This window comes from Schistocerca cancellata, chromosome 4 (assembly GCF_023864275.1).
Source record: "Schistocerca cancellata isolate TAMUIC-IGC-003103 chromosome 4, iqSchCanc2.1, whole genome shotgun sequence".
Classification (NCBI taxonomy): Eukaryota; Metazoa; Arthropoda; class Insecta; order Orthoptera; family Acrididae; genus Schistocerca; species Schistocerca cancellata.
Genome location: NC_064629.1, coordinates 174,447,745 through 174,736,102, shown reverse-complemented (window position 1 = coordinate 174,736,102; position 288,358 = coordinate 174,447,745). Strand labels below are relative to the sequence as shown.

At 40.8% G+C, this 288,358-nt stretch overlaps 2 protein-coding genes across 3 annotated transcripts; both read left to right on the top strand.

Moving 5' to 3' along the window:
- Positions 1 to 74,413: 74,413 nt before the first annotated feature.
- LOC126184592 (cyclic AMP-responsive element-binding protein 5) lies at positions 74,414 to 224,442 on the top strand. Of its 2 annotated transcripts, none has more exons than XM_049927033.1 (11): positions 74,414 to 74,814; positions 85,761 to 85,854; positions 108,242 to 108,384; positions 115,499 to 115,647; positions 118,187 to 118,324; positions 130,281 to 130,416; positions 152,023 to 152,160; positions 160,667 to 160,741; positions 170,733 to 170,854; positions 196,454 to 196,644; positions 219,682 to 224,442. In XM_049927033.1, exons 1-11 carry the CDS (start codon positions 74,761 to 74,763, stop codon positions 220,425 to 220,427), a joined length of 1,986 nt encoding a protein of 661 aa, XP_049782990.1. In that variant the 5' UTR covers positions 74,414 to 74,760; the 3' UTR covers positions 220,428 to 224,442. The 2 variants fall into 2 exon arrangements, with proteins under 2 accessions (XP_049782990.1, XP_049782991.1); XM_049927034.1 differs by lacking the exon at positions 219,682 to 224,442 and adding an exon at positions 196,741 to 197,125 and having other exon boundaries at positions 74,418 to 74,814.
- Positions 222,917 to 228,618, top strand: LOC126183982 (uncharacterized). The gene is made up of 2 exons (XM_049926333.1): positions 222,917 to 222,925; positions 227,809 to 228,618. Exons 1-2 carry the CDS (start codon positions 222,917 to 222,919, stop codon positions 228,616 to 228,618), a joined length of 819 nt encoding a protein of 272 aa, XP_049782290.1.
- The last annotated feature ends 59,740 nt before the right edge of the window (positions 228,619 to 288,358 follow it).

Sequence of the window (288,358 nt, the reverse complement as noted above, 5' to 3'; positions counted from 1 at the left end):
CCCAAAATAAAGAAACATAACAATTAGCACAAAGCAGAATAATTTCATAGCACAAAAAAGAATTAATATGTCAAAAATTTTCAACAAATAATTTGTTACCTAGTCACAGCGTTCAATTCCTGGATTGTGTCAAACATAAATATTCAAGTGAAATCTACAATGCACAGACAGCTGCTGTAGCACCAACAACAAAGGAAAACAAGTTTAACATCAAATTCTGCCAAATAATTAACTATTGTACACTGAAATGTTACAACCATTTATGAAAAGTGTAACGCAATTCACATTCTGCATATATGACAGAAATTATGGAAAAAATGCGAGGGTTAGGTGGGAACACATGACGTTTTAATTCAATCAAAATGAGCTTTGCAGAAATGCTCATAACATATTGTGCTGTATTTGACTGATGTACTGTATTTTGTCACAATGCCTTAAGTCACAACCTTTTCCTTGTGCTGTCCTTCGTGAAAATGCAGATTTTAAGTAGAAAAGTCAGTGGCTGAAAACATCGAAATGAATACAGTAGTGCATGTTTAAACAACAAAGCATTATTTTAGCTGAAGCATTTACCTAAGCAGCAGTGCATTCGTAGGTAACACGACTAACCATTTTTACACAAATTTACATTGGTTTGTATTTTGATAAATAACAATACAATACACATACACTACTCGGTTGGTTGTAGTCTTATACGTGCACTGATCAGCCAGAACATTATGATTACTTGACCTACCATCAATATAAACCCATCCAGGTGATAGCACCATCATCTGACAAGGAATGACTGCTAGTCAGCTGCACACATGGTGTATATAGTATCAGTGAGCATGCTGTCCAAGACTTGTGCTGAGGGCAGATTGTCATGGTGTGGAGGCTTGGCAGGAGCATTTCATAAACTGCACAGCTTGTTGGAAGTTCAAGGAGTGCTGTGGTGACTGTCTTAAACACGTGGCGAAACCAAGGTGAGCCGGCCGCGGTGGTCTCGCGGTTCTAGGCGCGCAGTCCAGAACCGCGCGACTGCTACGGTCTCAGGTTCGAATCCTGCCTCGGGCATGGATGTGTGTGATGTCCTTAGGTTAGTTAGGTTTAAGTAGTTCTAAGTTCTAGGGGACTGATGACCACAGCTGTTAAGTCCCATAGTGCTCAGAGCCATTTGAACCATTTTGAAACCAAGGTGAAACCATGTCCAGACTACGTGGGGTTGGGTGGCCACCCCCTCATTACAGATGTTGGACACTCCTAATAATGGGCCTCCACATCTGATAATCCATGCATGTGCCAATATTAACACCATGACATCGCCAACTATTGTTTGTTTTGTTTTAGGGCACAAAAACAACTAGGGTCATACACACCTATGTCATATCTGTAGAACAAGAAGACAAGGAAGAGAGTTAAAACGACTATACATTAATCCCAATCAACAGAAGATAAGCCAGCAAAAACAGGGCTGTGGAGAAAGGTCAATAAAATACGCCATAGAGAAACAGAGGCCCTGAACTAAAAATTAAATGGCCATCGCCATATTGCTACAACAGATAAAAACTAAAACGCGGTTGACAGCGTGCACGTTGTTCTCTAAAACGGTTGTTAACTCGGACAGCAAACACAAATGAGAACGTAAGTGGTTAAAAAAAGGGCATTCCATCAGGTAATGGCAGACCGTCAATGGTTGAGTGTAAGGATACAAAGTGGTAGGGAAGCATCACTTAACAAATGGTGATGGCTAAAAAGACAGTGTCCTATACGCAACCCAACTAAAATAATCTCCTCACGGCGAGAGGAGGTAATCCAAACTGCTGGGAGAGGCTTAATAACCTGGAGCTTGTTCCCATGAAGGGAGGACCATCAGTGATGCCAAAGTGGCACCATCTGCTGACAGACAGCAACACAGAGATCATTTGAGGGAATGTAAGATCTAGCGGGCTGAAGTACGAGGACTGCAGCCTTGGCAGCAGCATCAACGACCTTAGTTACTGTCAAACCAACGTGACCAGGAACCAACATAAACATCACAGTGGCTCCACCAAGAGCGAGCAAGTGATAGTTCTCCTGGACCCATTGCACTAAGGGATTGACGGTGTAGAGCACACAGAGGCTTTGAAGGGCACAGAGAGAGCTGGAGCAGATGACCAATTGAAAAGCCTGTATCGCCACATGTACTGCGTGGTCTGATACAGGGCGAAGAGCTCTGCTGTAAATACTAAAAAGTGTTTCGGTAGACAATACCGAAAAACGTCAGTGCCAATGATGAAGGCACACCTGACACCACAATCAGTCCCAGTGCCATCAGTGTATACAAAAGTACTATCATGAAGTTCCATGTGAAGGTTGAGAAACTTAGTGAGAGATCGAATCTGGAGTAGTTTTCTTTGGATGCGAAAGAAGTCCAAGGTGAACACAGGCCGCCACACGAAGTCAAGGTGGCAAACAGTTCACACCCAATGGGAAAGTGGCAGGCAGCCTGAAGTTAAGCTGCCAGAGCAATAGCCAAAATCAAATCTCCAAGAGGTAACAGAGGAGAAGTACGTGCCCCATACTGGTGGTCAAAGGAGTCATCAAAGAAGAAGGCATAGGATGGGTGCTCAGACATGGCAGACAAATGGCATGCATATCTGCTGAGGAGAGCATCAAGCTGGTAGAGCAGTGGGAGTCAGGCAGCTTCTGCACAGAGACTCTCGACCTGCCTAGAGTAATAGGGGCCAGTAGCCAAACACATTCCCTTCTATGATAGTGAACTGTATTTAGATGGTGTAAGATGGATGGGCATGCACACGCATAAACAAAACACACATAGTTTAGTTTCGAACAGACAAGGAATTGGTACAAACAGAGGAGGGTGGTCCAATCTGCTCCCAGGGAAGTACCATTAGGACACGTAGCACATTGAGAGACTGGGTATAGTGGGAAACCAGGTAAGACGCGTGGGAGGACCAAGAAAGTTTTCTATCAAGCATGAGCCCCTGCAATATCATAGTTTCAGCAAACGGAAGAGCAACAGGCCCAAGATGTAAAGATGCTGAAAGAAACAAATTACGCCGCCAGAAATTCATACAAATTGTTTTGTAAGTTGAGATGCTCCATTCGACACATCGCAGAAGACACCACTCAATGAGACAGGTCTGTGGAGAACTGCAATAGATGGCAAAATTGTCAACGAAACGGGAGCCGGAGATATCTGGCAGGAGACAGGCCATTATAGAGTTAATGGCGATAGCAAAGAGGACAACGCTCATTACAGAACCATGAGGCACACCGTTTTCCTGGATAAATGTGTCTGACAAGGCAGAATACACACATACCTTGAAAACTAGGTCTTTTAATATTTTCTGAAGGAAGCGGGGCAAGCAGCCATGGAAGCCCCATGTGTAGAGGGTACAGAGAATACCAGTCCTCCAGCAGGTGGTGTAGGCTTTCTCAAAATAGAAAAACATGGCCACAGTCTGGCATTTCCGCAGAAAGCCGTTCATGACATGGGTGGACAAAATGATGAGATGGTCAACTGCAGAACGTCGCGCTCAAAATCCGCACTGTGTAGTGGTTATTAAATTACGAGACGAGTCAGCATACCAGCTGGACATGAATGATATGTTCCATCACCTTGCAAACACAGCTTGTGAAATAATATGGTGTTAGATAGAAGGAAAGTGTTTGTCCTTACTGGGTTTAGATATGGGTATGACAGTGGCTTCACACCAGCATCTGGGAAACATGCCCTCTGTCCAGATCTGGTTGTATGTAGGAAGCTGAAAGTGTTTCCCCGAAGAGAAAGATGCTACAACATCTGAATGTGAACATCGTCTGGCCTGGGGCAGAGGATCGGGATGAGCTGAGACCATGATGTAGCTCCCTCATAGTAAAAGTAGCATTGTAGTGTTCACAATTCTGAGAAGAGAAGGGTATCGTCCAAGCCGCCTACACTCGTTTCCGATGGAGGAAGGCAGGGTGATAGTGGGAAGAGCTCGAAATCTCCGCAAAATGGCGGCCCAAGGTGTTGGAGATAGCGATAGGATCCACAATGACATTGTCTGCTACTGTCAGGTCGGAAATTGGGGACTGGATCTTGGTCACAGAGAGCCGTCGGGAGGTCGGCAGAAGAGGGAGTGGAACTGTTAAAAGAACTAGTGAATGAAATCCAGCTAGCTTTTTTGCTTTCCCAAAGAACACAACAACACTGTGCACGAAGCTGTTTATAGTGAATGCAGTCTGCCATCATAGGATGACGGTTAAAAACGTGGAGAGCACATCTTCATGCATGAACTGCATTGCGGCGTGCCTCAGTCCACCAAGGAAGCAGGACATGGCTTGGTAAAAAGGAAGTGTGAGGAATGGCACATTTTGCAGTTGTAAGGGTAACATTTCTAAGATATTCTACCTGGTCATCACAACTGGAGATATGTTCGTCAAAGTGCGCCACGGAGGATTAAAGCCTCCAGTCAACCTTAGAAAGCTACCATTTGGGTGTGCACGTAGGTGGGGTAGGAATCATCAAATAGGTAGCACACTGGAAATGGTAGCTCGAATATGTGTCAGAGAGAACGGACCACTTGATATGATGGGCAAGCTGGGCAGTGCAGATGAATAGGTCCAAATGGGAATAGGTGCATATGGAATCTGAAAGGAACGTGGATGCTCCTGTGTTAAGGCAGTGGAGGTTAAGTTAATTGAGAAGCTCTGCCAAGAGGACACCTCTCGAACAGGTTCTGGGAGAACCCCAATGAAGAACATGTGCATTAAAGTCACTGGGCAGTAGAAAGGGGTGAGGTAGCTAGCTGCCCAATAAGCTGCAGGAAGTCTGCCTTTGTGACATCAAACGATGGAGGGATGTAAACAGTACAAAGGGAAAAGGTCAAGTGAGGAAGGAAAAGGAGAACTGCAACAGCCTGAAGACAGATAGTTACAGAGATGGGGTGACTATGAACGTCATGCTGTATGGGCAGCGTGGCCCCCCATGAGATGGAATGCCATACTCATAGAACGTCAAACCAGACCGGGAAGAAATGCGAGAGCTCAAAGCAGTAGTGAGGACGCAATTTTGTTTCCTAGAGGCAGACAACAAGCGGCTGCTGCGATCCTATGAGCAGGCGTAAATCCTCTTTGTTTGATTGAAGGCCACGAACGTTCCATTGAAGGATAGTCATAACGAGGAAAGGGGAGGAGGGAAAAAAATGAAGGGTGTCGCCTTGGCGGCTGCCGAGTGCCAGCCTTCGATGACTCTGTGCTACACGACGCAGAGGCTGGAGGATTTTGCTCCATGAGATCTACAGCGCTGTCTGCGTTCTCCTTCTGTCGATCTGTGGAGTCCAGGGCAGAAAAGCGGTTGGTGATGCGCACTAGCATCACGAAGGTCGGCCGAACGAGGGTATCACGTGGCAACACCGTCGAAGAGGATCTGAAAGTTGACAAAGGAGCACACCGTTTGCCTTTGTTTGACTTCCTGGAGACTTTCCAGTTGACAGAGGAAGGCTCAGATGTTTGTTGGCTGGAGGGTCATAGGAAAGCTTCATGGGAGTATTCCTGCTGTCCTTACCGGCCAGTTGGTTGTGTACCAGGTGACTTGTGCCCCATCAGACAAAAGTTTGGTGGCTTGTTGCACAGCTGGACAAGGAGACGGCGATGTTACCGTGACACTGGGCAATTTCACAACCACACTGTTGAATTTGAGGTTTGCGTGTCTCTGTGGCAACGTCCTTCAGGGAGTCAGATGTAGCAAGAACAGTACTGTAACTGCCAGATGGTAGAACACTAGGTTTGTGACTAGCCAATAACTTGTGAGCGACTGGGCAAGGCACTTTTTCCTTTAGCCAGCTCTCCTGTACAGCCCGCTCATCGAGTTGCATGGGACAATCTCGAGAGGAGGCAGTATGGTTGCTGTTCAAGTTGTTACAGTGGGGAGTAGGAGGTGGACAATCGCCCTTGTGAGCATGCTCACCACATGTTACACATTTTGCCATGTGTCAACAGGACATTTTAGTGTGGTTGAAATGATGACACTGGTAGTAGCACATTGTGTTTGGAATTTACAGTGGTACTGTGATAACTTCATAGCCTGCTTTGACCTTGGACAGAAGCACCACTGTATCAAAAATGAGAAAAAGAGCGCATGTGGGCACTAAGGATGCATCTATCTTTTTTTCATCACCCGACCGACTGCAGTGAGAGCCTGATGAGGTACGTTCAGATTTCTACCCCCATCACCCATCGAGCAGCCTAGTGTAAATAACACCACGGGAAGAATTCACGGTTCTATGGGCCTTGACACGAAAAGGACAGCCATGGAGAAGCAAAGCGGCATGCAGTTGTTGTGCTTCAAGTCAAAAGTAATCTCCAAAAGCAAAGTGCCGTTATGTAAACGATAGCAGGATTTCACAGGGCTGGCAACTACATCTACACCTTTCTGAATAACAAATGGATTTAGCATTGCAAAGGACTGACTGTGTTCAATCTGTGAAACCACGAAAAACTGTCGTGTAGTTGTGAAGCTCTTTGAATTGAGAGTTTTATTCCATTTACGTTCGCTACAAGTTGACTACGAAGAAGATAATTGGCTCATTGCGAGAAAATCCCCATGATTGCCAGCATCTCCGATAGCACGCAGCTTCCAACTGGTGGCTCGCCTCAGAGGGCGGCTCGCCCACCTTAAGTGATTGCTCACACCTCAGACCACAACTCCAGAACACCTGACAGAGGGAGCAATTGGCAATTTGGGAAAAGTAGCAGCTCAGGAAATCATCCCTCCCTGGGCCTGGCCTGTACCAGGGGATACGTGCGAACCCTAACTGTCAACCCAGGTTGGGAATTACGCATTACCCAGTTACCTGTTGCCCGTCAGACGTGTGGGCCAGCCTTCAGGAGTGCACAGGGAGGAAGAAGAAAAAGACTAACCTCAAACGCCGAAACGGAGGAAGGATAGAAGAAGGTGAACGAAGAAAGGAAAAAAGAACAAATAACAGTGGAAAGTATTCTGATACTGACTACCGAAAACGCAGAATACGGTTCCAAAAACAGCCACACATTTTCCCCAAGGGAGGAGACAAAGAACAGCAAGAGGATAAGCATGCAGCACGGAAGGGAAAAGATGCTGCAAAGGCTGGAGCCTTGTGGTAGCCAAGCATGAACATGCCAAAGACTGGTGAGTCCTCTGGGGGGGGGGGGGGGGGGGGGATCACCAACTATGACTGAAATGGGCACATGACAACGGCAGTGTACTTTGCTGCAGTGGCAGAGCAGTCTGCATGGTTTGATGAATACTGATACGTAGTTCATCATGCTGATGGGAGTGTGCAGATCCGTTGTCTTCCAGGGGAACAGGTCCTTGCCACCTGCACTCCAGGACGGCGGCGGCTCCATTATGCTATGGGGAACATTACTGTGGGCATCCATGGGTCTAGTGGAGTTCATGCAAAGCACCATGGCACCCAAGAAGTATTGTATGTTTGTATCTTTCCTGATGGCAATGACATTTTTCGACAAGATAATGCACCATGTCAAAAGGTTAGGAGTGTGATGGAGTGGTGTGAGGAAGACAGTGGCGAGTTCCAGTTGATGTGCTGGTCCCCAACTCGCCAGATCTGAACCGAATCGAACACATCTCGGATGTGGTTGAACATCAGTGCTCTCGCCCCCCCCCCCCCCCCCCACACACACACTCACACACAGCCCTTCTCCGTGGAATTTACGGGAATTAGGTTGGTTGTTTTTGGGGAAGGAGACCAGACAGCGAGGTCATCGGTCTCATCGGATTAGGGAAGGACGGGGAAGGAAGTCGGCCGTGCCCTTTGAAAGGAATCATCCCGGCATTTGCCTGGAGCGATTTAGGGAAATCACGGAAAACCTAAATCAGGATGGCCGGACGCGGGATTGAACCGTCGTCCTCCCGAATGTGAGTCCAGTGTCTAACCACTGCGCCACCTCGCTCGGTGGGAATTAGGTGGCTTGCATGTGCAGATATGGTGCCAACTTCTCCAGCGACCTAGTAAGGCCGTAAGGCCTGACTGCTTCTACGCTATGATGTGTCGCCACTGTTATCTGTGTCAAAAGTGGACATACCAGCTATTAGGTAGGTGATCATTATGTTTTAGCTGATCAGTGTATGGAGAAGTGCGTATGTTTGTTGAAAATGATTTTACGACTGACACTTCGGCACGAGGATGTGGAGGTGCGGGTCAGAGTTGCCACATCCAGCATGGAACACACGTGTAATCTTACACTACATTCGACTCGCTCAAACAGGCAAACTATTCACTTTATAGATATGTCAATTGCATCAGTATTTTCTGGAAAAGTTAAACTACGTTTTGATTTTAGTTTCATCTGTGGCAACAAATTATGCAGGCGATATACCGACAGTTTACGAAAATACACTTTCTCACGATTTTAATTGATTTAACTTATATTGATCTCGTCGCTATAACAAGTTCGTGAAGTGTCACTGTCACAGTCACTGTCACTGTTGTTACTGAATGAATTTAACATGTTTTTCACCGGATTTTCTAAAAGGGCTTAATTCTGCCATGCTCTTTCCTTGATGCTCTGAGTATGTTTGACGGTTTTCTTCCAACCTTCTGAGGTGACGTTTCTGACTGCTTCTTTTGTGAGTACTGCGACTGCAGAAAGACTAAATATATTATTATTCTTGGCAACGTAACTTTAATTTGGGCCCATTTCAACTCTGATGGGTCGAAATGGCAGTGGTAAGATGGTAGCCTAACGACTGCACGTTTTTTATCCATTTCATCAATTTGGGATAGGGGGAACTGGCTCAAGGAGAGATATTATTCACATAATCTCCACCTTTTTGAGGTTATCACTTACATCGACGTTTTGACGCTGAAGCCAGTCAATCATTTCTACCTTTCCGTTTTTTATGGTGGGTGCCTTGGCAATAACAGAATGGTAAGGAACATTATCTAGAAGAACTGTTGGCAGTTTTTCAACGTTTAGTATTAGTGAATCTTCGAGCCACTTTTTAAATGTAATGTCGTTCATTTCCATGTGAAAGTCACCTCCTTTCTTTGATTTAAAAATCAGAAGACTGTTTGAGAGAAAACCTTCCTTGCATCTACATCTACATCTATATGGGTACTCTGGAAATCACGTTTAGTTGCCTGGCAGAGGGTTCATCGAACTCCCTTCACAGTTCTCTATTATTCCAATCTTGTACAGTGCGCGGAGTGGACAAACACCTATATCTTTCCGTACGAGCTCTGGTTTCCCTTATTTTATCATGGTGATCGTTTCTCCCTATGTAGGTCGGTGTCAACAAAATATTTTCGCATTCAGGAGAGAAAGTTGGTGATTGGAATTTCGTGAGATGATTCCGCCTTAGTTTTAATGATGTTCACCCCAAATCCTGTATCATTTCAGTGATACTCTCTCCCCTATTACGCGATAATACAAAACGTGCTGCCCTTCTTTGAACTTTTTCGATGTACGCTGTCGATCCTATGTGGTAAGGATCCCACACCGTGTAGCAGTATTCTAAAAGAGGACGAACAAGCGTAGTGTAGGCAGTCTCCTTAGTAGATCTGTTACATTTTCTAAGTGTCCTGTCGATAAAACACAGTCGTTGCTTAGCCTTCACCACAAAATTTTCAATGTGTTCCTTCCAATCTAAGTTGTTCGTAATCGTAATTCCTAGGTATCATATTGATAACCTCACACTTTTCTTTAGTTAGGGTCAACTGCCAATTTTCGCGCCATACGGATATCTTTTCTAAATCGTTTTGCAACTTGTTTTCATCTTCCGATGACTTTATTAGTCGACAAACGACAGCATCATCTGCAAACAACCTAAGACAGCTGCTAAGATCGTCTCCTAAATCGTTCATATAGATAAGGAAAGGGCCTATAACACTACCTTGGGGAACACCAGAAATCACTTCTGTTTTACTCGATGACTTTCCGTCAGTTACTGCGAACTGTAACCTTTCTGACAGGAAATCACGAATCCAGTCGCATAACTGAGACGATGTTCCATAAGCACGTAATTTCACTACAAGCGGCTTGTGCGGTACAGTGACAAATGCTTTCTGCAAATCCAGAAATACGGAATGAATCTGAGAGCCCTTGTCAATACCACTCAACACTTCATGCGAGTAAAGAGCTAGTTGTGTTTCACAAGAACGATGTTTTCTAAATCCATGTTGACTGTGTATCAATAGATTGTTTTCTTCTAGGTAATACGTAATGTTCGAACACGATATATGTTCCAAAATCCTGCTGGTTATCAACGTTATTGATATGGGCCTGTAATTTAGTGGATTACTCCTAGTATCTTTCTTGAATGTTGGTCTGACCTATGCAACTTCGCAGTCTTGGGGTACAGATATTTCGTCGAGCGAACGGTTGTATATGATTAAGAATGGAGCCATTACATCAGCATACTCTGAAAGGAACCTAATTGGTATACAATCTGGATGAGAACACTTACTTTCATTAAGTGATTTAAGTTGCTTCACTACTCCGAGGATATTTACTTCTACGTTACTGTTGGCAGCTGTTCTTGATTCTAATTCTGGAATATTTACTTCGTCTTCCATGGTGAAGGCATTTCGGAAGGCTGTGTTTACTCGTAGTAACTCTGCTTTGGCAGCACTGTCTTCGATAGTGTCTCCATTGCTATCACGCAGAGGAGGCATTGATTTTGTCCTGCCACTAGCATACTTCACATACGACCAGAATCTCTTTGGATTTTCTGCCAGCTTTCGAGACAAAGTTTCGTTGTAGAAACTGTTATAAGCTGCCTGCTACGCCCTGGGGCGACCGCAGTGTGAACAGTAACAGGGTTGGCCACCAGTGAGGACCGATCGGAGGACTCGGACGTGCTGGACGTCTGTTGGATCCACATTGCCGGCCCACAACTGTGGTGCCCATCCACTGCAGCCTCAAGCTGTGTAACCGAAGCCATCACAGCCTGGAGGTGAGAGCATAGTGTCACCAACTCGGCTCGCATCTGCACACAACACTCACAGTCCTTACCCATACTAAAGACCATGGAAAACTAAATTACCCAGATAAATGGACTGTCGGTATGTGCTGCGGAACTCTACTGCAGATACTGACTACAATGCAGAAACTGTCTCTAAGAAATTAGATTAACAGGCAGAGATTCAAAAACCTATTTTCAGAAGCACTCAGGTGAAACTAAATAATTCGTCCTGATTAGGAACTTGTAATATGACGCAAAATCGGTTTACTTTTTGACGCCAATGAAATCGCGAGAACTGTAGCTATTAGATATTAAATTAACAAGTAGATACTCAAGAAACTAAACTGTTAAAGCACACAGATGATGATATAAAATTCGCTCCTGGTTAGGAACTCGCAAAAGTCACAAAATCGGTTACTTCCCTGTTGCTGTATCTATCTCAGCCAGCTGCTACTGCCTGAAGAAGAATAAGTCTGTCTCCCCACACCTCGGCCGCTTGCCAGAAGGCATTGCCATTGTCCATTTAGCTGTGTCGTCTGTCCACTTTGCTTGACAATGTGACCAGAATTGACTCAAGTTTCGTCAAGCCACACCATTTCGTCAGTATTTATGCTACAGATATACCTTAAAAATCGACGTCAGCATTCAGCTATATCCCCCTCTCCATCAACAGCTTACGGCCACAGAAATGTCCATAGTGAAAACGTAGGCTGTGTAGAACTGTGTTCTTTCCCGCGATAATAATCTTAAACAGACGAACGAATCATATTCTCTGCAAACGAATCGACACCTGTAATCCGCTTATCTGTATGACTTTTCTCTCTCAAGGGGTGTTGAGTTTCCACGGTTCTTCAGCTTTTCAGCTTCCTTTTATCAAAGAAACTGGCATAGGCATGCGTATTCAAATATAAAGATACACTACTGGCCATTAAAATTGCTACACCACGAAGATGACGTGCTACAGACGCGAAATTTAACCGACAGGAAGAAGATGCTGTGGTATGCAAATGATTAGCTTTTCAGAGCATTCACACAAGGTTGACGCCGGTGGCGACACCTATAACGTGCTGACATGAGGAAAGTTTCCAACCGATTTCTCATACACAATCAGCAGTTGACCGGCGTTGCCTTGTGAAACGTTGTTGGGATGCCTCGTGTAAGGAGGAGAAATGCGTACCATCACGTTTCCGACTTTGATAAAGGTCGGATTGTAGCCTATCACGATGGCGGTTTAACGTATCGCGACATTGCTGCTCGCGTTGGTCGAGATCCAATGACTGATAGCAGAATATGGAATCGGTGGGTTCAGGAGGGTAATACGGAACACCGTGCTGGATCCCAACGGCCTCGTATCATTAGCAGTCGAGATGTCAGGCATCTTATCCGCATGGCTGCAACGGACCGTGCAGCCACGTCTCGATCCCTGAGTCAACAGACGGCTACGTTTGCAAGGCAACAACCATCTGCACGAACAGTTCGACAATGTTTAACAGCAGCATGGACTATCAGCTCGGAGACCATGGCTGCGGTTACCCTTGACGCTGTATCACAGACAGGAGAGCCTGCGATGGTGTACTCAACGACGAATCTGGGTGGACGAATGGCAAAACGTCATTTTTTCGGATGAATCCAGGTTCTGTTTACAGCATCATGATGGTCGCATCCGTGTTTGGCGACATCGCGGTGAACGCACGTTGGAAGCGTGTATTCGTCATCGCCATACTGGCGTATCACCCGGCGTGATGGTATGGGGTGCCATTGGTGCATGTTTCGGTCACCTCTTGTTCGCATTGACAGCACTTTGAACAGTGGACGTTACATTTCAGATGTGTTACGACCCGTGGCTCTACCCTTCATTCGATCCCTGCGAAACCCTACATTTCAGCTGGATAATGCACGACTGCATGTTGCAGGTCCTGCACGGACCTTTCTGGATACAGAAAATGTTCGACTGCTGCCCTGGCCAGCACATTCTCCAGATCTCTCACCAACTGAAAACGTCTGGTCAATGGTGGCCGAGCAACTGGCTCGTAACAATCCGCGAGTCACTACTCTTGATGAACTGTGGTATAGTGATGAAGCTGCATCGGCAGCTGTACCTGCACACGCCATCCAAGCTCTGTTTGACTCAATGCCCAGGCATATCAAGACCGTTATTACGGCCAGAGGTGGTTGTTCTGTGTACTGGTTTCTCAGGATCTATGCATCCAAATTGCGTGAAAATGTAATCACATGTCAGTTCTAGTAAAATATATTTGTCCAATGAATACCCGTTTATCATCTGCATTTCTTCTTGGTGTAGCAATTTTAATGGCCGGTAGTGTATGTCAACAGGCAAAATACGGCGCTGTGGTCGGCAACGCCTATATAAGACAAGTGTCTGGCGCAGTTGTTAGATCGGTTACTGCTGCTACAATGGCAGGTTATTAAGATTTGAGTTAGTTTGAACGTGGCGCATGAGCGATGGGACACACCGTCTATGAGGCAGCGATGAAGTGGGCATTTCCGCATACGACCATTTCGAGAGTGTACTGAGAATATCAGGAATCCAGTAAAACATCAAATCTCCGACATCGCTGCGGCCAGAAAAAAATCCTGCAACAACAGGATCAATGACGACTGAAGAGAACCGTTCAAAGTGACAGAAGTGCAACCCTTCCGAAAATTGCAGCGGATTTCAATGCTGCGCCATCAACGAGTGTCAGTGTTTGAACCAGTCAAAGAAACGTCATCGATATGGGCTTTCACAGTCGAAGGCCCACTCATGTACCCTTGCACGACACAAAGCTTTAAGCCTCACCTGGGCCTGTCAGCACTGATATTGGACTGTTGATGACTCGAAACATGTAGCCTGGACGGACGAGTTTCGTTTTAAATTGTATCGAGCAGATGGATGTACACGGGTATGGAGACAACCTCATGAATCCATGGACCCTACATGTCAGCAGGCAACTATTCAAGCTGATGGAGGCTCTGTAATGATGTGGAGCATGTGCAGTTGGAATGATATGGACACCTGATATGTCTATATACGACTGTGCCAGGTGACATGTATATAAGCATCCTGTCTGATCACCTGCATCCACTCATGTCCATCATGCATTGCGACGGACTTGGGCAATTCCAGCAGGACAATCCAACATCTCACACGTCCGTAATTGCTACACAGTGGCTCCATGAGCACTGTTCTGAGTTTAATCACTTCTGCTGGTCACCAAACTCCCCAGACATGAACGTTATTGAGCATATCCGGGATGCCTTGCAACATGCTGTTCAGAAGAGGTCTCCACCCCCTCGTACTCTTACGGATTTATGGACAGCCCTGCAGGATTCATGGTGCCAATTTCCTCCAGTATTACTTCAGACATTAGTTGAGTCCATATATACGGTGGTCCATTGATAGTGACTGTGCCAAATATCTCACGAAATAAGCATCAAACGAAAAAACTACAAAGAACGAAACTCAGTGACTGTGCCAAATATCTCACGAAATAAGCATCAAACGAAAAAACTACAAAGAACGAAACTCGTCTAGATTAAAGAGGGAAACCAGATGGCGCTATGGTTGGCCCGCTAGATGGTGCTGCCATAGGTCAAACGGATATCAACAGCGTTTTCTTTTAATAGGAACCCCCACTTTTATTACATATTCGTGTAGTATGTAAAGAAATATGAATGTTTTAGTTGGACCACTGTTTTCGCTTTGTGATAGCTGGCGCTGTAATAGTCACAAACGTATAAGTACGTGGTATCACGTATCATTCAGCCAGTGCGGACGGTATTTGCTTCGTGATACATTACCCATGTTAAAATGGACCGTATACCAATTGGGGAAAAGGTCGATATCGTATTGATGTATGGCTATTGTGATCAAAATGCCCAATGGACGTGTGCTATGTATGCTTCTCGGTATCCTGGACAACATCATCCAATTGTCTGGACCGTTCGCCGTATAGTTGCGTTATTTAAGGAAACAGGATGTGTTCAGCCACATGTGAAACGTCAACCACGACCTGCAACAAATGATGATGCCCAGGTAGGTAATCCGCACATCAGTAGCAGACAAATTGCGCGAGAATCGGGAATCTCAAAAACGTCGGTGTTGAGAATGCTACATCAACATGGATTGCACCCGTACAATATTTCTATGCACCAGGAATTGCATGGCGACGACTTTGGACGTCGTGTACAGTTCTGCCAGTGGGCATAAGAGAAATTACAGAACGATGACAGAGTTTTTGCACGCGTTATATTTAGCGACGAAGCGTCATTCACCAAAAGTGGTAACTTAAACCGGAATAATATGTACTATTGAGCAACGGAAAATCCACGATGGCTGCGACTAGTGGAACATCAGCGACCTTGGCGGGTCAATGTATGGTGAGGCATTATGGGAGGAAGGATAATTGGCTCCCATTTTATCGATGGCAATCCAAATGGTGCAATGTATGCTGATTTCCTATGTAATGTTCCATCGATGTTACTACAAGATGTTGCACTACATGACAGAATGGCGATGTACTTCCAACATGATGGATGTCCGGCACATAGCTCGCGTGCGGTTGAAGCGGTATTGAATAGCATAATTCATGACAGGTGAATTGCTCGACGAAGCACCATACCACGGCTGACCTCCCTACGCAATAATCAGCCATCAGTAATGGCACTTACAATAAGATTCACACCACCGACGGCCCTCCCTTTCGTTATAAGAGTCTCGCGGTAGCGTTCTCGCTTCCCGAGCACGGGGTCCCGGGTTCGATTCCCGGCGGGGTCAGGGATTTTCACCTGCCTCGAGATGACTGGGTGTTTGTGTTGTCCTCATCATTTCATCATCATCCAGGAAAGTGGCGAAATTGGACTGAGCAAAGACTGGGTAATTGTACGGGCGCTGATAACCACGCAGTTGAGCGCCCCACAAACCAAACATCATCATCATCATCATCGTTATAAGACCAGGCGCCTTAATGCTTCCAAACTTATGTGTGCCAAGAAGATCATCAGGAATTGTTGGCTTCGGGCATCCTCCGTCCCTCCGATAGCAACTGGTCTTCCCCTATTCACTTTGCACCCAAAAAGGATGGCACCTTACGCAGGTGCAGGGACTACAGGTCCCTTAATGCCTGCACCATTATCGATAACTACCACATATCCAAGATTTCACGCAGTTGCTTCATGGTTTACCTTTTTCTCCATATAATATTGTTCCAGATCATATCACCAAATTCATATGCAGCCACCGGATATTTCGAAGACAGCCATTATCGCACCCTTTGGCTTATTTGAATAATGTTATATGCCTTATGGGTTGAAAAATGCTATGCAGACATGGCAGTGGTTCATTGATTCCATTTTGCTCCCTCTGCCTTTTGCCTATGCTTACTTAAATGATACCCTTATCTTTTCTTCCTTCACTGAGGAGCATCAAGTTCACCTCAATGCAGTTCGTTCGGCCCTTGCCGTTAACATAAGTTTGGAAGCATTAAGGCGCCTGGTCTTATAACGAAAGGGAGGGCCGTCGGTGGTGTGAATCTTATTGTAAGTGCCATTACTGATGGCTGATTATTGCGTAGGGAGGTCAGCCGTGGTATGGTGCTTCGTCGAGCAATTCACCTGTCATGAATTATGCTATTCAATACCGCTGCGTGGTGATCAATCATGATAAATATCATTCGCTCGGCTCATAAAGAAGATCTTAATGCCTCGTTCATTAAGGCTCTGTATGGCGAGACTCTCCTTCTACCCACTGAGTTCGTCGCAGATTCACCTTCCACCGCATCCAAGGATCTCCCCACCCTGGTAGAACATGTTTCCCACCCCCCCCCCCCGGGCTCGTTCGAAGGAACCCAGCTACATGCGACTTTGTTATGCTGCAGGACGACACTGTGCAGGTAGCCCTTCAGCCACCCTATTCAGGCCCTCGCCGGGTGCTTCGTCTCAGTATCAACATGTTCGTCATCCACCTCCACGGATGGTCACAGACAGTCTCAGTTAATAGACTTAAACTGGCGTGGTCCCTCAACGACGACCTTGCTCCTAATGCAGCTGTTCTGCCTTCAGCCAATTCGTCTGTGCACGCCTCTCACGTGCAGCCACTGGAACAACTGGGCTCCAGCACTGCCGACACTGCTGAACCCACTTCCCACAGCGGCCGCCGTCTACACCTGCCGTGTTGGCACCAAGATTACGCTTTCATCTTGTAAGCCTTCTCTCCGCCGTGCTCTGCACTGCTGGGGAGGGGGGGGGGGCTATGTGGCGTCTCTGGTGCAGAGTACCCTATCTTTGGCACCTTTATTCTTTGGACTAGTTACTTCTGGTGCGAACTTTTGGCGCGCAGATGTGTAACAGTCATTCTTTGTTATATGTACGAGTGACCAATAAATGTGTATTCAATATTAAGTGTGTTATATCTCAACTAATCTTCCTTGATAACCACATATATATTCTACATGGCAAAACATCCAACACTCCATTCTCTGAGATCCACTGGACATTTACATCAGTACTAAATTATTAACGAAGAAGAACAATAATAGTAACAATAACAAATTAATAATGAATGAAATTTATTGCATTACAGAAGAAGGTTGACAATCACAAATTATAAAAATGAAAGTACGTTGATTGTTCAGTTGGAAAAATGCAAAGGATTTCTTAGTACCTTTTTACTGAATTTCGTTATGGCTATTTGCAGAAAAAATGCAGAAAAGTGAAGTGATACACGGAGGTTGAACAAGGAAATCTGAACTGGCAACTATACTTGTCTTCGATCAAGAGATGAGCATGGCACCACAGATCAAACATAACACTGGTCCGTTTTGCTATCTGCCATTGGTCTAGTGATAGTTAATGCAGACAGTTCTTGAGTACAAAACCAGTTAAAACATATGCGTGGTATGACCTGAATAGGTTTATGATCTCAATGTCATGTAAATGGGATGAATATTCAGATTACTTACTCAATATGGAAAGAGATTATTATGCGAGAATTTAGCCGGATCACTCAGCACCAGTTCAGAAAGTGAATGAAAAATCACTAGATGCCAAACATTGTCAGCAATATTGCCGAGTCCCATGTGCAGTAGCAATATGAAGAACTTCATGCATAGCTAACAATGTTCTCACTGCTATCCACAGCCTGCTCCAGTCAGACCTCAGTGGAGATGCTCTCCCAGGGACGGTTTCGACGTCAGTAAATTACACCACCGAAAAATACGTATTACTTGCACACTTACACTGTTCGGGTTGCGGTGAAAGCTTATTTTAAGAAAACTAAAAACGACCTTGTCCTCAATGCAGTCCGTTCGGCCCTTGCTGCCAATGGCGGTAAGATACTAGCACTGTACACTTCAGACGGGCTATATCTACATCTGGTCTCGTCATACACAACTAGATAATCGGGAATACCACCAAAATGTGGAGATATTAGGGATAATAGACTAATACGTCAATGTTATAAAGTAATAAATCTTGTGGATTCATATGAAAACTAACTGAATTTATGACTATTGAAGCAGAATCAAAGGAGAAAAAAAAGAGGAAAATGTGCAATTGTGCACTTTACATAAGGTTTTCATCTCCAGATCGACCATATGTAATGGATACTAGCGAGGTTGTTCATTGCCTCCGTAATTTTTCTCGTCTTGTGTGATACAGAAATTATGAACAAAGTACAGATTCGTGTCACTGACACTTGCTTTGAATCTGTTCATATACTTTCTTTTGTTTTGTTGGGGAATTAACTTGGTATTAGTGAGAGCAGATAGCTATGGCTACTCCTGCAAGGTTGGCAGCAGTCATATGACATGAAGGTTTCCTATTCGTCACCTTGACAGTTAGCAGCTCAGTTAAAGTAGTAACGAAAGAAAGTGATAAGACACAGCTTTTGCAGCAAAATTTGAACTGATTTCGAAAGTAACTAACGTTTTAGAAAATGAGCTCTTTACCATTATACAAATAAGGAATGAAGCAGTAAACGCTCTCTCAGTGTCATAATCGTAGCTGAGGTACATAGATCACAAAGTGGAAGAAGAGGTGTTTTGTATGCAGGGTATCCGCAACTGCTGAAGGTCATGATGAATGAAAACATGACTGACAGCTGATGAAACTTGGCTTTAATTGACCACACTACCGTTTCACAATTTACAGCCGCATCTTCAGGTGCAACCTACATATTTGAGAACTGAAATGTAATTATCCAAGTTGTATTGCAAATTGTGATCAGATGCAGCAAATGAAGCACGAAAATAAGCCTATTTGTGCAGAGTGTATTGTAATGTGTAACACCTTACAGTTAATGGCAGACAACGATACGCGCACATAATAAACAGCAAGCACAAAACATCTGAAGAATGGAAGATAACACAAATAAAAGAAAAACAGTGTTGCTTTTTTAAGATAACATTAACATTGTACCCTTAACACAAATTTGTGCTACTATACAGGATGTCCCAGCTATCTTGTCCACCCAAAATATCTCTGGAACAATAACAGCTATTGGAAAACGACTTACACCGGTGTCAATGTAGGGCTGGGGCCCATGAATGTACATATTTGGAAACATTCTAAAACGAAAGCATATGTGTTTTTTTAACACAAACTTATGTTTTTTTAAATGGACCTCTTATATTTTTTCTTCAGCAATCCATAGCATGACAAACGTTGATTGCATCGCAATATTCCCATTACATCCCGAGATATTAAGACGCGAAGTTGACGCTTGAAACACCCGACATGCGCTGTTAGCGCACGTCCTGAGGCTCAGGCGTGAACCCCATGCTGCCCGTAATCGCGATGTAATTGACATGTGTAATCACACCTCCATACTTATCAAGAGGTCCGAAACGAATAATACGGTCATCGCGATTACGGCCAGCATGGGGTTCACACCTGAGCCTCAGGACGTGCGCTAGCAGCGCATGTCGGGTGTTTCAAGCGTCAATTTCGCGTCTTAATATCTCGGGATGTAATGGGAATATTGCGATGCAATCAACGCCATTGTGTATGTGCTTTGTCATGCTATGGATTGCTGAAGAAAAAATATAGGAGGTCCATTTAAAAAAACATAAGTTTGTGTTAAAAAACACATATGTTTTCGTTTTAGAATGTTTCCAAATACGTACATTCATGGGCCCCAGCCCTACATTGATACCGGTGAAAGTCGTTTTCCAATAGCTGTTATTGTTCCAGATATATTTTGGGTGGACAAGATAGCTGGGACCTGTATAAAGATTGTTTGCAGACTTATACTCACAAAGATTATTACATTAATCCACCATAGGTGAATCCAACGTTCTTAGTCAAGGTATTGTCATTCTGAGAATACTGTCAGTATTTAAAAAGACTATATGAATGAAGGCTACTTGGGAAGATGGTCCATGTAATTTCCTGTACTAGTGTTACCAGATAGATCGAACAGACATACTGGCTTGATGAAGGCTGCGGCTACTCTTAATCCAAGGATTATGAAGAAGTGATTTCAAAAATTATTACCCGGAAACAAAAAATATGAGCGTATAAGGAATTAAATTTTTAAATACAGTTTCTTTTTCATGAACCTCTATCCAATTTGGCGAACATGGTCAAAAGAATCCAAAAAAAGATTTTTCTTAAATGAGTAAAATACTATAGCTCTGACCGGAAAATGTTAACTGAGAAAACTGCACAGCTTACGAGAGCTTATTTCTTCGACCGAAGCCACATTCCATTCCAAAGAAATTAATCCATATCCCACTCAGCCAATAACGATAGAGGTTACTATCACCCAATGAAAACATTGAAGTTTGCAATACAAGTGGCGTATTATGTACAATCTTTTGGTTCACATGGTTTAATTACTAGTGAATCAAATATGTAGCGCTCTGCGATGTTTGTGGGAAGAGCTTTGTCCACAGGCATAACTTGGGGTAACATATGTCCGTTTTCAACTGCATCAGCAATGCAGAGAAAAAACCACGTCACATTTGTGATAAATTTGTGGCTGCTCTCGACACACACATGAAACCACACAGTCCTACAGGACAGGTAAAGAAAGTATTGAATGTAAAATGATGTACTGTAATGTTGTGTGTGTATGTACGGCAATAATGCATTAGTTTCTTTAAGAATATGCTTAGCATGTATCCTGTTCCTTTGTTAAGCTGTCGTGCACATCATGCGATGATTAATGTGAATAATACAGGGTGATTATAATTAAACTTTCAAAACGCTGTAGAAATAACACCACTGGCCAGAATGACGTCAAATTGCAACGGAATATTATTGGAGAACGGGGGGAAACGTATGGCAGAAGGAAAAAAGTGTGGAAATTGATCAATAGATGGCGCTGTACGTGTCAGAATACGTAAATGAAAACACCTGTTACGAGCACGACCCATTGAAGTTGGTATAAAGACGGCGGGTACATGGCTTTTCCTCCTTTTGCGTCTGCGACATTCGCCATTACATTCTCAATGCAGGGTCGTGCTCTGCTTCTAAAGCTGTATTACAAAAATGATGGCTGTGCACACGTCGCTCTGTTCCAGACACTGAAGGGTTTGAAAATAGGCGTTGGTCCAATGACTGCCATGAGTCTGGAGAAACTGATTCGGAAATTCGAAAAGACGGGTTCTTTTGGTGTGCAACCTGGTAGAGGGAGGAAACGAACTGATTCGACGTCAGTGGAAGCAGTGGCCACAGCAATGCATGGGAAGACGAATTGTCTTGTGCAAACGTGTAGTGCACCGAGAATTGCCTGAACATTGGACATACCCGTGAGCACGGTGCGTAAAACGTTACGAAACATCCTTCTTTGCTATCCATTAAAAATTACCCATGCACACCAGTTTATTCCTATTGACCTGCCAGCAAGAGCGACCTTTTCTTTAGAGTTTCTTGCTCGCATGGAAGTGGACAATGATTGGTCGTGGAATATTTTGTGGAGAGATGAAGCCCACTTCCATCTGACAGGATATGTCAATACACAGAATTGTCGAATATGAGCAACGGAAAATACACACGCAAATCCACCAGCACCACTTCATCCTGGAAGGGTCACCGCGCGATGTGGGTTTACGGCATCATTTATCATAGGGCCATATTTTTTCGAAGAGACAGGTGCATCCATTCCTGTTACGTGTACCGTCACTGGTAAGCACAATAAATGTCTTTTGCGAAACAATGTTATTCCAGCTGTCCAACAGCGTGGATGTGCGCATGGGATCATTTTAATGCAAGATGGCGCACCTCTGCACTTTGCGAATCCAGTTAAGTAGCTGCTGAAGCGCCAGTTCGGAAATACTAGAATTATTTGCCGCTAGTTCCCTACGGCCTGGCCGTCCCAATCGCCTGATCTTAATCCGTGTGAATTCTGGCTATGGGGCTATCTGTAAGATGATGTGTTCAATGTTCCAATTGCAAACTTAGCTGCATTGAAGGCACGCATTGCGCAACATAATCTGAACATGACCCCAGAAACACTTCAATCAGCTGTGGAACATGCTGTTTCTCGATTTCAACTTGTTGCAGTAAACAGTGGACAGCATATTGAACATGTTTCGCGCCATTCACACGGAAATTAACAATCCGATTTGATTTTGACTGATGCTTTATATGTAGTTTTTGGCCTCAGGACATTTAAAAACCGATTTTCCCATCCAATGTGATATGACCTTGCCGTGGTGGATGGGCTTACATAACTAACAGTGTCACACCTATACACCCATGCGCACTGAGTACTTCAGTTTTTTTAACGCCAGACATACACCATAGGCATTGTTGTACGATTTATTTGTCATTTGTAGTCGACCACTATTAAATTGTGATGCTTACAGCGCCATCTATTGCTAGATTTTGTAACTATTTATTTTTATTCTGCTGTATGTTTTCCCCCTTCTCCGATAATATCCCGTTGCAATTTGACGTCACTCTAGCCAGTGGTGTTATTTCTACAACGGTTTGAAAGCTTAACTTTAATTGAAATCATCTGTTTATTACCACTAGTTGTTTTACTTTATGAAAATGCTTATCACAATCCTATTTTTTTATTAAGGTGTCGTGCACAAAGTGTGAAGCGTACATATTCTCGTAAAGTCAGGAATTAAGATCCAATCTAGAAAATGAGCTCAGAAAAGAAATGGTGAGAAAACTGGATTTGTAGTCTATGGCAGGTAAGGAAACATGTTTACAGTGTGTTTTGTTCTATTTGTATTTCTTTATACCTCTGCAGATCAAAATTTCTAGATGGGGCAATGTTAGAGATCAGTCTGTTACTTATGTCATATCCACAGTCTCGTAACCAAATTGCCACCTATCAACCTAACACAGAACTCACTGTATGCTACAGATCAGTTTGTCACTTCAGCCAGTATTCTGTGGGTGGGGTAGAGGGGGCCAATATCACATACTGGCCAAATTTATTGACTAAAAGAGTGGTCGAAACAGTATTTGTGGATGTCAGCATTTAACTGCTTCTTCTTACATGTGGCTTGTTTCATTGGTGACAACGGTCTGTGTTCTAAATGTTTTATTTTTTTCTTCTCCAGTTGTGAGCTAGTGTGATATTGATCCCCCCCCCCTCTACACACACACAAAGGAAATCGTGACTCAGGAACAGTTCTTAGGCTGAAGAATTTATGATGAAAAGTCTTTGTACAGTTGTGAAGTGCAATTCAGTTTTAAATATGTTTTCTTGGGAGAAAGAATTTTACAGAACTGTTAAGTGACCACTGTTTTATCATAACTGGTTTTTATATATGTAGAGTTGTAAGCAGAACTCCAAACATTACAAAAGTCAGGACATACCTCTTAGCAGGGTGTGTGATCACCACAGACAGCAAAGCATGCTCTGCTCCCGGGCTAGCCACAACTTTGGTAAGGAGTTTTGGCGCTAGAGCATTCCATGCCTCCATGAGCACAGTTGACAACTGCATGACGGTTATTGGTGGATGTGCTGCATTATGACTCCCTAACACATCCCACAGGTGCCAGATGGGTTTTAAGGCAGGGTAATGAGCAGGCCAGTCCATTTGCCAAATCTCTTCTCGTTCTCAGACTTCCTGCATCTGCACTGTTCAGTGCAGTTGTGCATTGTCATTCATAAAAATGAAGTCAGGGCCAGATGCACTCCTGAAAAGACAAACATCGTCAGTAAGGGGTAGAGTTTCACAGTGATGTTGACTGGTGAGTGTACTGTCTTCAGGTATTTGGAGGTAGTATGTCCATGTTACATTATGCCTCCCCACACCATAGCACCTGGATCACCAGAATGAATATGTTTTACAATGTTCCTAAGTTCATTATATGAGGCCTCATATGGCAAGAGGTGGGAACATATAATGCACGTAAGAACATTGTTGGACATGATTGTTTTGGGTTGGCCAGGTATTATGATGTGGGAGTGGCGACATAATGTTGCATGGTCGTACTGCCTATAAATCTTTGAACACAGTACACTCACCAGTCAACACCATTGTGACACACTACCATTTCCCAACATATGTCTTCTAGGGAGTAGATTCGGCTGGGACTTTATTTCTTTGGATGACAGTATGAGGTGCATTCAAGTTCTAAGGCCTCCGATTTTTTTTCTAATTAACTACTCACCCAAAATCGATGAAACTGGCGATACTTCTCGACGTAATCGCCCTGCAGACGTACACATTTTTCACAACGCTGACGCCATGATTCCATGGCAGCGTCGAAGGCTTCTTTAGGAGTCTGTTTTGACCACTGGAAAATCGCTGAGGCAATAGCAGCACGGCTGGAAAATGTGCGGCCATGGAGAGTGTCTTTCATTGTTGGAAAAAGCCAAAAGTCACTAGGAGCCAGGTCAGGTGAGTAGGGAGCATGAGGAATCACTTCAAAGTTGTCATCACGAAGAAGCTGTTGCGTAACGTTAGCTCGATGTGCAGGTGCGTTGTCTTGGTGAAACAGCACATGCGCAGCCCTTCCTGGACGTTTTTGTTGCAGCGCAGGAAGGAATTTGTTCTTCAAAACATTTTTGTAGGATGCACCTGTTACCGTAGTGCCCTTTGGAACGCAATGGGTAAGGATTACGCCCTCGCTATCCCAGAACATGGACACCATCATTTTTTCAGCACTGGCGGTTACCCGAAATTTTTTTGGTGGCGGTGAATCTGTGTGCTTCCATTGAACTGACTGGCGCTTTGTTTCTGGATTGAAAAATGGCATCCACGTCTCATCCATTGTCACAAGCGACGAAAAGAAAGTCCCATTCATGCTGTCGTTGCGCGTCAACATTGCTTGGCAACAAGCCACACGGGCAGCCATGTGATCGTCTGTCAGCATTCGTGGCACCCACCTGGATGACACGTTTCGCATTTTCAGGTCGTCATGCAGGATTGTGTGCACAGAACCCACGGAAATGCCAACTCTGGAGGCGATCTGTTCAACAGTCATTCAGCGATCCCCCAAAACAATTCTCTCCACTTTCTCGATCATGTCGTCAGACCGGCTTGTGCGAGCCCGAGGTTGTTTCAGTTTGTTGTCACATGATGTTCTGCCTTCATTAAACTGTCACACCCACGAACGCACTTTCGACACATCCATAACTCCATCACCACATGTCTCCTTCAACTGTCGATGAATTTCAATTGGTTTCACACCACACAAATTCAGAAAACGAATGATTGCACACTGTTCAAGTAAGGAAAACGTCACCATTTTAAGTATTTAAAACAGTTCTCATTCTCGCCGCTGGCAGTAAAATTCCATCTGCCGTACGGTGCTGCCATCTCTGGGACGTATTGACAATGAACGCGGCCTCATTTTAAAACAATGTGCATGTTTATATCTCTTTCCAGTCCGGAGAAAAAAAATCGGAGGCCTTAGAACTTGAATGCACCTCGTACATGACTGCATTGACAGTGCAAGTGCAGGAGCTCTCAGAATTAGAGGATATTTGACAAATGGACTGCACTGCCCATTCCCTCAACTTAAAGCACATCGAACACATGTTGGATTCGGTGGGGAGATGTAATGCAGCATACCCACATGTACCAATGACCATCCATCTGTTGTCAACCGCGTTGGTGGAGGAGTGGAATGCCTTACCAAAAGAACTGTGTCCCAACCTTGCCAGTAACATGGCAGCATGTTGCAGAGCTTGCATAATCACCTGTGGTGATCACACACCCTATTAACAACTATGTCCTGCCTTTTAAATCGTGGTGACTTCATGTATTTATTGTCTTTGAATGAGAGCATCATTGCTTTTCATCTTTTTGTGTATTTCTTTCAGTTAACTTCTGTATAATACTGTAGTAACCTCATTATTTCTATGTATAGTCTGAGTCTGATCAAGCTGTTTTACTCAGCAGTTACACATAATGCAAAAGTTACTGTTGTCCTTAAGTTTTTCACACCAGTGTACAATGAATGCATGGGCCTGTGAATGCTTCTGGGACCCTGTTGTTTATTGTGGTATGAAACTAATGTGGTTTGTACAATATGTTGCATGTACAACATGATCACCATTACGAGGACTTGAAGGGTATGCAGACTTACATTCCTATTGTCGTCTCCATGCTGTCAACAATTTGTTGCTGTTACCAACCCGATGCTCTTGTCAACCTGTTGTAACAGATAACCTGAAGCTGTCTTCAAGACAATATATTGCACTATAAATGTTGTTGATTTTTTAAGGGAACTTTTGCCAAAAACCTGTAGGTGAATGCCAGGGCATAGCAGTGTAAAGGTCTGTCCTCCTTGCACCAACAAACCCAACTCAAAAGAAATTCATGACATTCTCCAAGAATACTCTTGTATGAAAACTTGTACTGAGTAAAAGTGTGCAGTATACCTATATGCATTGTGTTGCTACGATGCTAATTGAAATATATTTATGAAGTCGCTCAAGTATGAATACTTATGTTAATTAATACTATGAAGTATTAATTTGTTTTAAAAGAAAGATAATTGGAGATTATTTTATGTCAAAATTTCTCCCTGCATCAAACTACAGGTGATTAGACTTGTCACAAACATAATTAATGTTCTTGTTTTAATAATGCAGTTGAGAGAGTCAATCCAATTCCCCATACAGAAATAAACTAATCATTGTATTTCTGAAAAATTCTAACGAAGTAATAGTGATACTTTTGGACTGAGTACACATTTCATCAGTTATTGCATTAAAATTGTATATTGTAATATAACTATTATATGTACAAAAACTGGTACAATAAATGTGAGAAGTCTTGTAAAAAGTATGAAAATTAGTTTTTTTTATTTGCTAATGAACCTTTCAAGCTGTTTGCTAACTGTTCTATTTGTGCTAAATAAACATTATGCACCTTACTACTTCATTTAGATATAGAGGAATAATCATTCTACAGCTAAAAATCAAAAGTGGTGAGAGTTGATTTGGGTGTTGTGGTTAACATGAGGGAATAATGTTTCACTGATAGCATGTATCCAATGAAAACATTTTGCAACAAATAGCGTTGATCCATTTGTGATAGTGAATGGTGCTTACCAATCTTCACATATTTATAGTGTATTTAAATATATACCTAAAGATGCCATTAAGTCCTAATAAAGCATTAGTGAGCCCTTATGGCTGTTGCTAAAAGTGTTATCAGGTTTCACTGTAGAACAAGTTTATAAGAGATGCACATATACACATGAAAAATCTTACTACTGCTCTTATTGGTGTTGACTATGCAATATGGTTTAAATGTTCCCACAGTAAAAAGTTAGAGGAGAGTTCAGGGAAACACACGTGAGGAACTTGGCATCCTCTTATATTTACTCAACAATTGAAAGCAATACAGTACTTGAATCAGCACCTTGACTAAACAAATATTTTGCGTGAAGTGTCTAGAAGTGTTGTTAAATAGCGATATAGAATGTGAAAACATGAACTATTTAATAAACACTTGAGTGAATGTTACATAAAGAAAGTTTCGGGAATGCTGAATTATTTAAATAGCAATATGTGTTTACTACACAGAGCACATTACCATTTGACAAACTGTTCTGGAGAAATTAAAGTTTCACTACACAGTTAATGGTTGGTTTAGTGCCTTCATTTCAATCACAAGAGTTTAAGCTTTCGTCTTAGGGTAGTTTCATTCATCAATCGATACTTACTCGGAAATAAACTGTCAAATATTTCTAAAAAGCATCATATGAATTTTATTGCTCCTCGTTTTAGTCACCATAGTTTAAGTTGTCCTCTTAAGTTTCTGCCCAATCCAAAAATCGGATATCGCCACTTATTCGGAAATAAATAGTGGAACGTTTTTCAAAAGGGATAAAAGTAAATTTAGTGCTTCTCGTTTCGGTCGCAGGAGTTTAAGTTGTCCTCTTAAGTTCCTGTCCAACCAGACATTCGGAAATCGCTCCTCATTCGGGAATAAACAGTCTAAAAATTGTCAAAAGTATAATAGTAAATTTAGTGCTCCTCGTTTCAGACACAGAAGTCTAAGCTCTCCTACTATATTCCTGTCATCTAGTCACTCTGAAATCGCCACTGAATGGGAAATTTACCGTTCAAAAATTTGTCGTAAGGGCTGAAAGTAAATCTAGTGTTCCTCGTTTCACTCGCAGAAGTTCAGAATTTCAATCTGTCCTCTTGCGTTCCCATGCACCCATACACTTGGAAATCGTCACTTATTCGCAAACAGTCAAACTTGTCAAAAAAGATAATACCTATTTTAGTGCTCTCGTCTCAGTCGCAAAATTTAATGCTTCCTATTAGTTTCATGACAAACTGCACCCTCTGAAATTGATACACATTCGGTAATAAGCTACCAAATAATTGTAAAAAGGTAATGTATGAATTGTATTGCCCACTGTTTCACTCGCCGGAATTTAAGATCTCCTCTTAGGTTCCTACCACACCAGACATCCGGAAATCGTCGCTTATTCGGAAATACAGCGCCTTTCATAAGTTTTGTGACAAACAGAATAGTTTTGTATTTACTTTGAGAAGTAACAGGAAAACAATTAAACGTATTATGTTTGTTAGTCCAACGGACAGAATGATATTCACAGAGCAATAAATTGAACATTTTACTTCATTTAATGACTCACAAAATAGAAATAATTTCATATTTTGGGACAAAGTACAAAAATAAGCCAAAAACTAAAAATAATGAGAAATTAATACTCTGTACTTCTACCGCGACGTTGTAACACTTGTGTCAGCCCTTTTGGCATACTTTTTATAAATTTCTGTAAGTATGAAATACTTAGATACTCCAGTTCTTCTTGCACTCGTCTTCCGACGTCTTGTTTGGACTTTATGGGGACTTATGGAATATTTCTTTTTAATGTAACCAATAAATTCTCCATGGGGTTCATGTCCCGACCTTGTGGAGGGGGATTAACAACTTTTTGACAGTTGTACAGGAGCCACAACCGTACAATATAGGTGGAATGTTTGGGGTTATTGTCCTGATAAAATCTGAAATAGTCTCCAGTCCCCACATGTTCTGCACTCTTCTTCAAAGTTTTCTTTAGAATCTGCAGGTATACATTTTTATCCATTGTTTCGTCAGTGAGAACCAGGTCACCTACTCCCTAGGCCGACATACAACCCCAAAACCATAACATGGACTGTGCCATGTTTCACTGTAGCTTGCTTATTTTTTTCTTCCGGTCCTTTGGTGGGCTGCTGCTAGACCGTTATTCGTCTCTCTGGTCATGATACGTTAAATTTTGATTCATCAGAAGAAATTACTTGAGTCTACCACTCCATGTTCTTGTTTTCAGTTTCCCTGTGATTAGCGGCCTCTTCTTCCTATTGGCAGGACTGATGTATGGCTACCATCTTGCAGTTTGGCCATGGTAATTTTCTCTATACAGTACTCGGCTGATTGTGCTAGGATTGGCCTTCCTCCCAATTTCTTCCTCAGCTTCAATGGCATTTCGTGTAGCTGTGATTCGTGGATCTTTCTTGACCTTTTGTACTATTGCCCTCTCTTCTCTCCTCAGAAATATCCTTGGATGGCCTGCCTGTGGCAGATTTTCTTTATATCGATGGACGATGTTCCCTACAGTACTTTTCTTCATATTCATTAACATTGCTATTTCTCGGCATGTTCTTCCCTTTTCGTGGCGGAATATTACTAACTGCCTCTGTTAAAAGTGATGTTTTTACCTCTATGTACCATTGTATACAAACACACATGTTTCCACTGAGCTCTCAACAGGTAATGATACACATCGCAGGAAGTAACGAATAACAGAGACATGCACACTGACACTGTTGCCAACATTGGTCCCAAAACTGTTGAAGTGCAGAGTTTCATATCTTGCACTAAGAAATCGGTCTTGCTCTGTTGTACACAAGCAAACAAAAAATGGTTCAAATGGCTCTGAGCACTATGGGACTTAACATCTGAGGTCATCGGTCCCCTAGAACTTACAACTATTTAAACCAAACTAACCTAAGGACATGACACACATCCATGCCCAAGGCAGGATTCGAACCTGTGACCATAGCAGTCGCCCAGTTCTGGAGTGAAGTGCCTAGAACCGCTCGGCCACCGTGGCTGGCCAACAAGCAAACAAATGTGATTGCACCTTGCATTGCCCATAATTACATGCACAACTTGCAGATGTACACCTTTATTTCCATATTAACAATCATAAATTCTTTGATACCCAGACAATGTTTGTCCCAAAACTTGTGAGAGGCACTGGAAACAGTCAAAAATTTGTCAAAAGGGGCAATAGTAAATTTAGCTTGCCTCATTTCTGATGCAGGGGTTTAAGCTGTTCGCTTAGTTTTATGTCAAACCATGAAGTCTGAAACCGATATTTACTCGCAAACAAAAAGTCAAATATTTGTGAAAAGGCAACATATGAATTTTATTGCTCCTCATTTCAGTTTCAGTAGTTTAATTTTCCTCTTATGTTCTTGTTCAACCAACACTCAAAAATCGCCACTTATTCTGAAATAATCAATCAAAAACTTGTCAAAATGCGACAACAGTAAATTTAGTGCTCCTCGTTTCAGTCGCTGGGGTTTAAGATGTCCTCTTTGGTTCCTTCAAAATCAGACTCGTAATTGACCATTTATTCGGAAATAAACAGTCAAATATTCTCAAAAGAGATAATACTGATTTTAGTGCCCTCATTTGATTGCAGGAGATTAAGCTGTCATCTTAGGTTCCTGTCCACTCAGAAGCCACCACTTACTTGTGAAAAGTAAAAATCCGTCAAAATAGTACATTGAGTGATCCAATTTCAGTTGAAGGCATTTGAGCCGTCCTCTTAGGTTCCTGCCCAACCAGACTCTCAGAAATCGCCTCTTATTTCGAAATAAGCACTCGAAAAATTTGTGAAAATGTGTAATGGAAGTTTAGTGCTCATAAATTCAGACACAGGATTTTCAGCTGCCCTCTTAGTTTAATGTCAACCCACACACTCATAAATCGATAATTATTCGGAAATTAACTGCCAAGTGTTTGTAAAGAGGCAACATAAGAATTTAATGCTCCTCATTTCATTCATAGAAGGTTAAGCTATCCTCTTGGGTTCCTGGTCAACACACCACTCGGGAATCATCTCTTATTTAGAAATAAAGAGCGAAAAAGTGCCCTAATTTCAGTCACATTACCTAAGGTGTCATAATAGTTTCCTGAGAAAACTGAAATCAATACTTATTCAGTAATAATCTCCGAGGTATTTGTGGAACATGTACAAATGGATTTCATCGCTCCTCGTTTGACTGGCAGGAGTTTAAACTCTCTTCTTAGGTTTCTGCCCAACCACACTCCACTTATTCAGAAATAAACAGTTCAAAATTTGTCAAAAGAGACAATAATAGTCTTAGTGATCCTCGTTTCACTCATAGGACCTTCAGCTGCCCTCTTACATTCCTGTTCAACCAGACACTGTGCAAATGCCATGTATTCAAAAATAAACAGCCAAAAATTTTTCAAAAGCCATACTGTTATATTTAGTGCTCCCTGTTTTGGTTGCAGGTTTTTAAGCTGTCCTGTTAGGTTATTATCCAACCAGACTCTAGGAAATCGCCAGTTCCTCATAAATAACCAGTCAAAAACTTGTCAAAGGAGATAATAGTAATTTTAGTCCCATCATTTCAGTCGCAGGAGTTTAAGCTGACCTCTTAGCTTCCTGGCAGTCCACACATCGACATACCGATATTTAGTGCCAAAACTCTGCAAGAAGGCAATATCTGAATTTCTTTCCCCTTGCTTTCAGTTGGAGCAATTTAAGCTGTCCTCTTAGGTTCCTGCCCACCCAGGCATTCGGAAATCACCACCTATTCGGAAATAAACAGTCAAAAATTTTTTCTAAAGAGATAATAGTAACTTTGGTGCTCCCCATTTCATTCGCAATAGTTAAAGCTTCAATCTTCTTTAATGAAACAATAAACATAATGAATATTATATTCAGTGTCAAACATGTTTAGATTATCAACAACAGTGTCCATTTATATATAATTTTTTTATTAAAATTAAAAAACTACATTAGTTTTATAGACCCAACTATTGTGTGAATTATCAAATCCAAACCCTGTAACATATATTTTATTACCTTCATCATTTAAAACTTTGTCAACAAGATAAACATCTGTAAAATTCGTTCCAGTACTTCTTTTGCGTAAAAATTCCCTTTCATTTGTTTGCAATTTGAATCTTTCAATTTATATGTGACTGGATTAGAATGAATACCATCTTAATTTCTAAAATTTCTGTTGACCATTTGGTAGTATACTCTTTTCCAAAAATTCCTTTTAATTTACTTAGTCACGCTGTATCTCCAATTTTATATTTGGTTCATTATCTAACAAATTTGTTACGTAAACAGTTTTCAATAAGATCTTTTCATACTCTTTCTTGACATGTTTTGTCGCCATTTTTATAGTTTAATGTTTGGGGTTATTATAGTCATCAATTAATTTGGAAACTAAGGTAGCACATTAATAATTTCGTTGAATAGCAAATTTCTTCCACAATTTTTCTTTTAATGTTTTATTAAACAGTTTAGCAACAGATGCTTTTAATTTGCTAAAAGCTGAATAGTGATTAAAGTTAAACTTTTTCATTATTTCTTAAAATTATTTATTATAAAATGCTTTACATTAGTCTGTTTGTAAATTTTTTGGCGATCTAATGATGAATATTTTTTTCAAAAGAACAAACTACATTCTTACCTGTCTTATCTTAAACTGTAAGACCCCAAGGAAATTTTGAAAAAAAAACCATCTATAATTGTTTTCTTCAATAATTTGTTCGGGACTATTTAGGACTTCGCCTACAAAATATTTTTAAGCGAATTTACTGATTTTGCTTTTACATACTGCACAAAGACCTTCAATTCTTTGTTTTCTATTTTTAATTGTTAATCTATGAGCATTACATGTTTCAGCAAACTTTTTGCACTTCAAAAAGTAAATCTGATTATCATTCTTCATTTATATAGAATAAAAACTAACTAAATTATTTCAGCAAATACAATTAGCTTTATATCAACTGGAACAGATTTAATGGAATCGTTTAATTTTACAGTTATAAAATATGATTTACACACTATTTTGTCTGACAAGATGTCAGGAGTTATTTTGTACAGTTTGTCAACACTCATCGAAATATCAGTATCATTAAATGTTGACTCTCTGTTTATGTTTTCACCAGCAACAACTTCTTTAAGACTAAAATCATATTAATTCAATTTTTGCTCACCTCCAGTCATAAAGACAAATTCAATTATTTGTCTATTATGTACTTTATCTTTAAGTTCATTAAAATCCGTTTTACAGACATAATTACTCAACTGCATTAAAATATTTGTGTATTCAAGTTTTATGAAATTTCTGTGTTTGTTTAGTTACCTTAATTACTTGTGAGTGTACTGATGATTGAATATTTTTGATTTTTCGAAATTAATTCATTAATAATTTTTAGATCTAAAGATTGAAAATCTTTTATTTTTTCTAAATCGTCATTGAGTTTAACATATAACTTATTTCCAAAAATGCCCCTTTATTAAATTTAAAATGTGCTTATAATTATAATTCATGCATAATAGTTTTAAAACAAAAATTCACAAATGCCCACAAATTACTTCATGGAAGCTTTGTATTTTCTCGATATTGTAATATAGATTATTTTTTCCCAAATAATTAACTAGTTGTTTAGGTATATTTCCTCCATATGAATCAATAACTAATTTTCTATCTTCATTTTTATAACAAAAGTTCAAATGTTTGTGAATTCTAAGGGACCAAACTTCTGAGGTCATAGCAACAAATCCAATGAGTGCCAACATGATCAGATGTATCTAAATTTACTATTCCACATTCTATAATGTTTGGTTCATTAGGTAATTCATCAATCATAAAAACGCCACAAAATGTATAATTTCTAATGGTTTCACTTATTCTGCTACATTAAAATCAGATTAAGGGTCATTAAATTTTATCTATGTTTCTTTTAAATTTTTTCCACTTTTTTTTCCTTTGCTAGTTATGTGTTTTTTGTTCTTCTAATACTTTATCACATTTTTCTTATTTATAATTGCATTAGGAATTGCTATGGAACTAGCAGCTAGTGAATCAAGAACAGTTAAATAAGCACCGAAAAGTAATGGCAAAAATCTTCCTTGGTGTTGTGTTAGTCCTTTACCTTCTTTCTTTATTGTTAGCCATTCAACCATCTTTTTTACAATAGGAGTACCTAACGTAACAAGTATATTTTTACCAGTGTTTTCTCTACCTTTCTTTATTGAGCATCTGTTAAAAATGGTCCAATACTATTTCATTGTTAATTATTGAGTTTAAGCTTAAATGATTTGGGGTTAATTTTGCCACTAGATAGCACAGCATAATAAATTGAAAAGTCATTCATTTATATAGATAAAAAATTAATGAAGAATTTTTTTATGATCCCCAGTTTTCAATACCTTATCCTAACTTTCGTTTTTCATTCATTATTCCTCTCACTGGCATTGAAGATATTTTTTCACCTAATGAAGTAACACTTACATGCATTCTTTCTTTTGCAAATAATTAAAGTTTATTATCAGCTTCATGACTTTTTCAAAATCTTTATTATCTCTGTAGCAAATATCATATTCTTTACATGCTTCATCTAACGGATTAATTCCTTTATCAACTCTAGATAATCTTTCTTCTTATTTTGTCCCCAGACCACAAAACCAATAGACTGGAAGATGCATTTCGAAAGTAAATTTTTAATCAATGTATTACTAAAGCTTTTCCAAATTTTTCACTTTTACAGAAGTGTGGTAAATTATTCAAAAATTTGATTAAATAAGAAATTTCTTTTGGATCATTATTTAAATCACTAAATTTATTGTGTTATTCCTAATTAATCTTTATGATATTTTAATTTTCAGTTAATTCTTCTCCATGGATTACTGCTAATCTACCAATTGATTGATGAACACATTCCATCCAGATATATTGAACTGGTTTTTGCTGAATATTTCTAGACTAAACGTTCACCAACTTTTTCAAGTGAATCGTCAAGATTTCAGTTTAAGTCCTACGATTTAATGTTCGACATTTGTTGTTGTTATTCCACAACCACTTGGTTCTTTGGTTGCACATTGAACAGAATTTCATAAAAGTTTAATATATTTATATTTTAATTCCTTTTCTGGAAGTCTTATTTTTTGTACCTTTCTTTCATTTATTTATATAATTTGTATTACTGAGTGATAATTTGTCTGTTCTAAGAGAAAGGTTGATTGTTAGAATACAAAAAAACTTATAAAAGTGTTTCATTAGTTAGTTTTTATTCAAATTTTTAACTCCAAATATTACATCAAAAAATAATAAATTTTATACTAATGAAGAAACTACGCAAATTACTGTTTGTCAATATAGTTTGGGACGTTTAAAAAAATTTAGTCAATCGAAAAAATGTAAGTCAAGCGTTATAGAAAATAGCATTCTGAATAGATTTGTTATTGGAAAGATGTTAATTATTTATGGAAATCAAGATTGTGCTTCTCAAGTTTTAGGATTTTATAATTAAATTATTGGAGTTTGTAAAAAAACTGTTGATAATGATGTTTTTAAAATCATTCCATTTGAAATAATTAATGTATTTTTTAATTTGACTGATAGAATGTTTGTTAAAAATAATGATTATTTTCATCAAGAAACTGTTGCTATTGGTTCAATTAAACCTTATTCTGAATTTGGTGATCGAATAATATAACTTATGAACCAAATCTTCCTATAAATTTTCCAATTTTTGATAGTCTTCAGAATTTAGGAATAACTATAACTGATCAAAATGACAATTTCATTGACATTAATGGTGGTTATGTAATAGTTGTTTTAGAAGTGAATTAATAAGTTTTTTCTTAATAAATCGTCCACCAAATCGAGAATTATCAATTTTTCTCATTTCCGTTCATGGGAAAACAAAAAAATAATTTAAATTTTACTACCAAGGAAACAGTAATTGATGTTAATATTGGTGATAGTTGGAGTTATCCTAACTGCTCGAAACTACATATGAATTTTGATGTAATGCGCACAGATGGATTAGATATTAAACTAATTGATAATTATGTATTAATGTTATTCAATGTTATTTCAATTAACTCAACTCTTATTCGATGAAATACATCTGTAGCAAATGAATTAAATATAAATCACATATTCTTAACAATGCTAAAATAAAAGCCAAACAAAATGAAGTACTTCATCATTAGAATTATTTGGTGTATCTTTAAAGTTTATAAAGAAACTAGTTGGGAAGATGATTTAACTGTAATTTTTACTTCATGTTCAATAAAACATCAAGGAGATTATATTCTTCTTTGGACTACTGATAGAAACAACAGTATTCTTCCAAAAATGGTGACATTGCTGTAAAAAGAATGGAAATTCGTGTTCCTGTTATTAAATATGAACCAGAATATTCGCTTGAACTAGAAGAAGAAAGACTGAAAAATCCGAAAATTCCAAAACTAAAACCTAAGAAATTGCAATGATTTTACGTTTTCTGTAGAGTACGCTGTGAACAAGAAAGCATGGATGACTTCAGAAGTGTTTTCCAACTGGATAAAGGATTTTGATAGGAAAATGTCTCGTGGAAATCGAAAAGATGTGTTGTTTGCGGACAATTGCAGTGTGCACAGTGGTATGCATAAGTTAAAGTCCGTGACAGTACAGTTTTTACCACCTAACACTATGTCGAAATTCCAGACCTTAGGTCAAGGATTAATCATTGTGTAAGATCGTGTATCTCTGTTGCCAACAGCTTTTTTCTTTGCTAGTAGCCATGTTTTCATTGTACATTAATTACGTTCTCGTCATCTTCAAAGGTAGAGAATCGTGAAGTGGCCCAAACAGCTGGGAAACAGAGAGCACCAGCTCTAGCCTGTATGATAGATGAGGCAATGATGTCGAACCCAATTCGGCAGTGTGTTTCCGAGTATCGGCTTGCACTTTCATGAAGGAGCAACATTTCTTTTGAATTCTTGTGTAAGGAAGATCACTGACGACAGAGTTCCTGCTTGACGCAACTTTCGCCTTTGCTGAGGCCCAACCTACACCGACTCTATTCCAAATGGTAGCGAATGGCCACGCGGAGTGGCCGCGCGATTGAGGCGTCACGACACGGACTGCGCAGCTCCTCCTGATGGAGGCAGTAGTCCTCCCTCGGGCATGGATTTGTGTGTTGTTCTTAGCATAAGTTAGATTAAGTAAGTTTAAGCAGTATGTAAGTCTAGGGACCGATGACCTCAGCAGTTTGGTCCCTTAGAAATTCACACGAATTTGAATTTTTTTTTTTTTTTTTTTTTTTTGCGAATGAATATGATAATTACAATACGGATTCTGAACTACAATGCAACCTGACGTTCTTCACTAGGCATTACTGGAGGTAAAGGAGATCTGTTCATTTGAGTTTAAAGTAAATTCTGGAAGTCGGAATCGAACCCACTCATCACACTTAAGAAACTAGGATGAGTACACCAGACCATCGAAGGCCACATTTACTACAGTCATGAGTGTGTTGTAATGTATGATTTGCTTAGGTTACAAATTACACACGGTTAAAAAGTTCATTCTGTATTAACTAGTTAATTATCATCACGCTTCTGACATGTAAATTATACGACTCTCATGCTAGCGGGATGTAAAGATGCTTTTAGCCATCATAGCCTACATTCGAAGTCTTTCTGAGATTTTCACTGTTCCAAGAAACTTGTTAGATCAAGAAATACCATTCAGGAGTCTGAAGTTACGAAATACTTCTATTATTACTGCCATTATCGCTATTAACTTCTTCATTCTGCTGCTGCTACACGCGTGCTTGAAGGAAACATTTAATGCTTCATGTCACTTTTAGAAGCAGTGGCCCAAATACACTGAAATATTTAGTTCACAGCAAATAGTTGCGGCTTTCTGTGGCAACTGGACCTTACTTTTTCTAGTCATTACTACTGCTAAATACTGGAGAACGTAATTCTTCCTTCTGTTCGTCATAGATTTTCGAGTAGTAGAATAATCTTCTACATGATCGTTCGCCTAACCATACAGCGGACTGCGTGAAACCATAGTTTTAAATGGACAGAGACATTCTGTTGTTGGACTGGCCTCCCAAATGTGCTGACTTCAGTTCAATTTTTTCCCTTCTTCGACGTCGGCTTCAGCCCTTTGTAATAAAAATAACTTCTTTGGCATTCCATTGCCATGATATGTTTCGTCGCCTGAAATGAGACGGCGTGTTTTTTATTGTTCATTTTGTAATCGTCACATCAGGAAGTTAAAAAAGAGTGTAAGGGACACATACATTATAACTGAGATCTCTTCACATAATAGAAACAAATGTCAACCTCTTGATTTAAAAATTTGTAAGAAAGAAGTACACATTATAAAATGAATAGGACTGAACTTTTTTTAAGCTGTCTACCTCTTTGGGTGTGATGTAGTGCTAAAGTCAGTTGCTTTCATTCCATTCTTATTAACTTATCTATGTTCTGTGTGAATGTTACTATTGTCCAAATTAATGAGGAAACATAAATAACAAATAAATGAAAAACACACTGTTCCATAATGCAACACAAATGCTGATTCAACCTTACATAACTGTATATTTAAAAAAAATTGTGTCTCTCTTTATATTTTTTACTGTGGGTAATTTATGATGTTGTGTGGTGAGATATAGCCTGAAGTCTTCATTACGTTTGGTATCTGCTGTCAGGATATAATGGGTTGAATGTCTCTTGAGCCACCTGATGGCATTTCTTTTCGTGTTTGACTAATGGGATACTATTTGGTGCTATCCTACATAGCAAGATCACTTTTACCTAATCGTTTGCCAGATGTCTGTACTTAAATGCACACTAATCTGTGCTCCTCAGTATCTATTAAGCCACAAGATGCACACAGCGAGGTCTCTGTTAGATGGATCTCGTCAAGTTTGGAGTTGGAAGGTATATTTCTATTGACAGCCTCTGTACCACGTCGCTTTCACATCCGAAGGTAAGTTCCACTGGCTAATGTTTCTCCAAATCTCATTCCAGTCGTGATGTGGGTATCTTAGTTCTATCATATTTCTGTTCTTATCTTCACTTAAATTCTGATTTATACCTTTCACTGTTGCCATACCTTTAGAGGCGAGTTTCAGTTGGCTATAACTAAATTCTATTAAAATTTGCTTAAAATGAAAATAAAATAGCGTTTGGAAAGTGCAGCACATGTACGGGCGGGTACAAATTAAGAGGACTGATCTCATTCAGTAAATGGACCATTAAATTTTTGGCGACTTTGTCCTCAATTTGAAGGTGTTACACTAGTATAAAGCTTGCTATTTAAAGCTCATGCAAGTGAACTTTAGTCCTCCATTTTCTGCAGAAAGAGAGACACTATCAAATTTCACTTTGAAGACATTGCCGCATCTTATGTAGAGTCCTAAGGTCGACATTGACTATGTCCTTAGGTATTGGTGACTCGTGGGCCACATAGTTCAATTTGGATATTATGTGTATTTGCGAGTCCTACTCTCTGAATTTCGTCCAACATCCTCATGCTGTGTACTTGAACTCTAGCATGTATGCTCGCTAAGATTTTCTTGTGATTGTCAGCGATGGTGTACTTTATTTTACACCTTTAATCGATGCACGTGGAAGACCACTTTTATTTTTTTGGTGCTTTCAAGTCCTCGTCCTATACTCATTATGCTTGATTTTGTCTTCAGTTTTGCATCTGACGCCAGTTCGTATCTGCGTGTAATTTGTAATGAGAACTGTATGTGGTTTTCTTTGGTTACCACAAGACCTACATCGTTGGCGAATGACTTTTAGACAATGTTTTGGCCATGTATGAGTAATCGTCGAAAATTTTGCTGCAGAATGACGAGCAGAGGTTCAGTAGCATTGGGAAACGAGGTCATACACACTGCTCAGCCCTGTCTCACTGAATAACAGAAATCAAAACTCCTCGATAACTAACATGTGACCATCTTTCTTGATGACCCATTCTTTAGTATTCTGTATATCACGTTTAGAAACTGTACTGGAAAGCACATGGCGCACAATGCCAATAGGAGGTACTGATGGCTGACCATGTCAAAAGCCTTTTCAAAATCTGTTGACATTATTGCACATGTAAGTTCAAGAACGTCTGCTGTAGCTATAATGTCACTATAATCATACACAGTGTGGAGGATTGATCTGTTCTTGAATACTTGATAGGCTCCGGTGACCACAAGTATTATCCTCTTGAGCCTTTGTGCACGGATGCACTGCTATTATTTCATAGTCACTGTTGAGTGATGGGGCATAGGCTTCCGAGACACACACTGTATGGGTTTTTCAGGATGAGCACATCGGTTCCTTCCAAAAAAAAAAAAAAAAAAAAAATAATCGGGATTTCGAAATCAGGATTTGTGTTACATATTTTTAATAGTTTAGGTGTCAGCTACATCTGGAAGACCCGGTAAAACTCTGTAGGTGTGCCATGTGGACCAGGTGGTTTGTTTTTCGGACTAAATGCTATTGCAGCATGTATACCATAGCAGAATGACTTTGTAGGTTCTAGCTCACTAGTTCATTATTAAAATAAATTCTGTATTTTTTAATTAACTTATCTGATTTTTAAACATTCAGTATATTTAATGAACTTCAGCGATTTTAAAAAATTAACTAAGTTACTAATTTTTACAATAACACAAATAACTATTATAACCAACTGATTTATAGCTTAATTAATTTAATTTACAACATCATTTAAACACAATAAAATGTATTATTTAGCAAAAGCAAGTTATTTTAAAAAACTATACACTGTAAATGTAAGTAAATAAATAAAATGTATTAGTTAACAAAAGTAGATCATTTTTTATAAGAAATCACATAGTGAAAGTAAGTAAATTAATTAAAATGTATTAGTTCACAAAGTTCATTATTTTAAAAATTTTACATTGTGAACGTAAGTAAATTAATTAAAATGTATTAGTTAACAAAAGTCAATTATTTTTAAAAATCACATAGTAAACTTAAGTAAATAATTAAAGTGTAATAGTTAAAACAAATGTAAATTATTTTAAAATTTTACATTGTTAATGTAAGACATTTTTTTAAAAAAGGTGAATGTTAACATTATTTGATTTCTGCTTTAGCAGCCATAAGGTTATTATGATTTGTTGTTTGTAAATGTTTATTGAGATTATTCTTGTTTATAGTTCTACCACATTCACAAGTAACTTTAACTTTCTGACGTTCTTTGCAGCATTCCTTACATACATATCTATGTCCACCTGTTCGATATTTATCTTTATGAAATTCTTCAATATTTTTTCAATCATACATTCACAACAATGTCTTACTGTGGCTTAGTGTTGTCCATTTAAAGAAAATAAAATTAATGAGAAAAACAATTTTTTAAAAATTTTCCATCTGAGCCATCGAGGACACAGAGGATAGCGCGACTGGAGGGATTTATCTCTGGCACGCCTCCCATGGGGCACACATTTTCATCTGTCCCCATTGACGTATGTCAACGCCTGTAAGCATCTAAGGGTGTTCATTTCATTGCAATTTCATTCTAACGAGATGCATGGTCACCGATGGTCCAAAAGAACAGAAACAATCTTAGTATATATATATTAGGGCTCACCGGCGACTTGGCCATCTTCTTCTTCTGTTCGAATGCACAGACAGTGCCTGAACTCTTACGGGAATCATCAACGCGCCAGGAGTAATGAGTACAATGGGCAGGGGCACTGCGAATGTAGTGCGGGACAATACATTGAGAATGTGGGTTTCACAGGAGGCATGCCAGAGATAAATCCCTGCAGTCGCGCTATCCTCTGTGTCCTCGGTGGCTCAGATGAATAGAACATCTCTTAGTTAGAGTTCTGGTCGGGGCACACATTTTCATCTGTCCCCGTTGACGTACGTCAATGCCTGTAAGCAGCTAAGTGTGTTCATTTCATTGTAATTTCATTCTAATGAGCTGCATGGTCATCGATGGTATCTGTTCTTTCAGACATGTCCGAAGGAACAGATACCATCTTAGTGTATATAAAAGATAGATTTCCTAAAGAAGGTAAAATTGCTATGGAATCTATTAAAATTTGTGTACCTGTTGTTAAACATGAACCAAATTATTAACTTGAACAACGTGAAAATATTTTTAAAAATCCTAAAATTCCTATTTTTTTATCAAACTCAAACAGTAGAAAATGCTAGCTTATCTAGTAAAAACAAATTTTAACTAAATATAACAAATTACTATAATTCTACAGAAGTAATGTGTACAATGGTCGGGGGCACTGCGAATGTGGTGTGGGACAATACATTGAGAATGTGGGTTTCACGGGACGCATGCCAGAGATAAATCTCTCCATTCGCGCTATCGTCTGTGTCCTCGGTGACTCCGATAGATAGAACATCTCTTAGTTAGAGACAATATAACTTTTATAATTATTTGTGGACGAGATGATACAAATTGAAATCATATTTACCATGAGTTTGTTGGTGGAGATTTAAAGTTTGGTAATTTTAAAGAATTGTATAGTAAATGTTGGTATCACGTATTTGGTTTTTAACAATAGATATGTCTATAAAACCAAATGAAGGTAAATTTAGAAATAAAGTACATAATTTCCTAACAATATAAACATTAAATACACTCCTGGAAATTGAAATAAGAACACCGTGAATTCATTGTCCCAGGAAGGGGAAACTTTATTGACACATTCCTGGGGTCAGATACATCACATGATCACACTGACAGAACCACAGGCACATAGACACAGGCAACAGAGCATGCACAATGTCGGCACTAGTACAGTGTATATCCACCTTTCGCAGCAATGCAGGCTGCTATTCTCTCATGGAGACGATCATAGAGATGCTGGATGTAGTCCTGTGGAACGGCTTGCCATGCCATTTCCACCTGGCGCCTCAGTTGGACCAGCGTTCGTGCTGGACGTGCAGACCGCGTGAGACAACACTTCATCCAGTCCCAAACATGCTCAATGGGGGACAGATCTGGAGATCTTGCTGGCCAGGGTAGTTGACTTACACGTTCTAGAGCACGTTGGGTGGCACGGGATACATGCGGACGTGCATTGTCCTGTTGGAACAGCAAGTTCCCTTGCCGGTCTAGGAATGGTAGAACAATGGGTTCGATGACAGTTTGGATGTACCGTGCACTATTCAGTGTCCCCTCGACGATCACCAGTGGTGTACGGCCAGTGTAGGAGATCGCTCCCCACACCATGATGCCGGGTGTTGGCCCTGTGTGCCTCGGTCGTATGCAGTCCTGATTGTGGCGCTCACCTGCACGGCGCCAAACACGCATACGACCATCATTGGCACCAAGGCAGAAGCGACTCTCATCGCTGAAGACGACACGTCTCCATTCGTCCCTCCATTCACGCCTGTCGCGACACCACTGGAGGCGGGCTGCACGATGTTGGGGCGTGAGCGCAAGACGGCCTAACGGTGTGCGGGACCGTAGCCCAGCTTCATGGAGACGGTTGCGAATGGTCCTCGCCGATACCCCAGGAGCAACAGTGTCCCTAATTTGCTGGGAAGTGGCGGTGCGGTCCCCTACGGCACTGCGTAGGATCCTACGGTCTTGGCGTGCATCCGTGCGTCGCTGCGGTCCAGTCCCAGGTCGACGGACACGTGCACCTTCCGCTGGCCACTGGCGACAACATCGATGTACTGTGGAGACCTCACACCCCACGTGTTGAGCAATTCTTGCGGTACGTCCACCCGGCCTCCCGCATGCCCACTATACACTCTCGCTCAAAGTCCGTCAACTGCACGTACCGTTCATGTCCACGCTGTCGCGGCATGCTACCAGTGTTAAAGACTGCGATGGAGCTCCGTATGCCACGGCAAACTGGCTGACACTGACGGCGGCGGTGCACAAATGCTGCGCAGCTAGCGCCATTCGACGGCCAACACCGCGGTTCCTGGTGTGTCCGCTGTGCCGTGCGTGTGATCATTGCTTGTACAGCCCTCTCGCAGTGTCCAGAGCAAGTATGGTGGGTCTGACACACCGGTGTCAATGTGTTCTTTTTTCCATTCCCAGGAGTGTATAAACATGAAACAAAAAACATTAAACATTAACTTTAACTTAACTTTAACATAAACTTTTTCATTTAACGTAAACATGAACATATATATAAACATAACATTAACTAGACATTAACATCAAACATAAACATAATTAATGTTTTTTCTTCATTAATAAATGTTTGCAAACTTTCTGCATTTTTATCTACAGCATTCAGAGCTGATCTTATAGACCACAGAAAACACTTTTGTGCATAATTTTTGTCGTGAACACATGTTTTTCCATTTTTCATTTTATGTGGTAAATCAATGTACGATGATCCTTTTAGTGGAATATATTTATTAATTGCTAGTTGTAAACCAATAATTCTATTTAATGTCCATGCTGTTCCTTATGCTGGAAAGTTAGATGATTTATCAACAATATCTTTCACCTTGTACAAATTTTTTACTAAAATCTTTTCTTTCATAATAGGTTGGTTTTGTGTTTGTTGTCCAAATTCTTGATCTGTTTCATTTATTTAATCTGTTTGTAGTTTATATTCACAATATAAATTAAAATTTATCTTTAAACCATTATGTACTTTCAAATAGTCTTTAACAGTTCTAAAATTTTTTACTTTTACTGGACTTAAGAAATTATTAGAATCAAGTATATCTGTACTAGATCAAAATTTACAGTTTTTAATCTGTTTTCAAATGCTTTTTCAACTATGTAATATTTTGGTTTAAGTTTTACAAATATTTTTGGAGAAATTGGAAATATTTTTAATGGATTATCTTCTTTAGTTAGAAAAACATCATCAATATTATGATATGGTAACTTTTTCCAATGATTTTCATTCCTCCAGGTATGTTAATTTTTTACAATTTTTGTATTATTTTCACTTTTTTCAGGTGTATAATTTCTAACCATATTTGTGTGTATGAGGTGTATGAGGTGTATGATTTCTAATGATGTATGTACTAGTTTCACTTACTTCACGTTTATAATTTCTAAAAATATTTGTATGACGTTCTTTTATTCAACTTGTATTATTTCTAAAAACAATTGAACGATTTCTAATAATAAAACTAATTAAACCAGCATTACAAAATTTGAATATCCTCGAAAATTATTTACTTTACAAAATTTATGAAGAGTAGCAAAAGTGAATTGTTATAGTTGTAGTTCAGTTGAAATGTATGTTTCCTGTTTACTCTCTTATTTATTACAAAAAAAATTCATTACTTTTGTAAAAAACATTTTTTAACAAAATGATAATGATTATTAAATGAATTAGGATTTTTATTTAATAGATGTTTAATTAAAAACAAAATACTTTAACATTTAGTTGAACAATTAATTTTTAAACTTTTAGTTTTTAAAAGTATTAGTTTGCTATTTAGTTTAACAATCGATTTCTTTACTTTTTTATTTAGTAATCATTTTGTTTACTATTTATTTTAACAATGAATTAGTTTCAATAATTTACTTAATTAATCATAAAGGAATATTATTTAATAAATGAAAAAATCATAAATTTAAAGCTTTCTTATTCTTCATATATTCTAAAGCACACTTCTTACGTTTATTATTATGTTGATCTTTATGTGAAGGATTTATGTAAAAACAATTTTAATCTTCAATCTCATGACAACTATTACATTTCAAACAAGATGTAGATGTTTCTTCAGTTGCAACTTCTTCATTATTCATTGTAGATGTAGATTTTTCTTCATTATTCATTGTTAATATTATTTTTGGATGATCTTCACTGGAATTTCGTCGTAAATGTTCCTTAAAATAGTATTTAACAACACTTTTTCCACATACACAGCGAATACAATTTTTATTGTAACTTTTACATGATATTAATTTATACATGTTTTACATGTATGTCTATAACCATCTTTAGTGTATTTCTGTAAAAGAAAATAATCAATTGAAAGTTCTTTATTACAATATCTACAAAATTTAGATTTCACAGAAAACTCTTGTTGAACTCACTCCATTCATGTATAAAAAATTTATTACATTTCTGAAAAAGTAAATTTTTATAATTCTTATAATTTAAATATTTAATTAATCAGAATCATAGTAATATGCTGGTTCACCATAATATGCTGCTTCATCTTGAGCTTCAAATATAGCATAAATATCAATTATTTCAATTTATTCTGGTACTTTATTTTTAATAATAGTTCTACCAACTGGGCAGTTTTCTTTTTCCTTTAACCATTTATGGATACATTCTCTATGAAAAATATGATTGCCGCTTGTTTTTACAAACTGATTATTATTTTCATTAGGTAAACAAATATGACAACCAATATCTTTTTCAGATTGCTCAAATAGTTCATAAGTTTATCTTAGTTTAGTTTGCATTTTATTTATTTTTTCCATTTATAAGATATAATTTTTATGAGATTTATAAAAAATAATAAAGAGCAATTTTCAGTGAATCATTTAGCTATAAGTTGAAAATTACAATTTTTAAAGAAACGATGAATGTAAACAACAAATTTATTTCAGTAAAACTAATAAACAATTTTTCTATTTAAATGGAATGTACTTTAGTCAAGAAGTTCAACAACATAAGTATTTCTAAAAAAATTAAAAAAGTAAGTGAGCCAATGAAAAATGTTTTATATAATATTTCGAACTCATAATATTTAAATATTAGATATGGAGAAGACTATGTCTAGAGTTCAATAATGATTTAGAGTTATTTTACCAAATAGATTTACTAAATTAATTGATGATTTTGATTTTGAAATCGTTAAAAAAAGACAAATGAAATTGAAATATGAAGGTATGAAGAAACTTATAAATAGAAATAATGAATTTCATGAGTTAGAATTCAGAATGAAAAATTTTTGAAATAATGTACTTTTGTTTGAACTAATACATTTTATTGTCTTACAATCACATTGTAAATTCTTTATAATTTAGTTTTGTTAACTAATACATTTTAATTCTTTACTTATGTTCACAGTATAAATTTTTTTTAAAATAACTTACTTTTGTTAAATAATACATGATATTGTGTTTAAATCATGTTTTAAATTAAATAATTAAGTTATAAGTCCATTGGTAATTATAATTAGTTGAGTTATTATAAAAATTTGGTGTTTAGTTAACGTTTTAAAATCAATTAAGTTAATTAAATATACTCAATTTTTAAAAATCAGTTAAGTTACTTTTAAATTACAGAATTTATTTTAATAATGAGCTAGAACCTACAAAATCATTCTACTTCCCATCTTCATCGATCTCCTCTATAAGACTGTGAGTTGCTGTTATACTACATTTCCCTTGAAGATTACTTAACAGTTCTGGGCGTGCGTCATATCGCCGTGGGACATATGTTGGTTAAAATGACTGTATAATAGTTCTTTAATTTCCTGTTGGGTCGTTAAAATGGTTCAATCATTCGTTTTCGAGTCTGTTAAAACTTTCGATTTCCCCCTTTTCTTTTCACGCGGAACAGGAAAAACTGATATTTCTTCATGGCAAACCGTGTCCTACCTTCTCGACCAAACTTTGTGCCCTTCTAATTGTTTGCGCTTCAGAGCCAAAATTTTTGACTTTATTTTCTTGATCTGGATATAGTTCCCAACTGCCGATGCATCTGGTTTATGGAGATCCTTCAGACACTGGTAATAAAATCAACCATTTTCTTATACGAGAAACTTTTTCGTTCGAATAATACATTAACGCTTTCCTTAGTTTCGGTTTGGTATATTGAAGCCACCAAGTCAAATAAGAGTTATAAGAAGTAAACTTCCCCTCAAATTCCTCTCGTGTATTGCTAAAATGCTCGTGACATGTGGCATTTTGGAGACGTGTGAAATTTGATTTCCAGTATCCCCATACTTGATGAGTTTTCTGGAGCTCCATATATAATGTGGTTATACACTGAAGTGCGAAAGAAACTGGTATAGGCATGCATATTCAAATACAGAGATATGTAAACAGGCAGAATAAGGCACTGCGGTCGGCAACGCCTATATAAGACAACTGTCTAGTGCAGTTGTAAGATCGGTTACTGCTGCTACAATGGGAGGTTATCAAGATTTAAGTGAGTATGAACCTGGTGTTATAATCGGTGCACGAGCGATGGGACACAGCATTTCCGAGGTAGCGATGAAGTGGGTATTTTCCCGTATGACAATTTCACGAGTGTACCGTCAATATCAGGAATCCAGTAAAACTTCAAATTTCCGACATCGCTGCTTCCGGAAGAAATCCTGCAAGGACGGGACAAACGACGACTGAAGAGAATCGTTCAACGTGACAGATTGCAGCAGATTTCAGTGCTGGGCCATCAACAAGTGTCAGCGTGCAACCAATTCAACGAGACATCATCGATATGGGCTTTCAGAGCCAAAGGCACACTCGTGTACCCTTGATGACAGCATGACACAAAGCTTTCGCCTTTCCTGGGCCCATCAAAACAGACATTGGACTGTTCATGACTGGAAACATGTTGTCTCGTCGAACGAGTTTCGTTTCAAATTGTATCGAGCAGATGGATGTGTACCGGTATGAAACAACCTCATGAATCCATGGACCCTGGATGTCAGCAGGGGTCTCTTCAAGCTGGTGGAAGCTCTGTAATGGTATGGGTCGTGTGCAGCTGAAGTGATACGGGACCCCTGATACAGCTACATAGGACTCTTACACGTGACACTATGTAATCATCTTGTCTGATAACCTGCATCCATTCTTGTCCATTGTGGATTCCGACGGACTTGGGCTATTACAGCAGGACATTGCGACACCCCACATATCCAGAATTGCTACAGTGTGAGTCCAGGAACATTCTTCTGAGTTTAAACACATCCACTTTCCACCAAACTCCCTAGACGTGAACATTACTGAGCATATCGGGAATGCCTTGCAACGTGCTGTTCGTAAGAGATCTCCACCCCCTCGTACTCTTAAGGATTTATGGACAGTCCTCCAAGATTCTTGGAGTAAATTCCCACCAGCACAACTTCAGACATTAGTTCAGTCCATGCCACGTCGTGTTGCGGCGCTTATGCGTGCTCACGGGGGCCCTACACGATATTAGGCAGATGTACCAGTTTCTTTGGCTCTTCAGTGTACATGCAGCATAGTCGCAAAAACTTGTAAGCCACACATTCGTCTGCAGTACTCTGTTTTTCAAGTTGATATAAACGCAGATCCTGTCTAAGCGGCTCGCTGAAGTGTTCGTAATGAAAGTAAAGCCAGGAGCGAAATCGTTTTTAAGCACCCATGTGTCAGACAGTCTAAACTTTTTTACTATGTATGCTAACTCTATGGAAGTGTTAAAATTGGGGACTTGAGATTTCGGATTTAAAACACAGTTAAAGTCTCCCGCAATTATGATATTGTCATCAATGTCGTGAATCGCGCCGCATTTACCCACCCGAGCCCGGCTGCGGCCGACCGCTACGATCTATTGCCCGCAGCTCAGCCATACCCAGGACAGAGTGCACCAGTCGTCACGCGCTGTCTAGGCCCGCTGCTCGTTCGGGTATCCGCCCGAGCTCGCGTGTCAACAGGGGTCGGTGCAATGGGGAAAGGGACAACGCTGGGAAGGAGGGAATGATGGGTTACATGCGTGTGGAATAACTTTCTGAATCGTCTGCGCTCCTCAGAGAACCGTGAAGTTTTGATATGCTAGGAAGAAACTGTTCTTGAGCCTCTGTAAACAAAAACTTATTGGTAATGTAAAATAATGAATGCAACACAGTAATGCGTAATACAATAACTATAATGAACATGGTACGAGCAACTTTTTATTGGTTTATGCAAATCATCCCTTCTTTTTTCCGCTTCGTTCTAAAGCGTTTACCTTTCTCTGCTCTTTTATAAAACTTGATCTCAAATTTTGTAGTTAAGCTTTAATTACACTTTGGTCCACAATTTTATATCGTCTAGAAATGTTTCAACAATCTCTTCATACACTCTAATTTTTATATTTTTCATCACGTAACGTTCCTGTTTGATCTTCCACAAACAAGATCTTTTGCCGTACAATTTTATAATTTTTCTATGTGGTCAGTGGTCCACTCCTTCTCCATGCTAAACGCAACTAGATCTTAATACTAGTGGAAACCTTCAGGCGTGAGCAAAATCCACTGTCCGGGAGAAGTGTGTAACAATGTGCCCCAGAGATGTGTTGCCCTTCATCAAAAGGGGCAGGAGAAGGTTTTCTACATCTTGCACAGACACTGCCACAAACAGAAGCACAGCATCCAACTGCAATTGCAAGATATGTGCTTCCTCACCCACCAACAATGTCTCGTCATAAAAAAGAAATAGCAGATGCATACCATATGGCTACAGTCCGCCAAGCGTTGCATGATATGGGGGATGGTGTGTGCGCATTTACATCCGGCGCGTGGACAGACGTGTACTCTAAAAGGCATTATTTTACTCTTATTACTCATTCAGTATAGTCAATGTTGCAGTGCGATAATCGGGTCCTGTTTGTTGAAGAGTTCCTGTTTGTTGGAGAAAAGTGCTACAAATGTAGAGGACGAAACTGTAACTGACATAAGTAAGTCATGGATATTTACAATCCCTCTCTTGAAGGTATGCAGGTTACGTTCGTTAAAGGTCAGGAGACAAAGGCGAAAAAGTCCCTAGAGAACTTTTGTCGCCTTCCATACAACAATCACTCCTTTATCGCTGTTTCGTTTCAAATTGTATCGAGCAGATGGATGTGTACCGGTATGAAACAACCTCATGAATCCATGGACCCTGGATGTCAGCAGGGGTCTCTTCAAGCTGGTGGAAGCTCTGTAATGGTATGGGTCGTGTGCAGCTGAAGTGATACGGGACCCCTGATACAGCTACATAGGACTCTTACACGTGACACTATGTAATCATCTTGTCTGATAACCTGCATCCATTCTTGTCCATTGTGGATTCCGACGGACTTGTGCCACGGGTGTATCACCTACAGGAACACTGTGCTGAGAAACGCTTCAGATGTGTCGCACTACGAAGTAAACGCGATGTCCATGCTAAGTAAAAATTTTATCAGTACTGACGTATTCAATGTTTGATCATATAGTAGTGAAGAGACGTAAATTTGTATGAACAATGCAGCAAATTTATTAACAGCTACGCGATATAACATATTTTTCCTTCATAATGGCATGTCGCTTTATTTGCAAAATATCATACAGAGAATGAAGCCTCAGAAACGACGCTTCAAATCGTGGAAAGAATGTGCAATTACAGGGCGGCGGGTTAAATAGTAACATAAAGCTTCGCCATTTTTACAAGGGAGTGAAAACTAATTCTATGGTCAGCCAGAAAGCTATGGAGAACATATTGACCGTAATTTCCAGCCTACAAGTCCACATTCTTCTTGTGCTCATTGAAAGGAATTGTTCCTCCTAGCTATTTACTCAGTGGAATCGGGAACTACGATTATAAATAAAAGTTTTAAGTTCTATCTGATTACTGTATTCAGTAAAAGTTCACACGCACAAACATAATAATATTCCTGATCATAATAATAATGTCCTATCACAAACAGCACTATTAGCAGTATAGAGGCGACCTCTACGGTAAGTTGCAATTAAAATGGTCTATCGCCCTGACTTCTAATATTCGAAGTTAACTGCTCACCACAGAAGTGGAAAATAATCTCACCACTTGCCCCACGGGTTTGTCAACATTACGGGAGCCACAAAGTTGCTTCTGTGAAACCTAAGCGATCCAGGATGCTCTACAGTCCTCGCGAGTTCACTTCCTACTTTTAACAAAAACATGCATTTGGTAGCTGCCTAGCTCTGACCAAGGTGTCTCTCCCACTACCTCTCTGGCCCTTTTCATACCCTATGTGATCAAAAGTATCCGGACACCTGGCTGAAAATGACTTACAAGTTCGTGGCGCACTCCATCGGTAATGCTGGAATTCAATATAATGTTGGCCCACCCTTAGCCTTTATGATATCTTCCACTCTCGGAGACATAAGTTCAATCAGGTGCTGGAAGGTTTCTTGGGCAATGGCAGCCCATTCTTCACGGAGTGCTGCGCTGAGGAGAGGTATCGATGTCAGTCGGTGAAACCTGGCACGAAGTCAGTGTCCCAAAACATCCCAAAGGCGTTTTATAGGATTCAGGTCAGGACTCTGCGCAGGCCAGTCCATTACAGGGATGTTATCGTCGTGTAACCACTCCGCCACAGGCCGTGCATTATGTACAGGTGCTCGATCGTGTTGAAAGATGCAATAGCCATCCTCGAATTGCTTTTCAACAGAAGGAAGCAAGAAGGAGCTTAAAAAATCAATGTAGGCCTTTACTGTGATGGTGCCACGCGAAACAACGAGGGGTGTAAGCCCCCTCAATGAAAAACACGATCACACCATAACACTACTGCCTCCGAATTATATGGTTGGCACTACACACGCTGGCAGATGACGTTCACCAGGCATTCGCCATACCCACATCCTGCCATCGGATCGCCACATTGTGTACCCTGATCGTTACTCCACACAACCTTTTTCCACTGTTCAATCTTCCAATTTTTACACTCTTTACACCAAGCGAGGCGTCGTTTGGTATTTACAGCGTGATGTGTGGCTTATGAGCAGCCGCTCGACCATGATATCCGAGTTTTCTCACCTCCCGCCTAACTGTCATAGTAGTTGCAGTGGATCCTGATACAGTTTGGAATTCATGTGTGATGGTCTGGATAGATATTTGCCTATTACACATTACTATCCTCTTCAACTGTCGTCAGTTTCTGTCAGTCAACAGACGAGGTCGCCTTATATGGTTTTGTTCTTTACGGGTCTATTCACGTTTCCACTTCACTATCACATCGGAAACAGTGGACCTAGGAATGTTTAGGAGTGTAGGAATCTCGCGTACAGACAAATGACATAAGTGGCACCCAATCACCTGACAACGTTCGAAGTCCATGAGTTCCACGGAGTGCCCCATCCTGCTCTCTCACGATGTCTAATGACTACTGGGATGGCTGATATGGAGTACCAGTGTGGCCTTTCAAATAGAAAATGAATGATGTTGGTGGCCCTCAACTACGTACCCACAGACTCAGTGTTGAAATATTAAAAGTTTTGGCTGGTTTCGTTGTCTAGGGGCTGGGATATGTAGTTGCTGCATTACAAGCCAAATACTGCTGAGTCTACAGTATACAGTTTGAATATATACATGAATCGAATGGTTGAAGGTTCCTAACACTCGGCAATTGCAAATTTTTAATGCAACATAGTAGTTTATAAATGAAAGATTGCAATTAAATAAAATCTGCAGGTACTATCTTAACGACTTTAAATGATGAGTAGGATAGTAGAAGTACTTTTGAGAATGCGGTATATTTCTGAAAAACACTTATTAGTGTCGATGCTTACCCCCATGAACCATGTACCTTGCCGTTGGTGGGGAGGCTTGTGTGCCTCAGCGATACAGATGGCCATACCGTAGGTGCAACCACAATGGAGGGGTATCTGTTGAGAGGCCAGACAAACGTGTGGTTCCTGAAGAGGGGCAGCAGCCTTTTCAGTAGTTGCAGGTCCAACAGTCTGGATGATTGACTGATCTGGCCTTGCAACACTAACGAAAACGGCCTTGCTGTGTTGGTACTGCGAACGGCTGAAAGAAAGGGGAAATTACAGCCGTAATTTTTCCTGAGGGCATGCAGCTTTAATGTATGGTTAAATGATGATGGCGTCCTCTTGGGTAAAATATTCTGGAGGTAAAATAGTCCCCCATTCGGATCTCCGGGCGGGGACTACTCAGGAGGACGTCGTTATCAGGAGAAAGAAAACTGGCGTTCTACGGATAGGAGCATGGAATGTCAGATCCCTTAATCGGGCAGGTAGGTTAGAAAATTTAAAAAGGGAAATGGATAGGTTGAAGTTATATATAGTGGGAATTAGTGAAGTTTGGTGGCAGGAGGAACAAGACTTTTGGTCAGGTGAATACAGGGTTATAAATACAAAATAAAATAGGGGTAATGCAGGAGTAGGTTTAATAATGAATAAAAAAGATAGGAGTGCGGGTAAGCTACTACCAACAGCATAGCGAACGCATTATTGTGGCCAAGATAGACACGAAGCCCATGCCTACTACAGTAGTACAAGTTTATATGCCAACTAGCTCTGCAGATGATGAAGAAATTGATGAAATGTATGATGAGATAAAAGAAATTATTCAGATAGTGAAGGGAGACGAATATTTAATAGTCATCGGTGACTGGAATTCGAGAGTAGGAAAAGAGAGAGAAGGAAACATAGTGGGTGAATATGGACTGGAGGAGAGAAATGAAAGAGGAAGCTGTCTGGTAGAATTTTGCGCAGAGCATAACTTAATCATAGCTAACACTTGGTTCAAGAATCATAAAAGAAGGTTGTATACATGGAAGAATCCTGGAGATACTACAAGGTATCAGATAGATTATATAATGGTAAGACAGAGGTTTAGGAACCAGGTTTTAAATTCTAAGACATTTCCAGTGGCAGATATGGACTCTGACCACAATCTATTGGTTATGAACTGTAGATTAAAACTGAAGAAACTGCAAAAAGGTGGAAATTTAAGGAGATGGGACCTGGATAAACTGACTAAACCAAAGGTTGTACAGAGTTTCAGGGAGAGCATAAGGGAACAATTGACAGAAATGGGGGAAAGAAATACAGTAGAAGAAGAATGGGTAGCTCTGAGGGATGAAGTAGTGAAAGCAGCAGAGGATCAAGTAGGTAAAAAGACGAGGGCTAGTAGAAATCCTTGGGTAACAGAAGAAATATTGAATTTAATTGATGAAAGGAGAAAATATAAAAACGCACTAAATGAAGCAGGCAAAAGGGAATACAAACGTCTCAAAAATAATATCGACAGGAAGTGCAAAATGGCTAAGCAGGGATGGCTAGAGGACAAATGTAAGGATGTAGAGGTTTATCTCACTAGGGGTAAGATAGATACTGCCTACAGCAAAATTAAAGAGACCTTTGGAGAAAAGAGAGTCACTTGTATGAATATCAAGAGCTCAGATGGACACCCAGTTCTAAGCAAGCAAGGGAAAGCAGAAAGGTGGAAGGAGTATATAGAGGGTCTATACAAGGTCGATGTACTTGAGGACAATATTATGGAAATGGAAGAGGATGTAGATGAAGATGAAATGGGAGATACGATACTGCGTGAAGAGTTTGACAGAGCACTGAAAGACCTGAGTCGAAACAAGGCCCAGGGAGTAGACAACATTCCATTGGAACTACTGACGGCCTTGGGAGAGCCAGTCCTGACAAAGCTCTACCATCTGGTGAGCAAGATGTATGAGACAGGCGAAATACCCTCAGACTTTTAGAAGAATACAATAATTCCAGTCCCAAAGAAAGCAGGTGTTGACAGATGCGAAAATTACCGAACTATCAGCTTAATAAGTCAAAGCTGAAAAACACTAACACGAATCCTTTACAGACAAATGGAAAAATTGGTAGAAGCCGACCTCAGCGAAGATCAGTTTGGATTCCGCAGAAATGTTGGAACACGTGAGGCAATACTGACCCTACGACTTATCTTAGAAAATAGATTAAGGAAAGGCAAACCTACATTTCTAGCATTTGTAGACTTAGAGAAAGCTTTTGACAATGTTGACTGGAATACTGTGGCCGGCTGAAGTGGCCGTGCGGTTAAAGGCGCTGCAGTCTGGAACCGCAAGACCGCTACGGTCGCAGGTTCGAATCCTGCCGCGGGCATGGATGTTTGTGATGTCCTTAGGTTAGTTAGGTTTAACTAGTTCTAAGTTCTAGGGGACTAATGACCTCAGCAGTTGAGTCCCATAGTGCTCAGAGCCATTTGAACCATTTTTGGAATACTGTCTTTCAAATTCTTAAGGTGGCAGGGGTAAAATACAGGGAGCGAAAGGCTATTTACAATTTGTACAGAAACCAGATGGCAGTTATAAGAGTCGAGGTGCACGAAAGGGAAGCAATAGTTGGGAAGGGAGTGAGACAGGGTTGTAGCCTGTCCCCGATGTTATTCAATTTCAACAAAAGAAAAATTTGGAGTAGGTATTAAAGTCCATGGAGAAGAAATAAAAACGTTGAGGTTCGCCGATGACATCGTAATTCTGTCAGAGACAGCAAAGGACTTGGAAGAGCAGTTGAACGGAATGGACAGTGTCTTGAAAGGAGGATGTAAGATGAACATCAACAAAAGCAAAACGAAGATAATGGAATGTAGTCGAATTAAGTCGAGTGATGCTGAGGGAAGTAGATTACGAAATGGGACACTTAAAGTAGTAATTGAGTTTTGCTATTTGGGGAGCAAAATAACTGATGATGGTCGAAGTAGAGAGGATATAAAATGTAGACTGGCAATGGCAAGGAAAGCGTTTCTGAAGAAGAGAAATTTGTTAACATCGAGTATTGATTTAAGTGTCAGGAAATCGTTTCTGAAAGTATTTGTATGGAGTGTAGCCATGTATGGAAGTGAAACATGGACGATAAATAGTTTGGACAAGTAGAGAATAGAAGCTTTCGAAATGTGGAGTTACAGAAGAATGCTGATGATTAGATGGGTAGATCACATAACTAATGAGGAGGTATTGAACAGAATTGGGGAGAAGAGGAGTTTGTGGCACAACTTGACAAGAAGGAGGGACTGATTGGTAGGACATATTCTGAGGCATCAAGGGATAAGAAATTTAGCATTGGAGGGCAGCGTGGAGGGTAAAAATCGTAGAAGGAGACCAAGAGATGAATACACTAAGCAAATTCAGAAGGATGTAGGTTGCAGTAGGTACTGGGAGATGAAGAAGCTTGCACAGGATAGAGTAGCGTAGAGAGCTGCATCAAACCAGTCTCAGGACTGAAGACAACAACAACAAGAACAACAACAGTGTCGATGGTCCATCAATTAAATAAAATAAAAGTTGAATAACAGGGAAACAACACATTCCATTTCACGTAATTAGTTATGAACACCAACATTGCTTGCGAGATATTCATTTCCAAATGCATACTACGTCTTCACTGCAGAAGCCACGGAAATCTCACAAGTACACAAGTCGGCACTATGAAATGTTTCTATCTTCCGCAACCACACGCAAACTGCTCCACTCTAAGTCTTTCCCACGACTTTCCCTTGCACCTTCACGTCCAGTACTTTCCGTGTCCTGCCCCGTACTCCCTGTCCTCTCTCCTGAACTCGCTTCCATCCAGTCTCCCAATTCACGAGTGCTGTGATTGGTTAGAGCTCTCGCACCATGTCTTCAAGCCAACACTCCCACACAAACATAATGAAACACTTTCGAAGTACTGGATTTACCTGTAAATAACTTGAAATTAAATAAATATTCCTAGGGCTCGACCATAAACACGCTCTAACACATATTATTAGATACATAAACAAACTAAATAAACATATATCAAAGGAATAGAACAAAAGGTAGGCCAGTAGCCTAATGTCTCTGTGCTTTCTAAAACACAGTAAATATTTAATCAGTTTCTTCATGAATAGTACATATCGGATATAAACAATGACATAGATGGATAAATATATTTATAAGCATGCTACTACCGTTTTTTCGTGTAACTGTGAAGTACTTATGGTCTGACGCGACCTCCAATAACCCATGTACTATTCAAGTTATATGCCAGTAATTTATACCAATATAGGTTTACACTAATAGCTTTCTAAAGACACGTCGATCGACGAAATCGGAAGAAGCGTTTAGATTTTAGAAGTTCGTTTCTGGGTGTTACTTGTATAATTTAGCATCAGATACTAAACTTTAAACTAATGAAGATATTGAAAATCTGATTACACCATCAGAATCGTCGAGCAAATAATGGAAATGTACATGTTTCTTTTTCAGGTACCATTATTCATCTGGCTGCTATTAATTTCTATACTAACTGTGAAATGTCTGCCATTAAGGTTTCACAAAGAACGCCATCTTTGACACTCTCAGCATGTCTCCTTCATCTACACAACGTCACCATGGAATTCCCAGCCGCGTGACCCTGCCGTTGTGCGGTATCACGCAGTTGCTAAGCTAATGTTCGGCACCACGTGGCTGCTGCCGGGCTGCGGCTTTGACGAGCGTCCTGTGCGGCCGCCCCACCTCCAAACATATAATATTTCCAGGGCGCCTGTTAACCAGGGCTACTCACCTTGCCTATTTGTTTCCTATACCGAAATTAGTAACATAACGTAAGGCTGGTTGTGCTGCAAAACTTGGTGTCCACAAGACCATCAATAAGATCCTGCAAGCAGTAATGGTGCATGAAAGGAAAGGGACTGTTGATTTTTATGACACTTCCAGTTGGGGTTATGATAAGTATCCTTCGTATCACGCTTTAGAATGTTAAAATGTTTATTTTCTCTCTTCATATTAAAACAAGTGCTTTGATGTGAGAGGAAGAAAAGAATTATATGCTTCCCAGAAAAATTATTTCATTGTGTACTTGTGTGCAGAAAGGCTTCTTAGTTTTTTGTGCATTGCATAAATTTTTGTGCCGCCTCATATAATTTTGTGAGAAGATCCATTTTTGGGGATCAAAAGCGAGTGGAGATTATCATTGGTTAATTTTCTGATGTCAAGTGGCATGATACTGGTCCCACTTGCTCCATCGGGTATGCGAATAAAGTTTAACTTTAGCTACTTGAAGAAGGTGCAGAATTCTGTGGAAACCCTGCTTCTGTCTTCATTAATTTTTGCCATGCATGCTAAGTTTGTTAAGCAGCATTCTGTGGAACAACTACTTCCAATTCTGTGTCACATTAAGTAGTGCAACAGTGTAATGTTACAATGCAGCTCCTCAAGAGTACCGAAAAAAGCAAATAAAAGTTTGGGAAGCCTAAATCATAAGTGAACAACTGACATATAAAAAGGTTATCGTAAGTGAACAACTGACATATAAAAAGGTTATCACATAATACTGCCTCACAGTAACTGCTGCAAGACTATCTGCTTCCCCACACAAACCATGGTGTCAATCAAAAGGAGATACATCTGCACGCTGGCAGGAGGCACCACTGGACATTGAGTACTGTCCACTCACTGACACACCCACCCCCAAATATTCCAATAACCGCTCCACCAGCGAAAAGTGAACATAACACGTCTGTGTTATGTTAGAGTAAGACTATTTATCTTTATGTAACAGTTTGCTGTATGCATAAGCGCCCTGTGATGAGCAAAACATGCTTGAAATGTGTTGCAATATGTTAAAAGTAAAAAAGTAATTAAACTCCTTCTGTCTGCATCAGTCTGTATTACGATAATGAGAGAATAATATTCATGTTCTTGACCCTTCAGTAGCTGAGTGCAACTAAAGCTGTAGCCATAGGCTCAAATCCTGCTGGAATAGTATATTTAAGTAAGAGTTTTCTTCGCTAACTGATGACGACCACAACGAATTTAAGAAACAGATTTCTACGAAACGCTTACGTTTATGATGCAGTGCCGTATAGATAAAAGAGTTGTTCTTTATAATCGACAGGTGACTGATGAAGTATGCCACATTTCACTCATTATTATTTACTAGCTGGGGTACCCAGCTTTGCTCAGGGTGTTGATATGAGATTCTGTGGTAGTTGGAAAAAAGGATAATATTTGTTAAAGTATAAGAGGTAAAAAGTTTTTATTTAAAACATATTCTAACTACTTACAGTATTTGTTCATAAAACAACATTTATCATGATATGTACAAATTTTTCGAATATCCTATTCAAGAGCAAGCTACGTATACTTGAAGAAGCAGGAGTTGAGAGAAGCAGGAGTCTTTGAGATTGATGCCGCAATGTTTCAAAGTTTGTCCTTGCGCTTTGTTAACTGTAAAACTGTAAGGTAATTTGACTAGAAACTGCAATCCTTTAAATTGAAATGGCAATTCGGTAGAGATCAGTGATATTCTGCGGATAAATAGTGTGTCCTTTGTACTTTCCAGTCATAAGTTTGGCTTCGATGATGTTATTTGATAGATGTTTGACGATCATCCTTCTTCCATTACCTAGTTTAGGTGAGCTCAGATTTTGAGCAGTATGATCGGAGATCCAATTTTAAGGCGAAGGCAGTGTTAATGGCATACCTGGTACTGGCAAAGAGTTTAGAAATTTCGTAGGGAAGTTCACACTTTCTTCAGTGTGAACCATCGTGTCGATCGATTTTTATATTCTCTCTTCTCCAGGATCTTTCTTTAAATGTTAAGGCTGATATCGTTAACAATATTATTTTTAGAAGCCAAAATTGTACTTTCAAATAGGCAGTTGGGGTTCGTATAGTTGTGGTCAATGTTTGGATAAATTTGGTCGATAAGTTCGTTTACAGCAGCGGCTATGTTGCAGAAATCACTGTTGAGTTTAATGATGCCAGTCGTCTGGTCAACAGAATATGTGCCTTCGCCTGTTTGTAAAAGTTGTTGAGCAAAATGTGCTGTTGTTTCGTCTTTCGATAATTCAACTCTCATATTTTTTGTTACTTGTAGTACTTGTATGTGTAGCCAGCATGCATTGATCACACCTGCTGGTGTTGTCTTGGGGATAACTATAAGTGTTCGTCGAAAATCTCCTGAGAGTATGAGTAGAGCTCCTCCCATCATTTCAGAGTTCCCTCATAAGCCTTGCCATGTTCTGTCCATGGTTACAAGTGATATTTTTATGTGCCACTTTGCATTCGTCCCAGAAGATAATTTTAGCTTGCTTTAGAAGTTCACCCCTTCCAGATGCTGTTGAGATTTTACACACTGGGAAACGTTCTTCGGCTGTATTCACTGGTAATTGTAGGGTGGAATGGGGCAGTTCTTCCTCCTTCCAGAAGCGTGGCTGCAATGCCGCATGATGCCAGTGCAAGTGTGATGTGTCTTTTAACACGTATTTCCGCCCCCAACAGATTTATTACAAATGATTTCCTGGTGCTGTCTGGTGCGTCTCAGGACATAATTCCGCCACTGTTGTCGATCCGGTCCATGATAACGTTGTAAATTTCCTTTTGATTGCCACCAAGGAGTGGTTGGTTGTGTGCAGTGTACTGGAATAGTTCATTGATGTTGTAGCTTTTTCCTTTTGTCCTTTCGAAATTTAGCATACTGATAGCATCTTTTCGTGCTGCTTGCATCCCAAGTTTTGCTAAGGTCTGGTTGTTTATTGCTAAACATTAATTTTCTAGGCGAATGAGTGTTTCATTGAAGATGTCTTCGTTGAATTCGATGATCAGCTCAGGACCAGCTTGTCGGATTTGGTACAGTATGTCATCTCTCATACTCTTTTTGAAGGGGTCCCATAGCTGTTTTGGATTCAATGGGTCTCTCATTTGTTCAGTTGAGACTGTGACTGAGGCTTCTTGTAGTTTAATTCCCACTGGTTGTCGTTTTCCAATAGTCCTAAGCGTTAGCATGCTTCTCTGTACGTCTGGCATATGTTACCGTCAACATTCTTGAGATCTGTGAAACTTGTTGGTTCCATATTTCGTGTAGCAACATTCGGAGATAGGAACATTCCGCATTTTTTCAGATATATGGTGTCTTTTGTGGAGTAAATGTACTGGTAGATGTTGCTCAGTTGGTTCATATCCGTGTATAGGAAAATCGAAAATCCGCCATGCTGCTTCGTTACTGTTGATATATATTCCCATCTGGTACATGAGGATCTCGTCGTTTCTATATTATCGTTCGCTGTCTTTGGTATTTTGAAATACTGCCATGTCACTGACTTTCTTCACGTACTTACAGACATATTTGATGGATTTCGCTGAATTGCCGTATTCTACGTTTATGTGTGCTTTGAACATTTTGGTAAATAGTGTCTTATATATTTCAACCCAGTGACTATGTATTTCCAGTTCGTCACTGCCTGGTATTCATATTTTTACTGTGAAGCCACCGTTTTTGGGCGATCGTCTTCTGTATTGTGGATAGCCATCAGCACTCTTTTGTGTGTAATCCAAGTATGGTTTTGGGTATTTTTTGTATATTTTCCGCCACTTATACATGGCGAATTGGGGTTTAATAGCCCGCATGGCTCGTGAATCACGTTTTCCGCTATTACGTCGTACAGTTCCGGATCTTCTTGTGGATTGGGAACTTCAGATCGGTTGATTTTGTCTTTATCCGTGGGACGAATCATATGAGATTGTGAGAGTGAGGCAGTCCTCGTTTTCGCCATTCGATTGTGAAGATCCAGCATCTAACGTATTTTGTGATGACTGCAGTAAGTCCCATTTGTTTTTGTCGGAAAACTAGGGCTATTATGTCGTGTCGATGCATGGAGGCCTATCCGTATCTTAGTTGTTCTTTGATTTCTGGCCACAACTAGTTGCATGTTATGAAGAGGTCAGACCGTCCCTATTTTCTTATGTAGGTCATGACATCTTGAGTGTATTCGTGCATCTCTCTCGGACATTCTATGTACGATGAGGGTAAGATTACGATTGTTCCAATGTAGTCATTGTTTCCGTCATTTACGATTGCGTCTCGTAGATGGATGTATTCTTCCGTGCGTAGTTTCTTCTGATTCAGTCTTGTGTAACGCATCCCTTCCGCTTCTATTTTTGCATACAAATCTACCATAATTGTTGGAATAAACGGCGAGTGTTGAGAATGTGATTGTATGTTTCATTGCCTCTGATCATTAAGCGGCAAGCATAGAACTCCTTAGAAGTGACTTTTTTGTTTGTTTCTACACCTGTTTCAGGTTAGATTTACTTCGCATTAAAATGATATCCGTCCTCTCCGTGAAGAAATACTGTATTAACGGATATTGGAGGGCATCATATGAATGGTGTACCTCTGCAAAGCGTTGTAGTCCTTCTCTTCTTCGTTCCACTATTATGTCATGGCTTGTGTTTTCATTGTCCACAACTACGATGGCGGCGTCGACTATCTGAGTTGCATTAAATCGACATTCGTGTTCTCCAAGTGGTCTTTTGTACACTCGAAATATATAGTCATCAGAAATCATTCGATGTTTTGAATATGTGCATCAGTTGATTTTATTCGTTTAAGGTCCTCTGTACATCTCGGACTACTCATCTCATCTCAATACACTGATATGTGTGCTTCATTGATCAATTTCTGTTTCTTCATTTCCAATGAACTACACTTGCAGCAATTTTGGTCTTCGTTCGGTAGTGGTAGTAATGATCCCATGTTGTGATAGATTTGTTCTTGGATGCAAAAAACATAATCGGTTTCATCTCTGTTAGTGTTGGTTGCAAAGTAGTCATTTGGAAACAGGCGTTGTACGCTTTTGTATTTTGAAGAAAGTGTTCTGATTCTGGAGATTCTTTGCTCATGTAATGTTAAAATTCCTGCCAAAGTGCTTCCAGTGGTGGTAATCGAATTTTTCCATTCATTCAACAGAATACTGGTGTTTCTCTACTGAATTTTCCCCCGTTCAAAATTGGCAGATGTTATCCATTTTTCGGATTACGATGTGTTTGTGTTTGTTATATTGTTTTGTAGGCTACTAGTGGAATGCTTGATTTACTAGGTTGTAATGTTAACTTGTCCACTCTCCTCGTAGCATGGTATTTTCATGGCTAGCTTGAGTTCGCATTCTTCACTGTTTGTTTTTATTCACACACTGCACTGCTTTTTCGGTTCCTCACTTTGTCACTGACAAGAAGGTGACGCTAGAACCCACAACAGGTCTTGCTTTCTATACCTCTACTAATGGGTAATCCCACCAGTGGAGAAGTCCAGAATGAACCAAAAAGACTTCAAATGGTCCACATTGTTCCAGAAGATTCCACAACATTCGAGCGAGTTCTGGAATGTTCCACAATGATATGGGATGTTCCGGGACGTTCTCGAACATTCTGGAATTTCCCCAATGTTCTAGACTATTCCCGACCATTCCAGACCACTGTGGATCATTGTGGAACATTCTGGAATGTTGTGGAATGTTCTCGAATACTATCAAATGTTCTAGAAATTTCTAGAGGGCGAAATTTCCCAGCCCTTGTAACTTCAAAAACACGGCCTTCAGGTAAAACCGGGATCCTGCTTCATGGATGGTGGACAGAGAGCTACCACATCATATAACTCCCTTGATTGTACTGGGACTCGTTTCTGAGTTTTAGTGACATGAACATTGTACACTTACTTTTATAATATATAATGATTAATACATAGGTGCTTCACTGTTGCTTATTTTCACAATTTTTCGAATATTGGACCTGGAAGAATGGACACATTGATGATCGCCATACAGAATATTTGTATTTACCATAAGTATTTGTCTTCAGAGCAACGGCAGAACACCTTGCCAGAAAAGATGATAAGAAGCTGGTTAATTTAGGTATAAATCTGCGTTCTCTTGCCGCCACAACAGAACTCGATAAGTCTCATATGACTATTGTGGTTGCTAAGACGCATCGTTAATATTAAAACGTTAGGGGCTAAATTAATAACACTCTGAGCAGGCGATGCATATAATCTCAGCACCACGATCAGCTTGGTGAACTTTTGTTATTTTGGGCCCTCTCTGTGTTAAGCATAGTGCAGGCTGAAAAGCTCTTCAACATAGGTGTTTTTCACTTTTATCGACAGAGCATCAGCAGCTGATACAGTTTAATCATTATGAATAAATTCTGTCATTATAACCCAATGCGTTTTATTTCGATTGACACGAAGAAGTCTGAATCAGATTAACGTAAAATACGAGAAGAAATAGCGAGGAATGTTTCAAGTTGGTCGATGGCTGCTGTAGGGTAAAGAAACATTCCAGCACAAAATGTTCTGATCTTAAAGCAGCCACAAGCTCTTACACGGAAGGCTTTGCTATTACTGGTGAGTTAGACAGTGAAGCTAATTTCCTTTGAGATCCCATCACATTGTTTGGCAGACTGCCAAACTGCAGTTAAAACAAAACAAAAAAAGGACTGAGTGGAGTCGATTTCAGGACTTCGCATGTACATGTACCACTAGATCACGAGCAGATCCAGCACTGTAACAGCTCGACCAGAAGACAACATTTCCTCCAAGCACTTCCACATGCTACAGTGTTGCCAGATTGTACAGATGGCTGGACTTAGAATTTTGGGGGCGACCAGTTTTATAAGCCAATTACATGAACGACTCAGACTTAAAGATTTGCACATAAATAATAATACACAATACACACAGTTTATGAGCCATAAGCGAATACTTTTATTGTATTAATTAAAATTTATAACTTTTTCAATACAATCACTTATGTGTAGATGCCTTGCCCAAACTGAATTTTTGTAAGTTTGTGTATGATACCTGCTGATATTCCTCTACTTTTAATTCTATTTGATACATTATTGTATGGGAGATATGATACTGTGTGAAGAGTTTGACAGAGCACTGAAGGACCTAAGTCGAAACAAGGCCCCGGAAGTAGACAACATTCCATTAGAAGTACTGATAGCCTTGGGACAGCCAGCCCTGACAAAATTCTACCATCTGGTGAGGAAGATGTATGAGACAGGCGAAATACCCTCAGACTTCAAGAGGAATATAATAATTCCAATCCCAAAGAACATAGGGTTGACAGATATAAAAATTACTGAATCATCAGTTTAATAAGCCATGGCTGCAAAATACTTAAACGAATTCTTTACAGACGAATGGAAAAACTGGTAGAAGACGACCTCGGGGGAGATCAGTTTGGAATCCGTAGAAATGTTGGAACACGTGAGGCAATACTGACCCTACGACTTATCTTAGAAAATAGATTAAGGAAAGGCAAACCTATCTTTCTAGCATTTGTAGACTTAGAGAAAGCTTTTGACAATGTTGACTGGAATACTGTCTTTCAAATTCTTAAGGTGGCAGGGGTAAAATACAGGGAGCGAAAGGCTATCTACAATTTGTACAGAAACCAGATGGCAGTTATAAGAGTTGAGGGTCATGAAAGGGAAGCAGTGATTGGGAAGGGAGTGAGGCAGGGTTGTAGTCTCTCCCTGATGTTATTCAATCTGTATATTGAGCAAGTAGTAAAGGAAACAAAAGAAAAATTCGAAGTAGGAGTTAAAATCCATGGAGAAGAAATTAAAACTTTGAGGTTCGCCGAGGACATTGTAATTCTGTCAGAGACAGCAAAGGACCTGGAAGAGCAGTTGAACGGAATGGACAGTGTCTTGAAAGGAGGATATAAGATGAACATCAACAAAAGCAAAACGAAAATAATGGAATGTAGTCGAATTAAATCGGGGGATGCTGAGGGTATTAGAATAGGAAATGAGAGGCTTAAAGTAGTAATTGAGTTTTGCTATTTGGGGAGCAAAATAACTGATGATGGTCGAAGTAGAGAGGATATAAAATGTAGACTGGCAATAGTAAGAAAAGCGTTTCTGAAGAAGAGAAATTTGTTAACTTCGAGTATAGATTTAAGTGTCAGGAAGTCGTTTCTGAAAGTATTTGTATGGAGTGTAGCCTTGTATGGAAGTGAAACGTGGACGATAAATAGTTTAGACAAAAAGAGAATAGAAGCTTACGAAATGTAGTGCTACAGAAGAATGCTGAAGATTAGATGGGTAGATCACATAACTAATGAGGAGGTAGTGAATAGAATTGGGGAGAAGGGTAATTTGTGGCACAACTTGACTGGAAGAAGGTATCGGTTGGTAGGGCATTATCTCGGACATCAAAGGATCACCAATTTAGTATTGGAGGGCAGCGTGGAGTGCACAAATCGTAGAGGGAGACCAAGAGATGAATACTCTAAACAGATGCAGAAGGCTGTAGGTTGCAGTAGGTGCTGGGAGATGAAGAAGCTTGCACAGGATAGAGTAGCATGGAGAACTGCATCAAACCAGTCTCTGGACTGAAGAGCACAACAACAACAACAACAACAACAACAACAACAACAACGCTGTTGTACTTCCGTATCCCTACATGCAGCACTATTTTCTGGTAACAACTCGATCTGCCCTGAATCGTATGTACTTAAGCCTGCTGTCCATTTTCGTAACTACAAATGTGTCGATTTAATATCACTCACTTAATTTTGCTTAATACACTCCTGGAAATTGAAATAAGAACACCGTGAATTCATTGTCCCAGGAAGGGGAAACTTTATTGACACATTCCTGGGGTCAGATACATCACATGATCACACTGACAGAACCACAGGCACATAGACACAGGCAACAGAGCATGCACAATGTCGGCACTAGTACAGTGTATATCCACCTTTCGCAGCAATGCAGGCTGCTATTCTCCCATGGAGACGATCGTAGAGATGCTGGATGTAGTCCTGTGGAACGGCTTGCCATGCCATTTCCACCTGGCGCCTCAGTTGGACCAGCGTTCGTGCTGGACGTGCAGACCGCGTGAGACGACGCTTCATCCAGTCCCAAACATGCTCAATGGGGAACAGATCCGGAGATCTTGCTGGCCAGGGTAGTTGACTTACACCTTCTAGAGCACGTTGGGTGGCACGGGATACATGCGGACGTGCATTGTCCTGTTGGAACAGCAAGTTCCCTTGCCGGTCTAGGAATGGTAGAACGATGGGTTCGATGACGGTTTGGATGTACCGTGCACTATTCAGTGTCCCCTCGACGATCACTAGTGGTGTACGGCCAGTGTAGGAGATCGCTCCCCACACCATGATGCCGGGTGTTGGCCCTGTGTGCCTCGGTCGTATGCAGTCCTGATTGTGGCGCTCACCTGCCAAACACGCATACGACCATCATTGGCACCAAGGCAGAAGCGACTCTCATCGCTGAAGACGACACGTCTCCATTCGTCCCTCCATTCACGCCTGTCGCGACACCACTGGAGGCGGGCTGCACGATGTTGGGGCGTGAGCGGAAGACGGCCTAACGGTGTGCGGGACCGTAGCCCAGCTTCATGGAGACGGTTGCGAATGGTCCTCGCCGATACCCCAGGAGCAACAGTGTCCCTAATTTGCTGGGAAGTGGCGGTGCGGTCCCCTACGGCACTGCGTAGGATCCTACGGTCTTGGCGTGCATCCGTGCGTCGCTGCGGTCCGGTCCCAGGTCGACGGGCACGTGCACCTTCCGCCGACCACTGGCGACAACATCGATGTACTGTGGAGACCTCACGCCCCACGTGTTGAGCAATTCGGCGGTACGTCCACCCGGCCTCCCGCATGCCCACTATACGCCCTCGCTCAAAGTCCGTCAACTGCACATACGGTTCACGTCCACGCTGTCGCGGCATGCTACCAGTGTTAAAGACTGCGATGGAGCTCCGTATGCCACGGCAAACTGGCTGACACTGACGGCGGCGGTGCACAAATGCTGCGCAGCTAGCGCCATTCGACGGCCAACTCCACGGTTCCTGGTGTGTCCGCTGTGCCGTGCGTGTGATCATTGCTTGTACAGCCCTCTCGCAGTGTCCGGAGCAAGTATGGTGGGTCTGACACACCGGTGTCAATGTGTTCTTTTTTCCATTTCCAGGAGTGTAGATAGTTCTTAACAATAGATATAATGTTGTAACTGTGTACAGATGACAGAGTCATGATGCCACATCTCCAGAAATACTCTCTGAATAACTCATTTTTTCTCAGATTGCACATTACACAAACTGCCACTTTTTACATTTTGAAAATACTTCTGTTGAAAAATGAGTTGTCTTAAGTGATTTAATACTGCAATATGGAGTGAAACTGTAAATAACAGACTTGTAGTAGAACTGAACAGATGACTAATTTGTTGAGTACCTTTCGAGCACAAGCTACAGTTGGCAGTTTATAACTTACATGGATACTCCATTTAAGGTTCTCTTCAGGCCACATACTTAAATACTTAACCAGTCATCTTATAAATTTGGACGAGTTTTTCTTGCTTCATGCATATTTATTTATGTCCCTGAAATGTTTTGTCTTTTACATTAAAGCGTCTTCAGTGGATTGATGACAACAGGCCGATTCCATATTCCTAGATTTCTAAAAATCATTTGGCACAGTGTTCCACTGTAGATTATTAATGAAAGTACAAGGTTCTCAGATATGTGAGTGACCCAAAGACTTCTTAAATAATAAAATACAGTGTATTGTCCTCAATGGCGAATGTTCATCAGAGACAGGGGAATCATCAGTAGTGGCTCAGGGAAGTGTGATAGGATGGCTATTATTCTCTACATACATAAATAATCTGGCAGACAGGACAGACAGCAATCTGCAGTTGATTGCTGAGGATGCTGTGGTGTGCGGGAAGGTATCGTCAGTGATTGACTGTAAGATGACAGAAGATGACTTAGACAAAATTTATAGTTGGTGTGATGAATGACAGCTAGCTCTAAATGTAGAAAAATGTATGTTAATGCAGATAGGTAGGAAAATCAATCCTGTAATATTTGGATACAGAATTAGTAGTGTCCTGCTTGACATGGTTACATTGTTTAAATATCTGAGCGTATGTTGCAAAGCGATATGAAATGGAACAAGCATGGAAGGTTTGTTGTAGGAAAGGCGAATAGTCCACTTCAGTTTATTGGAAGAATTCTAGGAAAGTATGGTTTATCTGTAAAGGAGACTGCATGTAGGAGAAGACTGCATATAGGACGCTAGTGTCACCTGGACCTGAATACTGCTCGACAGTTTGGGATCCATACCAGATCGCATTAAAGGAAGACGTCCAAGCAATTCAAAGCTGGCTTGCTATTTTTGTTACTGGTAGATTCGAACAACATGCAAGTGTTATGGAGATGCATCGGGAAATCAAATGGGAATACCTAGAGGGAAAGCGACATTCTTTTCAAGGAACACTATTGAGAAAATTTAGAGAACTTGCATTTGAAGCTGACTGCCACCAACATGCATTGTGGATAAGGACCACGAAGATAAGATTCAAGAAATTACGGTTCATATGAAGGCATATAGGCAGTCGTTTTTTCTTAAGTCTATTTGTGAGGGGAATAGGAAAGGAAATGTCTAAAACTGGTACAAGTTACCTTCTGGCATGCACCATATGGTGGCTTGCGGAGTATGTGTGTGGATGTAGTTGTAGATTTAATAGTCATTCGTTTTTTTGCGGCGACATCTACGTTCCCTCAAAAGTCGCACTGTCACTTTACTTATAAAATATCGACTAATTTTCACTTCATGTTGTTTTTATTTTCTAGTGTTCGTATTTCATAACTAACTGCTGTGGAACACGACTACCAATCTGACACTAATCGCAGATTTTTCTTATGTGAACTGTGAATTATCTCCGTTGTGACTATGTAGTCATACTAAGTGATGCAAGGCGACAGTTCTGAACACATAATGATTTATGAATGAACATCTGGTGTCTCTTCTTTCTTGTCATGTATCAATATTACTTGTAAAGTCCATACAACTTTGTAGACTCACACACTTTCAAATGGAAACTAATGCTCAAGCTGTACTATTAATAAGCCAACGAGAGATTCAATAGTTCGTTTTAGTTCAGTTTTTTGCATGTTCTATCGGTCATATTTGTGACAGCTCGTAATATGAAACAAGTCAGTAGATTTACAAATAAGATACATTTTCTGTGTGAGAAAACTGGTGTATGCTGGCCATTAAAATAACTGGATTTCTTTTTTCAAAATCTTAATTTAGAAACAAAATTTGATAAGCTAGTGAAACCACATATATACCATCCATTCAGGGATTCATCTATGGAGCAGAAGGGGCTCCTAAACAAAGATGATTTCTATTGATTTTTAAAACTTTCATTATATTCCTGCTCCTTTGACTCACAAGCGATATGGGCATATATTTTTATTTTGTAAAATTAGAATTTTCCAAATAGTCCTAATTCTTCACTGTAAACTTCATTCCAGAATAAATGTATTGCTAGGCTGTTATTAATATACCTAATTTTATAAACAATTTTTCTACAAGAAGTTTGTAGAGGGATACGACATACTCAAGTAACTAAAATAAAAAGAGTATTTATATATTTTAGGAAAAAACTTAATCTTCTGTAAAAAAATCTAGGAGGAACAATGAGACATACATTTTGTTAAGATGTGTATAAAATAAAAATCTGTAGAATGAAATATGATCTTGTTAGTTAATGATGCTGACAGTTTAATTTTTTTTGTAGATCTGACTATTTAGTAGGCTAGGGCCGGTTGTACACTCCTCAATTAGCAGCCAGTTAAGCTTTATTCTTGAAATAGCGCGAGAAATGCGTTGTACGAACACGGATAACGCCTTACCAGAGAATAAACTCAGGATAACATAACTGGCGATTTCTGGCCAGTGAGCGAGCTTAACTGTAAACTGGGGAATAAGTTTTCAAGATAGCAAGGATGGTGACAGATGTAGACAGCGATGAGGAGATTTTGGCTGAACTGTTCATGAGAATGAGGAAGGAGAAGAAAGTGAGACAATGCTGATTACGAATTTGTACGCAGATTTTGCTTATCAAAAGAAGCCGTACTTCGCCTTTTCAATCTTATGTAAGAAACTGTTTAAGTCGGTAGATAAAAAATGTACTCACAAAGTGGCGGCAGAACACACACATTGAAAACTGTTGTGACTGCCTCCTTCTTCAGGCAGAACGGTCGAAGGAGATGGAAGAAGGGTGAAGGAAGAGGACAGGAGAGGTCTAGGATTTTGGGAAAGTCACACAGAACCGTGAGTCAGGGGAGACTTACCACATGGAACGAGAAGGAAATCGCATGTCACTACATTTCGCTCTGTGGAATTCAAACATGTACATTTTGTAATGGAAACCATCAAACCTATAGTCAGGAAATTAAAATGTCCTGTGGTGCTTTGGTGCTTCTCCTGCTCTCAGTAGGCCGGTTTGATATCCTACCCCCCCCCCCCCCCTCCGCCCCGCAAAAAAACTAAACATAAAGGCAGTAAAGACACAAAACAAATAAGGCAATACACATTCTTCAATCCTTAGGTCGCAGCGTTTTCTTCCCTCTAATATTGCTAAAATTTTGAGAAAGCTGTTCATACGAATAGTTCCCAAGACTGCTATGGTTTCTCGATTTGATTACGTCTATTTTGTCACTGTATGCTAGATAAAACGAAATAGACCTTTCTAATATTGCAGCAGTTGTAACACAAGCCAAATAAGTAAGACTGTTTTGGCACAAATGATCATTCCTATACACCTCATTTGCATAAATAATACATCAGAATATAACTCATGAAGTACCAATATCCAGTGCCTATTAGGCCTACTACAAGCAAAAAGTTTTATATTAGGAAATAGTTTCATATATCATTCGTATGTTCCAATTTCTCAAGCATGAGATCGAAAAGTTTCGAAATTTTTATATGAATCTGGATTCGTCAATTCTTCCATATAATTTGTGTGATGCCCCCATTCCTTTTCCTTCCTTGTCCTATTAAACAATCTTGTCAGCATTAATTCTGCAACTGTTCCTCCTACTGTCAAAACTTATTGTCCAGTTAACTTCACTAACCCTGCCAGAATCACCAGTTTAGTTATCCTGCGTTTATTCTCTTGGTAGGCGTTATTATATGTTTGTACAACGCGTTTTCCCCACTATTCCGATAATAGAATTAAGCGGCTGATAACCAGGGGCTGTATAACTGGCCCTTGGTAGTGTAGCGATTTAGCAAAAATTTTCTGTCAAAACTTCATTTTGCTAGATACAATAACGACAGCCTCCAGTTTGATATGTGAAATATATACTTTTCTATCCCAGGATTATAAAAAAGATAATGATTGCTTATTGTAAATGTTGACATCTTATTCTTCATATAAACCCTCAATATAATTAAAGACCATCACATCATAGAAACAGGATTTATATACGCCCAAGAACTGCTGAAGTGGATGAACAAATAGTGTTCAATAAGTCAGCAAGGGTATTTTCTGTAGAACACCCATTGCTGTTTAATAAATGAACCATTTTAAGATGTAAATACAACAGCAAGCTAACCGTAGCACCTCCCAGAATTTTCAGTTTTCAGGACGTCTGTGTTGCCATAGATTGTTAGAGAGACTGAAGAGACCAACTATTTGACAAAGCAGACCGGATTTCACAGTTGTTTCTACATTATGCACCTACTTACAGTTCACCATCTACTATACAGATGCATTTGATGGAATACTATCGTGTGCACAAATCTGGTATCTGAATCGAAATGGCTGTGGCGTCCTTCAGTTGAGAACTTTATCAAATCGTTATTTCATGGTACACAATTTGGTACTTACATCCCACATATGGGATGCCAGCTATCTGTAGTCTCTGCTATCTTTTCTGGGCATAATGTTTACATTCTTCTTTCCTTAAAAAATAAAAAAAAAATGCATGTCTGTTGTAGCGGCTCTATTGATCTATGTGAATCTGAATGGAAACTGTTGGATATTTTTCCCCATACTTTATTCGGAAATCTAGAAGGATCTCTTACAGGTCAAACAACAAATACCTGATCCTTTAACTAATTTCAAGGTAGGTCGTTATATTGTTATACATAGGCAGTACCCTGCCAGTTTAGGTAAATGTTTTGCGCTAATACTTTCATTAACTGAGACTGTAGCAGTTTCCGTGTTTTGTACGACACTCTTGCACTCACTTGCAGTATCTTCCAGCCTCAAAGTATCCTCAAGCGAATAGTTTTGCGATATGGAAGTCTTATTACACATGTTTGACATGTTATTTCCGCAGACGACGACTAACTAAATATGAAATGACGTACGCTCATTACTTGTAGTCAGCTTCACTGGACACGAACGCTTTTCCGGGAATAACTAACCGGGGAATGAAACGGCGTCCTGCAACGCGCACTCGAGTTAAGCCGTGGTTAGCCTATTCCTCAGTTAGCAAACCCTGGATTTGTCACGAGATTGTACAACCGGCCCTTTAATAACTAAATAACCAATACCGATTTCAAACCTTTCTCAATTAAATGATCTCTCTAGTCAATCGATTCTCGGTCCTGTAAACTGGTCATTACGAAATCGACCATTGGAGCTTTTTGAGCTTTATGTATAAGGGAAATTATTTGAAGTAAATAAAAATATAAATGACATACATGCGTATAGAATTTCTCGGTTATATCTGTTTTGGTGCTATTGTAGTCACAAATGCACAGCTCGAAATCGACCGCTTCGATGTGCATATAGTTTACCTTTGGTGAGATACTATAGCACCAAAACAAATCGAAGTGCTATTCAAGCGACGAAGTTGACAGATGAAGTAGTAAACTAGTTTCTGTGTTTGTTGCTGTGTTTATAGGCTCGAGTTTTGATGGTTGGCTGTAAACATAAAGTCACTATTTATAAGAACGTATTACAGTGATGCTACAGTCAATCACATGCTCGAATACAGTACTGGAGAGATATGAGAGCTAGCGAAAAATATTGTGTAAATGTAAATACTGATCGAAATGGTGCCAAAAAGAGACATTTCGAAATTAGCAGTTTTGCGTTGCAGTAACGTGTTATGTGTTTTGTGATATTTTAACCATGATGGAAGAAAGCGAGAAGCCGTTTGCCTGCTCAGCAGAAGGCTGCTTAATGGTATGTGTCAATGCGTTACAATCTATTCTCTCGTTCTGTGTATTCCAAATAGGCCGTATTATTTGTTGTTAGCACTCCTGCCCCAGCCCTCCTGGATGATACCAAAGTATCACTGTATATGTCAGGAAGTCTAGACTACGTTATATACCTGCGTTTATCATAATGTTTCAACCAATGATTCGTCTTCATTATTCCTCCAGAAACGTAGTTTTACATAACACGTTTCAGCACAGTTCCTCGCCATATAGATCCAGAATTTATCCAAAATCAGGGACCAGAAATGTTATACTTGGTGTAGATTTTATTGAAACACCTATTAAGGTAACATCTGAATAGAATTTTAGAAAAGTTTCTGTTTATTTTATGTAGCGATACGAAAAACCTAGTGAATTACGTTTTTGAGGTACAGAGTGAGAAATATCCTCTTACAGTAAGAGACACTATTAAGTAGTTACGAAAATAGTGATTTGTAACGCTGTAATTGTGCATAATGTTTCACCGGAATGTTTCAAATTGACTACATAATGTTAAGGTAGAAGTTTCGGAACTAGACTTTAAACTGTAAGACATTTCCAGGGGCAGATGTGGACTCTGATCACAATTTATTGGGTATGAACTGTAGATTAATACTGAAGAATTGCCAAATAGATAGGAAATTAAGGAGATGGGACCTGGGTAAGTTGAAGGAACCAGAGATTGTTGAGGGGATGATCAGTTTGGATTTCAGAGAAATGTAGGAACACGCGAGGCAATACTGTCCCTACGACTTATCTTAGAAGATAGACTAAGGAAAGGCAAACCTACATTTATAGCATTTGTAAACTTAGAGGAAGCTTTTGACAATGTTGACTGGATTACTTTCTTTGAAACTCTAAAGGTAGTTGTGGCAAAATACACGGAGCAAAAGGCTATTTACAACATATATACAGATACCAGATGGTAGGTATAAGGGTCAAATTGTATGAAATGGAAGCAGTAATTGAGAAGTTAGTGAGACAGTGTTGTAGCCAATCTCTAGTGGTGTTCAATTTGTACACTCGGCAAGCACTAAAGAAAGGAGAAATTGTTTCAGAAGGAGACAAATTTGCCAACACCAAATGTAGATTTAAGTGGGAAGTCTTTACTGAAAGTATTTGTATGGATTGTAATTGTATATGGAAGTGACATGTAGACAATAAACAGTTTAAACAAGAAGATAATAGAAGCTTTTGAAATGTGGTACTGCAGAAGAATGCTGAAGATTAGATAGTTAGATCACAAACTAATGAGGAGGTACTGAATAGATTTAGGGACAAAAGGAATTTGTGACAAAACCTGAGTAGAAGAAAGGATCAGTTGATGTAACACCTTCTGAGACATCAAGGGGTCACCAGCGTAGTATTGGAGGGAAGTGTAGGGGTCCGAATAATGGAGGGAGACCAAGAGATGAATACAGTAAGGTTATTCATAAGCATCTAAGTTGTACGTAATTATTTGGAGATCAAGGGGCTTGCACAGGATGTATTTTGAAAACATCAATCGTGTGAAACTTAACTGGCATTTTTTCTCACATGACATATTGAAATCTTTGGATTGGAAAGTCAAGTGGACGGACTGTTTCCTTGTTTCCGAAAATCATTTGACTCAGTACCACACTTATGCATATTGTCAAAACTTCGCTCATGTGGGGTGTCCAGAAATTTGTGATTGGATTGAGGACTTTCTGGTGGGGAGGGCGCAATATGGATTCTTGAATGTAAAGTCATCGTCAGGTGTAAAAGTAACTTCAGGTGTGCCACGTGAAGTGTGTTGGGACCCATGCTGTTCATGTTGTATAATCATGACTTTGCAGACGATATTAATAGCAACCTCAGAATTTTTGCAAACGATACAGTTATGTGTAATCAAGTACTGTCTGAAAGAAGCTGCATAAATATTCAATCAGATCTTGATAAGATTTTAAAATGATGCAAAGATTGTCAACTTTCTTTAAATGTTCAAAAATGTAAAATTGTGCACTTCAGAAAATTAAAAAAAAAAAAAAAAAAAAAATGTATCTGATGACTATAACATCAGTGATGGAATCGGCCAACTCGAACAAATACCTGGATGTAACACTTTGTAGGGATATGAAATGGAGTGATCACATAGGCTCAGTCATCTTCTGTGGGTAAAGCAGATGGTAGACTTCGATTTATTGGTAGAATGCTGGGTAAATGCAATCAGTCTACAACAAAAATTGATTACAAATCACTCGTACAACCTCAAGTGTGTGGACCAAATAGGACTAACATAGGATATTGAATGTACACAGAAAAGAGCTGCACAGATGTTCGCAGGTTTGTTTGATCCATGGGAGAGTGTCACAGAGAAATTGAACTGTCAGATTGTTGAATATAGGCATAAACTGTCCCGATGAAGTCCACTAACAAAGTTTCAAGAACCAGCTTTAAATGATGACTCTAGAAATATACTACAGCCCCCAATGTATCACTCACTTAGGGATTGTGGGGATAAGATAGAATAATTACTGCACCTTAGAGGCATTTAAACAATTGTTCTTTCTGTGCTTCATAAGTGAATGGGATGGGCAGAAGCCCAAATACCTGGTACAATAGGAAGTATCCTCTGCCATGCATTTCACAGTGGTTGGCAGAGTTCAGATGTAGAGAGACTAGCATGATGAGCTGCATTAGTTCAGTCTTCAGGCAAGACCACAACAACTACTACAACAATGTTTAATGAAGTGGTATATGTTTGTGTTAAAAAGCTAACTCAGTTCAAGAAAAACTGTGGCATAGTAGCTAATAGCCATAATCGTGTATATTTTTTCTGGCCTTTTCTAATATCCAAATGTTAAGTATGCCCTTTGATAAAGAAAACTGTCAACCTAAGTTCACAGAAAATGTGAACTCAGTTACTGTATATGACATGTTAACAACTATTTTGGTTGTTGTCTGTTTTACTTTAACATTAAGCAAATCAATTAATATTGCCACATTTTCTGACATGCAGTGAAGAAAAATATGTTCTAACTGAGAGAAATGATCTGCAGTTTTCTATTTAGATTTAGTTGTTAGTATGACTCTGCTTCATCTAATGTATGATCATTAATCAGCTGTGCGCAGGCTTCATTTCAACAAGTTGGTAATACATACATTTACATCACTATTCTCTTATAAGCTTTGTAATTTATAACATGAAATTGTTTGATAGAGGATCTCAGAACATACAACCCAGGCCAATAGTCTTTATGTTTAGATATATCCCTAACAATTGTGTAAATAACGAATATAGTTGACATAATCAACAAGGTTCATTTTCACCAAGCTTTCACACAAACGGCTATCAACAACAACCAGGAGCTTTTTACAGACAATATTATATTGTTTAGAGTAGGCAAATGTCTCCAGTCCATTAACTGATTCATACAGTTACAACTGGGAAGAGCAGGGTTCATCACCCACCTAATAATTTAGGTATCCTTTGGTTTCTCTAGATCATATAATGCAAAGACAGGGATGGTTCATTTGAAAAGATCATAGCCATTCTTGGGTCCAATTTGGCTTGAGATCTTGCCATAATGACCATGCCAGCCAGAGATTGATTTTCGTTCTTTAGTTCCATTTAGTTGTGATATGTGTGTAAGTCTGGTAGCTCTACAGATGATGAGTAGAATGAAAAACAAAGTATGAACATGTGAAGGTAATTATTCAGTTCTTTATGGGAGGCAGCCACAGCTGCAAAATACTAACACGAGTTCTTTACAGACAAATGGAAAAACTGGTAGAACCCGACCTTGGGGAAGATCAGTTTGGATTCCGTAGAAATATTGGAACACGTGTTTGTAGCATTTGTAGACTTAGAGAAAGATTTGACAACATTGCCTGGAATACTCTCTTTCAAATTCTGAAGGTGGCAGTGGTAAAATACAGGGAACAAAAGGCTATCTACAATTTTTACAGAAACCAGATGGCAGTTATAAGAGTTGAGGGTCATGAAAGGGAAGCAGTGGTTGGGAAGGGAGTGAGGCAGGGTTGTAGCCTCTCCCCGATGTTATTCAATCTGTATATTGAGCAAGCAGTAAAGGAAACAAAAGAAAAATTCGAAGTAGGAGTTAAAATCCATGGAGAAGAGATTAAAACTTTGAGGTTCGCCGATGACATTGTAATTCTGTCAGAGACAGCAAAGGACCTGGAAGAGCAGTTGAACGGAATGGACAGTGTCTTGAAAGGAGGATATAAGATGAACATCAACAAAAGCAAAATGAGGATAATGGAATGTAGTCGAATTAAATCGGGGGATGCTGAGGGTATTAGATTAGGAAATGAGAGGCTTAAAGTAGTAAATGAGTTTTGCTATTTGGGGAGCAAAATAACTGATGATGGTCGAAGTAGAGAGGATATAAAATGTAGACTGGCAATAGTAAGAAAAGCGTTTCTGAAGAAGAGAAATTTGTTAGCTTCGAGTATAGATTTAAGTGTCAGGAAGTCGTTTCTGAAAGTATTTGTATGGAGTGTAGCCTTGTATGGAAGTGAAACGTGGACGATAAATAGTTTAGACAAGAAGAGAATAGAAGCTTTCGAAATGTGGAGTTACAGAAGGATGCTGAAGATTAGATGGGTAGATCACATAACTAATGAGGAGGTATTGAATAGAATTGGGGAGAAGAGGAGTTTGTGGCACAACTTGACTGGAAGAAGGGATCGGTTGGTAGGGCATTATCTCAGACATCAAAGGATCACCAATTTAGTATTGGAGGGCAGCGTGGAGTGTAAAAATCGTAGAGGGAGACCAAGAGATGAATATAGTAGGCAGATTCAGAAGGATGTAGGTTGCAGTAGGTACTGGGAGATGAAGAACCTTGCACAGGATAGAGTAGCATGGAGAACTGCATCAAACCAGTCTCAGAACTGAAGACCACAACAAACAACATGGGAGGTGAAAATTTAATTGTGATGAGTTACTGGAATTCCCTAGTAAGAAAATTAGGGGAGAGAAAAAATAGTAGGAGAACATGGGCTGGGGAAAAGAAGTGAATGGGGAAGCCACTTGGTAGAATTTTCCACAGAGCACAATTTAAGCATTTCAAACAACTGGGTTAAGAATCATGAAAGAAGGAGACACCAAAAGCTTTCAGATATTTATGTAGGTCCCTGTAATGGTAAGATATTTAGAAACCAGATTTTAAAGTGCAAAACATTTAAAAATGCAGACTAGTACTGTCAATACAATTTAGTGGTTATGTTCTGCAGTTTAAGAATGAAGAAATAGCAGAAAATTTGGATATTTGGGTTAATGAATGAATAAATCTAAAGAACCAGAGGTTGTTGAAAGTATCAAGGTGAGCATTAGGGAACAATTGATTGATAAAGAAGAAAGGAATACAATAGAAGATGAATGAATAGCTTTGACTGACGATATAGTGAAGGCAGCCACATGTTGTGATGGTAACAATACGACATATAGAGGCCTCTGGTCTGAGAAGCCAGGACTCCAGTCAACTTCATGTGTTTATGGCACACATGACAATGAACATACTTGGCAGTTGAGCCAAAACCTTGCAAAAATTTGATGATAGTCACCATGTCTTCCCCCAATGCAGCCGGCAATGAATGTCTAGTAAATTTTTCTGTCATGTCCATTGCTTAAAAAGATAAAAAACAAAACACAATTACATTTTGGACCATAATAAATGCACAACACCAACAAAATCATACACAAACATGAAAGAATAAACATCAGTACATCAAATCAATATATTCCACTAGCAGAGTGGCACACTATTGCAAACACAACTTAACCCAATGGAGGAGAAAGTTTGTGATTGAAATTTTGCGGAAAGATCTCACCGTAGGGGAAAAAAAAAACCTTCATTTTAATGTTTGCAAACTTGCTTATCATATTTATAACACTCTCTCCCCTATTTCATGATAATACAAAATGAGCTACCCTTCTATGAATCTTATGTGCACGCAGGTGCAATCTTTTGTGTAGAATTCTTCACTCTGTGGTTCTAGTTGGAATCCCTAATTCATGAGATATGTGTCAAGCAGGTTTGGAAGGGTTTTGTAAGAACACCTGTTGAACAGCTCAGGCACTTTGTTCATTGCCTGAAGACTGCACTGTGCGTGGAAGATCCAAACACTGTTGATCTGTTTGAACTTTGTAGCACAACTCAGGGGAGTACGGAAGTGTCCAATTCCACCCGTCTGCTTTGACCCACGACATCATCAGTATGATGGAAATGGGTATTCTGTCTCCAATATGGCGCCTATGATATCACTACATACACACAGCAACAAACGCGAAAATACATATAAATAAGACAATAACATCTCCCTCCAAAAATACAATCAAACTAATGGGACAACCACGGGTAATTGGGGGGTTTTAGGGAGGGGACAAGCTAGATATAACAGTAAACAAAACACCATGATCCCAAAATATGCTGCTATAAAACGTTTTGATAAATTACCAGATGAAATAAAATGTCTGACAGGCAGCAGTAATAGTTTCAAAAACAAATTGAAATCATACCTCCTTGAAAACTCCTATACCATAGATGAATTCTTGACTATGAGTAAATAAATCTGGAGATATAATATATGCATTTTGTGCCATTTAAGGGAATGGGGTAGATAGTGGAAATATTGAGGTATAACACTATAATGTAAACATAAAAGAAAGAAAAAAAACTGTTTCCTGTGCACATTTCTTGTGCATTTGACACGTTCCACATCATAACGGTTTTCCGTGCTGTTGATCAATGGAACACGTAACTAACTAACAGAAGATGAACAACAACAAAAAAAAAATTACAAAATCTGCAGGAATCTGACACTTCCCTTGATCTATACAGGTCAATGGCAGCTGACGATACCAAAACACCAACGCCAACAGCAAAGACTACGGAAATTGGAATCCAAAATCTGCAGGAATCTGACACTTCCCTTGATCTATACAGGTCAACGGCAGCTGACGATACCAAAACACCAACGCCAACAGCAAAGACTACGGAAATTGGAATCAGCCATTTCTCTTGACCACAGCTGATGGTACCAAAACAACTATACCTACTTATAAAAATACAAAAATTGGAATCGGTCATTTCCCTTAACCTATATAGATCAACTATAACTACTGATATGGAAAAACCAGCACCTACAGCTATGAAAAACAGAACCACAACACCTCAAAAATTAAAAACTCAAACATCCATATGCAAATTAAAACACATTCAATACATAATAAATGCACAAAACATTACAACTCCAGAGAAATAGACCCAAAAAAACAATTGCTTACCAACAACAAATTTCGGTCTGCCATCCTAAAACCACCCCCCCCCCCCCCCCACACACACACACACGCCACCAAACTACAAGACGACATCTACAAACACAACCAACTCAAACTCCGTGCCATAATGACGTCACACACACCACCACCCTCACGGCATGGGTCAAAGCAAATGGGTGGAATCGGACGCTTCTGTTGACCCCACCATGGTACTCCTGTCAAGTGCTTCTCTTCCATATTGTCTTTGAAAAGTGTGCTGCACCGGAACGTAAGATTTTGTCTCGTGACACCACAGAAAACGCTGCACCTTCTTCTCACGAGACGCCATATTTAAACAGCAGCGATTGTATTGCTCTCTACTCAGTTTCTACCTGCAAGAAAGATATGCAAACAAACGATAATTTATTCTTTCATTTGGCGCAAATTTGTAAGTGATATAGTTTTTTGTAAAATAAATATTGGTAATTGTACACAGATTTCAGGCCTACTCTATAGATCTACCACAAGAAATATAGGTCTGTTTTTCTTATTAGGGCCTGTGACACATGAACAGTGTCATACTTTATTGCAGGAAACCATCTGTTCATTAGTCTACCTGAATGAAGATTGTTTTGTGCAGTAGGTTGTTTCAGCAAGACATAATAGTTCTGAATGTAAAATTTTTGAGAAGTGTGGTTTGGCCAATGAGGAAGTGTTCAGTAACTGCTCATATCTTCAGATTTGATTCAGATAGATTGTTATCTAGTTGTGTATGGCACAAAGACATAGTGTCTAGTTCCCAGGAGAGATGTGGTTTTCATGGCCTGTGGGCCCATCCCAAGAGAAATTTTAGCTTCTGTTTGTTGCACATTTTGTGTGTGTGTGTGTGTGTCCACACAAAAAGTGTCTTCTGTGCATGGATGATGAATCTACGGTGATGAAAAATCCTATTCCCAGTGATCTTAAACATTACCAAGCCCTTCACAGACACTGTCCCCTAAACCTGGTCCATAAACAGATATTCAAATCCATTTATACCGACTGACCAACCACAAAGGAGCACACTTACACCCCCCCCACCCCATCCCACCCCTGTCCTGTTGTTAAATAGCATCAGACTAGAACATCTGAATCACATGTGAGTACCATTTTTAGTGCCTTAAAATGAGGAATATCCCCCTGAAACTATTTCTTATCACTCCCAAAATCCATAAACTTAAAAAAAAAACATTAAAAAATGTGAGTAGTATAGATTTGCTACTCACAACATAAAGGGGGGGGGGGTTGAGCTGCAGACAGGCACAATGAACAGATGCTAAACATTTAAGCCTTTGTACTTGTGTGTGTGTGTGTGTGTGTGTGTGAGAGAGAGAGAGAGAGAGAGAGAGAGAGAGAGAGAGAGAGAGAGAGAGAGATTTTGGAGGGAGGATTTTTTTGTCCGAAATGTTTAGCAGTCTTTTCATCATACCTGTCTGCAACTTAATCCGTCCCCTATGTGTTGAGTAGCAGTCTATCCTTTTTATATTGTTATTATTCCATCCTGGACTCTCCATTTTTTTGAAAACTCTATATTCCAGTCATATTCCACTTCTGCTGTAACCTCCCTGTCACAATATCATTCATGTGAAAGACTTGACATATAACAGTTAACATTCATTGATCACAATATCCTATTTGCACTCCATCTTTTTATGTGGGAATCACAGTCAACCAACTGTTAATTTATTATAATGACTACCCCCAGACTTTACCCAAGGGACAGTTTGACCACTCAGTGACAGGGAATGGACTATCTCAGCAACTGCTTCACAACTTGTGCTATCTGAATCCCTCCATCCGCTCTCACTTCCTCCAACAACACTCCAACCTCTTCATCTCATAATAGTACTTGCACCCTACATTCTCAGTTGTCTGTTGAAAGTATTCCAATCTCTGACTTCCTCTACAGTTCTTATCCTCTACTGCTTCCTCTAGCACCATTGAAACTGTTCTCTGATGACTTAACACACATCCTGTCACCATGTCCCTTCTTCTTGTCAGTGTTTTCCACATATCCTTTCTTCACTGGTTCTGTGGAGAACCTCCTCATCCCTTACCTTATCAGTCCACCTGCTTCTCAACATTTGTCTATAACACCATGCCTCAGTCGATTTGATTGTCTTCTTTCCAAGTTCCCCACAGTCCATGGAGCACTACCATTACCATTCAGTGCTGTGGCCTAAGCATACATTCTCAGACATTTCTTCTTCAGTTTATGGTACAGATAACATTTTATATCACAGGCAATCTGTTTTATGTCATATGGAAGCCTTCACTCTTACAAATGAAAGTGTTTTGAACTAAACATTGACATTTGGCTGAGATGCCGTTATTGCCACTAGAGCCCATATAGATTTATGTTATTTCTGTACGTTTATCAATAATACTGTTAGTTTGAAATTGGAATTGGTATTTTATTGGAGACTAACATAAAACTTCATGTTTACGGGCAAAGCTTCATCAGTAAGTTGATATAATGCTCTCTTCTTGAATTATAGCTTAGTGAAATTACTGATTCAGTTTTTTATCTCTGTTGGTGAAGTAAGTTGGATTCTCACTTGCTCTATCACTTAGCAGTGGAACAGAACATGAAAAGATTCATAGCAGCATGTAGTGTTATCACATAGGGATTGCTAAAGAGGTCTTCCTTGATCTTTTTAACCTGCTATTATTTCAAGTGAAAAATTTTTCTCAGCCAAACATTAGACTTCAGACTTTTACTGTACAGCTGGAAAAATGGTTAAAACCCGAACATGTCATCTCTGTTTTTCTCTCTCCCAAAGACATGGGTTTCATGAAAACATCCCAAATAAGTGCACATGGCCATTTAGTATGTTTCTTGTTCAACTTATAGTGTGTGTTGAGTGCTGATCAGAAATTCAAAATTTAGATACTTCTCATGACTTAAGAGCCCATGTCTTAACAGCTGTGTGTGTGTGTGTGTGTGTGTGTGTTTTAGTTACTATTAGTTACGCGAGATAAATGGTATTGTATGTTTCTTTAAATAAATTAAAGTTTCACATCTGCTACATCTGTGTACACACTCTGCAAGCTGCCATATGGTGTGTGGCAGAGGGTACCTTGTACACTACTTTTGAGAACAATGTAACTATTAATGTTGAGAATTAGTAAATAAAACAGCTCATTTTTTACTCTTCTTTGTTAATGCACAGTTGTCAAATATTACAAAACAATTTCCAATGTTCATTCCATGATTCAAATCATTTCTTGATCTACCTTTCCATATCAAAATTTATGTGCTTCTTTCACACTGAAAATGCAGTGTTTCGTTAAAGTCGATAGAACTACGCTAGTAGATCAGTTATTATTAACTAATTTTTTAATTGTTATTATTTGGCCAGTGTAATGTTGAGAATCTATGTAGGAGCCTCCAGGTATCACTTCATCTGATAATACTAGTAGTAGTGTTGGAGGAATAGTATATGATGTCATAGCAGTTTGTTATTTTGAAACTGTAATTAACAATGTTGCAGCTCCCTTATCTATTCTAAAAATTTTCATAAAATAATACAATGACTGCAGGTGTTGCATTGGATACTGTCATGTTATATAAAATTAAGAATTTAAAAAATGCCCACAATCAAATTTTAAAAATATTTGTAACTAAATATCCACTTTGTTTACAGCGTTTCACTAATGAAGATCATTTGACTGTACATAAAAAGAAACATGATATGGTTCTAAACTTGGGAAGTGCACAAAAATCAAATCTTTTCAGTGGTAAGTATTAAGTGCTAGTCCCTCTATCAGTTTATATTTGTAACTGTTGATCAAAGTGAGATTTAAAAGGTTTCATAGTTACATTGTATACATGTGGCTATTAGGTTCATTTGAACATATTGGCTTGCTGACGACTTTAGGAATGCTATCCATGTGCTTTTTCTCAGAAATTGTAATGTAAATTATTATAGAGAACATTAGTTTCATTAACCTGAAGTCATAAACCAAACCCAGTGGTGTTCGAAAGTCACATGTCCATATTGTTCAAGTGGAAATGACATGATAGTAGAAACACTTCCTGTAGTCAGCAGAATTTGTCCATGCTCCTTTAGAAGTATGTAAATTTGAGCTGTTCTATACGTTTGATCTGTTACCTATAATTGTACTAGTTGTGTGGCGTATATTGTTATATGAACTGAAAGCAATTTAAGCTTATGTTTTCAAACAGTGGAAAGTCCAGATTGGAAAAGCAGCAATATTATGGAAAGGATAGAGTCCAACTCACTGTAAAGATGACATGTTAAGCTACAGACAGGCGCAACAAAAAGATTTTCACACATTGAACTTTTAGCCAAAGCCTTCCTCATGCCTTAGGCACACGTGACCACTATCTCCGGCCGCTCTTGCCAGACTGCAAACTGCAACAGTCATGTTGAACTAAAGGAGCAATCCAGAGTGGGACAATGAAGGGGGAGGGATAGCAAGATAGGGATGGAGGGAGAGAAGAATACTGCCTGGTGGAGTGTGTAGGGACTAGATGGCAGCAGGACAATTATTACGCGGGGATGGGCCCCTCCACGCCCACACCAACGTGGTGACCAAACCAAAAGTTCTACTGTTACCTCCGTAAACATGTTAGTTTTTGAATCAGGCGTCACAGGATGTGGGCTGTGATGTTATCCATGCTTCTGGGTAAGATTACTCATTAACATGGTCCATCAGGAGATAGAAGTGGTCGAAAACGATTGAAGGGTAGTGGATGTAAGGGCAGAGGAAAAAAAAAGTGCCAAGGCCAGCACCAAGGGAAAAAAAACCTCTGCGACAGTAGGACGGGTAGTAAGGGCAGTAGCGGCTTGCTAGCTGCGACAGAGCATGCAAGGTGAGGGGTGGTTAGCGTGAGGTATCGTGCGACGTTACCTATGTGCTGCGTGATCGTTAGCTGGGTCAGTCCGGTGCTGCGGCTGGGCTCGCTTGTAGTCTCCTGGGCCGGCCGCAGTGGCTTCCTCCCTGTAACATAAAAGTTCGGCGCGGCAACGCATGCGCTGCTGTTAGGCCCTCTGCTGCGCCTTATCGTCAGTGACTTGGTGCAGCTTCATCAGGCTGGCGCAGAACGTTGGCGATCGGCTACCGTACAGCGTCCTCCTCTACTGCACGGTGCAGCCTTCACGGCAGCAGGACAAGTGTCCCAGGTGCTGCATTGGGAGCCTATTGTGGAGGGAGGTGGGGGAAATACAGAGCAAAAAAGGAGAGGCGCAGAGGAGGGGGAAAGACTGGTGGGTGCATTGGCAGAGAGAAGTGCACAATGAAGGTGAGAGGATGTGAATTCAGGGGAGATGATAGGACAGAGGGGGCAGAAACTGTTCGGTGGAGAGAGTGGAGATGGTCTTTGTCTGTCATCATGCATTGAAGGGAGGGACTTAATGTCCAAGATCCTTCCTACCCCTCCTAAAATGGTGTTCTGTTACCCACCTGGCATCCGCAACATCCTAGTCCATCCCTATGCCACTCCCAGTTCCAACCCCTTCTCACAGGGATCATATCCCTGTGGAAGGCACAGATGCCATACCTTCCCAATCCACCCATCCAGCACTTACTGTTCCAATCCTGTCATAGGCTTATCCTACCACATCAGAGGTTGGGCCATCTGTGAAAGCAGTCATGTCATGCATCAATTCTGCTGCAGTTGTTGGTGTGACTATCAACTAGCTGTCCAAAAGGATGAATGGCCACTACCAAACTGTGACCAAGAGCAAAATTGAGTACCCTGTGCACAGTATGCAGCTGAACATAACATGCTTGATTTCAATGGCTACATCACAACCCAGGCTATATGGATCCTCCCCTCCATCAGTAGCTCTTCTGAACTCTGAAGAAGGGAGTTATCCTTACAACACATTCACTGCTCCCAAAATTATCCCGGCCTCAATATATGGTAACCTACTGTCCCCACACCCCCCACCCAAAAGATATCACCCCCTCTTGCCTATCACCTGCTCCCACTTCACATCCCCTTACCCTCATTGTGTGCTACTCCCTGCCAATGCACCCAATGATCCTCCCCCTTCTCTGCTCCTCTCCTTTTCAGTGACACCCATTGATAGATCATCTCACTGCCTTTAAAAGGCTCCGTTCCCAGATGCACCACCTGATAAAATGATGGAAACAAGAATAGTGGAAACAGTATGTTTCAACCATCAGACCACATACCTATCCTTCGCAGGTTTGGCTAAGATCAGACATCTCTACAGATACCAGACATCTGTAGGTGTACCTGGTATTAACTTGAATGATACTGTCTACTCTGACCCAGGTGCTGTCTCCGAACATTTTGCTCTACATTATGCTCGACCCTCAGCTTCCGAGATCATCAACCCACGTTTTTCGTGTTCTAAAACAGTGATTGGAGTGAAGCAATTCTGTTATACTACACACCACCTGAAGCCATATAATTCTCCATTCAGAGAATGGGGAATCTGATACAGCCTCAGGGCCGGACCGCATCCACATTGCTCAAGCACCTATCAGTGGATTGTCAGTGTCATATCCTCGTCATTTATAACTGCATGCATAGTGAGGGTGAGTTCCCATCACAATGGTGAAAAGGTATCATTGTCCCAGTGCTGAAACAGGTTAAACACCCTTCAGATATGGATAGTTATTACCCAATAAGTCTCACTATTGTTCTGTTCAATTTGCTTGAACGCATGGTGAGCCAATGGCTGTGTTATCTCTTTGAGTCTTGGGGTCTTCTGGCTCCATCTCAGGGTGGTTTTCACCAAGGTTGTTCCACTGCTGATAATCTGGTTTACCTGGAGCCTTAGTCCGCAGCCCGTGGTCTTGTGTTACTGTTCTCGCTTGCCGCGCACGGGGTCCCGGGTTCGATCCCAGCGGGGTCAGGGATTTTCCCTGCCTCGAGATGACTGGGTGTTGTGTCGTGTACATCATCATCAATCATCACCATTACGGTCGGAGGAAGGCAATGGCAAACCACCTCTGCTAGGACCTTGCTTGGTCAGCGGTGTGAGTCTCCTGCATCGTCCCCTACGCTCCTTGGAGTATGGGACCTCATCATCATCATCATCATCATCATCAGCATCATCACCTGGAGCCTGCCATCTGAACAGCTTTTGCATGGCACCAACACCTTATAGCCATCTTCTTTGACCTTGAAAAGGCTTATGACACCACATGGTGACACCACATCCTTGCTACCTTACATGAGTGGGTTCTGCTCCCTGTTGCACAATACACTCCGGGTTCGACTTCTCACAGTACCCCCCCCCCCCCCCCCCCCCATACCGCATATCCAAGAGAATGGGGTCCTGTACTTAGTGTCCCTTTCTTTCCAGTAGCCATCAACAGTCTAGCAGCAGCTGTATTCTGACAACTTTTGCCTCTACTATTGCTCCTCTAGTGTGGGTGTCGCTGACCGTTAGCTGTAGGGCACCATATGAAAGGTGGAGCCATGACCCCTCACCCATGGCTTTCGGTTTCAACTATAAAGACTTGTGACACGCACTTCTGTCAATGTTGTATCACTCACTCACAACCAGAATGTTACCTCAATGACCAACTACTCATTATGGTGGAGACTTATCGCTTTGTAGGCTTGGTCTTTGATTCTTGGTTGACGTGGATTCCCCAACTTCGCTAGCTTTAGCGAAAATGCTGGTTGCACTTCGATACACTTCGCTCCCAGAACAGCATCAGCTGGTGTGCAGATCCCACTACCCTTCTGCAGCTTAACAAATTCCTGATACCATCCCATCTTGATTATGGGAGTCTGGCATACCAATTGACATTGCCCTCAGCATTGCTAATACTGGATCCGATACACCACTATTGGGTTCGGCTTTTGACAGGTACCTGTTGAACTATTCCTTTGAACAGCTTACTCATGGAGGCTGGGGTCCCTCCATAGTGGATCAGGCATCAAATACAGGTTGTCAGTTGTGATACCCATGTTTGCAGCTCCACTAAGCATCAGAACTGCTGTCTCCTCTTTCCAAACATGGAAATCCATCTCTCACAATGGTGGCCCAGATCAGGGATTACAATTGCAACCCGCATCCTGTCCATCCTCTCTGATCTCCAGTTGTTTCCTCTTCCACCTCTCCTCCGGGCCCACTCACGTGCACCTATATTGTGCATCCCTTGACCACAGCGTTGTCGTTACCTATTACCAGGTCTTAAAGACTCAGTCCCTCCTGAGGCCGTGTCCCACCAATTTTTCTCCATCCTTGGCACATCCCGGGGTTCAGAAGTTGATGGCTCAGTGTTTACTGGTCATGTGGGCTTTGCTTATAGTCAACCAGACCAACTGAACTGCATTCTTTGTCATATAGCTGTAGTGTTTTCATTGCCTAGTTGGTAGCCATCCCTCGTGCTCTTGAGCATATCCGTTCTTGCATGGGTGGGTCCTTTCTCATCTGCAGTGATTCCTTCAGGAGTTTCCAAGCTATTGACCAGTGTTACCCTTGCCTTTCCTTGGTCATTGCTATCCAGGAGTCCCTGTTTGCCCTCAAACAATGTGGCTGCTCAGTGATCTTTGTCTGGATCCCGGCTGATGTCAGGATTCTGGGGAATGAACTTGCTGATAGTCTGGCCAAATTGGCCACCAGTAAACTGACTCTTGAGATCAGTATTCTGGAAACAGACCTCCTATCAGTATTACGCTGTCCACTCCCCTCCTCCCTCTCCCTTTCCAACAGCCTCCCAGCACTGCACCTGGCAGCCTTGTCCTACTGCAGGCTCTGTCAGATAGTGCTCTTCTCTCCCCCAGTCATACCGTGCCATCCTTCCCACTTCCCCGCTCCACTCAAGGTTGCTGCTGATTTCAGTCAATGTGACAGTTTCATTCAGGCCGGAGCGGCTGGAGGTATCTGTCACGTGCTTGCTTGTGTCAATGTGTGTGTGTGTTTCTCTTTTTTTTTTTGTTTACGAAGGCTTTGGCCAAAAGGTCAGTGTGTAACTGTCTTTTCATTGTGCCTATCTGCAGATCAGTGTGTCATCTTTACGGTGAGTAGAAATCTATCCTTTTCATAATATTGTTAATCCAATGTTTTCTAAAAAAAAAAAAAAAAAAAAAAAAAAAAAGACACACACACACTTATGGATTCTGTTACTACAATGACCACATTACTGATTCTGCATTAAATTAGCACATTGGAACAACAGTAATTAGTATGTTGGAGCTTCATTTCCAACCATGTATATTTATTCTCATTTTGTAGGTTCCCCTATGCACTTTTGTGGTCAGTCACACTGTAGGATCTGAAAACTTCCTCTGAGACTGCCAAGAATAGTTCTAGTGACTTGAAATCTCCTTGTCTGGATCCTCTTTCAGTTCTGACTTTCTCGCTATCCCAGTGTATCTTCAGCGGAAGGTGTATTACTGTTGTGTATATTCTAAAGTGTACTAACACCTCCAAGGGGGTGTGCTATTCTTTGGTGGGTTCGTGCTTGGCTACTATGGGGTGTCAGCCTTTGCAGTATCTTTCCCCTTCCATGCTGTATGCCTATCCTCTCGCTATTCTTTTTCCCCTCCTTGGGGAAAATGTCTGGGATGTTGTTGGAAATGTGTTCTGCATATTCAGTCACCAATATCAGAACAGTCACTCCATTCTCTTTCATTCCTTCTTTCTTTTTGTGTTCTCCTTCTCCTATCCTTCTTCCACTTTGGTGTTTGAGGTTCCTCTTTTCTTCTTCCTCCCTGTGCACTCCTGAAGACCAGCCCACGCGTGTGATGTGTAACAAGTGACTGGGTAACGCGTAATTTCCAGCCCTGGGTTGACAGGTAGGGTTTGCATGTACCCCCGGTACAAGCCAGGCCAAGGGAGGGATGATTGCCTGAGCTGCTATCTTCCCAAAGTGTCGATTGGTCCCTGTGCCAGGAGTTTGAGAGGTGCAAACAGTTTCCTAAGGCGAGCATACCCCCTTCTGAAGGGGCCCCGGTTGGAAGGAGCTCACCATCAGAGATGCTGGAAATTATGGGGGATTTTCTCGCAATGAGCAAATCATCCTCACAGGTGAAAACTATGAAACATAAATGGAATGAGGCTAACAATTCAAAGACCCTCCCAGCTGCACCAAGTTTCCTTGTCGTTTCATGTACTGAAGACAGTCGGTCCTTCACTACGGTAAATCTGTTAATTATTCTGAAAGGTGTTGATGCAATTGCTGACCCTGTGAAATCCTGCTCTCGTTTATGCAGTGGCACTTTGCTTTTGGAGATTACTTCTAATTCTCAGACACAACAACTGCTTGCAGCTGCCTTCCTCAATGGCTGTGCTGTTTGTGTTGAGACCCATCGAATGCTGAATTCTTCCTGTGGTGTTATTTACACAAGGCTGCTCTATGGTGTGACCAAGGCAGAAATCCAAATGCACCTCTCTGATCAAGGTGTCATTGCCGTCCATTGGATGATAAAAAAAGTAGATGCCTCCTTAGTGTCCACACACACTCTCTTTCTCACTTTTGATAGAATGATTCTTCTGTCAAAGGTCAAAGCAGCTTACGAAGAGCTTACGAAGTTATCACAGTCAGACCGTATATTCCAAACCCGAAGTGCTGCTATCAGTGTCATTGTTATAACCACACTTGAGAGTCCTGTCAACACCCAGCCAAAAGTGTCTAACATGTGGCAGGGATGCTCACAAGGGCAATTGTCTGCCTCCTTCTCTCCGCTGCAACTGCAATGACGACCATGCCACCTCCTCCCACGATTATACAGTGTATCTCGATCAGCAGGCTGTTCAGGAGATCTGGGTGAAGGAAAAAGTGCCTTACCCAGTCTTTCGCAAATTGTTGGCTAGTCGGAAACCCTGCGTTCTACCATCTGGCACCTACCGTGGTGTCCTTGCTATGTCTCGCTCCATGAAGGACATGCCAACGCAGACATGGGACCCCAAGTTTAGCAGCATGATTGTGAAATTGCCCAGCATCATGGTAACATCCCCATCTCCTCCTCCAGCTGCACAAAACACCACCAAACTTTTGCCACACAGGATGAAGTCACCAGCTACACAACCAGCAGACCAGAAAGGACAGAGGAATACTCCCATGAAGACTTCCTACATCCCTCCAGCCAACCAACATTTGAGTCTTCCTCTGCTTACCAGAAAGGCTCAAAGAAGTCAAACAAAGGCAAACGGTCTTCTCCATCGCAGATCCGAAGATCCTCTACCATGGTGTCATCACGTGATACCCTCACCCGGCCAACGTCCGTGTCGCCAGTGTGCACCACCAACCTTTTTTTCTGCACTGGACTCCGCAGGCAAAACAGCAGAAGAATGCTGACATTCCTGTAGACCTCATGGAGCAGGATCTTCCTGCCTCTGTGCCCTGTAACAGCGAGTCTTCGAAGGCTAGCACTCAGCAGCCACTGAGACGACAACCCTTCATTTTTCCCTCCCCATGACTCTCATCCAATGGAATGATTGCGGCCTTTGATTCAACAAAGAGGATTTGCGGCTGCTCTTAGAATTGCTGCTTCCGCTTGTTCTCTGCCTTCCAGAAATGAAATTGCATCCTCATGACCACTTTTAGCTCTTGCATTTCTCCCTGGTTTGTTATGGCCTTCACCGAGCGAGGTGGCGCAGTGGTTAGACACTGGACTCGCATTCGGGAGGACGACGGCTTAATCCCGCGTCCGGCCATCCTGATTTGGGTTTTCCGTGATTTCCCTAAATCGCTCCAGGCAAATGCCGGGATGGTTCCTTTCAAAGGGCACGGCCGACTTCCTTCCCTGTCCTTCCCTAATCCGATGAGACCGATGACCTCGCTGTCTGGTCTCCTTCCCCAACAACCAACCAACCAACCAACCGTTATGGCCTTCCCCCTGAGGTCGGCATTCCTTCTCATGGGGGAGCTATGCTGCTCATATGGGATGACATTCATAGTCAACGCAGCTCTCCGACGACCCAGCTTGAAGCTGTCACAGTGTACATTTTACTTCCTCACTTGACCCTTTCCCTTCGTGCTGTGTACATCCCTCCATCATTCGATATCACCAGGGCAGATTTCCTCCTGCTTAGTGGGCAACTACCTCACCCCTTTTCCTGCTCAGTGACTTTAATGCATACTGTCCTCTTTGGTGTTCTCCCAGAACCTGCCAGAGAGGTGCCATCTTGGCTGACCTTCTTAATCAGCTTAACCTCTTCTGCCTTAGCACAGGAGCACCCAATTTCTTTTAGACTCCATGCAAACTATTCCCATTTGGACCTAATCGTCTGCACTACCCAGCTTGCCCATTGTCTCAAGTTGTCAGTTCTCTTTGACACATACTTGAGCGACCATTTCCCATGTGCTATCCATTTGCTGACTCCTACGCCACCTGTGTGCACACCCAAATGGCAGCTTACTAAGGCTGAATGGAGGCTTTACTACTACCTGACTACTTTCAATGAACAACATTTCCCCAGTTGTGATGGCCAGGTTGAATATCTTACAAACATTACTCTTACCGCTGCACAATGTTCAGTTCCTCGCACTTCCTCTTTACCACGGTGTGTCCTGGTTCCTTGTTGGCCTGAGGCATGCCGCAACACAATTCGAGTGCGGAGACGTGCTCTCCGCATTTTTAACCATCGTCCTACGATGACAAACTGCGTTCATCATAAGCAGTGTAGGTTCCTGGTCATGTCTGTCTGACAGGAAACGAGGTTGCAGAAGCTGCTGCCAAGGCTACAGGCCTCATACCTCAGCCCACTAGTTCTTACATTCCCTCTGATGATTTCTGTGTTGCTGTCTGTCAGCACCTGGTTTTACTTTGGCATCACCACTGGTCTTCCCTTCATGGGAACTAGCTCCGGGTCATTAAGCCTCTCTCAGTGGCTCGGACAACCTCCTCTCAGCCCTCTTGCTGCATAACTAGGTTACATATTGGCCTTTGCCTTTTTAGCTATCACCATTTGTTAAGTGGTGCTCCCCAACCACTTTGTGCACATTGCGCTCAACTTTTGACTGGGCATCATTTCATGACAGAATACCCCTTTTTTTAAGCTCTTATGTTCCCGTTTATGCTTACCACCTGAGTTATCAGTCATTTTAGCCAATGACGTGTGGGCTGTTGACCACGTTTTACTTTTTATCTGTCGTAGCAATATGGCGAAGGCCATGTAATTCTTAGTTCTGGATCTCCATTTCTCTGTGATGTATTTTATAGACCTTTCTCCCTGTCCCTGCTTTTAATTACCTTCTCTTCCGTCAATTGGGATTGACATGTAGTTGTTTTTAATTCCTCTCTTTGTCTTCGTGTTCTACAGTTTTGATATGGGTGTGTGTGTGACCCTAGTTGTTTTTGCACCATAAAAAACAAAACGAAACAAACTGTCTATTAACATTGGTTGAACTAATGCCTTTTTTTCCCTTCAAGGATTATGGGATTGTTTAAAATTGAGATTGATCTTTCTGTAAAGAAACTGAGAATCGTAGGCAAAGTGGTAATTCATAATCATCTCTCCATTCTTTAGTTTCCTTCAGAACTTGAAAATTGTTGATTTTGCCATATCTATAGTACTACATCAAGACAATTCATTGTTTAACATATATAATAAAAAGGGGGGGGGGGGAGAGAGAGAGAGAGAGAGAGAGAGAGAGAGAGAGAGAGAGAGAGAGAGAGAGAGAGAGAGCGTGTGCGCGAGGGTGGGGGGGAGGGTGTTATTGGTGAAATGAATTCTTTGTTCTTGGCTAATGTGCAGCAAGGTTCTGTTCAGGCTGGTAGAATTCAGACTCTGTAATTATTGATGCCTTTGCAGTGCTTTGAGATTGGATGCTCTCCTGTACTATTCTAACAGTTCATAGAATAGTGAGGGAGGAGACTGAAAAATAAATGTTATATAACATAGTTAGACTGAAAAGGAAGGGGTAAATAGTTGCAAAACTATGTAAAAAGAATACAGACAATTGTTCTGTGAACTATATCTAGTACATACAGTTTAAGAATTTGTAGTTTTTTGAAATCAAGAAAACTGAACAAATATTTGTATTGTATTCAGTTATCCCTACACTATAGCAGTTACGTGGTGTCAAAGTACTCAACATTTAATATATAGGTGAATGTTCCCACTGAAAGACTGAAGCTGAAACAAGGCCCCTGGACTAAACAACATTACCTTCGAACTGTTGATGTCCTTGGCAGAGCCAGCAATGACAACACTATTCCACCCGGTGTGCAAGATATACGAGACAGGGTAATTACCCGCAACTTCAAGAAGATTGTAATAATTCCAATTCCAAAGAAAGCAGGTGCTGACAGGTGTAAATATTACTGAACTAACAGTTTAATAAGTCATGCTTTCAGAATACTAACATGAATTATTTACAGAGAAACGGAGAACCTGGTAGAAGCCTAAAGTGACCACCAAAGGTGGCACATGGAAAAATACCCAGGTATAAAATGAATATGAAGTTTATTGTAACACATATAAACAGCTGTCTGCAATGGGAGTTAGTTTTGAACACACAATTGCAAACAATTCACTTCTTGAATATTGAAAGAATAATATCTGAAGACTGAAGATGCGAAATGTCGCAGTAAACTGTCCATGCATTGTAAATGTTCCACAGCCAAAGTCCTGAAGAGATGCACAAAAGTTTAAGCCTCATGTTCGACAGATGAGAAACAAATAACAAATGCTACAAAGTCCGATTGCTGGTCACGCATTAGAGGCCATGTCTCTTTGGTGTTGAGTCCACGAATGATGTAGAGCTGTGTAACCATAGCTAGCAGCTCTTGGAGGTGAAGATCAACGTGGATGACGTTGTCGTTGTAGCTCCAGAGCTCCAGAGTGAGCTCCTTATTGTGAGAATGCTTTTACAATTGGCACCTGACTCAAGAAACTCAATTGGAGTGAACTTCTCAAGCATAGCCCAGTGCTGGCCTAAATATTGCGTGGGTGCCAGGATACTGCAGGTACTACTTTCAGTCATGTGGTCTGCAGAGGAGAAAAGGTCTGCGGAACCAGTAATGTGTGCCGCCTCTTGGGTTGCTGTCTAGCTGCCAGACTGAGTGCAACGATACCTTGTTTGTCATCTGAAAAGGTGTCCCCTGCCAGGTCCGTGTCCACATAACCTGTCTGTGTTGGTTGCTGGCTGTGTAGGTGCACACCTTTGACACAGCAAAGCTGAGTTCCGTAAAGATCAGTTTGGATTCCAGAGAAATGTTGGAACATGCGAAATAATGCTGACCATACAATTTCTCTTAGAAGACAGCTTAATGAAAGACAAACCTACATTTATAGACTTAGAGAAAGCTTTTGACAGTGTTGACTGGAATATATGCACTTTGAAATTTTGAAGGTGGCAGGGGTAAAATACAAGGAGAAATAGGTTATTTAAAACTTGTACAGAAACCAGTGTGCAGTAATACAAGTAGAAGGGCACGAGTGTGACGCGTTGTTTGAAAATGAATGTTGTTCAATCTGTGCATTGAGCAAGCAGTAAAGAAAAACAGGGATAGATTTGGAAATTGAATTAAAGTTCATGGAGTGAAAATAAAAACTTTGAGGTTTGCTGATGGCATTGTAATTCTGTCAGAGACAGCAAAGGAATTGGAAGAGCAGGTGAACAGAGGGGACAGTGTGTTTAAAAAAGAACCTAAGATGATGAATATTAACAAAAGCAAAACAATGGTAATGGAGTGTAGTCGAATTAAATCGGGTGATGCTAGGGAAATTACACTTGTGTTCAGAAAAACAGAATACCTTGAACAACTGGAGATATGATAATCATATTCTGCAGAAATGATTAGCATTTCAGTCAGCTCGGTTCAGCATGTGTCCTGTTGCCAGGTAGGCACAGGGTCCACCATGGGCCCAGATAACTTGCTCCATGCGTGATAGCATTGATATGTATAAGGCGTGATGGCGTCGTATGGTATACCCATCCACGCTACATTCACCAGGCGGTTCCAGATCCATCTATGATGGTTAGCAATGGATCACAGCGCTGCACTTGTTGTTTCACCATATTGCACACATTTTTGTTTGGCAACAAGTCTGGTGGTGACATCAAGAAGGCATGTGTTCGTGAAGCAACATGTGATTATGCATTGTTTTGCTGAAAAATGGCATCTTGGGTGTTGTGCAGAAAGGATGTGGCTACGGGTCACAGGACGTTGTTCACGTAGGTCACACTGCTGGATACACACCAGCTGTGATTTGTAGTTTTATCCAGTAGCACCTCACACCATAAAGCCTTGAGTTTTCGCTGTCTCCAGCAAACCAAAATGCGACCATTATTATCAAACAAACAGAACCTGAATATGCCATTCCTGTCCCCAATGATATCATTTCCATCTTGCATTTTTCTGCACATTCGTCAAAGGTAGACAGAGAAGTGGATGATGCGCATGTAACCCATGCCATAGTAAACCCCTGATAGTGTACGATGTGTTACAGTGTTCTGGCGGAGCAGATGAGGATGCACATCTGTCCTGTAGTGCCATTCGGATGAGGTGTCGATCTTCTCAGTGTGTGGTCTGGGTGGTGTGACCTACCTTGTTGTGTTCTACAGCCTTCCGTGAACCATTCTGCACACACCAACATGAGCAGCAATTTCTGGATGGATGCATCGCATCTCTCTTGCCAATAATGCATCCTCTTTCAAACTCACTGATTTGGTGGTACGGTTCGTGCATGTGTCTTGGAGGTATCCTCACGTCTGCTCAAGTTACACTGTTCCATTACAATTGATTTATAGCGACATCAAGAGCCACAGGCACATTTTACTGGTAGGTGGTGTTGCGCCGCAATATTGATGTTGACCTCGAATCAGCAGGCTGACATGATTCAAATGCTAATCATTTCTGCAGAATATACTAATGTACATATCCTTTGAATATGTATGTCCTATCTTTAGTCATTCAAGGTGTTCTGTTTTTTCTGAACATGAGTGTAAATTAGGAAATGATACATTAAAATCAGTAGATGAGTTTTGCTATTTGGCAGTAAAATAACTGAAATAACTGAAGTAGAGTGGTTGTAAAATGCACACTTTCAATGGCAAGGAAAGCATTTCTGAAAAAGATGAATGGGTCATGCAGTGTTGAATCTCCTAATGTCGAAACATTTTCGTGCTCAGTCATCATGGAGTTTGGTGAAATTTTAAGTGAACAGTGGAACATGTCCTCAATGAATATTGGTGAAGTATAACATTCATCAAAGCAATACTGAATGAAATATAGTGACTTGTATGACTGCATGCATGACTGCGCGCAGAGCGAATGTAAATTTGTAACAACTTTGAGTTGTTATATCTCAGGCAGTATTTTCTGGAAAGAAATTAAATGTGATCACCTTATACAGCTTTTATGCTGTGTCTTAAGAATAATAATGAAAAAAATTTTACTAAGCATATTCAGCAAGAAAATTTTAGGCAAAGTAACGTGAAAGAATCTACGTCCAAAAAATTTCAAAGTTTGGCTTCTTATGTCTGAGGGCCTAAAGGTATGATGAATGTGAAACTTGGTGTGTAGTAACCTAGCAACACAAGGTTCTCAAATGTAAGGATTCATTTGTGTATCACTTTCCAATACTAAGTAAATTAAATGCAAAGTTAAACATTTTGAAAAAGATAAAAAAATCGTTAATTTTGACGTGATTTTGCAAAAAACAGTTTTCTATAAAACTTTCCAAACTGGACTCTTTAGAGAGACCGTGGTTTTAACCACAAAATTGTCAAATGTGGGCTATCTATGTTAGATAATTTGAATCAAAGTTGCGTGCAAAAATTGTGGCATGAAAGTCAATTTTGGTTTCTTATATCTCTTAGAGTAAATTCATGCTGAACATGAAACTTAATACACAATAACTTGGGAGCACAAGGCTGTGGAATACAACATTTCATACACTTACTATTTTGCCATAGTCTACAAATTTGTCAATAAGATGATAAGTTCTGTGAAGAGGTGAAAATAGGAAATGTTTCACGCTTCTTTACAAATACCGTTTTCTATTAAAGATTCAAAACCAGTCTCGTTCCAGACAAGCCCCCACTCCTCTCCCCAGAACAGTGGATTTAATTTCCATGAACTAACTATGCTATATAAACTGAGACAAAGTAGTGGGAAAAATCACACTGCGAATAAAATTTTAATTTTGGCCTTTTATATCTTTTTCATTAAGGACATGATAAACATGAAACTTTGGACACAACAAAAGGGAACATAAGGTTTTCCATTCACATATTGCTCTCTAAATTTCTACAAAAACTCATTCATACTCAATTTTTGTAAAAATTACATAAATAGATCACATTTAGTCTACTTTTTTTTTTTTTAAATATGTTTTTCATAATCAATTTCAGATAACTCACTGTTGGAAAGAGCAGGTTTTGAAGCATCCAGAAAATCATAATCGATTTTCCAATATGCGCTAATAATACCGCAAAATGAGAACCAAATTTTAGTTAATGTACCATGGCAACAGGCTGCGTTGCAGCGATCTGTTGTTCATATTTTGTTGCATGTGGTTTTTGTTTTTAAGTTGACAAGTAATAAGTTACTGTACTGCATTGGTCCATAATGACATTATCACCACCAGTTCAAGAACACGAAGCGACAACTCCATCGCCATAAGGGGTCACGCCTGATAGCTGTGCAATACCAGCCATAGGTGGGTTTGTTTTTTCATCCACGTTCCCAAGCCTGTAATTTGGTTTCTTAATTTAGGTTCCAAAGCTTTGTTGTGGTACCTGTCTGTGTACCAAGCTATCTGCTAAGTATCTTATCTTCAATTCTCAGATCTGTAGTAGTATCTCAAATAGGCAGCAGATGAAGAGTAATATCAGTTTCGATTTTAAACTTCTCAACATTGCAGTTTACATTTTTCAGAATTTTTGAGCTACTTTCTACAGTTCATTTTTGGGAAATTGATATGAAGGAACAGAAAGTGTGGAGATGAGGTGGTCTTCTGGTACCCAATAAATGTTCTGTATTTTTGGCCAGTAAAATGAATGAGGTGGACCTTGAGAATCACTTAGATTTTTCAGTATGTGCTAATAATACATGAAAATTACAGCCAAATTTGAGGGGAGTTACCATGGTAATGGGCTACATTTCAACAACCAGTTGACCAAGTTTTTTTCTTGTTATTTTATTTGTATATTGACAAGTAATATCTAACTACATTGTACTGGATCATGGTAACACCGTTCACAGTTTATGCCATGATGTATGTCTCATGCCACCTACCACAGAAACAGCTGAAGTAAAGAAGCAGTAATCTTCCAGCAATAAATGTAGTCTCAACTATGAAACCAAAGTCATGTGGCCACCACTGCCAGTTGCCGTATGCCGACTTAGCCTTTTTTTGAGGCCTCCTCCAACTGAAGTGACCAGCTTGCAGATATGCACTCCCTTTCCCTGGCACAAGACTGCCCGCTGACCCAAAATGGTCCCTGCTCACTGTGAAAAAATTCTGACGATTTGCTTGTGGACTTACAAGATTCAGTATAAAGTGCACTGTGTTTTACTGTTTGTTTAATGCAAAAAATTGTAGATGCAGTGTTGTTCTTTGAGTGGAGCTCCTGGCACAGCATATAGTGATGTGATGGTTACTTAGATCCTGTCTTGTTAATTATAGTGCTTCTTACAAGGTACTGTAAAACTTACTTTCCAATAACATTAATTATGTTTCAAATGGCTGCCAGCGTGTTGGTGAGTGATAATCAAGTCCGTGAATGTGTGATTGGAAAAAATTTATCATCAAAAATGTCACAATGGCAAAGTTTGTTCAAAGAAAATCAGGCTTGAGTTCGTGAGCAGTTGATCAGGTTGGCAGAAATTCCTTGTTTCTCTGTGATCAGAGCTCCTGCTTATGGATAATGGCCAAGTTGGCGTGCATCACAAAGTAAAGTACCGTGACATGTATGAAATAGCAAAAAAAAAAAATCATGTTGTAATCCATTTGGGAAGAAAAATCACACTGCTAAAAGTTAATTGTTGAAAGTAGATCTTACCATGTCCAGTGGTTTCAGAAAAGTGAAAAAAGGTATGTAAAGTCAGGCCAGAAAATTTGCACTAGATGCAAACTGGAGTACATTCAAACTACAGTTCAACATTCATATTTTCCATCTCTGTATGAGTTACAAATGGAACTTTGGAAACTCTCAATCAATGTTTGACTTCTCTAGGCACTTCTGTGGTGAAACCACTAGAGATAAACTTAGCTATGTAAAAAGGAAAACTGAACGGGTTCAATGTCCGATTGCATACAGAATCACATCTGCCGCAGGATTTTCTTCAAGGGAAGGGCAACCAAGCCAACCCGGAAAACTAAATAAATAAAAAAGGTTGCAACTTATGTAAAGATTATGTTGATCTCATTGAGGAACTAAGAAAGGAAATTGATATATCTGACAGGTCAAGAAAACTACAACTACTGACTGTGAATGACCCCATAAAGTTAGTCAGTATAGAAGAAGGTAGTAAAGTTTGGTGTTTCAGAGCACGCTGTTAAGTCAGCCTGAAAATTAAAAATGGAGAAAGGCATTTGTGCTACACCACATGCAAAAGTTGACAAGACAGTGGCAAAATCAGTCACTGATAGAGATGGAAACTTTTATGAAGATGGTGAATTCAGTAGAATTTGTCCAGGTAAAAAAGATAGTGTCAGTTTGGCTAAATGGTTCCAAAACACAGATACAAAAGCTATTCCTGTTGTGTAATCTGAAGGAGCTATTTATACCGTACATAATGAATACACAGCTGAAACTAACCTTAAAATTTTGTGACGTCAGACCGAAGTGTTGCTTCACCATCGGTGGTTCTGGTACATATTCCATTTGTGACCACACCATACACCAGAATGTGAAGCTCATGCTCCAAGTTGCTAATATCAAAGTGGACTATAAACAACTAATAGTAAAGACTGTATGTAGTTTGAATTCGAAGGACTGTATGTTACAAAGATGTCAGAATTGTCCTGGTGAAGAATCTCTGAGTGCACACTTGGAAAAAAGTATTTAATGACAGGTATACGGAAGAATCAGTAGAATTCAAACAATGGTTCCACACTGACTGAGAATCATTGGAAACAAGTGTATTAACAGTTGAGAACTTTATTGAAAAACTTGCCAGCAAAATTTGGAAGCTGACTAGTCGCCATTATATATCAAAACACCAGAGTCAGTAGTAGAATTTGATGGAGAGTGGTTTCAGAGAAACTGAATTGACTGTTCTGACAGACTTTGCTGAAAATTATTTGTTTGTTGTTAAGATGCTGCTCAAGAATTTCATTGCGAAAATTTGCAAGCTATATTACATGCTTTTGTAGCTTATTATGGCAGTGAGGGCATGTTGCAAACTGTTAGTTGTTGCATTATTTCCTATCTCTTGTAACATGATATAGTACGAGGTGCATTCAAATTCTAAGGCCTCCGATTTTTTTTCTCCGGACTGGAAAGAGATAGAAACATGAGCATTGTTTTAAAATGAGGTCACGTTCATTGTCGATACGTCCCAGAGATGGCAGCACCGTACAGCAGATGGAATTTTACTGCCAGCGGCGAGAATGAGAACTGTTTTAAATACTTAAAATGGCGACGTTTTCCTTACTTGAACAGTGTGCAATCATTCGTTTTCTGAATTTGCATGGTGTGAAACCAATTGAAATTCATCGACAGTTGAAGGAGACATGTGGTGATGGAGTTATGGATGTGTCGAAAGTGCGTTCGTGGGTGTGACAGTTTAATGAAGGCAGAACATCGTGTGACAACAAACCGAAACAACCTCGGGCTCGCACAAGCCGGTCTAACGACACGATTGAGAAAGTGGAGAGAACTGTTTTGGGGGATCGCTGAATGACTGTTGAACAGATCGCCTCCAGAGTTGGCATTTCTGTGGGTTCTGTGCACACAATCCTGCATGACGACCTGAAAATGCGAAAAGTGTCATCCAGGTGGGTGCCACGAATGCTGACGGACGACCACATGGCGCCCGTGTGGCATGTTGCCAAGCAATGTTGACGCGCAACGACAGCATGAATGGGACTTTCTTTTCATCGGTTGTGACAATGGATGAGATGTGGATGCCATTTTTCAATCCAGAAACAAAGCACCAGTCAGCTCAATGGAAGCACACAGATTCACCGCCACCAAAAAAATTTCGGGTAACCGCCAGTGCTGAAAAAGTGATGGTGTCCATGTTCTGGGACAGCGAGGGCGTAATCCTTACCCATTGAGTTCCAAAGGGCACTACGGTAACAGGTGCATCCTACGAAAATGTTTTGAAGAACAAATTCCTTCCTGCACTGCAACAAAAATGTCCGGGAAGGGCTGCGCGTGTGCTGTTTCACCAAGACAACGCACCCGCACATCGAGCTAACGTTACGCAACAGTTTCTTCGTGATAACAACTTTGAAGTGATTCCTCATGCTCCCTACTCACCTGACCTGGCTCCTAGTGACTTTTGGCTTTTTCCAACAATGAAAGACACTCTCCGTGGCCGCACATTCACCAGCCGTGCTGCTATTGCCTCAGCGATTTTCCAGTGGTCAAAACAGACTCCTAAAGAAGCCTTCGCCGCTGCCATGGAATCATGGCGTCAGCGTTGTGAAAAATGTGTACGTCTGCAGGGCAATTACGTCGAGAAGTAATGCCAGTTTCATCGATTTCGGGTGAGTAGTTAATTAGAAAAAAAATCGGAGGCCTTAGAACTTGAATGCACCTCGTATCTGTACATGTGTTTATTTTAAAATTGTTGACTCAAGAAAGATCACCAAAATGCATTATTTCAGCTGCACAATTTAGAAATTATAAGACTTTTGTCAATCTATGTAGCCACAAAAACGATTTTAACATTGACATGGAACTTTTTTTGCACTAGCCACAGAAAACCTCGGTGTGATGGGTTTTGTGGCATAGTCAGGTGATTAGCTACTTATGCAAGCCTACAAAGGCCATCAACAAATCAAATATTGATGCCAACAAATCTGTTCAACTTTTGTATCCAAAATTTATGCAGCATCAAGTACATATACAGGTTGGAGAAAAATTGTGTCATGAAATTTTAACTCTGGAATGCTAATACCAATAGGAACCAAAATTACTAATGTTGTGTAGGTCAACAATGCATAGTTTTTTAAACTACGGAACTTGGCATCATGTGCTCCGATTGGCCGTGGGATTGCCCTGTTGCCAGATGCACTGGACACTGCCAATCGGAGCGCATGATGCCAAGTTTCCATAGTTTAAAAATGGCGCGTTGTTGATCTACACATTAGTAAGTTTGGTTCCTACTGGCATCAGCTATCCAGGATTAAAATTTTGTGACACAACTTTTCTCCTCCCTGTATTTACTCCAAAACACGAAATCGAAGAAAGCAAAAAGTTTCAAGAAGAGAGACAGTGAGAAAGCAGCATGGTTGCCGATACGAGAGATTATCATCAATTTGTACCACGTGACTCTATGTCAAATGATGCACTGGTAAAATCTATGCATCCTCAAGGCCCACATCATTTGTTTTATTGGCTCAAAATACAGGATGCTTGTTGGGTCCAGAACAACACCTCATTTCCATGTTTTCTGTTCCTTCAGTATCATCATCTGGTCAATTACGAATTTGCAGGAAGTGAACTGCAAAAAGTAGCTCAAAAATTCCAAAAAATGTAAACTGCAATGCTGAGAAGATTAAAATCGAAACTGATATTATTTTTTTCTCTACCGCATGTTTGAGATACTACTACAAATTTGAGAATCAGAGATAAGGCTTTGTAAGCAGACAGGTACCCCAACAAGGCTTTGTAACCTAAAATAAGAAACCAAATTACAGCCTTGGGAACGTGGATGAAGAAACCCATGTATGGCTGGTATTGCACAGCTGCTGGGCGTGATCCCTTATGGCAATGGAGTTGCCGGTTTGTGTTCTTGAACTAATGGTGGTAATGCCGCTATGGACCAAGTTATTACTTGTCAGTTTAAAAATATAAACCACATGCAACAAAACATGGACAACAGATTGCTGCAATGTAGCTTGTTGCCATGGACATTCCCTCAGATTTGGCCATCATTTTGAGGTCTTGTTAGCGCATATTCTAAAATGAAAGGTGAATTTTTTTGGCTGCTTGAAAACATGTTCTTTCCATCAGTGATTAGTTTGAAACTAGTTATCGAAAACAGATTTTCTAAAAGTAGACTGAATGTGATCTGTTTTTGTAATTTTTACAAATATCAAGTTTGAACTGATTTGTAGAAATTTAAAAAGGAGTATGTGAATGATATTTTATATTGGAGAACTGTATATTGCTAAGTTGTTGTGTCCAAAGTTTCATGTTTATCGTGCTTTTAATTGACTGATATAAGAAGGCAAAGTTAAAGCTCCATTTGCATTGCAATTGTTCCCACTACTTTGCCTCAGTTTATGTAGCACTGTTGGCCCTTGTTGGAAATCAAACCCATTGTGCTGTTTGGGGGGGGGGGGCAAAGAGAGATGAGAATCCACATTTTACTTTTCTTTTGTGTCACAATTTTCGTGTCCAACTTTGATTGAAATTATCTAGCCTTGTTAGTCCACTTTGGATAATCAAGTACACTTTTCTGTGTTTAAAACCATGGTCTTCCTAATTATTCCAGTTTCAAAAGTTTTCTAGACAACAGTGTTTTACAAATTCAGGCCAAAAATAATGCATTTTTGGTCTTTTTACAAAATCTTCAACTTCACACTTAATTTATTCACTTTTGGAAAGTGATTACGTAAATGAAACTTCATATTTGAGGGCCCTGTCCCGTTAGGTTACTGCAACCCAAGTTTTGCATTGATCATGCCTTGATCCCCTAAGACATAAGAAGACAAACTGTGAAATTTTTTGGGTGATTTTGCCTAAATATTTCTGGCTGAATATAGCTAGTAAAATTAATTTTATTATTATTCTTAAGATAGTGCATGAAGTTATACAAGATGGCCAAATTTCATTTCTTTCAACAATGTACTGACTGACATATAACAGCTAATAGTCGCCAGATATTCACGCTCACTCTGCACAGAGTCATGCATAGAATTGAAGTGACTACATCTCTGCCAGTATTGCTTCGATGAATGTTAAACTTTACCATTGTTTATTAGGGCATGTGCAAATGTTCACATAAAAATGTGAATGAAACTCATGATGGTGGAGGAGGGAGACCTTGTTGAATTTATATTGAATGGCCGAAATTTAACATTGAATGTGTATTTTAGTGTTTTATATGTTTTAGTGTTTGTCTGAGTGTAACTGTGGGTGTGAAATGTGGCCAATAAACAGTTCAGACAAGAAGAAACCAGAAGCTTTTGAAATGTGGTGCTACAGGAGACTGCTGAAGATTAGGTGTGTAGATGACATAATTAATGAGGCATTACTAAGTAGGATTGGAGAGCGAAGAAATTTGTGGAATAACTTGACTAAAAGAAGGGATTGGTTGATAGGACACATACTGAGACATCAAGGAATCACCAGTTTAATACTGGAGGGACCTGTGGAGGTTGAAGTTGCAAAGGTAAACCAAGAGATAATACAGTAACGAGGTACAAAAGGATGTAGGTTGTAGTAGTTATTCGGATATGAAGAGGGTTTTGCAGGATAGAGTAGCATGGTGAGCTGCATCAAAACAGTCTTTGGATTGAAGTCCAGAATGACGACGACGACGACGACGACGACAACGACAACAACAACATGTATGTAATACACAGTGTTTGAGTTATCATCTGCTAGTGACCTATGAATAATCTCAAATTCAGGTATTTAAATACACTCAGAATAAAATATTTACAATATCTAGAAAATAATTATGTGTAAAAAGGTAAACTGTTTGTAGGTGGTGTAGAATGAGATGGGGAGAGCTACAAAAAATTGAAACTGAGAGAAAAGAGAAAAATATTTATTGAATTGTGATGATTTCAAGGTATTGCAAATGTATTTGGAACACCTCATGCTTGATTATATGTGTAAGATCTTACTCTGATCCCACCCTCATATTTGTATAAAATTAGAGTAAATCATTGCATACCATCATTTATATAGGATGATACTGATCCAGCAGTTACTTTAATGATTGAAATTATCTCTGTTATTCAGTTGTCTAGTAAAGTAGACTAATTACTTTATAAAAACTTAACACTGATGATTATGTTTGTTTATTAAGAATATTAAAACATGTTATTCTGTAGTATGTATGATATCTCTATTTTGGCAGCTGATCAGACACCTACTCCGACACGTTTCATTCGCAATTGTGAAGAGGTTGGTTTGTTTCAAGATTTGCAAAATGTGAACCCATTTGAAGAAACATTCAGGAAAGCATTTGAAGCATCTAAAGCTGGAATCGCATTGCCTGAGGTATTACATGATTTTGTGGTATATCTAATGTTTCTTACGAGCTTCACCACCTTGCTTAATACGGATAAGATGATATATTTTAGTTATAGGTAAAGTAGTGAGAGAGAGAGAGAGAGAGAGAGAGAGAGAGAGAGAGTGTGACCAGGATTGAAATAAATTCTGCTGTAATGTGATACCTCTAATGTCACAAGTTAGCACAGTGGATCAAAACAAGTCTTCCATTATCCCTCTCACATTATTAAATTTGAAGAAGACTTTCTTCCAAAGTTCTTCAGAAATACCACCTGCGAAAGATGTATCAGTGAATGAGGAAGCATTGTCAAAAGGGTTGGTTACATGTGAAGTATCTTTTTCCGTTGAAATAGGAACTGAAATGTATATTTGTGACAGATTTTAACTGTTTACAGATCCAAAATTCACATTTGCTTAGTGAGAGCTGAGTTTGTGGCCAGGTACAACACACAATTTCAACCTTGTATGAATCTTCAGTACAAACATAAGACATTGCTGTTATAAAACCACATGATACAGTGTTGCAAACAATTTTCGTGACTGATATAAATGATACACATTAAAGTGACTTCTGGGAAATGTTTCTGCACACTCCAATGACTCACTGGTATCATAATGGTCTTCTCACTTTGGAGTCAATTACTAAACCATATAATCATTTTTTTTTTGTGAGAAAGTATGGAATGGGTTATATAGAGCTTTGTTAGGCACATTGAGTAGTTTATTGAATAATTGACATGGAAACTGCCAATGTGGTGCCAAATTGGAAAGCATGCACAAAGCTGAGAGCCATATGACGTTTTTTCATGTTATACCACAGTATTTTTTGTTCTTTAGTATAGTTATAATATTTTCACATAGCTGACCAAATAACCAAGACCTTAATTGATTGGAGGATAATTAACATAACACAAAACATTTTGAAAAAACCTGAGACTTTTAAACATTCCAAGCTGCTGTTATTTACATCGAGTCAACAGACATCCTTGTAATTTATTTTCTTCACTCAATTACATTTAGCATAGAAATGGCAGTTTCCATTCTCCTTCTTTCTAGCTCTAACAGATGGTCCCTGAGTTGTTTGCATGGTTATATGCAACTTTGTTAACCTCTTAGTTAGTTTCATGTTCCATCGAGCATTTGCATGATAAATTGTAATAATGTGGACTGAGTCACTTTATATTCATATCACAAATTATTTTGTAAATATGGCTATGTGCAGATCATTTACCAGTGGGAGTTTTTAAGAAAAAAAGGACATGCGGATTTGACTTGGTAATTCCCACCCACCACCTTATACACATTATAATAATGGACATTGTTCTATGGAATAGGAGTTGTCAAGGAGAAACTTTCACAGTTTATTTTCAAAGTTTACTTCTCTGTCTGTCAGATGTCTTATATCACTGGGTAAGTGATTAGAAATTTTGGCTGCAGCATTGTGCATCTTCCTTTGCTGATGTAATGAGGCATAATGAATGTATTTTTTTCTTCAGGTGATCAGACTCTAATTGCAGTACAGTTCATTCACAATTGTGAAGGGGTTGGTTTATGTAGTTTTTTGTGGATGATACCCAATGCACTCTTTTAATTGACATATGATCGCTGTTGTTGAGCTGATGTTTCACAGTAGATACACTTACCATAGTGTTTGGTTGAAAGCATTGTGAGAATGGAAGGAACACAAAAAAAGAGAAAAAAATAATAATTACAAATAGCTTTCCCTATCAGCATTGATATATGAGAGCTGTTCAAGAAGTATACGACTATTGTTTATAAAAGCAGTCTTTATTCAGATAAAATTGTTTGAAACTAGTCATCTTCGACGTAGTCCCCTTCAGGTTCTAGATACTTGTCCCAACACTGCTGCCATTGCCGGATGCATTGCTGGAAAGCCTGTGTCAGTATGGTGTACAGCTGCTGTGTTGAGTTCTGCATAATGTCTTCGCTGTTCTGAAATCTGGTTCCTTTGACAGTCTTTTTCAGTTTATAGAAATGCCAGAAGTCACTTGGTGCTAGGTCAGGGAAATAAGGAGGCTGAAAACCACAGCCATGTTGTATTTGGTCAAAAAACTCTGTATTAATTAAGAACAGTGAGCATATTTGCTATCATGGTGAAGTTGCCAACAGCCTGCTGCCTGCAAGTTCAGCCATTTGCCTCTCACTGCTTCGTGCAGAACCTCTTGGTAGTACTCCTTATTGACATTAGTACCTTCTGAGGCATACTCGTGATGGACCATGCAATTGGAGTAAAAAAAAAAAAAGGCGGGCAGCATGACTTTCATGTTGCTGCAGGTGTGCCTCGCTTTTGTGTCTTTGGGATGGTGGGTACTTCCATTGCATTGACTGAAACTTTGTTTCTTTGTCATACCCATAAACCCAGAACTCATCACCAGTGATCACTGTGTTGAGAAAGTTGAGATTACTGTTTACAGTATCCAGCACATCCCCTGCTATCTCCAGACAAAATTGCTTCTGCTCAGTTGTTAGCAGCTTTGGTACAAATTTTGCTGAGATCCTCCTGAGGTCCAAGTGTTCTGTTAAAATGGAATGAATGGATCTAATATTAATTTTGACCTCATCTGCAAGTTCTCTGATCAGAATTCATCTATCCTGCATCAACATTGTCTTTACATGATCAATAACAACCTCGTTTGTGGATGTTGAGGGCCTACCTGAACATACTTCGCTCTTCACTGATGAGTTTCCAGCTTTGATGTGGTTGCACCATTCCTTTATAAGTGTGGTACCTGTAATCATCCCTAGACACTTGTCAAATTTTGCATATTGTTTCAACTCGAGAATTACCAAGCTTTAAACAGAATTTGATGCAATAATGTTGTTCCACGTTTTCTGCCATTTTGCCCACAACACAAAATCCGACAACTGTCACTTACACGTGTTCACTTGTCAATGACCAGCCAGTGACTGATTGTTTCCACAGCCCTGAAAAAAATGAGACATGCACGCTATGTATGCCTACAAAAATACAGAGCATGCACATGCCTCCTGATGCCATTGTTGGTTTCGACAATAAAAAAAAAGTCGGATACTTTTTGAACAGCCCTTGTATTGCAATACGCAAATGCATGTAAAAATTATAGTTTGTGGCATTTGCATAAAATAATTCTATAATATTTAGGTAGACTCATTGTGGTGGTTGTGATCTCTGGCCCAAATATTACTATGATGCAGCTGTCTAAACCAACATATCCTGTGCAAACCTCTTCATGTCTGCGTAACTACTGCTCCTACATCCACTTCAGTTTGCTTACTATAGTTCCCTTCTGCAATTTGGATTCCCTCCCTCCCTCTTCAAGTATATCTGTTTTGTACAATACTTCTCTTGCAATCTGCATTTTATGTCATCTGTACTTTGACTAGTCAGTTATTTTACTGCTGAAACAGTAAAGCTCATCTACTAATTTTATTGTCTGTTTTGCTAATCTAATTTCCTCATCATTGCCTGATTTAATTTCACTATACTCTATTAGCGCTGTTTTACTTTAATTGTTGCTTGTTTTACAACCTGTTTTGAAGACCACTCATTACATTCAGCTGATCTTCTAAGTATTTTAGCATCTTGGACAGAATTAAAATAAAATTTTTTGACAAATCTCAAAGCTTTTTCTTTTCTTCCTGAGCTTAATTTCCTTTTCCAAATTTCTGTTTGGTTACTGCTAGTTGATTGTACAGGGGTTGATTGAAATGGCCAATAGGCTACCAACCTTTCTCACTATCTTTACAAGTATTGCAGTGCTTTCATGTCTTTCAATTCTCATAACTACAATCTCTTTTTCTGTACAAATTGCAGATAACCTACCATTCCCTGTATTTTATTCCCACATCAGAATTTCAAGGACAACATTGTCAGCAGTTTCCTCTAAATTCACAAATCTTATAAACATTGACTACCTTCAGTCTATCTTCTGAGGTAAGTTCTAGTGGGATTATTGCGTCACATTTTTCTACATTTCTCCTGAAGGCTAACTTACACCAGTCTTTCTATTTTTGTATAAATAATTTGTGTTAATGTTTTGGAGCCATTACCTATTAAACTGGTCACCAATCAGCACCTGCCTTCTTTGAAACTGGAATTACATTCTTCTTGAAGTCTGAGGGTATTTTTACCTGTCTCATATATGTTGCATAACAGATGGAATAGTGTTGTCGTGATTGGTTCTCCTAAGGATGTAAATAGTTCTGAGGGAATGTTGTCTACTTCTGGTGTGTTGTTTCAGCTATTATCTTTCAGTGCTTTGTCAAATTTGTCTCAGAATATCACAGCCTATGTCTCATCTTCATCTACTTCATCTTCACTTTCTGTAAGATTGTCACGTAGAAGAAGGTGTAGTTAGATGAATGATGAACACCAACTTCACTTAATGAAGGTTTACTCAGCACTTGCATGTACAAGAGCGCGGAGTGAACTGCCTCCGACCAGAAAACATACAGTATATATACAGCTACAGAACATTCCAGTACAATGATTCTTGACATTTGTGGATACTTGTAGAATGTACTCGAACTGAATATAGAAATTAAAATTGTACAGTGCAGGTGAATTTTGAGCTCGCGATCCTCCATGCAACAGTTTAGTATCATAGCCACTACACCACGGAACTACTCAGCTTCTTCGGCGACAATATTGTCTCAAAACTTCATTTCCGTTGTATAACCCTTCTATATAGTCCTTTCACCTTTCAGCTCTCCTGTCTTTGCATAGTTCTGGCTTGCCATCCACGCTCTTGATATTCATACAGCTGCTTCTCTTTCTTCTGAAGGTTTCTTCAGTTTTCCTACAAGCAACATCAATTTTTCCTCTATTAATGCATGCTTCTCCAGCTTTGCATTTCTCTTCTTAACTATTCCTGTTTTGCTTTTTTGCACTTCAGATGTTTGTATTTTCTGTTGATTGCATCATTTGCTGATTTTTTTTTTTATGCTCGTGCTGTTAATTAAATTTAGTATCTTGTTTGTTACCCAAGGACTCCTCCTGGACTTTCTCATTTTGCTTCTTTTATCATCTGTTGCCTTCTCTATTTCATCTCTCAAAGTTATCCATTCATCTTTCATTGTACTCCAGCCCCCTCTTTCAGTCAGTTGTTGCCTAATGCTCCCTTTGAAACTCTTGTCACCAGTGGTCCTCTCAAGTTATACAGGTCTCATCTCCTTAACCTCGTACGTTCTCCAATTCCTTCAGTTGTAATCTGCAGTTTGTAACCAATAAATTATGGTCTGAGGTCCCATCTGGCTGTGGAAATGTCTCACAGTTTAAAATTTGCGTTTGAAATCTCTATTTTACCATAACATAAGTTGTATGAAATCTTTTAATGTCTCCAGCTCTCTTCCATATGTACCACCTTCTTTCCTGACTCTTAGACCAGGTACCAGTAATAATTAAATTGTGCTCTTTGCAGATTTTACCAGACAGATTGCTCTTTCTTACGTTTGACCCAGTCCATGTTCTTCAACTATTTTTCCTTGTCTTGCTTCTAGTACCAAATTCCGTTTCACCACCACAATTTAGGTTTCATCTTCCTTAAAAATTTGAATAATTTCTTTTATCTCATCGTACATTACTTCAGTCTCATCATTTGTGGAGCTAGTTGGCATGTAAACTTGTACTACTGTGGTGGGTGTTGGCTATGATAATGCATTCACTATGCTGTTCGTAACAGGTCCCATGCATACCTGTTTTCTTGTTCATTATTTGATCTACTTGTGTATAAGTCCTATTATATTCTGCGTTTATAACCCAACTATATATAACTTCAAACTCTCAATTCTTTGTTTTAAATTCTCTTACCTATGTACCCAAATAAGTGATCTAACATTATATGCTTCATTTGGGAGAAAGTCATTTTGTTTTTCTTGATGACAGCACTCTCCTGAAAAATCCCTACCTGGAGATTTGAATGGGGGGGGGGGGGGGGGGTATTTTACTGCTGGAATATTTTATCTAAGAGGATGCCATCATCATTAAACCATACAGTAGAGCCACATGTACTTGGGAAACATAAACGTTATAGTTTCCACTTGCTTTTAGTTGTTAGCAATACCAACATACCACTTGTTTTTAGTCTTTAGCAATACCTACATAGCAAGGACATTTTCACTAATATAATAATGCCAAACTGTATAATCATGCAGACTGTTGCCTCCACAACTACTGAAAAGGCAGTGCCCATATTCACGAACTGTATGCTTCTCAATAGATGCCCCTTCGATATGGCTGCACCTACAATTCAGCTAACTGTATCATCAAGACCCATAAGCCACCCCACTGCAGCCAGGTACATTGTTTATGGGGGGGGGAGTCAGTATTAAGTTAATAAACTTTTTCCCAGAGCAAATTTTTCATGCCACTGCACTGTGTGCACTTTTGGGAAAATACTGAGTGGCCATTATTAAACTTACCTGGGAAATGTTTGTAAGTCTGATTTGAAATAAGTTACTGTGGTTAATAAACATAACTGGTTTTTTGGTTATTGGAAAAAGTGAAACTATGAGAGGTGTAGGGAGATAGCTCATATAGTAAGAGCATTAGCTGCAAAAGGTAAGATTTGGCATGGAGATTTAATGTGCTTGAAAGTTTCACAGCATAGTCTGTTTGTTATGGTACCTTCAGTGGTGGTGAGTAGAAATGTTAAAGTTGGTGTAGTTTTGGACTTTGGCCATATTCTCACATGTTTAATAGTTGCAGCTTATTTATTTGTTTCACAAAAATGATAGTTTCCATGACCTAGTGGCTTACACATACCTCACACATATTTAAGCTGAAAAAACATTTAAAAATTTTTGAGAACAGTTTTATTATCAGGCAGTGATCAGACAATATCATATTTCAGTTGTTGACTACAAATGAAATTGTTCTCAGATAAGGTACTTTTGATCACTGATAGCTGAAAATGTGAAGAACAGGCTGACTTAACATGACTCTGACTCGGAATCCTGTTGCGTGCAAGGCTGCTAAATGACTACTGCAATTCTGGTCTATTCAATGTGCTGCAGAATTCTATGTTATTAAGATAGTAAATTTGTGTCCATGTTAAGTGAAAACAACTAATATTTATTCAGGTGTTCAATGTATTATTTCCAGGTGGACCCCCTTAGTGTGACTGCAGGTGGAGATGACACTTTGCACACGCCACATGTGTTCCCTAACATTATTGAAGATTCTGAATCTATTCCATCTCTTTTGTCCACAGAATCTCTTGCAAGTGAAAGTAGCAAGAGGTCTCCTGTCAGGTAATTGCAACTATTCATTAATTTCAAAAAATGTATATTGGTTTCATACATATTTTTTATTTTAAACATTTATTTTTAAGGTTTCTTTGTGATTATGGTTTTAAACTATCTGCTGTTAGGCCTAGGTTAGAGTAATTAGACCTATTTTTCTATAAGCTACAATTGAGCAAAATAATTTGAGCTACTGTGAATTTTACTCCATATTGATTTACAAATAATTAATGAGTCACTTACTATAAGCTAATCCTGAGTGATGTTCACAGTGATAAAGACACTGAACTCACATTTGAGATGACTTGAGTGCAAACTGCTGTCAAACCATCCAAAATTAGGTTTTCTCAATTTCACTAAATCACTTAATGCAAATAAATGGTGGGACAATTCCTTTGAAAACGACCTGCCAATTTTCTTCCCAATGTGTACCCAATCTGAAATCAGGCTCTGACTACTGAATTCCTAGTCAGTGGAACATTAAAAGTTTATTCTTCCATCCCTCCTTCCTTTTGTTGAACAGTATCTGTGCATTTTAATTTTCAATCTCGTTCTTTGTTTCTGAACAGTGAAAACAGAATGTCTATAAACTAATGCCACTTTTGTGTACCTTATTATTTCAGTGCATCATTATGATGACAGTTACAGATACAAATTATGCTATCGATGCATTTTGTACATATGGGAATGGTAATTTCTGTCCCATATGACTTGTGGGAATGGTAATTTCTGTCCAATATGACTTCCTTCAATGGTGCTTTGACTGCCTTATGACTTGAGATAAAAGATTCTTACCCAGAATCCTCTTCTTATCCACCGACATAATATTTTGTCACATACTCAATCTGTGCAGCACTTTAGTCCAGCATTATGCCATGCAGTTTACTCCCACAGGTTAAGATCCTGTGGACAACCCAGGAACAATTGTTGTGTTATACAGCTACCCCCAGCCCCCGACATTATGCTTCCAACTTCAGTCTAGTAAAAGGCATTTCATTTCAATGAAAGATAGGGTATTTTGTAAAAGTGGCCATACCATATACCAACTGCTCTGCAATGAATATGTAGTGTTCTAAGTGGATGATAAAGTTAAGCAGTTGGCTACCTCCACAAATGACACCAGCTGAATGGCGAACATATGACACATCACAGCACCAGTGACCTCAACAACCAATCCTCCCAACACCAGTTCCTTTGAACTACATAGAGGGGATTGCCTCTCCTGTTTACCATCGGTTCTTGGTATCCCTCTGACTTAAACAATGCTGTGTCCCCTTAGGTTTTTGTCTGTTGTCACAGTCAATCCTTATTTTGCCAATGTCACTGAGAGGCAGTGTCCAGTTGCCACAGTTCTTTCATCTACCTACAACACACATCTGTCCAGAGAGATAGTTTCAAGCCTTAAGTTTCCAGTAATTGTATTGAGATTTGGAAAATTTGGACAATATGACTGCCTCTCTTTACTATTATTGTTTGTGTTTTGCCTATAAATGTCAGTTAAAAAAAGGAACTCATTATTCTGTATCAATAGAAATGTGACTAAATGCACGGTGAGAGAATGTAATTGGCAAGCAAGTACCTGTGGCACAGCTCAGCTCGAAAGACCAGAGCATGATGCAGTATGCTAGAAGACAGCATCTGCATGCAAATATAGGGAAGGTTATTGTGCAGAAGAGCTTTCAGTAGACAAATTTTAAGTGCACACTAAACACAAGAAACAATCCTCTCCATCTGTTAAGCATTTCATTATAGGATAATGTGATGGATAAATAAAGAATAGTGTGAATAACACAAAATAAAGTGAAGTAGAATTAAAAAAAGAGTGTGTGCTTGACGAAAACAACTAACTGTATTGTCAGGCATAGAGCCCTCTACCATTTAAGTGCTACATCTGAGCCTAAAACTTGGAAATTTGTATCTGTGAGCCAGAAAGAAAAGGAATTTGTGATTTAGAAATACACTCCATTTTAGCTGATATTTTGAAGTTAGTGCTAAAGTAAGATGAGTTTGTAAACAGAGATTTTATGTTGACTAGAAAGGAAACAAAAGGTCCACTTTCCTATATTGTTTATAACCATATTAATTATGAGATGTAGTTAACAACTGATGGGCCCTGATTTTGTGACACTCATGCTTATAAAATTTGTAAGTAAACATACTAATTATTATTCTTGAGTGTTCATATTTTACCACTAAGTTGCATTCAAAAATCTATTTTTGTAAGAAACTAGGAGGAGAAAAAGGTCACATAATTTGTACTGTATATGTAAATATTGACCATCTGTGTTCAAACTATGTAGCCCTTCTATGTTTGGGCTGATTTCATCTGTTAAACACTAACATAGATCCTGATAAATTTGTAAATACAAGTTATTTTAATACTGTATGTGTTTAAATGTGCAGGTAAGTATATATTTCTTTCCTGCCTGCTTTTGTACTGAAACTAGATCAGTGCAATGGATGCCATAAGTATCTATATCAGACAAAAGAAATCTAAAATATTTATGTTAGTGGTTTCTGTAGTACATGGACATAATTTTATTTCCAGGCAAGATTTGGTCCATTTTATTAAGAATTCTTCTGTAACAGAGGAAGAATTCAAAGCAAAGGATAATCTACATAATTCTGTTGCTTCGGACTGTTTGGGAAAAGAAAACCCTGAACAACTTCAAGGAGAAAATCTAATGTAAGACAAAAATCTCTCTATAGTTCGGTAACCTGTTAATCTTGTCCATATTATGCTCTTTATATTGCTATTAGGTTAGGTTTAATGCTTAAATATATTGCACTTCCCCACAAACAATGGCACTAGCAATGGTAAGGTGACTGTGCGCCTAGATGATACTGGTAGCCATACCATAGGTGCAACGACATCGGAAGGGCATCAGTTAAGCCAGACTAGCATTTGGTTCCTCAAAATTTGCGCCAGACTTTTCAGTAGTCAGGGCAGTGGTCAGAATGTCTGAGTGATCTATCATTGTAACATTAACCTTGTTATGTGGATACTCCAAGTAGTTGCAAGCAAGGGGAAACTTCAGCTACAGTTGAAAACAAGGGGAAACTTCAGCTGCTATATTACCAGAGGACTTCCACCTCTACTGTATGATTTTAGATAGAAGTAAAATAGTCTTCCATTTGGATCCCTGGGTGGAGACTACTCAGGATGATAATGTCATCAGAAAAAAAAAAAAAAAAAAAACGAATCTTGCACTCTACAGCTTGTTAGATCCTTTAATTGTGTAGGTAGATTGCAAAACTTTAAAAAGAAAATGGATAGGTTTGAAGTTAGACGTTCTGGGAGCTAGTGAAGTGTGGTGGCATGATGAACTGGATTTCTGGTGAGGTGAATACAGGGTTATCAGCCCAAAGTAAAATAAGGGTAGTACAGGAGTAGGTCCAATAATGAACAAGATGATGGGAACACATGTGACATACTATGAACAGTATAGTGAACACGTTGTTGTAGCCACAATAGACACAGTTCGATGATCCATCAGTTGTATAAATGTAATTGCATACTAGCTCTGCAAATGGTGAGATACAAGAAATTATCCAGTACTCTTTGAGAGATAAAAATGTAATTATGATTGGTGTGGGTGACTTGAATTTGATAGCAAGAAAAGAAAGACAGGGAAAAATAGTAAGAGAACATGGCCTGGAGGAAAGGAATGAAAATGGAAAGTGCCTGATGGTGTTTCACCCCGAGTTTGATTTAATCATCGCTAACACCGTTTAAGAATCATGAAAATATATAGAAGAGACCTGGAGCCACTGGTAGTTTACAGATAGATTGTATAGTTGTGATAAACCTGATTTCTGCATAGCATTTACAGAAGCAGATGTGTAATTTTCAATAATTTATTCATTAGAAAATGCTGATTAAAGCTGAAGAAATTGCAGAAAGGTAGGAAATTAGGGTGATAAGACTTGGGTAAGTTGAAATAATCAGATATTTCTGAGTGTTTCAAAACGAATGTTAGACAACAGCTGGAAAAAAAAGGCAAAGAAATACAACTGCAGCTGGGTATATAGCTTTGAGAGATGAAATAGTGAAGGCAACAGAGGAATGATTAGGTAAGAATACAAGGCCTAGTTGGACTGTTAATGCATGCAGTATTATATTTAATTAATGCAACATGTTGATATAAAAATGCAGCAAATGAAGTATGCAAAAGGAATACAGAAGTCTAAAATATGAGATTTGCAGAAGGTCCAATGTAGGAAAGCAGAATTGGCTAGAGGTGAAATACATGGCTGTAAAAGCATTTGTGACTTTAGGAAAGGTTGGTACTGTGTATAGGAAGATTGAAGAAACCTTTGGATAAAACAGAAGTGGCTGTATGAACATGAAAGGCTTCGATGGGAAGCCACTACTAAGCAAAGAAGTGAAGGAATATATAGGACTACTATAGAAAGGCAACAAACTTGAAGAAGTTTTATGGAAAGGGAACAGGAAGTAGACAAAGATGAGATTCAAAACATGATACTGTGATTATAATTTGACAGAGCACTGAAAGATCTAAATCGAAAATAAGCACCTGGAGTAGATGACATTCACGTAGAGTTATTAATATCTTGTGTATGACAGTCTGAGTCTGGTGAAGGTGGATAATAACTTAGATAAGTTGACTGGAATTGATGGTATCATGGAAAGGAGTCACAAGATGAGTAACAGGTGATGCTGAGGGAATGAGGATAGGAAATAAAACATTAAAAAATTACAAAGTTTTGTTATTTGGGCAGCAAAGTAGCCAATACTGACAGAAGTCAAGAGGATACAAAATACAGACTGGCAGTAGCAGAGAAGTATTTCTCAAAAGGATAAATATGTTGACATCAGATATAAATTTGAGTTTTAGGAAGTCTTACTTGAAAGTAAAGCTTTTGTTAGGTGACTGCCTTCAGCTGTTGGATAATTTGAAAAAAGGATATTTATGCCATCAGCTGTACAATTGTATGCTTAGTATCTGTAAACATACAATTGTACATCTGATGGCACAGATATGCCTTTTTCAAATAATCAGAAAGTATTTGAAAAGTAGTCTCACGAGGAAGTGAAACATTGAGGATAAACAGTACAGACGAGAAAAGAATAGACGCTTTTGAAATGTGGTATTATAGAAGATTGCCAACCATGAAGTGAGTAGGTAGAATAGCAAATGAAAAGGCACAGAAGTGAGTTGGGGAGAAAGGATCTTTAAGTACAAAAAGGGTGATAGATTGATAGGACCCATAAGAAGGGTGATAGATTGATAGGACCCATCCTGAGGCATCAATGAGTAGCTAATTTGGTACTGGAAGGAAGTGTGGGGCACCAAAAGTGTAAAGAGAGGCCAAGACTTGACTATAGTAAGCAAGTTCAAATGGATGTAGGCTACAATAGCTAAGCAGTGATGAAGAGACTTCGACAGGACAGACTAATATGGAGAGCTGCATCAAATCAGAGTACAGGTTGAATACCACATCTACAATGTTACGCAGATTGCATTCAAATGATACTTACTCCCTGTCTTTGTCATCTGAGCAACATTATTCCTGTACATCCTCTTCTTTTAACTGTATTGGCTATTTTCTTGTGCTTTAGGCCTCATGGGCTTTGTTGACAATTTAATTAATTGTTTTCATTAATTAACAGTACCACCATCTCAGATTCAGTCAGTATGCCTGATAGTGTGTTTTATGTCACCAGTTTCAGAGTGTTAGCTGTTTCTTCACAGCTTGTTATTCTATTATTTCCAGGGAAAATATTCACATATCAGTATCTCCAACTTTATGAACAGTAGTTAAGATTTGTTTGAAATAGTTTTTATTGTTGTTTGTATTCAGAAAATATATGCATGTAACTGAATTCAAATTGCATACGTAAGAGGAATGTTGCAATTTTACCATGGCAACCAAGAAAAATTTTAATTATTTATGATCATTGTTAGTCTTGTTGTTTGATGTGGAAAATATTCTAGATAAAAAGATTAATCAACACCAGTAATGGGGCCTAATATTACACAGAGAAACAAGTCTGTCTGTATTTCTGAGGAACAGTTTGCCATGAGATATTATTGTACCACTGATTTTTGACCTACAGCAGTGTCCTTACACAGTGACACTGTTTGTCAAAATCAGCGAGTGCGATGGAGTGGATGAGCAGTTTACTTCGAACATATTCTTTTCTGTTCTTCATTTATTGTAATGCTGTGCAAGGGCTTCTCTATTTTTTCTGTGCAGCACATAAACCAGCCAGTAGGAAACTGCTCATCTCTGTCATTCTACAATTCCTTCCCCTTGTCTCTTTCCCCCCCCCCCCCCCCCCCCACCCCTTCACTTATGCTTCCCTCCATCAACAAACTGACCATTCCTCATTGTGTCATAAAATTCTATTTTCCTCAGTTTGATTTAGTACCCCATAGTTATCAATGTAGCCATTTAATCTTCAGCATTCTTCTACAGCACCACATTTCGAAAGCTTCCATTCTCTTCTTGTCTGAGCTGCTTATTATCCAAGTTTCACTGGTGTACAAGGCTACACTCCAGACAAATACATTCAGAAATGAATTCCCAACACTTAAATATGTAAACAATGTTAACAATCTCTTTTTTTTCAGAAGTGTTTTTATTGCTACAGCCCGTCTATATTTTATATTCTCTGTACTGCAGCCTTAATCAGTTATTTTGCTGGCCAATTACCTCATGTACTGCTTTTAATGTCTAATTTCCTAATCTATTTCCCTGATTTAATTCCTCTAGATTCCATTACCCTTGCTTTATTTTATTTTATTTTTAGTGTTAATCTTAAACAATTTTCAAGACACTATCCACTGTGCTCAGCTACTCTCCCAAGTCTTTTGTGGTTTCTGATGGAACTGCAGTGTCATTGGCAAACTTCAAAATTTTTGTTTCTGTTCTCTGCACGTTAATCCTCTTTATAAAATTTCTCCTAGGTTTCCTTTACTGCTTCCTCAGTGAGCAAATAGAACAACATGGGGTATTTCCCCCATCTCGTACATCATGCACACCAGGCAGAATAGCTTTCTCATTACTGGCTCCTCCAAGGATCTCAATAATTCTGAGGGAGTGTCATTGACTCCTGGGGCTTGGTTTCCATTTATTTCTTTCAGAGCTCTGTCAAATTCTTCTCTCTGTGTCATGCCTCTCATCTAATTTTCACCTTCTTTCTCGTCTCTTCTATAATATTGTATCTCTATATCTTCCTTCCATCTTTCTTCTCTCCCTTCTTTGCCTAGTATTAGCTTGTCATCAGACCTCATGATATTCATACAGCTGTTTCTTCTTTCTCCAAAGGTCTTTGTAATTTTCCTATAGGCAGCATCTGTATTTCCCTTAGTCATCCATATTCCTACACTCTTCCGATGTCCTCTAGCCATTCCTGTTTACCCATTTTGCATTTTGTGTCAGCCTAACCTTTTAGACACCTCTATTGTCTTTCACCTGCTTCATTTGTATATTTTCTTCTGTCATCAGTCAAATTCAATACTTCCTTTGTCATTCAACGATTTAAATGAGGCCTTGTCTTCTTACATATCTGAGCCACTCCTGCGTTTACTATTTCATCTCTCAAAACTATCTGTTCATCCTCTGTTATATTACTTTACCGTGTCTCTGTCCATTGTCACCTAAAGCCCCTTCTGAAATTCTCAACAACCTTTGGTTCTTTCAGCTTATTCAAAGTCCTCATCTTTTGCTGGAAATGCCTTACAGCTGAAAATTAACTTTCAAAATCTCTGTCGTATTATTACACAATTGGTCTAAGACCTTCCAGTGTCCCCAGTTCCATTCATTGTATACAACCTTCTTACATGGTACTTAAACCAAGTGTTAACGATAATTAAATTATGCTCTGTGCTAAGTTTTACCAGGTGGCTTCTTCTTTAATTCATTTTCCCCAGTCCATGTTCTCCTATTACTTTCCACTGTCTTTCTTTCACCTCTATTGAATTCCAGTCCTCCATGACAATTAAGTTTTCATCTCCCCTAACTACCTGAATAATTTCCATTACCTCATCATACATTCTTTGAATTCATAATCATCTGCAGAACTGAAACTTGTAGTAGTATGGTGGTAGTTGACCTTGTGTCTTATCTTTTCTATGATAATGTGTTCACTATATTGTTCATTGTAACTTACCCAGATCCTATTTTTTTTATTCATTATTAGGTCTACTGTTGCATTACTGCTGTATGATTTTCTATCAATAATCCTCTGCTGACTTGACCAGGATTCCTGATCTTCCAGCTGCCTGTAGCACGTCATATGCTTCATGCATTCAGTCATGGGTAGTAATTATGTAGTAATGTGAGAGTAGTAACTCCATGAGTAATTCTCTCTGAGATAATATAAATTCACAGGTCAGAGTAAACTGTACATTTCTTGAATACCTCCTTGTGTTTTTCTTTCCGTAGAGGAGGATGATGATTATTCATGCAATGTGAAAAGAGATTTTGATTCCGCCATTAGAGAGAAGCACATGCAAATGATCTGTTGCTACCATTATAGTAATTTACTGAATTAAGCAGACCTCATTGATGGTAATTAACATTAAAAAGATTAAAATTAACATTGAAAAGATTAGACATTGCATACTCAACTCCACAGTCCAAATTATTTTTTTTAATAAGATCTATCCAATTTTTTTTTTTTTTTTTTTTTGTTTCCATATTGTACCTTAGAAAAGTGGAGGTGGATGTTACACATTACACTTCAGTAATTCCCACTGTATCTATCATCAACTTATCTATTTCCCTTTTAAAATTTTTTAATGCACCTACCCATTTGAGATATCTAACAGTCCATTCTCTGACTCATAGAATGCCAGTTTTATTTCCTGATGATGATGTCCTCCGTAGTAATTCCCTCCTGGAGGTCCAAATAGGGTACTATTTTACCTTCAGAGTATGTTATCAAGTATGATGCCATCATCATTAAGCATACAGAGGAGCTGCATGCCCTCAGGGAAAAAAATAACAGCTCTAGTTTCCACTTGCTTTCAGCCTCTCACACACCATGTAGCCCCCCCCCCCCCCCCCACCCCCACACCCCACCCGGGGGCTCACTGCTCCTTGGCGGGTTCATGCTTGGCTACCACGATGCCCCAGCCTTTGCAGCATCTTTTCCCTTCCGTGCTACGTGTCTGTACTCTTGCTATTCCTTTTCACCTCCCTTGGGCAACATATCTGGGGTGTTTTTGGGAATGTGTTCCACATTTTCAGTAGTTGACATCACAACAGTATCATCACTGTTTTTCATTCCTTTTTTTCTTTCTTTGTTCACCTTCTCTTATCCTTCCTCTGCTTTGGCGTTTGAGGTTCCTCCTTTTTTTCTCCCTGTGCACTCCTGAAGATCAGCCCACATGTCTGACACGTAAAAAGTGACTGGGTATCACATAATTCCCAGCCCTGGGTCGACAGGTAGGTTTCGTATGTACCCCAAGGTACAGGCCAGGCACAGGGAGGGGTGATTGCCTGAGCTGCTACCTTCCCAAATTGTCAATTGGTTCCTCTGTCAACTTCTACCAAACATAAACGGATTTTATGTGCTGAAGACAGTCAGTCCTTTGCAACAGTAAATCCGTTTCGTATTCAGAAAGGTGTTGATGCAATTGCCAGCCCTGTGAAATCCTGCTCTCGTTTACACAATGGCACTTTGCTTTTGGAGACTACTTCTGATTCTCAGGCACAACAACTGCTTGCTGCTTCGCTCCTCCACAGCTATCCTGTTTGTGTTGAGGCCCATAGAACTCTGAATTCTTCCTGTGGTGTTATTTACACCTGGCTGCTTGGTGGTCTGGCCAAGGCAGGAATCCCAATGTACCTCTCTGATCAGGGTGTCACTGCACTCTATTGGGTGAGGAAAAAGGTAGCTGCATTCTTGGTGCCCACACACACTCTTTTTCTCACTTTTGCTAGAGTGGTGCTCCTGTCCCAGATCAAAGCAGGTTAAGAAGTTATCAGTCTGACCGTACATTCTGAACCTGATGTGCTGCTACCAGTGTCATTGTTTTTACCACATCCAAATGTCCTGTTGGCATCTGGCCAAATGTGTAACCTGTGGTAGGGATGCTCACGAGGGCGATTGTCCGCCGCCTCCTCCATGCTGTTTCAAGTGCGGTGGTGACCATGCTGCCTCCTCTTGAGATTTTCCCATATACCTTGACAAGCATGTTGTCCAGGAAATCCAGGTAAAGGAAAAAGTGCCTTACACGGTTGCTTGCAAGTTATTGGCTAGTCGCAAACGCGTGGCCATGTAGACATGCGATCTCAAATTCAGTACCCCAGCTGTAAAATTGCCCAGTGTCATGGTAGCATCCCTGTCTCCTCCTCCAGCTGTGCAACAAGCCACCAAATGTTCATCTCATGGTACAAAGTCACCTGCTACGCAACCAGCAGGGTGGAAAGGGCAGAAAGGATACTCCCACAAAGACTTCCTATGTCCCTCCAGCCAACACACGAGTCTTTGTCTGCCAGCTGGAAATGTTCCTAGAAGTCAAACAAAGGCAAACGGTCTTCTCCTTCACCAGCTCAGAGACCTTCTTCGATGGTGTCGCCACGTGATACACATGCCCGGCCAACATCCATGTTGCCGATGCACACCACCAACCATTTTTCTGCCCTGTACTCCGTAGACCGACAGAGGGAGAATGTGGACGCCTCTGTAGACCTCATGGAGCAAGATCCTCCAGCTTCTGTGCCTTCTAGCAGTGAGTCTTTGAAAGCTGACATTCAGCAGCCACCGAGGAGACACCCATTCATTTTTTCCCTCCTCCACTTTCCTCATTATGACTCTCCACCAATGAAACATTCACAGCCATCAATCCAACAAAACAAAGAGGACTTATGGCTGCTCTTAGAATCATAATGTCCACTTGTTCTCTGCCTTCAGCAAACAAAATTGCATCCTCACAACTGCTCTGAGCACTCGCATTTTTCCCGGTCCGCTTTGACCTTCCCCCTGAGGATGGCATTCCATCTAAGGTGGGAGTCAGGCTGCTCATCAAGGATGACATTCATAGTCAACTCATCTCCCCGATTACCCGGCTCCAAGCTGTTGCAGTCAACATTTTCCTTCCTCGCTTTACCTTTTCCCTTTGTACTGATTACTCCGTCATTTGATGTCACCAGGGCAGATTTCCTCCAGCTTAGTGGGCACCTACCTCACCCCTTTCTGCGCCTTGGTGAATTCAATGTGCACCATCCCCTTTGTGGCTCTTCCAGAACTTGTCTGAGAGGTGCCCTCTTAGCTGACCTTCTCAATCAACTTAACCTCATTGCCTTAATACAGGAGCACCCATGTTCGTTTCAGACTCAGTGCACACCTAATACCATTTGAACCTATCCTTCTGCACTGCTCAGCTTGCTTATCATCTCAAGTGGTCCGTTCTCTCTGACACATACTTGAGTGATTATTTCCCGTGTGCTATCCATTTGCTAACTCCTACCCCACCTACATGCATGCTTAAATGGCAGCTTTCCGAGGCCAACTGGAGGTGGCTTTATTCCTCCCTGGTACCCTTCAATGAACATCATTTCCACAGTTTTGATGGCCAGGTAGAATGTCTTAAAATGTTATCCTTACTGCCACAGAACATTCCATTCCTCATACTTCCTCTTTACCACACCATGTCCTGGTCCCTTGGTGGATGGATGCATACCACAATGCAATTCTCGTGTGGCGACGTGTTCTTCACATATTTAACCATCAAAATGGCAAATGGCATTCAGTATAAACATTTGCGTGCACAGTGTTGTTGTGTTCTTTGGGATAGCAAAAAAGCCAGGTGGATTTCATTTACTAGCTCTTTTAAGAGTACCACACCCTCCCAACCTCCGACGGCTCTCTGGGACCAAGATCCATTCCACAATTTCTGGCCTGATAGTAGCATATGATGTCATAGTGGATCCTATTGCTCTCTCCAACACCTTGGTCCACCATTTTGTGGAGATTTAGAGCTCCTCCTACTACTACCACTCTGCCTTCTTCCATCAGAAATCAGTGGAGGAGCCTCGAGTGATACCCTTCTCTTATCATAATAGTGAGTGCTAAAATGCCACCTTTACTATACTATGAGGGAGTTAAATCATGGTCTCAGTTCATTCTGATCCTCCATCACAGGGCCAGACGATGTTCACATTCAGATGTTGCAGCACCTTTTTCTTGTGGGCAAGCACTTTCTGCTTCATACGTACAACTGCATCTGGGCAGAGGGCAAGTTTCACAGACACTGGCATGAAGCCACTGTCATCCTCATACCTTAGCCCATAAGGACAACCACCTTTCTTCTAGCTACCACCCCATTTCTCTCACCAGCTGTGTTTCCAAGGTCATCGAATGTATAATTCATTCCTGGCTAGTACGTTGGCTAAGAGTTTTGCAATTACTAACCACTGCACAGTGTGGATTTCGAGTGCACCATTCAGCAGTTGACCATATTGTCATTTTGTCAACCCATGTCGTGAACGGTTTTCTGCAGAAATCCCAGACTGTGGGCGCATTTTTCGATTTGGAGAAAGACTACGACACCTGCTAGAGGACTGGTATCCTCCGTACCCTCTGCACTTGGGGCTTCCCTGGGCGTTTGCCCCGTTTCCTTCCAGAATTTTTAAAAGATCAAGTTTTCAAGGTACGAGTTGGTTCTGCCTTTTGGACACCTTTATCCAGGAAAACAGTGTGCCTCAGGATTCCGTCCTGACCCTTGTCCTCTTCGCTATCGCCATTAACCCACTGATAGTATCACCCTCCTCTGTTTGTACCGGTCCCTTGTGTGTTCGAAACTAGACTTTGGGTATTTCCTTTATGCATCTCCACGTCTGTCTCTCTTATGCCGTCTCAATACCATTGTGGCATCTGTTTGGCCACTGGCGCATTTTACACTATCCTGGTGGAGGGTCTGTATGTAGAAGCTATCGAACTACTGCTGTTCTATCGCCGTGACTTTCTCCTCAGCAGATATGCATGTCTTTTGTCTGCCATGCCTGGCCACCCATCCTATGCCTCCTTCTTCGGTGACTCCTTTGATTGCCAGTGTGGAGCGCTCCCCTCTTTTGCTACCTCCCGGAGTTCGCTTTCGGCTCTTGGTCCCTGCAGCTTAACTTCTCCTACCTGCCACATTCCCTATAGGTGTGAACCCTTCACCACCTTGGCTTCATGCAGCGGCCTGTATCCACCTTGGCCTTCATTTGTTTCCTAAGGACACTACTCCAGCCTCCTCCTATCACCTTCGGTTGTACGACCTTCACGTGGAACTTTTGTGTACACTGATGGCTCTCGGACTGACCGTGGTGACGGGTGTGCCTTTGTCATGTGCACAGACATTTTTTGGTATCGGCTTCAGAAACACTGCTCAGTATTTTCAGCAGAGCTCTTCACCCTGTTTCAGGCCACACAGTACATCTGGCACAGGCTTTTCAATTGTCATCTGCTCCGACCCTCTCAGTGCCCTTCAGAGCCTCTGTGGACTGTACGCTGTCCCACAGGTCCGGGAAAGCATTCACTTGCTCACTCTTGATGGAGCCACTGTGATGTTTATGTGGTTTCCTGGCCACGACAGTCTGACAGGAAACGATGCCGTTGAAGCTGCTGCCAAGGCTGCAGTCCTTGTACCTCAGCCCGCTAGTTCTTACATTCCCTCCAACGATCTCTGTGTTGCCGTATGTCAGCGGGTGGTGTCACTTTGGCATCACCACTGGTCTTCCCTCCATGGGAACAAGCTCTAGGTTATTAAGCCTGTCCCAGCGGCTGGGACGAACTCCTCTCGGCCCTCTGGTCGTGAGATCATTTTAGCTAGGTTGCGTATTGGGCACTGTCTTTTTGGCCATCAACATTTGTTAAGTTGTGCTCCCAACCACTTTGTGCTCACTGTCCTCAAATTTTGACAGGCTGCCATTTCCTGGTGGAATGCCCCCTTTTTTTTTTACCACTTATGTTCTCATTTGTGTTTGCGGTCTAAGTTGTCAGTCATTTTAGTGAACTACGTGCAGATTGTCGACTGTGTTTTACTTTCTATCCGTCGTAGCAATATGATGATGAACATTTAATCTTTAGTTCAGGGCCTCCGTTTCTCTATGGCATATTTTAGAGATCTTTGCTCACATCCCTGTTTGTAGCTGTCATCTCGTCTGTCAACTGATATTAACGTGTACTCGTTTGTAATTCCTCTCTTTGTCTTTGTGTTCTAGATTTCTGTCACGGACACGTATGACTCTAGTTGTTTTTGTGCCCTTAAACAAACCAAAACTAATACGGAAAAGGCTGATGCCTTAGATGCATTATAATTTTGTAACAATGGATCTGTAGTGCAGTTGCATAACAAACCTTTTTAAACACTGTCTTGTTGCAAGCTTGTGTGTTATGTTTCAGCTGTTTTTCATGTGATCCAATCCTGCTACTCTCTCTCTCTCTCTCTCTCTCTCTCTCTCTCTCTCTCTCTCTCTCTCTCTCTGTGTGTGTGTGTGTGTGTGTGTGTGTGTGTGTGTGTGTGTGTGTGTGTGTTTTTTGTTTTTTCCAGGAGGGGGGGGGGGGTGCAATGGCATACATATTGAGACTTTTGGCTGGAAGGCATATGACATGTTACTACTAATTACTGTACTCACAAACTTACATTTGTCTGATGTATAATTGTGCTTTCCCCTTTCAGGCAGCTGGAAGATGACTCGCTCAATCAGCAAAATGAGACTGGAGGACTACAGGTTCTGCTTAAAACTTCAGATGACAAGCTGGTCCATCTTTCACTTGAACAGTTCGCTCAGCTGTCTGGATCACAGCTTATGATCGTATGAATATTTATCTAAGACAATCATAAATATATTTATGAGGTAGTGATAGTCTTTCCACAGTTTTTTTGTGGTGGATGGTGGTCCAATGTTGCAACTTATTTAATGTACTTGGCAAACTTCAGTGTGTGTGTGTGTGTGTGTGTGTGTGTGTGAGAGAGAGAGAGACAAGTTGAGCACAATGAGTCAAGCAAATAATCGTTACAGATATAGGACTGGAAAGAAGTGGCTTCCTCGATAGGACGTACATTATGACTGAGCCCATCCTTGAGGACTCAGACTACAGATAAGCACTTAACAAACCCGTTACAACTGTTCCACATACCCACCATTCATGTGAAGGCAGGCTTTGGCATATCTCCTCATTGATACCTATATATGTTCAAAACTCCCAGTTGTGTTACCCTGTTGACAACCATCCACAATACTTTCCCATAGTTCATCAATGCTATCAGCAGGGTGGGAATCACATCAAAACTTTTAAATATTCCCACACAAAAAGATCTAAAAGGTTGACATCAGTGGACCTAGGAGGCCACGTCATTGGCGAGCCATGACTGATGATACTCTTGTTAGAGATTCGTGCCACATAATCCCATAGGGTTACATGAAAGTGTGCTGGTGCACCATCGTACATGTACCACAAACACATCTTTTCACCATAAGGAGCTTCATCCAAATAGTAGATTATCATGTGTTGGAGGAAATAAAGGTACTCCTCACTAGTAAGTCTACCTGGTAGGAAATATGACCATATCAACTGATCACCAACAATGCCTGCCCAAATGTTAATGGAAAGTCTCTGCTGATCTGCTGTCTCAATGGTAGCAAGTGGGCTCTTATAAACACAAACGTGTGTGCTGTGTATGTTCATAATACGACATCAGATAAAATATTCTTTCCCTGTAAATTATATGTACACGAGTAACTGTGGATCATTCCCTCACTGGGGAAAGCTGTCAGCACATGGACCATGTTGTCAAACATCAACATTGAACGTGCCAAGTTCAGTGTGCTGCTGAATGGTATGAAACGATGTGACTTGTGCACGTAGCATACGTGATCGCAACATGCTCCAGCAGCAGTTGCTGGCTGTGTCCGCCTCATAAATCTCACTGTTAATTTATGCAATGGGCAGGTGTGAAATTCATATATTAGTTCTGTTAAAACGTACTTTCTTCTCTTGTTCATATGCTAGTCAGGTTGTTCTATCTGTAGTGTACGTAAATAATAACTTCAGTATTACTGAAAATATTATAAGGCACAAAGGGAAGTTCCATGACCAGTCAATAAGGACATCACCTTATAAAAGAGTTCCATTACAAATAGTGCGATACAAATTTACAATAGTTCACCACACAAGATAAAAATTATTTTATCATTCACACTTTTTACTAAAACCGTAAGGTCATTCTTACTTGACCACTGTCCCTACTTGCAAGGGAACCTCCCCATTGCACCCTCCTCAGATTTAGTTATAAGTTGGCACAGTGGATAGGCCTTGAAAAACTGAACACAGATCAGTCGAGAAAACAGGAAGAAGTTGTATGGAACTATGAAAATAATAAGCAAAATATGCAAACTGAGTAGTCCATGCGCAAGATAGGCAACATCAAGGATAGTGTGAGCTCGGGAGTGCCGTGGTTCTGTGGTTAGCGTGAGCAGCTGCGGAACGAGAGGTGCTTGGTTCAAGTCTTCCCTCGAGTGAAAAGTTTACTTTCTTTATTTTCACAAACATATGATCTGTCCGTTTGTTCATTGCCACCTCTATTCACTGTAATAAGTTTAGTGTCTGTGTTCTGCGACCACACCGCAAAACCGTGCGATTAGTAGACGAAAGGACGTGCCTCTCCAATGGGAACTGAAAAGGTCATAGGTCAACCGATTCCTCCACAGGAAAACATGTCTGATATATTCTATACGACACTGGTGACGGAATGTGCATCACATGATAAGAATATGTTGTCAACCCACCTAACTTGTACACTTGGCGAATGGGTAAAAAGAATCTTCTACCTTGCCCGATTTAGGTTTTTTTGTGGATGTGATAATCACTCCCAAAAAAGTGATGAAAACATAAGAGTTTGTCACATAAACTGCAACAAATGAATGCAACAGTTTCATAGTCGCACAGTTTTCCCTGTGCTCTGTCAAAACATATGTTTTTAACGTTTTCAAATTTTTCCGTGTGTAGACCGTCAAATCCTGCATATGTCCAAGCAAATCTGAACATGTCCTGGAATTTTGGAAAACGAAGTTGATTATGTGTGAGTGCCTGAACTTTGATAATTGACACACAATCACGTAAACAATACTGCTCTGTGTACCTGTGCAGCTTCGCAAAATCATAGAATCTTTTCACAAAGTATTTCACTTGCCAAAAACCAAACACATCTAACGGTTGCGCAAGAGGTGTACAACCTGGAGGAATGGTAATCACGTCTACTCCCACACTAAAACTGTACAATGCCTGATTCTTCTGTCCTGTATAGCTGTCAAGGAGTAAGGCAAAATCTTTGTCCGCATAAGGAGCAATCACATGTTCAATAAAGTCTTTCACTAGTCTTTTCTCCATTTTTCCTGATGCACTGCAATTCACAATGACATTCAGCATTTGCGCCAGTACCCTATTCACCTGTTGCTGAACTTGTGGTCCAAATACACCATTTTTTCCTGCAAACATAAATAAAATGTAGGTAAAAGAAATCGTGCTTTGTTCAGAGCATATTGTATGGTATAACTATGTGAAGTAGCATGCAGCTGGTCTACAGTACATTGCGTGTCGCCTTATCCAACTAACGATAATGTGCGGGTTGATTTCATTTCATAGTTAAAATCGGACCGATCTGTGTTGATAATATATACGTCTTCATACTGTTGGAATCTGACCTTAGTTTCTGTAACAAACGTCTTGGAACACTCTAAAAGTTCTTCCAGTTTATTCGCGTAGTTCTTGCTTACATATTTCATAATCTTCCTGCTCATAATTTTGTATTTTCTTTTGAACGTGACAAGCCAATGAGATGAAGCCTTGAAGTCCAGGCCGATTTGTTTAGCGTAATGCAACTCCCAAATCTGTAGGTCTGTACCATGCACTGCACTTACTTCATTTCTGGCTTTAATAAATTGTTGGTATACATGGTTTTCTAATTCATTGAACTTCTGTCTTTGGGTTCCACCTCGTTCCACGACTTCTTTCCAATATTTAATTGTGCTTTTCTCCTCCATCCCTTTAAATTTCTTAAATTTATTTGTTACTTCACTCATAATCTATATTTGCGTCTTTTAATTGGTTTGGACAGTAACCTGTGTTGGAGCATTTCCTTCATGTAACCCAAAGAAATACCATCAGATTGAAGTCGCAGTATTTCCTCTTCGTGTTCTTCGTACGGATCGTCAACAATCTCATCAGCCCCACAGTAATCAGCAAGGTATCGTCATCACCACACGTACTGTTTATCAACAAATGTAGGAAATAATCATACAAATGTTCGACTATCGTTCGATCCCTTAAGGAACTTTCCGATTCGTTACAGTTCGGAAAATATTCATTGACCTTGTTATTGAAGTCGCGAGCTATATTTGCTGGATTCATATTGACCACGGAATACATCTCACGTATTTAATGCACTCTCGTCCAAAGTAACGAATAGTCAACAGCCAGCCAGGGAGCCTCGTTAGGAGGAATACTCTCTCTTCCGTGCGCTGTAGTCAACTGTCATCGTGTGTTTCGATGTTTGTTTAGGTGTAGCGTCCCCATACTACGGCGCAGTTACCTCGTATTGGACAGACAGACAAACAGATAATAATTGTCTGAAAATAAAAAATTAAACTTTTCACTCGAGGGAAGACTTGAACCAAGGACCTCTCGTTCTGCAGATGCTCACGCTAACCACGGGACCACGGCGCTTCTGAGCTCACACTATCCTTGACGTTGCCTATCTTGTGCATGGACTACTCAGTTTGTATATTTTGCTGATTTTTTTTCATAGTTCCACACAACTTCTTCCTGTTTTCTTGATTGATCGGTGTTCAGTTTTTCAAGGCCTATCCACTGTGCCAACTTATAACTAAATCTGAGGGGGGTGGCGATGGGGAGGTTCCCTTGTTAGTAACAGAAACTCTACAACATGTGAATTACAAAACTCTAAAAGAAAAAAGAGCAAAATATGTAACCACAAGTAGTGCAAGATGTCCTGTACAGTAAACCAATCAAACAAACTCACTCCTCAAAAAGAGCACACTTACTTATACACTAAAGAGTCAAAGAAACTGGTACACCTGCCTAATTTCGTGTAGTGGCCCTGCGAGCATGCGGAAGTGTTGCAACACAACGTGGCATGGACTCTGCTAATGTCTGAAGTAGTGCTGGAGGGAATTGACACCATGAATCCTGCAGGGCTGGCCATAAATCCGTAAGAGTACGAGGGGGTGTAGATCTCTTCTGAGCAGCATATTGCAAGGCAGCCCAGATATGTTCAATAATGTTCATGTCTGGGGAGTTTGGTGGCCAGCAGAAGTGTCTGAACTCAGAAGAGTGTTCCTGGAGCCACTGTATTGCAATTCTGGATGGGTGGGGTTTCGCATTGTCCTGCTGGAATTGCCCAAGTCCGTCGGAATGCACAATGGACATGAGTGGATGCAGGTGATCAGACAGGATGCTTACATACATGTCACCTGTCAGAGTCATATCTAGATGTATCAGAGGTCTGATATCACTCCAGCTGCACATGCTCCACACCATTACAGAGCCTCCACCAGGTTGAACAGGCCCCTGCTGACATGCAGTGTCCATGGATTCGTGGTTGTCTCCATAACCGTAAACGTCCATCCACTTGATACAATTTGAACCGAGACTCGTATGACCAGGCAACATGTTTCCAGTCATCAACAGTCCAATGTCGGTGTTGAGGGCCCAGGCAAGGCGTGAAGCTTTGTGTCGTGCAGTCATCGAGGGTACATGAGTGGCTCTTTGGCTCCAAAAGCTGATATCGATGATGTTTCATTGAATGGTTCACACGCTGACACTTGTTGATGGCCCACCATTGAAATCTGCAAGGGTTGTGCTTCTGTCGCGTTGAACGATTCTATTCAGTTGTCATTGGTCCCATCCCTGCAGGATCTTTTCCCAGCCACAGCAGTGTCAGAGATTTGATATTTTATCGGATTCCTGATATTCGCAGTACACTTTTAACCAATCTAACAACTGCACCAGACACTTGTTGTGTTATATAGGCGTTGCCCACTGCAGTGTTGTATTCTGCATATTTACATATCTCTGTATTTGAATACTCATGCCTGTACCAGTTTCTTTGGCACTTCTGTGTATTAAACTGATAAGAAAGTATTTGAACCTATGAAAAATGTGAAATTACAAATTGAAATTTAATTATAACAAATTGTACCAAGAACAATGCATTTTTAATGGATCCTTAGCATGCCATTTCCTTCTAATGTCATACTCTCATAATATGATGATAAGTAAGTTACAGTTATTCTTTTACCATGAATATGACATTTCTCATCTTTTCATTACAACAAATCATACAATTAATGGTGGGTTTTCGAGGCCTCATCAATTTGCTAGTGCTCAGAATTGGAGTACATACATACGAACTTCAACAGAAAGCCAATATGGTGCCCCACAACTCTGCACCGAAGGGAGATAGCATGCATGTGACCTCATTGGTCAATTTTCAAATGCACATCCAGAATACCTAACATTCTGTATATTGATCTGCATGTTCGGAAAGACTCCCCGACATACTATTCCATGCTATGACATCAGAAACTCAGCACGCTCAACGTTCGGTTGCATGGTCCGTGTGCCAACAGCTTAAGGAACTGTTGGCAGAAGGTAACTTCAGCTGGAAGTCAGATGCATCCAGAGCTTGCATGCTTTGTATGTATAGGTGCAACATTTCTTCGCTTAATGTCCACCGTACAGTGGAGGGCAAAATGCATTCTGCTGCAGCAGTCCTGTTACTTGTGCCTGCCATTGTTCCTACTTGTAAGACACACACTTCCATTCGTGATATTGACATTGTTATTGATCTACCTGCATGTTGTGTGTTGGGTTTAAAACTAGTTTCACAGAGGTACTGTTGGGACCTAGTCGTTCACTCGCTCAAAACTCTGGCTTCATAAGCCAGGTGTTTGGGCAGGGTAAGCAGCCTAGTTGCTGTTCCTGCATTGACCTAATTGTTGAGTGTGGGGCCTAGCGGTTAGAGTTGTCCTCTGCAAGCGTCTCTGGCTGTAGAGACACTCTTTTTGTTGACATTGGTACAGTGGGAGATAGTACTCCGCATTAGTTAGGGCCAGTGAGTCAGCTTGTGGTGGACATGGTGGCCCAGCCTACAAAGTAAGCAGATGCCAGAGTGTCTTGCACTATTGTAGAACACCTTGGCTGTCTGGCGGAAGCGATCCCGCTGTAGGGGGATGCCTGCTTCCTCATGGAGCAGCCTCATTGGATAGTGGATTGTGCAGCACAAGTTGCAATGCCTGTTTTGGATGCACTAGAGTGTTGCAATGTGCATTGCAGCTGCATTACCCAACACCATGTCCGCGTATTAGAGTGCTGGCCGAACAAGGGGCAAGTGCAAGGTGAGTCCGTGGTGTGGATGAAGGGTGGATGGTGGATTGAGCAGTGGGTACAGCGCACAAAGATACCCCACTGATCATCCCCTGATGTCACGGATGTAAGGCAGCCAGGTCAGGTACCTGTCTAGCATCACCCCGAGGTATTTACCGGTCCGAAACCATGAAGCTGCCATTACCACGATCACAGGAGCACGAGTCATATATGGTAGTCATCCTTGTCGTAGTCATGTTTGGAAAGCCTGTTCGTCATAGGTGAGGGGCCAGATGGGGCCACTGTCGGGATCAGCTCAGTCACCTAAGCTGGTCCTGCCAGATGGCGATCCGCCACGCCCTTCGCATGAAAAGTCACCTCTCTCGTTGACATCTTGCCTATACGTGAAGTGGATGGCAGCCATCTCTCCATTTATGATGTGTGAGGGGCCATAACAACTGCTTCAAATGCTACACATGCATGTGCGACTCTACAGATTATTAAATGGAATACAAATACTAATTTTTTTTTTTTTCCTCTCTCTCGAACTCCCACATGCAACTGCGCAGACTATAAATTGAAATAGTCAGGAACACTGTTCCTGGGTTTCACAATGTATGGTTGGTCTTTTTGATGTGGCTGTGCTACGGTGTAGGGGCAAACAAAATGCATGTGTCACAATTGCCCTTCGAAACTAGTCACAAATGTTCAGTAATTAGATATGCAGGCACGATTATGTAGTGAAAAATAATGTTCACAACTCACAGTACTTTTGTTTAAAATATAATCAAGTTTATTATTGTCTTTTTAGCACTGAGTCAAAAAACTACTATGTGAGAGTTTAACAAAAAGCAGATCAGTATCTCATATGAATTAACACATCAATTCTGGTATAATTTAAAAGTTCATTCAGCACATACTTTCTGATTAAATCCACATAGACTAACTGAATAAAACCACAAGTTTAAACCACTCTCAATATTAATTACGAAAATGTTTCAGAGTCCTGTCCTGTTCATTTAATGTGAATTATTCTGAGTTCACAAGCAAGCTTGCTCACAGAAATATTCCACAGTATTCACTACCGACACGTGTGAGAAAACACAAGTCCCCGAGTTAACACTTGTAAATTTTCTGTACATACTGAGACTTGATCTAATCGTTTATTTTGATGAAAAATGCATGTTTTTGTATACAGAATGCATATTCTGGTTTTTAATTTAAAATATGTAATGTTTACCAAAAATCTGCTACTATGATCTGACAGAACTCCATGAGCCCTACAAGTGGACACTTATTTTATGAAAGTTGCACAAGACCTTGTGGAGATATTAATTTTCAAAGTTCATTTTAATTATAAATCCATTGACATTGGATAACTTAAAATCTACTTGCTGAATGTAGGGTGTGTTTTCACACATTCACTCATCTTATTTTTCTCTTTGTAATAATGCTACTTGTTTTTCTGTGTCTGTTTTTATAGAATTTAGGTTTATTTAATGTCCCTGCTGGTTACTTAGTTCAGACATGGCAGGTTCCCCTTCCATACTTTTCCCTGTTGACTAGTGCACCCTGGTTTTTGCCAGTTGCCATGCCAAACTGCCAGTTTACTTCCTCCCTTCCCACAGACATGGTATTTCTCATAGTTTCAGTGTCCGCCAACCACTGAGAGTCAAAGCTGCCAACATATATTGGCCATGCCGTGACTCTCGTGCAGCTACTCTGAACTCAGCTGAGCATGGCCAGAGCTTGTCCAGCCATGCATCTCTTTCCCATCATAACCGAATGCATGTGCATGATTACCTCTGCTTTTATAATGTTTACTTTCACTTGTATAGGGATGTACCTTCATACACATTGTGTTTACTGTTCACTGTGAGACCATGTTTATGCTGCAGCCTCACTGCTAGCATATCACCAGTATGTATCAAAATTTTAGCTGTGGTTGGTTGCTTCAACGTCACTGTTCAATTCACACCAATGAAAGTTATCTACTCAACTAACTGATCGTGATTTGTCAGCAGGGAAGTTGACATAATGTACCATTAAACATAAATAGTGCTTAACATTATTATGGCTGCATATGTATGTCATATTGGGGAAACCATTGGTTTATATTTATTGGGGCTATATATCAGTCTCATTGTCCTCTGCTTGCCCCTTTTGTTTGTACCTATAATAGTCAAACACCTCCCCCCCCCCCCCCCCCTCTCTCTCTCTCTCTCTCTCTCTCTCTGTGTGTGTATGTGTGTGTGTGTGTGTGTGGGGGGGGGGGGGGGGGGGGCACGCGCGCGCCTCTTTCAATAATATTTAAACAATAACCCCGCCACTACATGGTTGTTGGTCATTTATGGATGGTTGTTGGTCATTTATGGATGAAACTGAAAGGATGGGCACTCATTATTAAACTAATAAAATGGTGTTTACCTTACTCTCTCAGTGTTGGCTTTGTTATCTCTCAGGGGTCTGACACTGTCCACAGGTCTTACTTGTTTGAAGGAGTTATACTATTTTCAGAATTGTGAAGTTCAGTGGTTCACTAATGATCAAATAAAATCAGTTTATTAATTTAATCTTCTGCTTTCATAATAACTTGAGTGGCTGATCACAATGATAATGTAACTTCCACATTAATTTTATTTTATCCACTCCCATGAGATATAAAAGTTTGTTACGTTGGCATAAAACATTTCTGATTACTTCCACTGCCTGTCCCAGACTCTGCTTTTCAACTCCTCTTCCTGCTATATGCGAGCAAGGAGAACAGAGGTAATATACATGTAGTCCAACAATTTCTGTAATTTACACAGACGTTCAGTAAAATGTCTGGATAGTCTTACATAAATTGACTTGTAAATATTACAAGAAGTTTGTAATAATAAATAATATCAGTGTTATGTTTAAGGCAATTTAACTACACATATGTTAAATTTATATTCAATGAAATGGTTGTTCACAAGCTATAAAGACCGATTTCATTTACCTTTGAAGTGATTGATACCAGCCTGTATTGGAGATATCATACTATGTGCTATGCTTGAGGCTGGATAAACATTTCACAAAAGCATCGAAGAAATAAGCTAAAATTCAAAAGCAGGGCAACTGGAATTGGCTGTTCGCGTGCAAACACCGCCAAAGAATGGCTTTCATGCCAAGCTCTGTTGCTATATTCAGCAAAAAGTTAGACCAATGCTACTAAGATTAAACATAATTACTCTTTGCCATCATTTATGTAACAAAGATATGAGGTCAGCTGCAGTTGTTGTAAGTGGAACTCTCTGCTAACTTCTAGTATATCAGAAGGGGCTTAGGAAAATTATTTTAAATATGTGTATGTATACTCATGTTGAAGTGAAAACCTTTTGTAAACAAGTAAATAGTCAAAAAGCTCAGTATGATGACCGAGCCTGGCACGGGAGTCTTACTTGCAATAGCTTATTCAGGCTGCCTCACCTGTTTTTGCAAAAAGTTTCAATGCCACATTAATAATTGTTATATCACTGTAGTCCTCTTTTCAAGAGTGTTGACTGCTGTTAAAAATGTAAATTCTTTCATTACAAAATTATACTTGCTTGAATACCTCAATCGACACAAGTTAAATGGTTTAAATATGCCAAAAATTTACATGTCCCTCTGCTATCTTGTTTTGAAATTGTGATCACTTCGCAAAAGGGGTGCAGGTTGTAGGGTGATTCCTCTATATATCCTCTGTCATAAAAGATAATCGTGTGCATATACCTAATCCAGTTTGTTCTAAGAATACATGTTATTAGTATTTTAATTGATGTAATGGTTACATTGTGAATGAAAAACTGAAATTCTGGTATAAATATAGTATATAGTTAGGAATGTGATGGTGACTGAAAATACTTTAGGAGTAAAGGAGATGACTCACCGAATAGCAGAAGTTTTGAGTTGCCGATAGACACACAGACACACACACACACACACACACACACACACACACACACACACACAAAACAAAAACAAAAAAAACCTTACCAACTTTCAGAATAAATCCTTTTTGAACTAAAGTGCAATAGCCCAAAACACTGTTGTTAACCCTTCCACTAAAACCCTTGGTACTACAGAAGTTTCAGTCTATCCAAAGGCTTCACCCTCAGCTCCACACCCAAGTTTAACTGTGTTGGACTCATCGAAGACCTAATCTTCTCCCAGTCCCTACAATGGAAGCATTTCTTTGCTACCAACTCTTCCAACTAAAGCCAACCTAATCCCAACATTGACCCTTGCCGCTCTCAGTTCATACCACCATCCAACCATCAAAATCTCCCCTGCCCACCAAACCACTGCCTGGTCACCTCCAACTTGCTATCACCATCCTTCCACAGGTACCTTCCCAGGAACACTAACCTCTTAGCAGAAGAAAGGATAGCCATCCACAACCTCAAAACAGATTGTGATGTAATTGTCTGCCTGCAGACACAGGCTCTGCCATTGTTGTGATGAATTGCAATGACTACCTGACAGAAGGATTCCACCAACTGTCTGACTCCTCCACCTGCAAGCTCTGCCATAGTGATCCCATCCCAGAAGTCCATCATAATGTCAATTGTGTACTGAAATCCATAAGCCCATCCCAGAACCTCTCCCTTGTGTCCATTTCCCTCCTCCCCCTAATGATACTCCACACACCTGCCTTCTATATGTTCCCCAAAATTCATAAACACAACAATGCTGGACACCCCATTATAGCTGGTTATTGTGCTCGTACTGGAAGAATTCATGCTCTGAGTGACCAACACCACCTACGAATTGGTCAAAACCTACCATCAACATCAAAGATACTAACCATTTCCTTCATGGACTCTCTACCATGCCCACCCCTTTACTTCCTTTATCACTACTTGCTATTGTTGATGCCAGCTCCTTATACACCAACATCCCTTTTGCCACAACCTTGTTGCTGTTGAACACTGCCTCTCCCAAAGCCCTTCAGACTACAAACCCATTACCTTATTCCTTATCCACCTTACCAACTATATCCTCAAACATAACTACTTCTCTTTCAAGGGGAGGCCCTTGCATAGCACCTTCCTATTGCCAACATTTTTATGGGTCATTTAGCGGAAAACCTTCCTAGCCTACTAAAACCCCAAGCCCCTTCCCTGGCCCAGGTTCATTGATGATACTTTCTTAATTTGGGCTCAGGGCCAAGACACTCAATCCTCAACACCCTCTCTCCCACCTGCTTCACCTTGTCCTCCTCAATCCAACATGCCACCTCCCTGGACATTGACCTCCACCTCTCTAATGGCTCCATCTACACCCCTGTCCATATTAAACTCACTATCCCCTGATAGTACCTGCATTTTACCAGCTGCCATTCCTTTTATACCAGAAAATTGCTTCTGTACATCCTGGCCACCTAGGGCCAGCAAATCTGCTGTGAGGAGTACTCCCTTTACCAGTAAAGTGAAGGTCTCATGAGGGCCTTCACAAGCAGGCAAAACCCCCAACCGTAATTCCCAAGATCATCCTAGTCCATCCCTATGCCATTCTGACTCCCAACCTCTTACCACGGGTGTTACACTCCTGTGGCAGACCCAAGTGCAAGACCTGCTCAATCCACCCACCCAGCATTTCCTACTCCAGCCTTGTCACAGGCTTACCCTATCCCGTCAGTGGCAGGGCCACGTATGAAAACAGACATGTCATTTGCCAACTCTGCTGCAATCACTGTACACCCTTATATCGATATTGACATTGACAACTAACCAACTGACCACCAGAAGGAATGGCCACCATCAAACTGTGGCTAAGGACAAAGTTGACCACCCTGTGGCACAACATGCTGCTGAGCACAACTTGCTTGAGTTCAGTGGCTGCTTCATAAACCAGGTCATCTGGATCCTTTCCTCCACCATGAGCTGTTGTGACTTAAACAGATGGGCACTATCTGTGCAACACATCCTTCAGTCCCATAACCCTCCTGGCCTCAGTGTCTGTTAACCAACTCTAGCCACTACCTCCACCCAACAGCTTCCACTTCCTCTGTCCTGTCAACCCCTCCCAATCCATGCTTCACATTAGCTTCACTGTGCACCATTCGCCATTGGCTCCAGTACCCATATATCACATGCCTAGTGCACCTGTCACATCTCCCTCTTGCATTCGTAGCCAGCAAACCTGCTGCCTACCTCCAGGGGGCTTACCACTCTTTGGTGAATACGTGCATGGCTACCGTGACCTACACTCCAATGTCTCTTACCTCCTCTGACTTTCCATTGGATGGTCCTTTTGGTGCACACCTTGCCTAGACTTGGTTCACAATTTTGGCCTTGATTTCTGGTTTTGTTTTTGGCACTATTTTCACCTTCCATGAACAATTATATGGTCTCCATTATTGGTTTTGATCCGCCATCTTTTCCAAATTTTGCAGAAGTGTGCATCGTGCAGGGAAGGTCACCCACTGTGGTGTATGCTCTGCCTCTGTGCCTTTCCACCCTGGCACCCTTCTTTCCTGTTGTCGTACATGCAACTTCCAGCACAGTAGCCATCCCATTGTGGGGGGGAGTGTCAAGTACCTGCATAGTGGAAGTCCCTTGACCATGCAGGTATCACACTGTTGGTACCCGCGTTGCACACTTCCCATGTATGCAATGGAGTATGTGCCCATGATGACTGGGGCACAGGGACTTCTGGCAACGGATTACTGGCCAGATAGCCATACCTATGGGTGCCACCCAGCCATGGGGAGAGCCCCCCATTCAGAGTGGGTGACACCGTGGCGGATAGTTCACACATGAAGCTACTTAAACTTTCTCCTGCTGGTGGTCACTAGAGATAGGTTGTTCATGAACTAACGGGTCTCGTTCCAACCTCGGTCCCGTTCCCGTCGGTCTCGGTCTCCCTCGGCCAGACTCGTCCTTCTTCGTGTGGCCACTTGTTCTTCTTCGCATGACCACTCGTTGCAGTTCCACTGCCAATGGCTCCCAGTTAGTTCAGTATCGAGTTGTTGTTCATTTCGTTCGTTGTGCATGCCCATTCTGGAACTGTTTAAAACCTTTATTGAACTCTGAAGTGCTGGTTCTTTTTGTTTCTGTTCAGCGCCCACAACCGGTAATTAAAATGTATTTCATAATTACATAAATTACATAAAAATTATGTGGGATGTAATACATGCATCTTTTCAGGTAACAGCATATCAGCTTACTTCACTATTTCCATAAACAGCAGAAGACATATTTATAAAAAGGCAAGCTTTTTTTGTTATTACACATGCAAAGGGTGTCAGCGTGGCACACACAAGTGGCCATTTTCCATCTTTTTTTTATCCAAGGTAAAACAGTATGCTCATTGTTATGGAAGGCAGACCGACTTACAACTGAATGAAGTCTGCACTCGATAATCAAGTGTCTGGTGTCACATTTTGTAAAGAGAATATGATAAAATCTACAATATTATTTCAGTGATACAGGGGCACACGAAAAATCAGCCCCTAGTACTAGACTGCTCGTTGTCACCCACCAGTCATCTGTTGTTTCGAAGTTGTTGTTTGCATTAACTTATTTGTTATTTCTTTACTGCGTAATTATTACATGTTAATCTATTCTGCTTGTAGTGGTCAACAAATTGTGTGTAATTGGCGAGCAGCCTGTACTCGGGGCCTATTTTTTGCTCGCCACTTTATATTATTTCACTGTGATCAGCCACATAATGCCACAGTTGCCTAAACGAGAGGTTTTGCAGAATCACAAAAATTACTTCTACAAGTGTGTGAGAATTTCGTAATGAATAAAAACTCTGTACTCAAGAGGGGAGGCAAGGGCCCCTCTTGGCGCCTTCCATCTTCAGGCACCTATGCTACTAATTTTCAGTTTTTCAGTAGAACCATATACCATGCACATATGAACAGTGAACGAGTAAAAATGTACGGTTCCCAAAAAAGAGTGATCACCAGTGAACTAGTTCCCAAGGATGAACGAGTTTACCCGTCTCTAGTGGTCACACGACTCCAGCAGTCTTTTTGCATGGGAAGGTCTCGTATGATGCAACGAAGTATGATTCCAATGAATTCCCTTCCCTGGTCACGCCATGGGAGGAACACAGGACTAGACAACTAGGAGCAGAATCCCCCACCCCAATACCTGGTCTGTACGAGGACTGACAGGGACTCCTTTTTGGCCGCAAAGCCGTTATTTTTTGTGGAGCACACTGAGGACAAATACGGGGAAGTTGCAGCCACCTCTATGATGAAGAGCAGTTCCATCCTGATTAAAACATCTCCTGCCCAGTCACAGGCACTGCTCTCTTGTGAAAAGTTGGGTGACATTCCTGTGGCTGTCTTTCCTCACCACAGTCTCAGTATGGTTGAAGCATCATCTTTCACTGTAATCTTCTTTTCCAATCTGATGATGAACTGCAGGCTAACTTAGAGCAACAGGGTGTGCATTCTGTCTGTCGTGTCCGTAGGGGACCGAGAGAAAACGGAGTTGCTACTGGGACCGTCGTCTTGGCTTTCGAGGGTAATATGTTGCCTGAGAAGGTCAAGAGATGTGATGTGAAACGATATGTTCCTCCTCTTATGAGATGATTCAGGTGTATGAAGTTCTGACATATGTCTTCCCATTGCACTGCCACCCTTGTCTGCAGGGATTGTGGGCATCCTCTTCACACAAACGTTCCTTGTGCCTCTCCCACCATTTTTATAAATGTTGGTGAGCTTCATTCCCCCTGTTCACCAGAGTGCTCCATTTTTAAGTGTGAGAATGAAATCCAAGAGTATAAGATCCTGGACAAGCTCACATATAAAGAGGCCAGAAAAAAGTATGAGTAAAAATGACTCAATCTTATGTTACATCCGCAACATTGTCGCCATCTCTGTCTTTCCTCTGTAGCACCTCTTACAGTGAACCCTCAGAGCCACCCGCTAAGAGCTGCCCCCACACAGTTGGGGCCCCTTCTGATCCTTCCACCACACCAACTTCAGGAGCATTGACTCCTCATCTGCCAGGGACACCTGTCCCCATCCCCCAGGGCCTCATCTTCCTCCCACTTCTCTAGCTAGAAAGAGAGTCTTCCTTCCATGGTTCCTGCTGGTCCACAGTTGGACACCAGCCAGTGGCTGAAGAAACCACAGGCTGCTGGCTGTCGGACTTCTCATTCTTCCTCTATCCCTGAAATCAATCCAGGGAAACCTTTTCAGTCTTTGTTTTCTAAGGAGGAGAAGGAGGACAAAAAGAAGTCCTCTAAGATGAAGGAAACTCAAGTGGTCCCCACACCAATGGACTCTGCATGTCCTCCTGTGCCCAAGATGGAGAGCCTGGTGGCCCCTGTGGCACCAGATCTCCCCAGGCAATGTGCTGCAGAACCCATGTCAGTGGATCACCTGATGTCTTAGCTTGTGGCAGCACAACATCTGGGTCATAACCCCTCCCCCCAAGTCACTTCATACCCCCACATTATTTAGACAATCTGTTCCTCCAATGGATTTTTCCACCACTTGGCTGAGGTATGACAGCTTTTAAGCATATATTCTGCATTCTGTACTGCCATCCAGGAAATGTGGTTTTCAGCAACTCGGACCCCTGCCCTTTGTGGCTACTGAGGTTATTTCAAGAATCATACCAGCTATGAGAGTTAATCAGGTGGAGTTTGTACGTATGTGCTGGATTCTATATACAGTGACATTGTGCCTCTTGATACAGTTTTGGAGGCTGTGGCTGTTTGCATAAGGGCACATCAGGATTTTACCATCCATAACATTCGTCTCCCTCCTGATGATGATGTGTCCCAGGATGTACTGTCAGAATTACTCTCTTAGCGCCACCCACCTTTCCTAGTCTTAGGTGACTTCAATCCCCATAACCCTCTGTGGGGTGAGACAATGATAATTGGCCTCAGTAAAGACATCAGATCTTTACTGGTACGGCTTGATCTTTGCCTCTAGAACTCTGTTGCCACCACACACTTCAGTACGGCACACAGAACTTATTCGGTTATTGATCTCTCCTGTTGCAGCTCTCGTCGTCTATCATCTATCTGCTGGAGGGTCCTCAATGACCTTTGTTGTAGCGACCACTTCCCGATCTTCCTGTTCCTCCCTCAATGTTGCTTCCATGGACTCCCACCCAGGTGGGTTCTCCATAATGCTGACTGGGATAGGTTGACCTCTGCTGTCATCCTTAGCTCCCCACAGCAAGGCAGCATTGATGCGGCTGTTCAGCATAGAATAGCAACTATTCTTTTGGCAGCCTACCAAACCATCCCCTCTCCCCCAGGATCCCACTGTCAGAAGACAGTACCCTGGTGGAACCCAGAGATAGCTGCAGCCATTAGAGGTTGTAGGTAGGCTCTCCAATGCCATAAGTGGAACCCTTCATTGGAGCACCTAACTGCCTTTAAATGGCTCCCTGCCTGTGTCCGCAACATCATAAAATGGAGAAGGTAAGAATTCTTGGAATGGTACGTTTCCACCATTGGATCACGTATCTCTCCATCACAGGTATGGGCAAAGATCAGATGCCTTTATGGCTTCCAGTCCCCTGCAGGTTTACCAAGTATTTCTTTAGATGGTGCCATTTATACTGATCCCGACACTGTTGCCGAACATCTTGCTGAGCTTTATGCTCACACATTTGCATCTAAGAACTACCACCCCACCTTTCAGCTCATTAAACAGCTGGTGGAGCAAATGCACTTATGTGTTACAACCTGTCACATGGAGCCATGTAATGTTCCACTCAGTGAATGAGAACTCTCCAGTGTCATAACCCATTGCCCCGATACGGCCCCTGGGCCAGACTGCACCCACAACCAAATGCTGAAACATCACTCAGTGGATTGTCAGTGTCACAGCCTTGCCCTCTTTAATCAGATCTGGAACAAGGGCGAGTTCCCATCTCATTGGCGAAAAAGTGCGATAGTTCTGGTACTGAAACAGGGTAAGAACCCCATAGAGCAGGACAGTTGTTGCCCAATCTGCCTTACCGACATTCGCTGTGAGTTGCTCGAATGCATGGTCAGCAAGCAGGTGTGTTGGCTCCTTGAGCCTTGGGGCATCTGCATCTACAGGCAGTTTTTGCAAAGGCCGCTCCACTGCTGATAATTTGGTTCACCTGGAGTCCACCATCCGGACAGCCTTTACACGTCATCAGCACCTCATCGCTGTCTGTTTTTTGCTTATGGAAGGCTTATGATATGACATGGCATCACCACATACTTACTCTGTTACATGAGTGGGTTCTCCAGGGTCCACTCCAGATTTTGGTCAAGTGCACTGTATGTTCTGGGTTCAAGTGGATGCTTCACTCAGTACCCCCCACCCCCACCCCACCCCACCCCACCCCACCCCACCCCACCCCCATATGGTGCCCCACAGGACTCAGTACTGAGCATCTCCCCCCCCCCCCCCCTCCCCTTTCTGGTGGTCATTAGTGGTCTAGCGACGGCTGTGGGGTCTTTGGTATTGCCCTCCTTATATGCTGACAATTTTTGCTTTTATTATTGCTGCTATACTATGAGTGTTGCTGAGTGTCGCCTACAGGGTGCCATACAAAAGTCACAGTCATGGCCTCTCACGTATTGCTTTCGGTTTTTAGCTGCCAAGACTCATTTGATGCACTTCTGTTGTCATCGTACTGCCCACCCACTCCCAGAGCTTTACCTAGATGATCAGTTACTTCTTGTAGTTGAGACACACCACTTTTTGGGACTGAAGTTAGATTCCCAGCTGATGTGGCTTCCTCACCTTTGCCAACTTAAGTGAAAGTGCTGGTGACACCAAATACATTTTGCTGCCTCAGGAACACTAGCTAGGGTGCAGATTGCTCCACCCTTTTTTGGCTCTACAAAGCCCTGATTCTATCCTGTCTTGATTATGGGAGCCTTGCATATGGTTCAGCTTTACTCTCATTATTGCAGATACTGGACCCCGTTCATCATTGTGGGGTCCGACTTGCAACAGGAGCCTTCTGAACTAGCCCTGTGAAAAGTCTACTAGTCAAGACTGGAGTCCCTCTATTACCTATCAGGCACCACCAACAGCTGCTGAATTACGCCATATGCATTCATAGCTTCCCTGAACATCCCGCCTACCATGTCCTTTTTCCTGGAAGGGATTTCCACCTCCCACAATGATGACCCAGAACTGCAACTACCTCCACTGTCACCTCTGGTCAGGGAGACACCGCATCTGCCCCCATGGCTTGTGCCCCGACCTTGGGTCTGACTCGAAGTCTCCTTTGGTCCAGGAGATTCCATAGACCTCATGATTTTTTGTTGCCTGTTCTTGTCTGTACTTGAGATGTATCCAGGTTCGGAAGTGGTATTTACAGATGGCTCAACAGTCAGCAGACGAACAGGCTTTGCATACACACAGGCACGCTGCAGTGAACTCCACTCTCTGCCAAACGGCTGCAGTGACTTCCCTGCTGAATTAATGGCCATTAAACTAGCCCATAGCCACGTTCGTTCTTGCACTGGCAAGTGTATCCTAATCTGTAGTGACTGACAGCCTTTAGGCTATAGACCAGTGCTCCACTCCTGACTCATTGGTTATGGCTATCCAGGATCTTGTCTCTGTCCATCAAGCTGGATGGCCAGTCATTTTTGTTTGGATCCCTGGTTATGTTGGGATTTTGGGAAATGAATGAGCTGATCGGTTGGCCAATCTGATCATTAGGATGCCGATTCTGGAAATGGGAGTCCCAGAACCAGACTTTTGGTCATTTATACGCCATTGATTGCTGGAAGTCTAGAACTCAGAATGGTCTGCCTTGATCTCCCCGAACAAACTAAGGACAATTAAGGAGACTATGACAACATGATAGTCTTCCCTGCACGGTTGTCGCAGGGAATTCACTATCCTCCGTCAACTCCACATTGGCCACACTTGGCTGACCCATAGCCACATTCTCCGATGTGAGGATCCTCCTCACTGCTGATGCAGAGCTTGCCTGACAGTGACCCACTTACTCATAGACTGTCCTAATTTAGTTGCTTTGAAGTGGCATCTTAATCTCCATGACAAGCTACCTCTGGCACTAGCAGAACGGCTGAGCTGGTTTATGTTTTACCCATGAAGGTGATTTCCCTTTCATTTCAAACCAACCAACCCACCTGCTGCCTACCTCTAAGCCACTGCTCACTCACCCCACAACCCTTCTTTCTACCTCCCACCTGTCTCTCCCCTATCCTTCCCACCCCAGCTGAACAAACCCCATCCCTCCGTAGCTCACCTGCCGAAATTCAATCTCAGCATTGTGTGCCCAGCAGGCACATTGTAGGGGCACAGGTGTGTTCATGTACGTGGGTGTGTTTTTGTACTCTAGCTTGATAAAGCTGAAAGCTTTCAGGGTTTTTCTCTCTTTTGTGTTTGCATATTGACACCTCAATGCCTCTGCTATTCGGTGAGTGGTCTTCTTTACTCCTGAAGTAAATTCTGGAATATTATTGACATGCTGCCACCAAATTACAGAATCGAAGAGTTTTGGAAACAGTCAGAATTGTTGTTGTTGTGGTCTTCAGTCCTGAGACTGCTTTTATGCAGCTCTCCATGCTACTCTATCCTGAGCAAGCTTCTTCATCTTCCAGTACCTACTGCAACCTACATCCTTCTGAATCTGCTTAGTGTATTCATCTCTTGGTCTCCCTCTACGATTTTTACCCTCCACACTGCCCTCCAATACTAAATCGGTGATCCCTTGATGCCTCAGAACATGTCCTACCAACCGATCCCTTCTTCTAGTCAAGTTGTGCCACAAATTTCTCTTCTCCCTAATTCTATACAATACCTCCTCATTAGTTACGTGATCTACCCATCAAGATTCTTCTGTAGCACCACATTTCGAAAGCTTCTATTCTCTTCTTGTCCAAACTATTTATCGTCCATGTTTCACTTCCATCCTCTCTACTTCGACCATCACCAGTTACTTTGCTCCCCAAACAGCAAAACTCCCTTACTATTTTAAGCATCTCATTTCCTAATCTAATTCCCTCAGCATCACCCGACTTAATTCAACTACATTCCATTATCCTTGTTTTGCTTTTGTTGATGTTCATCTTATATCCTCCTTTCAAGACACTGTCCATTCCGTTCAGCTGCTCTTTCAGGTCCTTTGCTGTCTCTGACAGATTACAATGTCATCGGCGAACTTCAAAGTTTTTATTTCTTCTCCATGGATTTTAATACCTACTCCAAATTTTTCTTTTGTTTCCTTTACTGTTTGCTCAGTATACAGATTAAAATAACATCGGGGAGTCAGAATTAATGTACTTAAAAATAGAAGGTCAATAGTACGTGGTGATTGTGGTATGTTTTTTCATGTTCCACAATCAACATCTCAGTCCATTCAGTTAAGAGGTTGCTGATGTGCAACAATGTTAGTGAGACTAGATTTGGGTTAAGTGAGTGTGATGTGGATGCTATTCATTATTGCTTCACAGCTATCCCACTGCCTGCCTCAGATGTGACACAGTTCCCATAAAAAATGAATGTTTTGGAAACATAGCCAAGAAACTGTTGTAATGTTTTGAGATAGTTCAAGTTTAGATCTCGATTACACCTGTTATTGCAGTCACAGCAGTTCTGGTACCTATAGGCATTGCAAAGTGAACCTGTAAGCCAGGTTACTAGACGTAATGGTAGAGTAATGGCACATAAGGAGCAATGGTTCCGAGGGATTGTGCCTGTCAATCAATTTGTTATTGTTTGTCCAAATTTCCTGGCTTAAATGTTACATTTGAAAACACTTGTATGCTGACTGCATGTGAATGTAAGCTGTGCTTTCTGGTCCATGTTTGTTCCATCAGTCTATTAATTGGAGAGAGAAGCACCAAAGCTATCTTTCCTGCTAGGTGAGAGGAAGTAGTGACTGAAACTTCCTGGCATTTCATATCAGCGCACACTCCGCTGCAGAGTGAAAATCTCATTCTGGAAGTAGTGACTAATTTTTCGTTTATATTAAAATGTAAATATTAAAGATGTATGGATTATGTATTGATATTTTCTCATTTTTATTATGTAATTTATGTCAGTTTACTGGTACTTACCTCACTATTTTACTTTTAAGCCTATCGTCACATCTGTAACTTCGGGTGCTTCGGCAACCAGTAATGAGGACAACAGTCAATCAGTTGACATGTCAACATGTGTTCCAACCGTGTGCAAACCTGTCGTCCCAACTGATGGATCTGCACTAGTTAAAATGGTAAGAATTGTATATTTGTTTGATAGTCTGTTCTTGGCTCATATGTGTTTTGTATAGTAATAAATTTTGAATGTACGTACGCAAGCGCGTCCGCCCGCCCCGCCCGCCCACACACACACACACACACACACACACACACACACACACACACACACACATATATATATGAGTAAAGCAAAGCACCAAGAAGGGTAGGAGGAAACAGAATGAAACTTCACGAGTTGAGAGGGTACATGGTGTTACTCTAATGAGAGCATTATCAAGTCAAATTTACGGGCAGTGTGAGCCCTCTTACCAGTACCATGCACTGATTCAATTGTGAATGGTGTCATTAAGCCTCCGTAGCCTCTCCAGAGGAAAGATGGCCCACAACTGTTGTAACTGTTCCTTTAAATCCTGGAGGAGAGTTGATGTTCAAGCTAGTCCCACCCCTGTTCTATCTGGAACATATCTGGGGATCTTACTGCTCATGGGAGTACTATGACAGTTTCTAGAGAGATGTGTCGTGTCTGGATGAGCATTGTCCTGTTGAAAAATGTCACCATGATTCTGTTGCATGAGAGGAAACACGTTAGGATGCGGGACGCCTGTAACATACCATTGCACCATCAGAGTTCTATCAGTCTCTACCTGCCATAACCTGAAGGTGTTCCTAATGGATTCCCTCATTGTGGTGCTGTGAGTAACACAGCTGTGATTCTCCAAAACACGTGACCTCTTCCTAGGTCGCTCCCGAGCTAACCGATTACAGTTAGGCTATCCAGGGTAGTGCAGAACTGGCGATTCATCGCTGAACACAATGCTTCGTAGTCCATGTCTGCATCTACATACATACTCTGTAAGCACGTATGGTGTATGTCAAAGGAAACTGTGTGCAGCTACTAGTAATTTTTTTTCCTAGTCCACTCACAAATAGAGCGAGAGAGGAACAACTGTCTATAAGCCTCTGTACCAGCCCTAATTTCTCTTATCGTGTCTTTGAGGTCCTTACGCAAATTTACATTGCTAGCAGTAGATTTGTTCTGCAGTCAGCTATAAATACCTGGTCTCTAAATTTTCTCAATAGTATTTCACAAAAATAATGTAATCTTATCTCCAGGTACTCCAGTTTGAGTTCACGAAGCATCTCTGTAACCCTCTCATAGTGATCAAAACAAGCGGTAATAAATTTAGCAGCAAACTTCTGAATTGCCTCAATGTCATCTTTTAATCGAACCGGTTGGGGATCCTAAGCACTCAAGCAGTACTAGAGAATGGGTCACACACTTCTTCTACATGCGGTCTCCTTTGTAGATGAGCTGCACTTTCCCAAATGTCTGACAATAAAACAGGACTGTCCCTGAACAGTCACAGATTGGTTTGAACTTGGAATGTGTTCAAGAATTCTGCAGCAAACCGATGTCAAGGATATGGGTCTCTTATTAAATTCTTATACAGGGTGTTACAGAAAGGTACGGCCAAACTTTCAGGAAACATTCCTCACACACAAATAAAGAAAAGATGTTATGTGGACATGTGTCCGGAAACGCTTAATTTCCATGTTAGAGCTCATTTTATTTTCGTCAGTATGTACTGTACTTCCTCAATTCACTGCCAGTTGGCCCAATTGAAGGAAGGTAATGTTGACTTCAGTGCTTGTGTTGACATGTGACTCATTGCTCTACAGTACTAGCATCAAGCACATCAGTACGTAGCATCAACAGGTTAGTGTTCATCACGAACATGGTTTTGCAGTCAGTGCAATGTTTACAAATGCGGAGTTGGCAGATGCCCATTTGATGTATGGATTAGCACAGGGCAATAGCCGTGGCACAGTACGTTTGTATCGAGACAGATTTCCAGAACGCAGGTGTCCCGACAGGAAGGCGTTTGAAGCAATTGATCAGCGTCTTAGGGAGTACGGAACATTCCAGCCTATGACTCGCGACTGGGGAAGACCTAGAACGACGAGGACACCTGCAGTGGACGAGGAAATTCTTCGTGCAGTTGACGATAACCCTAATGTCAGAATCAGAGAAGTTGCTGCTGTACAAGGTAACGTTGACCACGTCACTGTATGGAGAGTGCTATGGGAGAACCAGTTGTTTCCGTACCATGTACAGCGTGTGCAGGCACTATCAGCAGCTGATTGGCCTCCACGGGTACACTTCTGTGAATGGTTCATCCAACAATGTGTCAATCCTCATTTCAGTGCAAATGTTCTCTTTACGGATGAGGCTTCATTCCAACGTGATCAAATCGTAAATTTTCACATTCAACATGTGTGGGCTGACGAAAATCCGCACGCAGTTGTGGAATCACATCATCAACACAGATTTTCTGTGAACGTTTGGGCAGGCATTGTTGGTGATGTCTTGTGTGGGCCCCATGTTCTTCCTCCTACACTCAGTGGAGCACGTTATTATGATTACATACCGGATACTCTACCTGTGCTGCTGCTAGAACATGTGCCTTTACAAGTACGACACAACATGTGGTTTATGCACGATGGAGCTCCTGCACATTTCAGTCGAAGTGTTCGTACAGTTCTCAACAACAGATTCAGTGACCGATGGATTGGTAGAGGTGGACCAATTCCATGGCCTCCAGGCTCTCCTGACCTCAACCCTCTTGACTTTCATTTATGGGGGCATTTGAAACCTCTTGTCTACGCAACCCTGGTACCAAATGTAGAGACTCTTTGTGCTAGTATTGTGGATGACTGTGATACAATACGCCATTGTCCAGGGCTGCATTAGCTCATCAGGGATTCCATGCGACAGATGGTGGATGCATGTATCCTCACTAACAGATTGACATTTTGAACATTTCCTGTAACAAGGTGTTTGAAGTCACGCTGGTATGTTCTGTTGCTGTGTGTTTCCATTCCATGATTAATGTGATTTGAAGAGAAGTAATAAAATGAGCTCTAACATGGAAAAAAAGCATTTACGGACACATGTCCACATAACATATTTTCTTTCTTTGTGTGTGAGGAATGTTTCCTGAAAGTTTGGCTGTACCTTTTTGTAACACCCTGTATACAGCAGTCACCTGTGTGTTTTTCCAGTCACTTGAGACTTTGCACCGGCTGAGAGAGTCACGAGTAATACAAGCTAGGTTAGGGGCCAATGCTGTAGAGTATTCTCTGTAAAACTGAATTGCGGCTCCATGTGGACCTGGTGACTTATATGTTTTCAACTTTTTCAGTTGCTTTTCAACACCAGGGAAGCCCGTTTCTATGTCCTCCACACAGAATTCTGTGTGATGGTCAAACAGCGGCCTCTCTGTGTGGTCCTACTGAATGAATTATTTTTTAAGCGTGAAATTTAAGATTTTGCATGTCGCCGTGCTGTCTTCTAATGTCATCCCAGTGATGAGTGATTGGATAGAAGCCTTCAACCCACTTAATGATTTTATGTAGCACCAAATTTTCTCAAGTTTTCAGCAAATTGTCAATTGGTCCCTCTGTCAGGTGTTCAGGAGGTGTGAACAATCACATAAGGTAGGAGTGCCCCCTTCTGAAGGAAGGAATACGCCATTGGAGACACTGGCAATCACGGGGGATTTTCTTGCAATGAGCCAGTCATCAGCTTCACAGTCATTGGCTGCAAAACTTAAATGGAATGAGGCTAACGATTCAAAGACGCTCCCGGCTGCACTGAGTTTCCTCGTGGTTTCATGTACTGAAGACTATCAGTCCTCCGCTACAGTAAATCCATTTATTATTCAGAAAGGTGTCGATGCAGTTGCTAGCCCTGTGAAATCCTGCCCTCGTTTACACAATGGCACTTTGCTTTTGGAGACTACTTCTAATTCTCAAGCGTAACAACTACTTGCAGCTTCGCTCCTCTGTGGCTCTCCAGTTTGTGTCGAGGCCCGCCGAACACTGAATTCTTCCTGTGGTGTTATTTACACTAGGTTGCTTGATGGTCTGAACGGGGCTGAAATCCACTGTGTCATTGCCATCCATTGTGTGATGAAAAAAGTAGGTGCCTCTGTAGTGCGCACATGCACTCTTTTTCTCACATTTGCTAGAGTGGTTCTTCCATCAAAGATCCAAGCAGATTATGGAGTTATCACAGTCAGACTATATATTGCGAACCTGATGTGCCGCTACCAGTGTCATCATCACAACCACATGCGAGAGTCCTGTCGACACCTAGCCAAATGTGTAACCTGTGGTAGGGATGCTCATTAGGGCAACTGTCCGCCTCGTCCTCCCTGCTGCATCAACTGCAACGGTGACCGTGCTGCCTCCTCCCACAGTCGTCCCACGTATGTCGATGAGCGGGCTGCCCGGGCGATCGGGGTGAAGGAAGAAGTGCCTTATCTGGTTGCTCGCAAGTTGTCAGCTAGTCAGAAACCCAGCATTCTACCGTCTGGCACCAATATTACTGTTCTTGCTGTGCCTCGCTCCACGAAGGACGTGGCCAGACAGACGTGTGATCTCAAATTTAGCACCACAGTTACGAAATCGCCCAGCGTCACGGTAGCATCCGCATCTGCTCCTCTAGCCGTACGGCATGCCACCGAACGTTCTCCTCACGGGGCGAAGTCACCGTCTACACGACCGGCAGAACAGAAAGGACTGAAGGAATACTCCTGTGAAGACTTCCTATGTCCCTCCAGCCAACCAACATCTGAGTCTTTCTATGCTAACTGGAAAGGCTCTAAAAATTCAAACAAAGGTAAAAGGTTTTGTCCTTCACTGACTCGGAGATCCTCTTCGACAGTGTCACCACGTGATACCCCCCGGCCGACCTCTGTGTCGCTCGTGTGCACCACCTACTGCATTTCAGCCCTGGACTCTGCAGGCCGACAGCAGGTGAATGCCGACACTGCTGTAGACCTCGTGGAGCAGGATCCTCCTTCCTCTGGGCCGTGTAGCACTGAGTCTTTGAAGGCTGGCATTCGGCAGCCGCCACACTGACACCCCTTCATTTTTTCTTTGTCACTAATCTCCTCCAATGATATGTTTGCGGCCTTCAATCCAACAAAGAGTATTTACAGCTGCTCTCTGAATCACAGCACCCACTTGTTCTCTGCCTTCAGGAAACAAGATTGTGTCCTCATGACTGCTTTGATCTCTCAGATTTCTTCCCGGTCCGTTTTGGCCTCCTCCCAAATGTCGGCATTCCATCTCGTGGGGGAGTTGTGCTGCTCATACACAATGGTGTTCGTAGTCAACCCACCTCCCTGACTACCCACCTTCAAGCTGTTGCAGTTTGCCTTTTCCTTCCCTACTTGACCTTTTCTCTTTGTATTGTTTACATCCTTCCATCATTCGATGGATTTCCTCCAGCTTAGTGGCCAACTATCTCACCCCTTTCTGCTGCTTGGTGACTTAATGCGCACCATCCCCTTTGGGGTTCTTTCACAACCTGTCAGAGAGCTGCCATCGTGGTTTACCTTCTTAATCAATTTAACCTCTTCTGCCTTAGCACAGGAGTACCTATGTTTCTTTTAGCACACTATTCCTATTTGCACATATTTGTCTGCACTGCTCAGCATGCCCATTGTCTCTAGTGGTCCGTTCTCTCTGACACGTACTTGAGCGACCATTTCCCATGTGCTATCCGTTTGCTGACTCCTACACGACCTATACGCACACCCAAAGGGCAGCTTACTAAGGCCAACTGGAGGATTTCCTCCTCCCTGTGTACCTTCGATGAAGAACATTTCCCCTGTTGTGATGACCAGGTGGAATATCTTACAAAAGTTATCCTTACTGCCGCAGAATGTTCGATTCCTCGCACTTCCTCTTTACCACGCCATTCCCCAGTCCATTGGTGGCCTTAGTCGTGCCGTGACACAATTCGCATGTGGAGGTGTGCTCTCTCTGTTTTCAGCCGTCATCCTACGATGGTAAACTGCAATCTGTATAAACAGATATGTGAAAAGGGGCGTCGCATTCTTCGGGATAGCAAAAAAGCTTGCTGGATTTCATTCACTAGTTCTTTTAACAGTTCCCCTCCCTCTTCTGTCGTGTGGGCCAACCTCTGACAGTCCTCTGGGACCGAGATTACTTCGCCAATTTCCGGCCTGACAGTAGCAGATGATGTTGTTGTGGACCCTGTTTCTGTCTCCAACACATTGGGCCGCCATTTTGTGGAGATTTCGAGCTCCTCCCATTATCACCCTGTCTTCCACCATTGGAAACAAGTGGAGGAGGCTCGGGCGATACCCTTCTCTTCCCAGAATCGTGAGTGCTACAATGGCACCTATACTATGAGGGAGCTAGCTCATGCTCTCACTTCATCCTGATGCTACACCCTAGGGCCAGACGCTGTTCACATTCAGATGTTCCAGCACCTTTCTCTTGCAGGCAAGCCCTTTCTGCTTAGTATGTATAACCACATCAGGGCAGAGGACATGTTTCCGAGATCCTGGCATGAAACCAGTGTCACACCCATACCCCGATAAGGACAAAGACCTTCTTTCTGGCTAGCACCCCATTTTTCTCAGCAGCTGTGTTTGCAAGGTGATGGAACATATGATTCACGCATGGCTGGTGTGGTGGCTCAAGTCTCGCAATTTACTAACCACTGCTCAGTGTGGATTCCAAGCGTGCCGTTCTGCAGTTGACCATCTTGTCACTTTGTCCACTCGTGTCATGAATGGTTTTCTGTGAAAATCTCAGACTGTGGCCATGTTTTTTGATTCGGAGAAAGCATACGACATGTATTGGAGGACTGGTATCCTTAGTACTCTCTACACATAAGGCTTCCATGGCTGCCTGCCCCATTTCCTCCAGGAATTTTTATAAAGACTGAGTTTTCAAGGTATGTGTGGGTTCTGCCTTGTTGGAGACCTTAATCCTGGAAAATGGTGTGCCTCAGGGTTCCATCCTGAGCGTCGTCCTCTTTGCTATCACCATTAACCCTGTAATGGCCTGTCTCCCGCCCGGCATCCTTGGCTCCCTTTTCTTTGACAATTTTGCCGCCTATGGCAGTTCTGCACAGACCTGTCTCATTGAGCGGCGTCTTCAGTAATGTGTCGATTGTCTGTACTCATGGAGCATCAAAAAGGCTTTCATTTCTCAAAAACTGACAAAACCATTTCTATGAATTTCTGGCGGCACAATCATTTTCTTCTGCAGTCTTTACACCTTGGGCCTATTGCTCTTCTGTTCATTGACACTATCAAATTCCTAAGGCTCATGCTTAATAGGAAATTTTTTTTGGTCCTCAGACATATCTTACCTGGCAGCCTGCTGTATGCAGTTCCTGACACACACTATTTTAGTATCTATCTGTGTGTTTATTACATTTAATTGTAGATGAAGATTTGTAATTCTGTGAATTCTCTTTTATTGCCATTCACGTCATTATGTTTTTGTACAGGTGCTAAAGACCTTGCTGTTGTGTACTCACAACATGTCGTCATTGTCATCATCATCATCATCATCATCTCAGTTGTCAGGCTTTGTTTTAGTAGTACATTATGGGGAGATTGTAGCTTACACACAGACTAAATATATGACAACATGTTGTGGACTATTACTGTAGCATATGGAACCTGTAACATGTTCAAATTGTGGGTGCTCTACAGCAAAAATGTCAGTGTAGAAAACAAGTTCACATCATTACTTGACTATAATTCTGAAGTCATTTAATTCTGGTTGTTGAATGATAGTAATGTATATGTCAGTATTGTTGCAGCATATATTTTGAATGTGAAGTTCACATCATTACTTGTCCATAATTCTGAAGTCATTTAATTCTTGTTGTTGAGTGATTTTATTATATATTTCAGTATTGTTACAGCGTATATTTTGAATGCTTTGGGTGACATGAATGAAATTAATAATTGAGCTGCTTTTTACAAAATATTATTCAGAGTTTTACATTTGATACAGTTGACTCTTTGTAGACACAACACATGTAACTATTTGTTTCTGCATACCTTCCCACATTTTCAGCATCACATAACAATTATTGGTATTAATTTAATTTCACTTCCACCTAACCTAATTCCAGATACATGAGATGATCCACCTTTCATTGTGTCAATGTTAGTGAAATATAACAGGGCACTGGTGCAATGGGTTGAATGAGGTATGATTATCACATTATGGAATTTCATTTTAGAATACTCTTGGTTTAATAAAACCATTAATGAATTAAAAATACAATCCCTTTATTCATAAGTTATCACATCTTGCCATTGTAATTTTTTTCGTGGGAAGAAGAAGAAAACTCTCATTGCCACTGTCATCATGCTTAAATTATTGATGTTATAGTTTGCAGTTACTCCAGGTATTTCTTTGATAATTTATTCTTTCTGCAGTTGTTGGTTTTTCTAGAGTTTGATGTCTGAGTAAACCATTTGTGCCACCATGAAGATGGTTATGCCATTTAGTTCTTTATTTGTTAACTTCAATTTTGTTTAGCATTTCTTCTTCCTTCTTCAACCTATTACAAGATTTTTTTTTTTTTTAAAGTATCAGCGGTTGTGATCTATTATGCTCAGTCTAAAGGTGTTAGTTGTATATGTTTCTTAAAAGTATATTTATTTGTTGCAGAAATTAAAGCAGACATTGACAAATAATAATAAAGTATCCACTACAAGCACTCCTGGTCAGTCATCTTCAGAGCAGGTAGGTACTGATTTATTTTGCCTGTAAAAAGTATGTACAGTATTTTCTGTATAGTCTCTCACGAACTGTCTATGACTAGGGACCTGAATGTAGCATCTATTTTTGGTGAAATTTGCATGTATTTTTTTTCTTTTTTTATTTGTAAGTGATTAGACATTCATATTTAAAAGTGTGTCATGCTACACAGTGGAAGACAAAGCCTTAGTGCTGTGTTAGTCAGTTTCATGTTCCATGGACCATTTATGCGATTAATTGTAATGATGTGAAGAGAGCCGTTTTACATTCACATTATACATTCATATGTAAATATGGCTGTGTGCTTACATGCTGGCCTTTTTTTTAATTGGCTGTTAAAAAAAGTGGTGATTGGGGAGCTTTATGATTGGCACATTTTCTTTTGCAAAAACTTCAACAGTTTTTTTCAAAAATGTCTTTGCTTGTTTTCTTCTTTTGACTCAGTTTAAATGTGAAGCAAATGATTGTTTCTGGTGTGAAGCAGCAGCGTTTACCTGTTGGTGAATAGAGTGCTTCACTGATATAAGATGTTTCTCGATATTATTATTTTTTTCCCACACAATTCGGTAATTATAAAATCTCCAGACTATTGATTTCAACATTTTGTGGGCATTCATAGCTGTGTGACCCATACCTAACAATGCTACAAGGAGAACCGACAAGGTACTTAGCGTAGAAATAGTACCAAAAATAACTCAATTTGCACATTATGGGAAGATTTTCAGTGTGGTAAAAATACATTGGCAGATTTATTTTCCAACTGATATAGTGTAAAGTACATACACTATACACTGGCAGTTGGCTGCGACCATAAGCAAACTGGCTACAGGGGATATCACAAGAACCGTAGTGAATATAATAGAGTGTCAGGTGGAGTTTGCGTTTATGTCCTGAAAACAGTATGTAGTGGACCTGTGCCTTCAAACTCATCTTGAAGCTGTGGCTGTCAGGATATGAACTGTCTGCAACATATATCTCCCTCCAGATGGTGCAGTACCCCTGAACTTATTGGTTGCACTGATTGATCAACTCCCCAAACCTTTCCTACTTTTGGGAGATTTTAATGCCCGTAACCCCTTGTGGGCTGGCACTGTGCTTACTGGCCAAGGTAGAGATGTCAAAAATTTACTTTCCCCCCTCGACCTGTGCCTCTTAAATATTGGTGCCCCCACACATTTCAGTGTGGCACATGGCACATATTTGGCCATTGATCTCTTGGTCTGCAGTCCTGGCCTTCTCCCATCTATCCACTGGAGAGCTCATGACGACCTGTGTGGAAATGATGATTTCCCCATCTTCCTGTCACTACCCTGGCATCATGCCCACTGACGCCTACCCATATGGGCTTTACACAAGGTAGACTGGGTAGTCTTCATCTCTGCTGTCACCATTGAATCTACCCCACATTGTGCCATCAATGTTGTGGTGGAGCAGGTCACTACGATCGTTTCAGCTGCGAAAAGCGCGATCCCTACTTCTTTAGGGTGCCCCCAGCAAAAGACAGTCCCTTCGTGGTTGCCGGAAGTCGCTGAGGCAATTAAAGAGCATCAGCGACCTGTACAGTGACATAAGCGGCTTTGTGCTCGCGTTCGCCAGCTTATAAAACAATGGAAACAGGAGTGTTGGGAGAGGTATGTGTCGACCATTGGGTGCCATAGTCACCTTCCCAAGTGTGGACGAAGATCAGATGCCTTTTTGGGTACCAGACCCCAACAGGTCCCTGGCATTAACATCAATGGCATGTTATCTACCGATGCAACTGCGATTGCTGAGCACTTTGGTGAGCACTATGCTCGAGCCTCTGCATCGGAGAATTATCCCCCAGCCTTTCACACCCTCAAACGGTGGATGGGAAGGAAAGTCCCCTCGTTCGCTACACTCCACAGTGAACCCTATAACGCCCCATTTACAGAGTGGGAGATCCTCAGCGCCCTTGCACATTGCCCTAACACAGCTCCTGTGCTGCATCATATCCACAGTCAGACGATGAAACATCTTTTGTCTGACTACAAGCGACATCTCCTTGTCATCTTCAACCGGATCTGGTTCAATATCGTCTTTCCATCGCAATGGTGGGAGAGCACCACCATTCCATTGCTCAAACCCAATAGGAACCAGCTTGATGTGAATAACTGTCAGCCCATTAGCCTCACCACCATTCTTTGTAAGCTGCTAGAATGTATGATGTGTCAATGGTTGGGTTGGGTCCTGGAGTCACGTGGCCTATTGGCTCTATGTCAGGGTGAATTCCTCGAGGGTCGCTATACCACTGATAATCTTGTGTACCTTGAGTCTGCTGTCCGAACAGCCTTTTGCAGATGCCAACACCTGGTTGTCGTCATTTTTGACTTAGGTAAAGCATACAACACAACCTGGCTATATCATATCCTTGCCACATTGTATGAGTGAGATCTCCGTGGCCCGCTTCCAATTTTTATCCAAAATTTCCTATCGCCCCATACTTTCCGTGTCCAAGTTGGTGCCTTCCATTTTGCCCCCCCCCCCCCCCCCCCCCCTCCCCGTATTCAGGAGAATAGTGTTCCGCAGGGCTCCATATTGAGTGTGTCTCTATTTTTAGTGGCTATTAATGGTCTAGCAGCAGCTGTAGGGCTGTTGGTCTCACCTTCTCTGTACACAGCATTTTGTATTGCTCCTCCGGTACTGGTGTTGCTGAACGGTGCTTACAGGGAGCTATTCACAAGGTGCAGTCATGGGCTCTAGCCCACAGCTTACAGTTTGCAGCCGCAAAGTCGTGTGTCATGCACTTCCTCTCGGTGACGTACCGTTCATCTGGGACCAGAAATTTACCTTAATGACAATCCACTCACTGTAGTGGAGACATATTGATTCTTAGGACTGGTTTTCAACACCCGATTGACTTGGTTACCTCACCTTTGTCAGCTTAAGTGGAAGTGCTGGCAGCACCTCAGTGACCTGCACTGTCTGAGCAACACCAACTGGGGTACAGTTTGCTCTATGCTGCTGCAGCTCTACAGAGCCCTTGTTCAATCCTGCCTTGACTATGGGAGTCTGGTTCACGGTTCAGTGGCACCCTCAGTGTTGCGTGTACTCAACCCAGTGCACCACTGTGGCGTTTGCCTAGAGATGGGAGCTTTTAGAACAAGTCCAGTGCCCAGTGTCCTGGTGGAGGCCGGAGTCCCTCGATTGCAGATCCAATGTGTGCAACTGCCTGCCAGTTATGTTACACACTTTTTAGTTCTCCTGCGTATCCAAATTACCGTCTCCTTTTCCCACCCATGGCGGTTCATCTCCCACATCGGTGACCCAGGTCAGGACTCACGATTGCAGTTTGCATCCGGTCTCTTCTCTCTGAACTGGAGTCCTTGCCTTTACCACCTCTCCTCGAGGTCCATTCACGTACACCTCCATGGTGTAAACCTAGGTTGAAGCTTTGCCTGGACCTTTCACATGGCCCTAAGGACTCTGTTAACCCTGCGGCTCTCCCATTGGCTTTGCATATGTTCATGGAGGACATATTGAACAGCACTCCTTGCTTAATGGCTGCTGTGTTTACACTGCAGAGCTGGCGGCCATATCTCTTGCTCTTGAGCACATTCGCTCATGCCCTGGCGAGTCATTTGTCTTGTGTACATACGCCTTGAGCAGCCTACAAACTATCGACCAGTGCCACCCTCACCATCCTATGATAGCGACCATCCAGGAGTCCCCGTGTGCCGTGGAATGGTCTGATCGTCCCATGGTGTTTGTGTGGACCCCAAGTCATGTCGAAATCCCAGGAAATAAACTTGCCTACAGGCTGGCGAAACAGGCTGCACAGAAACTGCTTGTGGAGATCAGCATCCCCGTAACTGACGTGTGATCATTATTACGCGTCGAGGTTTTTCAACTTTGGGAGACGGAATGGCATAATCTCAGTACGCACTACAAACTGCGTGCCATTAAGGAGACTTTGGATGTGTGGAAGTCCTCCATTCGGGCCTCTCGCAGGGATTCTGTGGTTCTCTGCCGGCTCCGCATTGGTCACACTTGGGCAACCCACAGCTACCTCCTTCGCCGTGAAGACCCGCCTCAGTGTCAGTGCGGCACCCAGTTGACAGTGGCCCATATTCTGGTACACTGTCCTACTTTGACTGCACTGTGACGAACTCTTAGGTTACCGGACTCGTTGCCACTAAATTTATCTGACAACGCCTTATCGGCTGATTTAGTTTTAAGTTTATTCGTGATGGTGGGTTTTATCATTTGATCTTAAGTTTTAGCATATGTCCTTTGTCCCTGTGTGTCTTCTACCCTAGAGCTTTCAGGTTTTCTTTTTATTCTTATGGTCAGCCAGCCATGGTAACCTACTTTCTTGTTTTAACCTCTTGTCCGTGTTTCTTTTGTCTTTGTGGTTTTATTGTCCCCTTTTGTCCATATAAGTGTTTGTTGCCATTCTGTCATTCTTGTGGTTTTTCCTTTCTTTTGTTTTGTGTTCCAAGTTCTGTTTGTTTTCTTCTCGCCCTTGTGGCATTGTTTTATTTGGAACAAGCGACAGATAACCTAGCAGTTTGGTCCCCCCTCCCCCTCCCCTTTTAAACCAACCAACCATCTACATCCCTCTGTCATTCAGTGTCACCAGGGCAGATTTCCTCCAGCTTATTGGGCAACTCTCTCACCCCTTTTTGCTGCAGGGTGACCTTAATACATACCATCCCGCTTGAGGCTCTTCCAGAACCCATCTGAGAGGTGCCCTCTTGGCTGATGTTCTCAGTCAACTCAACCTCATCTGCCTTAACAGTGGAGCACCCATGTTCCTTTCAGATGCCACACACAGGTATTCGCATTTGGATCTCTTGTTCTGCACTGCCCAGCTTGCCCTTTGTCTTGGATGGTCCATTCTCTCTGACCTGTACTCGAGCAACCATTTCTCGTGTGCTATTCATTGTCTGACTCCTACCCCACCTATGTGTAAATCCAGTTGGCAGCTTTCTAAGGCTAACTGGAGGTTTTGCTCCTCCCTGGCACTTTCTCCTTCATACGTACAATCCCATCTGGAAAGATGGCATGTTTCCCAGATGCTGGCGTGAAGCCACTATTATACCCATACTGAAGCCCAATAAGGAGGAACACCTTCCTTCTAGCTACTGCCCCATATCGTTCACCAGCTGTGTTTGGAAGGTGATGGAATGTCTGATTCATGTCCGACTGGTATGGTGGCTTGAGTCTCGAAATTGACGAATCGCTGCACAATGAGGATTTGGAACATGCCGTTCTGCTGTTGACTGTCTCGTCACTTTGTCAACCTGTATCATGAATGGTTTTCTGGGAAATACCACTCTGTGTTCACGTTTTTTGATTTGGAGAAAATCTACACCTGCTGAGCAACTGGTATCCTCCGTACTCTTTACACGAGGGGCTTGCAAGGTCACATACCCTGTTTCCCTCAGGAATTGTAAAAAAAAAACAGTGTGTTCAGGGTAGAGTGTTCAAGGTATGCGTGGGTTCTCTCTTATGGGACACCTTTATGCAGGAAAATTGGATGCCTCAGGGCTCCATTGTGAGCGTCTTCCTCTTTGCTATAGCCATTAACCTCATTATGCCCTGTCTTCTGTTGGGCATCTCCAGCTCCATTTTCATTGACAATTTTGCAATATATTGCAGTTCCCCACAGAGTTGTCTCCTTGAGCAGAATCTTCAGTGATGTCTCAGTTGTCTTTACTCGTGGAACATTGACAATGGCTTTCAGTTTTTCACTGACAAAAAAGTTTTTGTATATTTCTAATGGCACAACAGGTTTCTTCCACCATCTGTTCATCTGGGGCCTGTTGCAGTTCCATTTGGTGAAACCATGAAATTCCTGGGGCTCACACTTGATAGAAAACTTTCTTGGTCCTCCCACGTATCTTACCTGCCTGCCGGCCACCTGCTGTACCTGCACCTTCAATGTCCTATGTATACTAAGTGGCGCTTCCTGGACCACCCTCTTCTGTTTGTACTGATCCCTTGTCTATTCGAAGCTAGACTATGATTGTTTCGTATATGCATCTGCACATCCGTTCATCTTATGCCATCTAAATATAATCCACCATCATGGAATCCATTTGGCCACTGGCACCTTTTACACTCACGCAGTTGAGAGTCTCTATGCAGAAGCTGCTGAATGGCTGCTGTCACACTGACATCATGTTCTCCTCAGCAGATACGCATACCGTTTATCTCCTATATCTGGCCACCCATCCTATGCCTCCTCCTTCGATGACTCTTTCGACGGCCAATATGGGGCACATCCCTCTTCTCTGTTCCCTCCTGCAGTTTGCTTTCTGCTTTTACTCCAGCAGCTTCCCTTCACACTACCTGCTCCTTTCCCAATGGATGTGAACCCTTCACCAACTTGGCTTCATTCGGCAGCCCATGTTCACCTTGGACTCCATTCACTTCCTAGGGAAACTACTCCATATTCGATCTATCACTGTAAATGCTTGACCATACGCATGGAACTTAGTGATAGTACCTTTGTGCACACTGATAGCTCTTGGACTGACTGTGGTGATGGGTTGCTTTCGTCGTTGGCACTGACAATTTTTGGTATCGGTTTCCGGAACACTGTTCAGTACTTACAGCGGAGCTCTTTGCCCTGTGTAGGGCCACACAGTACATCCAGGGATACAGTTTTTCCAATTGTGTCATCCAATTCTTTAAGTGCGCTTCAGAGCTTCTGTGTGCTGTACACAGTCCACCCCTGAGTGCAACGGGTCCAAGGAAGCTTCCAGTTGCTCACTCTTGAGTGAGCCACTGTAATGTTTATGTGAGTCCATGGTCACGTTGGTCTGCTGGAAAACGAGGCTGGTGACACTACTGCCAAGGCTTTAGTCCTCCTACCTCGTCCTGCTAGTTCTTCCATTCCGTCTGATGATTTCAGTGTTGCCATCTGTCAGCAGGCAGTGTCACCACTGGTCTTCCCTTCATGGGATCAAACTCTGGGGAATTAAACCTCTACCAGCAGCTTGGCTGACCTCCTTTCTGCCCTCTCACAGCAAGGAGATCATTCTAGCTAGGTTGCGTATTGGGCACCGTCATTTTAGCCATCGCCATTTGTTAAAGTGGTGATCCCCTACTACTTTGTGCTTATTATCATCAACCTTCGATGGTTCGCCGTTTCCAGACCAAATGCCCTTTTTTTTAACCACTATGTATGTTTGTTTGCTGTCTGAGATAGCGTCCGTTTTAGCAAACAATGCACAGGCTGTTGAGTGCGTTTTACTTTTTATCCATCATAGCAATATGGTAAAGGACATTTAATTTTTAGTTCAGGACCCCTGTTGTCTCTTTGGTGTAGTTTGTGGACCTTTCTCCAAGAGGAAGTCCTTGTTCTTAGCTCTCTGTCCTTCCATTGATTGGGCTTAACATAGTAGTATTAGTGTTCTGAGATTCTGGCATGGGCACATATGACCTTCATTGTTTTTATGCCCTAAAACAAAACAAACCCTTAAGCCGCTGGCACACAGATCTGTGCTGTTGAACGTTAACGTTGAGCATGCCAAGTTCAATGTGCTGCTGAACGCTCAGGAATGATGCAACTTGTGCATACGGTACGTGGGACTAACGTGGTATACGCGATTGCAACACACTCCAGCGGCAGTTGAGGGATGTTTCTAGTTCTTAAATCACACTATTTACTCAACGGGTGCGCGTAAAATTCCCACGTTACCTCTATTAAAACGCACATTTCCTCCATCGTCCACGAAAAGGAAAGTACCATGTCCAATGAATAAGGACACAGACTTATAAAAGTTCCATTACAAACAGTGCGGTACAAATTTGGAATACTTCTCCGCATAAGATAAACATTATTTCATCATTCCCACATTTTAGTAAAACCCCAAGGTCAGTCTTATTTGATCACTGTTCCTACCCAGTAGCAGAATCTTTGCAACATGTGAATTATGAAACGTAAAAGAAGAAGGAGCAAAATATCTTTATACAAGTAGCGCAAGCTGTCCTGTAGTTTAAGCCAATCGAACAAAGTTATCCCTCAAAAAAAGGTGAACTCATATTTACATAACATCAACTATTATAGTATATACTTATATTAAACTAATAATAAAGTATCAGAACCTCATAAAAATGCGAATGTTAGGAAACAAAATTTGGAAGTGTGAAGATGTGAACCACCGCCCCAACAACGAACTTCATACAAGACAGAGATGCTACTCATTACGCTAAACCAACACCACATCCCATGCATCTAATCATATTATGTCACGGCTTTCTGAAAACCTTAATCGTAGATATGTTACTAATTGAAATTTAATTATAACAAATTGTACCAAGAACAATGCGTATTGGGTGGATCTGCAGTGTGTCGCTGACTTCAAATAGCCTACTCTCATAATACGCAAGTTACAATAATTCTTTTGCCATGAATATGATGTTTCTCATTATTTTATTGGAACAGATCACACAGTTAACAGCGGGTTTTACATATAGGCTTGAAATGAATGCCAATATGGCGCCTCACAACTCTGTACTGAAGGGAGACGGCATGTGTGTGATGTAGGTGGCATTGTGCCATCTCATTGGTCAATGCTCAGATGCATGCTCAGAATATCTGACATGCCGTATATTGCTCTGCACGTTCGGAAAGACTCCCAAACGTGCTGTTCCACGCTATGACGTCAGAAACTCAACACGCTCAACATCAACGTTCGGATGCATGGTCCGTGTGCCGACGGCTTTAGGCCATGATTCTACTCATTCACAGGAATCTGAACATGGGGCAGATTGAAATTTTCACTCCTTTGTCATTGTCAGTATCTGGCTTACTTTCAACCGAGAATGAAATAAAAGCAGTCTCATGCTCTTTTTATAGCTCTCTATATTTCCTGTTTTGTATAATATTCTTATGAAGCTGTTCTATCTGTTGATTACCTCCCCCTTTTATTTTCTGTAATATGTGTTTCATTGCCATATTTTACCATCACTATTCTGATTCAGTGCACAAGCTATTAGCTTTCAACACAAATTCAGTGTAATATTTACAAATTTATGGAGTAGAAACATTTTTAATATTCTAGTAAAATTTTATTTTGCATAATTACTTTTATTATGTCTGTCTGCAAGTGCCTTTCTTCCTTCCCTCTATCCGTCGTGTACTTCTTGATACATGTTTTCTATCATACAATCATGAGAAATTTGTCAAGCTTTCTCAGAGAATGTCTAACATCATTGAGAAGAATCTTTTAACTGCAACTATAATTGGAAATAGTTCTTTGAGAAAAATTGAGAAATCATTTCTGGCTAGTAACAATCATTAGACCTTGTGACTCTCAATTGAAACATTTTTGGAGTCTGAATAACATGCAGAAATTTGGCTAGCTAAACTTGTCAAAAGTGCTAATATTTCAGAAGGTAACCACCTTCAAGATATTTTGAAGGCATGAAAATGACAGAGTGGGTACCTGCCAAAATATCATTGATAGTTATTGATGTGTTTATCTGCCTGCATTCCTGTGAGGAGTTCATACTTTAGATATGCAGGTGAAAGCTTAAAGCCTACATTTTTGTATTATTATTCCTCTTATAAAAGTGATATTTGTCTTCAGTCAACTCTAAAAAAATTTGTGACATCACTACGCAAGTACCATATGTTTTATTATATCCACTGTGCAATTTTTGTTATGCAACACCTGTGTGTGGGGGGGGGGGGGGGGGGGGGGGATGCGTATTTCTACCAAAACATGTGAAGACAATATAGTTGTTTGGTTTTGCCTGGAAACTTTGTATATCTAATTTTTCAAAAATCTCGTAATGTGAAATATAAACATATTGCAATTTTGTGTAACATGTTGTAAATGAACCTTGAAATGATAGCTTCATTAGATATTTTACATGGCAGTTGTGTAGTGCACAATTTATGCTGCTGTTAGAATTAATTCAATTAAATATATCCAATCCTTGTAAGAGATACCATATTTAATATAAAGCTTGGTGAGTCACATTATTTTCTATCTTTCAGGCTGACCATACAGCACCTCCAGCAGAATCCCGTGCACCATGTTCCACACACAGCCGGACAAGGAAAAGCTCGTCACAATGTGATGATGATGAGAAAAGGAAAAAGTTTCTTGAGAGAAATAGGTTAGTATCTTAATCAAATACAGTAAAACCCCTATTTTACATTTTCATGCAGTCCAGACTTAAAAAACACAAAACTAAAGAAAATGCATAATTTATGAAAATGTTAAACCCCCAAAATATGAGCAGAAACATGTGTGACTGGCATATATGGTAAAAAATCGTAATCCTCTCCAATAGGTTGTACGAGGGTCAGTCAAAAAGTAATGCCTCCTATTTTTTTTTCTACGTTTAATTGTCAGGAAATTTAAATGCAATTACATAGGTTGAAAACCACAACATTGAGGATCATTTTGTCATTTTTCAATGTAATCTCCGCCCATCTCTACAGTTTTGGTCCATCTTTGAACAAGGGCATGTATCCCAGCACGGTAAAAATCACAGCTCTGCTTCCTAAGCCATTGACGCACGGATGTTTTGACGGCCTCCTCATCTTCAAAATGAATCCCACGATGAGCTTCTTTTAGTGGCCCGAACAGATGGAAGTCTGATGGTGCCAGGTCAGGGCTGTATGGGGGATGAGGCAAAACTTCCCATCCAATTTTGACAATCTCGTCAGAGGTGTGATGACTGGTGTGTGGTCTTGCATTGTCATGCAAAAGAAGAACATCTGCCATTGATTTTGTTGGGCGAACTCGCTGAAGACGTGCTTTAAGTTTGTTGAGGGTTGTGACGTATTGAACAGAATTTATTGTGCATCCCTGCTCCAAAAAATCAACCAGAATCACACCCTCTGTATCCCAGAAAACTGTTGCCATAACTTTCCCTGCCGATCGCACAGTTTTGAATTTTTTCTTCCTCGGCGAGCTTGTGTGACGCCACTCCATTGACTGCCTCTTTGATTCGGGTTCAAAAAAATGCACCCATGTTTCGTCCCCGGTCACAATTTTTTTCAGAAACTCATCTCCCTCGAAACGGAAGTGCTGCAAGTGTTGGGAGGCTATTGTTTTCCTTGCCTCTTTATTCTGATCGGTTAACATTCTTGGAACCCACCGTGCACAAACTTTTGAGTACCCCAATTGTTTAATAATCGTGATCACACTGCCTTTACTAAGAGAAATAATGCGACACACTTCATCTGCAGTCACCCGACGGTCACCACGAATGATGTCATCAACTTGCTGAATGTTGTGTGGAGTCACTGCACTCACCGGCCTGCCGCTCCGCTTTTCGTCAGTCAACGGTGTTTGCCCTTCAGCTTCCTTACAACGATGAACCCATCGTCTAACAGTGCTGACATCCACTGTCACAACACCATACACCTTCTTCAGTCTTTCATGAATGCGTATGGGCGTTTCACCTTCTGCATTCAAGAATTCAATCACACAACGCTGTCTCAAACGAACATCGATGTCGGCCATCTTACAAACTTCTGCTGTGCTGCCACCTGTTGACACAGAAAGTTACTACTGCAGTGGATTGCAGAAGAAGGTTTGAGGAATGGCGCCAAATTCAAATTTTTCACTTAACTTAATTTCTTTAAGTAGAAAAAAAATGGGAGGCATTACTTTTTGACCGACCCTCGTATAAGCAAAGGAAATTAGGTGTACAATACAATGTTTATACAATAATCAGTGATGATGAATTTTGTCAGTTCTTAAAAAATCAAAGAGTTGTAACAGCAAGTAAAACTTGTCAAAAAATTGAAATTGCTTTCAGGGTACAAGGTAATTGAGCTATTTTCTGACATGCTATGATCACAAATTGTACATAAACACACAGTTTTGAGAGATCTTTCCTTTGTGCTCATCCTGAAAAAAGCTAAAAGTGATTAACATGGTGAATTAAACCGAAAACTATAAAGTATGGCGAAAGGCATCAGAATCAACCATTGAGGTGTGTGCGTTCCTTCTGTAACTATTAGCAGTGCAGCATACTCTGGTGATGTGAGGGCAGTGACCTCTTGTGTATCACTTGTAAACTTTTCCTTGTTGATTCTGTTGAGTATTTGAAGTGGAGTGTTCTGCAGTATTGCCAATGTGTGCCGTTTGCAGTTTGAACTCATTGCTTGCTGTACTGCAAACACAGCAAGGTTTGTGAAAGCATGTCTGTACACACAAGCTTTCCTTCACATGTACTTATTTTGTACCAGTGAATATGAAATAAAGCTAAACCTGCTGTGATTTCAGTGTTTCTCTGCTCCAGCAATCCGTAACATTTATAAAAATCTGTGTGCCATCACAATGCATTAAACACCATTGAGGACTGCAACGAAGATGAACAAGCCATTGCACAACCATTCACTGAACATGTCCTGTTAATTGTGGTGCTGCATAGCAAATGGAATAGCTTACATTGACTGCAGTCTGTAGAGGCACAATACATTCCAGATTCTGTTGACAGACTGCGAGTGCACTACTGTAAGTAAAATTAATGCACGGTAGTGAAGGATGTACAAGGCATAACTATCTAAATTAAACCGAAGTGGAAGCAGTGGTATACACCAATCATATCAACTGTACTTTGGAACAAGCCACCAAGTAAGCTAGCTGTTTATCACTCTGTATGCTAGAAGCCACTGCATTAGTGTGATGTCACTGTGCTATGCAGCTATTGGCTGTAGGCGGAAAACAAACATCCGAGATGTTGTAATCTGGCAGTTTCCACTGTATTTCTCAGTTTTCAGTTTATTTCACCATGTAGGCTATAAATTTTTGCCATTTTCAAAATTAACATAACATGAAAGAAAGCTCAAAACTGCGTATAATTTGTGGCAGTAGTGTGTTGGGAAATGGCTCAATTACCTCGTACATCATTAACAAAAGCGATAGTCTTTTTAATTATGCACCCTACAATATTACTAGTGGCAAACTAAACTAAACTCCATCGTAGCAGGCCTCGAAGGCCCAATGGTACTGACTGTTGCTTGTGGCGTAATCAATCCATGGACTGGCATTGGTCTTATGACTTGCTGGGAACATCTGTCAAAAGACTGGAGGTAGGATATCCATCCAACAGCACAGATGGAGGAGGCAGCATTGGTACTGCTGCAAGTGGCGAAGGCTATGCAGCTGATGGAGGCTTGATGTTCACGAACATTGCTGTTGACAGTGATGAATGTTGTGGCTGCGGAGGTGACAGCAGCTGTGTAGGCAGGCAGAGGTTGACCTCCATGGCAGAGTTGTTTGACGACCCATGCACCTGAATGTCAGGTACTGGCAAGGAATGTCAGGTATTGCTGAGGACCACTGTGGGGCAACAGCTTGTGAGGCAGACAGTATGTCTGAAATGAGAAAATGTATGGCAGGCTCACAATACTCACAAAAATATGATTGATTTTGGTGCCATTGATGGGTTCCTATTTCGCTGTGAATGTTACAATTAGCTTGGCCAGTTGCCTGAGTGATGATACTGGGTTCCCAGTTGTGAGGCTTGTTAAATGCACAATAGTTTGAAGCACGCTGTCGAGGGTGAAATACACTCCTGGAAATTGAAATAAGAACACCGTGAATTCATTGTCCCAGGAAGGGGAAACTTTATTGACACATTCCTGGGGTCAGATACATCACATGATCACACTGACAGAACCACAGGCACATAGACACAGGCAACAGAGCATGCACAATGTCGGCACTAGTACAGTGTATATCCACCTTTCGCAGCAATGCAGGCTGCTATTCTCCCATGGAGACGATCGTAGAGATGCTGGATGTAGTCCTGTGGAACGGCTTGCCATGCCATTTCCACCTGGCGCCTCAGTTGGACCAGCGTTCGTGCTGGACGTGCAGACCGCGTGAGACGACGCTTCATCCAGTCCCAAGCATGCTCAATGGGGGACAGATCCAGAGATCTTGCTGGCCAGGGTAGTTGACTTACACCTTCTAGAGCACGTTGGGTGGCACGGGATACATGCGGACGTGCATTGTCCTGTTGGAACAGCAAGTTCCCTTGCCGGTCTAGGAATGGTAGAACGATGGGTTTGATGATGGTTTGGATGTACCGTGCACTATTCAGTGTCCCCTCGACGATCACCAGTGGTGTACGGCCAGTGTAGGAGATCGCTCCTCACACCATGATGCCGGGTGTTGGCCCTGTGTGCCTCGGTCGTATGCAGTCCTGATTGTGGCGCTCACCTGCACGGCGCCAAACACGCATACGACCATCATTGGCACCAAGGCAGAAGCGACTCTCATCGCTGAAGACGACATGTTTCCATTCGTCCCTCCATTCACGCCTGTCGCGACACCACTGGAGGCGGGCTGCACGATGTTGGGGCGTGAGCGGAAGACGGCCTAACGGTGTGCGGGACCGTAGCCCAGCTTCATGGAGATGGTTGCGAATGGTCCTCGCCGATACCCCAGGAGCAACAGTGTCCCTAATTTGCTGGGAAGTGGCGGTGCGGTCCCCTACGGCACTGCGTAGGATCCTATGGTCTTGGCGTGCATCCGTGCGTCGCTGCGGTCCGGTCCCAGGTCGACGGGCACGTGCACCTTCCGCCGAACACTGGCGACAACATCAATGTACTGTGGAGACTTCACGCCCCACGTGTTGAGCAATTCGGCGGTACGTCCACCCGGCCTCCCGCATGCCCACTATACGCCCTCGCTCAAATTCCGTCAACTGCACATACGGTTCACGTCCACGCTGTCGCGGCATGCTACCAGTGTTAAAGACTGCGATGGAGCTCCGTATGCCACGGCAAACTGGCTGACACTGACGGCGGCGGTGCACAAATGCTGCGCAGCTAGCGCCATTCGACGGCCAACACCGCGGTTCCTGGTGTGTCCACTGTGCCGTGCGTGTGATCATTGCTTGTACAGCCCTCTCGCAGTGTCCAGAGCAAGTATGGTGGGTCTGACACACCGGTGTCAATGTGTTCTTTTTTCCATTTCCAGGAGTGTAGATGCAGCAAATTGTAGTGGTGATGACTATGTGATAATTCTGCTGGTGAAGCGTTGCGAAAAGGTGAAGCGTGATAGGTGTTGAGAAACAACAACAAAGGATATGAAACTTTCTCACAGATTAAAACTGTATGGTGGACCAGGATTTGAACCAAGGACCTTTGTTTCATGGGCATGTGCTCTACCACTGAGCTACCCGAGAGAGAGTCATGACTCGTTGTCAGCTTTACTTTCATTAGCATTTCATGTCGTACTTTCCAAACTTCACAGAAGTTTTCATGTGAAATTTGCACCATCCCTTTTGGAAGAAAGGATATTGTGGATATGTGGCTTAGCCACAGCCTGATGGATGTTTCCAGAATGAATTTTTCACTCTGCAGCAAAGTGTATGCCGATATGAAACTTTCTGGCAGATAAAAACTGGTTGCTGGACTGGGACCCCAGCCTGGAACTTTTGCCTTTCACGGACAGTTGAGATGAAGTAGTAGTGGAAGTAAAGCTGTGGTGGCAGGTTGTGAGTCATTCTTGGGTAACTTAGTTGGTAGAGCTCTTGCTGTGAAAGGCAAAGGTCCCGGGTTTGAGTCTCAGTCTGGCACACAGTTTTAATCTGCCTGGAAGTTTCAGATCAACGCACAGTCCACTGCAGAGTGAAACACTCATTCTTCCAACAGCAAAGCATGTTCTCATGAGTCCAAGCATGAAGTTTGGACATCTGAACCTTGAAAATGTGAAAGGTCAAGGAGAGCACGGTGCTACCGTATGTGATGAATACCATTTTGTTGGAAAAATTGTTGAAAATTTAGTGAATAAAACTTTGTAGCATTCTCTGGAACGATAGTCTAGGACTAGCAAAATCAGTGTCGAAGCATTGCCAGTTACTGTCAACTCGAGGCCAATTGAAAAATTCCTTGCACTGTGTTGTATGGTTACCTGTCCATGCATAACATTGGGCAGTCATCTGTTCAATATGCTTGTCATGGCTGAGCCACATACACTGCTGGAACGCTAACTGCTTAGTTCTAACAATTCCCTAATGTCCTCTCTGTAATATTTTCAAAACATGTTGCTGCGATGATGTGGGAATCGTGACCAACATTTGTTCATTAGAAGTATGCAATAAAACTGCACCATTCCGAAGAGAGAGGCTGTTGTGTTGCCCATAGTATTTGCATACTAGTGCAACTGAAATGGATGTCGAATTATGAGGCAACCAATCCAAATGTTATACTTAAGCAATCATAATGATTGATCTTGTTCACTAGCTTGTGTGATTGGTTGACAATCGGGAGGGGGAAGTCTTGCAGACCTTGTGAATCAGAGTGATGAATCTGAAAATGATGAGCTTCTGATGCATTGATTTCTGAATAATTTCCCCATAGGAAAGCGATATAATGTGTCTGTGTTTGTATACTGTGCCATAGGGCAGTAAATAATTTCATACTGATAACTGGAAAGAAGTAGTGACCAGTGTTGTAGCTTCTGTGCCGCACTGTTGGGCACGTCTTTCATTGGGCAAAAGAACAGTCACTGGCTTATGATCCACCAGAAATTTTTTTTCTGCAAAACAGATATTGATAAAATTTCATGAAATCATAAATGATGGGTATGACTTCCTTTTCAAACTGACTGTAATTGACTTGGAACTTATTCAACATCTTACATGTGAATGCTATGGCGCACTAAATGTTGCCAAATTTGTGAGATAAAACTGCTCCTATTCCATGTCGCTAGCACCGCCAGTTTCTGTGGATCAAAATGAATAAGACATGGGCAACTAAGCAATGCTAATGCATTTTTCAACTTCCTGAATGATTGCTTGTTTTCTCCTGTCCATTGGAAAGGAACATTATTACACTGAAGGTGATGCAAAGGATCTGCAATTCGTGCCTTGTTATGTCCAGAATAAATTTGATACAATAGCTCAGTTTGCCCAGGAACTACATGTAGTTCTGGTATATTTTTAGGAGAAGGTAATGCCCAGAAGTCCTATACATGTATACTTGAAGCATGAGATGTCCCAAATATTCAATTTCATCATTGAAAAATGAACACTTTTAAAATTACACTTAAGCCCTGCATCGTTTAAAACTTGAAAAAGACTCTCCAGATTTTTGAGGAGCACTTTGGTGTTTATCCAGACACAATGATATCATCCAAATAATTTTAACATGACGGAGCCTTCGATGTCACTTGTAGAAGAAAGCATTGAACTAGCACAGGGAGTGAAACAGTATTGATACAAACAAACATTTGTTTTGACTACCATAAATTTTTGTCTTTCCTTATCCAGGGGAAATTGGAGGTAGGCATTGAGTACACCAATTTTGGAAAAGAATATTCCGCCTTCTAGATGATCTGTAAGCTCCTCAATACATGGAAGCAGGAAAGAATCAGTAACCGTTTGAGCTTTAAAGTAGACACAAAGTCTGATTTTCTCCTTTTATTTTCTTGTGATAATCAAAGGACATGCCCACCTATTAGCAGAAATAGGTTTTGAGACACCTGTTTGTTGTAATCTGTCGAGTTCAGAGCCGACATCATCACAAATGGCGGGAGAACACTGGCACAGGCATGATTTTCGGAGCTGAGGGTGTCCCACTTGCTCGTAAGTACTTCGGTTAATCAATACGACTGAAGTATCAGAATTTAACTGAAATGGTATGGGTTGATTGCAAATTTGTAAAGATAGTTCTCTGAATATGACTATCAATTCTGACATTCTGAAGATTGCTTTTATCTGTTTTGTGAGAGACAGAGCTGTTTGCTGTTTTTGCAAGTGATGAGAGCTGATTTGAATTACCCAAGTTTTGCACTGTGGGTGCTGCTTTGCAATTCATGCATGTGTGTTTACGGTTCCTGCGAGTATTGCCAAGGCGAGCAGGTAAAGTTTTATAGTGTGGGATGATATTAATCTCCATTTGCTCAAATCTAGATTGAAGTGGTACAGTGTTTGCCTTGGACAACTTTTGCAGGCATACTTCGTGTGTATGTCTCAACTCATTACAGTGTCAGCATTCCACTTGGTGGAAGAAGTGCTATTTGCTATTGTGCATGTCATAAGACTTGACATGAGACTTCAGAGCACATGAATTTGCAGTATTAGTGACTTGGCATCTTATATCCTGCTTATGCTGTGGCTTGCAGCTGTTTCAGTGTGAACTGTGTGAAGTGGAGCCCACTTAGAACTAGGTGCAGTGAGTGTTGCAACAACAGGCACATTGAAGTCAATTTCCACAAAGTTTTGTACTTCCTGAGCTTTGATTACTTTAAGTATGTCATTAAGACAAGGATTGTGATGCTTTAGAATCTCAGACCATATTCTGTTGTCTGCAAGGTTGTAAATAATGGCTCTGCCAAGCATTTCTTCATGAAAAGAAGCTCCACAAGTGCATTTAAATTTGCAGTTCCTAGTCATGACCTTGAATTCAGTGATTCATTCCCTGTAAGATTGATTACTCTGATGACGTATACAAAAAAATTTCAAACAAGTAGCAGCTACATGAATCGGTGCTTCAGAAAATTTGCCTAGCTTCATGACTTCCTCGTAGGGTAGGTTTTGGGGTTCTAATTGAGGAAACCTTTTACAACACGAACGAAAGGTGTGCACACCTCCCCATGAAAAAAGAAGGAACATTGTGAGTCACCTGTGCTTTTGTAGGCTGTGAAGTGCTGTCAAAGTGTATCTGATATTTCATCAGTTCTTCTTGTTTTTCATCAGAGGAATGGAAGGGATGAGGTGGCACCTGCCTATCAGGATTCTGAACTTCTGTCATTGTCAGTTGCTGAGTTTTCCCCATTTCCTTATGCTTTGTAGCAAAATTTAGATTTGTTGGCTCGGAAACAGAATAATTGCAATGAGTGGTTGCTTGCCAGAAGTTGCCATTTCATACAAAATTTTAATCACTTCAAGAATAGATATAACAAATGTAGTAACACTTTAATGATAATGCAAAAATGATGAAATCTAGACACATTCTGTTCCTGGCTTTATTAGAAAAGAAAAATTTTTATTAGTTCTTTTGACACTGAAAGAGATGTTGATTAGTTCAGTGTGCAAGATATTGAATCTTCTTCCATGGATCCAGGTAGTCACAAATAACAAAATTGGAACCAGAAGTGTGTCTTGCATTCCTCGGTGTGATGATGTGGCTGAACACTCTAGAACACACCAAACACTATAGAATAATTAAAGCATAAATGTATTTATTTACAGTATATTCAGATAAAGAATACATGACTGTCTATCTTATAATCTCTCTACAGTCTCTCTCTCTCTCTCTCTCTCTCTCTCTCTCTCTCTCTCTCTCTCTCTCTCTCTCTGTGTTCCACATGTACACTCACAGTGACTTTAGAGTAGTCTGATGATAATCTGAGACAGAGCTCCGAGTATTGTGGAACAATAACAAGTGCAGGCAGTGAGGTGATGTGAATTTTGCATCCTACGATGGCTCACGTAGTGGCCTGGCGGCATAAGATGAGCCTAAATAGTAGCAGCTTGTGGTGGTCAGTTTACATGTTTCTTCTGCAGAGATACAAGCGGCACACGATGCACCATGTGCAATCAACAAAGGCACCATCAAAATTGCAGATTTGTTGAACAATCCCTAATACAGGATAATAGATACAGTTTGGCATCCAGTGTGTCAGAAGAGATACGATTGTGGAAAGAGATACGATTGTGGAATAATATTGGTGTAGATAGAGAATACAAACAATGCCACAAATTATTGGAAAGATAAGATTGTGCCGGAAGTAAACTGTGAATTACAGGTGACTGTAATACATGGTTTGTGGACATTGAAACAGAGTTATAAGAGTATGCATCACAGAAAAATTTAATTTGAGTCTCAGGATTACAAAGACCTCATGAGTAAAATATCGTGAACTGTCATCAAAATGACAAGACAACGATAAAGAAAGAAGACAGCAACAGCATACATGGCGAGGCCAGTCACGTATATGGGGAAGAATTGCTGTGGATAGGGAGCTTTTAGGAAGCAGTCAGAGTCACAGTGTGAGCAGTGTGGGGAATGCTGGGGGTGCACACTCGGAGGTCTGGAGGTCAGGGCACGGATGCGATGCAGACACTTTCTTCCACTGGCTACAGTGGAAGCTCTAAATACTTGCAGTCAAATACTATGGGGTACATTATCATTGAGAGAAGTCAGAATAAATAAGACTAGGCAAGATGAGTAATTTAGGGAAAATGGTGGAGTAGAAAGTGACAGAAGAAATGTGGGATATGATATCAAGGTTTGGTAAGTAAAAATAATGAAAAAATATAAGAATCTTTTAAGGACACTAACAGTTGAATGGAGTCATCTAACAGGGGTACTGAGAGGGCTCGTGTGGATAAAGTAGGAGAATCTTGTGGAATACTAAAAAGAGCTTAATGAAATAAGGAAAGATAGCAAGGAAAATAATGACAATATCAAGGTAGCTCTCACTGAAAATATACAGTAGTTGGTGAAGAAACTAGCGAGAATTAAAGGATTAAATGAAAATATGGCGGATTTTATAGAATAACAAAACTTGATAAGGAGTAGGTTGGCAGGCAGAGTGAGCACGAGTGAAACCATTCAGGTTGAACCTAGTGAAAATACGATGAGAAGGAGAAAGCTAGTAATACTTTCCAAAACACTGCTAGTAGGGAGACTGAAGGATTTAAAAGGACAGTCTGTAATAAGGTAGGCCCAGATGAAAAGCTTCAGCCCACACTATCTGTTAATGTAGGTTCTTTTAAGAGATTTGTTGTATGTAATGTAAAGGAGGTGTTTGAGGAAATAAATGGTATTCAGCATGAGATCAGTGATTTTAATAACATAGACACTGAACTGTCTGCTGAAAACGTAAAGAAAAAGTTAAATTCAAAATTGAAAAGTAGAGCTACACTAAATAATAATAGTGGAAGTGTTATCAATGGAGACCACTGCTTGAAAGTTGTTGCTCTCTTCTGTATTACTAAGTGGCTATCTGAGAATCTGGTAACTGTAGCAGGCTTTGTACCTAATAGCTTTCAGGGCGAACAAAAATTTTATTTTCAATATTTCACGTAATTATTGACCAAATTCAAAAATTTAAAATGTTGTCATAATCTTATCTTTAAAGTTTATCACAATAAGAGACTTATTACAGTGATGGGCACACTCAGCAGATTCCCTTACCAAAAATTTTGAACCTTTACAAAACTCTTTCTGTGATCCTCCCCCTCCCTCCCTCCCCCCCCCCCCCTTCGCCTCCACACACACACACACACACACACACACACACACACACACACACACACACACAATGGTGAATGGAAAAAAGTATATCCCTTATTATGTTTCACTATTCATGCAGTGAGGTTTCAGCATCAGGCATGATGTTTTCTTACTCCTTTACTACTGGCTTCATTTGCAGCACTTCCATAATGAGAGCACTTTGCAACTTCCAACAAACTTGAAGCATAATTTCAAAGCTAGTCTAAACTTTTTCTTGCTTACATGCTTAACATAAATATGAAAGACATTAAGTCATTTGTAAAGTAATCAGAAATTTGATACTCTTTTGATTGAATTTTCTTATTTTGAGGGTACTGAAGGGTGATTTGTTTTAATTGTAAAAAACCATTCAACAGCCAAGATTGCATAAAATATTTCTTTATTTAAGATAACTGGTTTCAACAGACTTTGCTGTTATCTTCATTTCTTAAACTATTTTTGTTGTAAAACATGCTAATTTTATGCTGAACCTCATGCACAAGATATTGATTTTTGTCCACTTGACATCTTGTGCATGAGGTTCAATGTAAAATGAACATGTTATACAAGAAGATGACAGCAAAGTCTGTTGAAACCAGTTGTCTTAAATATAGAAATATTTTATGCGATCTTGACTGTTGAATGGGTTTTTACAGTTGAAGTTGTTTTATATGTGGGAGTTCGATTCTTTAAAGAACTGTGGTTGTACTGGTTTGTTATTGAAAGAAAAGTACTCAGTATTGGAAACATAGAAAGAAAAATAGGAATGTGTTGAATGACTGTGTCATGTGTTCATTTTGTCAGAAAAAGCAATGAAGGGTAATGGTTGGAAGGGCATCAGTTCGAAATTAAAGGCTAATGAGAACAAAACCAGTAACAATGTAAACAACATTCCCACAAATCAGATTGAAGGATATGGCAATTGTTTTCCCAGAAAAGGAATGGTTGGGCAATGAAGTGGTGCACATTTTCATGACTGCAGGTAAGAGAGTGGTTGTGAAAAAAGAAAACATTAATGAGAATTTACATTTCCGTGATAATAGACAGAATAATGATTGTGACAGAAAGGATCTTGATTGGAGTTCCAAAAGTACATAATAGTCAATATGATAATCATGACCAAAAAAGCCATTAATAGAGGGAAATGAATAAGGGCAGATAATAAACGGAATTATCAGTTTATCTTGAGTGTTAAAGTTGATGGTATTGAAGCAGTAGCAATCATTAACACTAGCAGCAATGCGCCATTGCAGGAGGTCTTTATGAGCAGTTAATAAACTGACTGGGGTGGGGGGGGGGGCAGAGAGAGAGAGAGAGAGAGAGAGAGAGAGAGAGAGAGAGAGAAATTGAACGAACCAGTTTAACCAATACAGAGGTTTGAGGTTTAGAGATAGCAGAAAAACAGAAAAGAAACAACTATTATGAGAAACATTAGAAATGAGGAATCAAGAAACAGTGCTGAGAGTTATTGACATATTGGTGCCAGATTGAAGTGTCATTAGTTGACAAAACTGTAAAGGAAGAGTTAAGAAATTTGCTTTTGAAATACCAGAATGTATTTTCAAGCAAGACAAGTTTAATGAAAGTTGGTGAAAAATCTTCCAATACTAATGACATGACAAGACAGAGAATTTTTACAGAACTTTTCAAGGACAATATATCATGTGTAGAATAGCCCATATGAATGCAGTTGAGGTATCACATCCTAGGTCCCATTTGGTAAAAAGAGTATATAACGTTGCAGATATAAAAAAATATCCTGGTATTATGGGAATGCTGCTCAGCTGTAGTGAAATAATACCATATGCTGGAAAAAGTACCTCTTTTGTGGACAAATAAGAAGTTGTTGGCAGACAGAATATGAAGTAGAATAGAATGTATTATATAAAGTATTGAAATATGATTATCAGAACACAGCAAATGTTAAAGCTAATTATTGTAACTAATTTTATTTTGCTTAATGTTTATCAGTGTACAAGAGGCTACCAGTACTTGGGCACATTATGATGAATGAACAGGGTGGAGTTTGGACTGGCTAGACGTTTAAAGAGCGTTAGGTAGAGGTGAGTCTCATTGCTAATGATCTTCTTTGGAATGTGACAGCCAGCTGTCGGTGCTGACTCACACAGGGATGTCAAGGTGACCTCACTATATTTGTTGTTTACTAAACTAAAATGGTAGTGAATGTTAGCATCAAAATAGGAGATGTTTGTAAACACAGGATATGAATACTATGTTTATGATGGTATGGGTTGATTTCTTTATGAGATGGCTTAACTAAAGAATATTATTTCATACATAAAGAATCGAAATTACATAACCAAATATTTGAGAACTTTAGTAGTGTTCATATGCCACTAGGGCAAGAAAAGTTAATAACAAGTTGCAAGCATTGGGGAAAATATAATAATAATTTGTATGCTTTTTCTAAAAGAGGTTTCTTTTGTTGCACGTAAGTCTAATATAACCCATGATACCTAGAGTCGTGGGAAAAATTGAAGACATGATGACAGGATGACCGAAGCCAAAGGTCAAAGCCAGAGTAACGGAAAGAAAAACATGTGGTTAAGGGCCACCTGATGATGGCATCCAACACTGGCCTTGCTGGAACCACAGTACTGAGGATTACTACATTCAAAAATTGAGTGAAAAGTGATTTAAAAGAAAAATTGTCAGTGTTGTGTGTTCCAATGTGATGACCGTAGAGTCACATGTGCTTATGGTGGGTGACAATGAGCCATAATTAAGTGGAAAGAAAGTAAATATCACATTTATAGCATATATATGTACTATAAATGGCAAAGAGCCATAGTTAAAGGTATCATAAATCGTATTTTATGTTTGTTTAATGATAGGATTTTAAAAAGTGGTGATACGGAATACAACCAGCTGTAGATAGTTGTGGAAATATGAGATCTGCAGAATGATTACTTTCTAAGTAATTGAAAATAAGTTTATTGTAAATAACTATCTGTTTTTCATCTGCGCATTTCAGTAAAGGGTCATGAATTTGAATTATTTCATATTATATGTTAACCTCACTGTATTTGTTGTTTACTAAACTAAAAATGGTAGTGAATGTTACTACTGCGAGAGCATGGCAAATAGGATACGTATCTTATTGTAATTTGAAGGAAAAGAAAGTTAGTGTGCATTGGAAGTATTTCCGTAAATGTCTAAAATTAGTTTTATTTGTAATAAGACTCCAAAGAAATCAGTTAACCATTTATTATTGTGGACGAGTTAACATGTCATGCTGTGCCACTCCCAAGGTGTTGACGATGTGTTTAAATGTGACCCCTAGGATTTCCTTAAACGCTGTTGACATGTTTAAGTGCCTTGTTTTGCCAACCCTCTCACTGCTGTGAGCAAGTTAATTCCATATCTTCGTGAGTAAAGTTTCAATTATTTTTCATACAGCATATGTGCCTCTTCGTATATATTATTTGCAAAAAGTCTTGTTTCAATATCTGGAACCGTTAGCGAAATTGACAATCGTTGTGACCACGATTCCCGGTGTGATGGGACGGAAATGGGAGAGTCGCACATATTCGTCCACTGGCTACAAAAACCAATAGCTAGATAGCAAAATGAGATATCATTATGCTCCCAATTTTAAATAAAATTTTAGTATCTTGGCTACGTTTTGTATGCAGCAGTGTATGAGCTCTAAATCAACCATAGGCATAATTTATGCAATGCATTTTTACCTCTGCAAACACTTTTAAAATTTTGTGCAATGTTTTATTTAATTTGATGCAGCACAGTAACGATGATGAATAATGAAAAAAAATTCAGTCTTTTATTGAGTGAAGACATCAGACTGTAAGATGAGCAAAAATCAATTTTTTTCACATAACAGCTTTCTTAAAATCGGATGATAGGCGTTTCATAATGGCCGAAATGCCATCTCTCAGCAGAGGTAGCAGCATTAGGCAAGTACTACAGTGACAACAAAGTTGCTCTCAGCACAGAATATAGAGAGCAAGTCTCTAGCAATGAATGGGTTAATAAAAAATGTTTGTTTAGGGATGTTTGTAACAATTAGGAAATTTGCAAGTTTGCTGAATAGAGAAAAATGACAAAATGTAAAGGCTACTCTTACATGCTATAAAACTATGACCTTCCTTATTTTCTAAACTGGAATGTGTTTCAGAAAAACCAAATTTTATGTGCTAATTTTAACATATTGGGATGCTGCAGTTAATAAGCATTACTGGCTTTCTTGGGCAGCAATGTAGATTGTTATAGCAATGAGTAAGAAGATGTCCCCAGTCTTGGAATACAGACAGTGATACTGTCAATGCCATATAGCACTGAATTATGCCAGTAATGTGAGGAACACGAGTAAGCCTGGAGAGTGAATCCTACTTGGAGATTCTGAACACCAGGTACCCACCAACATTTAGTCACAAAGATAAGACATTTAATTTATCAAACATTAATTATGAAAAGCCATCTTTAGCATATTAAATGCTAGGGGGAGCGTAACTTTGCTAATACTGTGCAGTAAACTATTTATATCAGAAAACAAATGAAATTTATGATACTGAAGAGCCAAAGAAACTGGTACACCTGTCTAATATTGTGTAGGGCCCCTACAAGCAAGCAGAAGTTCCGCAATACGATGTGGTGTGGCCTCAACTAATGTCTGAAGTAGTGCTGGAGGCAATTGACACCATGAATTGTGCAGGGCTGTCCATAAACCCGTAAGAGTACGAGGGGGTGGAGATCTCTTCTGAACATCATGTTGCAAGGCATCTCAGATATGCTCAGTAATTGGGGAGTTTGGTAGCCAGTGGAAGTGTTTAAATTCAGAAAAGTGTGTTCTTGAAGCCACTGTATTGCAATTCTGGACAAATGAGGTGTCGTATTGTCCTGCTGGAATTGCCCAAGTCCGTCTAATGCCCAATGGTCATTAATGGATGCAGGTGATCACACAGGATGCTTACAGATGTGTCACCTGTCAGAGTCATATCTAGACGTATCAGGGGTCCCCTACCACTCCTACTGCCTACGGCCCACACCGCTGCAGAGCCTCTACCAGCTTCAACAGTCCCCTGCTGACACGCAGGGTCCATGGAGTCATGAGGTTGTTTGCATAACCGTATGTGTCCATGTGCATGATACAATTTGAAACAAGACTTGTCTGACCAGGCAACATGTTTCCAGTCATCAACAGTCCAATGTCAGTGTTTATGGGCGAAGGCAAGGTGTAAAGCTTTGGGTCATGCAGTCATCAAGGGTGCACCAGTAGACCTTCGGCTCCGAAAGTCCGTATCAATGATGTTTCATTGAATGGTTCACATGCTGACACTTGTTGATGATTCAGCATTGAAACCTGCAGCAATTTCTGGAAAGGTTGCACTTCTGTCATGTTGAACAATTCTTTTCAGTCGTTGTTGGTCCCATTCTTGCAGGATCTTTTTCCACTACAGCGATGTTGGAGATTTGATATTTACCGTATTCCTGATATTCAAGGTACACTCATGAAATGGTCATACAGGAAAATCCCAACTTCATTGCTATCTTGCAGATGCTGTGACCCATCGCACATGCGTCGAATATAACACCACATTCAAACTCACTCAAATCTTCATAGCGTGGCATTGTAGCAGCAGTAACTGATCTAACAAGTGCGCCATACACTTGTTGTCTACTATAGGCATTGTCGACTGCTTCACCGTATTCTGCCTGTTTATATATATCTGTATTTTAAGATGCATGCCTATTCCAGTTTCTTTGACACTTCAGTGAATTTGGTCTTGTTACATTACGAGTATGTAAGCAAGTTATTCATACATCCAGGGCTGGTATTGAAGGCAGGTGAATTGGCATGTGTGTGGCTGAGGACTAGCTGTGCTGCCCCAGGGCTGAGGGCACGTCGTGTCTTGTTCTTGCCAGTCAACTGCAGAGAGGAGTAGCTTCACCAGAAATGGGAAAATTCCAAAGCTGGGAATTTTGGTGGCTGTAGCTCGCATGGCCTTTTTGCAGGAGACAATGCTCCAATAAAAGATGGAATACCAGACAAGCCGAAAGATGGCTTCTTACCTCTCTTCGAGATTCGATAATAACTCTCAGTCAAATATTAATGCCTTCCTGGCAGATTAAAACTGTGTGCCAGACCGAGACTCGAGCTCGGGACCTTTGCCTTTTGCGGGCAAGTGCTCTACCAACTGAGCTACCCGAGCATGACTCACGCCCTGTCCTCACAGCTTTACTTCTGTCAGTACCTCGTCTCCTACCTTCCAAACTTTACAGAAGCTCTCCTGCGAACCCTGCAGAACTAGCACTCCTGAAAGAAAGGACATTGTGGAGACATGGCTAAGCCACAGCTTGGGGGATGTTTCCAGAATGAGATTTTCACTCTGCAGCGGAGTGTGCGCTGATATGAAACTTCCTGGTAGATTAAAGCTGTGTGCCGGACCGAGACTGGTAGAGCACTTGCCCGCGAAAGGCAAAGGTCCCGAGTTCAAGTCTCGGTCCGGCACACAGTTTTAATCTGCCAGGAAGTTTCATATCAGTGCACACTCCGCTGCAGAGTGAAAATCTCATTATGGAAACAGTTTAATGTTTTGCCAGTAACTTCATTCAAATGTTGATTGTGGGTGCTATTAAAAACTGTGCTGATTTAAATGTGGACAGTTTCATGTGTTAGCAAACACCACAGTTGAAAAGAGATCCAAAACCGCTCCTGTCAAGAAAGCATAAATAATTGTTTAAACAAGATTTAATGGCAATTTGTTCTCTTTTAACATGAAAGCACTTCTTTATTTGTAATTGTTGTGAATGATATGAGTGTGACTGGATATTTATAACATTTCTTTATTTAAATACTGTTGTAATATATTACTTTAGTCCAGGAAGTGGTCAAGTTGAATTAAATAATGTCTGTAGAGCTAAAGAACAATGTATTTTTGAAGGGGATGGCCTTCAGCCAATGAAAAAGCCAAATACCAATGGAACATTAAGGGAATAAAGTGGAGAGTAGGACTTTTCAAGTGAAGAATTCAAGGGAGCAATTCTGGCACTTTGTGTCGAGTGCTGGAAGAAGGCAGACCTGCCTATGGTAACATGCATGATTCAGTTGTATACGTGATAGATTGATTCATGGTGGTGAATGGCCGTTGCAATACTCTAATTTTTGAAGGGAATCTAACTCACAAGAGATTGGAAGTGTGACTGGAATATATGAGTCAGAATTTTTTTAAGCAGAATTTGAAGGTAAGGTCAACACTTATGCAGATAAAGATAGAAAATCATCTGTAAACCATAGCCAAGCTGCCTAATAAACCTAGAAAACTGCAGGTAATTTTCATTTCCTTTACTGCATTTACTCAATTACAACATTAAGTTTTTTTCCCAAATTCATCATTCAAAGAATACTTGGTCATCTTACAATCACAGATTAAACCATTACTGCTGAGGTCGCCATTTTTATGTTGTGTAATTGATTATGTAAAGGTAGCAAAGTAGCACTTCTTGTCTGTTAAGCACAACAACCTGTACTAAAATTGGTGCATTTTGGAGAAATCTTTAATTTGGTGTATCACTGAAACTGCATACTTTTGTAATACGCAAGTATAAATAGAAAAGCCTTCAAGTATTACACATGTCAGCTTTGTAAGCAATGAAATCAAGATGGTGGCTGCCTCATTTGCAGCTGTCAGCCAATCACAGAACACAGCTGATACCGTAGAACATTACTGTAATTTTTCTCACTTGTATTAAGGAACTCAGGACAGACATTGTATGTGTTAATATTCTTAGTATCATGTATGATAATTTCTAAATCATCGTGTTTAACTCGAACTGTTTGAGCTGGTGAATATTTCATGTATCGCAATTATGCAATAGACTTAGTTTTCGCATATCTTTGATGACAGTTTAGTTTGGGGATTTTGCTACCATTCTCGTAACACTCTCAACATGACCTTACTGCATTTGATAAGGGTAATTTCTGTCACATTTTAATTGAATATCGTAGGATCACTTCCTGTTTATTTGAGATATGTCCTTTCTTGAATAAACATTATTTAACACCATTCTCTGTCATTTGCATCAGTTGCAGATCTTACAATAGAACCCTTGTTATTAACTTTTATTTTGTTTCTGTGTATTTTATTTACTTGCAATACTAGCCAATGCATAGACCATTTGACTACAGGATCAGCTACAGGTTATTATTTGCAGTGAATTAGCTGTGGGACACGAAAGCAGACATGCGCGGCTTAACGCTATGACTCCATCTAGCTATTCTTTTTAAACAAAGCCATGTGTGTCCAAGTACCTAAAATACGAGTAACCACTGGTAAAGACGCAACTGGTTTGCTCATATGGGATGCTGTTTGGAAGAGCAAATACAGTCAGCAGTAATCATTAAGTACCATTGCAGCCAACAGCATACAAGTAGTTCAGAAGTTATACTGAGTGTACTAAAGATTTATGTTGCACCCCAATTTCATCAGTTGGCATTAGGATGCTATCCAGACCTGATCTCTGCACAAGCTGCGCGCTCAGTTTTACATAATTTTGAAATTCTGCGTGTTTAACAGTGTGTTTGTTACCTGTAATACAGTGTTTTTCAATAAACACACCATAATGGCATCCCACTAGTTATTTAAAATAGATTACCTTTCCATGTTTCTACCTATAGCCACATAGCTTAGAGACAACAAATGAAATACTCTTCAAATTGCCACCTCTTCATTCTAATAAGTAACTGCCAAGAAAATGAGGGATGACATTTTATTATAAGAAATAGAAGAAAACACTGAATTTCTGATGGTTAATAATTTGTTTCTCTTCTTAATTTTGTCGAAGTCAGTGACACTATTAGCCAGAGCACACAGTAGGGATCACTGCTGTCTAAAGATGATAGGTGGGTTCGGCTCTCAAAGCTAGCAAACCACTCAGTGAGTTCAGTCTGTAATGTGGTATGTGAGCTGTTAACACACCAGCAGGCCAACTCTGGTAGACCCTAGGGTGGACCCTAGGGTGGACCAAGCCTACATACATTATGCGAGCCAGCCCATTGGAGGCAAGCTAGCACAGGCTGTCAGTGTGCAGTGCATGCCTCTGCTGACAGGAGCTTTTAAACATGTACAAAGAAGAGCACCACAAATGGTGGCAAATTTGTCTGAGCCACGAAAGAGTGTCATGGAAATTATGGAAAAACCTGAACTGCTGGTTGCTTGAAGATAAATGCCAACTGTTCCATGAAAACCTACTTACAAAGTTTCAAGAACCAGTATTAAGTGAGGAATCTAGGAATATTGTACAATCCTCACCTATCACTTCCATAGAGACTATCGACGCAAGAAAATTACAGGGTACACAGAGGCATTTAAGGACATGTCTCTTTCGTTCACCCAGTGATGCAGTGTGTGTGATTTGTGTAAAAATTCCTTAAAAGTCCTGTGAAGTGACACTCGTTAAATATGACCTTTGCACTGTAACAATCTGTTTTGTGTAGTTTTATGATAACAGAAGAGTAGTAATGGTTAATGAATTCAAGTTGTTTAACTCATATGTTGTAACTGATTATGATAAATTTACTGTAAATGGGAACATAATTCTTTTTAAAATTTTACATTCCTCTTTTTAAAAGTAGAAAATTTCTCCTTAATCTGTTCTAGTTAATGAAATTAACAGTTCCCAGAGTTAACATGGGAAAAAATAGATGAAAGAAATTTTGTGACAGAACTGAATGCAACTTTATTTTTTGTCAGCAAATTTATGTTTCAGCTGTATTGAAAATCTGGCAATATTGCATGTCTTTGATCCCATTGTAGTGACAATCCTTTGTAGTTGTAGTAGTAGTAGTAGTAGTAGTAGTAGTATTAGTATTAGAAGTAGTTAGTAAATAATGTAATGCCACACTGTTTACACATATCTCACTATCAGTCACTGCACACACTATACACAAGTTGTTTCATAACACTTCACTTACCCCCGCGATCGCGCGCGCGCGCGCGCGCGCGCACACACACACACACACACACACACACACACACACACACACACACACACACACACACACACACTCTCTCTCTCTCTCTCTCTCTCTCTCTCTCTCTCTCTCTCTCTGGTGATCTCTGGGCCATTTTCTGTACTGCAACTTCCCATTTGCTATCCTGACAAACTGAGTCAGCATCCCTATATAATGAGTGAGATGTTGAGCTCAGAAAGATGAAGAGGTGTTGGTATTGGGCTATGCATAGCTTGAAGGTAAGTTTTTATAGAAAAGGAAAAAAGAAGGGAAAAACATAGTGTGGAGGTGTTTGTATAACGTATTTTTTTACTAAACCCCTCCTCTGTTTTATCTAAGTAATCCCTCAATGTATAAAATGTATTGCATAACAGGTACTTTTTAGCTGCCTTTTTAAGTAAGTGTATTTTTGCAATTTCTTTAATCTCTTTTGGTAATTTATTGTACTAAGTTGAGCCTAGCTCTTGTTCCATGGTCATGGACAGAGCTGTTTTTACAGTAATTACCAATGTTATTTTTTATGTGTACAACTAACTGGTAAATGTGCTCACACAGAGCGGTTAAACTCCCCAGTGTTTTGAACAGATCTTTACAATGAGCTCGACTTCTATTTTTGGTTATTATTCTTATTGATCATTTCTGGAGTTTGAAAATTTTGTTCACATTTTGTGCATTTGTTCCCCAAAAAAGAATGCCATAGCTAAGAACTGAGTGTACTTATGAATAATATGTAATTAAAAACACTGCATGTTACACACTGATGATAGGATTCTGAGGGCATAACATGCAGATGACATTCTGTTTGCAAGTACCTTTGTGTGTTCACACCACTTCAACTGAGAATCAGTATTCATTCCTAGAAATTTTACATTTGTTATACAGTCTATAGAGGTCCCATCTATATTTAATTTAACATTGCTATTTTCCCTCTCCAAACTGAAATTCATGGCATTAGTTTTCTTTATGTTCAATGTCACTTTATTGCTTATTGACCTATTGTAAACTTCCTTGAGAGCTTAATTTGCTTTGTCTGCAAGGAGTTCTCTTGTTTTCTCAGTGACTATAAAACAGAGTGTCGCAAAAAGAATGACCTGATTTTAAATAAAATTATTTATTAGGAAGAAGGGCTTAACACCAACAAATTCCACACTAAATCACTCAGAGAAGACAGAAGTATATAAAAATCCATCATAAATGTTCAATATGTCCTCCATAGGCTGCACAGACGACATCTAGCTGATAGCCGAATTCATCCCAAACTGAGCGTAAAGTACCTTCTGTCACTGAAGCTACAGTAGCTGATATTCTGGTTTTCAGTTCATCAATGTCACGAGGTAAGGGAGGAACATAAACACATTGTGTAACATATCCCCACGGGGAGGAATTCAAATGGTGTTAAGTCAGGGGACCTAGGAGGTCAAGAGTGTAAAGCCTGGTCTCGCAGTCCTGTATGCCCTATCCAACATTGACGCATGTTGGCATTGAGGAAACTGCGCACATTGTTGTGCCAGTGCGGTGGTGCTCCATCTTGCTGATAGATGAAATTGTCAGAGTCAAGTTGTGGGAATAATAAGTTCCATAGCATTGCAAGATATGATTGTCCTGTTACAGTTTCTCCCTCAAAAAAGTAGGGTCCATAAACCTTGCTATGTGAAACAGCACAAAAAACATTCACTTTTGGTGAATCATGTTCGAGTTCAATTGTTTCATGAGGATTTTCGAGGCCCCATATACACACATTATGACGGTGAACCTTACCACTGATATGGAAAGTTGCCTCATCGCTGAATATCAACAGTGACATAAAAGTGTCATCTTCCACGTACTCTATAATAGCATTGCTAAAGTCCACTCACTTCACATTGTCAGTATCTCGAAGAGCTTGTACCAGTTGTAATTGGTATGGTTTGAGGGCTAAACAACACTGTAACACACGCCACACTGTCATGCACGGTAATGCAAGTTCTTGGCTAGCATGACGTGTAGACTTGAGGGTGATCCGCTCAAATGCTCATCGGATTTGTTCCACTGTTTGTTCAGGAACACTTGCTGGCCAGGACTTTTGCGTTTACAGAGGCACCTTGTTTCTTCAGACTCTTTATACCACCGTCAAATGTTCTTTGGTGATGGTGGTTTAGAACGAATGTGAAACACCTGCTGAACTGTGATCACTGATTGAGTATGACTAAATTCAATAACACAATATGCCTTCTGTTGTGCGGATGCCATATTGCGCGAGACTGGCTGCATGCTCCAGGTCAGCGCTCGTAGTGACACCTAGCGGATTTTTTCTGAAACTCTAGATCATGCTGATTTCATCTAGCCCTGTTTCAGTTACCTAGTGACATTTGTCTCAATATTATTACAAGTTAAAAACAGGTCATTCTTTTTGGGACACCCTGTGTTGCTGTCATCAGCGAAGAGAATTTTTTCACTTTGAGTAACCCTACTGATAAAGTCATTGATGTATATCAGGAATAGTATTGGTTCTGATATGCTACCTTGTGGAACCCATCTATTAATGTATTTTGGTTCTGATAAGTGTTTTACTAAATTTTTAGATCTATTTGAAGTATGTGTTATCTCTACTCTTTGTACCCTATCTACTAGGTATGATCGAAACCAATCATTAGCTACCCCTCTTATTCCTAATGCTTCTAATTTATTTAATAGAATCTTGTAGTTGACTGTATCAAAGGCCTTAGAAAGATCCAAAAATATGCTTGTAACTCACCCATCTTTGTCAAGAGCATCAGGTACAACTTTTGTGAATTCTACTATGGCTGACTCCATATTTTCGCGTCTTTGGGAATCAAACTGTGATTCGCTTGAAAGATTGTATTTATTCAGGTAATTCATTAATCTGCCTTTCATAATTGCTTCTATTATTTTTGAGAACGGTAAAAATGTAAATGTTGTGTGATTAGGGCGTCCCATCAGGTAGACCATTCGCCGGGTGCAGGTCTTTCGATTTGACGTCACTTTGGCGACTTGCACAGTAACAGCAGGGAAATGGGCCAGTAATTTTCTATGTCTTCTGAATTTCCTTTCTTAAGCAAAGGTACAACTCTTGCCTGTTTTAACTGCCCTAGAAATGTCCCTGATGTGAAGGATTCATTTATTATCTTAGTTAAAGGGCCTTGTATAATCTCCATGCATTGTTTCAGTACACACATTGGTACTTCATCTGAGCCTACTGGCTTTTTTATTTTTTGAACAGTTTTATTGACTTCATTCTCTGTGGTTGGAAGTAACATCATTGTATTTAGTGCAACATTATTTACAGCTGTTATATTTGTTTTGGGAAATGTTTCCTGTAACTTCCCTTCAATACTTGAAAAATGCTCGTTTACATAGTTTGCTAAGTGTTGTGGATCATTTATTACCTTATCCCCCTCCCTTATTAGTATGTTATGCTGCATTTGTTTGCCTCTCCCCATTTCCTTTTTATAACATTCCAGACTGCTTTGCTTTTATTCTCTGCATTATATATTACTTTGTCATTAAATGACTTTTTTGCAGCAATCAACACCTTGCTATAGATCTTTTTGTATCTATGATAGAAATTTAAGAATTCTGGATCATTGCGACTCTTTTTCATGGAAATGAGGTATTCAGGTGTTTGGGAGGACTTCTTAATACCTGCTGTTATCCATCTGTTTTTGTGAGATGTTGATACAGACATGCATACTTTTGGAAATGCCTTTTCAACGTTCAATTTAAATAACGTGGAGAATTTTGTACATTAATGCATGAAAATTAGCTTTTGAGGGCTACAATGGATTTAACGTGGGTACATTGGGAGAGTTGTACTCATTTCTATTACGTTTGCTAATTCCCCTGCTGGGATGATTACTGTTATTTCCCAGGGATGCTAAGTGTATTAGAGATGAAAATCCCTTGAAAGATGCTTTAATAGCCTCTTACACACACTATTTTCAAATACTTGTTAGAATACTGACTGCATGGTTTTGCAGTGTAATTCCCTGCAGTTTTCTATCAAATCTGGCATTTCAAGCATCAGCATTTAGCCAGACAACACTATTTTAATGTCCAAAAGATATCTGCTATTATTTTCCACACACTTGATACCATATGAAACTTGTGTTTGTTCACAATTTTGTACATTTCTGTTTGACACAATACATTTTCGACCGTATTTTTGTGATATACGCAAAGCTCATCAGCTGTGTGCACCGCCTTGTCCGTAACACAAAAACTCATTTGTCAGAATCCTGTATCGGCAACTTTTTCACGTTCATGTCATTTATTTGTGGATGTAGAAGAGTAACAGGCCAGTTGTAGTTAGCTCTATTTATTTATTTATTTGAAAAACTGTCGGATGGATGACAAATATCTTTGCTTAAAGTTGTATAACAATTCACCATTGAACAATGATATGACTTGTTGTTTCCTTGCCTTCATTTCAGACATGTAAGATTTGCTCTAAACTTCATGTAAACTACATTTAATTTAATAATTTTGCTGATATGGGAAGTAGCAATAACAATAAAAACATTTGTTTCAGGGCAGCTGCTATGCGTTGCAGAGAAAAAAGAAAATCATGGATAAAAGACCTGGAGAAAAGGGCAGATATTTTGCAAACTTCTAATGACCAACTACAAGCAGAGGTCAAAAGCCTTAGAGCAGAATTGGCTACCCTCAAGGCGTTGCTTTTGCAACATAAGAACTGTTCTGTTTCAGTTGCCATGATGCAGAGTAAGTGCTTTGTAAATATTGTGAATAAATGTTGAACATTTAAAATCATATTTGTTTGTTAAAAATTACTGTTTTTAAATTGCTGAAAAATTTCAGAAAGCGTAGGTCCATTGAAACCACCTCAAACATTTGTAAAAGAAGCTCAAGATGTGTGTATGAAAATAGTATCAATACAGGTGACTAATTAGTTAACTGCATTTGATTAGAACTATTGACAATAAAATGACAAGTGTTTTGTTTAAGAAAATATGTTTTCTTAACCGAATGCTGTTAAATTGTACTTCGAAAATTACACTATTTATAATACAAATTTAAAAGTAACTGTGCAGAAGTCAAAATATTGTTTGTTGAAAAGTAGATATTAAATCATTTCTTAAAGATGACATTCCCTTTGTAAAAATAGTGGACAATCTATAAAAAATTACTGAGTGTAAGATGACCATGTATATAAGATGACCCCCCCCCCTTTTTTTTTTAAAAAAAGAAAGAAAAGAGAGAGAGAGAGAGAGCGAGAGAGCGAGGCTCCTCGGAAACATTTTATTTTTAAGTTGTTCTGACCAATCACAATTACAATCTGTTTTATTGATATAAAGTATCTTCCTAAAAAGTTAACACTATACCTGTTCTAAATTATGCCATTTATTGATTGTCTACATTCTGATAGAAAAAGGAGAAATAAAATAAAGAAAAAGAAATGATTTCCCCCAATTTTTTTCACTTCTGTCGTATCAATATTTTATTTTCAATCATCATCTTCCTCACTGGTATCACTACCCCCATTTTTAAGCCTACTGGCATTTTCTCATGCGAGGCATTCCATGGCGCACAGATGTAGTCTACATATAGGTTAAGAAAAATACCCATTTTTATTTAAATACATTGACCCTTTTTGAAAATTGGCAATGTGAAATTATCAAAAATCACTATAGCAACTCTCCTAATTAAGCTAAAATGATGGGAGGGTTGTCATTTGACAACATTTTCCATGAGCTTTCTACATCTACATCTACATTTATACTCCGCAAGCCACCCAACGGTGTGTGGCGGAGGGCACTTTACGTGCCACTGTCATTATCTCCCTATCCTGTTCCAGTCGCGTATGGTTCGCGGGAAGAACGACTGTCTGAAAGCCTCTGTGCGCGCTCTAATCTCTCTAATTTTACATTCGTGATCTCCTCGGGAGGTATAAGTAGGGGGAAGCAATATATTCGATACCTCATCCAGAAACGCACCCTCTCGAAACCTGGCGAGCAAGCTACACCGCGATGCAGAGCGCCTCTCTTGCAGAGTCTGCCACTTGAGTTTGTTAAACATCTCCGTAACGCTATCACGGTTACCAAATAACCCTGTGACGAAACGCGCCGCTCTTCTTTGGATCTTCTCTATCTCCTCCGTCAACCCGATCTGGTACGGATCCCACACTGATGAGCAATACTCAAGTATAGGTCGAACGAGTGTTTTGTAAGCCACCTCCTTTGTTGATGGACTACATTTTCTAAGGACTCTCCCAATGAATCTCAACCTGGTACCCGCCTTACCAACAATTAATTTTATATGATCATTCCACTTCAAATCGTTCCGCACGCATACTCCCAGATATTTTACAGAAGTAACTGCTACCAGTGTTTGTTCCGCTATCATATAATCATACAATAAAGGATCCTTCTTTCTATGTATTCGCAATACATTACATTTGTCTATGTTAAGGGTCAGTTGCCACTCCCTGCACCAAGTGCCTATCCGCTGCAGATCTTCCTGCATTTCGCTACAATTTTCTAATGCTGAAACTTCTCTGTATACTACAGCATCATCCGCGAAAAGCCGCATGGAACTTCCGACACTATCTACTAGGTCATTTATATATATTGTGAAAAGCAATGGTCCCATAACACTCCCCTGTGGCACGCCAGAGGTTACTTTAACGTCTGTAGATGTCTCTCCATTGAGAACAACATGCTGTGTTCTGTTTGCTAAAAACTCTTCAATCCAGCCACACAGCTGGTCTGATATTCCGCAGGCTCTTACTTTGTTTATCAGACGACAGTGCGGAACTGTATCGAACGCCTTCCGGAAGTCAAGGAAAATGGCATCTACCTGGGAGCCTGTATCTAATATTTTCTGGGTTTCATGAACAAATAATGCGAGTTGGGTTTCACACGATCGCTGTTTCCGGAATCCATGTTGATTCCTACATAGTAGATTCTGAGTTTCCAAAAACGACATGATACTCGAGCAAAAGACATGTTCTAAAATTCTACAACAGATCGACGTCAGAGAGATAGGTCTATAGTTTTGCGCATCTGCTCGACGACCCTTCTTGAAGACTGGGACTACCTGTGCTCTTTTCCAATCATTTGGAACCTTCTGTTCCTCTAGAGACTTGCGGTACACGGCTGTTAGAAGGGGGGCAAGTTCTTTCGCGTACTCTGTGTAGAATCGAATTGGTATCCCGTCAGGTCCAGTGGACTTTCCTCTGTTGAGTGATTCCAGTTGCTTTTCTATTCCTTGGACACTTATTTCAATGTCAGCCATTTTTTCGTTGGTGCGAGGATTTAGAGAAGGAACTGCAGTGCGGTCTTCCTCTGTGAAACAGCTTTGGAAAAAGGTGTTTAGTATTTCAGCTTTACGCTTGTCATCCTCTGTTTCAATGCCATCATCATCCCAGAGTGTCTGGACATGATGTTTCGAGCCACTTACTTTCATATGATGTACCTATGCCCTAGACAAGTATGATCCGAGTAACGTCTTAAGGGATGGGAAAGACTCTCCATGGTTTAATAGCCATGTTAGAAAACTGCTATACAGGGTGTTACAAAAAGGTACGGCCAAACTTCCCACACACAAATAAAGAAAAGATGTTATGTGGACATGTGTGCGGAAACGCTTAATTTCCATGTTAAGAGCTCATTTTAGTTTAGTCAGTATGTACTGTACTTCCTCGATTCACCGCCAGTTGGCCCAATTGAAGGAAGGTAATGTCGACTTCGATGCTTGTGTTGACATGCGACTCATTGCTCTACAGTACTAGCATCGAGCACATCAGTACGTAGCATCAACAGGTTAGTGTTCATCACGAACGTGGTTTTGCAGTCAGTGCAATGTTTACAAATGCGGAGTTGGCAGATGCCCATTTGATGTACGGATTAGCACGGGGCAATAGTCGTGGCACAGTACGTTTGTATCGAGACAGATTTCCAGAACGAAGGTGTCCCGACACGAAGACGTTTGAAGCAATTGATCAGCGTCTTAGGGAGCACGGAACATTCCAGCCTATGACTCGCGACTGGGGAAGACCTAGAACGACGAGGACACCTGCAATGGACGAGGCAATTCTTCGTGCAGTTGACGATAACCCTAATGTCAGCGTCAGAGAAGTTGCTGCTGTACAAGGTAACATTGACCACGTCACTGCATGGAGAGTGCTATGGGAGAACCAGTTGTTTTCGTACCATGTACAGCGTCTGCAGGCACTATCAGCAGCTGATTGGCCTCTGTGAATGGTTCATCCGACAATGTGTCAATCTTCATTTCAGTGCAAATGTTCTCTTTACGGATGAGGCTTCATTCCAACGTGATCAAATTGTAAATGTTCACAATCAACATGTGTGGGCTGACGAGAATCCGCATGCAATTGTGCAATCACACAGATTTTCTGTGAACGTTTGGGCAGACATTGTTGGTGATGTCTCGATTGGGCCCCATGTTCTTCCACCTACGCTCAATGGAGCACGATATCACGATTTCATACGGGATACTCTACCTGTGCTGCTGCTAGAACATGTGCCTTTACAAGTACGACACAACATGTGGTTCATGCACGATGGAGCTCCTGCACATTTCAGTCGAAGTGTTCATACAGTTCTCAACAACAGATTCGGTGACTGATGGATTGGTAGAGGCGGACCAATTCCGTGGCCTCCACTCTCTCCTGACCTCAACCCTCTTGACTTTCATTTATGGGTTCATTTGAAAGCTCTTGTCTACGCAACCCCGGTACCAAATGTAGAGACTCTTCGTGCTTGTATTGTGGATGGCTGTGATACAATACGCCATTCTCCAGGGCCGCATCAGCGCATCAGGGATTCCATGCGACAGAGGGTGGATGCATGTATCCTCGCTAACGGATTGACATTTTGAACATTTCCTGTAACAAAGTGTTTGAAGTCACGCTGGTACGTTCTGTTGCTGTGTGTTTCCATTCCATGATTAATGTGATTTGAAGAGAATTAATAAAATGAGCTCTAACATGGAAAGTAAGCGTTTCCGGACACATGTCCACATAACATATTTTCTTTCTTTGTGTGTGAGGAATGTTTCCTGAAAGTTTGGCTGTACCTTTTTGTAACACCCTGTATAAACAAAGAGAACTCCATCTCAGATTCAAGAGAAGTAAAAATGTAGTCGACAAACAGCCGCTGAACAAAGCAAAAATGAGTGTAAGGAGGGCAATGAGAGAAGCATTCGATGACTTTAAAAGTAAAACTTTGTCAACCGATCTGAGTAAAAACCCTAAGAGGTTTTGGACATATGTGAAATTGGTAAGTGGGTCAAAATCATGTATTCATTCACTCAGTGACCATACTTTCACAGAAAAGGAAGATAAGAGAGAGAGGGCCAAAATACTGAATTTGGTCTTCAAAAATTGTTTCACTGCGGAAGGTCGTAACGCAGTCCCTCATTTCAGCCTTCATATGAATTTCGAAATGGCAGATATTGAGATAACTGATTGCAGAATAGAAAAACAGCTACAGTTGTTTAGTTGTGGAAAGGCGTGAGGATCAGATGAGATAAGTATAAGATTCCACAATGATTATGTGAAAGAACTTGCTCCCCTTCTAGCAGTAATTTATCGCTGATCGCTTTAGCAACAAAGGGTACCTAGCAACTGGAAGAAAGCACAGGTCATTCCCATTTTTAAGAAAGGCTGTAGGACAGATGCACACAATTATAGACCTATATCATTGACATCACTGTTTAGTAGAATTGTGGAATGTTTTTTATGCTCAAGAATTGTGACATTCCTGGAGAAGGAAAATCTCTATAAAAATCAACATTGAGTCCGCAAACAAAGATCCTTCGCAACTCCGCTCGCTCTGTTCCTCCATGAGATCCACATCCCCCTAGACTATGGCGTGTTCGTTGACTTCAGGAAGGCATTTGACATTATCCTGCACTTCCGTTTAGTAAAAAAAAATTGAGCTTATTGGGTATCGGAGTAGATTTGTGACCGGTTTCTGGCCTACCTTGCAGACAGAACTCAACACATTGCTCTTAATGGAACAAAATCGAGAGATGTAAAGGTAATTTCTGGAGTACCCCAAGGAAGTGTGATAGGACCATTACTGTTTACAATGTACGTAAATGATCTAATAGAAGGAGTGGGATGCCCTCTAAGGCTATTCACAGATGATGTGGTTGTCTGTGACAAAGTAGCAACACCAGAAGATAGTAACGATTTGCAGGATTTCCGCCAGAGAATTGATTATTGGTTCAGTCTCTAGCAGTTGACTTTGAACGTCAATAAAAGTAACGTGTTGTGCAAACATAGTAAAAGAAATAGCTATACTATTGATGACGAACTGCTGGAAACAGTATCTGCTGTAAAATATCTAGGAGTAACTATCTGAAGTGGAATGGCCATATAAAACAAATAGTGGGAAAAGCAGATGCCAGACTCAGATTGATAGGAAGAAGCTTAAGGAAATGTAACTCATCCACGAAAAAAGTGGCTTATAAGGCGCTTGTTTGACTGATTCTTGAGTATTGCTCATCCATCTGGGATTCCTACCAGATAGGACTGATTTTTGGGGGGGGGGGGGGGGGGGGATATTCAAGGAGGAGCCGTGTGGTTTGTCACAGGATCATGTAGTTGGCATGAGAGTGTTATGGAGATGCTCAACAAACTCCACTGGCAGATGTTACAAGTGAGACAGTGTGCATCATGGAGAGATTTACTATTGAAATTTCAAGAGAGCACTTTCCGGGAAGAGTTGGATGACTTATTACTTCCCCCACATTCATCTTGCATAATAACTGTGAGGAAAAATTTGAGAAATTAGAGCCAATACAGAGGCTTATCAACAATCATTCTTCCCATGCACTGTTCGCGAGTGGAACAGGGTTGAAGGCTCAGTTAGTGATACAAAAAGTACCCTCTGCCACGCACCATTAAGTGGCTTGTGGAGTATGACATAGATACATTACAATATGGGTGTGAGATGAAAATTCATTTTCAAATTTAAATGAAAATATAAATTTTTAATTTATCAAAAGTGCATCTTCAAAAGTTTTCAAAAAATAACTTAAGATACTTTACATTATTGTTAACTACTTCCCTAAATATGCAAGTGGGACTGTCATGGGTTCACGCTTTACATAAAAGTTTAAAAAATACATGTCACTAAAAAAATGACATTTTTGTAAAATTTATAGATTTAAGCAAAACTGTACATCACTTTATTCTTAATATATCCATGTGCATATTCAAATTTACTGTTAACGCGGATATTTGAAGTGACACTTCCAAAACCTCTTACAAACAGTATGTGTTACAAGAATTTACTTCTTTTTAAACACTTCATTTGTTTTTGCAGTATCATCCTCAGAATCTTGTATATTCTTCCTCCTGGTGTTACTGGGTTTACTTTGCGAAGAACATCATTTACAGATACCCATAGGATATCAGATATTGTAGGATACACATAAGACAGTGATGGGCCACTTGCTTGAAGAAAAGTAGCTGTAACTTCATCAAGACTTTTGTGTTTTGTTAAAACATAAGCTAGCCACCATTTCTTGTCATAAATGGCAGTATTATTTCCATGAATATCTCTGTCAGTTTATCCAGAGATTTTTTGACTGTTTCAGCAGTAAATTCTGTTGTATCTGAAGAAGTATTTTGCAGTATTTTCAATGTACTTGATGCTATCAGTATAGAAGCATGTAACCTCTGTGTCCCTTTGATGGTAACAGATTGACTAAAGCACTCTTCTAGACGTCTTTCAGTTTCAATGTACTCTTCTTGTGTTGAAAATTCAAGATGTACAAATGAAATGTTTTTAACTGTCCAATCAGAAAGTAGTTGTGGTGTAAGACTTTGGTGTCATACGATGCCTGCAGACTTGCTTTTGCTGCTTACCTCTTAATAATGCCACCGACATGGTTGCAAGGTCCTTTCCCATGAGCAGAGGCAAGAAAAGTAAATGCTTTTCTGATTCCATGCTAAAATCATCTTTCTGGAAATATACACCAATTAGCCAGAACATTAGGACCACCTTCCTAACAGTTGGTATGTCAGCCTTTGGCGAGGACAACAGCAGCAACATCCTGTGGCATGGAAGCAATAAGGTCGTGGTATTTCACTGGAGGGAGTTGGCACCACATCTGCACACACGAGTCATCCAATTCCTGTAAATTCCGGGGAGGGGGCAATGAGCTCTGATGCCACGTTCAATCACATCCCAGATGTGTCGATTGGGTTCAGATCTGGCAAGTTGGGGGGGGGGGGGGGGCTGTAAATCAACTGGGACTCAACACTGTGTTCCTTGAACCACTCCACCATACTTCTGGCCTTTTCACTTGGCACATTATCTTATTGAAAAATGTCACTACTGTCAGGAAACACGTTTGTCATTAAGGGGTATACGTGGTCTGTGACCAGCATACGATACTCCTTGTGCCTTGTTCAAGCTCCCACTGGACCCACAGATGTCCTTGTGAATGTTCCCCAGAGCATAATGGAGTCACCGCCAGCTTGCCTCGTCCCACAGCGCAGGTGTCAAGAGTTGTTCCCCTGGACGACGATTGATTCGCGCTCTACCGTTAGCATGATGAAGAAGGTACTTCAGTACTTCAGTTGTAGTTGCTCGTGTGGTGTTAACATTGGCACATGCGTGGATCGTTGGCTGTGGAGGCCCATCATTAGGAGTGTTCAGACACATTTGTACTCTGCCCAGCATTAAAGTCTGAAGTTAGATCTGCCACAGTTCGCTGCCAGACTGCCCAGCCTACTGTCTAACATATGTAATGAGGGGTGACTACCCAACCCCACATCTGGACATGATTTCACTTTGGTTTCACCATGTGTTGAACACACTCGCCACAGCACTCCTCAAAACACCTGACAAGCCATACAGTTTCCAAAATGCTCTTGGTGAGCCCCTGGGTCATCTCAGTCTGCTCTCAGTCAGACGCAAATAGATCGCACGTCTTCCCCATTCTACACATGGACAGAAATGCTCACTGATACTACATGCACTGTGTATGGGTCTGACTAGCAGTCATTCCTTGTGAGGTAATTCTGCTATCACCTGGACGGGTTTATGTCGATAGTAGGTCAGTGGTCATAAAGTTCTGGCTGATCGGTGTAAGTTTACAACATTTTTTTTAATCCTTTGTACAGTGCTGCACTGCCATCCAAAAGTATATCAGTTTGAAATTTGGTTTTTAGAAATGGAATTACCATTTAAAAAAAAAAAAAAAAAAACAGTAGACTGCCCTGGTCTTGTGTTCTTTAGAAAGAAAACCTGCGTCTGGTCATCCTGATTTAGGTTTTCCATGATTTCCCTAAATCACTTCAGGTAAAGGCCGGGATGGTTCATTTGAAAGCGCACAGCCAACTTCCTTCCTTGTCCTTCCGTAATTCGATACGACCGATGACGCTGTTTAGTCCCCTCCCCCATATCAACCAAGCACCAACCCATAACACAGGGAATTGATACTGGAGTGCACAGTACTTTTGCCAAACAGTGTTTGTAAGAGGGTATCTCTTCATTGCTTAACATACCAAGCTTGGCAACTTTTGTCAAGAATAGTTGGAATAAGTAATTGGATTTTTTCATCCCAATTTGTACGTTTTACATATACTCCAAACTTTTAATAATTATTTCTATCATATTACAATTGTATTTAAAAAAAAACTTAAATTTTTGACAATCACACACTCTCTCTCTCTCTCTCTCTCTCTCTCTCTCTCTCTCTCTCTCTCTCAATGCACACACACACATGACCACTGTCCCTAGCAGCCAGAGACTGTGTGTGTGTGTGTGTGTGTGTGTGTGTGTGTGTGTGTGTGTGTGTGGTCTGATTCCAGTGAAGGCCTGTTGCGCTGAAAGCTTACTTGTTTGATAGTCTTTTCGTTGTGCCTATCTGCGAATCAGCATCTCTGCTGTATAGTAATCAGTAATCCATCCTTTTCATAATATTGTCATTATTTCATCCTGGATTTTTCATTGTTTAATCTTATATTTTTAGTAGTTCTAATAAAATAATCACTCATCATAGTCACTAGTTACATTTTAAACATTTTACAGATAAGTTTATGAAAAAGTGAAAAGTTATGTGCGGATATTTATGTATATTTCCATTTTAATGTATATATATATTTTTAAAAGAATCTAATTCTTTAAGGAAAATATGTGTTTTTGAAATTTTATAAAGGTGTGAACCCATGACAGTCCCACTTTCATACTTAAGGAACTAGGTAACAATAATGTGAAGTGCTCTGTATATTTTTTTGAAAAATTTTTAAGATGCACTTTCTGATAAATTAAAAATTTATATCTTCATTTAAATTTGAAAAACAATTTTTTTGTCAAACTCATCCTTGCCACAGTGGCTACACCGGTTCCCACGAGATCACCGAAGTTAAGCACTGTCGGGCATGGTCGGCACTTGGATGGGTGACCATCCAGGCCACCATGCACTGTTGCCATTTTTCGGGGTGCACTCAGCCTCGTGATGCCAATAGTGGAGCTACTCGACCGAATAGTAGTGGCTTCGGTCAAGAATACCATCATAACGACCGGGAGAGCGGTGTGCTGACCCCATGCCCCTCCTATCCACATCCTCCACTGAGGATGACACGGCAGTCGGATGGTCCTGGTATGTTACCCGTGGCCTGACGACGGAGTGTCAAACTCATATTGTGTTATATAGCATAGAAAAGCTCATGGAAAATGCTGAAAAATTTCCTTCTATTAAGCAAACAGCCTGTCTGGTATCCTGTTCCAAACAACCTTCAACTGCTGGATATAATTTCGTTTGTCAACCATCCCTTTTCTTGCCATCTAAAGATAAGTCCTGCAGGCAGTTTTCCTTTTGGTATCATATTCCTACAAAAAACCACATATATAGGGGGGGGGGGGGGATTTCTTCCATCTTCAAGTGCACCCAGTATGACTGTTATTCTGGTCTTTTTATTGCCATAAGTCGCTATAGGAACACTTTGAAGCCCTTCACATCAACAGTAACATTTGATGCCATATAAAAATAAACAGGCATCAGATGGGCATTGTCCATATGAACTAACAAACAGTCTTGCTGTTTCCTAAGATTGATTACATAATGCTGATATGCAAGTAGTTTTACATCATATGCCCAGGGAAGTTGCTGAGCTAGTGTAGTTCTACATCATACTGTAAGCTCCACACTCTTAATCATCCTCACACACCAGCCAGTACTTGCTTTGAATTCTGCGATGCATGCGGTTGGAAAATTTCTTTTTACCTCCAGTGCCTTCAATAATTTATTGAGTAATTGGGTAGCCATCATTGTGTTTCGCTTGCACATACTGAACAACCTGCTGCTCCAGTTCACAGAACCTTAGCTGAAAGTTTGTAATGTAGAAGGAGTGTACTTAAAGTTATTCTTCAACTGACACCACCTACGAACATTCCCTTCTTTGACACCACAGTTTCTTCCTGCTGCATTATTGTCTGTGGCCTCTGCTTCATGAGTCACCACTAATTTACAATCAGTGTCGTATTGTCTGCGAGAACCAGTTGGCAAATGCGAACTCGTACATCTTTGTTTCTCAGTTGAGTCATGGCTGTAATTTGCATCCATTCTTTATTGCTGCAGTTTAGAATTCTTACAGCTCTGACAATGTAGACATGCTGAATAACAACAATATGGTGTCCTCTTGGCTCCCCACAGCTCCAAAATGCACCAGTTTTAGTACAGTTTGTTGTCATATTCAGGCAGGGGTACTACTTTGCTAACTTTACATAATCAATTACACAACATAAATATAGTAACCTTAGCAACAGCAGCATCCATAACTTATTACGTCTCAAAGTTTTCCTTAGCTGTACTAATAACTGCTACAGATTTTGAGTCTGAGACACACAGCTTTTAGTTTGCAAAGAACCAACAACAAACATTTGAAACTAAGTAAATACTATATGTAGAGTGAAAACAACACATTTATAAAGCACTCATATGTTTCTTCTCTACCAAATTTGTTAGTACAGGCCGGCAGGTTTTGGCAACACTAGTACCAGTACATGTAACAACACCTACAGCTGTGGACTTTTAGGGAAACTTTGAGACTCCTTTGAATTTAGTAAGACATGGTCCTGTTGGTAGTGGTATATCCTTGTCGTGCTCTTGTCTGTGAGGACCTACAGCTTAGTGAGGAATCTGAACCATGCTGAAACTTGAGCTGTCCATATACATTAAGCATTGACAGATATGAACTTTTTTCAGTCCATTGTATCTTTCAGGTGTGACAGAGAGAAGTCACTGACCCAGTTGCCTTCAAATCGAGTGCTGATATTGTGATTAACAGCTCTTGGTTTAAAAATTAAAACAAATCTTGTGCTCATTACTGAGTCCAGTTGCCTTCAAATCGAGTGCTGATATTGTGATTAACAGCTCTTGGTTTAAAAATTAAAACAAATCTTGTGCTCATTACTGAGTATTTGAAAATGGTAGGGTGATGGTGGTGGAGGAAGAGGAAGGCTCTCTCTACATTGTGATGCTCAAATTTCCATTGCAACTGGCTTACTATTGTTAGCTCTAATTTACTTAGGATGTGCATTTGAAAATTGTAGAGAATTGTAGTTTCAATTGTAGTACTGTAGCTGTATCTTGCTGAAATGTAGAATGAGAGATAGGAAATGAGTGTGGCTAAAAGCCCAAGGGTATTTTGAATTTTGTATCCTTTCCATATTGATGATGCCATAAACATCTCACTTCATGAGACACTGTATAGACAGCTGCTGTGCAACTTGAGCTGCCTTTTCCCAATGATGAAACTGTTTTCCACTGTGGCTGAGTCTAGTTGCCTCTATGTAGCTCAGCTACAGAAGCGGACAAGTTCACTGTCGCTTCCCAAAAATTACTCCAGTCAAATGATGGGACAATTTTTGAAGTGGCTCACTGCCTCAGCCTGAGTTCATACCATCTCTATAGCAAGTTGATGAAATAAAACAGAAGGAAGAAAGGGAGGAAGAAACAGGTTAAGTTCAATTTATAAGAATTTTCATAATCATTGTGACAGCAAACATCACTTGGTGACCACCTTATTATTACTGAATGTTCATCCAAAGAACATTGTTATGAACAAAAAGCAAATTTAGAGTGTAATCATCAAAAAAGAAACTTTTATGGCTTACTGCCCAGTCTTTCTTAATGAAGCCATCTCCAGAATGTTTTTGAGATTCAAAAAAGAACATGAAGCAAGGCGGTAATATTTGCACCAAAGAATGCCCTGGCAATGCCGTGACTCATGGCACAGTGATAAATATACACTGTGTATTGAAAAACTTGACATGGATGGCATTTTCCATACTTGGCATACAGTTTGTCAATGCGAGATGTTATGCCCTCGCATGGCAATGTATGATGAGCGACAGTTCTCCGCTCTCTGGATCGAGCGTGGATTACAGTAATGCTTCCTATTGCTAGACACATGCCCTTTCGATGTCAGCAATGATCTGTGATGGTAGTATTAGGATTACAATACTTCACCCTTGAGCCCTCATGTTTTTTCAGTTATGACTTATATCCAGGGAGTAAGCTTGCCCGCCTAGACAATTCACCAGACCTCTGTTGTTGCACATTATCATCAATAAGACTGATCCCATATCTGTATGGATCAAGTAAATGCCACACTGATACCACTGCAGGATGTCATTCCTGTAGAAATCAGTGATCATTTTTTAACACTTTTTGATGCCTGAAGGTTTGTTGTACAAGACTGGTAAATCTCAAATGTCAGGCCCTCAGGGGCTCAGGATTTGTTTGCCGAGTACGAGCTTGCCAACCCTGGGGTTCCTAAGCTGGGAACTGGTAAGTGCCACCAATCCTGTCACCGCAAGCTCTGGGCATGCTTCAGCAACCACCGTGAGGTGCAGCGGTGGACTGGTGTGTGTCACAGGGAATGGGGATCTTGGCTTGACTGCCCAGATCGCGAAGATGGACTAAACCTCTGTAAAAAAAAAAAAAAAAAAAAAAAAAGAAAAAAAACCCTCAATCTCAAGGTGTGCTGCGATGAGATGCATGGCTGTTGAGTTGGAACAGTTGTTAGTGGGCAACCTCAGGGAAACATGCAGCGCCTCAGTGGTATAAGGCTTACTCAGGCACGCAGGGCTCTGTCTGAGTGGACCCTTATTTTCCTAGCTGCTAGTGGGACTGAGATGGAACCCTTAAATCTTCTTCTGCTTCTCCTCCCGGCGGGAAGGGTGTACTGCCTAGGAGGGCTCACAAGCATTCGTCAAAAAGAATGAGGGAGGCTAGTTGTTCTGATCATCAACTTATTAGTAACAGGGCTCAGAATGTCTTTGTAGTGATCAAGAGGAAGTAGGGCATGTTTGAAAAAGTGTCTCCCTTCTATATCCATGAAGGCTTAGAAGGGCTTGCTGGTACCCTAAAGTCTATTAAGCAGTTGCAAAATGGTTCCTTGCTGTTTGAGACTAAACAGGCAAAGCAGGTGGAACTACTTAAGAAGTCACAAAAATTGGGTGAGTATGACGACATTGTTGAGTTGCATAACTCCCTTAACTCCAGCAAAGGTGTGGTAAGCTGCCATGATATTGTGGACATAGCCATTGCCAAACTCAAACAAGAAAGGACACCACAGGGGATAATAGATGTGCACATAAGAACAGTGGAGAAATCGAGAAGACTGCCACCTTCATTGTGACCTTCAATTCTCTGATGCTACCTGAACACATCACGGCAGGCTTCCTCCAACTTAGGTTAGACCCTATGTACCTAACCCTATGCGCTGCTTCAAATGCCAGCATTTTGACCATACAGTGCTGAGTTGCAGAGGTGAAGCAACTTGTGGGAAGTGTGGAAAGGCAGCCCCTGAAACTGGGACTGACTGTCCATCTCCAGCAGTCTGCATTAACTGCTCTGGGAGCCACCAAATATGGACTACCCTGTTTTTGCAGAGGAATGCAAAATTCAATAAATCAAAGTCACCAATCGGACCCCCTATGCAGAAGCCAAAAAGGAAACCTCCTGTCTTTGCCACCTTTATGCTTCCTGGTGCAGAAACCTCTTCCTAAGGTCGACGCTTTGTTGCATACGACATTCAGTGTACCATTATCCACCACCAGGACCTGTACTTGCACCTGCATGTGCCAAAGCAAAGTTAGACATAGCGATCCAATGCCCACTTTCTTCGAAGAAAGGTGGCTCTCATTGCCCCCCTTTCCCCCTCATCCTTGCTGGGAAAGAGAGCAGGGAAAGGATCTCAGCATTTGGGTCGAAAGCTGACCAGGGAGTCATCAGGCATCATTCTGGCACATTTGATTGACGATGAAGGCAGCATGGATTTTGATACCTCATCACCAGACACTGTCAGTACCTCCACCCTGCCTCACTCTACAAGTGCCTCACCATCCCGGCGCAAAGACAGGAGTAAATCAAGACCATGCTGATGAAATGACTTCCATAATCCAATGGAATATATAAGGCTATAGGACTCATCTGGAGGAATTGAGATTCCATGTACAGTACACACCCTTTCACCTCTGTCTTCAAGAGACTCATTTTAAAGAGACTGACACACCTGTACTTGGAGGCTATCACCTTTACAGAAAAGATGACCTTACAGGTGACAGGGCAAAAGGTGGAGTTGCAGTATTTGTCAAGGGCACTTTTCACTCCTCACCTATTCCCTTAACAAAAACACTACAAGTGGTTGCTGTTAGGGTAGTGGCCCATGTTGACATTATGGCTTGCTCTGTGTACCTACCACCCCATGAACCTCTTCACAGTGGGGTCTCCACTCATCTACTTGATGAACTACCCCGTCCCTTTCTCCTTTTGGGAGACTTCAGTGCACACAGTGCACTATGGGCTTCTTACACCACTTGCCCCAAGGGTCAGGTACTTGAGGATCTGCTACACACAACAGATCTCATACTGCTGAACATGAGTCAAACTACACATCTTAGCACTGCTAAAGTCTACAGCCATAGACCTCTCCTTACGCTCGCCTGCCCTTGCAGACACTGCTCAGTGGGCAGTGGACAATGGCCTTCATGGTAGCGAACATTTCTTTATCTGGACCCGTCTGCTTGATGGTGCAGATCTCGGAAGGAAGCCACCAAGATGGTTGTTTAAAATGGCTAACTGGATGCTTTACAGGCAGTTAGCTGTTTTCGATCAATGTGTCAGTGTCCAGGACTGAGTGAATCACGTTACAGCTGTAATTCACCATGTCACTGATGCATCCATCCCAAAGTCAGCAGAAGTGCCTAGTAGGCGACCTATCCCTTCATGGAAAGATGAGTGTCGTTTTGCAGTCAGGCACAGGAGGGCAGCTACGCGCATATTCAATTGATGGCCTACAGATGAGAGTCTTGCGAACTTTTGAATGGCACATGCAAAGGCAAGGAAAATAATTTGGATGAGTGAGCAGAGGTCTTGGCAAGAGTTCGTGAACTCCATCTATAAGCTCCATCCACAAGTAAAGTATGGGAAGCCCTCAAGGCACAACTCTTGTGCGCCAAATAGCAGCTGTACCAATACAGGGGTGTCTCGTAACATCGCCGAGGGACGTAGCTCAGACAATGGCTGAATAATATAAACCCATTACAGCCAATTCTAGCCAGGTTTCCTCCTTCCGTCGCTATTGGGAAACATGGGAGAAGGCTGATTTTGTTTTCCATTCCACCAACATGGAGGAATACAATCAGGATTTCTCTTTGTGGGAGCTGGATTCTGCATTGTCAGTAACTTGTGATATGACCCCTGGAAATGACCTAATAACCTACAGCATGTTGAAACTGTTGGATCAGTGGTTGGTTGGTTTTGGGGAAGGAGACCAGACAGCGTGGTCATCGGTCTCATCGGATTAGAGAAGGAAGTCGGCCGTGCCCTTTCTTGGATCAGTGATTGGCAACTTTCCCAACTCATGAAAAGTATCTATTTTAATCCTAATTTTAAAACAAGGGAAGGATTGGATGGATACTGGTAGTTGTCATAGTATTAGCCTGAAAATCTGCGTAGGAAACACACTGGAGCATGTGGTCAATCAGCATCTAGTGTGGGTTCTTGAAACCAGGTCCCTACTCAGTTGTTCCAAGTGTGGATTCAGGAGGTACCGCTCCATGCTTGATAACCTGATCGTGCTCGAAGCAGCAATTCAACAAGCTTTCCTTCATAAGCAACACCTCATTGGTGTTTTCTTCAATTTGAAAAAGGCCTACAATACTACTTGTGGGTGTAATATTTTGTCACAGCTCCATCAATGGGAATTCTGCAAACGGTCCTTTCTCTCGGACAGATATTTTAGATACAAGGTTGTGAATGTCTTGCCTTACCATTGTAAGCAGGAGAATGGTGTTCCTCAAAGGGAGTGTTTTAAGTGTCACGGTTTTTGCAATCACACTCAACTGTACTACATCCACAGTGCGACGTCTGTACTATGTTCCTTGTTTGTGGATGACTATTCCGTCTTCTGTGCATCCTCCAGCCTCGTAATGACTACTTGCAATTGCAACTGACTATCATATGGTTGGAAGAATGGCCTTGAACCACAAGTTTTAAATTCTCTTTGCAGAAAACAGTTTGTGTTGATTTTAATCATTCCTGCTGTCTGTTTAATTTACTCATTTTAAAACTGGGGGACACGGTTCTCACTTTTAAGGAAAAGGTGAAGTATCTGGATCTTACTTTTGATGAGAAGTTAACATGGTTGTCACACCGTAAGGAACTGAAACTGTGATGTCTCGAGGCCTTAAACGTCCTTAAATATGTCAGTCATAGGTCTTGGGGAGATGGCAGGGCATGTGTGCTCCAACGTTATAAGGCCTTTGTGGAACCTGGCTTGAGTACGGATGCCAGATTTATGGATCAGCAAGGCTTCCATACCTTAAAATGCTGGATGCATTTCACCACGAGGTTATTAGGCTGTCAACAGGGGCCTATCACACGAGCCCTGTTGTTAGCTTTTGTGCGGAGGCTGGTGAGCCTATGCTGTCTATTCATCATTGTCTTTTCATAATACACCAAGCATATAGGGCATTGTCCATTCCTACATCACCATCTTTCAGGTACGTTGTTCAGTTGCCATTGGAACAGCTGTTCGATCATCGGCCACAAGCAACATGGCCATTTGGGATCCGTGCAAGGGAGAGCCTTGAGTTATTACAGGTGAGGGGCATTAAGGTCCAAAGCCATGGGTGAGTAGGGCATCCCCCTGGCTACTACCAAAGCCCAGATTGCTTTTAGAACTGACTGCTTACAGGAAGCATTGTACCCCAGACTATGTTTTTAAAATTAAATTTAATGAGGTTTTACAAAGCCACCCAGGTTTTATTACTGTCTACACAGATGGTTCTAAGCAGGGAGATTTTTTCAGTTGTTCTGTTGTGTTCCCTGACATTATCCTCAGGATAGGACTCCCAGAGCTGTTTTCAGTCTATTATGCTGAACTGTTTGCTATCCTGAGGGCAGTGGAGCAGATGAGACAGTGTTGTGACAAAAAAATTTATCATCTGCTCCGATCCTCAAAGTGCACTTCTCGCTATTGGACAGATGTACGCAGCAGATCAGATGGTGCAACAGGTGCAAGGCACTCTGATTCTCCTGCAAAGCCAAAACAAGGAAATTATTTTTTGCTGGGTTCCAGGGCACATAGGGATTCAGGGAAATGAACGTACTGACGCGTATGCCAATGAGCCTTGCTCCCTTCCTCCTCCTGCTCGGTGTTCAGTCCCTCTGTGGGCTGTCACTTCATTTGTGCCCATGAAGGCCATGCGTTGGTGGGAGGCTCAGTGGCTAGAAGTGAAAACTAAGTTCTGTTTGCGACCGTGTGAAGAAGTAGCCCTTACTCGGCTCAGAGTGGGACGTTGCCCATTGACACATTGCTTCCTCTTACGTAGCGAGAAGCACCCAGTATGTCAGACATATGGGACACAGCTGTCAGTACGACATATTTTAATGGAATGTGTTTTATATGGTGACCTGAGGGTTGAACTGCATCTCCCACAGGACCTTCCCTGTGTTTTAACTGATAAAGAGGCAAATGTTGTTTATGATTTAAGATTTTGTGTGGTGTCCAGAATCCTTCCCAAAATATTGGGTGTGAGATCTTAATGTGTCACAGAGTGGCTGGGCATGTATTATTTCTAGGTTGTCATCCAGCCGTGGCTATCTGTCCCTTTTTAACAGTGTATTTACAGATATTTTATCCATGATTTTATGTAGATATTCTGCTGTGTCTCATTGGAATTTTATTACAGACTTTTCTGAAGCTCACCTTCCGGAGGGAGGGGGGGGGGGGGGGCATTGCATTCACTGCTCTCTTATGCAGAGTGGTAACTGAGCATTGGCTGTGAAAATATCCTGTTTGTTTTGTAATTCTATCTGTACTTTTCTTACATTACTGCAGTCGACAATAAAAACTTTTCTGTTTATTGTAGTTGAGAATGTAGTATTGTCCAAATGTTATTCCCAGTGAAAACCAATTGACAAATATTTCAAGATTTGGAAAGTCATTACTAGCTTTGACTAAGTTTGACAAGACAGTTGATTTATGTTCATATAAACTGAACACCTATTTTACCCAGGTACGCGTATTTGTTCCAGTATTCTAGCAGTTTGCCTCCTCCACTGCCCTCTCTGTCCATCTCCTCCTCCCTACCATGTATGTCCACCTCCTTTACCCTCGACTCTTGTGTCTGTGTCCTCACCCACTCTCTGTCCATTTGTTCCTCTCCCCTCTCTCTCTGTCCATCTCCTCCTCTGCCCTTTCTCTGTCCATCTCCTCCTCTCCTCTTTGTTTGTCCATCAACTCCTCTTCCCTTTCTCTGTACATTTCCTCCTCCTCTTTCTTCATCCATCTCCTCACTCCCCGTCTCTCTGTCCAATTCCTTCTCCCCCTTTCTTTATCCATCTCGTCAGCCCCACCTCTCTCTGTCCACCTCCTCCTCCCCCCCCCCCCTTTCTCTCACCACATTATCATCCCCACCCCAATAAGAGATTGCTGGTTCTGAGCCCCTCAGTTTATCTTTCCATATAGTAATTAATATGTGTACCAAGTTTGCTTAAAATCAATCGTGGGGTGTACATGCAGCTTTTTACCCATGGCTTTGCCCTTTTATACACATGCCACATATTTTTAACGTACTTTACCTGCACCTGTAGGAAATTTTGCCCTGCAGTTTCATATTCGTGCAGCTCAATTTTTATACTGTCATATCTCCTAAACTATACGTCATACAATTATATAATTTTGCAGGTACATCCAGTGGTATGTGTGAATATTGTCTACAAAATATGTTATGTTTGTAGTAAAGAAGTAATAAATTAGAAGGTCATACCTGATGTGTTAGTTTTACTGCATGAACTCCCATGTGGGGAGTGTCAGTGAGAGAGAGTCTTATAAAGATTTTTATACCTCCACTCGCACCCTACCCCACCCCACCTTGTGTGTGACACAATATTGCCTTGGACAAGGGCATTTTGAGGTCAAGTGCGTAATATCTTATTCATTAATTAAGGTTTGGCAGGCTAATGTCATATCAAATTAATCTTTAATGGTAAGGTTATCATGATAACCATGTAATTCATCTGTATTAGTGTGGTGTGTTAGTTTGCAGTGTTTTCTCCATATGTTTGTTGAATGTTACAGATAACTATAAGGTAGAATTTAATCATCAACTGTATATCCTCTCCCTTTGTATAAAACAGTCTCACAATGCTCGGGTAGTTTTCCTATGTATTGCGTGTAAAAATCTAATGGTTTGGAATAAAAGAAATCATTAAGCTAACTTTCAAGAACATTGTTGGTTGGAAAGGAATTTTCTTGATGATTATTCGGTAGAGAGTGAAAAGATGAGGAACTGAGGATGTAAGATCAGATGGAATAGGTGGAGTAAGGGATGACCACCCGACTGAACTCCTGGAAATCAGCAAAGCCCAGGTGGCTATTGTTGCGCAGGCGCAGCACACAAGGGATCTCAAAACAGTGGAACTTTGATTTTACGTTCTCCGATTTTATGTTTTTCGCGATTCTACACCATAAATTCTTAGCCCCTGTGAAAAACCTGTAAGATCAATGCTAAAAATTCCCCGATTTTACATTTCTTCCAAGTAAGGTGTACCTCGATTCTATGTTCTTACGTGACATCTTGCTTGACTTTGTCCCATTTTCTTCCTATTAACATTTGATGTGACTGAACGAATTATAAGTGGCTCAAAAGACAGATGGTTTGCACAGTGAGTGGCAGTGGAATTAAGGGAATATTTTAGGCTGCTGTGGAGAGGGGAGATGTGTGAGAGGAAATGCTGACATAATGCATGATTGGTGTTGCCAACACAACTTGCAGCATTTAGCTTCACCACACAATTGTGTTACAACTACCGCTAGGTTGCAGTGGTAATAGAAAAACAAGACAGTCAATTCAAAATGTTCCAGGCTGACCGAATACGTGAAAAAGGGGCCTAGCTACCACCTTTTCTTGTGGCCATTGATAACTCATTCGCATCTTTTTGCATGTATTTCTGATGTACTGCATTCAGCAACAATATCAGTCATCAACCTTTTAAGTTTGAACGCCGAGTCTCGAAGAATATGCTCGAGCATAATCAAGGAAACATAGCCCATTTCTGGCTAATGAACTCTTATTGGCTGGCGACTTGTTAAGTCACTCAATAGCCAGCGCAGCCACCACACAGCACTAACACACGTAAAATGGACTCGCCTACTGGATGTTTGGAGAGGGGGGAGTGGCCCTTCAGTGACAGAGATGTCACATGGAAATAGAGCAAGGGTTTTCGATAGCACATTTTAAATTCTTTCGTGTTCAGATCCGATACGATAAAGTTGCAACAACTACATACACTACTCATGTATATACTTTGCACCACACACTGTAGATCGTAAAGATTGGCAGCAGTGATAGAGGGCATAAAGCGAAATTGTAGCACATGATCTTTCTTTCAAATTTACATTTTACACAATGTACAGAAATTCAATGGACTGACTTCTAATAAAATTGTAATGTTAAATGGGGAAGTAAACTCATTTTTTGATACCTGTTTCCCTCATCAAGCCTAAAATAACACTTTAAAGGTAGTGGACATATGAAGTGCGGCTCATAAGAAAAGCATTTAACAATAACAGCAATGGTGACAAAGTATGTCATTAAGCAGATGTCTGCATTTATGCTTATGGTTTAAACACTCGGCTGCTGTGATATTTTTGGTTTACATGTTCATCAATTTTTGCTTTTTTCTGGGTGAGCATAAAGGATCATCTCCAAAAATGCATGATTTGAACGTATGATTTGTAGTCATAGCATGTTGTAAAACAGCTAGATTACGTTGTATCCATATACAAATTTCAGTTTTTTGATAAGTTTTTACTTGCTGTTACACATCTGTGATTTTTAAGAACTTATGAAATTCATTACCACCAATTATTATATAAAAATTGTATTCTACATCTAATTTTCTTTGCTTGGACAGATTTTATACGAAGTATTGGAGAAGATTGTGATTTTTAATCATTATGCCAATTACATGTGTTTCTGCTCACATTTTGGGGTGTGTTAATGTTTTGCTTAATTCCGCATTTTCCTCAGTCTTGCGTTTTTTAAGTCTGGACAGCACAAAAATGTAAAATAGATGTTTCACTGCAGTGGGCAACAAATGCCACCTGTGATGGATACACCCCTGAGAAGCAATTCATAATACACAATGCCCTCTTTCTGCCACCAGATGCGTAGCATTATTGTTTACGAATGCACATTGCCCCCTTTTTTCTATTTTCCTTTCACCGGGATATCATAAAGTCAAAATGTGCTTGCATCAGATTCTTTCAGCAGAAAAAATAAGATTTAAAAAATTAAGAAAAGACCGTCGTCATATTTCTTAACTTTTCATTTACACTATGCATCATTAGCCACAAGGCTGCCATTGAATGGCTCAAGTGAAGGATACCACTTCTTACAAATACAGCACCATACCACACAGTATTGCTAATTTGTACAGAGGGCTGCATATGGCACTCTTGATTGGACCCAAATTTTTGTCATCTTAAGGGAACAGTTCAGATTTAGTCAGTATGACAGCTGGCCAGCAGCTAGGTTTTCTGTCAAGGAATAACTTTTAGTAGGGAAAAAACTGTGAGAGCTATTTGATGTATCAGGCCTGTAGCCAGATGTAGTCAACTTCTTTCACTTATTTTTCTGATAGGTACGCAGCTGAAATGTTTGTACAAAAATCAATTAAATCCCACTTTCTACGAAAAGCCATTGTCCCATCATGCCTTGCATTTGTATTTGTTGACCTTACATTCACTAAAGCGAACTCCATGGAGGCAGGGAGAGGGGGCGGGAGAGAGAGAGAGAGAGAGAGAGAGATGGAACCCTTTTCAGTTATCTAGATTTGTGAATGCCTTATTTATTTATTTATTCTTAAAATTCTGTTTTATTTATTTCTATGTATTTTAGGAATGTTCCCAAAGTTCCCTATTGCTTTAAGTATGTACCCTAATTTGACAGGGTACAGTTCACGGTATGCTTCATCCTGTTTTCTTTTTTACCTCCACTCTTTGTATCAATGAAACTGTAACACACACTTAAACCCTGGGTTTCAGTATAAATATGTAACATTAATAACTACTTTTACTTCAAAGTATGTGTCATATCTGATAGTGGTCTTTCCCATACAACTGAATTGTGGAGAGCCCTGTGGTGATTAAAACGATTAATCAGCGCTTGATCTTGGAAGGTTCAAACACATATTTAATAAATTCCTTTAAGTTACAGACACTTTTTCTCATTGCAGATGCCCATGTAACAGCAGTGGAAGCTGATTCGACTAATACCACAACTGTTCATCAGACAACTGCAGTCTCACGAATAAGCATATCACACCAACCTGCAACAAATAAGCCTATAGTTGCTACAAAAATTTTGCTTTCACCACCCAGCAATGAACCCAGGCACATAATATTATTAAATAGACCCCCTGTGAAACGAAATGTGAGCAATGCTACACCACCTATCAAGAAAAAGGTATGTGCAGGAGCTGTTAAACAAAATGTTAGTGGCACTAATAATCAAGTACTACAGCAGGCATACCTCATCTCATCAACAAGTGCAGATGCAGTACAAGTTGCACAGGGTAACATAAGCAATGAGTCTCTTGTACCTGCCATTTCAGTAGCAAATGTGCCCACTGTTCCTGAAATTATACCTGCAGTGCTGAAAGATTCAACTGTACCAAGTACAGACTGTAATTTAGAACTAAGTGAAACAAATCAACAGCTTGTTTCTCTGTCATTAATCAGTCAATCGGAAGGACATTTCCCAGCTCTTGTAGTGCCTGGTGTTGCTCTAAAGTCAACATGTGATACAGTGTGTGATACAGGATTAAACAGCAGTCAAGTAGTAGAACATATGATTGATATTGACCCAAGTATGGTGAGTGTTGAAACTCATCAAGAGCCCAACAGTAGTGTTGAAAGAGACCATTCAGAAGATAGTGACATTGAAGTGGTGTATGACTCTTCATCAAAGGATGTAAGCTGAAATTGTTTTGTTGCTTGTTAATTGTTTGATAAGCACAGCACTGAATTGAATTCAGGACTGCACTTAACATTTTGTTAAAAATGTATATAAACACAGGAAAAATTATTACTCTCTACACTACCCCATTCCAGTTTAACTATGAAATATATTAAACACAATGAAGTGCAGAGAGAGTTTGGATTGTGGCTTCAATTTATTACATGTGACATTTTTGTTTTTGCTGTAAAGAGCTAATTGTGAGAAGCATGTGCACTGATGAGCCAAAACATAGTGGCCACCTCCATAATAGCTTTTTTGCCCAAATTTCAAATGAAATATATCACTGATTCTGCATATAAGGGATCTGACAGTTTGTAGGTACGTTTGTGGGGGTATGTGGCATTAGATGTCTATGTCTCCACACAGGCCATGTAATTCGCGTAAATAATGGGCCACTGATTTGCGTACCTGGCAATGGCACCTGATAGCAACTCAAATGGATTCCATAGAATTTACATCAGGCAAATTTAGACACTGAGACATCCACATGAGTTCACTATAATGCTCCTCAAACCATTGTAGCACAGTTCTGGCTCTGAGACATTGACAATTATACTGCTGAAAGACGACATTACTGTTGTGGAAGACATCAAGCATGAAGGGATGCAAGTAGTTCAGATTACTACCACAGGTCCCATGCAAGCACAGGAGAATGTCTCTCATAGCGTAATACTACTCCCACCAGCATGTTTCCATGTGTTGCACCGCATGTTTCAAGCCACCATTCACCTCACTGATGGTGTTTGTAGAGGCAACCACCAACCTAATGTAGCAAAATTGAGATTCATCTAAAGAGCCAACACTTTTCCATTAATCAATCGTCAAATAAGAGTGGTCCCGTGCCCACTGCAGTTGTAATTGACAATGTTGTTGGATCCACATGCGAACACGTAGGGGTTGGCTGCTGCAGAGCTCCGTGTTCAACAATGTATGATGAATGGTGTGCTTTGAAACAATTGTGCATGCACCAGCGTTGTTCTCTTTGGGCAGAGATGCTACAGATCACCATCTATCCTACTTTATAGAGCAGACAAACCTCCGAGCCCAGCGGCCTGAGAAGAGTTGTTTATGTCAAACCATTTAGCAACAAGTGGTAGTTTCACAGCCCTTCTATCTTTCCGTAGATTCTCAGAACAGTAGCACGTGAATGTTCGACCAGCTTCGCCATTTTTGAGATACTCGTTCAGTCTTTGTGTCATAATAATCTGCCCTTTGTTAAAGTCACTTATCTCAACGCATTTCCCCATTTGAAGCCCATATCTTCGCTAGGGAGATCCCCCGTCTGTCTCTGCACCTCTTGCACACTATTTTTACCTGTCATGTGCCTGCAATGCCCCCAGGCAGCATCCAATGTCATAGTGGGTAGTGGTTACAATGATTTGGCTTATCAGTGTATATAATTTGAGATTTGAGATTTCCATAATAAGAAAGTTGCTGTGTGAGGAAGATTTGTACCAGGTTGCTGATGTAATGTGTTGGGAGATATATAAATTTTTTTTTATCATGACTATGATTGAGTTGGCTGTTTAAAACAGCCAAATGACTTTTAGAAGCATTGTATCATTTTTTTACACTCTGACGATATAAAAATTTGATATCTACATGGATGTAGTAAACATATCATGTAACAATTATAGAGCATAAAGAGAGCATGTTTACAAAATAGAAAGTGCAACATAATTTTTTTCATTATAAAGGATAGAATCATTACAGTTTTTATGTTATTACAATAACTTGCAGTATTGAAACTTGTGGTTAAATTTGATGCTCCATTACATGGAACAGTAATAGTTTTAGAATTTAGATGCTGCTTATAGAAGAACAGGTTGTCAGAGCTACAAAACCTAAAAATGTTAATCAATGTATATAAAGTGACAATTATACAAGAAAATGTCAATTGCTATTCATCAGGACACAAATTATCTCAGATAATTATATCTAGATGTCAATGTATTTAATATTGTCATATAAATTTGGAAAAAAATATTGGATGTAATTATATGGAGTTTTGCCTTATATCTTGCTTATTTAGCATGTCTCAGGGTGTATCATCTGCAACAGTGTTGGCACAATGTATCTGTTCTTCATTGTTGAATATTTTTTTGTGTACATTGTGTGTGTTGACACACACTTTTTCACTTGCTAGTTTTCTTAAATTTTATTATGGTTTCAGTTACCTATGCAAAATAGCATCATTTGCCGTAGTAATTATTTGGTTTCTTCTTTATCCTGTTCAATGTTTCAACAAATCCTAGGAACACTAGAATGGTATCCGTGTGCCCTTGCCCTTTTTTTTTTTAAATACCCAGTCTCGTGTGTGTGTGTGTGTGTGTGTGTGTGTGTGTGTGTGTGTGTGAGTGAGAGAGAGAGTAGCATTTTAGCATTTCAATTAGGGCTGCTTTCAATCTTAAAACTATGTGCGGCATAGTCAGCAGAATTTGCAGTACAGAATGTGCAAAGTAAAACTGGCCTGGAAAATATTTACAAAAGTCTGATGTGGGATTGACTGTTGTTAATAAACATCACAAAAGATGCTGGAATTGGCCACCATCAACATTGATGCAATGCTGTTCTCAATTTATCAAACTGTGAGACCCATGTAACAGCTCTGCCTGAGGTGTATCAGCAATAATATTTTCAGTGTTGTGCTGTAACTCTTCCAGTGTGTGAGACTTATTTAAGTACATCTTATCCTTGAGTTGGCCCCACAGGTAAAAACCATAGGAAGAGATCAGGTGATTAAGATGACTAGGAGATTGCACTGCTTCTGCTGATTGTACTCTCATCACCAAACCCCTCATGCACTCATGACAAGATTGTCGAAGTAGTGTGTGCTGTTGTTCTGTTTTTGTGCAAATATCCATACAGCTGTTCATCATCTGCAAGTTGATATGGATTCAACAGTTTCTGGACATACCAGTTAGCGTTAACAGTTTGGTGAAAGAATCTTGTTACAATTTGGACACAAATTGTCATACACCAAACACCAATCCTGAGATAAAGCAATAGCTCTTCAAAGTACTGATTAGGATTTTTGGGTGCATAATGCTGCATGTTTTGTGAGATCACATACCCTGAAATGCTGAAGCAGTCCTCATCACTTAGATATAATGATGCAGTGAAATACTCGGGATAGAGCATGGAGGAGATGCATATGCACACATGTGACAGTAACTGATTGGTGCATCAAAATCACAGTTTCCAGCATTTTCTGTGATGGACAGTTCGCTTGTACAGTAACAAGGGTTAATTCAGTCTTATAAATATTTTCTTTGCTAGTTTTATTTGGCTCACCTTGTATAATGGAGGCTATTGCTGCTATGTTCTTACTGCATCAGAAAACAGTATTCAGTTTATTTATGTTTCCACAGAAATATGACTGTAAAATGAATTGCAAAAATTAGGTGCTTCAAAACTTTGTGCTCCATAGATTTTAACGACCCATATTCTCAGAATGTCTGATGACACTGCGTGAAGGCTAGAGTATTTTCTTTCTGTATGTGAAACGTTGTAAGATTGCAGTGCTGGCTCTAATCCAGGGGAACAGCAACTGTAGAGAATTAGACTGTAAAATGAGCTTCATGCCTCAAAGTTAATAGTGTGGTCAAGGTTAGCTATTGCTAACATTGAAGAAATAAAATTTTTGTGATATATTTAAAGAGAAATAATGTTCCATTGTTAGAATGTTGTTTATGTATTTTCATGAATTGTTCACACAGTGATTTCTGTACTTGTTTACTTATTTGTTGTGAAAGTATTGCTTAGCAAACAACCAGCAATGATTTTGTTAATTTGTTTTACTAAATGATTTTGTTTTTATTTATGAATTTCTGTATATCTTATACATGTTTATATTGTTGATAAATATTTTTATTGCTGATAAATGATAATTTGTTTTGCAGACTGAATTCTGTGTGTGTGTGTGTGTGTGTGTGTGTGTGTGTGTGTGTGTGTGTGTGTGTGTGTGTGTTGCTTCCTCTACAGTGGCAAATGTGTATGTTTAAAAAAGAAAATAAATCAATCAGTCTCTGGCTTAACACTCACAAGAATATCAGAAGTCTGACCATTAAGATAGCATCATTATTTGTAGATATCATTTGGAGGTATGAAGAAGAGCTGAAATGTCAAAGTTTGTTGCGTACTCTGGAAATGAGCATTGGAGGAGCATGCAGAAATCTAGTATTGCGTTCCTGTGCAGTGTTATTGTGAAATTGGTTTACCATAGCATACCTATAATCTTCTGTAAGTGTCAAGTGTGCCTCATCCTTCAGTTGGCCCTACAGGCAAAAATCATAGGTAGAGATCAGACGATCAACATGGCAGTGTTAGGTTGATGACTGTAATGAGTGCTTGTACAGTCTTGTGTTTCTGTTATGAATGAAGGGAAGGGAGAGGATGAAACTCAGTATGAGCACATAGATTCCTGCTCTCAAACAGCACCAAGGCAGCCATCAGGTTTAGCAGTTCAGCTACTCAATAAGGCCAAAAATGGCCACTGCTTCCCTCCCTCCATCATTCCCTTCCTCAATCATTCTGTCCCTTCCTCACTCCTCTTTCACTCACACCTTCTCTGTCACTCACTCCTTCCCTTACCCCCTCCCACAATCACTCACTGCCTCACCCTCATACACTCCCTCACCAACCCATCTCACCTACACCCCTCCACTCTTTCCTTTTGCCTTACTCCCTGTTTCCTTTCCTATCTCCCTCATTCACTTCCTCCTGCTAACTTCCTCACTCTAACCTACTCACTGCTTTGTCTTTGCCCTCATCCTCCCCAACTCAATCCCCTCACCCACACAACTCCTCTCCCTCACTCACTCGCCCACTCCCACTATTTGTTACTCATTCACCCACTTCTACATGCCATTCCTCCCTCCATCCCCAATTCACATCTTTCCTCTTATACATTCACTGATAAACTGATGCTCTCTCCTCCCAACACCCTGCCTATCAATCCCCCAGCCCACCCCCCCTTCACACCTCCCTGCTGCTCTTTCATAGCCATACTGAACCTCCACCTTCCTCTTTCCGCCTGCCTCTCCCCTTGTGACATCCCGTCACACCCTCTCCATTACTCCTGGTCACTCCCTGTCTCTCCCCTGAACCCCCTGTCACTCCCTTGCTCCTCCTCGCCCCCCGCCACCCCCTCGCTCCCCGCCACCCCCTCGCTCCCCGCCACCCCCTCGCTCCCCGCCACCCCCTCGCTCCCCGCCACCCCCTCGGTCCCCGCCACCCCCTCGCTCCCCGCCACCCCCTCGCTCCCCACCACCCCCTTGCTCTCACTGTGGCTCAATCACTAGCCCATCACCCCACGCTCGCTCATTCAATTGCCACTCCTTGCTCGTTCACTCCGCTGCCACACTCACTTGGCCACCACCATGCTCGCTCACTCACCTGCCACTGCGCAAATCACTTGCTGCCATGCCCGTTGCTGCATAATGATAGCTGGGTTGCCTGCTGCTGCACCTTACTTGATGACCCACCTTGCACTCGCTTGCTTACTTGCCTCTCACAGACCACTTGCTCGCCCGCTGCCACTCACTCACTCACTCGCTCACTCACTCACTCACTCACTGACTCTCCCTTCACCTCTTACTCACCACAACACTCACTCACAATGCCCCCCTCACCCCCTGTCCCCCCTCTGATTACCATTGCCCTCATTGCTCACAGCCACCCTCCATGCCCTACTGCTCTCCACTCACTGTCATTATGCACTTGCTGTTGCCCCCACTAACAGTCACCTCCTCAATGCCACCCCAACACTGGCACCACCTCACTCATCACACTACCCTCCCTCCACTCACTGCCACCCTGCCCTCACAAGTACCCTACACTCATACTCTTTCACCATCACCCCCCCCCCCGACTGCCAGTGCCCTCACTCACTGTACTACCCTTATTCACTGCTACTGCCCTCACTCACTACCAACCACAACCACCACCACCACCACCACCACTAATACTTCACTGCCACCACCCTCTCACTGACACCCCTTACTCAGGGACACATGCCATCCAATCATCGCCACCCCATTCCCCCGCTCTCTGCAACCAACTTCCTTCACTCACTGATGCACCCCCTTCCACCAGTCACCACTGCACACACTCTCCACTCACTGCCACCCGACTTTCCCACTTACCACCACACAAACCCCCTACTCACTGGCATACAACACATACACTCCCCCCACACGTACCTCCCCTCACAGTCACCCCTCACTGATAACCACTCTTCCTCTGAGAGCCATCCCCAACACACCACTAAACCTACACTCACCACCATCGTGTTCTCCACTCACTGCCTCCCAGACACCCACCCACACACTGCTCCCACCCACTGCCACTTCCTCTTGCTCAAGGCCACCTCCCTCCACTGACTCTACCAACCACGCTGTCCTCAGTTACTGCCCCAGTATCTATTAACTGCCACCCCCACTCCTGCCACTCCCACTCACTGCCAGCCCCCACCCAATGCCACCCCCTCTGCCACCCCGCACTTGCTGCCACCCCACACTCGCTGGCCCCCCTGCCTCCCCCCCCCCACACCCGCTGGCTCCGCACAGCCGCTGCCCCCCCCCTGCACCTGCTGGTTCCGTGCAGCCACTGCCCCCCCCCCCCCCCCACACCCGCTGGCACCCTCAGACAATTGCCACTACATCCGCAGCCTCCCTATGCTCATATCCTCCCTACACTCACTGACACTCCTCTCCCCCACCTTACTGGTCCCCACACACATTGCTCTCCTTTGCCCCCCCCCCACACATGGCCAACCATTCACTGCCTAGTAGTCTGCTCCCACTCCCTGCCACTTCTACCCTCACTCAATGTAACCCACCTCCAATCAATGTTACCTTCCTGTTCCACTCCCAGCCACCCATTCATCATTCACTACCATCTTCCCCTCAAACACCACCACCTCTCCCTCAATCACTGCCACACACCTCACAACCCCTGCATCCCTCATGTCACCCTCCCCTCATGACCCCTCCCCTCATGACTCCCTCCCCTCATAATCCTTTTCCTCCCTCACTGACTCCACCCCCTCATTATTCTTATCTTATCCCCCTCATGATTCTCACTGACCTCACTGACTCCACCCCTTCATGATTCCCGTCTCCCTTCACTGACCTTCCCCCTCAAGGCCCTGCCCCCTCCCTCATGGCCTCCATCCCCTTCTCAACCCCCACTCCCATTACGACCCCCAACCTCCTCACTATGCAACCCTCAATTCTCAAATCCCTTCATGAACCGCCCTGCCCCACCACAAACCCCAACCTGCCACGTCCTGCCACTACCCCTGCCATGACCCCACCATCCCCCAGTCATCCCCCACTAGCCCGGCCCTCCCCGACCACCCCCACCCTCCCCCACTACCCCCATCACCCCCGCCATCCCCCACTACACCCGAACTCCCACACTACACCCGCCCTCCCCCACTACCCTCGCCCTTTCCCACAACCTCTGCCCTCCCCCACGACCCCCGCCCTACCCCACTTCCCCAACCCTACCCCATGACCCCCGCTCCTCCCCTCGAGCCCCCGCCCTCCCCCACGAGCCCCCGCCCTCCCCCACGAGCCCCCGCCCTCCCCCACGAGCCCCCGCCCTCCCCCACAAGATCCCGCCCTCCCCCACGAGTCCCCGCCCTCCCGCCGTCCCCCACTACCCCCGCCCTCCCCCACGAGACCTAGCCCTCCTCGACGAGCCCCCACCCTCCTGCCCTCCCCCACTACCCCCGCCCTTCCCCACAACCCCCGCCCTCCCCCACAACCCCCGCCCTCCCCCACAACCCCCCACCCTCCCCCACAAACCCCCACCCTCCCCCACAACCCACGACCCCCACCCTCCCCCACGACCGCCGCCCTCCCCCACGACCCCTGCCCTCCCCCACGACCCCCGCCCTCCCCCACGAGCCCCTGCCCTCCCCCACGAGCCCTGCGTCGCCACAAACCCCATCCCCAAGACCTGCATCCCACCAACCCCCACCAGCACCCCTGTCCCACCTACACCCACACCCCAACAACACCCCCGCCACGCCATCACTCCTGCCTCACCATCACTCCTGCCCCACCAAGCCCCAACAGCACCCCCCACCGACACCCCACCCCACCGACACCCCTGCCCCACCGAGTCCCCTGTTGTGGCGTAGCAAGACAGCCACACCACTCGGAGGTAGCCGAAAGGCACGCGTACACACACGCCGGCTGGCGTGAGTTCTGGAACGGGATAATTAGTGAATGCGATAAAGAAAAGAACGTAGCTACTAGAACACTTAACTTTTATGCATCCTTTGGTATACAGCAATCTTGATGATACAAGTGAGACTCATTAAGATACATGCAATGTTACAACTGGCGCCTTGCTAGGTCGTAGCCATTAACTTAGCTGAAGGCTATTCTAACTGTCTCTCGGCAAATGAGAGGAAGGCTTCGTACGTCTAGTCGCTAGCAATGTCGTCCGTACAACTGGGGCGAGTGCTAGTCCGTCTTTCTAGACCTGCCATGTGGTGGCGCTAGGTCTGCAAGTACTGATGGCGGCGACACGCGGGTCCGACATGTACTAATGGACCGCGGCCGATTTACGCTACCACCTAGCAAGTGTGGTGTCCGGCGGTGACACCACATTCCTCCCCCGCAAATCGGCGAACGGTCGTGTTATAAGGCTTCCGCCCGCCGTGGGGAGGACCCCATGTTGACGTATGCGATGAGGTGGGGAGCCTAACAACAGGCGAGGCTGTGCCACCCGCACCCGGCCATTCGGTCCGAGGGGAGCTAGGAAACGCCTGGAAACCTACTCCAGGGTGCACGTCAACATGCGGCGTATGCGCCCGTAATGAGACAGGAGTGGCCGAAGGCTCGACCTCCATTGCGGCGGGGTATCCGACGCGCGATGACGCCATGGGGTCCGGAGAGGGCAAGAGTTCCATGGCGGAGGACAGCTGGTCACGGGAAGTGATCGGCGGCGCGTGACCCAGGGAGGCGGATGGCGGCTGCAGCGAAGCGTCCTCTGCGGGCTGCGCCGGCGGCGGCGGCGCGACGCCATGAGGCAAAATGGAAGGCATCGTCGGTAACACCTGGGGATGAGACGAGCCAGTAGATGGGTCCCCAGGGCGCTGACCGGACGGCTCCGTCGCTGAAAGCAGACGGGGAGCGGCAGAACCCAGGCGACGACAGAGGCGCAGCTGATTGAGATGCCGACGCACCTCACCAGAGGCCCCCAAAACCAAATACATCGCGCGGCCGAGGCAGCGAAGAATGCGCCCTGCGAGCCAACGCCTTGAACCGCGATAGTTGCGATATAATACAGCGTCGCCAGGAGCAAAAGCAGGAGTCTGCCGCTGCACAGGAACCTGATGCGGCGGATGCAGCAAAGACATCAAGGTTCGATGAGGACGACCGTGAAGCAACTCAGCCGGCGAGCGACCATCGATGGGCTGAGAGCGATACGAAGACAAAAAGAGCAACAACGCGTCCTCCCGAGAATGCGACTCTTTCAACTTCAACATCTGTGACTTGAAAGTCCGGACCAAACGTTCAGCGGCACCGTTTGACTGAGGCGAAAACGGCGCGGATGTCAGATGTTGAATACCATTGGCCTTGCAGAATGACTGAAATTCTGCGGACATGAATTGTGGGCCATTGTCGGAAACAATAGTCTGTGGAAGACCTTCAATGCAAAAGATAGCAGACAACGCTTGGATGGTGGCAGAAGACGTCGTGGAAGACATCCGGATAACAAAAGGAAAATTACTGAAGGAATCGACAACAACCAACCATCGAGCATTCCAGAATGGACCAGCAAAATCTATGTGTAAGCGTTGCCAAGGGGAAGTGGCTTTCGGCCATGCAAAGAATTTCCGCGGTGGCGCGGATTGTTCGGCACACGCCATGCAAGAAGAACACATATTCGTAATCGCAGCATCGATTCCGAACCAAGTACAGTGCTGACGAGCAAGTTGTTTCGTACGCACTATACCCCAATGTCCTTGGTGGAGAAGCTTTAAGACAGATGACTGTAACGAACGTGGGACCACGACCCTAGACTGATCATTATCAGAACGCAACAACAAAACACCACGTCGTACAAAAAGTCTCTCCTTGTGAGCAAAAAATCGGTGAACCATCGGATCCTCGATCCGTGACTTCGACAAGGGCCATTGCGTAGTAACAAAACGCAAAACGGTAGCAAGGACAGGGTCTGCAGCTGTGGCTGTAGCTACACGACGAAAATCAATCGGAAACGATTCGACCACGTCATCAGTGTCCGCATCAATGAACATGCAAGCAAGTTCGGAAGAATCGAATGCTTTATCCTCGGCAACAGGCAAACGGGACAACGCATCTGCGTTTCCGTGCTTAGCAGTGGACCGGTACAAGATATCGTAGCGGTACTGCGAGAGGAAAATAGACCAGCGAATGAATTTCTGCGCTGTACGTGGAGGTACAGGCTTGTTCGGATGAAAAAGCGATGTCAAAGGTTTGTGGTCTGTAATGATGGTAAAGTGACGACCATACAAGAAATCGTGAAACTTCGTAACACCAAACACGAGAGCCAAAGCTTCCTTCTCTATCTGGGAATAATTTCTTTGCGCTGACGAGAGCAATTTGGACGCAAAGGCAATAGGGCGATCATGCGAACCATCTTTGTGCGCAAGCACAGCACCGATCCCGAAATCCGACGCATCTACCATCAACAAAAGGGGTTTCTGGGGATCGAATGGCGTAAGGCAAGTATTTGAAAGCAACGCCGATTTCAATTGGCGAAAGGCGCGTTCGCATTCCGTCGACCAGACGAACGGAACACCTTTACGGCGTAAGCGATGAAGCGGAGCTGAAATGGAAGAGGCATGCGGAATAAAGTTATGGTAGTAATTTATTTTTCCCAACACACTCTGTAGCTGCTTCAAAGTCTGCGGCGAAGGCAAGTCCTGTATGGCACGGAGGTGCTCTGGACTCGGATGTATGCCTTGGGCATTAATTACATGGCCCAGATATGGCAAGTCACGAGCAAAAAACACACATTTGTCCTTCCTCAAGCGAAGACCATTCTGTCGCAAGACCTGAAATAATGTTCTGAGATTTTGTAAATGTTCTGCTTCCGTCTTTCCTGAGATCACTATATCGTCCAGATAGTTAGCTGCAGTAGGGACCGACGCACAAATAGTTTGTAAATATCGCTGAAACAATGCAGGGGCGGAGGCACACCCGAATGGCAGTCTTTTGAATCTGTACAATCCAAGATGCGTGTTAACCACCAATACGCGCTGGGATTCTTCGTCCACCGGTATTTGCAAGTACGCATCTGCTAGGTCCAACTTTGAAAAATATTTTCCCGGGCACAGTTTGTCAAAAAGATCTTCCGGGCGGGGCAAAGGAAAAGTAGCAGGCACTAGTTGTGGATTCACAGTTGCCTTGAAGTCCACGCAAAGTCTCAATTTGCCGGAAGGTTTTTGCAAAATTACTAAGGGTGAGGCCCAGAGAGAAGCCTGCACACGTTCAATGACACCTTGTGATTCTAAATCGTTTAATGTTTTTGCGACCTCATCACGCAATGCGTGGGGAACATTGCGCGCTCTGAAAAATTTCGGTTGCGCATTGACTCTTAGTTCCAAATGTGCTTCATAGTTCTTAGCGCAACCAAGGCCCAGTGCAAAAATGTCTGCAAATTCCTCACACAGACTAGAAACACTGGCTGAAGGCACAGTCTGGTTCACTGAGAGAACCTGATTCACAATAGACAAGTTAAACAATTGAAATAAATCTAAACCAAACAAGTTCACTGCAGCAGAAGAACGAAGAACGTAAAACGACACAAGTTTTGTTTGTCCCGTGTATGTTGCAAGAAGGCTGCACTGTCCTAACACAGGGATATGCTGTCCTGAATAACTAGAGAGCTGAACTTTTGCGGCACGCAACGGCGGTGCGCCCAGTTGTTTGTACGTGGCGTGATTGAGCAATGAAACTGCAGCTCCGGTATCGAGCTGGAATGGTATCACTTGTCCGGCAAAGTCCAAATCTACAAAAAGTTTATTGTCCTGCTGACGACAAGAGCGACTGTTTTGTGCAACTTGAACAGACACTGGTACAGAATCACTTGCGACGTGACGGGATTGCCGTCGACGTCGACGCACACTTTTTGTGGGACGAACACAGTCACTATTAGAGAGAGGAACACTGGGCAGAGTGGCATTAACGACATGAATGTCCATGGGCGATTGTTCCCGAGCCTGAGTGTCCTTGGTTCGATTCCGGCGCGAAGCAAAGGGCCTGGAATGGTTGGTGGTGTCTGATCGGAGCTTTTTCTGGCAAACACTTTGAACATGTCCTTTCTTATTACAGAAAAAGCAAATAGCTTGGCATGACGGGCAATGTTCACGCGAATGTCTAGTTGCACACCGCGGGCATGATTTCAGCACTGCATTCGCTCGTTTTCGCGGGGCACGTGATGGTGCGCTTGGCGTGCGCGAAGGCTGTTTACAGTTCCTTGCAGCGCTCCCGGCGGGCCGGTTAATGCGACACACAGCTGGCGAAGTTTCAAATGCTTCCTGAGCAAAGTCAAGTGTGTCTTGCCTATCCAATATGTCTATCACTTGTGGAAGGGAGGGATTGACTAGTTTCAAAATCTGTTCCCTTATGCGAACATCAGAAACGTTCTGTGCTATTGCATCACGCACCATTGTATCTGAATAAGGAAGGCCACAGTCACATTCAAATGCGCAGTCCCTAGTAAGGCCTTGCAAAGTTGCAACCCACTCCCTATTAGTTTGACCGGCCGTACGTTTCGTACGAAAGAACGTATACCGTTTTGCAACCACATTAACTGTTTCTTTGAAATAGGCATCTAAAGCCGACACAATTTCTTCGTAGGACAGAGTAGCTACGTCGCGTCGGGGAAACAATTTCACTATCACACGGTACGTTTGCACGCCGACACAAGACAATAAGTGAGGCTGCCGCTCGTTACCTTGAATTCTGTAGGCGGCGAGATGGAATCCAAATTGGCGTGACCACTCCGGCCATGTTTCCTGCGCCGCGTCAAAGTTGCGAAACGGCGGTGCAACTGCATGTTGTGGCTGCGGGAGCGGCGAAGCGGCGGCGGCCGCATCGTTTTGCAGCGCACGTTGACCCTGGACGAGCTGTCCCAGGGCATCCAATAACGCCTGCGTCTGCTGATTCTGCAAGCGATAAAATTCGGACAGTACATCTGGAGATTGTGGCGAAGCCATGACACAAGTAAATGTAAGCAATTAGAAAGAACAAAACCCTTTTTTAACTCGTCGCCAAACTGTTGTGGCGTAGCAAGACAGCCACACCACTCGGAGGTAGCCGAAAGGCACGCGTACACACACGCCGGCTGGCGTGAGTTCTGGAACGGGATAATTAGTGAATGCGATAAAGAAAAGAACGTAGCTACTAGAACACTTAACTTTTATGCATCCTTTGGTATACAGCAATCTTGATGATACAAGTGAGACTCATTAAGATACATGCAATGTTACAAATGGCGCCTTGCTAGGTCGTAGCCATTAACTTAGCTGAAGGCTATTCTAACTGTCTCTCGGCAAATGAGAGGAAGGCTTCGTACGTCTAGTCGCTAGCAATGTCGTCCGTACAACTGGGGCGAGTGCTAGTCCGTCTTTCTAGACCTGCCATGTGGTGGCGCTAGGTCTGCAAGTACTGATGGCGGCGACACGCGGGTCCGACATGTACTAATGGACCGCGGCCGATTTACGCTACCACCTAGCAAGTGTGGTGTCCGGCGGTGACACCACATCCCCCACCCCACTGAGGTCCCCACTGCACTGAGACCCCATCACACCGAGACCCCCATCTCATGAGGACCCTCACCCCATGACGCCCCACACCCCATGACGACCCCAGCCCCACCACATCCTCCGCCCGGCCCCAACCCTCTATGACCTGTCACAACCCCTGGCATGACTCCTATGATCCTCCCTCTGACAGGACACCCATCCCACCATGACACTTGCCCCGGCATGACCCCCGCCCCCTGATGACTACCCTACCCCTCAAAATCACCCTTCCCCTTACAACCACCCTGTCTCAATTTTCGCAAGTCCCTCTTCCCTCTCATGACCTCCCTCTGTCTTACTCATTGCCACTCTCTCTTCCCTGTAACTTCCCTCCCCCCTTACGACCTCCGTGCCCCTCACTCATTGCCACTCCCTTTCTCTTCCTCACGACTTCCATCCCACCTCACTCTTTGTCACTCCCTATTTCTTCATCAGAACCTCCCCCAGACTTAATGTTTGCCATGCCATCTGTCTTCATCACGACCTCTGTCTTCGTCACGACCTCTCTCCCCTCTCACTCTTTGCTACTCCCTCCCTCCCGTCCACCCTCCCCCCGTGTGTATATATAGTCTCTCCCTCCCTCCCCCCATCAACATCCACATCCCTTACTTCTTGCAGCTCCTGCTCACATACTCACGACTCTTCCTCATGACCTCCCTTCACCCTCACTCTTTGCCACCCGCTCTCTTCCTCATGACTCCCTCCCCCTCAATCCTACTACTCATTCCCCACCACTGTCTCCCTTCCCTCACTTCCAGCCCTCCTTGTTATTTTCTCCCTCCCATTACTCACTCACTCACTCTCTTTCACACACTTGGGAATAAGTGTGTGTTGTGAGAGGCTTATTTGCCCTAATTTCTAAGTTGCTGACAATTAATGTGTGTTACTTCATTTTCCCAACAGCCACAAGGTTTTTCCAGGTGTTTAAACTGCATATAATTCATGTCTCTAATGCACAGTATTGAGTGCTGATGGCAACAGCTACAAGTATAGAGATGATTTGACACACTTAAAAATGTGGCATTTTATTGCATTAGAATGCTAAACAGAAAGTACTGTAATCAAACTGATGCATTGGTTGTGCAGTATGAAGTGTCAGTACCAGATACATAGATTTGCACTAACAAGGCGTAAAGTTTCAGCAGAAAATAAAAGAAATTTCAGTGGGGTGAAAAACCTTTCTGAATACATATACGCTGTAGCCAAAGTGTCTGCAGACACTAAAGAAACCAATGTAGGTGGTGTCATGCTAAGCATCTTGGGATATGTATGTGCAAGTACAATGAAAACCTGTTTTCTGTCGTCATGAGTCAGTGGTGGAAAATTAGTCTGAATGGGGCAGAATTTAAAAGCTTGCTAGAGTCGACATTGTGAATTACTCAGAGGTCCAGTGTCCGTGTCACCATTGTTTGCAATGTTGTTATAAATCAAACGCTATCAGCATTATGACGACCTAAAAAATTAACTGATAGCTCAGCTCAGATACAGAGCTCAAGGATGAGATGAAGTATTGTGCTTACTCTGTACCAGACCAATTTACCATAAAGCACAGCTGCAATCAGGAAAGAGAAAAAACTAAAACAAACTTACTTTTGAGTGAATAAGAATATTGTGGAAAGCCTTTCCCAAGAATTAAATCTTGTACACTGTTAGTTATATGATAGAGTATTTAGAATGAAAAGCCATAGGTATCTATGTGCTAAGAGTCTTTAGAAGATGAAGTTAAATATTGTGTAGTGTATATCTTGGATCGCAAAGACAATGCTCATAGGGATTGCAATAAGAAATGAGAAAACTGAATTTTGCTGTAGAGAGGGTAGAAGAGGGACAGAAGTCCCAAGTGCACGTCATCATTAGAGATGTAGCAGTAAAAGAATTTGGAATCGGATTTGTATTAGTCCATGAAAATATATTTTGTTCTATAAGAAAATTGCTTATCTTCTCAGGAAAGAAACACAATTGTTGGTACATGGTCCAATCACATTAATGGAACCAACAGCTATGTTCAATGTCAACATGCAACAACCACTCGTAGAGTACTGGTGGCAAAATTAGTTTTGGAGGATACAAAAAGCTTGTCTGGAGGACACAGAAAATAGTGCAGTCGACATAATGGAGAAATGGACTGATTTATCTACCTCAGAAGAGCATGTTCATTAAGTTTCAGGCCAAGGGTTAAACCATTTCTGAAACAGTTTAATTTGTAAACTTTTTGCATGCCACCATCGTTGAAGTATACCATGCATGGCAAAATGGCTATCCAAAATTGTCGCAGAGGCAACTGTGCTGCACCATAGGCCATTAATAATAAGAGTTAATAACAGCTGTGAAGTGTGTACGGGTGAACAGATGTGCAACTGTTGAGCAGTTGATTTCCCAGGTGAACCAGGGGGCTACCAGTAGTAGCATTCACACAGCTCCGCCTGAATTCGACGTGAGAAAACGTAATTTTCACAGATGACGTATATTCCACGAGCAGCGACAGCCCAAGAGTAGTTTATGTGCCACGAAGAAAAACATATCGCGAAGAATATCTAGCGACGACAAGAAGAAGTGATCGGTAATTGGTTTCTTGCTGGGGTTGGATTTCTGTGGGAGGAGCACGAATTCTTTGCAGAATTGAGGGAACCCTTGATAGCAGGCAGTACGCCCACATACAGAGGAATGTGCTGGTGCTTTCAGTGCTAATACTATGTAGTGATGGAGAACTCTCGCTACAGGAAGACCATTCATCTGTGCGTAAGTCCGCTTTCATTCAGCAGCAGCAGCTGTCCAACATTGGCATTAACGTCATGGACTGGCCGCCACGGGCTGCTGGTATGAACCCAATGGAAAATATGTGGGTAGTGGTAGCGTGAACACTTGTCAAAGAACTGGCCATGAAACCAACTTCTTACAGCTGACGCCCTTTGGGACTGTGTTCTTGAAGCCTGGAAGAAGGAAGATATAGGTGGTTCTATTAGACTATTTTAAAATTGGATTGTTTAAAAGTCGATTTAGAATATCTAAAAGAGTTACACAATTCACACAAAGATACACCTTTAGCGTGAGGAGGAGGAAATAAGCTATTAACAACATTAAACAAAAAACAATAATATGTTTTACATTATGTAAATCGTAAGCAGTGTCAAAATCTCAGATTAAAATTAACAAAAGTCGATAGAATTTTACTATTTAATCAATCTGATTGCTTACAAAAATACATTGATTTTGGTACAGAAATGAGAAAACGATGTTGAAAAAGATTTTTATAAAATAACGAATAATTCTTTTTTTCGGTAAAAAGATATTACAAACACAAAATATTAAAATAATGACAAACACCGAAAAATATGTTTCAAATTTAAATTATGAACACACAACAATATTTTCAGAAAATTAAGTAGTAGTACATATGCAAAAAACACCAATAAAATTCAATGAACCTATTTATGGAGAATGAGTATTTTAGATATTTGTAAAATAAAAATGTATGACTTTCATTATAATGTTAGGAAACCAAAATATGAAGTAAAATCCTATTTATGTTATATGGATACTGATTCTTTTATTTATGATATTATAACTGAAGAGTTTTATAATGATATGCTAAACGAATTTGTTACAAGAGCATAATAAAAGTAACATTTATGACATTACACAAGCAAACAAAAAAATATAGGAAAACTAAAGGACAAAAACTGTTAGATTCTGTTAGAACTTGTAAGATCAAAATCTAAAATGTATACTTACAGAGTAGAGGGAAAAATATAAAAAGGATTTATATTCGAAAATGGAATAGATACTTTACTACACAGACATTATAACATGAAGGAATTAAATCTAAACAATTAAAAATACATAAAAATTAATTCTCATCAGTTTTTAATATTTCTTCATAATAAGCTAATTTTTTATCTGTTCTCAAATATATTCCACAAACAAATTTTCTACAAAAAAGTTCAAGTTTCAAATAATCTTTATCTGTATGTTTTTGACAATGAGCATCATTATGCTCTTTATTCCCACAATTTAAAAATTTTCTCTATTTTTGAGAGAACTATAGTGTCATTTGTGAATATAGGTAGAACGATTATTAAGCTTTTTTTTAACAAATTTCAAAAGTATATGCTCTTTATTCCAATTATGTAGCAATTATTTTTAAAGGTTCTAAATTTTTTCTATATTCTTCTAGTTTCTGTTTAATGCAATCACTACAACCCATTTTTAAAGGTAATTTTTTTTATAATTTACAACTCATTATTAATTTGTTTTCTAGTCTACACAAGAGGCAAATCACTTTATTTGCATTCTACATTCACATACAACAAATTTTATAAAAATCAAAATATTATAATTCAATGAAATATAAAAAAACTTGATCTCTTAAAAAATAAAAATTCCTAATAAATGAAATTATTTAGATCATACAGAACAACAGACTTAAATATAACAATATAATTGGCAAAGAGAGTAATCTAGGGTTTAAAGCTAAGGATGTGGATAAGCTTCCAGAATCTGCAAACACAAGAAAGGCAATATCAGGTCATGTTAGAGAAAGGTATAGGTAAAAGAATAACGACTTGATAGGTAATCGCTGGCTGATGTGGCTGTGCGGTTCAAGGCGCTTCAGTCTGGAACTGCTCGACCGCTACAGTCACAGGTTCGAATACTGCCTTGGGCATGGATGTGTGTGATGTCCTTAGGTTAGTTAGGTTTAAGTAGTTCTAAGTTCTAGGGGACTCATGGCCTCAGATGTTAAGTCCCATAGTGCTCAGAGACATTTGAACCATTTTTTGAAAGGTAATCAACTGTTATTCTTGCATCCGGACACAAAATTTGTCATTGAGCCTGGAATTTATTCATTAGTTATGAGTTCGAAAATGCCCTTTGCAGGAAATTTTCAATATTGGATTTATGAAATATCAATACGTTAACATGGTGAATCAATTATGGAAAATTATAAAAATAAAATGAAACATTTTGAAAACTTAAATAGAAGACAAAATATATGTATTAAATTTTTAAGTATTACTATTAATATTTGAAACAAAATTTAGTCGCTTCAACACAAAATCCAGAATTAAGACCGAAATTTATAAGAATTACAATTTTTAATAATTATTTTATTCTAACACATACTAAAAACAATAAAAATAGATATTATTAGAATTACATATACATCTTTTGAAAGTATGTTAAACTTAATTATTTTCCTTGTTTGATAAATTTATACCAGAGAATGTAAGAAAGATTGAATATTGTTAGTTATCGAAATTATTTCAAAATTTGTGTAACTACTCATGAGAATAATTGATTTATGATATAATTATGCTTCAACAATAAAAGTGAAAATCCACCAACTTTTTCACATAATTTCATATTTATATATATGTAATAAAGAAAACTCATTGATACTGTCTGATTCAATCAACCCAAATTTTACACTCTCAAATCATTGTTACCATACAGCATTTTTACTAACTTTTATTTTAATATCAAAATACTCTCTACCTTCTTTAATAAAACAACTAACAAAATGAATTTTATGATCAATATCAAACATATTTAAAATATCAATAATGTCTTCCGTTTAAGTTCAGGAAATTTTGGTTTTTGTAGTTCATGTTCATAAAAATTTCCTTTTACTTCTTCTCCATTAAAACGTATTAATTTGTGTGTAACTGTAGTGAAATTAATAACGCTTTCAATTTCAAAAATATATGTGTAGCCTTTTCCAAAATTGCTTTTTAATGTACTTATTCTTACTTTGTCACCTACTTTTTATTTAGGATCAGCTAAAGTAGAATTTTGTTACGTAAACATTTTGCAATAATTTCTCTTCATTTTCTTGCTTATATCTTTTTGCTTCATTTTTATTGTCGAATGTTTTGTATTATTATATTAATCAATTAGATTTTTAGCTAAATCAATACATTTTTAATTTACTTGAAGAGTAAATTTTTTCCAAATTTTTTCTTTAAATGTTGTATTAAATCTTTCGGCAACAGATGCATTGGAAAAAGTAGAATAATGATTTTTGTTGTTTGTTATAAGTTCTTGATAATCTTTCTTATAAAAATGTTTACAATTATCGGCTTGTAAATTTCTTGGTGTTCTTTTGAGAAATATTTTTCAAAACCGTCAGCTACATTTTTACTAGATTTATCATTAATTCTAATATGCCTAGCAAATTTAAAAAGTAATGGGTAATAAATATTTATAGCCCTTCTTTATTTTTGAAATTCCTTTTAAATTACCTAAATCCATTTCGACTAAATCAGCTTGTCATAAATTATCAACCCCAAAAGAAATAACATTTCTTCTTTTAAAATTTTTTCCTTACACTTTTCACAATCCATTAATATCTTCACAAATATTTGGACCATTACCTACGATTTTCTTTAACAAATTTACTTTTTTTAGTTTCTAAAATTCAACAGATTCCTTCAATTCTTTCTCTTCCTTCTTTGTTGTTACTCTGCAAGTATTATGTTTTTTACACTTCAAGAACTAGATATGGTCATCCATTTATATAGATAAAGCATTTATTAAATTTAAATTGTTTCACAAATATAATAATTTTTACATTGACAGCAACCATTTTAACTCTATTTTTCTATTGTACTGTTTGGAAATTTTATTTATCCAAAACTTTTATTGATTGGTTAGTAGTAGTTATTTCATAAACATTATCAAACACACTTAACAGAACACTGACATGATTAAATGATAAATCTTTTTCTGTCTTTTCAGAAAGAACAATAATTTTTAAGGATAAATACATACTCGTGATTAAGTGTTTATGTTCATTCCTTTTTTTGTTTCTCATATATTTCGTGTTTTAATCTATTAAATTTGTCTAAAGCATAATTAAGTGTTGATTCGATGTTATTTATCTTTTTAAAAAAGTCTTCTGTACCACTGTCATAAATAGAATTTCTTTTGTTAAAATATTTTTTAATTCATTTTCTTTGTACTTTTTAGTAACATATTTTTTAAATTGTGTTGAAATACTTGTATAATCAGCCTTTGTAGAAGATTCATTTAACTATTCTCTGCTGATGTAGTTCCTAAATAGTGCTAAAATACTTTAATATACATTGTTTTAACGAGATTTTTTAATTCTTCATTGTTGACATAGTTATTAAATCATGTTAAAATACTTGTATATTCAGCCTTTGTAGATAGATCTTTCATTTGTTTTTCTAAATATTGTTCGGTAATTGCATCATGGGAAGTTTTTTGTATCTACTATTATTCTACAAAGAAAGCTAACTTTTAGCTGAATGAGAAATCGCGCTTAATTCTTTATTTCTGGTTAATTGAATTTTCTAATTCTTTATCAAATTCTATTGTAATGTTAGATTTATTTTTTGTAATTCTTTATGAAAGAGTTCTAATTCTCTATTAAACTTTGTTTCTAGTCTGAGATTTAAGTCTGCTGTAGCTGATATGTATGTTGATTTTATTTTTTGTAAATATCTTTGAAAATTATTTACTTTTAGGTTGACTTTACCTTATTCATGAAGTATTTTTCGGTTTTAACTTTTGATTCAGTTATTTCAGTGTCTGTCACATTTATCTTATTTCCAAAAATGTCCATTTGGAAAATATAAAATATCTTGAAATTCATAATTATTCCATAATAATTTAAAGACAAATGAACACAAATGATCACAAATAAATTCGCTATAATTCTGCATTCTTTAATAATTGTATTATAAATTTTGTTTTGCTGAATAATTTACTAATTCTGTCAGTGTATTTCAACGAAATGAATCAGAAAATACTTTTACCTTTTTCACTTTATAATAACAAATCGAATGAGGACCAAGATTATCAGATGTACCCAAATTTAGTGTTCCAGGTTAAACTTTTTTTTGAATTAGGAGGGAATTTGTCAATAATAAAAAACCTCTAAAAATTTAATTTTCAATTCTAAATTTTTCTCTATTAAAATTACATAAAGGGATATTATATTTTTGCATTTTTATAGGAATTTTTTAACTTCTTTCAGTCCAGTGCCAGCTGAAGCCTTATTTTCCATTGCTTAATTATGTTTTTTCGTTCTTCTAATGCTTTATCAATTTTTTGATTATTCCAAACAGATAATGGAATAGCCGCTACACTTCTGGCTAATGAACCAATTGCCCCTAATGCCACTTATAACATTGGTAAAAGACCACTTTTGCATTTGCTTCTTTCGTTTTTATTAATATTTTCTATAACTTTGTCACAACTAGAATACCTGATGTTATAAGCAAATTTCAACCAAATTTCTTGTGTTTCTTTGTTAAGCATTAGTTGAAAAAAATAAAAATGCTACTTAATTGTTTGTTATTTAGTTTAATTTTAATTGCTTTAGCTTTAGTTTTACCACTAGGTAGCAAAGTGTAATCGATTGTAAAACGATTCATTTATATAGATTAAACATTAATAAACAATCTATAAACCCCATCTATTTTCATCCAAGCCCAGTCTTAATTAATTATCTTTTTCCATAAATTATTCCTGTAACTGTCATTGCTGCTAATTTTTCACCAAATGAAGTTTCTTTAGCATACATTCTTTCTGTTGCCATCAATTTCTTTATCTGCTTCATTTTTTTCTAATTTCTTATAATTTCTATTAAAATTTCATTTTTTTTAATGTCTCATCTAATTTATTTATTCCTGGATTTCCTATATAATGGTTACCATCTTCGAAATGTAAACCAAAAACTTCATCATTTAGATCACCAACATATTTTGTTACTGTTAGAACAATTAAAGTAGTTTTAGGAAAACTTGTTTCTTACTCATTTTTGTGTTTCTTCCTTTTCTTCTACATGTTTCAAAATTTCCTCAAGGTGTTTTCATCTTTCTGCGATAGACTATCAATATCATATTTATGAAATAAACTTTTCTCCAATGTCGATGCTGATGGTGTTGTTGGAATGGGAAACATATAATCATAATTTTCTTCAAAATGATGGTGATAATGAACCATTTGATTTTGAACTTCTCTATTTTCTTAAATAGACTTTAACACATTACACCTAATCCTTCAATTCCTTGTTTAACTTGTTGAGTTGCAACGATATCAGATTGACCTTTTTTATATTTTTCACATTCTCTTCATTGTTGTTCATCCATTTTTTAAATTCTTCTTTTGATAGTTCTTTTTTTCTTTCTACTTCATTTAGTTTTTTAACAAACTCTGAATCATAAAATCTCTCAAATGTGCGTTGTTAGCAAAGATATGTTATTGATAAAAATCGGTAACGATTTTATTTTTTAATGTATAATGTTCTTATTTATTGTAATTTTTATTTAACATAAATTTCTTGCCATTTAACGTTTCATGTTTAACATTAAATGTAAATGGTTCATGTAATTATTTGTTAAATTTAATTTTTTGTTTAGACACACAATAGAATGTTGTTAAAAAACTATACAGCAACTGTTTGTAAGGTATTTGTTAGCTGACACCACATGGTTGTGATTGGTGGAGAGTACAGAGAAGCACATTGTAAATGCTGATTGTTAGGGTCTAAAACACCTAAACTGTCCTGCACATGGTCAAACATGTGATTCGATCTGTAATTATGTGTTGTGGTCACCCCAGTTAGTAATACAACACTCTTTAGCTAAGGACTCTTTGCAAAAACGTGTAAGGCTGTTGCCAATACTTTGGAGTCACATCTGAGCTTGTGATCCGACATATATAAATTTATTACTCTACATATGGTTGTCATGCACATTAAACATTCTATTCCAACTGTCTTATTGCTGTCGAAGAAAAATGATTGCTTCCCTGGTTCCCATTGCTTCCATGTCAACTTTCCCTCTTATTCTTCTTGCTGTCACATACTTGTTCCCATGTACAAGAAATTTCCTGCACCAAGCAGAAGTAAGTGCTCCCTCATTCCCCCTGAATTTTCGCCGCATCTTGCTGCGTTTTCCCTCAATTTATACATAATTTCCGTTAGTTTTCGTAATTTTATTGATTTTATATCATTTTTGCTGATCCAATCACGACATCACTTCTCGGCATGTGTTCCAAAACTGCTTGGAAATGTAGTAAAGGCGTCAACACCTAGTGCAAATGCACTATTTTTCTGGTCAGACTGCATGTGATAACACTGTACTCAAATACATCCAGTCAACTCCGACCACATATTCTACAGCTGCAGTGCATTTGCTCTGTTTTCTATATGTCTTTATCTTGCATGTGTCGCAGATGGCTCCCATGACCCAGTGCAGAAATACGTCGATCACTGGAGGTCTGTGTATGGTATACTTTGGTGTATGTGCTCAAGCATTAACTGTGAATGGATGTACCACACAGCCATCTATCTACAGGGTGTTTTAAAAATGACCGGTATATTTGAAACGGCAATAAAAACTAAACGACAGTACATTTTCAGGCGGACAAACTTTCGAAATTACAGTAGTTACAATTTTCAACAACAGATGGCGCTGCAAGTGATGTGAAAGATATAGAAGACAACGCAGTCTGTGGGTGCGCCATTCTGTACGTCGTCTTTCTACTGTAAGCGTGTGCTGTTCACAACGTGCAAGTGTGCTGTAGACAACATGGTTTATTCCTTAGAACAGAGGATTTTTCTGGTGTTGGAATTCCACCACCTAGAACACAGTGTTGTTGCAACAAGACGAAGTTTTCAACGGAGGTTTAATGTAACCAAAGGACCGAAAAGTGATACAATAAAGGATCTGTTTGAAAAATTTCAACGGACTGGGAACGTGACGGATGAACGTGCTGGAAAGGTAGAGCGACTGCGTACGGCAACCACAGAGGGCAACGCGCAGCTAGTGCAGCAGGTGATCCAACAGCGGCCTCGGATTTCCATTCGCCATGTTGCAGCTGCGGTCCAAATGACGCCAACGTCCACGTATCGTCTCATGCGCCAGAGTTGACACCTCTATCCATACAAAATTCAAACGCGGCAACCCCTCAGCGCCGCTACCATTGCTGCACGAGAGACATTAGCTAACGATATAGTGCACAGGATTGATGACGGCGATATGCATGTGGGCAGCATTTGGTTTACTGACGAAGCTTATTTTTACCTGGACGGCTTCGTCAATAAACAGAACTGGCGCATATGGGGAACCGAAAAGCCCCATGTTGCAGTCCCATCGTCCCTGCATCCTCAAAAAGTACTGGTCTGGGCCGCCATTTCTTCCAAAGGAATCATTGGCCCATTTTTCAGATCCGAAACGATTACTGCATCACACTATCTGGACATTCTTCGTGAATTTGTGGCGGTACAAACTGCCTTAGACGACACTGCGAACACCTCGTGGTTTATGCAAGATGGTGCCCGGCCACATCGCATGGCCGACGTCTTTAATTTCCTGAATGAATATTTCGATGATCGTGTGATTGCTTTGGGCTATCCGAAACATACAGGAGGCGGCGTGGATTGGCCTCCCTATTCGCCAGACATGAACCCCTGTGACTTCTTTCTGTGGGGACACTTGAAAGACCAGGTGTACCGCCAGAATCCAGAAACAATTGAACAGCTGAAGCAGTACATCTCATCTGCATGTGAAGCCATTCCGCCAGACACGTTGTCGAAGGTTTCGGGTAATTTCATTCAGAGACTACGCCATATTATTGCTACGCATGGTGGATATGTGGAAAATAGCGTACTATAGAGTTTCCCAGACCGCAGCGCCATCTGTTGTTGAAAATTGTAACTACTATAATTTCGAAAGTTTGTCTGCCTGAAAATGTACTGTTGTCCCAAGCATATTGCAACAAACGGTGTATTTCTATCGCTGCTCGTTTAGTTTTTATTGCCGTTTCAAATATACCGGTCATTTTTGAAACACCCTGTACATGCGCAATGTAGTATATGTATGATACTCGCAAAGCAGTGGATTGCTGGTTTGGCGATGAGACAGAAACTGGGAAGTGTGCTCTTGAGTCATTGGTCACCACTGAAATTGTAGAAAAAGTGGTGAAATTGCTAAAATTTAACGCACTATCAGCTATGGTGCTTATTACAGTACATCGACAGTGTCTTTTCCATTCCATCTGTCCACTGGTACACTGTTGTTTACCACATAATGATTGACTAATCTCACTTGTTTGAGATGGAGAGAGAGTCTTGGTCGAAGCTGCACCTTCCAGAGAGGAACTGCAATGAAACAGTGATCACGTACATAACTGCAGTAGGATGAATCAGTCGAAATGGAACACCAAGACATCTACTTCCCTGTCTCTGTGAAAGATTAGTTTAAATGTAGAGGTCATCAGTCACCTTCAGGCAGCTGTTTGGAAACCCCCCCCCCCCCCCAAGCCCCCCCCCCCTCAATGCCGTAAACTCTCCCAGTTTCTGTATGTTGCGATGTCTTCCGCATTTTTTTCAGTAAGAAACACTGCCCCTGTCTTTTATTTCAATCATCCTGTGTTCTGAGAGCAGCAGGATCATAGTATACACTGTGTGATATCCAGTTTTCTGTGACAGCCAATGGATCGAGATGTGTTAATGTTGGTTTAGCACCTGACACAGACCCCAAAGTCGTGGTGGAAACAAGATGTGTGGCTGTGTACACAGCTCTAGTCATACACTGCTTGACTGTGTTACAACAGAAAAAGCAATGAATCAAACAACAACACAGGGACCCTCCATTGTGATTGATAGCTGCACAGAGCGGCCATGTGGCTAGAGGCGCCATGTCACAGATTGTGCGGCCCCTACTGCGAGAGGTTCAAGTCCTCCCTCAGGCATGGGTGTGTGTGTGTTGTTCTTAGCATAAGTTAATTTAAGTTAGTTTAAGTAGTGTATAAGTCTATGGACTGATGACCTCAGCAGGTTGGTTCCTTAGGAATTCACACACATTTACATTTGTGATTGGTAGTCTGTGGGATATGGTCCTCCAACAGTACAGGTGATGAACCTTTACACTGGTGTGTGTAAGTGACTTTGATCACTGGCCACCTACTCCAGTGCACCAATTTATTAGAATTCCCACAAATGCTCGATGCCAACACACAGACCGTTTATATTTCCCGATTTATCGGAAGAGAGAAATGCAGTAAGATCTTACTGAGTTCTCTACCAGATGATCTTAGTGGAGTTTTTATAGTTCGTGATTTTCTTTGGTGGATGGTACAAAATAACAATGATAGAGAGAGTGTTTAGGTGACAGACGTGAATGCATGTTGAGGGATGCAGATCTCCTTTGGACTGCAGTGAATGTATGTAGTTTTTGGAACTGCTCGTACTGTCTTTTCTTCTACCTTATGTTGTGGGAGGAAGTTTCGTGTGGTGCTGGCCTTACGCATTGTACATTGTTGGCGGAGCTATGACAACATGTTCCCATTTCCGCTGAATCGTGAAAACATGCACCTGCCATATTAACTCAGCTCACCCTGTTTCTCCACAGGATGCAGAAGGTGGTAGATACAGGTGTCTCTGACTTCCACCCAGTTCTGACTTAAACTGGGACGATCTCATGTGCAAAGCTGTAGGGGCGCTGTGTGGAGACTAGACGCCAAGGGACTGTCTAAAAATTGTATGAAATATAGCCTATGCCGTACTGTTACAGGATTTTCACAACAAGTAACAATACTTCAGCGTTGTGAAAAACCGTGTATGATTCAATTTCTTCTGTCTTCAAAAATAACTTTTATAAAAGGAAGAAATCTCTATAATTTCGAGCGAGAGATTCGAGTTGTGGTTAACAGTATTGCTGTTTCAGATTGGGTTAAGTGGATTTTTTAAACTGGGAGGGAGTCTGTGCCAGGGTGGAATTGGTTAGAACTACTGTATGCGTCAAGCTGCAGCTGTCTGTTTCAAAGTGCACTGCGGTTGGCCATGGGGGAGGGCACTAGGAGTCAGCGACCGGAAGTAATGGATTAGCTCAGCCTGTGATGGGCAGTTGGGTGCAAAGAATATGCCGACCTGTCTTATCTCGCCTGCACAGCAGAGGCTGGCGAAGTGAGCAAAGTGATGAGTGAGTGGCGACAGATGCGGATGTATGTGTTGTGTGAGAAGTTCGTGAATGCGCACGTTGAGAGTACACTCTAAGGAAAATTGAGCTATTCAGTATCAAACACTTACAAGTGTTGGCGCTGTGAGTATTGATAGCATTGTAATTCTTACCACTTTAATGATCCTCGGATGCACTCCATAACCAGGGGTGGTCCACTCCGGCATACACATGCATCCAAGATTGGCTAAAGCTGCTGCTATAGTTTTCACTAACCTCTTAGCTTTGGCGACAGCGGCATATGATGGGTTGGCACACTGGGTGTGGACGTCGGGATAGGAATGCGAGGGGTGTGCGCGTGTTTCAACGCTCTCCGACATCTAGCTATGACAACTACTGCTAAGGACTCGATCGTGGTTTATATTTGTCATGTTTAGTTCTTCTCAATACATCACAGCGGACTCTGTATTGCAGGGGTATTTGTTGTTATTGTTACTATCTCACCACGTGGTAGGCCCTTTGCTCTCCTCTTTCATCATCTTGATATAGCTGAGAGAACCAGTCAATTTAGGAATTCTATAGTACTTTTAAAAAAGAAAATACACTTAGCAGGCCTGTAGTGGCCAGGAACTCCATATCCGTGTTGGTATAAATTCACGCCTAAATTTGAAATTCCAGCTATCATTTCATACCTCACCACTTAAAATCGTGATGTCAAATAATAATAGGTTTGGATTATTTAAAGAAATTTCTCATCAAAAACATAACACTATTGTTTAGACTTCCAAACTACTGTGCAGTGCCAACTTTTTTTTTTTTTTTTTTTACTTCGAGTAGTTTTACGTTTGAAGCAAACTGTTTAAACGACTATATTAACGATTTAATTAATATTTCCTGTGGCACATCTTGTGAAGCAACATTTCTGATATCTTCAAAATATAGTATTGCGCACCAGATTTAATAAGTACTGAAGCAGTTCGTAAAGTGTACCACAAGAAAGTGCGCCAGGAAGGCTGGAGCAGTTTTGAGTCCAAGGCATAATGAAGTATCCCATGCTAGTTCCTACGTCATCTGCAAAGCAAACTACAGCTCTCTCTCACTCTCTGTATCCAAAGATCTATTTTTTCAAGTGTATTTTGATTCAACCTACTACTAGTTTTGTGACATCGTCAAACTGTGTGTGTGAAATAGCTATTGTGTTCTCCTTGTATCCCCTAATCACGATTATGTGACCAGAAAGTAATTATTTATTAAGTTCAGCAGTATTTCTGGATCGATTTACAGTCAGGAATTTGCTTTGGAAGGAAATCATCTAATGTGTGCTGGTATCTGATAGGTTTGTTTGTGCATACAGTCTATTTGCAATGCAAGAAAAAATGGTTCAAATGGATCTGAGCACTATGGGAGTTAACTTCTGAGGTCATCAGTCCCCTAGAACTTAGAACTACTTGAACCTAACTATCCTATGGACATCACACACTTCCATGCCCGAGGCAGGATTCGAACCTGCGACTGTAGCGGTCTCGCGGTTCCAGACTGTAGTGCCTAGAACCGCACGGCTACCCCTGCCGGCCTGCAATGCAAGTGGACGCTGCCAGGAAGTGTGCTTTTGTTTCCAGGGATGAGCTCGCTGCTAATTGCAGCAGCTAGCATGGACACTGCTGGTTCCAATTCCCTGAGCACACAAGCCCTAAGCGCACTGCTATTTGCAGAGGCCTGCACAGTGAGGCAGCCGACAACTGTTGTGGGCCCTGGAGTTCACGGCTGGGGCAGCCTGCGTGATTGGTGAGATGGAAGAAAGTTTTTCAGATTTATTTAAGCAATCTGCGACAGTGTAACCACATGTTTCCTTACGCGATCAGATTGGAAAAGGCGCCGCAATTGTTTTAATTTTCACACACTTGAATCGATTTCCTGACAAAGTCTTTAAATAAATTATGTTCCCTGCACCTCCTTGTATCCTGTAAATTGTTTAAATAAAAATATTCCACACATTCTCTCAATTGTTTAAACAATGTTCCATAACCTGTAATCATTTTCCATCAACCAATATTTCCAGAGGGGAGGGGCAAGGGAAACTGAAAAATATCGATTTAATATATCGGTCAATCAATTCATACAGTGGTAGAGATGGGAAGGAAGCAATCTGAAGCAGTTTGTGAATAACGAAAGTGGCACAATTGAACTGCTTGCCGCCAATTTTTTCAAACATTTTAATTAATCAGTCAATTAATCTGATATCATTGGTGTTACTTGGTCTCCATGAGGGGGGAAGGGAGGAGGAAGGGTAGGTGTGACATGGAAAACCACTTAACTGAACATAGGTTAAGGACAAATTATCCCCAGGAGTCATATTCCTCTTAGCAGAACAATGGTAAAGGAACTGTCAATCAAAAGAGAACAATAGGTTTGGCCCAGACTGTATGCTTACCCCTAATGTAGGCAACGCACTATGTGTTCTGATATCGGCCTTGCCCCCTACTTCTGTAGTGCACTAGCAAAATAAATACCTAATGTTACTATCGTAATTTGCAACACAAGATTGTCAAGTGACACGATAGGTATTATATGCCAAAAGACAAAACATTAAAAACAAACCCAAATTAACTGAGCTGTACCCAATAGCGTCAAAAAGACGTTTAAAAATAGTATATTTGGATGCGGCTGGACCCTATTTACAAGGGAAAGGAGGCGTATGTTATATTGTTGCTTTGTGTGATGTTTTTTTTTTTTTCAAAAAATGTCAAAGTGTATATCATTCAGTCGGTGACTGCAAGTAAAGAAACAAACTTGGCCTTCATATCTCTGACACAACCCCACCTACCAACAAAAAACCAACTTCATATTATGGCCTCTGTTGTCCCATGTAACTATTGTCCCACCAAGTTATTCAACTCCTATCATACATTCGGAGTTATTCTTAGTGGCAATAGTTAGTGACTCAGCCTGTAAACTGTCATCAAGTGATAGTGGAGCATGTCAGTATACAGCAAGGTTTCAGTTGTGTAGGTACATATAAGGTTTATATGTACAGAATGCGCCAAAGATATATTAATTCACATTACTTTACACTGATGTAATCTGAGGGGGCGGTAGGAAAATTAAGAACACTACACCTGTACCTTCAACTTTCTTAACAACACCTCTCTTGTTTTGATGATTGTGACACAGCTCTTCTGTTCTCATCTGCTGTGGTGTACAGACTTATCTTGTTCCGTATGTGTCTAAAAAATAAAAAGTGAATGGGTTGGGGAAGAAAAGTATTTTATTTATACGAGTTTCAAGTACACCTGTTCCCCTCTAGGTGCATCAAGAACCACTAACTCATTCTTCAGAATGCACAGAATGCTCTTCAAGAATATGACTGCTGCATTGTCATCGACATTGTCGTAATACAAGTGTGAAGAGGTAAATATCATTAATAGGAAGAGAACACTCTAAATTCATCATTTTTAGTTTATGTTACAGAAGATTGAAAGTTGTGCCTATTATCATTTCTGCATAGGTCTTGTGTAAAAGAAAAACTTTCGACCAGCGTTGTTAACTGTGATTTTATTATATCTCTCTCTCTCGCCAAATTAATTTTATTTTTACACAATGTTGATTTCTCAAATCATGCAGATATTTCATATCATCCACGAACATTGCATTCTGAAAAGAATGCAAATAAAATAAAGTGAAGTAAAGGTATTAAATATAATGAATTGATAAAAGAAATTGTTGATGACTGCTTTCCAAAATTAATACTACTACAATCAAATACAGGTTCTTGAGAAGAAAATGAGAAACTTGGTGAAGGCTTGATAAAAAATATACAAAAAACCAACTGAATATGTTTGGATCGATGATGTATGAGATTTAATCGATAGATTAATTCATGACAAAGAATTAGCTGCAAATAATAATTATCATAACAAAAAAGTGGAAATAACACAAACATTAACAAATAAATTTAGTGAGCTATATTAACAATCTAAAAGGAATTACATATTTGATTAGAACTTTGAATAACTTAACACAAGTTTTGGAAAAATACAAATTATGGAAAAGGATTAGTTAATATTTTAATTAATAAATTACAATTCTAAATGTATCTCCCTGGTTATAACTATTGTGGCCCAGGAACAAAATTAGGGGAAAGATTAGATAGAGGCGATCAAGCAATAAATCCACTAGATGATGATTGCAAAATCCATGATATTGCATATAGATATACTAAAGATTTAGGAAAAAGACACAAGGCAGATAAAGAGCATGAACTAGCTGCAAAAGGAAGAATGCATGCTTCTGATGCTTCAATTAGAGAAAAACTAGCAGCAACTGCAGTCAGAGGAATAAGGTATGGAGAGATAAAATTAGGTATGGCCTTAGAAGTCGATGATAATGGTTGGGGACTATAAAAATTTTGATCTATATAAATGAATGACTTCAGTATTGGTTATACTTTACTACATAACAGAACTAAGCCAAAATCTATTAAAATTACACTCAACAATGATCGGTTACATAGCAATGATAATTTTGTAACTGATGCACAAGAAAGAAAGAGCGATAAAAATGGTGCTAATTTACTTATACCATTAGGTATACCTGCTTCAAAAAAGTTATCGAATATCTAACAAAGGAGAAAGAAGGTTGTGGATGAACAAACCACAAATGGGTATTTCTTCCATTACTTTAGGCGACATAACCATATTTAGCTGCTGCTAGTACAGTAGTTTATACAGTAGCAAACACAGTAATAAATAAAAAACAGGAAGATAAAGAATTGTAGAACAAAAAAGACATACCTTAACACTGGAGAAGAAAGCTGGAGATGGAATAAAAAATCGCAAAAAATAATTCATATGTATCCTAATGCATTAAGTAATTTTGATATAGAAAAACGTGCTAAAAATTAATGATCAAATACTTTCATGGTGTTTTTATGACTGATGAATTACCTGGATGCAGTCCTAAGATTGCTTCAGCTGTCGCTAGTCATCCTAGAGAACGTGAATCTGGAACAGTTAATTTAGATACATCTGATCATGCCAGCTCACATTGGATCTGTTATTATAACCATAAAGACAAAAAAGTGTGTTTGATTCATTTGGAGGAAATATTCCTAAATAAGTGGTTTTAAATATCTGGGCTCCAGGGGGTTGTAGTATAACAGCCAACAATACAAAATTTTAGTTAAGTAATATTTGGCTGTTTATGCATATTTGTTTTAAAACTGTTGTCAGATAATTATATGTTTAAATGATAGTCTGAATCGGATAAACGAACATTTTTGTATCTAAGGAATGGCCTAACGACAGCTGCAACATCAATGGGCAAATAAACTTAGAAAAAATAGAAAAATAGAATGAGAAACCTGACAATTTTCAAAGAATTTTTAGGTACAAAATACATTCAAAAACAAAAAAATTAATCAAAAACTTCAACAAGGATCTGTTGATGTTTATAATAAGTATGCAGTATTAAAAGCAATAGTAGATGGAAAAACAAAGAGTCTAATCAAGAAATTTCAAAATGAATTAAGTGACATTTTTAAAGCTTCTAAAGGTTATATTGATTTTAAAGGTGGAAGACTGGTGGATATAAAAGATCCTGTAAACGATTATGATGCAGTTACCAAGCAATCTCTAGAAAATGAGTCTTCTAACCATGTTAAAAACCTGAATACATCAAGACTCTCACAGATTTTAAGCAAAGAAATGGGATTTATGATGGCATCATGGAATGTCATAATAAAGAAATAAGCCTCCATCTTGGATCAGATCAAATAGATTTACTGGAAGGTCAACTTTAATCATTACATATCTTAATTAGTAAGAATTTAGACATGATAGTTGGTAAACATTTGGAAATACTGAAGTCTTCAGAGACAAACAATTACAACGTAAAATTTAATAAATTTAATCTTATGTAATTGATGTAATTGAATAAACTTTCAGACAAACATATTTTGCGTCTAAAATATAATAAAATTACTGACAGCTGACGCTCATCATTCAAGAAGAACAACAACAAATAGAGGAAGACAAAGAATTGATGGAATTTGTGCAATATGTAAAACTAAAAACTAAATTTCTTTAAAAAATTTTTTTTGTGTGATAGGATGCTGTCTGAAGACTGCACACAGTGTGGAGACTACTTCATCTGTCAATGCTTCAGCAGTCGTTGTCTGAATATCCATGAAGATTTTATTAATAAATTATATAAACTGAAGAGAAAATAGTTTAAAAGAAGAAATGGGGTTTCTCCAGTTATAGATATCATCTAGTAGATATGGATTTTGGTAGACTGAAAGAAATTTAAAAAAATAAATAAAAAATATAAATATTTAATTACTGTAATCGATGTTTTTCCAAAGATGCTTGGTCTAGTCCAGTTAAAGATAACACTAGTAAAAACGTAGTTGACGGTTTTGCATAAAATTTAGAGATAGGACTCCAAGAAATTTACAAAAATATAATGGTAAAAAATTATATAATAAATATTTTCAACAACTTCTGAAAAATACTCCATTTTTCAACTTTTACTTATTTAAAAGCGTCTGTTGTAGAAAGATTTAATAGACCACTTCCAGAAAACTTTATTCTTCATGGTAATTATAAATAGATTGGATGTGTTGAAAAATTTGTTGATGAATACAATAATACAAAACATTTGACAATAAAAATGAGGCCAATAGTTAACAAAAAAAATTATAAGCCAACTGTCATTGTATCTAATACTAAACCTAAACAAAAAGTTGGCATAAAGCAGCAAATATAAAAGATTTTTGAAAAAGATTGTACAGCTAATTGCTCAACAGAAATTTTTGGAGTTGAAAATAATATTCATTCTAATCGAATTGTATATAAATTAAAGGCATAGAATGGAGAAAAAATAAAAGAAAATTTTTGTGCATTTGAACTATAGAAGCCAAAATAACCAGATGTATAAGTAGTTGAGAAAGTAATAAGACAGAAAGGCGATAAAGTATATGTCCAATGGTAGCGATTTGATAATTCACACAATAGTTGGGTGAATATGGATAATGTTATTTTATAAATTGTTTTATAAACATTTTTACATAGATGTATCATACAATATGAATGAGGAATTTAAACACTATCATATTTTCTATTTGTACATTATCCTGATGATGTATCTGCATTCATAGATGAATCAACTGATGAGGATGTGAATTATGTATGCAATATAAATGGAGAAGAGATATGTACAATTAATGAATACTTTAAGAAACAGAAATAAAATTTGTATTCCACTCTATTCCCGAATATTCCTTTAGTAAAATCAAATGTACATTTGTCATTAGCAATCAATACATTTTTTTCCCAAATAACAAGTAAACGGTTTTAATTTTCTAATAAAAATATTTTGCTTATAAATGAATAGCCAAAATGCAAGCAAATTAAGCTAGAGCAAAACAATAACGAATAAGAGATTATTGTAAACTCAGTAAACAAGTTATCATCTTATTGACAATAACAGCCTGGAGACTGCATGCAGTGCAGAGACTGATTCTATTATAAAGGAACTAAAAGCTAAAGTAAAAGCACTAAGAACTGAAGGATATTCTAAGGAATGAATGGAAAAACGTATTGCATTAATTAATTATAATTATGAAAATTTGTGTTTCTGGGAATTATCTAAATTATATTCGACAACAACTGAAGAATGGAAAAATAAAACTGTTGATTAGATTAAAAAGAATAATCAGTATAATAATACAGAATGGAAACTCCACCATTACCGGTCCCAAGTCCAGATCCTCATGAGGAAGAAGGAGGCAGAGGAGTAACACCTCATTCAAAAACCTGGGTCCATCTGGCTCTGGATGGTCGCACCCTGTAAGGGCCCCTGCCTAGGGTTACTAGGTGAAACCTGGTCAACAGTCTCAAAGGCAGAAGAGAAAGTTCAGATTCCCAATGGTGGAGAAAGCAGAAGAACCACCTCCAGGACTCACAATCTTGGTTGTTTATTTTGAGGCCTTTAGGCAACATCCAATATAACTTTCATCAAACATGGAAGTGTGTGATATAAACTATTTTACCCCAGGTGGACGTTTCACCGTACACCAGTACGTCAGACACATTTGGATTCTGTGGAGTCTGAAACATTGCACAAGTCAGAGTGTCTTGTAATCTTATCCAAATTTCAACATAGGCAATCAACGTAACTAGCAACTTTCAATGATTGCTGAAAACTGGAAAACTAATACATCTAACAGATATGCTAAAGAACCACAACATACTCATATAAAACTATTCAAGAAACACGATACATGGATACAGATACCTTCGATTCCAAAGGTTGCAAGATATACAAAGGGAAAGTGGGAAATCAGAAAGAATCTCAAGTCTTACATTCACAAGCACAAACAAAATCTACACAATTATCAATGCACATTCCCATGTAAATGAGGATAACAGAAAAAACAAATAAAAAGTGGAGGCCTTTTGGAATCATCTAGGTGACATTATTCAGAAAATTCCAGATAAATACATCATCATTCTTCTTGGAGACTTAAACGCACAGATTGTAAAGAAAAAAGATATAAGAAAATAGTTGGAGACTATACTGCACACAAGAGAACAAACAGAAATGGTGTGAAGCTAATAGAACTTTGCCAAGCAGACAATTTCATTCTTAAATCCACAGCTTTCAAGAAACTACCACGAAGACAAAAGACATGAATATCCCCAAATCCTAGCCTTGGGGAATTTCAACTTGATCATGTGGCAATCAAGAAGATTCCTCGCAAAGAAATCGTGAATGTTAGGGTACTCAGGGGTGCAAACTTGGATTCAGACCACTACCTTTCTAAAATTAAGTTCAAAGTCATCCCAAACAGGAAACATAGCATGAAAAAAATTAAGGGTCAGCAGTACAGCACGGAAAATATATTAAAATCAGATGAATTCACAAAAGCAACAGAAACCATTCAGACACAAAGCTGGGAGGATATCAAGGAAAACCTAATTACTACAGCGGAATGGATAGCACCTAACATAATAAGTAAGAAACTTGCCTGGTGGTTGCTGGAATGTGATGCCCTCATTGAAACAAGAAAGCAGGCATGGGAAAACTGGCAATCACAGAAACCAGAAGAAAGCAGACTGAATTTCATTAGTGTTAGAAAACTGGTAGGTAAAAATATAAAAAGGATTAAGAAGACACATAAAAACAAAACTCTCCTCCAAATTGGTGAATAATTTACTAAAAACAACACAAGAAGATTTTACAGAACTTTCAAATATAGGTTATCAAGATACAAAGCACCCACCCTCCAATTTGGAGTTGTAAATGGGACCATCGCTCACAATAACGAGGCAAATTGCAAAATACTATCAGACTACTTTGAGAAACTCTTGAATTGTGAACCCATCCTTGAAAAATTTGAATCCATCCCATATAACCGTGAGAAGCCTGACTCAGAACCACCAACAACTGAAGAACTAAAGAAGGTCATTTCAGAACTTAAAAACAACAAAGCATTTGGCGACAACCAAATAGTGCTCGAACTATGAAAAAAAGCTGACAAAAATGCAATTACATCCCTTCAATGTGTTTTTGATAAAATCTGGAAAGAAGAAGAGATCCCCACAGAACGGAGAACAGCTCTCATCCACCCTATCCACAAGAAAGGTTTGAAGACAGACCCCAACAGTTACAGAGGAGTATCACTGCTGGATACACCATACAAGATTCTTTCTAAAATCCTTTTGAACAAGACAAAACCGCAATTGGAACCTCAAATTGGGGAATACCAGGGAGGTTTTAGAAAGAGTAGACCATGTTTGGAACAAACACTAAACCTCAAAAACATCATGGTATACCAAAAATCAAGGGAAAGACATATGTAATCTCCTTCATTGATTTCAAAATAGCATATGATCCGATTGATAGAGAACCTCTACTATCAGTACTGGAAAATATGGGTTTGGATAAAAAAACAACTAATATTATAAAAGCGACCCTTGCAAACACATTTTCGAAAGTTAAATTTATGGGTGAATTATTGGAACCCTTTGAAATAAAAACGAGAGCGCGAAAGGGGGATGGGCTTTCACTGTTGCTCTTCAATTGTGCGCTTGAGAAAGTAGTCAGAGAATGGAACACAAATATTAAGAGTGGTATAAGACTGGGTTGCAAAAAGAAGAAACTTAAAGTAAATTACATTGCTTTTGGAGATGATATGGGCCTGTTTGCTGAAACACTGGAAGAAGCACAGGAGCAAATCCTTGAACTAAAGAAACAAGCAGCTAAATTAGGTCTTCACATCTCCTTTGAAAAACTAAGATATTGACAAGCATCAAGCACTCATGTAAATACTTCAAAGATCAAGAACAAAAGATTGAAATAGTAAAGGAACTCAAATATCTCGGAGAATGGATTAGTTGGAATGCTGGGGAAAGCAGAGTAATGGAATACAGAAAAAATAAACTTGAATTGGCCTTCCAACTAACAAAAAATACATACAACAAAAAATCCCTTTCATGGGGATCCAAAATTACACATTACAAGACAGTGATTAAGCCAGAAGCACTGTACACTGCAGAAACACTAAACATGAATTTCAAAGACCAAATGGAGAAACTTGAGCTAAAGGAAAGAAAAATTTTAAGAAAAATCATCGGACCAAAATTTCAATACAATAAGATTATATACATCAAAAATAAAACTCTCTACAAGAAAACTGAAAAACTTTCAGATACTATGCGAAAAAGGAGGATCAATTTTTATGTTCATCTTCTCAGAATGAATTCCAACAGATTAACCAAACAAATCTTTGACTTTTTCCATAACCGCAAAATGAAACCCAACTGGTTTAAAGACACTGAGAAAGACCTAGTAGAATCAAAGATTTCAGAAAATTCACTTTTCAATCGAACAGCTAAAGTAATTTCTATAGATGAAAACATAAGGTTCCAGGACAAATCTACACAAAAGTCCAAACCCTTCATCTCGGAAGAAGAGAGGAAAAGAAGATCAGAAAGAGTGAAGAAATACTGGGCCCTAAGAAAAGAACAATGCACAAAGAAATGATTAATCCAGTGTACCCCAAAGAGGGTGAAGAAGAATACAGAATGAAAATATAAATCAGGACATTTTCCATCAACTGAAGATTTTATGGGCGAATTTCAAGATAAATTCGATTGGGAATTTACATTAATACCACACCGAAATTTGTCTGATGATTTTATTACAGAAGTTCAAGATAAAATTAATTGTTAAAATTTATCATGAACAGGAATTTTATGTGAAGATTTTGTGAGAGAATTTCAAGACAAACTAGACTGGAACGCATTGTCATATCGAAACTTAACTAAATATTTCATAAGAGAACTACAAGATAAAAGAAATTGGAAAAATAAAGCACATAATCAAAGATTGTCTGAAAATTTTATAATAGAATTTAAAGAAAAAGTTAACTAGAAAAATATTTGAAGCTGTCAAAAATTATCTGAATCATTCATAACTGACTATTATGTCACATTTCACAGTCATCCAGTCACTGTACGTACTTGTCCATCAAAAGTGAACCAGAAATTAGGAATGGGATAGCAAATAGAATTTGTAGGTTCAGGCTAACTTGGCTTGGTGAGGCACTGAGTCAAGTGGGTCTGAACCTACAATTCTGTCTACTATGGTTAGCATATGTATGCCCTGAACAACAACAATAACACAAGAAATAGTTATGGTGATGTGGGAAATAAAAATTACAAACGAGGTTTCAAAGGAAATCACAAACAGAATTACAATACCAACCAGAGGGGCTCTGGCCAACAAGTTCACAACACACCCCCAACAGGTGACAATAACGAGTGCAGTAACTGGCTGGAACCGAACACTCCTAGGTCATCTGACAGTCCTCCACCTGGCAATTACAATCAATGGAATAACAATTACGTATCCAGTGGTGGTAAAGTTCAAGGAGAATTTAATTCCAGAGCAATACAGGACACAGACTGGCGAGGTCAGACACACAACCTGCAGGTAATTGAAGTTACAAAAAGAGGCTAACCCCCGACCAATCAGGAAGACTAAAACAGGTCGCGATAAACCCACATTTGCAGCCAGTAAAAGGGGTGGAGACACGGAATTTATTCCAAATTACTTTCTCAGATATGACCAAGGGAAGATGTGTAAGAAGAACTGTGGCAGGAAGATGTAAACAACTTAGACAAGGATAATAATGAGTCAGTACAAGCTGTAATTAATGCGTGGATATGTGATCTAGATGTATCTGTGGTACTTGACACGGGTGCATCGACAAGTGTAACATCATAAGGTCTGTTTAACGAGCTGCGAAGCCGATGTTATACACCAACTTTTCCGGGGCAGAACTGTCGTTTTCTGACTACAGTGGGGAGAAAGTCAAAAGGAGCTAAACTTCAGGCATTAATACCCATTACCATCAGCATTTTTTCTCTAATTTATATTTTTCTAGTAGTGGAAAAACTTGTAGTAAATTTCCAAGATGCTACCCCAGGCGGATGTAAAAATGAGTGTGTGCAACAGAAAATACTGAAGCGAAAATGAAGATTTGGCCCTGTCTGATGACCCCCTGAAGCAGATCATAGGATCTCTTAATGGTTTCCTCCTTCATGCTCTTTAACATATAAATTACAACATAAACTTAAATGAATGAATAAGGGAACTAGTAACTACTAAATGATAAATGTTGTTTCTGCTTATACATTTATTTTAGATTAAAAACCCTTTATATATTACAAATGTTTATATATCAATGTCCAATGGACATAAAGATATACAAATGAATTTCCTAACTAATATGATTAATCAAATTGCCCAACTCTGCCCCTTTATATGGCTGCACGATCTAATATAAATAACGTGAGATGACTGACATCATCTATGTACCAGACACCAGAAGACAATACTTTCAAATATTATCTACAGCGGTGTGCAACGTCAGTGGAAAGACAACTTCCGTGATCACAGCTGTTTAGCTTTATTGCCCTAACATACTGAAGCAATTAGCAATATCACCTTGTCCGGTGCGTCGGAGTGATGGTTCTCGCACACGTCTGCGACGATGGAAGAACTCAGCCACAAAATAGGAACAACTCATTCAAACACTAGGACGGCAGAAGGCGGTCCTCTGACTAGTATAATCTAATACTGTCCTCTCCTGCCTGTGTTTTACAGACAAGAAACGTGAACTCCCAGCCACAGGGCGGAATTCAGATAACGTCTCAACGTGAGTTCAGACAGAAGAAGTGCTCTAAATCACTGAACGCTGAGTACTCAGCGACGACTCCCTACCCAGAGGCGAAGTCCAGATTCGTATAAGTTCGCAAGAGTACAGTGCCTAACAGTTATAACAATTAAAAAATCTCCTGAGAGTAAGGTCAGCAAGTCCACCTGTGCCAACAAAAGCTAATACTGAGCGACTGTCAAACACGGGCGCTCAAAATGGAAGACTCCTTTCTCTCCACTGCGGGCTTCCCAGCAAAGCTTGGCTCCCCTCCGTCATAACTGCAAAAGGAGAATCATATTCTCGAAACCACGTAATATCTCCCTCTCTATAGATTCTTCTGCACGCCCACCAACCTATTTTAGTCTTTTGTCGTCCAGCTCAGAAAGTTTGCGAGGAAATACGTATCCCTGTTATTTGGGAATTCATACAATGGTATGCTTCTCAGAGTAAAAATCCTCGGAAATAACCCTGCCTGCGTGACTTCCGAGGTAACGCTTCCTTATTCCTCTCTGTTGCGTCCAAGGTTTTCAGAGTTTCCGAAGTATTATCCGCATATTATTCCAGCCTCACTACAAAACCAAGCAGCAGCCACTGTATTGTGCTTTAGCGCTCAGGTGTCTCGACCGTCCGTCTTGGGCTACGTCCTGTGTCAAGCAGGACCAACACACCTGAGCAGGCTTTTCCATCCAGGGCCTGAGTTATGCCTGCCTTTTTATTTCCACTGGCGTTCCAACCGCTGCTAGTATAGGCAATCATTCATTACGCCACTTCGATAATAAAGAGAATCCATCACCTTTCATGCAATAAGCCTTAACAATTATTTACAAGAATAAAGAGAATCCATCACCTTTCATGCAATAAGCCTTAACAACTATTTACAAGGACATCAAGGTGTACGTGACAAGGTCAGTTTTCTTTAAATATTCATATACAGGGTGAGTCACCTAACATTACCGCTGGATATATTTCGTAAACCACATCAAATACTGACGAGTCGATTCCACAGACCGAACGTGAGGAGAGGGACTAGTGTAATTGGTTAATAAAAACCATAAAAAAATGCACGGAAGTATGTTTCTTAACACAAACCTAGGTTTTTTTTAATGAAACCCCGTTAGTTTTGTTACCACATCTGAACATATAAACAAATACGTAATCAGTGCCGTTTGTTGCATTGTAAAATGTTAATTACATCCGGAGATATTGTAACCTTAAGTTGACGCTTGAGTACCACTCCTCCGCTGTTCGATCGTGTGTATCGGAGAGCACCGAATTACGTAGGGATCCAAAGGGAACGGTGATGGACCTTAGGTACAGAAGAGACTGGAACAGCACAATACGTCCACATGCTAACACCTTTTTATTGGTCATTTTCACTGACGCACATGTACATTACCATGAGGGGTGAGGTACACGTACACACCTGGTTTCCGTTTTCAACTACGGAGTGGAATAGAGTCTGTCCCGACATGTCAGGCCAATAGATGTTCAATGTGGTGGCCATCATTTGCTGCACACAATTACAGTCTCTGGCGTAATGAATGTCGTACACGCCGCAGTACATCTTGTGTTATGTCGCCGCAGGCTGCCACAATACGTTGTTTCATATCCTATGCGGTTGTAGGCACATCACGGTACACATTCTCCTTTAACGTACCCCACAGAAAGAAGTCCAGAGGTGTAAGAGATCAGGAGAAACACGGTCGTCATTGTAAACATGTCCCTGCAGATGCTGCTCGCCGACCGTGGCCCGTGTTTGTTACAACACGCAACTGAACGTCGGAGGTGTCAAGCGTCAACTTTAGGTTACAATATCTCCGGATGCAATTAACATTTTACAATGCAACAAATGGCACTGATTACGTATTTCTTTATATCTTCAGATGTGCTAACAAAACTAACGTGGTTCCATTTAAAAAAACGTAGGTTTGTGTTCAAAAACATACTTCCGTGCATTTTTGTATGGTTTGCATTCAACAATTATACTAGCCCCTCTCCTCACGTTCGGTCTGTGGAATAGGTTCGTCAGTATTTGATGTGGTTTACGAAATATATCCAGCGGTAACGTTAGGTGACTCACCCTGTATACGATGTACAACCTATCAAATGATACCTAATTCCGATTGTAAATCACGGCAAAGTATGTAGATGAGCGCTTGCATGGTGCTAAATTATAGCCACCTTACAAACTGTCTTATAGGAATGGATACCTTTAGACAATACAAAGTACAGATTCTCATAGGGCAAGGAACGTATTTCTTTACAATCAACAAACAGAGGCTATCAGTAAATTTAATTGAAACCAGAACAAGTGAAAACACACTCAAAGCGAATACTGAAATCAGAGTACTGTATCTTTATACACACAAGGGTGAGCAGCTGTCTGAAAAAGACGTGAACCCACAGATTGTTCGAACCAAGCTAAGTGAATCTGCTTGTCTGTCAGAGGAGGAGTTACAAGACGCAATACCTTCGTATGTGCAAGTATTTAGAAGGCGCCCTGGGGCAACAAAGGGTTTTGAGTACAAAATGGACGTTTGCCCACAGGAGACATTCTGCTTCTCTTGATGTCCAATTCCCTGGGCAAAAAGAGAGGCTGTGAGGAAAAAAAATTGAAAGGATGATAAATTTGAAGCTCATGCAATGCTCCTATTTCCCATATTGTAGCCCCATTTTAGCTGTCACCAAGGCCAACTGTAGCATCGGACCTGTGCTTGATGCCATAAACAAAATCAGTGTTCCTGTCAGGACACGCCCTGACAACCCTGAAGGACAGTTACTGATATTTCACAGTGTTAGGTACCTCAGTATAACTGTTTTAAAAACGTCATATTGACAAATGGTACTACATGAAGATAATAGAATGTACGCAGCCTTCGTGGGGGGGGGGGGGGGGGGGGGGGAGCGGCAGGAAATCTGAATTTTCTGTTTTGCCATTCAGTTTGTTGAACGTGAGCACAGGTGTTTTCATTTCTGCATTGGGCAAAGTTTTCGGACCAGAATTACTCAGTAGAGTCACTCTCTATGTTGATGACCTGTTAATAGCTACTCCCACACGGAAAGACTATGTGAGGCTTTTGGCACAGGTATTAGACCGATTTGCAGAATATGGGGTCACAGCTGATTTAATGAAGCCGGAGTCTGGAAAAGAAAAGGTCAAGTTCCTGTGTCATTTTACCTAGCCACAGAGTATACTACCTGATACAGGAAAACTTGATGCGATCAAACATTTCCACCGCCACAGAATGAAAAACAACTCAAGGGTTCGTTTCATTTTTTCGGAAATTCATGCCAGATCTACATCTACATCTGCATCTACTTCTGCATCTACATGGACACTCTGAAAATCACATTTAAGTGTCTGGCAGAGGGTTCATAGAACCACCTTCATAATTCTCTACTGTTCCAACTTCGTATAGCGCGCGGAAAGATCGAACACCTATTTCTTTCCGTACGAGCTCTGATTTCCCTTATTTTATCATGGTGATCGTTTCGACCCTATTTCGATCGATGTCAAGAAAATATTTTCGCATTCGGAGGAGAAAGTTGATGATTGGATTTTCGTGAGAAGACTTCGCCTCAACGAAAAACGCTTTTGTTGTAATAATGTCCACCACAAATCCCATATTATTTCAGTGACACTCTCTCCCCTATTTCGCGATAATAGAAAACGTGCTGCCCTTCTTCCAACTTTTTCGATGTACTCCGTCAATCCTATTTGGTAAGGAAAACGCAGTCTTTGGTTAGCCCTCCCCACAATATTTTCTATGTGTAGCTACCAATTTAAGTTGTTAGTAATTATAATTCCTAGGTATTTAGTTGAATTTACGGCCTTTAGATTTGACTGGTTTATGGTGGAACCAAAGTTTAGAGAATTCCTTTTAGCACTCATGTGGATGACTTCACACTTTTCGTTGTTTAGGGTCAATTGCCGATTTTCGCACCATACAGATATCTTTTCTAAATCATTTTGCAAGTTATTTTGATCTTCCGATGGCTTTATTAGTCGCTAAACGACAGCGTCATCTGCAAACAAACTAAGAAGGCTGCTCAGATTCCCAATCAGTTACTGAGTAGTGACACATTGCCTAACATTTTGAGGAAAAATTAATGGATATGGACCGATCATTGTCAGGTAGACTTCGACAAAATAAAGGATGCCTTACTATGTGAAAGTATACTACACCATTCTGACATGTCACAGAATTTTGCTTGAGTACAGATGCATCTTCATAGGGATAGGAACATGCTTATTTCAGATCACTGAAGATGATGGGGAACCGACACCTACGACAATCAGTTTTTTTAGTCAGACACATTCTGAATCTGAGCGGTCGTGTTGCATGACAGAGCTCGAAGCTCTCGGCGTTATCTGAGCATTTAAGAAATTTGAATACTATTTATTGGGCAAGAACGCCAAATACTACTGTGACCATCAAGCACTATCTTCTCTGTTGACATACAAAATTTTCCCGTTCATCGACTTCTGACCTTTTGAACATCAATTCAGTAGGTGTAAAATGGATGAAGTGTGTGGTAAGCTGTTAATGATTTGCTGAAATGGTGAGACAAACTCAACCCATTTCATGTGCTTCTAGCATATATAGGTGCGTATAAACCTGTTAATTTCTTTGAAAATCCTCACTATTTGGTTTGCCTCGGGGTGAAATCTGGATACTAATATATGTTTTATCTTGTTTGTGTTAATAATTCCTTCCATAATAGTAGAACATACGCTCACAGACCGCACTGCATACAACTAAACATATTTTTCGCAAACATCATCACGAAGATGACGTGCTACAGACGCGAAATTTAACCGACAGCAAGAAGATGCTGTTATATGCAAATTATTAGTTTTATAGAGCATTCACACAAGGTTGGCGCCCGTTTCGACACCTACTGTAACACTACGCTCGTGCGCACGGTACTCTTTAAAGCCTGTACTATAGTAAGTTGATGGGCCTCACATTATCAGAAAGGATTTTGGTATATATGTTGACCGCGTGTACCTGAATGGAGGCAAGATCAGACTTACACACATTCAGTAACAACAATGATACGTCAAGCAAGTCTGAAGTGCAACTACACGTTAGGACGGACAAGAAATAACACAGCAGATGCTACCAATTGTTAATAATACGGTCGCCAGCCTAATTAGGCATTAACTGAGTTTCTTCCCTGTACAAGTGGAAGTACGTTCAAGCATAACCACACATGGTAACACTGCATTATATGGTAAATTTTAGAACCAAAAATCTACTGAACTAATAATTTCACTTTCTGTACTAATATGGACAAGCCATAAATACACAACAATACACTATAATGTTTACTACAAACTTCGTATTGTCTATTGATCTGATTGAAATCGGGCATAGGTTACCCTAGAAATAGCACTTTCGAAACACACATACAATGTCAATTAAAAAAAAGGCAAAACACTGATAAATTTTGGGTTTATCTTGACTTTAACTTTGCTGGTCAAATCAGTTCAGTACACTTCAGAATTCAAATGAATAGAAAAGAAAAGAGGGGGGGGGGGAGACCCTGAAACTGTTATGATCACTGTATTGAAAATTTTGATTATTGGAATCATTAAGCACTCAAGATTTCTAATAGATGAGTTACTACTCTTTTTTAGCTTATTTCCTGCTCATTTAATTACCATGATTTTTGTCTCAAATTGATTAAACTTCATTACTAAACCAATTTCAACATTATCTTCCAACTTAGTCAGACCTTTGTTATTTACCGATATATTCATTAACAAAAAAGTTCTTTAAACATCATTCTAACATAGATAGGTCTGCAGATAATTATTATTAACATAAACTTTAAATCTTCATTTCGGGATACTCGGATTGAACAACATGTGGAAAGGACCCTGTCTAGGTTAGTTGTGAGGATAATTAACTGATAGGACAGTTCTAGTAAAATTTAAGTTATTATTGCCCAGTATGGAACACAGTAACACTGGTCCACATGAATACAGTACTAAAAGTTTCAACCTGTTCGTATCGATGCGGCAGTCGGCGGCGGCGAGATGGCGAGGCACAAAGCACACATACAATCACAGCAATAGCTCTCGAAATATTGGCACTTTACATCTTCATAGCGTCGCAATACTTTTCCTTTTAGTGCCTATGGAATATTGCCATGCTGTATAGGCGTCGGAAACGGCGCATCCGAGGCTCAACGAAATCACGTTTTCCAGGAGAGCCTCCTCGATCCAGAACTTGTTTCTTAGACCGATGCCCAACTCCGACTACTACTGCTGAGCCCGTTATGTCCTACAGCGCCCGTGTGCATTTTCCCGCGCTCGCTTGCCATCCACCTTTTACCGATCCCCTACAGACAGGGTATTCACCAAAGGTTTTGCATTCTACATATCCTAATACATTGCCTACGTATGGACCAGGCGTACAATTACAACTTTCACATCTTACAATAGTTTCAACATTAGATACACTTCACTCCGATTACAACATTACTTGAAATTTGACATAAACATTAATATTCACTTCGAAAATTGTTTGCAGTTTCTTTAACATAATTGCATGAAACAAAAAAGAAATGAAATCAGAACATCGATTATACTAATTTATCGAAATTTGGAAGAAAAATTTTATTATATGTACAATAGTATAGCGTTGTTGTTGTTACACTACAACATGCTGACATGAGGAAAGTTTCCAACCGATTTCTCATACACAAACAGCAAATGACCAGCGTTGCCTGGTAAAACGTTGTTGTTATGCCTCGTGTAAGGAGGAGAAATGCGTATCATCACTTTCCCGACTTTGATAAAGATCCGATTGTAGCCTATCGCGATTGCGGTTTATCGTCACGATCCCTAAGTCAACAGATGGAGACGTTTGCAACACAACAACCATCTTCACGAACAGTTCGACGATGTTTGCAGCAGCATGGACTATCAGCTGGTAGACCATGGCTGCAGTTACCCTTGACGCTGCATCTCAGACAGGAGCACCTGCGATGGTGTGCTCAACGACGAACCTGGGTGCACGAATGGCAAAACATCATTTTTTCGGATTTGATGGTCGCATTCGTGTTTGGCGACATCGCGGTGAATGCACATTGGAAGCGTGTATTCGTCATCGCCATACTGGCGTATCACCCGGTGTGATGGTACGGGGTGCCATTGTTAACACGTCTCGGTCACCTCTTGTTCGCATTGACGGCACTTTGAACAGTGGACGTTACATTTCAGATGTGTTACGACCCGTGTCTCTACCCTTCATACGATCCCTGCAAAACCCTACATTTCAGCAGGATAATGCACGACTGCATGTTGCAGGTCCTGTACGGGCCTTTCTGGATACAGAAAATGTTCGACTGCTGCCCTGGCCAGCACATTCTCCAGATCTCTCACCAAATGAAAACGTCTGGTCAATGGTGGGAGAGCAACTGACTCGTCACAATACGCTAGTCACTACTCTTGATGAACTGTGGTATCATGTTGAAGCTGCATGGGCAGCTGTACCTGTACACGCCATCCAAGCTCTGTTTGACTCTATGTCCAGGCGTATCAAGGCCGTTATTACGGCCAGAGGTGGTTGTTCTGGGTACTGATTTCTCAGGATATATGCACCCAAATTGCGTGAAAATGTAATCACATGTCAGTTCTAATATAATATATCTGTCCAATGAATACCCGTTTATCATCTGCATTTCTTCTTCGTGTAGCAATTTTAACGGACAGTAGAGTAGACGAGACACGCTGCTGAGCGAACTCATTATTGTTCCACTTCTTGTGCGGCGCCAACAAATTTCCATCGTAATTATTATTCTTAAAATTATTACTTAATCGTCAGAACACGTAGGGGTGGTTTATGGCGGAGCTCCGTGTTCAACAATGTACGATGAACAATGTACTCTGAAACACTTGTGCGTGCACCAGCGTTGTGCCGTTTCGGCAGAGATGCCACAGATCATCAACCATTCTGCCTTAAAGAGCTGACAATCCTCCGAACACCATGTTCTGTAAAGAGTTGTGGACGTCCAACCATTTAGCACCTAGTGGTAATTTCGCTGTCCGTCTACCTCTTTCCGTAGATGCTCACGACAGTAGCACATGAACATTCCACCAGCTTCGACGTTTTCGAGATACTCGTTCACAGGCACTGCGTAATAATAATAATAATAATAATAATAATCTGCTCTTTGTCAAAGTTGCTTAACTCAAAGGATCTTCCCATTTGCAGCCCATATCTTCGCTAGGGAGATCCCCCGTCCGTCTCTGCTGCTCTTACATACTACTGTTACTGCGACACGTCCCCAGGCGGCCTCCAATGTCGCGATGGGCAGTGGTCATCATGTTTTGGCTTATCAGGGTGTATACCTGTATTCCGTGAATATTTTTATGCTTCTTCGATCAGTTATTCGATCAACAGAGCTATAGCCGCTAATTTTCTTTTTGTAGTCATTTCATGAGACGTATGAGGGAGGAGGTAGTATGTCTGCTCATATCGATTAGAAGAAGCGGTAAAGAGATCAGCTCTCAGTCTCACTTTTGTCAGAGTATCGCTAACCCTCCATATTGCTCGAATCATCTAGTCTTCGATCACGAGTCGTATATGGGAGTGAGTAACATGTTTGCTCACAGTGATTAGAAGAACTGATAAAAAAATTTCCTCTCAGCCTCCTTTTTGTCAGAGTATCGCTTGCCACCAATATTGTCATGTATCTTCCAGTCCTCGATATATACCCCCAGCCAAGTCACCTGCTCCAGCTAATTCTCTTGAAATCCCATCACGTTGCGACAGGGTTGCTCTAATAGCCAGAAGGCTGTCTAGCTCTCTCCCAGTCACTCGTTATGTAGAGAGCTATCACAACGAAAAAAAAAAAAAAAACAAAAAACACATTAACGTTCAGGGAGAAATTCAGCACCATGCGAATGCTTGCGCCCGGATATTTTTTTTTTTTTTTAAGTTTGGTACTGCTCCTAGTGATTTGTAGTCAATGACGTAATAGAACAGTAGCTGGTCTCTTCGGCTAATTTAGATTCAATAGATACATTCAGCAACACTCAGCTCCAACGTCCACCAATCCTCAATCCTCAACAATTGGCTGTAGCTTACCGGTGTCGCAACCTTGCTATAGACAGGAGCCTACATTTAAATACGCATTCCACAAACCACTGTACGTTGTGGAATATGTCGTAGCAGTCTTATCGATTTCTTCTTTCCTTTTCTAGTCACATGCTTAATAATCGAGTAAAAATGAATGTCTATATGCCGCAGTATATACCCTAATCTCCTCTATGATCACTACGTCAGACATAGTTTTTTTAACGGCCAAGGAAGCCTTACTGCTGCATCTTTACAATACGAGGACTGCACAGAGAAAGTCTGGTACATTTTCAATCGATATCGAATGATTGTCAGGCTAGATATACGACGGTATAATGATATCATAGCCTCCGTTGGCAGTATAGTGTTTCATGGGAAATATGTCACCAGTTTTTCAATCAGGATGTACCTCCATAACACAATTCTAACAGCACCACAGAGCTTCCAGAACGCACACTATCCACTAAATCATTTATACTGGTGCAACAGCGAGCACCTCCACGCACAATTCAGAGCTACTGCAAGAGTAGGGAGACATTCGGGATTCAATCGTAGCATTGTTCATTTTTACACTACGCGCTCTCTGGGAGTGGACTGACTATGATACCGTATCCGTCTAGACCACAGTATTATCAACATCACTATACACATTTGCGTAGTGTATTTATTTATTTAGAAGCAAACCCAGTACCTACAGGCTTATCCGGCTATCGTACATAGTACAAGCCAAACCAAATGAGTGTCGTGTTTCCTCGAGCAGCAACGTCAGTCATTGTAGTGCCTCCTACACATCAATACGAATTCTAGTGCCACATTCTCCTGACGACACACCACTTCTTAGAGGTGGATTACACCCCCTAAAAATCCATGCAAATAATGTAGGCCTGAAATGTTCTATCGAAGACTGGAAGATTCATACGATTATGGGGGACGAGCGATACTCTGAAAAATGGGAGGCTGAGATGTGATTTCTTTATCGATTCTACTAATTGCTGTGAGCAAACATGTTATTCCCTCCCGCATACGTCGCGTGAAGTTACTGCAATAAGAAAATTATAGGCTATACCTCAACTCATTGAGAAAGTATGCTGATGCAACAGATCCATACTTAACAATCACATACAGCACCTCGCTCGACGAAAGATCCGTAAGCTGCAAGGGGCACAGAATATTGAAGAAAGGCAACAGGAGTAATACAGCACATTACAGTCCCATATCGTTAACGTCGATATGCAGCAAGATTTTGGAACATATATTGTGTCTGAGCATTATAAATTACCACAAAGAAAACGGTCTCCTGACACACAATCAACATCCATTTAGAAAACATCGTCATTGTAAAATACAGCTAGATCTTTACTCACAAAAAGATTTGAGTGCTACCGACAAGGGATTGCAAACTGATTCCGTATTTCTAGATCTCCAGAAGGCTTTCGACACCAGGCTTCACAAGCGGTTTGTAATCAAATGTCATGCTAATGAAATATCGCCTCAGTTACGCGACTGTATTCGTGATTACCTGTCAGAGAGGTTGCATATGATCAAAATGATACCTCAAACAAAGGTCTGGATCATTTTGAGGAAAAACACATGGAAGGTGGACCCACGTATATTTCGTCATTTGTTGTTCAATGGAATACACTTTATCGCTTAACAACAATCAATATGATTTTAAATTTAAAAAATTGTCTAAAAGAATAACAGTGGCCACAATAATTTGAAGTATTTGAACAGGGTCAATTCATTAAAAACAAACTTTAACAATTTATACCACTAAGAACAGCACTTCAAACCAGGAATATACAGTCCGCAAATACAAGTAAGAAGTCGCACCAACTAGGTGTGAGTAGTAGAGCTACCTTTGTACGGGTGCATTTTGTTAGTGTGGATTGCCTACATCAGGGGCAGGTATGCACTCAGGGCAAACCTGTTAAGTGATTTTCCATGTCAGCCTATTGTTCTCCTTTGATTGACAGGTACTTAACCTATTGTTCTGTTAAGTGCTTTTCCATGTCGCTGCACATCACTATTGTCCCCCACCCCCTCCCACTGCCCTCCCCCCTCAGGAAGGGGATGCTGAGGCATTTTGTTAGTGCCAGTTGCCTACATCAGGGGGAGATATGCACTCAGAGGCAGCCATATTGTTCTCCTTTGATTGACAGATACTTAACCTATTGTTCTGCTAAGTGCTTTTCCATGTCACTGCACTTAACCTATTGTCCCCCCCCCCTTCACCCCCTCTGCTACAGGTACACTTTCAGATCTGAGTTATTGGAATAGGCTCCCTCTCACTGTTATCTATTTGATTGAATACTTAATTATATTGATCAATTACTTAACCTCTCTGGTGTGAAAGTACCACACCCCCTGCCATGCCTCCCTGGCAGAAAGTTCAAATTCCATCAGGACAATGCAACCTCTACTAACCTAAGAAAACAGTGGGAAGAAAGGTCACATTGACTACTTAATTAAATTGATCAATTAATTAAACTCTCTGGTGGTAAAGTGCCACGCCCCCCCCCCCCCCTGGCACGCCCCCCCCCCCCTGGCAGGAAGGTCGAGTTCTATCCGGACCATGCAACCAAAGAAAATATCAAAAAAGAGCACCTCTACTAACCTAAGTCATCCGACTTAGGTTAGTATAGTGGAAATATCAGTTTCCTCTATTTGTTTCTAGTTATTCAATGGTTTACAACACGCTGCACCTCGCTAAAGTTTGATGTTTGTTGAGAAACAATTTCCAGTCTATATCTTGGCAATTATGTTGCAGTAGGATGCCGCCTAGTGCTTGTTATCGAGAAGTACCGCGAAAATGATTATCCGATACCGTGGCATTAGGACATCTCCAGACCTGTAGCTGTAGGATACCGAAAACTCCGGCCATTTTTTTCTCTTCTGTAAGACAGTGCTTCGAATTCTGTTTGCGTAATTGTTCTGATTTGCCCGTCAGTGCTTAGAGGGTTCTCTCTCTCCAAACACCAAGAATGCTTTTATGATGAACGGTGTTTTCGCGAACGTGCACAGTCTTAGCGGCGAGAACGTTTGCACATGTTGAAAGCACGTGATGGACGGGCTGCCACGTTATTCTGCGCTATTTTCGTAAACAGGTTCTGTTGGGACAGGAATTTCCGTGCATAGAAGCCGAGACATCACTAAAACTCCTACAAAAAGCGCACGTTAAGTATTTCTGGGACACTATGCAATTTGCGAGAGTTCGCTATGGATACTAAGATTCGTTCGAGAACCACAGCCGTCAAGAGGAGAGATTACCTGTATATCGATCGGTGTCAGACTGTAGCAGCAATCGCAATATTTAATTGTAGTTACACTGGTAAATATGTTCTTGGTTTTCAATATTCTTGTGAGTCTTGTATGTTTTTGATGATCTGTAGATAACTTTCGCGGTGTTTAACTGTCAGTGCAATTTAGCGATCTGTGCAAAATAACTTTACCGCTGAAAGACTCGTCTGTAGAAAACAATGGCGAAAGGATCGCTAGGAACAATGCACACTGTGCTATTCTGGGAAGCATTGGAACATCTCTCTCCTACCACAGATATACGTCATCGCATGAGTGCGCCTTGGAGTTCTGTGACGTCAGTATAACACTCGAAGAATTCTAACTGTATAAACGAAAATAGCTTTCACTTGCACCGGTGTGATAGCGATGGCTCACGCTGGGTTGCCGGTGGCAGTGTCTCGCAGCGGTGGCGGCTGCGGAGGGGGCGGCGTCGGCGTCAGGGCGTCGAGTAGCGAGATGTGAATTTTATTAGCAATCTTTTGTTTAAACTATATTCGATCGATTTCACCAACCAATAGGATGCTGTGAATTAAGAAAAACTACTCCATACATGTGAAGAATACAGATTTAATTAATTTGTGTATTTTTTAATATCAATTTTTTTGTTAGCAGTACAATAGTTAATGGGAAGGAGTGCGTGAGTGGGTGACTTGGAGCAGAAGAGTATGTTATGTGCAGAACAATACGTTAATTTGCATAATTTTTATGTAAAACGCAGTACAATAGTTTAAGGGTGTGGGTGACACAGAAGGATGCGCCAGACGTAGTGTTCAAAAGCATGTGAAATTAGAAAAGTGTACCAGAAAATGGTTACTCAATTTCGTATCAAAGGCGGTACAATAGTTGAAGTGCAGTGACATGGAAAACCACTTAAGAGAACAATATGTTAAGTGCCGACAAAGTGCTAAACATTAGGTTAAGACACCCAGAGTACATTGCTGAACATCACCTTTTGCTACATGCTTGCCCCCATGTGATTGCTTCTTTCAAGACATAAATGTTTCCAAATAGCAGAGAATGATGAGCAAGAGAAATCCAACCCCCACAAACTGAATTATTTTTATAAATAAAAATATATCCTTTCCATATATTCCATACATTGTTTAAATTATTTAAACAATATTCAATAGAGAGCAATCAAATATCCTCCAAATGATCGATCAACTGAGTATTTTTCCTGCTAGTTCCTAGGAAGAGGTGGCGGTCGGATGACTTAGGTTAATGGAGGTGCTCTTTTTTCCATTTTCTTAGCTGAGTAGAGGTTGCATGGTCCTGATAGAATTTGACCTTCCTGCCAGGGGGGCGTGCCAGGAGAGCGTGGCACTTTACCACCAGAGAGGTTAATTAATTGATCAATTTAATTAAGTAGTCAATGTGACCTATCTTTCCGCGATTTTCTTAGCTTTGTAGAGGTTGCATTGTCCTGTTGGAATCTGAACTTGCTGCCTAGGAGGAGGGCATGGCAGTTTCCCACCAAAACTCAAACTTCCCGCCAGGGGTGTGGCAGGGGGTGTGGCCCATGCGTCGTCAGTAATGTCACAAATGCCATCTGGGGTGACGTAATAGGCTGTGCACGTTAGTACACGTTAGCGCGATAACATTGGCTTGTAAGGGGATGTGGTGGTTGGTTGAGGATCATGGTGGAGACTTTAACTATTTCCTTCCAAGTCCATGTGGACGTGGCACTTGTGTAAATTGATTCCAAGTCCAGGTGGGCGTGGCATTCGCTAAAATCTGACAAAATTTGAATTAAGTAGTCAATGTGACCTATCTTCCCACAGTTTTCTTAGGTAGGTAGAGGTTGCTTTGTTCTGATGGAATTTGAACTTCGCACCAGGGGGGGCGTGGCAGGGGGGCCTGGCACTTTCCCACCAGAGAGGTTAATTAATTAATCAATTTAATAAAGTATTCAAACAAATTGATAAGAGTGAGAGGGGGCCTATTCCATTAACTCAGACCTGAAAATGTGTCTGTTGTAGTGAGGGAGGAGGGGGTTGAAGGAGAGTGAGGGAGTCGGGGGGCGGGGGGTGGAACAATAGGTTAAGTGCCTGTCAATCAGAAGGAAATGGGGATGACGGAAAAGCACTTAACAGAACAATAGCACTGCCTCTGAATGTATACCTGCCCATGATTAGGCAACTCACACCAACAAAATGCACCACCATCTCCTTCCTGAGGGGGAGGGGAGTGGGAGGGGGAAGGGGACAATAGGTGAAGTGCAGCAACATGGAAAAACACTTAGCAGAACAATAGGTTAAGTACCTGTCAATCAAAGGAGAACAATAAGCTGACATGGAGAAGCACTTAACAGGTTTGCCCCTGAGTGCATACCTGCCCCTAATGTAGGTAACCCACACTAAAAAAATGTACCCGTACGAAGGTAGCTCTACTACTGGTGTGCCGGCAACTGGATCAAGAAACTGAATATTGCCAGTAGAATGAATAACAAATGACTGCCACTAAATGTACTAAGAATTCCCAGGCACGGATAACACCTTAAACAAATAGACAATGTCCACCCAAAATACAGAAAGGATAACATGTCACGCCACTGATTATGGTTGTTGGAAAGCCCTTAACAATCTATAAGAATTAATAAAATCCCTTAAGCATTAAAATACACAATCCCGCAAAATAAAAGCAAAGCTGGGAAGCCATATACACACATCAAAAAAAGTTTTGCATCACCTCGGTTCCGAGAGTTCTGGAACCTGTACAGAAAATTGGACTAGAGGTCAACATAAACATCATTTCCGCCCTTTTTTTTGGTCATGAAAACCACACATTGCCCCTTCAGAAGTGGTGTTTCAGATTGCGGTACACACCAGTACCTCCAATACCCAGTTACACGTTCTCTTGCATTGATGCATGCCTGTATTCGTCATGGCATACTATCCACAAGTTTATCAAGTAACTGTAGGTCCAAATTGCCCCACTCCTCAATGGCGATTCGGCGTAGATCCGTCAGAGTGGTTGGTGGATCACATCGTCCATAAACAGCGCTTTTCAATCTATCCCAGGCATGTTCAATACTGTTCATGTCTGGAGAACATGCTGGCCACTCTAGTCTAGCGATGTCGTTATCCTGAAGGAAGTAAATCATAAGATGTGCGCGATGGGTGCACGATTTGTCATCCATGAAGACGAATGCCTCTCCAATATGCTGCCAATATTATTGCACTATTGGTCGGAGGATGTCATTCGCGAAGCGTACAGCCATTACAGCGCCTTCCATGACCATCAGCGATGTACGTCGGCCCTACATAATGCCATCCCAAAACATCAGGGAACCTCCACCTTGCTGCACTCGCTGGGCAGTATGTCTAAGGCGTTCAGCCTGACCAGGCTCCCTCCAAACACGTCTCCAACGATTGCCTGGTTGAAGGCGCTCATCGGTGAAGAGAATGTGATGGTAATCTGGAGCGGTCCATTTGGCATGTTGTTGGGCCCATCTGTACCGTGCTGCATGGTATCGTGATTGCAAAGATGGACCTGGCCATGGACGTCGGGAGTAAAGTGGCGTATCATGCAGACTATTGAGCACAGTTTGAGTCGTATTACGACGTCCTGTGACTGCACAAAAAGCATTATTCAACATGGTGGCGTTGCTGTCAGGGTTCTCCAAGCCATAACCCGTAGGTAGCGGTCATCCACTGCAGTGGTAACCTTTGGGTGGCCTGAGCGAGGCATGTCATCGACAGTTCCTGTCTCTCTGTATCTCCTCCATGTCCAAACAACATCACTTTGGTTCACTCCGAGACGCCTGGACACTTCCCTTGTTGAGAGTCCTTCCTGGCACAAAGTAACAATGCAGACACGATCGAACCGCGGTATTGACCGTCTAGGCATGGTTGAACTACAGACAACACGAGCTGTGTACCTCTTCCTGGTGGAATGACTGGAACTGATTGGCTGTTGGACCCCCTCCATCTAATAGGCGCTGCTCGTGCATGGTTGTTTACATCTTTGGGCGGGTTTAGCGACGTCTCTGAACAGTCAAAGGGACTATGTCTGTGATACAATTTCCAGAGTCAAGGACTATCTTCAGGAGTTCTGGGAACCAGGGTGGTGCAAAACTATTGTTTTGGTGTGTGTAATTTAAAATGTGACTCCCAGCTGGTACACACCAACAGAAACATTGACAATGACTCTTAAATAAATATGGAGTCCCCCAAAATACAAGAAAAGCTGGGAAGACATACAGTTTAAATGTGATTTCCAGCTGCAGAAACATTGACAATGATCCTTAAATAAATACACAGATGCCTGAATTACAAGATTGTTATAACCAGGCATAACACGATAAATACATCACTATTCTACGTCTTATTGGCACAACACCGATACAAAGTAATTCTGTTACAAACCCAAAGTTGTAGATGAACACTTTATGAAAATTATATAAACTGATGGTGGTTATACCAATGTGCAGGAAGTGTAAGTGAAATGCACTATATCAGCGGAAATCACAAGTCCGTTGACATACTAAGCCTAGTGAACTTTGGACGTAGAATCGGAATGCTATACTGAAACTTGAACTTCAAAGTTCACTCTGGACGTAGAATCGGAATGCTATACTGAAACTTGAACTTCAGAGTGCAGCCAAATCAGCATCAAACAGCAGGTCCACCACAGCATAGCACTTCCTAGTTGTAGAGTGGGACATAGCACGATGAGAACTGACTTGTAGACGTCAGTAGCGGCGTTAGATAAGGCTCCATAGTCAATGGAGACGGCGGGTGTGGTCGCTGTATATTCTGGGTGGCCAGTTGCTGAGTGTTATGGGTGGCCAATCGCTGTGGTTTAAGGGGTGCGCGCGCGCTGTTCGAAGGCGGCCTGCGATGCTAGCAGTTAGCCATGCATGGAGAATGTGCTTCTCGGCCGCATGTAATAGTGTACTGCTGCTCGGTGCGGAGTTGTAATAGTGGTGGATATCACACCCTTTCACTCCTTGGGGAACCACCTGCTGCGAATGAACGCCTCATCCATGGGATCCTCCTCCAAGTTCTCAGTGTCGTTGGTGACTTGGGGCACAGGAGCATACAGATGAACACGCCCTGACCAGGAGATACAGTTGTATAGTGTGGATCTCGGCTGCGGAGCAGGAGGAGTCGGCAGCATACCTTCATCTTCATCTGGAAGTACTTGTGGTTGGTGATTGGGCGATATCTCGTAGTCTGGGAAGGGCAGCCTCTGGACCTGGGCGACGCCTGGGATAGGTCGCTCTTGTTGGGGTGTGGTGTTGGTCAGCTGGCTGTGGGCAAAAGGCATGTATAAGTCTGGTGTTACACTGGCCAGGTGGTTTGGGGTAGGAGGGAAACTAGGGGGGCTGGTAATGATGGTGTGGAGAGGGAAACGGAAAAACTGTTGGGAAATTAGTCAGAGACAAAGTGGATTGGCATGTCGCAGAATCTCCCATTTCAGAAGCTGCACCCTTAATATCTTCTGGCCCCAGCGCTGGACGATTGTTCCCGAAATCGGGGTTTGTTGACAGTCAAATCCTTTTGCCCAAACCAAGATCCCAAGGCAGAACTTGGAAGCATGACCAGCACGGTCATGGTGAGCATGAGCAGGCTCGAGAGGGTCCGGGGCTACTGGACTTTTGTCTCCTATGGGTGTGGATCTGTAACTGCTGAAAAAAAAGTTAGTGATGCAGCAGTGAAATGATACTGGAGGTATTTCTTCATCTGAATTTTGAAAGTGCGGACCGTCCTCTAGACTTCTCCATTAGATTGTGGATGAGAGGGGGGCACTGAAATGTGGCAAATGCCATGCTGGTCATAGAAAGCATGGAAGTCCTCGCTACGGAATTGTGGACCGTTGTCTGTTATGGGGACTTCTGGCAGACCTTCAATCGCAATTTTTTTTTCTAAGACTGTGATGGTGTCAGTGGTTGACGTGGTAATGCATTGGACAATGTACGGAAATCTGGCGTAGGCATCAACAACTATCGAGAACATAGCGTTAAACACTGCCCCGGAAAACTCAATGTGTACCCACTTCCAAGGGTAGCACATGGTGGCCAAGTAGCTAATGAATGAGGGGCTGACTGCTGGCTTTGAGAGGATGGGCATGTATGGGTAAGTCATTCCATCTCCTGCTTCATGCCCAGCCAGTAAGTGAACTTCCAAGCCTGGAGTTTCTTCGGGATACCCCACAGTGAGCTTGGTGCAATAGCTGTAGGACGTGCTGATGTAGAGAATAAGGATTAACTACTCAGGGGTGAACCTCGTAGGAAACGAGTAGAATCACTCCGTCAATCAGTATGAGGTGATGGCGGTCATTAAAGAACTGACAGAATGGTTCAGAAGTGTTGGGAGTTTGTTGTTCACACCATCTATGACGTATGTGACTCCGGCTTGTTGGATTACCTCATTGTTACCAGTTGCATCTGCGACCCGCGAGCTGGTAATGGGAATAGAATCTACGGTGGCTTCTGCTTCTTCATAGATGCCAAAACACAGATTTCCTTTTTTGTCGAACTCTGGATCGGGTCCCCACAGAAGGTGGGAGAGGGCATCAGCGTCGACATGCTCAGTCCTCTTGCCGAAGAGAATCTCATACTGGTAGTGCGCCAAAAATAAATCCCAGTGCTGGAGGTGGTGAGCAGTCCAGTCTGGAATCTTTGCTGCTGGATTGGATAAGGTCTGTAACAAGATGATACTTTGTACCATAAGCAAAAACGTGGAATATCTTTAATGCAAAGATGATGAACAGCGATTCTTTTTCTATTTGTGAGCACCTGTGTTGAGTATCAATGCATAGGCCACAGAGTGCTCAGAGCCACCTCCCCCCCCCCCTCCCTGTGTGCCAGGACCACTCCAACGAAATGTGCGAGGCATGGGGCTGTCTACAACTGGGATTTCAACCTGTGGAAGGTGCGTTCCAAAGCAGATGTCCACTGGAAATCCACCCATTTTTTTGCATAACTGTGACAAGGGGGTTGTTTCTGTTGCTGCTGTGGGTAAGGACTTTTCGTAATACGATATCTTCCCTAGAAAGGAACAAAGTTGCTTAAGCGTTGTCAGTCTGGAAAGCTTGATTATGACTTTGATATGTTTATCCGTTGGACGAATGACTGAGCTGGAAATTATGTGGTTGAGGTACTCAATCTCCTGCTGGAAGTAACAACATTTTTATTTCCTTCATTTTAGGCAAGCCTCCCTTAAGATGCCGAATAAAAATTTCGGTTTACGAAGGTTTAGCTCCGTGGTTCTCCCTGTTACAATGACATCGTCTAAATAGTTAATGCTTCCATCCACTTTGAGTACTAATTGTTCCAAAAATCATTGAAGAATGGCGGGGGCACTTGCTATACCAAACATTAAGCGTTTCAAATGATAAAGCTCATGCAGCATATTAAGTGTAAGAAACCGTTGAGATTCTGCATCAGGGGAAGTTGTAGGTATGCATCTGCTAGGTCTATTTTAGAGAAGAAACTTCCACCTTTTAATGTTGGCAGTAAATATTCTGGCGTAGGAACAGGATATGTCTCAATATCTGATAGGGCATTGACAGTTACTTTAAAACCACCGCACAGGCGGATCTCCTCCAACTGTTTTCGCACTTGACTAAAAGCTTATCCCTTAAAGAATAAGCAGTTTAATATTTATACTTAAAAAATTAAATAATGACAACTAACTTTAAAAAATTAAAATTTTTCTTAAGAAACTAGATATCTTAGGAAATGATTAACATCTCATTTCTATAAATAATTTAATAATAATTATGATACATTAACTATAAATTATTTATAAATCAACCCAAATCGAGACAAGTAACATAAATACTAAAATTCTGATAAACCCTGATACGAAAGGTACAATGGAGTAGACCATTGACTGGAAGGAATAGGTTCTAGAGCCCCAGTTGTAGTTAGGCAATCCAAAACTTTCTTTACTTGTTCTCTTAGAGCTAACAGAATGGTGCGGGCTCGAAAGTACCAAGGCTGTGCATTGTGTTTCAGTGTGATGTCCACCTCAAAATCCTATGCAGTGTCGAGTTCCACAGTAAACAGGTGCTCATAATCCTGGTAAAGTGTCTCTTAGTCCCAGTACGGAACATCTCCATTGTCTACTTGTAACTGAACCGACTTCTCTGCAATTTAGACTTCTACGAAAAGCTTAATGGAGGTCTCGTGATGGCATATAGTGGCTACGAGATTAACATCCATCTGCTGTGCAGGAGGCTGTCTTCCCTGGTGGGACTTACTACATACAGAAGCTAAATGGCCACTGAAAGAACAGCATTGACAGTAGACCCATCTGTCAGTACAGTCTTCACACTGATGTTTTGTAAAACAATCCAGTTCCTGACTGTACGGCAATCGTTTTGGTACCCAAGGCCAGTTTGATCAATTCGAGCATTGTGAAGCACGTTGTAGGTTAATGTTACGGCATCCCACTTGTACTGTTGCTACATCCAATTCACTGCTAGTGTGGACATTGGCTGCTGGCTCGGATGTGTCTGCAATAACGGCTGCCATGTCTGTCCATGACTCTAGATTCTTGCCTGCTACTTGGGTTTGTTCGAAGCATTGTGCTAAGTCCAAAACTGGGTCTAATGACGGGTCCTCGAGCTGAAGTGCCACATGCTGGACATCCCTGCTGTTATCTCAGGAAAAGTCGATAACGCAAGAAAAATCGATATCTCGAAGAAAGCCCGATATTTCGATAAATACAGATACCTCTAAAAATCGGTATCTAGAAAAAATATCGATACCGAGAAAAATAACGGTAACCCGATAAATATCGACATATAGAGAAGTATCGACACCACATAAAGCGTGGATATCTCGAATTAGATAGATATCTCAGAGGTACTGACGTATAGAAATAATTCTTTACCTCGAGGAAAATCGATCGACCGAAAAATGACGATATGCAGGAAAACATCGATATCTAAAAAAGTCGATATGCCGAAATAATTTCGATACATTGGGAAACCGCAATATATCCAGTAAATTACATAAATCTCGGTAAAATATCGATACCTTGTAATTTATTGTCTCCTGGAAAAACATCGATATTCTGGAAAATATCGGTAAATCGGACTAAAAGATATATCTGATAACATAGATATCACGAGGTAATCGAAATTACGAGATGTATCGATACATCTAGAATGATCACTATCTTGGAATATATCGACCGTACTATATCGGTATCTCTAGAACTAGCTACATGTCGAAAAATAAAATCTATATCTCAATGAAATATCAACAACTGGAAAAATATCGATATCACAGCAGTCATTTATATCTCGAAGTGAACCGATGTAAAGAATCGTATCGACATCTCTAAAACGTCGATATCTCGAAAAATATCGATCGGTTGAAAAGAATCCATATCTCGATAAACATATGTGTCAAAGACGTAGATATCTCGAAAAATTCCGATTTTTCGAGAAATATATGTCTCGAAAAAATATCGATAACTCGTAAGATATGTAAACATCGATAAAAATTATATTTCGACGAAATATAGATACCTCGAAAGACATCTGTTCCTCGGAGAACATCGACTTATCATAAAGTATCTATCGAAATACTTCACTCTTAACACTCAGTGGAAGCTTTATGAAAGTAGCTGCAGAGGCCTCTCACCCACTAGCCACACCTCGTAGATTTAGTTAGTACAAGCCCTTACCCATCTCCCTTGCTTCTTAACACCCAATGAAAATTTATGAAAAAAGCTTCGGGAAGCTTCTCACCCAGGTGCCACTCTTGGTAGGCATTATTACTATAAACCTTTACTCATCCCCTCACCACTTAACACAATGTGAAAAAGTTATACAAGAAGCTGCAAAGAGTTTCTCACCCACTGGCCACTCATTGTAGGTATAGCTACTACAAAGCAATAGTCGTCTCGCTTCCTTCTTAACACTAAGTGAAAAATTTATGAAGAAGCAGCAGAAGGCTTCTCAGCCACTGGCCACTCTTGGTAGATATAGTTACTACAGAACCTTACCCATCTACCTTTCTCCAGAACACTAAGTAAAACATTTATGAAAAAGTTGCCAAAAGCTTCTCACGCACTAGACACTCTTGGTACATACAGTTACTGGCCTCCCTTGCATCTTCAATCGAAATTAAATCTTTATGAAAGAAGCTGCAGAAAGCTTCTCAACCACTAGCCACTCTTGCTACATGTTGTTCCTACAACCCCTTATTTAACTCCCTTGCCTCATAACACTAAGTGAAAAATGTATGATAAAAACTGCAGGAAGCAGGACCCTTTAGCCACTCTTGCTATGAAAATTTAGTACAAAGCCAGCCTCATATCTTGTGCTTCTTTTTCCTAAGTGAAAAATTATGAAAGATGCTGCTGAAAACTTCTCAGGCACTAACCACTCTTCATAGATATATTTACCACAAAGATGACCTCATGTCTCTTACTTCTTAACACTATGTGAAAAATTTATGAAAGATGCTGCAAAAAGCTTCCCATGCACTAGCCACTCTTGGCAGATGTAGTTACTACAAATATGAACTTATCTCTCTTGCTTCTTAGCAATTAGTGAATAATTTATGAAAGCAGCTGCAGAAAGTTTCTCATCCACTGCTCACTCTTGGTAGACAATGTTACAGTAATCCCTAACTCATGTCCTTTCCCTCTTCACACTAAATGAAAAACCTATGAAAGAAGCATCAGGAAGCATCTCATCCACTTGCCACTCTTGGTAGATATATTTACTACAACACCTAGTCATATTCATTCCCTCTTAACACTAAGTGAAAAATTTATGAATTAGACTGCAGAAAGAGTCTCATCCACTAGTCACTCTTGGTAGATATAGTAACTACAACCCCCTCCTCATCTCCCTTACCTCTTAGCACAAAGTGAAAAATTTATTAAAAGAGCTGCAGAAAACTTCTCATTCATCAGCCACTCTTGGTAGAAATAGTTACTACAAAGCTGAACTCATCTCTCCTGCTTCTTGACACTAATTGAAAGCTTTATGAAAAAATCTGCAGAAACCATTTCACACACTAGCCACACTTGGTATATGTAGCTACTACAAAGCCAGACTCTTAAATGAAAATATATGAAAGAAGATTCAGAAAACTTCTCACCCTCTAGCCAATATTGGTAGATATAGTTACAACAACCACTTACTTGTCTCCCTTACCTCTTAACACTAAGTCAAAAAGTTATGAGAGTAGCTGCAGAAAGCTTCTGACCCACTAGCCACTCTTTATAACGCAGTCTTGTCTCTTAGCACTATGTGAGAAATTTATGATAAAAGCTGCTGATAGTCTCTCACCCACTCGCCAGTCTAGTTAAATATAGTTTCTACAACCGTTTACTTGTCTCCATTTCCTCATAACATTGAGTGAAAAATTTATGAAAGAAGCTACAGAATGCTTCTCAACCACTAGCCAGTATTGGTTGATATAATTACTACAACCCTTTACTGTTCTAAGCTGCCTATTAATGGTAAGTGAAAAATTTATGAGAGAAGCAGTAGAAAACTTGTCACTCACTAGCAATTCTTGGTACATATAGTTACTACAACCCCTTACTCGTCTCTCTTAACTCTTAGCACTAAGTGAAAAATTTATGATAGAAACTGCAGAAGGCTTCTCACCCTCTAACCACACTTTGTAGATATTGTTACTACAATCTATTACTCATCTCCCTTGTTTTTTAACACTAAATGAAAAACTTGTGAAAGAGTATGCAGAAAGCTTCTAAGCCACTCTTAGTAGGTATAGTTACTACAAAGCTGAACTTATGTATCTTGCATTATAACACTAATTGAAAATTTTATTTAAAAAGCTGCAGAAAGCTTGGCACCCATTAACCACTCTTCGTAGATATTGTTACTACAAAGATGAACACGTCTCTATTGTTTCTTAACACTAAGTGAAATATTTATGAAAGAAGCTGCAGAGATCTTCTCACCCACTAGGCATTCTTGATAGATATAGTTACTGCAGAGCTGAAGTCTTTTGTCTTGGTTCTGATCACTATGTGAAAATTTTATGAAAGAAGCTGCAGAGAGCTTCAGACCGACTAGCTACACTTGGTAGATATAGTCAATACAAAACCAAACTGTGAAATATTTATGAAAAAACTGCAAAGAGCTTCTAACACTGTAGCCATTCTTGGCAGATATAGTTACTACAATACCGTACACAGCCCCTTGCCTCTTAACACAAAGAGTAGAATTTACGAAAGAAGCTTCAGAAAGCTTCTCAGTCAATAACCACTCTTGGTAGATACAGTCACCACAAAGCTAAAGTTGACTAGCTTCCCATCCCTATCTGAAATTCCTTCCTCATGTCAACATTCCCTGAAAAGGTCAGTTTAGCTCGAATTTTTAACTTTCTGATCTTTATACTATTATGTCTATACCAAGTTCCAGTAGTAAACTGCCGTTTAAAAATTAGTTTAGATGAGTTTACTATCTCAGATTAAATATCACCTTAACATGGTTCTTGGTTTATATTAGCAAGAAAGGGGACTAAGCCATCTGTTAATAATCCAATTTTGAAATTTTGTGACATGAGCTATGCAGACGTGTTGCACTACATATTCTTGATAATCTTCTTAACCTCTCTTTCTGAAAAGCTATGATGTTGATTCGTTATGATTATTTAAAATGGTTGCTCTACTTAAGAGCAAACCAAAATACTGTTAACAATATTTTATTCTAAGTGATTTGTTTATAATTAACTAAAATGTAATTTAAATTGTTGTACTGTAAAATTCATTGAAATTGAGTATGACATTAAGTAAACTTTTCTAAATTAAATGTCAGAACATGTAGGGCAATATGTGGCCCACTTTTCGATGTAAGTAAATTATATCATCTCATGACTTTTAATTGCTATTTTGTAAATCCTAACTTTAACAATGAATTCATTTGTTTATTTTTTTATAGAAGGAAGTGGCACATGAACCACGAGAGAGATTGATAGAGAGTCAGTAGCAGAGAGACGGTGAGAGAGTCAGCCAGTCAGTGAGTACACATTATTGTATTTTGGAAGCCGTTTGTGTGATACTCTTTTGGAGGCTGTCAGATGAGAAATGTATATTCCACCAATGTACATGCTAGTCAGTCACAATACAAGACAAGAAAAATGATATGCTCTGTGTTTTATTTAAAAATTAGAACATTAGCAATGTCGAATGCTGGGACTTTCTGAAGCAACAATCTCTGAGAATATCAAAGTTGAGTATCTCATCATATTGAATAGCTAAGTTATTATGTGAACTTTCATTAATTGTGATTTAAATTTTATAGTTTTCACTCATCTTCATACTTTTGAATGGTGGAAACCCAAACTGTTAATTTGCTCTAATGGTATAGAATTCACTATTACCACTGTCCAACTATAGATGGAACCTCAGAAACCATATATTTTATTCTCACTCAGCGTCAGTAGTAATTAAAATGCTTCCCTCCTCTCACACATTTAAGGGTGGCATTTTAATACGTTGTTGCTGAACTGTGCACTAATTTTTGCATTACATTTCAGAATCTAATTAAGACGTGTGTCAGTTAGTTATCAGACAAGAGTTCAAACAAGACAGCAATGTGGTGTGACAACTCATCGTTGGACAACAATTTTTAAATTTTAAATCACTTTTCCTCAGACTATCGTCTTCCAAACTTTCTTTTGTCGTGTGACAGTTGATAGACAGGATAATTTTGAAATTGCGTGTGACGATAATCTGGTCAGGTAGGTTTATTTTATTGTTTTGAACCCAATATTATCTTCAAATATCGCAAGCACAGAACATCTTGATACAACTGGCGAGGTTTCATATATTCAACGTCCTCAGTCGTCGACACTGAACCTTAAACAGTCATCTGAGGCATCACGTTCCTTAGGCTTTTCTCCATGTACACAGCCGTCAGGTTTATTATAAAGATTATCTCAACTCTTGGATCACAAGCTAACAATTCAGTCTCAACTCTAGAATCACAAGCTTACAAGTCAAAGCAATGACCTAAAAAAGAGTATTGTGAATCTTAATTACACTGTTAACACAATGAAAAGGAAAATTCAGGCTATGTAGGGAAAAGTAGCAAAGTCCCTTTCAAAACTTAGTCAATTACATGAGTCGGCTGTCCTTGAAATTCAAACAGTAAACGAGAAGGTTGATCATGTGCAGTTGCGTGTGGAGAATGGTGATGTTATTCGTGCTGAGTTAGGTAGAAGGAACTCTGAATTCAAAATGATGCACAAATATATAGAGCAGGACAGTGAGTTCTTCGAACAGAAACTAAAACTAAATAATGATAAAATTCATAACCATACTACCAGTGTTAACAATAAAACTGAGATTTTGTCTGAAAATTTGCAATAGGTTAACAACCTATTAAGTGGTATTGAAAAAAATATGTCATATCTGCAAATTTTGTACTATTTTGTAACAATTTATCTCTTAAATAATTCCCTGGGAATTTTAAAATACACCCAGTGGACTACCTATGGCAGTGTAAAAATAGTTTTCCCCGGAACTTGCCTGATTCTGTGAAAATTAAACTAGCCAAACGTTTCCTTCATTGTGAAG

What these genes read in the sequence shown, in the direction of transcription:
- LOC126184592 (XM_049927033.1), top strand. Translation starts at nt 74,761, where the DNA reads ATGATGGAAGAAAGCGAGAAGCCGTTTGCCTGCTCAGCAGAAGGCTGC. An exon ending in CTGGAATCGCATTGCCTGAG is followed by an intron (nt 108,385 to 115,498) that starts GTATTACATGAT and finishes TATTATTTCCAG; the next exon opens with GTGGACCCCCTTAGTGTGAC. An exon ending in CTGGATCACAGCTTATGATC is followed by an intron (nt 130,417 to 152,022) that starts GTATGAATATTT and finishes TTTACTTTTAAG; the next exon opens with CCTATCGTCACATCTGTAAC.